At 38.9% G+C, this 288,358-nt stretch overlaps 1 protein-coding gene across 1 annotated transcript; it reads left to right on the forward strand.

Annotated features, from left to right (window-relative positions):
• Window positions 1–18,416: 18,416 nt before the first annotated feature.
• On the forward strand, window positions 18,417–21,205 carry SOX11 (SRY-box transcription factor 11). The gene has a single exon (XM_005521883.2). The coding sequence runs from the start codon at window positions 18,459–18,461 to the stop codon at window positions 19,668–19,670; it is 1,212 nt and encodes a 403-aa protein (XP_005521940.1). The 5' UTR covers window positions 18,417–18,458; the 3' UTR covers window positions 19,671–21,205.
• The last annotated feature ends 267,153 nt before the right edge of the window (window positions 21,206–288,358 follow it).

Below are 288,358 nucleotides of genomic sequence, written 5' to 3' on the forward strand. Positions count from 1 at the left end.
AGAAGTTCATTGCTGGTTGTTTAACCATGTTTCTAAAGAGCTGCTGTAAGGATTTAAAAACTAAATTTTACAGGTCACAGTTTCCTCTAATTGAGATTCTGGCATGGCCCAAAGGAAGACACACACAGACACACACAGAGATGTTGGTATTCACAGGCACCCCATCAAAGCAGTCCCTGCTGACCTGGGTCAGGCTGGGAGTGACACAAACAGCAAGGTGGGGTGCCCCCAAGCCCAGCTGTGAATGGCAGCATGGATAATGTTATGGCAACAATAAATTAGCCTTCTGTCCACACAGGAAAAAGGCTCTCATGTCTGCTTTTCACCCACCTGTGAGGGAACCTGAGGCCTGGGGGCTTTCCAGCTGCTGGGGCAGTCCCTGGAAACACAGTGACCAAGGACTGCAGTATTTGTTAACAGACTGTCTCAGGTAGTGTCAGAACCAGCTAAATAATGCTTGTGTTAAGATAGCGTATGCTTGTGATGAATGCACAGAATAAAAGAAGGATTTGAGAGCCCAGCTGAGCAAAGCAAGCAGTCAGAATTTGGCAGCTCCAAAAAAACACACTCAGGAAGAGGATGGGTAAGAAAAAAGGAGTAATGGGACCCCTTCCCCACCCATTCCAAAGCATGTCTAGAACACACAAAGGAGCAATCTCTGTCATCACAGGCATTTTGTGCAGTCTTTTTTCAAATATCCCAGAGGAAGTGTGGCGCTGCCCTGCCCCTGCTTTAGCCCCTCTCTAAATATTACCACTTAGCATAGCCTGAGCGGAGTCAAGGTTGCTCTTTTTTTCTTTTTCTCTGAAAATTATTGCTTTGTTCACTACTGAAAATGATAGAGCCAAGTGTTTGTTTTGCTTACCCACTCAAAGAGTAGGTAAATTATTATCTGAAGTTCATGTCACAAATATATTTAGTTCTTATCTTTAGTAAACATTTAGTAACAGTGAAGTTCTCGTTATCAACAAGAGCTACGTACCTAAATCTCTTCGCTCCCACCCTGATGTCTTTTACTCCAGCGATGATAAAATGCTTTCAGTTACAGGGCTCTGCTCACACACAGACATGTGAAAAATGTGTGTGTCAATTGTGTGGCAGAGACACTGTACATTGCATTGCATTAGAGGGCTCGTGATAAAAATTGGTATGAATTATTGGAATACCAGAATGAGAACAGCTTAGAGGACAGTGTTCAGTACTGCAACATCTTCTAGTGCTGCTATAAATAAAGCCTTATAAACAATTCCATATTATGAACCCTAATTTCAGGAATTTATAACCTAGTTGTTAAAAAAAATCCTCCAGATAACATTTAGAAAAATACTAAGTTTAGATATAAATTTTACTGAATAAGTGCTTAGATATGTCTACAAAATCTCTCTTTGTAAATCCATAATTTTTTACCTATCAGTATTTATCTAAGACTTGTCACACTGGCTTTAGGAACTCTTTCCAAAGACAGCATACACTCAAATTGTTAGCTAATGTTTTTAATGGCAAAATTCAGTGTTGGAGTTTTGATTTCTTTATCTATTAAATCATGGTGTCATATTTAAAAAAGTAAAAATTCTCACACCTGAAATTCTGGAATTCCTTGGTGTGTGCCTTGTAGGTGACCAGTGAAAATGACCCTGTCCACTGTCTCTGCATTAGCACTAGAAATGAGCTGCACAGCCTATTACTCTCCTTAAAAGAAGGGCTCAGGAGTGTAATTATTCTCTATACTTACAGATCTGGTGCTAAAGGTATGAATATTGAAACCAAGCCACTGTTTTTAAAAGGAGGATATATATTTGAGTCTCTGGGCTTGTGTATCTTTATGCATTTTTCTAAATTAGTCAGAACATCTACCATCAGGGACATGGCTTATTACCTGTGCTCCAACTGTGCAGAAAGCCCAGGTCTGGCAGCCCATCCAGTGGCCAGGACAATCCCTCCTCCACAGCCTGTGGCACAGGAGTAACACAAGCTGTGGCAGGTGGTGGAGGAGCTGGGCATTCAACATCTGCTCACGTTTCAGAGCTGAAGAAGCTCTTAGGTGAGTGCAGTAAGGTCTCATGGGAGCAGCACACCTCCATGGGGATCTCAGGAGATGGCTGCTACCATGCTTATGTGTTCTCTGTTCCTGCGTCACCTCCTGTTTGTGTAACTGAATATTTGCCACTGATTGCAGAGGGACAAGCACTTCATCCTCTCTTTCTACTGTTCTCTCAGCCTAGTATCTGCACCCTGCTCCATAAACTCAATTTAAATCAAATGGAGGAGAAAGGACATGTTAGAAAGTCACAGAATGGTATTTGGATTTGCTAGGTACAACAAAGGATGCAAAGGATTAAATAAATAATAAAGTGTTGCAAAAGGCAAATGGATCTCTGCACTGTTCATTTCCCAAGTGCAATGAGATTTTTCACTGTTTATGACTTTAATCAAAAAACTGTAGAGAAGCAGTAGTCATCTCTAGTCAGAAAAACCTGTCAGGAAGAGAATATCAGCAAATGTAGCCAGCTATGAGAATAATTTCTAAAATCAACAGAGGCGTTCAGACATGCTACATCAAAATAGTGTTGTTTCAGACAAATGACACGATATTTCTTTGTTTGGAATTTTGTGAGTATTTTGGGTGACACATTTTTAACATCAATTATTCAGAGCTATTATTTAGTGTAACGCATTTGGCTTCTTGCAAACTTTTAATAAATAGTAAGCAAAACAGAGAAACATTTGCAGTAAAAACTAAGAAAATAGGATAGGCTTATTAATTCTCTTTAGACTGTCAAACAGCAACAAATCAGTGGGGGAAAAAAAGAGTAGACTGATTTGAAAAACAAAAACAAAAATTAAAATAATGTATCAATACAACTTCACTGATGAAATTCACTGGGAAAAAAAATGTGGTTTAGTTACTAGAAGTACCCTTCAGGTCCTATGTGTAAGGAAATAACTGTGACCCATCAGGATGTGGAGGATCAGGCACTCCGATTGCAGGTAAGGTTGAGTGAACCAGTGTTGGGTGCAAGAGGTGAAAAGAGAGGCACACTTAGCTCTGCACTCTTGCTTAAAGAGCTGCTTGTAAAGGTGTTGAGGTAAATAGTCACTTGCACAGTCTCTATATCCTGCATCAGTGCTGGGAGAAGTAGAATAAATGATTTTGTGAGAGGGGAAAAAACGCAGGTTACTGAAACCCTTTCTATTAAAGTCTATTAAATAGTGTAAAGGTGTTTAACAAAAAACCCAAAAAGAACCAAAACAAAAACCAACAAACAAAACCCCAAAACCCCCTATGTACCCAGAGATGTACAACTACAGCTTTAGTAACATAGTCAAGGAATATAAAAAATGAACAGTCACCTATCCCAGTGCCTCTGAACAGTATGCAAATCAGTCAGGAATGCCATATAAGAAAAAAAAAATGCAGATAAGTGAAATATTTCCTGACTCAAACACAAATTCCTCAAAAGCTAACATTAATCCAATATTCAATTCATATTGATATAATATTGCTTTACAATTCCACTTTTCATACTTAGTTTTTAGAGTTTAAAACACTGAAAGACACTTCCAAAAGACAGCTACTTTCCAATGCCTCTAGCAGGCTCTATCCTTGTTTTGAGCGCATGCTTTCCCAGATAACACACACAAAAATATCCTCAATACATTCAAATCACTGTATTATCCTGAGAAATTGCTTGAATTAGGAGCAGTTCTGCAGAAATTAATACAGCTCCACAGACAGAGCAACAGCTCACATCCTTGTATTCAGACTACATTGATAATTACATTAAACAGTTCTGTCTTCTTCCACTTCCTACTAGGAGTAGGCTCAAACTGGACATATCTCAATGAATTTTGTACAATAAAGACAGAAAACTTAAGGGAGTAGACCATAAGCTGCAGTATTCTTTTTTCAGTGGGGGTTTTGATAGCTTCAATTTCATAAACAAAATGGTACAGATCCCATCAAATATTTATTCCTGCTCCCTGTAAGTGCTCTTCATCTTCTAAGAAGACAACTTGCAAGAGAAGAGTATTTGGTCCAATGATCATGAATTTTGTATCAAAGTTATTAGTTCATAGCTTTAATGCTCAGATAGTTGTTTGTAGTGCTCTCAGCTAATTGGAGAAATATTTTCTGTTTAATTTACAAAACTTGTGATTTCTGTGACAGCATCAGAAATATTCTTTTGAGAAACAGGGCTCTTTCCTAGCATCAGAGGTACAGGAAACCTTATAGTCCAGCAGCTACCAAAGCAATTTCAGTCTGGATAACATTCTCATTATTTGGCAGTTTTCTGTGTGCTTTGCAACAGGGAATTCCTAAAAAAAACCCACATATGTACTCAATATTCAAACAAAAAACAAAGAAGATAGAGGAAACAAAGAGGGAAAAAAGAAGATAAGGACATTCAGACTAACAGTCCTAAATCCCTCTCCATTAAGTGGAGCAAAATTACTACAACCACAGATGAAGATTACTGATATACTGCAGAAGAGCAAATGCAAGAGTGCCAGATACCTCATCTTGTACCATCTTGTGACTCAAGCCAAATGGGAATGTGGATTACGAAAGTGCTTGGCTTGAGATGGTGATAATGGGAAGCTCAGTCTGAACCAAACACCTCATCCTCCTGGCTTGGTTAGGTTGATGTCTCTGGGGATGCTGGAGGAGCCTGGGCCTGAGTGAGACCTGGAGCTTCAGGTGATTTGGCGATCTGTGTGTACCCTGTGAAAGCCTGAATTAGGTCACTTGGCTGGCAGAGCGATTGCTATTGCAAAAGAGTGCTGCATTAGAAAAACGGTGTGAAAACAGATGACTATTGATTTGGTAAAGGCAAGTGAGCTGTACTGGTACTGGTGAAATACATACTCTAGTATGCATACTTTTGTGATAACAATCGTATTTATCCCTTAGACATTTATGGCTTCTTGAGAAATTTTCTGTTTGTATAAATTTGTACTTAGGCACCTTATAAAAGTAGAGCTGTGCCAGCATAATAGCCCATAAAGAAAACACAGTTTCGAGAACTGGACTAGAGATTTTGTGATTTGCCATCTTAATGTAGTGCCACTCAAAAATACCAAAACCAGATTTTGAGACCTTGAACAGCCTTTCATGAGATGCAACCAGACCTTCTTCCTTTCTAAAAGCACTCATCAAAAGTGGATCATTAGTATGATATCAGGTGAATCCAGCTGCTTCCTCTCCATATACACATTCAGAGAATATGAAAGCCTTTCTAAACCATTGCCAGCAGAAAATGCACAGCAGAAATTCAAAGGATTTCAGTACAGAGTTTTAGCTCTGAAATTTTTTCCCTCAAAGTGCCACAAGAGATAATATATTAATCATTTGTCAAATAACTATTTTCAAATCCAACCTGCTTATTATTTTTAGTTATTTAGTTGCATGAGGATAGAAAATGCCATTTATCACTTTTTAAAATATTTTCTACCTATTTCACATAAAAAGCAGATCAGGCCAAATGTTCAGCAAATTAGAGGAAAAACTCTGACTTTCAAGTGGTTTAAAAGGTGAATTTCAAATATACAAAAATATTTTAGGATAAAAATGTTGTCATTCACTTACATCTAGAAAACAGACCTGGCAGACTGCTATAACAGGATGGTTGCACATAATTTTGAATATTGTATTAATATAGCCAGCTGTAAATAGGGATGGTGGCTGTGATAGATAACTGCAAATATTAGGCACTAATACAATTAGTATTTAAAGGAGTTGTGGCTTCAGAAATTTACTCCTGTAGTTCTGATTTGTAAGTAGAATCTATAATGAAATAATAACCTGAACTGCAAATCCACAACAGTCTTCATAGTTAATCAAATGACACTCCACTAAATTAAGTTTGCCACATAAAGTTAATTCCTTGGGAAAAGTGTACAATGTTTGCAAAAAAAAAGCATTATGAAGAAAACTCCTTACACTTATAGCAATTTAGTCACTACTAATTTTTGATTTGTGAATGAAAAAAGTATTGTATATTTAGGGGAATTCCTTATGTCTTTTCCACAGTGCTGCAAAGAGACACTGTTGTTGGATAGGTAAGTTCCTATTAAGCTTTCTGAAATACAGTAATGCAAGCAAAGAAATGTGTTTCTAAGTTTTTAGGAATTTGTAATTGTTGTGTTAGGATCCTTCAAAGAATTTTTTTTTCTGCTTATGCTCCATTTACAAAGGGGCAAATGATTGAATTTGCTTCACTGAATTGAACTTATACAGCTTCCTGCTGGGTTCTGGGGAGCATTTATGGAACACCACCTGGAGGGCAGCTGCTCTTTTCTCCTAGGCCTGAATATCATTAAATTTCAGCAGCAACATGACACACTTTAGAAAATTTTGTTTTAAGACTGCACTCTTCTGTGCTGTTGTTGTCAAGAGCAAAGAGAAGTGGGGGCAGGGAGGCATTTCTGGAAAGCAAGAGTGATAGATTTCACTGCCTTGTCAGCAAATGCCCACAACCAGGAAGAGCAGAAGGACTACAAGTATAAAACTGACCTTTTTTTTTTTTTTTTGACAGTGGGTGAAAAAACAGAAATCTGGAAGAAATGTATTTTGAAACAGTACATTGTCTTTTTTTAGTAAACATAGGTAACTATATTCAAATGTTGAAACATTTGAAGCATTCACAATTTAACTTCACATTTGAGCAGCAGAATATCTTCATTTAAAAGAGAAGAGCAATTGCTAACCTTATCTTACACCTGTGGGTGACACTGGAGCTACCCTAGGAACTCATTTTCTGGTAGCTATTTGCTTAAGCATTTCACTACCAGATAAAGCTGAAGACAAGACTGCAGTGAAATGCTGTGAAGCACTGCATAATGCCTATGTCCAAAGGGACCAAGTAACTGCAGCTCAGACCCTCTATGGATTTTACACATTTTGAACAAGCTTTTTTCATTACTGTTAAGAAACATTTTGTACCAAGAGGAGAGGTAAGATGGGACCAGCTTGCAGCAGCTCACATCTGTTGCTGTGCCTCAGGTTTTTTTCCATCCGCTACTTTCCAGCCTTTAAGCATCAAACCCAATGTGAAGAAAGGACTGCATTCCCTGGGGAATCACAGCACGGTCCAGTTCTCTGCGCTTCTTATATTCCCTCAAGTCTACAGAGGCCATCTTGCTAGTGGTAGCAGAAAAACTGGCACAATGGTCAGAGAGAACAATCTGTACACAGTAAATGTTACCAATGTGATTTACCTGCTCAGTGCCTTGCAGTAAAATTTTAGTATTTTTCAGTGGACTATGACACTTAACTCCTATTTTTGCACATTTTGACCTCTACATTTCTCTCCTTCTTGCCATGCTGCACCTTTTCTCCTTACCCTCTTTGCCAATTGCATCAGCTCCTGATTCCTCTCTCATTCCTCCTTAGTTCACCACTAAAATGCCTAACAGCAACACAAGATGGTCTCAAAAATGATCTGGAATATTGTAGAACTGAGCACCAATTAATAGTGCTGTGCCATGATATTGAATACCATAAATGATTGACAATTCCTTCTCAAAGCAAAATTCAGAAATAGTGACTTTGACAAAATCATACTGTTACTGAAAACGCATTGCTTTCAACAGCAATGAGAAATTACTGTTACAGATGAGAAAATCTCAATAAACTTAAAATTCACGTTTCTTGTTCATTTAATTTAAAAGCTAGTTTCAAATAGAACAGTTTACACAAAGTTATGTTACTTTCTTGCAAATTGAAATATCTATACTCTCATGCAACCTTTCTAAATCAGAAGTTTTTATAGAACTCTTCATGAGCAGCATTTCAAACAACAGTTCCAGTTTTGGAACTGGGTAGTCTTTCAAAATTCACAGTGACTACAAGTATTGGCACTTTGAGAAGAACGAAGGACCCCAGATCTGGACCAAACAATCACTAGGCTAGGCGGAGTGCCAGACAGAGGCAGCAGGTCATGGATAAATATTTTGGGTTCCTGAGAGAAACAGTGGAATGGTGACTGACTTGGACCTGATGGCTTAAGAGTGCAGTCAGAACTGGCTTTCCCTCATAGCCACCAGAACTACTAATGCTAATTTTTTTGCAAGAAGAAAAGGTATTTGAAACAATTTTAAGTCTTCAGTATTAGCTTAAGAAAGCACTAAAGATCAATGTTGGTAAAGCAGCTCCTATCACTGAGATTACACTGAGTAGGAGCTTCAGGACCAGCACTTCCAGTTGACCCGGAATCCTAGATTTAAATACAAAATTATTTTGTTTCTTGAGGGGAAACAATATTTGCCATTCTGAAAGCCAGAAGGGCCCAGGTGGGAAAGAGGCAGATTCCAGGTGGGGGGTGAGGATGCTAAACTGTCTTCCAAAAGGAAGCAAGAATCAGGCCCACATTGTCCAAGCTTAGTGCCCAGGGAAAGGCTTTTTCTATATTGCAAGAAAACTCATACTTAGTAAAGTTTGACGTTGAATTTGTCTATATTTTTTCTGCCAGAGCAATCTTGCTGGAAATAAAAACCTGCATACAATGAGCACCAAATAATGGATTTTCAAACTAGCATGGAAATGAAAAAGATCTCTCTGGGTAAGACTGGTGTCTAGATAAAATGTAAATTCAATCTCTCTGTGAAGCACTTGTGGATAATCAGAAATGCATACAGTCACTAAAATACATTACCAGAATAACACAGAAATGGAACAACATCACAGTATTTTTTTCCTTGCTAGAGAATAGAAGTAGATAGTTCTCCCAAATAATTATCTATTTCAAGAGAAAACTGTTGACATACATAAAAACCCCATGCTTCCTTTTCACATATCCCACTCCTTGGGCTGGCTCCAGTTTTGATCTTTACCCTGTCCCCAAATGGGAGCAATTGAATGGTACAAGCTGTCTTTTCAAACGTGACTCCTCAGCATACTTATTCATTTAGTCTCAGGACTGCGGTGAAGAGTCCACAGGACACTAATGGGGAAAATTCCAGGGCTATTCCTGTCCTGCCAGGCTCATTGTGTAGCCTTAGATAAATTATCTTGGCACTAGTTTAGACCTTCCTTTCCTGCTTTGTTTTGTTTATCTGTAAATTGCCAAATGAAGAGCTTGGAGAGCACTCTGAACATGTGTGTAGCTAGTTAGCTACACACCTGCTTCTCTTGAAGTTTGGGAAGTGAAGGAGAAAGGAGACGCAGGGTATTGCAGAAAGGGTTGAACAGACTTCTGTTAATCTTAATCTCAAGAGACAGGGTTCTTTACTGTGAATTTACTGTGCAAGGTGAGGTATATACTGGACTTTTTGTACCTCAATGAAGGGTCTGGGCATGTACAAAGTATTTGGGGAAAGTCTGTGCTTAATGAATGATTTTCTCTACACACTACTTAGCTGGCAGCAGAGATATTCCCCTGGATCACATAGCCAGGCCCTTCCAGGCAAAGCAGAAAACAGAAATCATGAAGAGGTTTCTGGCTCCCTGTACCATCCTTTTCTATCCAGTACTGATGGTGTAGGGAGAACCCCAAAACTGCACCTGCCTTCTATAAATTGCTGATAATAATTTCTTACCTCAGACTTCACATTGTCGCAAAATATCAACTGCTGTGCAAAGAGCAAGTACAATTAATTATTAATTTTTTGGTTTATTATTGACTGACCACTTTGTCAAACAAACCGTATGATAACCTGTAATAAACTCTTTCTATTTGCTGCTCTGTCTTAACAATTCCTAGTACAGCAAAACTGAAAAAATAAGACCAAGTCTCATCTGACTTACAAAGATCATTAGTAACCATGTCTTGTACACTAGAACTGGATTTGGGCCATGCTGACACAAGACAATCAGTTTTTTATACTTGCAGGATGCTGTAATGAAATGCCTGATTTGATGAAGTTAGAGGCATTATGATATTTTCATCATTGTGTAATAAAGCATGAGGAAACCTTCAAGCCTCTAATGTTATTGAATATCTTGGTGGTGCTCATATTAACAGTGCACAGTTTACAATGTAAGGGAAGGAGGAGGGAGGAGAACAGACAGTTTTCCAGCTTTTGGTTTAAGGTGAACAATCTTCCCCAAATTAATTTGTTCTCCATCCTTAGGTAATTGGTACAGCCAGGGTTTTGCATGCACCTCGAATCTCCTAGCATACCCATAAATAAGAAATAGTGGATAGAATAAGTAAATGTTTCTCATTTTCACTACAAAGCAAAGGCTATTAGGGAGAACAGTATGCTTGGGTTTTTTCAGTTACCTGGTTTTGGTGAATATTTAGTTATATTCTTTTAGGAACTGAAAGAACACAAAGTGATTTTCATAGTAATTAGTAATGTGTTTTAATATGCATATACATTTCTAATAGATTAATGACCAAATTTATAAAAAATTAATAAAAGTATAAAATTAAACCCAGTATTAACTGAAGTGCTACTTGCCCAGAGTCACATTCAGCATATTTAATTCATTCCTGAATTCAGTGGGGCTTTATACAGAAATAAAATAAACAGCATTTCTATCTGCCTTTATTGTTTAGCTACTGTACAATTTCTTTTGACTGCTGATATTATTTATAACTATGAGGCTTATTTGTTTGTTTTCTATTTGGAAAAAAAAATAGGCAATGAAACACTTGTTAAATTTATTTCTTCTTAAAACAATGGCAATAGAAAGATTTACATGGACATAACAAAACAAGGACATAAAGAGCTTTATAAAGAACTTCATATAACCTTTTTTCTCTAAATTTATACAACCAATAAGAATATTATGTGGTTTGTTTCTTTGTTCAATAATGAAGCTCTAATTTCCATTTTCACTGTACAGCTGTTGCACTTCTCTCACTTGAATTTTGCCTGCACAAGCCCAGGCTCAGCACTACCAGTAAGAACAGTCTGGAAGGAGAAGTCAGGGCAGCCCAAAAAGCCCATCCCAGCTTCTCCAAGCCGAGCTGTGCCAAAGCCAGGCAGAAGTGGCTCAGATGGGAACATGGTCAGGGCACCTGGAGCTCTGAGTGGCTCCTGCCTATGCTAAGAAGCTTCACAGCTCTGTGGGAAGGAGGTTACCTTGTGCAGGCAGCACAGTGCACCGAGCTCACCGCCTGGGACTCCATGCTGACCTGAGAGGACAGGTCACATTATGGCAATGTCCTTGGGTATACTCAATTTTCTGATTAGGAAATGGCACGGGACTTGGGTGGCATTTAGAGCAAGGTCCTTCTAAGCAAAATCCCTGCAAATTTTTGCAGAACCCTCCCGCTGTCAGTCCTGTAAATTAAAATCTCTCAGGCATATGCCTTAGAGTGGCATTTCACTTACTCTATAATGCTTATCCAAAGGGCAGTGATGAGCAGATCCAAATCCAGTGAGCACATGGGACATGAGACTTGGCGAGTGTCTTTCCCATAGGAGGTCATGTTGCTGCCTCCTTCATGATAGCGGTCCCAAAGAAAACACCCGGTGTCCATTTTATAGGTTCCAATGTTATTTGGCTATCAGTGAGGGCTGGGCCAGCTGCAGCCCTCCACTGCTCTTTAGGAGGAAGGAAAAGCTAAATGATAAATCTCTGTGTCCACGCCTATTCAACTGTGCATATGCTTCGTATCTCCAGTGGGTATATTGGTGTGATGCCTAATGAATACATTGTTACGCATTTTTGTCACATCCTTGCTAAATTTCCACATTCTAAAGAGCCTGATGGACTAAAAAGACTTCCTTCCCCTCTCCCACCCAACACAGCAAGCAAATCCATTACAATAAGAATGATTATCATTCTAGACTTCACAAAGAGAAGCTTTAAGCATATTGCATAAATTAAGTACAAGATGTAATAAATGCTGTATGAGTTGTAAATAGTCTGCAACTAAGCAGGTTAACTGGCACACAAGTGTGAAATAAGCAGGTTAACTGGCATACAAGTGTGAAATATTACACAGGGAAACCTGTGTGCCCTAAAAGACTACCCTAGGGTACTGACAAATTCTTTACAACATCAAATTACCCATATTAAGCAAAGTGGCCCTGCAATTTAGCCAGAAAGTGTCTATAATTGGTTCAGAGTACAACACTTTTTCCTCAGAGACCTGCTAAAACACCGCGGATTTCAAAGTCTATAGGCCAGCAATAGAAATGTATAGCATTATGAATACACTGTCACTTTGAATTGTTCTGATTTTTGTGGAAGATTTCATATCAATCAAAAAAAAACATGTTAAAAATAAGTGTTTTCCATTTAATTTCATGTCACTGGTGGCTGAATAACTAATATTAAGATATTTTTTTTTAATTCACACATTAAACTTACTTGCATTATTTTTTCAGCAGAAACAAGTAAACATTTCCATTTAAACAATCCCAGAAACAGTAATTTCTGATATCAAATATCTGCAATATAATCTTTTACGGGATTCCCACCATGTTTTTCCAAGTATTATTTTCAGACACTTTTAATAAGAGACACATCTCTTCTAAATTGTTCTTCTGCCCTAAAGTGATTTGGTAAAAATGGCACGGGGGGCTCTGGATTCATTATCACACTGATTTTTCTACCCAGTGAGCTCAGTTTGCAAGTAAATTTCTAACTGCCAGCTGCACAAACTCAGCCTGAGTCCTGGATCCCTTCCATCTCATGCATCACCACCAGTAATAAATGTCCTGTATGCCACAATATGCCCTCTATGGCATCTGTGCAATCCCAGTGCCATCCATGAATTTGCACAGGTGTTGCTGGGGCACACATTCAAATCAATAGGGTTACACACAAGTGGCTGAGGAAATCATCTCCCAAACAAAACTACAAGTACTACAATGATCTGTGGGATGGAAGGGGCCCTGCCTGACTCACAGGGCCAGGTTTTAATCTCACAACCAATAAGAAAAGTATTTGTCTCAAAAACAAAAATCTGAGTGAGGTGCAATGCACATGGAACATCCCAATGCTATTTTTATGCTGCTTCTTAGGGCATAAAATGCTTTTGAATGTACATGTTGCTCAAATAATATAGTTGGAATATTTTTTTTTTCTTTTAAATAAAATGCACTTTCCAATCAGGATATTATGAAAAATCAGTAAGTGGTGTATCTTGGTGTCTTAAAACATCTTGTGTAACATTGTTATGTCATGGCTGAGAGGAAATGGCCGGTCCATACTGTCCCAGTGACACAGCACTGTCATCAAACAATGCTTTAGGGTAAGGTGTTGGAGCAACAACATACCCCAGGATGCCAGACCTGGACTCACCACACAGCTGCAAGAATAGGGTTACTTTCTGCTCCAGTTTTAAGACCTGGATTATTTCAACCCATGTACACAATCACTTTGTCTCTAGATGTCTTTGCTGATCACATGTTTACAAACAGTAAGCAATGTTTCTAGAGCTATCTACAGGCAGCAGGCAGTTCAAAATCAGTTATTTAGTCACAGCCCTGTTGTGTGGCCAGGAGCAGAGCTGGGCACTGGATGATGAGCAAGTGGAATACTTAGATCTGGCATGAGGTGAGTTAGGAGCTGCTCCTGCTCTAATAGCTTCTCTGGGCTCCAGCTGGACCCCTCCAGCAGCAGAGGGCCACACTACCTGGGAAGACACCACACTTTGTGCTGAGAAGCCAGAAAACAGACTGCCCTCACCAGAGTGGTACATGATACACATACTTTTGACAAAAAAAAATTTTTTTTGCAAACAAAATCGAGGTGAAATACATCTGGATACCTTTTTCCGTGTTTTCCAGTTTCAAACTGGATGTAACTTTTTTTCTAGATTATGGTTAAACTAGTTTATCCTTTCAAATAATTACTCATTTTCAGTTAAATAAGCCTACTTTACCTCTTCATCTGAAGTTCGGTTGTGACACCTGTCTGCTCTGGGCACTTTCATTTTCAAAACAAAGACTTTGTGTAAACCAGCCTTACACAATCCAAGAGTATGGACACCATGCTGAAAGGAGAGGAGAGGATGTCGTTTTCCTAGCAAGGACAATGAAGCTGGTTTTTTCATGTGAATTAAAGCAGCTTAAGATTAAAACACTAAGGCAGGGAAGATTTACCAAATCTGAAAAAGCACAGCCTGTGTGCCTTTTCACTATTTTACCCTGTGTTAGCTAACATGAAGACTACAGCTTATTTTTTTCCTCATGAATGCAAGACTCAAGGAATTTATGTTTATTCCTGAAAAGATCTCTAAGAAAATGTGTCTTTGAATTAACCTTGGGTGTGACCTCTCCTCTCAGAATTCATCATATGTTTTCTTTTAAGACAAAACCCTCTTGACACTGTAATTCTTTCTTCTTCCATTCTGGATCCACAGCTTGTGACTGAAACCACTTCCCACACCTTGCAGAAGGTGCGTAACTCCAGCTTTCCCACACGTTCCCCAGGCAAAGTCATTTTGGGCTCTCCAGGCAAAAATCTGCAGCACAATTCAGAGCAAGTAAGAAATAAATAGCCAAAAGAACACTGTACTCATAGTACTATTTATCATCAGAGTTAGCATAGTAAAAATCTCGGCTTTCAGTTTACTCAAATTTAACAGAGAGAGCAGGCACTCTAAGGAGAGGGAATATCCTCCACTTTTCTAAAACACTCTTTCTTGAGCAACGAACCTTTTTTTGCTCATATTTAATTTCTGTGTGGCAGTCAAAATCTTGTAAGGACTGCCTAAGGTCAGTCTCTTAAAAACATGCCTCGCTTCACCTTTCTAAGTACTGATGGGGGTGGATGGAGGCATGCTGGGTCCCATGCAGAGGGCTTATATTTCTGCAAGCAGCATTCCCTGCTGGCTTCAGGCCTTTGGAGGCATCTCACAGCTTCAGACACCTCAGTGCTTCCACTGCCATTCTCATGTTGCAGGTGACTCAGAGTAACACACCCCCCGAGCTAGAGCACTGGGATACCCAGTGTAGATTGAGACCCACAAAAACAGACTCCATCCAAGGGGTAAAGTGAATCCTTTAGTGAATCTGTTTAGTGAATCCTGTTTTACCTGCTCTTTTTCCCACTTTCTGGGGTAGCCCAGCCTCCTATTGACCTAGATAATGGGAAGATGATTATTCATTTGAATTTCAAAAGAACCAGTAGTGGGCTGTTAGCTCTAACTGCTGCACTCTAATAGAAATATACATGCACACATACAATTATTGAACTGCTTTTAGAACATAAAATTATTTAATTTTAACAGTAATATCTACTTATTCATGCACATATTTAAATCAGATTTCTAAAATCCCCGAGATTTTTTGTTTTATAGAGTGTGGCTATTATTTATCAGTCTGTTTTCAGATTTATTATCTTCCTAGAACTACCCTTAAAACACAACAAAAACCAACCAAAACATAACATGAACATGCATGAGAAAACAGTAATGCTGTTTATATTTAAAAAGATCATATTTGAGGAAAAATTGAAATGCTGCCAAGACGCTCATAAAATGAGATAACACAAAAACAGAAAAATGGAATTTATGAAAATTACGTGATGCCCATAGTATTAATATGCATCTTCAAATGAAGACATGGACACATATGAAGGAGTGGAAATATCCCAGAAGACTGGTGTAATGACAGAGGATTCAAATTGCACCAAAGCTTTATTAAAAATGATCCCTCCTGATCTTAATGTGTTAAATGTCAGATTCTGTCACCCTGGTGTATGGAGTCCCAGTCATATCAATATTGATTATACGGCTTCCATTGCAATTGAGTGAAAATTTTCCAAAACAGTTCATGGCTTTTGTAATACAATTTAAAAAAAAAAAATTGCAGTACTTTGTGAAAATGCATTGATTTGTTTCACTTCACAGGAAATAAAGATTCAATTTTCATCAGCTTGAGTTTTATGTGACTATATGACATAATGAAATCTCCCATAAATGCCAACAACAAATTAAAACATTTTGACACTTTTCATTTTTCAAAATTACAACATTATTTCTATCTGGATTCCAAATGCATGTAAAACCTGGAGAATCTCTCACTAGGTATCTGAATACTGGCACTTACAAAAGAATACTAAGGAATAGGGTTAGGTGAGACATTGGTATTCTGCTGTCATCCTAGTAAAGGTCCCAGCAGCATCAAAGCTGCCTTTCCCCGAGGCAGTCAGGCACCTACACACTCCCGAGACTCCTGTCCACATCAGCGCTACAAGAAACATACTCTCATTTTTTACACAATCCTGGTGACACAGAAGGCTCTACAGTGTGCCCAGTCTGAGCAAATCCTCACCCGGATGGAGCAGGAAGTGCCAAACTCATAGTCAGTCCTCTTGGAAGGAATGCCCTGTCCTGCCAGCAGCCCTCCCCGGACAGACCACAGCTGACCACAGCTGCGACAGGAACTCAGGCACTCCCTCCCAGAGGTACTGCACCCTCTTCTCATGTGGTTTCGCTAAATTTTAACATTTTATGACAGGTTGAGAAGCCTGCCAGTCAAATTTTCCATTTTATCTCCTGTTTCTTAAAGGATAGACGTTATTATGGAGCTACATGGTACCACGAAATGTAGTCCGAGGGACAGACAGAGGTGGCAACAAGCCTCAGAGCAGAAATCATGGCTGGGGGAAGTCATGGAGAGGCAGAGCACTATTTTTCAAAATCCATCTTCACAATGAAGTAACTGAACTTTCTTCAGCTATGCCCTTTTCCTTCTCTCTACTCTGTGCACGCAGCTGGGGTCAGGAAAGGAAAGTGACATAACACTGCAGATCTGCCTTAAATGCATCCTTCAAACTCCACCTGACTCCTGACAAGTGCAGCTGAGACCTGGTAGCCCTGACCTATTCATACATCTAGAAGTGACGTTTTTGCTTTTTTTTGTTCCTGTAACAGCACTAGCCACCCTGCAGCCCTATGATATCAGAGTCGCATCATCCAAACACAGTAATTTTGCTGTAGTGTGAGGAAAATGAACCACTGGGATAATTAGAGGATGATGTACCAGAGGACCTACTGCCCCATTAGCACCAGTTCATAGGATGTGCTCTGGCAGAGGAGAGGCTGTAATCACTCCTCTCGCTGCCATTATTATGTCCGTATAGAGCCAGCAGCCATCACAAACTTATCAAACTTTTTCTAATAACTGCAAACGGTGGCTGGAAAAGCACAAAGGAACCCAAAAAACACTATGCGAACTCATTTCCAGCATACATTTTGCAACTAAAATGACCACAGGTGCATAGCACGCTGTCACCTTTTGGATTTGAGACATTCTGCGATAAAATCAAACATGGGGTTATCCGGATAGGTGGATCCGCTACAGCGTCCTGAATAACTTTCTGCTTCCGAGAAAACAAACACACAAACAAGCAAACAGAAAATCAGCACTGTTCGATGCTTTCTGTGTATTTTCACGCTGTACTTTGAGGAAGGCGCCCTTATCCTCTGCCTACACCACGCGGTAAGCGCTCCAGGAGGGTGCGACGATTCTCACGTCCCTGCTGCGGACAGCCCGGGCCTCCCGGGGGACAAGGGGACCTCCCCCGCCCCGGGCACCGCCGACCACCAGGCCGGGGCCGCCGAGGCACCCTCCGCATCCGCGGGGGACCGGGAGCGCACCAGGCTCTAGCCTGCATTCTCCCAGCCCCGTTCTCTGCCGACCAGACACCGAAGCAAGCCCTGGGAGGACAGGGAACCGAGGTGCCTGGAGCGCTCCTCCAGGGAGCAGCCCCGCCGCGGAGGCGAAGGAGGCCATGTGCGGAGCGCGGAGGCCGCCGTGCCCGCTGAGATCCGCCCGCTCCCCGCGGCGGGGCGGCTCCGGGCCCGGCCGTGCCGCCACAGGAGCGGAGGCCGCGCCGCTGCGGCGGCCGCGGAGCGCCAGCGCCCCCTGCCGCCCGCCCCGAGCCACGCGGGGCTCGGCGGCCTCCGGAGAAAGCGAGTCACGGGGGAGCCGCCGCCGCCCCGCACTGCACCGCTCCGCACCGCACCGCTACACGCCCGGCTGCGGGGGCCAGCGGGCGAAGCCCCCCACGACCGGCACTGCCGGTCCCCGGGCGGAGGGCCGCGCCACGCCGGGCCGGACCCGCCAAGAGTCGTGGAGCGCCGGCGGCGCCCCCGCCCGCGGCCGCCCCCCGCGCGGGGGTGTGTCCGCGCCGCGCGCGGTGGGCGTGGCGGCGGGCGGCACCGAGCGGCGCCATTGGCCGGCGGCGGCAGTGATGTCACCCATATGAGGCGCTGATAACGCGCGGGGCACGGAGCCGGGAGTTGCGCAGAACGGGCAGCGCGCGCAGGGCGGGCGGCGGCGCGAGGCCGGGGACGGGCACAGCGCGCGCCCAGCGCACCAGCCCAGCCGCGCCCGACCCGGCCCGGCCCCACCGCCGGCGCTGCGGTGCGGGCGGCACAGCCACCGCGCCCGCCCGGCCCCGTCCGCGGGCTCCGCCTCGCCGCGCGGCGCACGGAGGAACTCGGCGCGGCTCGTAGCAGGGGCAAGGTGCGGCGGTGGGAGGGGGCGGCGGCGGAGCGGCTTTGTTGGCTCTGAGGGGAGCGGCGCCTCGGCGAGAGCCCACCATGGTGCAGCAGGCGGAGAGTACGGAGGCGGAGAGCAACCTGCCTCGGGAAGCGATGGACACCGAAGAGGGCGAGTTCATGGCTTGCAGCCCCGTCGCTTTAGACGAGAGCGACCCGGACTGGTGCAAAACGGCGTCGGGGCACATAAAGAGACCGATGAACGCGTTCATGGTGTGGTCCAAGATCGAGCGGAGAAAAATCATGGAGCAGTCCCCGGACATGCACAACGCGGAGATCTCCAAGCGCCTGGGCAAGCGGTGGAAAATGCTGAAGGACAGCGAGAAGATCCCTTTCATCCGGGAGGCTGAGAGGCTGCGGCTCAAGCACATGGCTGATTACCCCGACTACAAGTACCGTCCCAGGAAAAAGCCCAAAATGGACCCGTCGGCCAAGCCCAACGCCAGCCAAAGTCCCGAGAAAAACGCGCCCGCCAGCAGCGGCGGCAGCAAGAGCGCCAAGAGCTCCAGCAAGAAGTGCAGCAAGCTGAAAGCCTCCTCCGGCTCCTCGCCCCCCAAGCCGGGAGCCAAAACCGCCCACCACGGGGACTACGCGGGAGACGAGTACGTCTTCGGCACTCTGAAAGTGAGCAGCAAGACGGTCAAGTGCGTCTTTATGGACGAGGAGGAGGATGAGGAGGAGGACGAGGACGAGCTGCAGCTGCGGATCAAGCAAGAGGCGGAGGAGGAGGATGAGGACGAGGAGCCGGGGCCGCAGCAGCTGCGGCGGTACAACGTGGCCAAAGTGCCGGCCAGCCCCACCTTGAGCTCCTCGGCGGAGTCCACCGAGGGGGCCAGCCTGTACGAGGAGGTGCGGGGCGGCGCCGCGGCGGCGGGCGGCGGCAGCAGACTCTACTACAGCTTCAAGAACATCACCAAGCAGGGCCCGCCGCCACCGCAGCAGCCGCCCGGCCTCTCCCCGGCCTCCTCCCGGTCCATTTCCACCTCGTCGGCCGGTAGCGAGGAGGCGGACGACCTGCTCTTCGACCTCAGCCTCAACTTCTCCCAGCACGGCCACGCCGCCGCCGAGCTGGGGGCGGGCGCCGCCGCCGGCAACCTCTCCCTCTCGCTGGTGGACAAGGACCTGGACTCCTTCAGCGAGGGCAGCCTCGGCTCCCACTTCGAATTCCCCGACTACTGTACCCCGGAGCTGAGCGAGATGATCGCGGGCGACTGGCTGGAAGCGAACTTCTCCGACCTGGTGTTCACGTACTGAGCGGGGGCGGCGGCCAGGGCGGGCGGCGAGAGCGGCGGAGCTGGAGCTGCGCGACGCCGGCGACGATGATGATGATCATGATAATGATTAAAAAAATAAGTCTTGTTTTCTTTAAAAAAAAAAAATCTCGAAGTTAGTTCCGAGCCCGGGAGTTGTGATTTTATTTTTTTTTTTTGTGTTTTTTTTATTTTTATTACGTTTGGTGATCACAACAACAACAGCAAAGGCAAATGGGACTGGGGGAAAAATGATACAGAAGGCGCTGTTTGAAGCTTGTCGGTCTCTGATTGAAGTCTGGAAGATGGTCTGCAAAGAAGTCTTTTGGCAGCACAACTGTTACTCAAGGGGGTTTGTGGATTTTTTATTTCTTTTTTTCCCGTGAGAGATCTTAACGAACTGTTATGATTTTTTATTTTTATTTTTTTTTTCCGAAAGGGACCATTGCAACTTTTTTTGGAGGGAGAAAACTGATGTCTTCTATGCATCCGATTCTTAACAAAGCTGCAGGGAGCTTGAAAAAATGCAGACTGTACAAACGCTTACAAATAACTGAACTGACTTAAGATCAGAGTTTACTTTTCAGATCAAATTGTTTATGGTTTTACAAATGTGATTTCTACTTGCCAACTTTTTTTTTTTTTGTAACTTGTTCCCTTATACCTCCTTGATTGAATACCAGACAGCCTAGACCTCAGTACAAAAAGGTATTGAAACATTTTTGATACATAACAGACCTCAGTCTTTTTTAAAAATTAATATATTTTCAGGCGTATTTTTGTACAGTGAAAAGGGAACATTCTTGCTGTGTTTTTTCAGTAAGACTTTTCAGGCACTTCTTCCCTTTTATTTTCTTTGTTTTTCTCTGTTTTTAGCATGCAAGTTTGTTGGTACGTTACGTCCTGGTTTTAAAAGGATTAAAATTTTAAAAAATAATCCTTGCATCTAAAGGCCTTGTGGTTTAAAAAAAAAGAAAAGAAACAAACACTTTTTTTGTACAGCTATAGTTCAGATTTGTTCAATATTTGTAGGTAAAGATTTATTGAAAATGGTGATATAGACCTCAGAGCTGTTATCTTAGTTTAAAAGATTGTATATGTACTGTACTATAGTAGGATTTTATGTATCTCATACGCTGTGATATGTGGATGGGGCCCCAGATGGAAGGTATGAAACTGGATTCTCGATTTTAGCAAAAAAAAAAAAAAAAGAAAAAAGGCACATAGTTTAAAAAGTTTCTCATGTTGTGCAATATAATCTAAAGTACAGACCATCTGCATATTTTGTAGCAAATGATGGCAAAAGCAGACTTGTGCACTGTCAACATCATAGCCTGTTTTTTTTTTTTTTTTTAAATGCTGAAAGTCTGTATCTTTACAATTTTAATAAATCAGCTGGAACTGATAGAAACTCGTATCGCAATTAGTGTCTGTAGCAGTAACGCTGGAGATGCCGTGTTGTCACCCCTCGCCCGCGGAGGAGCGGTAGCTGTAGGCTGTTGTGCATGATCAGAGGAGGAGAGTCAGGGCTGCTTCTTTTCCCTTTTTTTCCCTCCTCTCGTGCTTTTTTCCCACCGGCTTTGCTCCGCGGGGCCGGGGTTTGCTCGCTGCTGGCTGCTCCGGGCAGTGGCAGGCTGGCTCGCCCCGGGTATTTTCGGCTCTGCCGCCTTCCCCCCGCTCCCGGGGGCGGGCCCCGGGCCCCGCAGCCGCTCTCCGGGGCGGGGGGCTCCGGGCGGGGGACGCGGCGGGGCCGGGTGCCGCGCTCAGCAATGCCGGGAAGGCGACTCGCCCCCTCTGCATGCTCCCGGGCTTCCCAGCGCTGGGCTTTTTCCTCCCCCTCTCCCGTTTCTGATGAATAGCCTGGGCCAGACTCGAGGTGGAGATGCTGAGGGTAGCGGTGCTGCATCTCCTCCGCCCCGGGCAGCGCTCGGCCCGCCGGGGTGGCCCCGGCCTCTCGGGCAGGCAGGGCAGGGGAAGGGGCTGCGAGCTTCGGCTGTAGGTAAGCAGACTTTGTCAGTGTGCTTTTTTTTTTTTTTTTTTTTTGGACTCTAGGAGCCATCGGATTTCAGCTGCGTGCTCTGAAATAGCTGCTGATGGCAATAAACAGACTCATGAGGTGGAAGTTTGTTTCTCAAGAAGTTTACTTTTTATATCGGATAGGCATTGGTAAATTATTACTACTTTTTGGTTTTTTTCTCTGCTAATTAATGATCCAGCTGTTTACAGGGACAATTCACTGTGCTGGTATTTTGGTGGCAACCACTGCTACAGGCTTTCAGACTTGCTGAAATGAAAATCCTGCATACGCATTTGTAAGGCATAATAAAACATAACATTAAAACCTGCATGCATGTTATGTTTAATCAAAGACAACTCTTAGGCATTTAAGTGGTGAGATATCTTACTTTAGGTTAGTTAAACTGGTAGTAAAATGATTAATATAATCTGATCTCTTTCTAATAATAATAATAAAACACTCATGATTCTAAATAAAAGTTGTTTGGCCTAAATCTTTGCTATCAGAAAAGAGATATAGCATATCTGGGAACTCAAATTTATGTCTTGCATTGTGATAATTCTTTATGAGAAACTGTGTTTTAAAACAAACTTAATTACAATATACAAGATATCCTTGGCAATGGATAGTCCTCAATAAAACAGAGTTTCTTGAATTTTCAGTTTTTGGTCTCAAATGATTAGTGTGTTCTCCATGTAATAACTTAGAAATCAGATTGAAAACAAATGACATTTATCTCTTCTAAGGCAAAAGACTGAAAGAAAATAGATACACTGAAGTGCTCTAGCCTAGCCATTCACTATTCTGCTATCAAAAATCCTGTTTTGGGCTAGAGTGATGGAGTAAGTTGATCAGGTTCTAAGTCTTAAAACTGAGCCAAAATTCTCTTAGTAATTCTTCAAGCTATCATGAGGGTAGGGTGACTTGTTCTTTCAGTCCCTTTCTTCTGATATGCATCCTTGTTTATTAAAGTGATAATAGGCAGTGTCATTAAACATTTGTGCTTTACAGATGTTCAATGAGTTATGAATGATTATGGTCAAATACAGGCTGCATTTAGTTTGCATTGTAATAAGGTCTGTGTCTCAGCCTACAAAAGTTTTGACTTGCGTATATTTTTGGAAGCTGTTTTTAAAATTACCATTTAAAATATTACTCAAGGATAGCTGATTTAAATTGTCCAATTAAAGAGCAGTCAGGCATATTTTAAAAGAGCAACAGGTCTACTTTAGTCAAAGAATATAATAGCCACTCAGAAGTATATCTTTTCTTTCTTCTAAATGGGAATTATACTGTACTATATCAGAGGAATATTTTGAGTGAAGGTATATGGTGCAGGGAAACAATTTTTTTGGCCAAACACTTGAGTTACTTTTATTTTAGAGTTTATTATTGCATATTGTTCAAGAAAAAATTAGGTAGTGTTCTGTTTAAGCCACTGCATAGTTAGGGCTGAAGTTTGATGCTGTTGAATGCCTAAGCTCCTGCTTATCTCAGTGAGAGTAAAAAAACAATCTTTTACTCATGAAAAATATCTGCTAAGCTACTCCTTTTTATTTTGTCATTAATAATATTCATATCTTGTTTCTCTTTCCTTTTTTTTTTTTTTGTGTGTGTACATAGGAATCTTTGTTGACATGCTAGAGCAGTCCTGTTGCAGGCCTGGTATCTCCTGTGGCCTTTTTCCCCACATTCCTTGCATTTGTCTCTGTACAACACTACTCTACATGTAATAGGACTCAGTGATAGAAGGGAGAAAAATGAACTTTTCCATGTCGAAAGACAATTTCCTTACTAACACTGAGGATGTCAATTCAATGTAAAACCTAATCAAATATGCTGATTCTTTTTATTTTTAAAATGAACATTTTTTGCAAACTTTTTTCCCCTTTTTGATGTTTTTACTCTGTTTTTTTTCCTTTCCTTTTAAAAGAACCACAATTAAGAAATATTTTCTTTCCTTAAGTGCAGTCTTTTACAAATGTGGTAGAAAGGCTGATTCCAAGCATCCTCTAAGTGCTACATGCTCTTTAGGCATTCACTGACATTCAGATGAAACTTCAAGTCTATTGAATGTGATTTGCATGCATGCAGTATGATCTTTCGCTCCTGCCTTTTTGAGGAAAGTGCAACTCTCTTGTTACACCGGAGGAAAACTGGTGTGGGGTCAAAGTCGGGGCCATATAAGTTTTAGGTGTTTGATAATCAAAACAGTTCATGAATTCCGTTTTACATCCTCACAATTGTTGCCTAGTAAGGCCTTAAACCTGCTCTGGTTAAAAAAAAAAAAAAAAAAAATTCTCATTGAGCTTAATGGGAGTTTTTGCCTCAAGGGCTGCTGGCAGGATAGGTGTCTTAGCTTCTCCTAACCTTCATTTATAAGAATGGCCAGGAAAAAATAAAACAACAAAAACTTAATACAATGAGTTGCCTTACATTTCCCCTACTATACTGTTGTATTTCTTTGATTAGTTTCCTTTCCCCTCACTCACATCCAAGGCTGTGATTGTTTTTGTTTTTAATTTTTTTGCACACTACCTATACCAATTAACTGCCTAATTAGTTTTATCTTCTCTACATGGATGCAGTGAATTTGTAAGAGAATTTCACAAGCAAGTAGTTTTTTAGTGAGTTTAAAGTAAATAGAGTTTTAAAGACCTATTTTTATATTCAATATAAAGCACAAATGTGCAGAAAATGTAGAATGACTTACAAAAAGGGAAGCAAAAGTTCGTAATATTTCATGTATAAAAGTAATACCTTCTTTGGGGTGAGATTCTCTTAGAAAACCCAATACTTATGCCAGTGCAAAGATAGGAATATTTTAAAAACTCTTAGAAAAATTGTGATTGACAGCAATTTAAAAGGAATGACTTCTGTAGATACAAGGAAACCCCTAAAGCAATATGGATAAGAAGGGGTGAATGGTTTTCAATGATGAACAACAACCTGGAAGTGTGAGAATGGAGGTTTCAATCCTTATTAATTAATCAAATTTCTTCTTTTGTGGTTAGTTACATCTGGATTTTCTGTGAAGTGCAATCTTGCAGGATGAAAAAGTGCAAGGGTGCCAAAATTCTAAGACTAGTAGAAGTTCAGAAGCAGGCTTGATTTGGGATTATTGAATAAGGCTTTAGATTTTGGTAATTCACACTTCCAGTAAAATCAAGACATTGATTTACTGCTTGAAGAAATTTGATCAAGTAATAATGATTAATCCGGGAACTCCCATTGTCACAATTTGTTTTCGTTTCCATCGTCCTGCTTATCTCCAAAACCAACTTGCCTCAACTCCTGGCAAAGCCAGGGAGAAGAGTTATATGCCATTGTTAGTTCATTTACAATTTGTATCTGGTTTTGCTCTTGTACATATGTTGGCGTTTTGGAGTCTTTACATAAATGCTGTGATACTTTTTTTCTTATTTCAATTTATTTTTTGGTGGGCTGTTTTAAAATGGAGGCCTGTTTTCCAGTGTGGGACTTCTGATGGTTACAACATTTCAATGATGTTGCATGATGGCCACAGGTGGGGGAAATTGAATGTTTTAGAGCAGTTTTTCAAGCATGACACTTTTAAAATATGTAATTTCAAAGACTTTTCAAGGCCACATGAAATTAGTTTTCATAGCCACTCCAGGTCTTGGGGGGAAAAGCTGAAAAGTACTTTTGTTTAGAAGTCTGAGTGATGGTGGGGGGGAAACCTTTTCTTGAGGTTTTTGCATGCCAGTGCACGGCCTATTGCTGTGAGAGAAGGAAGATGGTAAGGCTGCTTGAGGCAATGCACTGGAGGACAAAGTGTTTTCTAGCACTAGAAAAAGAAAATGCATGGCAAAGTTTTGTCTTCTAGTAGACTATATAGCATGCAGAGTTTAGTATGTGTCAAAACAGTGTATGACATTGCTGTATCAAAGTTGTAAAATTAAGCATTATTTATTGAAAACTATGTATTTTTTTTGTAAAAACCTGATCACCTAGAGGATTAATATCAGTGACTTGTGCTAGTGCTACAAACTTAACCAGCTTCTTTACTACAGTACTTGATATGCAGTGTTAATGCTCAGGGTTGAAACCAGTCCACTCCAATGTTTTTTTTGCAAGAGTTTTTAAATAAAGGAACAACATAATGCAATTGTTCAAAAGACTCTAATAAAAATGTGTGATCAATCTTCCTACGTGGTTTTATGTGGATTTTTCTTTTTCTGGTGTTGCATTTGGTAAATGCAATTCAGCTATTACAGTGAATCCACTCCTCATTCCGTGGGCACCTAAAGCTGAAAGTTAATGGGAATGTTCTATCTTTCAAAAAAACCCTCAACAGGTAGTTATGGTCCAGGTAGTGTGTACTAAGTGCTGTTCTGGGCATGCCTGAGAGACACTGAAACACAGAATAAGTCAATTAGCTTCCTTCTTTTCTGGTTAAGACTCTGGATAAAACAGTAAAATATTTTATGACAAACATTTTTAACTTTGCTTTAAACCTGACCATGAAAGAATGAAATAAAATGGATTACATGCCAGCAAACCCCATTTCTCTCTGTATCTTTTTCTACAAATAATTTACCATCTAAATGTATTTTGGCATAGAAAAAATCATTCTGTATTAAGATTCTAGTTATGAAAATGTTTTTATGAGAAACCTGTAATCAATTCTTGAAACTATAAAAAGGTGTTTTTAATGTGTTTATGTGGTGAAAGTTTGTTGTATATTAAATACTGTTTTATAGAAATGATGGAGTTATATTGTTACAAATTCAAAATTTGTAATTAATACAAGCCATCTATTGCAGAAATTAACCTTCTAAAGCTCCTGCCAGTAGACCTATTTCCATATCCCAGGAAATATACAAGATACATCTCTCAATTGTATTTAATGTCTGTACTCTGCAAGCTTACACAGGGTTGAAAATACCAACTGATAATACCTTCCTTTCTGCTGGAGGTGGGGAGTTGTTGGTTATCCTTAATACCCAGGAAATAATACAAAATTTCTAATCAACTTCAGCTGATAGAAGCCTGTAGACCAGGGGAGAGTCAACTAAATAAATAAAAAAGTTCCAGATAATTTGGTATGACTCTTGAGCACAGGTCTTCCCATTTTTCCTGGTCTTTCCTTATCCCAACAGTTAGCTGACTAGCTCATTTCTTCAAAAAGCAATTCTTGGATGACAAGTGATTTCTGTTTATCAGACCTATTGAGAACACTGAAAGCAATTATATGATTTCAGGAGTCTGTTGTAGTAGTATGTTTTTGTGTGAATGGAGATGTATAACTGATGTGAAATAAGGGTTTGAATGTGACATGTCATAGTAAACATAGGAAATTTAAGCTGATCATTGTAAATCAATGAAATAAAATCTTTATATACAGCCACCATACCACTATCCTTTCTGTACATATCAAAGAAGTTTCAAAAGCAATTTTAGAAGGTATAGAAACAATGCTCTGAGAATATTCCATGATACTTCAATCTTTTGTTCAGGGGTTGGGAGGTGGGGGTTGTTCGTTTGTTTTAATTACTAGAGAGTTCTTTATTCAAGTCCTATCACAGTAAACCAAAGACAAACTAGAAAGCTTCTAAAACAGACTAAGGTCACCTTCGTGCTATCTCAAATGTGTCTAGCTGAAGTCTTCTCTTTGGTTCCTCCTGAGTGAGAACAGTTATTACTGCTTTGGAAAGTCAAACTTCCATTCTATGTCAGGTCTTAATGCCAGAGGGAATTTCTACATGACACATTGGGAATTTTCCATGTCTTGAGTTTGAAAGTGTTTTTGGATTGGTAAACCACAAGTTATCACATTTTAAAACTTTCACTGTAGAGGTATTGTGTGGCCTGGGTGTTGGCTCAGTTTTTATGGAAGAAAGGATAGAAGCACATGTTTGGGGGAAATAAAAAATACTTGGCATTTCAGTTTGAATACTATATTCTCAAGTTTAAATGTTAGCTCTAACCCTAGAAGAAATGTGTGGAAGCATGGACTATAGGTAACATAGACCCACACAGATACCTACACACATTTGCATCATTACAGACTTAGCACAGGCGCATACATATGTATTTGGATTTTCATTAAAATTGCTTGCTGGCTGGACTATTCTAAATGGCTAAAATGTAGCATCAGTTAAAATCTATAACTTCAAGTCCTGAGAATTTCATGACATTTTCATCTGTCGGACTTAAAGTGCTGTCCCTGGAGTTTTGTAAGTTTTAAGACAATCTTTTTATAGCCTATTAACATTTTGATAGAACAGTAAAAAGTCCCTCGGAATCCCTCACCTAAATATATAGCAAAACCAAACCAGAATGAAATCGCACAAAACCAAACAAGCAAACCACCCTTAACAAATTTCTCCAGCACTAGAAATAATTCCCATAACAGAATAAAAGGATCTTGGCCCTTTCCCTTGAAATCCCAGATTACATCTATTTGCTTTACTCTGATTTTTGCATATCTGTGATAGATCAGTTTTTTCTATGACTCTGCAGATTCAATTAAAAGATGATGATCATCTTCAAACAAAATTGACTCACATATGTACTTTAAAATACAAGTCATACTTTCTCAAAATCTAATGTGAGCAAATACTGAAGTGTACACAGGGGATGAAGCAGGATTCATCTGTACGCAAGAACAAGATAGTCCAAGAAAGGCATAGTGAAAAAGAAAATCTAGATCTCAGTTATAATTTTCCTGCTAAGTTTGATCCTAATGTGATATTTTGGCATTTCACTTGTACAGCTAGGTGGGTTTTTTTCTTTCTCTAAGACACAAAATATGCATAAATAAATATGCAACAAATTTGTCTTGAGATTTGCTTTCTCAAGTCAGTACTATAAGAACTTCGATTTTGTGTCTGTAAAGTAGCTTACACTTGAGCCTAGCCTTTACTTGATGAGACTGCCTTTGTCTGCATAATCTTATTGTAATAATATTCCCTAAATCTCTTTAAAGCCTGCCTTTCATTCACCTAATTTCATTCACCTTGTTCTTTGAGTTTTAGTGCTCATACTCTTCAGGAATCAGAAGCAAACTGAAAAGGAAAAATCCTTTTTCAAGAAAAGAAAAGAAAAAGGGTAGCAAATCAGTGAGAAATGCCCACCTGTTTTTGCCCTTGGAAACTTCAACTATTATCTCTTTTTTGGGCTATGGGTAGCCATAACTTGAAAACAGTTTTGTTTTTCTCAGCTATTTGTGGTCATTCATCAATTGTGGGTTATCAAAGCCAAGAGTGTTGCAAAAGATTCGTTGAATTCAACTAGATTTCTGAAAACCACCTGCTTAAACTGCTAGAACTATCCATCCTCATTTTGCCTGAAGTTGATGTGAATTGTTACATAAACAGAATGGTGTAGTGTTAATGTCTGAAAATAACAGCAAAAATATCATCACCACCTCCCCCAGGTAGCTGCCTGTTTGAAATGTGAATCCTGATGTACCTGTGATGACCTGAGACTTTTCCAGCCCCAAAGAAGGGCTTTTTGTGAGTAGACAATTTTGTATACTTCCACTATATTAGTCAGTCAGATGTAAAATATCAAGCTTCCACAAATGTATTTTGCATTTGGAAGACAAGCAAAAATATATACAAAGTCACATACAGATGAAAAATATTTACAATAATGCTAAATATATTTGAATAATTATGGCAGTAGTTTTTCAAAAATATTTTTCTTTGCTTTCCTCATATCAACCTCTTGCACACATGTTCTCCCACTAGCCCTTTCCTGAGCATGTATTTTTTAACATAAATGAACAGATATAGATATTGATAGGTATCACAGTCTTTCATGCACAAATGTGATTAAGCGAACATTACTAAAGCTGCTGTATCAGTCATGCAAAGTTAAGGAACAATGTGGGAAAAACTGCAGCTTTACTCAAATCCCTTTAAGTACATATACTGCCATGAGAGCAAGTGTCTCAAGTACTACAGTACCTAGAAGTCAGACACCTGGCATCAGCATGGCAGCAGTATGGCAGATTTCTGAACTCACTCTTTGTGCTGGGAGAGGAGCTGCCTGCAGCTGCACTGAAAAATGGGATGTTTGGTGTCCCCAGCATCTAGCTCAGGATTTCACGTTAGATTTCTCTTCCCACGCAAGGGCTCAAGGAGTTAATAGTTTTATTCTGATGACAGATCACAAGAACTTTCCATTGATATTTTATCCTGTAGGTAGAGCATGTGCTTGAGAAATAGAAAGCACCAGGAATAGATAGAAAGCACATCTAGACAAAAAAAATTAAAGCAGAGTCAGCACATAGTCCAGGCGCTGGAACTCAGCTGTCTGTATTGTTAAATTGCTAGAAGACAAAATCCCTGACATGGTTTTGGCTGGTGAATGCTAGCACTCTTCCAAAAAATCACTGGAACAATTTGGAAATTAACATGGGCCAAAGATCATTCCCAATAGGCAGTTTGGATTCAGACACTCTGTTTTGGAAAGGGAGTTTAATAGCATAGATGTGGGCAGATCATGCCAGCTGGCTTCTGAGTCAGGAAACAGACCTTGGTTTAATTTACTACAGCTACAGGTTACAAGTCCTATTTCTGCAGGATTTTGACCATAAATCCCCTATAATTTTGGAGCATACCTAAACCTCAATCTATGGAATAGTCCCAGAGAGAAGCTGTCACCACTGTGTATGATTGGAATGCAAAAATCACGAGGTTAAAGGCAAGGCAAGAAGGAATTTGCCCTAAAACCTCTTCTGCTCTGTTACTGACATGTACTACTTGTCATTATATATGGTGTCAGTTCTATGGCTGCAGCATTCCTGTTTACATGGGTGCTCATTCTTAACAGGGGGAGCAAAGAATGAGACTATGGATGCAAATGCCTTAAAACTCAGGAATTTCTTAGAGAATTTCAGATAGGATGAGTGCTCCAGCTCATAAAAATGATAACAATTTACACTGTATGCCTTCACTCCCAAGAATCCAAAATCACTTTACAAATATTGTTGGCCAATTTTGTTCTTCCCTTGTAGTCAAAACACCTACTGAAATCAATTGTAAAATCACTTCTATTGAATCTCCTCCAACTGCAGAGCTGAGTGAGAATTTTATATGTTGAACAGCTATAGAACTGGAGCCTTGAAATTGCTTTTTAAATTATACATAAGAATCATACAGTTTATGTTCTTCTAGCACTCTCACAGTTAGTTTAGACAATATTTTCATAAACTGCACTCTTAGGAAAAGAAATCAATCCATCTGGACTAGATAAGAGAGAATCATTAAGTATTTTCCCTGCTCAAATATTAACATAAATTAGTAAAATTGATTTAGTGTCCTGAGAAAGGAGTGCTCCCTTGGTCAGTACATCAGTGTTACGGTCTAACCTCGGTGAGTACTGAATCATAAAAAGTCCTGTCTTCAAACATTAAAGCTTTTGCATTTTTTCTCTTTTTTAAATGCTAAGGATAGGGGATGAAACCCTGAAAATCTGAGTTTGAACTTAGACATAGGCAAGAAAAACAGTGTAGAGTAGACTTGCCTTGGAAACAACAGGAAGAAAACTAACAAAAAAAGAAAAGGCAAGAGAGAGAGTTGTCATGAGCTGCCCACTGAACTCTATATTTTCTGGGCTTTAGACCAGTATGAGAGGGCTGCCTCAACAGGATAATTTCCAGTGTGCCCTGGACACTGAGTAGCTGCCTCTGCTGCTTGATCCATCTGGATCTGTCCTAGTTAAACAATTTCTGAGAAATGTGTGTGCCCAGAGCACCCATCAGCAAGACGTACCATGGCTGCCTTGTGTAACCCCGGCTTCATACAGAGCACATGGCAACCCCCATCTCCACCAGTTTCTTACCACAAGAGACTTGGCTGCAAGGAAAGAGAAAAAGTAAACACTAAAACTTGGATTTACAAAAGATGAGGGTGGGGACATGCAATCCCACATCCATGTTAATCCCACATCCATGCTGGCACTCACAAACAACCCCTCTCCTGACTGACTGGAGCTGCTTGGAGGGCTGGGTCTCCAAACTGCACTTGTGGAAAATGAAATCCTGAGTTAAGAAATGTTCCTCCTGCCTGACAGCAGCCTTTTCATAACTTACGATTTCAAGAGAAAATTCAGTTATGAAAATTTATTGCAAATAAAAGTGACCTTTTTTCTTTTATGTATCTTCATACAGCTTTTTTTGATTCTCCCAATCATTTAACCAGCAAAAAGTTAGAACAGCAGCAGATTTCATCCATTTTGTCCTAGAGTATTCAATTAATGTGAAAATACCTTTCTCCAGTCATGCTCAGAAAGTCACTTTGTATGAAACTGGAGACAATATGTATTGGATAATGACCTGATATTGAATAAAGATTCCCACTAGTGTAGGATTAGTAGCCTTAACCATTAGCAAGTTTCACAAAATGCTAATAAAATATTTATTTGGCTATTACTTTTCTTGACCTATTAGTTCAGTTCACTAATGGATTCAGTCTTTCCAGACAGAACCTTATACATTTATCTGAAGCTTAGCTAGCAATTTCCCTCAGTGATGATACATGAATTTTTTGGCCAGATATATTTTTATTCTGTAAAATTTGAAATGTACCTCTCCCTCTCTATATATACACATATATACATACATATATATATACACATAACATTATGAATATATAAGAAATAAAACACTAATCAATTTTAACTCAAGTATTTTCGCATATAGATGATTTAAAAGAGATATTCACTTGGTCCAACAGCCACTGGTTTAGAATATTGCGTTAAGAGTCAGAAACTACTTACTGTATACTTTATATTAGGATAGGCTAGTCAAATGCATACTCACTGAATAATTCCATTATTTTTTCCCACTATCTAAAATCCTCCTCTAAGAACCTTTTAATGCGTCTTGATTCTGAGAGTCTCCCTGCCATACAAATCACTCTCATTCATATTAATGTCCTTTTTGCATGTACAAGAACTGGGATGTTGGAGGCAATGTATATCAAAAAGTCTTTTTGAGAAAAGATTCCCAGAATTCAGAATTTTTGTCTTTTGTGCGAACCATAAAGCAAGTACTCAAAATACTGCATATAAACACATTATTATAAAAGTTATTTTCAATTTAATTTATATGGATTGTGGTCTAAAGCAGGCACTTAGTTCTAGCTATATAAGATGCCTTGAATATTACAGCTGCAGAAAAAAAGAAGTTTGATTCCGTCATAAGTTTTGGCAAGCCTTTAAACAGAGGGAGTATTGGGTAAGGACTGTCAGGGCAACAATAGAATAGAAATGTTTTCTTCAAGGGAAGCCACAACTTTTTACTAAAGGGCAGCCACCAAATCCCAGCTCATAAAAGTTGTCAGGGATTGGAAATTTTCATTGCTTTCTCCTGAGAGCTGCTTATATTGTGCTCAGCTGGGAGGTTGCTGTGTGGGATGGATTTCCCAGTGCAGCACAGAGAAATAGGTTGCCTCCAAAATACAGAAAGTTATTCTAATCAGTTTTTGTCATCCTCCTTTCCAGTAATGTTTTGATTGATTCAAATATTTACATATTTCATATAAATAATAAATACAAACAAGTGTAAACAAAATAATCTTAAAATGAACTCTGAGAAAATATCAATATTAAAGAACTTTTTTTTTTTTTCTCATTTAGGAAAATAACAGCAAATTAGGTTGTTTTTATCGTTTGGTTGTTTTTTTATTTGTTTGTTATGGGTGGGTGTTGTACTTGTTTCTCTTTTCCAACCATTTTACTACTATTTCACTCTATCACCATTTCACCTTGGCTTCATTAATCTCTCCAAAGCTAAGTATTAGCCATCAGACATGTAAAGTACTATGAGAATTCTTTACAAATAAGGCTTAATTGAATGACACAAACAGAATAGTTTTCCTGCTATCTGAAATGTCAGTAACAGTGAAAATGAACAGGCACCTGTAATTCTTTCCTCTCTTTCTATAAATGTATATTTTTAAATAGATGCTTCAGTGACATTTGAAACAAATATGTATATAAAGTTTATGTACTAAGAGGAAGGAGAAATAGTAAAATGTTGAATCATGTTGCTGCCTTTTTCCCTGGAGTGCAGCATGTGTAATACATGAGCAAGATGACATCACCCACAGAAGGGACTGGATTCACAGACATGCTATAAATAAATCATTCAACAAAATTAAAAACCAGCAAAAGGGACAGTCAGGGTCATATTCTTAAACATGCATTATTTACTCAATAATCAGAATAATCTCCAATGGTCTTTCCAGTTTCATAGGTAAGTGCAATAAGCTTCTGAAAAACAAACACTCACCCTGTGCCCCCATTTGTATTTGTTTCTTTATGTTTACAGCTAATGTGTACAGAATGAATTTGAATAAATCCAACTCTACACAGTCACTTTCTTGTCACTTTTATAGAAACGTACGTGTTTTGGGTTTGTTTTCAAGAGCAAGATGGAAACACTCCTCCAGTCCCAGCAGGCGTGGGATAACGTGGGCTGTAAGGACCCAGTGCACAGTACTGAGGTTCCCTCAGTACTGGTGGGGATGGCTGTACGACCTGCCCAGCTGTGGTTAAGTGAACACCATGGAGACCACATGTCTTGGTTTTCTGGTAATTCAGAAAGGTTACAGGAGTGGGGTCCTGCATCAATGGGATCACTAGGTTTAGCACAAGTTACATAATTTGTAGAGTTTCTTCCAAGAAAAAATGCGTTTGTATGAGAGATCTGTCTCTGGCACCTTTCTGAGGCTGCAGCTCTTGGGCCTTTGGAGACCTGCCTGAGGCTTGGGGAGATCCATCTCTCTTCTGCTGGAGTTGGACCATGAGCACTCAGCACAAGATTCATGGAGGCAGACAAAGCAAAAATACCCACAGCGATATTTACCGTCCTACAGTTATTTGTATAAATCATGGCAGCATCAAAGAAATGTGTCTTCCTCTAGGGGTAGAGGGTGATGGGATTCCTGTTTAGTGCCTGGGGAAGTGCGTTTGCAGCAGAGACCTCTGTGAATGCTCTGTCTCCTTCACAAATGAGCTTCACTGCTATTTACAGCCTTCAACCAAGCGCCAGACACTGCAACCTGGTAAATGTACAGATAAATATGGATATGCATTTTTCTGAATTGGGACCTTGTAGAATGCTTTTGAGTTGATCCACAGATCCTAGTCATAAGCATTTATTAAGAAAATGTGTTAATGATAAATGGAAATTATATTTTATTTTATATTGTTACAAATTATATAATTTTCTTTGCATAGTTTCAGATCTGACTTTTATTTTTAATTTCTCATATGTTTTTGCCCCAAAGTTTCCCCATTCTATAAATCATGCATTAAAAACTGTGACCTCCATTCCCCATATTCCTTATTTTTTACATTTTCTTTTTTGCACCTCTGTAAATTTAAAAACCTTTTTAGCTCTGGAAAAGTGTAAAGCAAAAAAAAACCTGAAACTCTGTAATTCTGTCTTTCTGTTACATTTTAAATACCTTTTCCACTTTTTGGAAAAGTTATAAAGTGACAAAGTTACAGAGTTTCATTTTACTTGTTTGATCTTTACTTCTTCCAAAGTTGAGGAAGTTTTGAAAAGTTACAAAGTGCCAGAAACAAAATTCAAAACGTGAGAAAACATCCCAGACTGCTTTCGTTTGCTCATTTTCCCAGGGTGTGGGGAAAAATCGGGGAAAGAGACAAAAAAAGAGTTGTTAAAGTATCTAGACAAATAAGGGCATAGAAACAGTACAAATGCTTTACTTTAAAAACAAATAGTTCTTTTCACCATGAAATGTTTAAGTTAAAATATTTGCCAAGCTTTATCTGATCTCTGTTGTGCTAGACAATGCTCATAAGAAACAGATCTCTCTGGCAAAGAAATGGTATCCTTTGAATTTTAAAGATATCAATATATTTTTAAATCCTCTGTATAAGGGGATGGAGTTCATCCTCAGTCAGTTCCAGATGACACCAGATTGGGCAGAAGCATCGATCTGAGGCCAGGAAGGCTCTGCAGAGGGGTGTGGATGGGCTGGATAAATGGGTTGAGGACAGTGCTGTGAATTCAACAAGGGCCAGTGCCGGGTCCTGCCTTTGGCTCACAGCAAACCTGTGCAGTGACAGGCTGGGGCAGAGTGCCTGGAAAGCTGCCTGGGGCAAAAGGATCCTGAGGTGCTGGTTGAAAGCAGCTGAACATGAGCCAGTGTGTGCCCAGGTGGCCAAGCAGGCCAAAGGCATCCTGGCCTGGATCAGCAACAGTGTGGCCAGCAGGAGCAGGGGAGATTGTCCCCCTGCACTCAGCATTGGTGAGGCCACACCTGGAGTGCTGTGTCCAGTTCTGGGCCACTCACTGTAAGAAAGGCATTGAGATGCTGGAGTGAGTCCAGAGACGGGCAACAGGGCCAGTGAACACTGGAGCACAAGTCCTGTGAGGTGACTGAGGAAGATGGAGTTGTTTAGTGAGGAGGAAAGGAGGCTCAGGAAAGACCTGAAAGGAGCTTGTAGCCCGGTAGGGATCAGCCTCTGCAAGTAAAAAAATGATAGGACAAGAGGAAATGGCCTCAAGCTGTGCCGTGGGAGATTCAGGTTGGGTATTAGGAGAAATTTCTTCATCAAAAGGGTTGTCAAGCAACGGAACAGGATGCCAGGGAAATGGTGGAGTCACTAAATCTGGAAGTATTGAAAAGACTATGGATGTGGCACTTAGGGACATGGTTTGGTGGTAGACTTGGCAGTTCTGGGTAATGGTTGGACTCAATGATTTTAGAGGTCTTTTCTTAAACAATTCTATGGTTCTATTATTTGATTGAAAGGCTCATCCAGCCTTTTCCATGTGCTCTTAATTCCACTTAAAATATGCGAGTTTTTCTTTCCTTCTTAAGCATAGCTAGAATTAAACAGAAGTATGTATATGAATAATGTTGTATATATATAAGTTTAAAAGTAGAGAAAAGAAGCATGAGCCTGACATATAAGATTACTGGGAAGTAAACTATTATATTATAAACGAAAAAAAAATCAGGAGAATAATATAATTTTTTTAAAGACAAGAAGAAATGCATGTATAACAATGAAGCAAGGCTTCAAGAGTCAGCATGAGAAGAACAAAGACATGGGCCAGGACTGTAGCAAAGCCATGGACAAGGATTGAAGAAAAAGGAAAGAGATTCTTAGAGTTTTTGATTCTCCTCCAGCCTTCTCCAAGTGCTCCTGATTCCACTTAAAATGTACTAGTCGTTTTTAAAGCATGGCTAGAACAACTAAACAGAAGGTTTAGTGGTTCTAAAAAAACATTCCTGTTCAGTCAGGAATCAGGACATTTGGAGAAAAGAGTCTGGTAGCAGGAGGAGGATGAAGATGAGTTTGTGTCCTTGCCCTATATGTGGTCTCTCTGGAGAAACCGTGGTTATATGGAACTGTGTAAGGCTGTGATAGCTCTTTGCAGGGACAGGAGCTCAATTTCTCCAGAGGAAAAGGATCCTTCCTATTGATGATCCCTGTTAATTTTAAAGAAAAATAAAAACAACTCAGGTTTTGATAGATTTCAGGGCTCATGTGAATCATAAAGATAGAAAAATAGAAGAGAATGCATGTTATCACTTGCTCAGGCAGGACTTGAAAAACCATTATACAGACAAAAAATTAACATAGTAAACAGAGCCTGTTCCTCTAGGGATATCATGAAAAGTGATATAAATGCCCTGGAGATTTTTTCCTGTGTACCTAGAAACAACTAGGATGAAGCACACTGAGGCTTAATGTCCTTCCCATGTGTCATACATATATTTATCCTGTTGTTCCTTCTCTGAATTAGATAGAGCAGACACCAAGTAGGTTGCTCCTAAATAATCAGAACCCAGTCCTTCAGTGGGAAAGAAATGTCTGGGGAAAAGGGTTAGAAAGGAATGGATGAAGGCATGTGAGAAGTGGAGGAAGATTGATGTGATCCTCATGCTCTTTCTGTTCCCCAAGTAAGACAGATACTGGGAATGAGCTGGACCAGACTCAGCTGTCTGAATTCAGGTTGAGGTTTGATGGGGAACAGAGAGCCATCAGAAGCACTCCCTTTTCATGGCAGTGCTCTGTTGAGTTCTGGAAGGCATGGTGGACATAGGTTACATCAGTAATTCCTAAAACTGTTTTTTTTTTCCTTGACCCACCACACTCCCTACTGCCTGCCACGTTTCTCTGGGGCTCCTGAACCCACTAACCTTAATTGCTCACAGCTGTGACCTAGAGTTTGAGAACTGCTGACTTGGGCAGACATAAACATTTTTCTTGTATCATACTCAAGAAACCGGACTTATCTATGTATTCTGGGATAAATGATTTAGTTAGGATAAAATTTAGTTCTTTTCCTTGATGGTTTGTACTTTACACATCTTCCTCATATAAACAATTCTCACTGCATTAATAAAACTCTGTAAAACCCAGGGTAAAATGAATATTGCAATAATGCTGATTAATTGTTAATAATTCAGAAAAATATAATGTAGAGGGAAAAGACACTGAAAAAGTTGCTTTGCAAGGAAAGAGGGAAATAATTTGACATGTTTTTAGATTGACCAAATGAGATTTAAGATGGGTATGGTAATAATATCATAATTATTTGCAAACCAGAAATACCATGACTGAAAGGAATGTTTTATTTTGGCACAAGGATTATAAGTAAGCATGACAGGATGAAACTTAACACCAGACCTGTCAGCCTACTAGATGAAGGGAGTTTTACAACCACTTCTATTAAAAGCTGGATTTGACAAAGAACTATTCTAGGAGAGCATTCTGTACTGGCATAAAACATGCCCAAATACACCTCTCTTTGCTTTAATTTCAACAGTTCAAGTTGAAAATCTGCTAACGTATTTGTGCAATGGTATGTGAGTTAACACAGTGCTATCAAGTAGTATGAATAAAATTGAATGTCTGCTTAAGAATTTTATATGGCTACTTTTATTCTGAGCTTTAGCCAACTAAAGAGCAGTAATGAACCTGTCAAGCTTATCAGAAAGACAGAGAAACATTTGCTGCCAATTTTTTTTTAGAGTGGGGGAAGAGGTGATGGAGGTCAGCAGGATTGCGAGTAGGATTCCCTGTGGTTTCCAGTGATCTCACAGTAATATGTAGGTAGTATTTAAAGCCTGATGGAGTACTGGTGGATGTGAGTGGGAATGGGAAGTTCATTCTGTGCTCCAGCTTCCTTAATTCTTCGCAGTGTGAGCTGATGAAACCACACTATTGCTGTCAAAGGCCAGGTTAACATTTAATAGCCCTGTAAAACTTTAAACTTACTTTTAGAAAGTCTTAAAATGTTCTTATAGCTTTGATTAAAATTCAGTGGAAGTATTAGGCTTTACCACTACCTTGCATTTAAGATAACTTTGAAAAGTCATTAACCTCTGTTAAAAGAGAAGGAAGGTGAAGTAATAGAAATCTCAAAGAACAAAACATAAACACAAAACACTATTCAGTCTGGACACAAATGTAAAGTGGCTCAGGGATCATCCTTACCTGAGTAGATGTGTTTGGATTTTGAAAAGCAAAGAGAAGTGCCCAGACAGAGAAAGGGCAGAGAGTTGGCACAGACGGAAGGGTAACAGCTCTGTGGCTCTAGGGCCACACTTGCAGTGATAGGATGTAGGATAAGGTTTTTTAAGTAGAAAGCTGTCTAAAAACCATGATGACTGTGAATGATGAAATTTGTGTTCAGATTTGTCATGCTGAGGAAACAGATTATGTACAGCTTTTTTAACAGTTATTTTCTTCATAATTTATTTCTCTTTCTGCATAAAACAAACTGTAAGATACCATAGTTTGTCTAGAGAATAATCCCACTAATAGTGATGAAAATAGGATAATCCTTCCTTCCTTTTGATCATTCTGTCCTTCCGTCTTAGCTGAGAATTAATCTATTCAGAATTTGATATACTCTACCTGAAAAAAATTATTAAAATAATTTAAACAAATATCAATAAACCACATGTAAGGCAATAATCATGCTTCTGTTAACTAACTTGGTGACAATAGCTGTGCTTTTTTTTCCTAGGCCACAGAACTGCTGGCACAAAACTCCTAACACAAGTGAATGAGAGAGACAAATTTTAAATACCAATTTTTAGATTTTCACATTCATTTTCATAAAATGAACCTGATGTACAATTTTCTTCATAAAGGAATGATTTCCCTAGGCATAAGAGCTAAAGAGCTTTTCCTACAGCATAGAGATAAATGAGAGGGTCCTGTTTGTATGACTTTTAAATCTTCCACTCAAGGCTTCTCAGGAAAACAAGTCCTGAATGTGCAATATTTCCAGAACTTGCTCACATGACAGCTGAAAATCTGCTCTGGGGATCCAAGTCATGAAGAAAATACCACTCTGGATCTGTTCACAAACACAAAAAAGTTGATCTGGCTGCTGCTTCCTGTTAGTCACCTGGAGATTACCATCTCCTCTACAACAATATTGCCATAGATCATTCTAGTATTCCTAGAAAAAAATCAGATAGATTATTTTAATTTGTCACTGAAAGAGATCCCTTTCCAGCAGAGGGTATAGGCACATACACCAGAGTAATTTTGAGCCTCTCACCTTGCAGTATTGACCAATGTGAAAATAATTTTATTATTTGAGAAGTATATAAAACTGCTTTTGGAGCTACCAAAAGAAAACAAAACATGTAATTTCAATATACAGGACATATTTATTTACATACCTCAATTATGAATTCATGAGGCATCATTTTCTCTCTTCACCATACCACCATCCCTCACAATTGAAGTTTAAATCAAGTCCAGCATGAAGCTTTATGTCATCTACTAACTCCCATTGTAAGAGCTTATGTTTTTCCTCTCATTGTCTTCCAGCCATGCAGTGTCCAGCATACTTTCTGGGTAGTTTTAAATATCAGTAATGTATCTTTGTCTGTAGATGCAGTGCACATGAAAGCAGTTAGGCTTAGGGAGGTCTCAGTCCTTACCACTGCTATCTCCACCATGCAGTACAAATTCCATATTCACTGCCATTTGTTGTTGCCAAAAAGGGATCAAAAATTTGATTCCATGATAATGTAATAGATACAATAGTCACAGTTCTCTTCACATCTGATGTTGCTAACAGGAAAGAGGTCATTGTGTGATGGCCTTTCATACCAAGGCTCAGGGTGACCTGGCTCCAGTGAGGATGGTACTGAAACCCTCAGTGGTTTGGAAGGTTCCAGTATTTATTTTATCCTTATCCTATAAACCTGAGTTTAAATGAGTTCTTTTTCTAGAGGTCATCTCATCTTCACCTTCAAAGGATGAAAGGGTTGTCCCTATGGGTAGCATTCATCTCACTTCAGCTTTTTAAAAGTTAGGGGTCTAGCAAAGTGCATCATTCAGGTGCTCCACCTGAGAGAATGGTACCTAAAGCAGAGTCTGAATTGTCCTCCAGAGAGCGATAATGAATTCTGAGATGACACGTGTGGATATCTAGATATTGCATCATTAAAGAAGGTGAAATTAATCCCATCTTATATATATCATGATTAACTCATAATTAATATTAAAACCAAGAAAAATATAGTGAGCAATGAGATCTGTATTGTGAAATATCAAACAAAGGCTGATAAATAACTAACACTATATTAATCAAAGAAAAAGAAGCTATTAGAACTTACCTTCTCAGTTCAAACTAACTGATTGATCTAATCAGATAGAATTTTAACACAATGGTACTATTTATTCTGTGGAAATCTTATCATTTCTCTGTACAATTGCTTCTGTTTTTGAAGACTGTCTGTCTCTGACACGCACCTTGCCATTCATTGCTTGATAAGGCAGCTGTCAATTATGCTTAAGTGTCTTATTGCTGCTGGCATGTGTCTAAATAATACACACAGTGTATTTCCAAAACAATCTAATGGCTCAGCTGAACTAAAACAAGCTTGCAATGCAACACTTGGAAAGCTGGCAGGCTGTCTTAAGTCTGTTGGACATGATATGTTGAAGTAACGAGATTTAAGTTTGTGTATTTTCTAAGCACAATATCACATGGTGGTGGAAAATCTGATAACATACATGTGTGGATGGTACAGCAAATAAATGTTATGGTCATCAATAAACTTCTGGTAGCTTCCATTTAAAAAGGAAGCGTGCCTTTGGCATTTCTACTTTTCACTTATCTGTGAATGATTAGCACAAGATCTCAAGTTAGATTGTCTTCAGCTCTAAATAATATTTCTGGTTGTCACTAAAAATCTTTTCAGACGTTTCGAAGTCAGATAACATCATCTTAGAATCCATTATATGCTCAGTCTTTTTATAAGCCAAGTATAATTTCACATTTTTATCTTCTTTATGTTGGTTGTTGGGTTTTTTTTTTCAGATTTCTCTGGATTTGTCTTCCTAGGATAGCAGGAGTTTGAGATGCCATGGTGGCTCTGGTCTGCATGAACTTTTCAATCAAAAAGCTACAGAAAAGGGAATAAAGGTACAAGTGATATATAGATAGGTAGATGGATAGATAGATACATATACACAAATAGATGGATAGATACCAATGTCATATCCATAAAATGACATCCTTTTCTGAATTTTCATTAAATTGTAGTCTGATTTTGCCACCTCTTCTATGGTAATTAATTTCCTTTATTGCCCTGTGACATCCACTTGACTTCATGAGCCATACAGCTTTAGAAGTCTCCTTATATGTAGACTTTTTCTTCCTGTTTCAGCTAAGGAAAATATACAGCATAACTAATGGTATTGGAAAACTCATCTTACAAATAGGAACCTAGAGGTAAACAACTGCATTTGCAGTATATAATCTCCTCTGCAACATTTCTAATTATTGTTATGCTTGTGTAGTCAGGAAATCATGGTCTATAAAGCAAGCCTAATTTCCTGTGGCTTGCACCTGAACACGATAAAAGCTCTTGATCTCCTTTCCTTCTCCAGAGGCAAATCACAAAACTGTGACATTGCTGTTTAGTCCTACAATGAGTACCTATTTCCACCCCTGTAATCCTGAAAGTGTTACCTTGATGAATGCTTGACTGGGGTCTCACTGGACTTTCTGTGACTGCCTTCATGTTTCCCATTAATAAAATGAAGATATGGAGCAATTATTTTTTTTTAATTTTTTTTTTGTAGTCTCAATAATTGTATGAGTTTGGCAAAAAACACTGATTAGTTTAGGCAATCCTGTTTTTCTTCTTCAGAATTCTGTGCCCGCTTAGGAGGGTGCTTGTGTTAGACAGAAAGTTAATTACTGCTTCTTCCTACAACAAAGAGAAAGACTATATTGATTAGATGTAGCTGTGAAAACATTTAAGAAAAAACAAAGCCCCAGGTTTGTCCTATGTAATGTGAGCTTTAGTGCTTGTGACAGGTGCCAGATTTACAGCACTAGAGACTAAAATCCTCTCTGCTCAAGGCAGGTATGGCTTTCCCCTGCCTGTCACTCAGCCCTGCTCCAGTGGGAGAAGCACCAGATGTGCAAAAGCACTTCATTGCTGTTTAATCCTTTGCTGCTGACTTAGTGGGATTGAATCAGGGACATCAACTTATTTCACATGGGTCAACAAATAACATTGAATTTGCAGCCACTGTCCAACAAAGCTGTTCAGCACATACATAACTTTAAGACCAGCCATAGCACCAACTTCATCAATTCCAGCACTTTAGGTCCTTATTCACTTCTGCCTTGGAGAGGATTCGAACGAGTGACTTACAGCTAAAATGTTTCATATCCTTTCACTAATCCCCTCCAGTCACATCCTAACAAACTGCCTTTGGAGATATATAAACCAAACCTCACACTGAACTCCTTTCAGTAGTACATTCATGTTTCACAATGTCTAGCATCTAACACTCCCCTGTACCAAAGAAATTGCTTTGATTTTTCTGGTGTTTGTCAGTCTTCACATCATGACTTTAAGTCTCCTACTCTGAACAGTACTTCCTTATACATTTAATCTCATGAAAACTCATTACTTATTCAAGTGTATTAGGTCTGCATACTCATACCCAATGAATACTTATTACTTTGCAAAAAAATAAATATCTTCAGCAACATATCCAATCCTATATACTAACAACTTTTCAAATTAGCTGCTTGTGGTAAAAGATAAAAAAAATAAATATATATACAGAGGTAAATATGACGAAGGAATGGAAACTGAAAGCAGCTCTGAAGTGGTGTTCTGCATATAATTTGATCAGGGACCAAAATCTTATTAATATAAAATTATAATTGTTTTGATACTATAAATTACTTGGAAACTACTTATATATGTAAAGAAGCCAGCAGAGATGTCTGATTCACACCTTTGCAAGCACTTTGCAAAGGAAAATATTTTTTTCCAGCTGTGGAGGAAGTCTCTCCATCTGCATCCCACGTGCAGAGGATTCCTCCTGCATTAGGAGCCTTCCCTCCCTGTCACACTGGGAGCCTGTGCCTCTGTGGCACTGAGCCTCCTGGCTGCAGCTACCAGGGAGAACTCGTGGGTTTGTCCTAGGAGAGCGCTGGGCATGGAGCCATGGAGGTCTGCATCATGTTACACCAACACTGCTCCTCAGTCAGCCCTTCTGGGGAGCACAGGAAGGGAAGCAGCTACTGCAGGTCTCATGAGGGCAGAAAAAGAAATCCTTCTGAGCTGAAAGCTGGAATAGGCTTGCTGTGCTATCAGGTCTAGTTCCTCATATTACAAATGACCTTACATATACATATTACATAAGTTTTTCATTATTTGGTCAATTTCCATCTCAGCAGATCCTGCTACTGACAGAAATTGTTTGACCACTTTACTGACTTCAAGTATATTTGAATTTTAACTTAAAGTTATGCGTGCTGCTGTTTTTTTGTTTTTTTTTTTTTATATTGGCACTGTCTTTGAGCTGGAGCCAGTTTCCTACTGCATGAACATGCTTCCTTATCCACACTAGAAATACTGCTCCTGTCAACATTGTTTTTTTACTAGTACATTACTTTGATAGTTAATAGTTATCCTGTGACTTGTTAATATGCCCAGGTTTCTCTCTTCCTCAGTCATTTCTAACAAATGAGCTCTTAGCCTGTAGCAGAGGCTTTTGTTATTAGTCCGTAAGTGCATGACCTTGCATTTTGCAGTATTGAATTTCAATTACTGCAGCCTGCAACGTCACACGGTTCTTCCTGTGTGTTCCATCCCTGCCATCCTTCAGAGTCATATTCCCTCCCACTCCTGTATCACTAGGACATATCAGCACCACACCAACTATTTTTTACCAGGTGCATTAAAAAATGCACACTAAATCAGCACCAAGAATCCACACCTGGGAAGAGGAGTAGGAACCTCCCTGATGTAAAATTCTTTTCACCCAATGCTTAGTTCTTATGTCAGCACTAAAAGTTGGCTAGTCCTCTTTTATGCCGTTGTCCTGTTGTGATCCCTATTTTCTCCAGTTTAACTAAAAATGTCTCATAGTATCACACATGATTACAGTGTCACATGCTTAACTGAGATCAAGAAGTAGCTGTGACACACGGCTTTCTAAGAAAAAAGCTGTTTTCAAAGGCAGAATACATACACAAAATTAACAGATATTTCAGATATATACAGCTATTTACCTAGCAATTGTCTATCACCTATCTCTATATATCCATAGAGAATTTAATTTTTTCCTTTCTTTCTCAATGAGTGTTTTCTTAAACCCTGCCTATCAGCTGGGTGGCTAACAAGTCCTGTAGTTGCATCACTTTTTATACTTCCTTAATACAACATTCATATGGCACCAGTTCTGCTTTAACTAGATAATTTACCAAGAAGATTGGAATTGCTTTGTGACTGTGCCCTCAGTGAATCCAGTAGTCTTCCAGAATTACCCATTTCCTTCAATTGGGCAGTAATATTTTCTGCAGGGGTATGTTCTTAAAAACCATCCACTTCACTTAACAGCTTCTTACAAGCTTATCACTGCACCAAGTGCCATCTACAAAGAATCCCTAAAATAAATTCAGCTAGACAACGATCAGACCTGGGGATGCTCCCATTGGAGCAGCCTCAATAGAACATAATGAGAGTTTTGCTTCTAGAATAGACTCTGGTGTCTGCACTTTGCTCACATATTCGTAAGCAGGATTATATGAGAATTTCTAATGGTTTGCACTTCTAATGGCAGATAAAGGAATAAGTAAATGTCTAAATCTCTTTGGAAATCTAAAAATCCTGTATTTCTAAACAGAATTTTTAGAACCTAAAATTTAGCACCTACAATTGTTCCAGTGATGGGTTATTAAACTCTCTAATCTTTTTTTCTGCGTAAGTATGTGTGTGTGTGCATATCCAGCCCTTGCTAGATGGTGTACAACAAAGGAAGAAATCCAGTTCACATTTCTCTACCCAGCCTTACCTCCATGGGCTGTGTTGTGTGCAGATTGTTTTAAGCCACAAATGAAGAAATGCTTATTTTTCTTACTTGTTGAGGGTAGACTTGTGTCACAGGACTGCTGCCTGGAGCCCTTTTTCATGCCCATGCATGCATTGCACACTGCTCAGACACCTACCCAGGAAAGTAGGATGCAAAGAGCAACCTAAAAAGCAAAGATCTGAGCAGGTGCACAGAGGTTATCTATGCTGCCAGATGGGTATACTTAAGAGGATTGAACAGATGAAGTGATCTCCATATTTCAAGGACACAGATCAATAGTTCAACAGAAGATTTTTATTTTTTTAAAAAAAATCATATATAGAATATGAATGCATCATTTATGTTTTTTTTAAATTTTATTTTATTCACAGCACACTGACACTTCAAGAAGCATAAGTATGCTATCTTATTCTTTGCCCAAACCAGTTCCTTATTAAGGCTTTAAAGGCTCAGATTAAGTCTTTATAAAGGCAGAGGAGATGACATAGGCTATGGTGTATATTGTCATAGGTCTGTGGAGCCACCTTTGCATTTTCATTGTCTCTGCCCAATTAGATCAACTGGCAATTCTATGAGAAGGAAAAGGTTATAACTGACTTGTACAAAATGCTTATTTTGCCTGCTTTCACTGATGCTCCCCAGCACACAACTCTGATCTCCTAGCAGCAATTGTCTTCTAAATATTACTGTGCAGTGATTGGGTGAAACCTTTAATCCAAGTCTAACTTTAAATAATTCTCTAGACAGCTCCTCCTCTCAGCCATGAATGCGCAGGCACCTGGGCACAGATCACTTTGCTGTTTACACAGTTTTATTTCCAAAATGCTGCTGCATTCATGTGGTGGCTGATATTGTCCTGAAGGAAATGAGGGTGTGGAAGCTGTGCTTTGGGATGCAACCAGTGCTGATGCTGTGGAGCAGCAGGCACGAGTCTTTTTCCAGACATCTCTGCTGCATGGGAACTTTGCTGTGCAGCAGAGCCCATGCAGTGGTCCAGGCAGGAGGATAGCAGCTGGGTGGAATTTACAAGACAAAAGTCATGGGAAGAACCAAGCTGGCAGCATTTAACTGAGGAAATAAGGGAGCTCATACTCAACAAAGCTCTAAAAAAACACTTGAGAAAAAGAGTCTGTCAGACTTAATAAAGCTACTTATATTTCCACTCTATGCCTCTTGCTTGCTTATTTAAGGGGACTCCAAAGGGCTTTTATTTTTTGTTGTTGTTGTCGTTTGTTTGTTTGTCTGTTTTTTGGGGGGGGAAGTGTTTCTTTTCTCTTTTTTTTTCCTTATTTTTTATTGAAATTAAAATTTACAAAATAGGAAAAAATATTTAAGATAAAATTAAAATGTTTTACAGGACTTTAAGAAGACTGTTAAAAATACAGTTGTTTGTTTAATAAAGTTTAATAAAGTAACTTAATTTATATTAATGAATTTCACTATGGGACTCCTGCAGAAATAAAGTACTTTTATCCAAGCATGTCCTAAGAGATGAGTGAGACAGTCATGGCATGCCTATTCTTTTCAAACAACACATGATAAATAACATGTCAAAATATCATGAGTGAAATTATACACAGTGTCCTTTAGACTGAGTTCTATTATAAAAGAATCATAAAATCCTGGTAAATATTTTCTAATGTTCCAAATCTAAATGCAGGATGTTAAGATCAAATAATTAAACATTTCCATCTTCAATAAGAAAAAAAATAATTCAATGATGTCAGAAGAGGTAAGACAAAACATCTGAGTTCTATATGTGCTGGGAATATTTTTGTTTCATGCAAGTTATTTCACCTTGTTTAGGTTTGGTGACTATGAAAATGTGGATATGACAATTCATTTTCTCTATAAAAATTTTTTAAAGGAATTTAGTTAATATTTTTCAAAACTGGTTGAAGAATGAGAATTGTTGTGAGAATGAGTGTTGTGGTGCCCTGTGACAGGAGTCGGTCACAGTGAGTGACAGGCACTCCAGCTCTGAGAATGCAACAGTGACCAAATTAATATCTGGAGAGGGAGTACTATTGATGGATTCTTAAAGCTTTGGACTAAATTTTTCTTACTCAAAGAAACCTAATGGTTAAAGAAATAATTTTGTGAGAAATTCAGTATTGGAAATGATTGGTTCTTTGCTTTCTGAGGATATAAAATGCAACGCAAATAATGGCAGACAAGGCCAAGTATCCTTGTAATATATCTCAAACATGTATGTACCTTTGCATAACACTACATTTTTAGCTTTCAAGGCATTTTGTTTTTCAGTTTGATCTGTATTTTTCATAATTATTCTATCTACTTTGATTTCCCCAAACCCTTTTATTGGTTTCTTCACAGAGGTGGGATTATCCATACTCTGCTCCTGCAAGCTGGCACGCTTTCTTTGAAGTCCATGAATCTGTGCCAATCTACACCACTGCAGACTTTTTTGATATTGTGTTATAACTACAGATGGGTCCCAGCTGCAAATCTTGGTTTGGATCCAAGATCACCCCAAACTAGGGAGTGTTTGGATTCATGATTGTGGCTTAGACCCCTCTCTATGGGTGTGTTATAACAGAAAGAGAAAATAACTTTCTGCATAGGGTAGAGGGCCAGTGCCTGTCAGGGAGGCTCCTTCACTGTGGTTAATCTGCATGAAACTGGAGACCAGTCTTTGTGGAATCCTCCTGCATAGCAGAGCTAAGAAGTGAAGAGACATTCAAAATGAAGAGAATATACAAGAAGCTAAAATTCATGATCTTATCTAATGTAATTGTAAGATAAATCTTAATCATAATGAATCACTGACTTACTGAATGAGGTTATATCCTGCATATCATTGTCCAGTACAAGAGGAAAGGAAAAAAAATCCCTATTAAAGTCCAGCAGAGCAATGAAAAATGCATAAAAGCTCAGAGAGATGAGCGTATATTTCATTCTCTCAAATGAACACTGTTAAATCCCATATTGTCTTAGTTTTTCTCCTACTGCTAAAAAAGAAATGAGATTTTTTTCTATTTCATTTAGCAGATCTATATCAAATTTAAATAAATTCATAATGTTTAATTAATGCTTGTTGAAGCTTTGTTCTACTTCAGTTTTGACCTTGGAAGTTGATTAAAGGTATGTGGGATGTCATTGCTAGTAAAGCAGAGAATTCCTGGAAAGCATCTTGGATTCTCGGGATGAGCAGGGTAAAATGGAGTTGCTTTAAATGCTGAAACAATTTTTAGGGGTTTCAAATTTAAGTTTTCTTTTTACAGTTAAAGCCCCTCCCTGCCCCCATCTTGATGAATATTGTGTGTGACCACTATTTTCAGAAATCAGATTAAATAATCACAAAGATCAAATATAAATTTCAGATCACAGCTTCAGTAGGGTTGCACAGAATGATATGTCAATGTTCTCTGCAGACCAGGAAGAGAAGCAATGTAGACTTTGTCACATTATCTTCCCAACAGATTTCTGTCCTGGTGAAAGATGACCAGAAAGAGGGCCTGAGTATTTCATGTCCACTCAATTTTCTGCTGCTCTGCCAAAGGTTTAAGCTCCAGCTGTGAAGGAACACCAGTTTCCTGCCACAGAGGACGTGGACTCAGAGCTCAGACTCCTGAACAAGCTGCTGATATTTAACACATGTTAGAATTGTATCTTAACCCTTTTATTTTATTTTTACAGTAAGTTTTTGCTCCCAGGATTCACAGTCTGTTAACCACCCATTAGAGCAGACAGCAGAGATACAGACAGAGTGAAGAGGGAGGCTTGGGAGAGCTACAGATTGGCACATTTACTAGATGGCCTGTGATAGAGCATTTGCCAGGCAGTCCTGACTTCCTCTCATTCACACGAGGGTTGCATTTACCTCTGGGAGATGGAAATGTCTCCACTGCATATCTGGATGGTGTCTGAAAAAATAACTTCTACACACTGCCCTCTATGAACACACAGATGCACTTATAATACATATGTATCTTTTGTACCTTTGCAAAAACACATTGAAGCTAGTGAATAATTTGCTGTTCTGAAAAAGAAATGTACTGTATTCAGACCTCTTTTTGATCCTGTGTATGTATATATATACATATGACATTTCTTACATCACTGCAGTTAAAACTAAACTTTGGTTAATAAATAAAAAAACTATTGTTAAGATGATATCTTTCTAGCTTCAGAGCCTTCCAATGCTTTTGCTTCCTTGATACTGTTCTATTGTAAAGAATAAGCATTATGTACTAACACTGTTAATTTTCATGAGCAAGTAGAACAAACAGGGAATCCTATCAGTCCAAAATACACCAAGGAGACTTGGCTTGAAGAAAATGTTTACAAATTTGTAGGCAGAATAACTAGATTTGTGCTTCATGGTTTATAAAAAGATTACAGGCAATATTTGCATAAATTTGTCTTCCTAAACTGTGAGATATGCCACTGCCTTAGTTATACTGACCTTTTCTAAAAATAAATGCTATTTCCTTAAGTTATTACCATGCCATTCCTGTATCTTAATTAATGCATTGTTAGTCAAGCGTCACTCCCTTAACTGAAAGAAAGCAGTTTAAATATTTTACAGAATATTTCATTTTGACTAGGAGTTGAGCATATTAAAAGGAGGATATTTGGTGAGATGGTAATATTCTTTTTCTTCAGTAATCATTCAAACCCCAAAGGCATTTCTTCTGCATTTTTCATGTCACATGGGCCTTCCCTCCAAGAGAGCATGATATTCATGCCTCAGGTAGAGCCTAAGTTGAGCTCTTCTTCACCAACAGAATGAGCAGCTTGTACCATCCACTGCAGCACCAAAGGCAATCTCCTTACCTTTGTCCATATAAAACAGCCTTAAGTTTGCAGATTGCATTAGGAGAATATGTACATGAAAGAATATTTTGCTAGAGCCTCAAAGACCCTGTTCCTAAGGGTCCACATCTCAAACCTTTGATTTAATTGTCCCATTATTTATACATTATTTACACAGCATTGCCCATGGATGCAATTCCCAAAATATCTAGAACTAGTGGCTGGGTATACCTGACATGGCTACGTGTTTGAGCATGGCACTGAGTCAATCTGCTGTGTCCTGGGTATCTCTGAGGAGCACATGATCAGCTCTGTGGTGTATCAGGCTTGCTGGTGACTGTACACCATATGCACAAGGAGTCCAGTGCAGTCCCACTGCACATACAGTGCAGAAGTGATCTGGGACTGGATTGCTCAGAAGTTCGCACAAGGATGCCAGACCCTCAAAACTGACTTAGAAAATACAAGGTAATACAGGTAAGGTTGTGGATAATTGATAAATTTTTAATTTACTGCCAAAACAGGCACAGTAAGATAGTCTAAGAAAAAGATTTAATCAGATATTAGCCTAAAAAATTACCTTATCTAGATAATTTTAAATTAGTCATTTAAGCACTTTTTACACACTTTTTCTTCATTTTTATATCTCTATGCTTTGCTTCTTCCTCTAAGTGCTCAAATACATTGTCTTTTGTGTCTGTGGGTTATTTAGTGGTAACACAGAGGGTTGTATTCACTTAAGGATAGATTCTCCAGTCTCACTGACCTTTGAATCCTGAAATATCTGTAGGTCCAGTCTCAAATGCTGCACACAGCAAGAAGTCAAATGCTCTCTTCACAGGAGAACTCCTACTCACCTGTGCCGAGTTGTATAGCTGTCAATGTGCTGAAAGATGCAAGTCTGGTCCTGAAAACACTATTCACGTGAGAAAAATGTATTCACAAGGGGCCTGACATGGCAAGGACCCAAGCAACTCTGGCATCTATCCAAAAAAGCACTTAATGCACATGCTTAGAGCTACAATTCAGCTGCAAGTATGTGAGCAGTAGCATTGCCTTTGATTGACATTGAATCAGCTAGATGTGAGAGGTGATTAACAAATTTATCAAGCAAGGGCAATATTTGGCCCTGGACTGGACTTCTGTTGTTCAGTTCCTGAATAAAGAAATAGGAATTGTTTGTAGGGGCTGCACAGAACTTCCTTGACACAGAGATTTTTCAGGCAGACATGGTGACATTAGACACAAAAGTATCAGAGCTTTCCTAATGTCTGAACAAACTAGAAATGTGAATAGATACGTTAACACTAATAAATTAATCTAGGACCTCTGTTCATTGACTAACATAGAAGAAGTCTTAATGAAGAAAACTGAATACATTCTGTTTACTTGCACAATACCATTCCCTTATGTGGATAAATTTAGCAGAATCTGGTCTTTTCTTAAACACCCACTTTATAATTTGCACTGTTGTATTACTGATGGATCAAAAGACCAAGACAATAGACCTTTTTTTCAGGTTTAAAAAAAACCACAGCCTCACAAGTTTACTCAGATTCATAAGCAAGAAATGTCTCTACTAATTTGAGGTTGAAAGATGCTGAAATAGATAGAAAATGAGCCTATTTATTCAGAAGTTACACTTTCTGATGTGGTGGACATGATTATTGCTTAATTTTCCTCACAGTTCTGGGAGCACAGAAGTGTGAGGGTAATAATAATCAGGAATGGAAATGTTGAAAAGAGAATTTATTTTGGAGAGGAGGCATAGAGCAAAGTTCTATGGGACACATTAGCCCACAATAATGGTTTTCAAAGGCAAGAAGAGAAGTTAGAGTAGTCTGAGGACTTGTATCAATCTCTTCCAATTTGTCAATGGCAAATATTTCTTTCTGTTCTTGCCTGCAAACTGGAGTCCAAACATCACTAAAAGTCAGTTTTCAGTTTTGTTTTTGAAACCCTTTCCTTAAATTAGAATTCAGTAATTTTATTTTAGGTTCCTAATTTGTGGGGGAGGGGGCACGATGGTGACACACAGAGAAAATTGTCAGGATGGAAACATACTTGAAAGCATTTCTTCTGTTCCAAACAGAAATGTGTAATCCCCAAACTTCCAGAATCCATGGACTTTCAATAGTTTGTACTAGCATCAGCTTATTTTTTTTTCTTTTTTTACTCAACTTCATGCTTTTAGCTTTTGAACAGATCATATTGAGCATGCACTTGAGGTTTTAAAGGAAATTTTTAGTCTATTGGGTAATCAGTTCCTTAGGTTTACATCCAAGCCACAAAATATGTATTTGTGTCAAATTTTGCCTTGCTACATGAAGTTGTTGAAAAATCTGCTCAAAATGCAGTTGGTCATGTTTGTAGCTAAATTATATGCATTAGACCTCATCATTTCATGAATAGTTTGGGTTCAGCATTTTCATTGTCTTGAGCATCAGTTTTAACTTTATAGACAGATATTTACAAGAGAAAGTATGTTTAATTCCACAACAGTTGACACTGAGAGCATATTGTTGATACAGGCTTCAATGATAACCTCGTGTTTTAAATTGTTTCTGTCCTAGTTTAACGGCACAGTTTATTGTTAACCAGTTTCCTTTTTATCCCTTCTAGCTGCAGATTTATTAGCAGAAACACATTGTACAAATGATGATTTATAATAGAATCATGTTGCCTGAGAAAATGTATTGATTTAGAATGAAATTGCAGTTTTTACTACAAAGGCAGAATGAAAGAGATGAGAGTGATCTGCCTTGAGTTAAACTAAATTTCACTGACTGTCCTATACCTCTGTTTTCTTTCTTTTGTAATATTTTACATGAAAGAAAATGTTGCATTAGGCATTTTTTGTATTCAGCTCTGGTGATCTACATTCCTCAACATGCCACAATTACTATGATTGTCTTTGTTCAATGCTTTCATCAGTTCAAAGTAGTACGGCATTTACCTTGGTAGATTTAAAATAAACCAATCAATAGCTAGACGTTTGCTAGTAAGAATGATGAAGAAAGGTTGAGTGGGAGGCAAACAAGGTTATCTACTTTTAATATATTACCTAATTATTTTTTGTGTTGGAAGGAAGGCATGCCTTCATTTAATTGATTTTAATACACACACATGCAATTAGTGCAGGTGGCCAAAAGTGGACACTACAAATCCTGATAATTTTTTACTGTTTTCATTTCTTTTCCGAGTTTTATGTCTTTTCTAATGAAAATATGTTGCTCTGGTGTTTAAACTATTGTTGAAATCAGAATTTTAATGCAGCCAGGCAGCTTCAGTATATAAAAAGGAGTCTGTGTTTTTTGCTTAAGCCAAGGCGTAGCGAAATTATCCTGTTGTTGAAAGAGTTAGCTTGCTTTTGATACAGCATTTTTTAGACATCTGTGAATTTTTTAGGTTCTGTTGCAGTTTTTGCATAGGATTCCTTGCACTTGATTCTTCAGTTGCAATACAAATTCAAACAGTGATTTCATTCTACTTTCTGAGATTGCAAAAAGCCTGATTTTTTTTTTTTTTTTCAGAAATACTTTGGACAAATTTATTTTACTTATTATTTCCTAAAAGGATCCATTTGGTACTTTCTTTTTTTTTTTTAATTAATCAACTCCTTTGGTACAACACCATCACATGCATGCCTAAGTTTGCAACAGCATCAAAACTAGAGCTCTATCATTAGCCATGACCCTGAATCTTGTCAGACCTCTTTATGACAGACCATCTCCTGAGCTCCATCCAGCTTATTTTCCATCCACAAAACCACATCCTTTGACTGCCTCCAGCTTGCCCAGAAACCACGCTCCCTGCCCTCAGGCTTGCTTCTGTTTCTGAACCTCCACAGCTTCCAGACTCTCCTCCAGCTCCTTAGAGGCCAAAATGAAGTCGGAGCATCTCTGAAATGACAGGCTGCATGAAACAGCACAAACATCCTGAAACAGCATCTGGGAAGCAAATTAACAGATGGGTGTCCTCCAATTGCAAAGTGATGAGGAAACATTCAGTATGCACATGATGGAAGCTGCAAATGAAGGAGAAAATTTGGTTCCAGTAACACCCTGGCCTGATCCAGTTTTCATTGGGTTGTGTTGTCTTTAATAGAAGCTGAATCTAGATCAAAGAAAATAAAAGTACACAGTGTTGGAAAGTGACCCAACAGCAACGTTCAAAACAACAAAAGGAGTTAATTTTCCTTTTGCTATTTATATATGCCTAATGTTGGTTATTTTACATTAAATTAAGACAAACATTTACCTTGAATCTTGTGCTGTACCCTCTGTCAATACTTGTGATCACAATGATATTGTTCTGGCTTCAAGTGAAGTTGTAAAGGTCTTCGGAGTTTTCTTATAGAACCTTTGCTTCTGCATCTTCTAAATATTATTTTGACCACCATAACAAAATTATTAGCACTGCATTTTCTATGTTTGCTGTATCTGTGCTGACATATCACAAATTCGGGCACTGCAACTGTTACCTTATTTGATTTGAAAGTAGTTAAAAATCCCTTTGTGTGTGAAATATTTTTCTGTCCCCAATATATTGCTAAGAGGTAGTAAGTACATTGATGTTCTGGTCAGTCAATAACCACATTTTCATTGTTTTATATCAAGGTCTCACTTGACCAAAAGAACAGATTTATTTTTAATATTCTTGCCGAGATGTAATAATTGTGTAGTATCATTCAGCTCCATTCAGGAGCTGCTGAGAGTGTTTTGATAAGACTAGAGCTCTAATTCAATCTACATCAATTATAGTCATAAGGGTGGGAAAGAAGGGCATATTTCAAATGTCCACTTCTCTTTGAATTAGATTCCTGAAAAATAGATCTCACTAAATAAAATAATATGAATGAAATTTCAGCTCAATTTTTCTAGCAGTGTCATCAACTGCAACCATGATTTTGAATGTGTAAAGATAACTCCCCAAGATTTGGTATGTTTTTTCTTATCAAGACTGATAAGAAAGATGGGTGCTAATGTCTTTACAAATAACTCGATGGGAGGTCTTTAGGAGAAATGGGTGTTAATGTTTCCGAAATGGGTCTTAATGTCTCTACCGACCTCAGGCTGCACAAGTTTGTTACAGAACCCAGGGTGTGACTCCTGAACTTTAGGGTAATAGACAAACGGGTGTGCACAGTCTATTGCAGAACCCACAAAGTCTGAACTTCTGAACTTTGGAGGTAAATGGCAGGTTTAAGGGAGGAATGTGTCTTAAGTCCTTCAGAAATCTGTACCTTCCTTGTACCTCAGGCAATGGGGAAAGGAAGAGGGCAACATTCAGCCAGGAGTTTAGCATAAAAAGAGGCTGCGTCTTCCAGAACCTTGAGGGGGAAACCCCATGGGGGGTATGGACTCCTGCTCCCTTTATTCAAATAAAATTGCAGGACTCCTCTGTCTCCTTTATGGACACTGGCTTTTCCTAGCATGATTTTCTGCACAAGATAGACTGAAGTATTTTACGGCCGCAAAATATTTATTCCTTGCTGCTAAATTCCTTAGTGATATCTCCACTTCAAATTTCTCCTGCCAGCTTGAGCAGTAAAATGCCAGTTTTAATTATTATCCATAATTTTGATATTCTTCACCATCTACAGAAAATCCTTATGCTAGTATGGAAAAACTGTATTTTATCAATAACAGATAATAAATGAAAGAACAACTCATTTCAGTCTCAGAGATATATGCTTCTCATCGAATTTGCTTCTGTTCAATACAACAGGGGATTAACCATATGTGTTATTGATTTAATTACACATACTGAATAAGGTACACATTACACAAACATATAATGTATTATATATATAGAATCTTGGGTCTCCTTAAAAGATCATTGCCTTACAGAATGTTCAGGGTTGGAAGTGGCCTTAATGTATTATATATATAGAATCTTGGGTCTCCTTAAAAGATCATTGCCTTACAGAATGTTCAGGGTTGGAAGTGGCCTTAACCACCTAAACCCAGACTGCTCTGCCACGGGCATGGATGCCTCCCACCACACCAGGTTGCTCAAGGCTTTATCCAACATGATTTTGAATGCTGCCAGAGTTGGGCCATCCACAACCTCCCTGGGTAACCAATTTAAGTATCTCACAACCCTCAGAGTAAAGAATTTCTTCCATATATCTAACATAAATTTCTCTTCTTTCAGTTTGCACCTATTACTCCTTGTCTTATCACTACAGCTCCTGATGAGGACTTCAATGCTTAGAACTAGTGAGCTTACAGTTAGGTGAGGTCTTAAACAATCCTAAAGCTAACACTAAATTTCATAATTCTTATAGAAATGGATCCTAATGCCAATATATAACAGATTAAGACACAAGACTTACAATGAAAGCAAAAGCCATTCAGTTCTAGTTGATAACATCAGAAAGCACCACAGCCTGAATGAAGAACTGGCTGCCAACTCTTGGCCTGAAAATGTCTCCCAGTTAAATAGGATGAAGGCAGATGTAAAAGACACACATGTATAAACACTAAGTAGCAGCATTTGTTGTGAACAACAGGAAAACCAATGCAGGGTATTCAAAAAGGAATTTTTGCTGTAGATGGTCCCTTAATGCAAAAGGACAGTTTCAGAATTGTGCTGTCAAGGTGACTCTGTTGTCACTTCTAAAGATTGCACTGTTTAATATATTTAATACTTCCTTGCTATCATCCATTCCTTATATAGACAGATGAATGACAGATGGGAATCTTTTCCTATGTGTCTCCCCTTTTGAGCTGAAGCAAGTCATGGAAAGGTAATTACAAAGCAAGAGACTATGGAGTTGATTGAGCTGCTTAGGCATTTGCTGGGATTAGTGAATGTATTCAATGAGTCACAAGGTGCTCATTAAACAAAGACAAAAAAGAACTATCACCACAACATTTTTTTTATTTTATACACATCCTCAAAAATGCCAAATGTGCTCCCCAGGCTTTTTTCTAGATGCGTTTGAAGAATCACTAAAGGCTGAGAAGAAACACTGGTTTGTTATTAACTGCAAATTTTACCCTACAAAGCAACATCCAAGCAGCACAAAAATATAGTCCTGAAGCCAGTAGCACCTTTTGGGACTTTTATTCTTCTTTGGAAAACTGATTATAATAGCATCTGAAATGGTAAGCATTATCCTAATTCCATGACTTGTTTACTCAGAGACAAAATGCTTTCTATGTCAAAACTTAAAAACATGCAAAAGATTAGTAAATTGTGTATGGATGTGTAGGGACTAACATTCCTCATGTAGCTCATAAAATTATAGAACACTTGTGGCTTGCAGTGCATATAACACTAACTCTTTGGAAAATGCTGAAATATTGATATTTGGAAAATGAGTGTAGAATTGCTGGTATATTCAGTAGTAAGGAAATTGCATTATATAGCAGCATCTCAGAAGACTAAAATACTTCTGTCAACAGAGAGAACAGACTGTGCAACTCTGATGATCTATCAGTTTGCTGTCAAGCTCTTCTCTCAGTCTGACAGTGGTCCTCACTCTTAAAACCAAAATGCTGGCATCCAGTAAAACTATGCAGAGGATTAAGGCTATTTAGGATGTCTCTGCCTTGGTCTTGATGGTCACTTAATTATTCCTTATAAGACCAGTGGAAATATTTCCCACTGATAAAAGTGCCTCGGCACATTCAGTATATTAAAGCAACTACAAAGAATAAAATTATTTATGTGGTCTTTTTATTTTTGTTCATGGAAAATGTTACAGGGCATTTCAAGGGCAGATGTTTACTTGGAGTTTGATAAACAATTGATATTTTCACCTTTGAAAGTCTTCCTTTAGACACACAAAGAGAATTTTACTTTTATATTGACATGGATAAAAGTGATGCCTCTGGGAATCCCTAGCCGAAGTTTGAAACTCTAGCTTCTGGTTTGAGATGCCAGTGACGCATCCACAACCCAGATTTAATTCACTTGAAAGAGCTATGTGTGTCAGAAAGGTAAGAGAGCTCTCATGTGAAGCAAAGATTACTGGAATGAATGTCTTGACATTAAGATGTGGTATTGTGTATCAGGTGGCATCTTAGTACTGTCACACTCCATGTAGGGAGAACATCCTTGAATTCAATATGAACCAAATTGGTTAACTGATTTAACATCTTGGCAGGAGATGCAAACTTTCTCCATTTTTATGTTTAGCCCTGACTTTCACATTTCAGATTGCATAATGGGTGGATAATAGGTTCAATCATAGAATGGCTTGAATTGAAAGGGACCTTTGAAGATGCTCTCATCTAACCCCCTACCACAGACAGAAACATCCAATATGTCATAACATCCACAGGAAGGTAGTTATTTCTGTCCCATTCTGAACTGAACGTGCATAATTGCTGTAATCCTGGGTAGGGAGCTTGAACAGTACATTTAGATCAGGCACAAAACACAGCTGAACATTGTGGGGACGCTCTCCAGATTATCAGAGGTAATTAGTGCTCCCTCCTGATAGATAGATAGATAGATAGATAGATAGATAGATAGATAGATAGATAGATAGATAGATAGATGATAATAGATAGCTGGCTACTATTACATGACATTCCTGTTGTTGCTATAAAGCATCAGAACTAAACCAATCACTTGCCCAGTTGGGACAGTCTGCAATATTCCCAAAGCAGGACAAACAGCCTGGGACATCTCTATGGATTTTTATTACTACAACCTTTTGCCACTAAAACAAATGTAAGAAATACTTGGAAAACTCTGAGCAACAGGGAAAACCTGGTGTCTGCTTGGTTCCAGAGCCTTTAGCAATAAGCAACTAAATCCCATCACTTATGCTCAGACTGAAACAAGGAGATAGACCGGCCCTTCCAGCTACAGTGTTTAAAACACCCACCTGGAGACTCACATTCAAATGTCTGGCAGAGAAATTATTTTAAGCCATATTTTTGTTTTTAAGAGACTACTGCAATTGCTGGACTATGAGAGAAAGTTTGACAGTTCTATTTTGTGACAAACAATAATAAATTCAGGAAATGTAGAAATACCTGCAGGTTTCTCTAGAACCTGTATTTGTTATGGAGCTTTTGATTATAATTCTAGTTGATAACAACAACAACACACTAACAGGGACAACAATAATTGCAGCCACTATGCTGAAGAGCAGATCTGTATGGATGGGCTGCTTGAATGGTCTAACATCAGATATAGCTGTCATCAGGAAATAAAATAAAATAAACAGTGATCATTTAGTCCTAAAAATGTCTTTGCTGATGTTTGCTTTTATTTTTTCAGTTCAGTTGGATTTTGTTTGGTGGTTTATTTTTCCTACAGGTACAATATCCTCCATTTTAAATAATTACTCATATAGCCCTCAAAGTCAAGTTACATTGGTTGCACTTCCTAAAGAACCCTTCCTCAGACTGTAGTAACACTCCACCACTCAGAGCATCTGTAGGCAAAGATAAAACAGCCAAATAATGACAGCATTTCCTAGACAGCAGCCAGGAAGACCAGGATATATATGAACACTTGCAAACATTCTGTGCAGCTAGATACTCTAGCCAAATTTTTCACTTGAAAGCAGATTTCAAATTCAGCCCCTAAATCTGGCCATTAGATAAGGAGTAGCTCCTGGAAATAATAAAATGAGATCACAGTGTTTTTATTAAATGGCAAAAATTTTCTGATAGTGATGAAAGCAAAATGTAATTAAATCCACTTGTCTACCTTGATGCAGTTAAAGTCACTGATCTGCCTCTTAGATATCAAAAAGATATTTGACCAGGTCAGCTAGACCATTCTTTCCTACACATTGTGAAAGCCTTGATTTGACTTTTTTTTTTAGTTTTTTCTTTTTTCTTTTTTTTTTCTCCCCACTGTAGTTATGTGGTTTGCTCAATGAAGGTTATCAGCATAATTTTTTCTTCAGAGGAACATTGGACAAGCAAATCAGTCTTGCTCTTTAATTCATGCATTTTTAAGGGGTTTCAACTAATAGAAAAATCCTCAAATTTGAAGCATCATTCATGCTAACTGAAAAAAAGTCAGTCATGTACATGGGCAGTTTTATTTTTAACCTTTAGTTTGTACCTCCTAATTTTGCTTTAATGCTCAAGGAATTTCAATGCAATCTCCATACACTAAAGTTATGTATAAATTTCAGTGCTACTCAAACTAATTAAAACCATTCTTTCTCATTAGGTGTATTTTTCTGAAGTTAGGAAGCGTTCAACAACAAAAAAGATTACATAATTTTAAGACATTAAATGTTAAACGTAGAATTGAAAACTACAACTCTGTTAATGTCCTGCCAGAGATTTTTAAAAAATGTAATACAGTCTCATATGTAAAAAAGACTAAAGTTTTGTAGAATAATCCAAAATTCTGAAAGATAACTTTGGGAATTTACGTGTTTGATTTTTTTTTTGGTTGGGATTTTGGTTTTTTTGGTTTTTTTAACAGAACAAAGGAAGATATTCTCAGGGAGATAACCTTGGAATTTGATAGAAGCATGGTCCATACTATTCCTGTCCTTCTCTTTTCCCTGGATAACATCTTGTCCACTCCAGAAAAGAAGTATAAAGGCACAACTGATGTGCATGTTGCAAATCTTCATTTTTATGGCATAAAAACTGATGGAATAACTATATTTTAGCCTTGAAAAATTTCTCCTTTTGGCATTTACTCTATCCATTTTGCTCATCCATTCCTCCCATAAAAAAAAAAATAGCTTCCACTTGAGACAGGTGCTGTTTTTAATTAGCAACCAAAATATCCTTTTTATCGACTTTTCATTTTGAATGCTCTTTCCCCCCATCTCCCTGAATGGGCATTTGGAATTTTAGAATTCATTAGATGAATCCAAAGACATAGGTTAGAAGGATTTCTGTGGAAATGCCTACAGCAGGTCACAAGAATCAGTTTGCTTTTCTTGTGTTCAATCTTGACAGCCTGTCTTAATTTGGGATTAAACAAATCACTGTGTTTAATAGACTCTGCCATGCATGATGAGCTCTTAACTAAATTCAGGTAGATACAGAATCAAACACGAGCTACTTTGCACAACTTAATGCACACCACCCAACATGGAAAGAACAGGAAGTCTTGCTCAAATGGATTTTTGGCCCTGTTTCTATGTGAATACCTGTGGGAACTGAAAGAAAGAAAAGAAATTATAAAAATATTTAAATATTCTTGTCTACTACAGCTCGTTATGAAAACTATGAGGAGAGAAAGGACAACAGTGTACTTTACATTTCAGACATTTCCTGACACCTATCAGAAAATTCATCTAAGCAAAAGGAACAAGATTTCAGTTTCATTTTTCATGTTCAGTAACTGCTCAGAGGAGATTGGTGGAGTTCAGCTTCCTGCAGTGGCAGCTTTCCAGGCAGCCAGTCCTGGAGAACATGAGCCTCTGTGGAGCACAGCTGGTCCAGCAGCCTCACACCAAAGCCTTCAAAGTTACAGCTTTTCACATCATCCCCTTTCAAGTAGAGAAAGGAAAAATGCTGTGTGTCCTCTCTGATATCTATAATTTAAAGTGAAGTGGTGCTCCTTTGGTGAGAGAGTTCTAACATACCATCAGCCATCTGAAAGTCAGACCTTTTAGTCTAAACCTGTAATTGTAAGCCAGTCAGTAGAGGAAAATAAACATCTTCACACTTATCTCCATCCAAAAAGACATGCTCTTCTGCTGCCCCATGCTGCTTTGTGTACCACAGAGTTTCTCTCAGTCTTCTGTGGAGCAGCAGGTAAATCTGTTCTTGCTGGGGCTCATCTGTTGTGGGCAGACACTCTTATACTGTCCACTCAGCTTGGAAGAAAGGACTGCTTTTCTGCTTTCCATGATAACTTCTGAAAGAGCTAGACTGTGTGTGTAGGTAGCAATTTTCAGTCCATGATATATGCCTTAGCTGCACTGGGCTTGTAACCACACCATCAGTTCCATTCTTGGCCTCCTTCACCAATATTAACTAAAACACTTTAAAATTCCCAGGGGGATGATTCAATGTGGAAAGATCACACTTGAGTATCCTACAGTGTCTTAAAAGGCACAAAGAACCTACATTTAAGCATCTGAATTGATCCCAAAGTTTTGTAGCGCCAGGTGTTGTCAGAAATAATGTTACCTTCTGGTACTTTTCTTTTGCATATGCATCCGGATTGCACAATCAGAGTAAAGTTGTTTAGATCTCCACACTGCTAGAAGTCTCAATCATTCAAGGCATCCTCCCAATGTTTCTTCATTCCTCACAGAGCGTGTGTTCTGGTCACTCAGAGTCATGAAGTCTGATAAATGCTTTTCAGAATCTAAATTTTAGATGCTGTGCCTCGAGCAACACCAGCCTTTGCCCAACACAAAATCTGACTTAGATCCTCTTAAAGATGTGGTCTCTCTTTGTCAAGTGTTGAAGGAGGCTGCCTTCATTAGACCTTTGCTCAGAAAAGCCTCTATGTTCTGTGAGCATGGGCATCCAGGGCTGAGGCTGTGCTTCCCAGAGCTGTGTGCCTGTGGCATGCAGGAGTCCACCACAGCAGAAGTGGCAATTCCAGTCCTCATCCTGCTCTAAGCACATGTGGAAAAGCAATTTTCTGGTCAAGCAACAATTGAACTTTGCTCTTTAATTCATACAATGATTTATTTTTAATTATGGCATAGAGGGCAGTGTGTCAGAGAGAAATGCTGAAAGAGAATCACCAACCTGACAGGCTGCAGAGGGGAGGTTGGGTGGGGGTCTACTGGTTTTGCATGGCCTGGTCTTGGTAGCAGAGGGGCTACAGGGGTGGCTTCTATGAGAAGCAGCTGGAAGCTCCCACCATGTTGGAGAGAGACAATTCCTGATGGCTCTGAAGATGGACATGTTGCTAGCCAAAACCAGGCCAATGAGAGATGTTCATAATGCTTCTGTAATAACATAGTTAAGAAGAAATCAAATCAAAGATTGTTGTGCAGTTTTAATTCCAGAGAGAGAAGAGCAGAATGATATGTGAGAAGAACAACTTTTCAGACACGAAGATTGGTGCAGAAGGAGGGACAGGCGGTGCTCCAAGTGTCAGAGCAGAGATTCCTCTGCAGGCAGTGGTGAGACCATGGTGAGGCAGCTGTGCCCCTGCAGCCCCTGGGGATCCACGGGGGATGCAGAGATCCACCCACAGCCCCTGGGGATCCACGGGGGATGCAGAGATCCACCCACAGCCCCTGGGGATCCACGGGGGATGCAGAGATCCACCCACAGCCCCTGGGGATCCACAGGGGATGTAGAGATCCACCTGCAGCCCGTGGAGAACCACAGGGATGCAGAGATCCACCCACAGCCCCTGGAGGAGGCTGTGCTGGAGCAGGTGGATGCCTGAGAGGAGGCTGATCCTGTGGGAAACCTGTGGAGAGAGGGGCCTTGCTCCCAGGCTGGAGCAGCCTGTTCTTGGGGGACTGACCCTGTGGAAGGGGGACCCACGCTGCAGAGGTTTGGGAGGTGCTGTTGCCCGTGGGAGGGAATCACGTTGCAGCAGTCCCAGGGAGCCATTGTCTGTGGGATGAACTCACACTGGAGAAGAACTGTGTCCTGTGGGAGGGACCCCACGGTGCAGGAGGGGAAGGACTCCTGTCCCTGAGCAGTGGGAGAAGCCACAGGTGATGAACTGACCATAACCCCATTCCCTGTCTCCTTGCACCACTGAGAGAGGAGGTAGAGCTGGAAGGACGGAGGGATGGGGAGGAAGGTATTTTTAAGGGCTTATTTTACTTCTCATTTCGTGCTCTGATTTTGCTAGCAATAAACTCCATTCATTTCTTGAAGTTGAGCCTACTTTCCCATGATGGTATTTGGTGAAAAATCTCTCCTGGTCCTTATCTCCCACAAACCATGAACCCTTCATTAAATTTTCTCTCCTCTTTCCAGCTGTAGAGGGGAGTGAGTGAGTGGGCATTTCAGCCCAGGGTCTGTCAATACGAGAGCATGTCAGCTCACCGCAGTCAGCTCCCCCAGGCTCTGCATGTGCTCACAGAATGCTGCTGCCCTGATGGGCAAAGGAGGCAGGTCATCTCCTGGATTCTGCAGGCCTACCTGGAGCAAGGAAATTACCTCTCCAACTCTATCTCATCTGCTGCTGAAGCCCTGGAGACTACCTTTTTTGTCATTTCAACCTCTGTTTAAAAACACACTCTGAAGCCTGAAGCTTTCCTTGTCCTACAGCTTTCTCAAACTCCCTTGTTATTATTATGCTGCTCATCCCTCAGCACAGCCATGAGATCTCTGACTCCTGTCACTCTCCACCTTCAGTCTGGAGCAGCTGCAGTGACAGCTCTCAGGCTGACCATGATATCTGGAAGGAAAGAGTGAGATTATACCATAAATAAGATGGTTAAATACAAACTACCATTGAAGGAGCTTGCTGCTTTGGTTTAATTGTATTAGTTGTGTCTTTAATTGATATTTATGTGTCTCCAGAAGGATTAGGAAGGATGAAGAGAAGGCAGACATGAGCACAGAACCAATAATGTACTGTTGTTTTGTACTAATGGTGCTCTATTTCTGATCATGTGAAGCCTAAATTACATTCCATTAAAATAAATAGAGATTTTCTTTTTTATTTTGTTACGTCAGAAACCAAGTGTAAGATTTACCTTTAATACAAAAAATAACCTAATTGAGCTCAAGAAGCTGAGCCAAATCCTGTTGGTATTCACCCCCACACTCCAGCCCCTCTTTCTCCCCCACCCCCTGGGTCCTGTGGCTCCACTAAAGCCTCTGCTGATTTGCAACAAGATGAGAGAAGAGTTTACATCCTACATATTTTTTCAAGCCATGCACAGGAACTGTAATGCAGCAGTGCAGAGGCACTCCAACTAATGTACTAATTGGATGCAGATGTGTTCTGCCTCTGTGTGGAAAAATAAGACCAACTGGATGATCAACAAGAGCCAAATGGGTAATTTCTTTTTAAACAAATTGGTTTTATTAACTTTAAAATGCCCATAATCCAACTACACTGGCAGACTTTGGATGCTATGAAACCACAAGCAGTATGTGATACCTGTTATTATCTCATACTACTTTTGGCTGCTATCTTACCATTCTGAAAAAAAGCCTAACAAGTAAGGCTGAAGCCTCTCTTAAATAAAAAGCAGCATGTGCGAGTGCTGCCCCAGGAGATGGCCAGGAAATGAGCTGTTTCAGGCTAAATTATTTCTTTGCTCCTTACTTTCTTCAGTAAGAGTGCATTTGTACACTGCCCACAGGAAGGTCAGCTCTCACCCACCCTCTAACTGAAGAAGGGTTCTCTCTTCCTTCTGTCATGGCAAGGAAACCATGTCAGTCTTGCTCTTAGTGGAGAGGAAGGGTTTTAGTGATAGCTTTCAATGTTAGTCACAATCCTATCAGTCACTAATGCAGAGGGAGTAGCAAGGCTGGCATATTAAAAGTTAACATGGGGCCCTTTCATCTAAGAGATGCTTCTGTCAGAAAACAAATTCTTATTTAGCTCACACCTTTGATACTGATGTGAGGAGTGTGATGTCAGTGCAAGTGGAGATGCTGCAAAGTTAAAAGGATCCATTGAATATGAGCCCTGTGCTGCTGCTTGACAGCTTTGACTTTCTGCGTGACAGAGGGCCAAAAGAAGGGCCAAAGTTGCACACATTATTGAATAATTTTCTTCCTTTTAAATCATCATATTTTTATTCCCTTCTGACAGTTTAATTTCTGCAGAAAATAATCCATCCTGTAAAATGACTGTTCTGACTTTACTAGAAACATGAGCATGAACAATGGATATTGTCAATACTCTTTGGAAACAAAATGTTTGGAAGAGCAAATACTGTCAGTATCTACTGTCTGTAGAGCTTGAGCTATCTTCTTGCACCCTCTGGCATCACTTGACTTTTGAGTCCTGCTCTTTGGTGATGACTACCTAATCTGAGAGGGCACCCAGGGATTTTAATTTCAGAATCATGATTACAGGCTACTGAATGACATCTAGGAATTACTGTGGGAGGTCTCTCTTCTGGTCAGTTTAAAGCAGGTCTTTTTTCAAGACATATTTCAAGGCATAATTCAGTAAATTAATACAGTGCCACTGAAGCCCAGCTACAGTATCAATATCAATAAAACCTAGGTGTGCACTTCAGCCTTGGAGAGCATTGCAAAATAGTTACAATGCCCTGTGAAAACAATAACATTAAAGGAAAATTTAAAAAGGAGCTAAGTTACCATAGAATAGAGAAACTATAAAGATCAGCTGAAAGCAGTAGAAAAAAAGCCTCAAAGCTTTGGTGTTTCCTGTTACTGATTTGAGTGAATTTAGAAGTGCCTGTCTTACAAGAATAGCCTTGCACCAGAACAGTGGGGTATGACTAGAGGATTTGATTAATTACCTTTGAGATGATTGCCAGTTCAGATTATTTGAGATTGCAATCACTTCAGATGTAGGTTCTTTTATTTTTAATTTCAGAAATGTGATAAATTAGAACTACGAGAAGAGTAAATAAGAATCTAGCGAGACTCAACTGAAAGATCTTTGCCCACTTTAGTTTTAACGACAGAACAAGTGGCAATCAGAGCCAGGTTGGGATGTTCAGGTCACATGAGATTCAGAAGCAGACACTGTTCTCCTTTAAGAGGAATTACACATCACAGGCTCCAGCCATGCCATGAATCTGCATGCTCTATGCCAGGAGATAGTGGCGGGGATCCAGACTTACCCTTCAGGTAAATCCACTTGTGTCAAAAAATGCACTTCTCAAGGATTTTCACTGGAAACTGACCAGTTCCTTAAAGCCACATAATTTACCTAATAATTGATTGCAGCATCCAAACACAAATGTCATGAGTTTGTGCTTGAAAATATGACCTTGTCTTGGGTTGCAATGCAAGATGTAACCAAAAGCATATATTCTATTACCAGCAGTGTTCTTTATCTCTTCCACAACCCATCTTCCCTCTATGGGGATATCTTCTGTTGAAGATAGGGCCATTGAGTCTCACTGCATGACTGATAAAATGACATCACCCCATTAATTGTGAGATGCTCCACCCAGGGGGAGGAGCCAAGCATTCCTGGGTATAATCGACGACTCGGAACACCACAGGCAGCCTTTCTCCACTGGATTCCCAGAGGAAGACCAGACCTATCTACACCACTGGACCTTCAGAGGAAAACTACACCGTTCTACATGATCAGTGCTTCAACAGAACCACATCTGTCACTCCAGAGGGACTGCAGCCACCACTTAATCAGATTGCTACCAACACTCTGACCAACAGGGTGTCAGGTTGTATTCTGACTCTCTCAATGTTTTGGGTTTTTTTTTTGCACTACTGCATTTTTATTTTAATTTTCATAGTAAAGAGCTGCTATTCCTATTCTCATATCTTTGCCCGAGAGCCCCTTGATTTCAAGATTATAATAATTTGGTGGGGGAGTGTTTACATTTTTTCCATTTCAAGGGAGGTTCCTGCTTTCCTTAGCAGACACCTGTTATTTTCAAACCAAGACAGATTTACAAAGATAACTCCAATGGAACTCTGTAAATTTGAGTGACCGTGAAGAAAAGCAAAAACATTCCAGTTAATAAATATTTAAAAATATATTTAAATCAGTGTTTTTCAAACTTCTCTATTAACAAAAAGAAAATTTGCATACAATTAGTAATTCATAGATTATGTCAGGTTTCCCAAATAACCTTTTTATCTGCCTGGTATCCAGATGCTTTTCTCTGTGGGTCAGAGCAGACTTCCTTGGCAGTGATCAGGAACAAGCAGAAATGCTATGGGTGCATACACATGGCTAGGAAAGTTTTATGGTTTTATTTTTTTAATGGTAGACATCCCTTGGAAACAGCTGCAGGATTCCTATTCCAGGTTTCATTTTGCAAAGCTGTACAGCAGTTGTTTTGGCATCTAAAACATCTGGCCTTTAATCGTGTTCTCACTGCTCCACAGTGTTTGACAGACTATGTGGTAGAGCTCTTGCATTCACAGGATCACTGACAAGATCAAACCCCAGAAATATTTCATTTGGAAGGGACTTCTGGAGGTCACCTCAACCAGCTTTCTTCTCTAAGCCAGCCTAACTTCAGGACTAAAAATCCAGTTAAACCTTTACCTATCAGAAAAGTTGATTATTTTTTTTTTTCTTTTTTTATACTCCAAATGATGATTGCCTGATTTTCTCCTCTCAGGTAATGTTGCCTACCTTCATCATCATTGTACTAGATATAGTTGTCGATGTAAAAGACACTGTCTTTCAAATCATTGTTGGAAACAGCTATAGTTCACCTATCATGGCATTGCAGACAATCAGTGATTAATTTTTTGTTTGTTTGTTTGTTTTAAAATTTATAGAATTGCCCATAATTGTATATATGGCTTTAGCCTAAATAAAATTCTACTCTCATTTGGCATAATAATGTTATAGAGTCCTTTTAAGATTATTATGGCAGATTCAAATTAGACCTAGATACAGCTACAGAATCCATATCAAATGAGATACTGATACACTAAGATCTTTAGGAGAAACATTTCAAACTTCTAAGGCAGGATTTGTTTTTGCAGCTTTTGTTCACACCCTTGTTATCTAAAGACTGACACAATTAAATTCCAGTCTTGTTGGAGGACTTTGCTTCTCAGATGGTAATATCTTATGTACCTGATTTTCAGTTCTGTTTTTAAAGGTTAATTTTTTCCCACTCTTTTTATTCACTGCAATTTTTTTTTATCTTTCAGAAGTCTACTCTGGCAGTATTTCATGAACTTTTATACAATTCTGACACCTGGGCTCCAGCTAGTCAATGGCTTCATTTCTGTCCTGGCTGTATTTGTTTGTGGCTCAGAGGTATAATAGCTAACAATGCAGTGAAATGATTTACAATCACGAAGTTATTGTCCCAGATTTGGATCAACTTTCAGAAAAATCTGCTCTGTAAAGTATATATGAGATATGTGAATAGCCTGTATCTTAATTTCTTAGAAAGTATCAGGATAGCTTTCTATAACAGGAAGATTTGTATGGCAAAACAGGCAACTGGTGTGTATAAACACATAAGCCATTGTCCTGCTGGGCTCTGAAAAGCCAGATGGTTTTATTACTCTTGCCACTTGCTGGAGAAGCCGTAGATTCTGCCGGTATTTGGGTAATAGCTCTGCCCTGGGATCTGTCAGAGCTGTTGCACATCCATCTGGCAGAAGGTTTAGCGATGCACGAGAGTTCTGGTCTCCTGGACAAAGAGAGCAGCATGCTCTGATGCCAAAGGCGGGCACTGTCGGAGCCGCCTGGCGCTGACCTGTGCGCACCCAGGAACTGAACCCACCGAACACTGCCTGTCCATCCATCGTCTCTGGAGGCTGCTCATCCTGAAAGCTGCTAAGGCAGCAGTCTGGAATGTTCACAGAAAGACTAAGCCCCTGAATTAGAGACAGCAGCTACCAATTAATTTTGTTCATAGGAGTGTTCACCTATCATGTTCTTATGTAATGTGCATTACAGTAACCTCAAAATACAGACAAATAAAATACAAGACTAGCTTAAGAATTCTTGGGAAGTCAAAATCAAGTTCAGCTCTGAAAATTTTCTAATATTCATGAATTTATTTGGTTTGTGGAATAGAATGTGTTAGTGGGAAGTTAAAGTTAGTTGCAAAAACTAACTGGTGGAATGAACAGAATGATGAAATCAGCACACTTTTATAGATAGATATAATATCTAAACACGTATCTCTATAAATAATAATGGCATTTAAAACCTGTTACTATGCTGTAATAAAATGAAACAATAGAAGCTGTTTTCTGGAACATCTGAAGTTAGAAACTATAACAGGAGAAGGAACCCAGAGTTTATTTGCTGGAGGAAGCACAAACAAAATGCAGCTTGAACAATGATCAAGTATCTCTGAGGGGTACTCTCAGCAGTGCCACTGTGACTGTGTTTCTGAGCTTTCTTAAAAACTTCAAAAGCATCTGTACAGGGCCCAGTGTGAAGGACCTCTCTTCTAACAAATCTTTGAGTATATGGGTCAAAGAGTCATGGATTCAGTAAGCTGGTCACCATGTGATCTTTTTTTAAATCTAGCCTGTGTCATTTGACTGGTGACTGAATATGAGTAATTTTTATCAACAGGTAATATCACTATTTGTGTCATAAGGTCATCTTTTCCAAATCTCTCAAGAACTGTAGAGATCAAGCTGCCTTATGACAAATACTAAGCCACAACTTCCTATCACTGTATCAAAGCACTTTATTAAAGAAAACAAACTCTGAGGTAATGCAAAAAGTGAAACTAAATCAAAATAAGTGGCCTGTAATCACCATGGTTTTGTTTGAAAATGGGAAAGGAAATATAGTCAGCTAGTACTCTTTTGAATATTTCTCAGGCATTGAGAAAGTATCAGCAAAGGCATCCTGTGTGGAGCTAAATGATCTCCACTCTCTTTTCAATTTTCAGCTTAATTTAAAAAAAAAAAAAGAGTGAGAAAAATGAACAGTCAAAGCATGTATTTTCACATTGTACAATTATGCCTTATTAAAGGATAGGTTATGTTGAAACTGTCACTTTGGTTTCTTTTGGTACAGTTGTATACAGCATTGAGACTGACACAACCCGAGGCAGTCATTTAATGACTGACAGTCACCATCTCCTCAATGTAGATACTTTCTGCTTTACTGCTACTTTTTTTTAAAGAAGTGAGAAAAGTGCATGCTAAAGGCTGGCATTTTTCACAAATGTAAACTTACCTCCTTTATATTCTTTTCAGAGGATGATGCACTTGGCTGCTCCTGGAAAATTCATGAATCATGGTTTCCAAGGTCTTTGTCATGGTTCCTATTGTAACAAAAGTTAGATGGACAATTGGCAATAATTTATGTAAAGGATTTAGCCACTTTTTCTATTTTAGAAGTTAACTTCTAGACAACTATGAGAATTACAAATTTGCTCACTCTCCACTGCTGCTTAACTCTTGAGAGTGAACAGTAGTCTGAAGATGTTTTAGTATTCCTCGTTGGAGAAATATTAAACCTTGGTGCAATAATAAACGTTGGTGCAAATATTCCTCATTGTAGGGTTTGTCCCCCAGCTCCTCCACTTAAGCAGCTGTTGCCAACCTGAGTGTGCACCACTGCATGTGTGTAAGCATACTGTCCCACCTGGTCACTTCACAATGTACATGAACAAACAAACTTTGTGATTTTGTGGGTGTTAATTCAAACTTTGGAGATTATAAAAGTTCCTGGATGGCCCTTCACTGTTCCAGGGAAAGCGTGAGTAAGCACAATGGAAAAAGAAATAAAGAAAGCACGTTGAAAAATTTAAGTATTCCCTTTTCTTCCTCTGCACAAGGAATATACTTATATTGGCCATATGCATATCCAGGCTTAAAAATAGCTGAAGTCTTTCCTGACTGAGAGGGAGAAGGGTATAAACCACATGTATTGGCTGTCCAGTAGACTTACAGCTGCATGTGAATATACTTGTGTGGTCCTGGCTGTGACTGATGTCATCGTGTGTCAGTACAGATGCTTGCCAGGTACACTGGAAACAAATCCATTCCCTGCTGTACTAATAGCACTATCCTTCCTGCACAGAGCCCTAGCCAACTTTGAGGAGCTTGGAAGGGGTTTTAAGGGAAATCTATTGATGATTTCAGTGAATAAGTGATGTGCACACTGCAAAGCTATTTAGTTATGAATAATGTACATAATGTCCTTTTCACCCTTAAAATAGGAACAGTATTTGAGAGCTCAATTTTCTTCTGAGACTTCTTTCCAGCTACTTCACTACCCAAAAGTTTCCTCCCTTGATTTTCTCAGGAACATGTCCCAAGTGTTTTCTAGCTGGCGTTTTGGATTATTCCACCAAGATGGTCTCTGGATGCTCTTCTACCTCCACCACCATCATTCTACCCTGTGGTTCTGGAGACAACCTAGAGAAAGTTAATCTATTCACAGGGCAGTGGGTGGCTTGGCCAGTCTCCTCCATGGTCTGTGGCCATATTTAGGGTATGGACTCCTGTATTTCATCCATTTTACTTGCAAATGTATGCTTAATTACCTTTTTCCTCCCTGAATGAAGTTTTGTTCCCTTCAATTTCAAGATTTCATCCAGTGCCTTAATAAGAAAGAAAAGGAAATAATAAAAGCTGAAACACTTCCCTAAGCATGAATTTTCTCTCTGGGAGGATGAAGGGGACAGTTTTCATGGGGATACCACTAACACATATGAGCTGTACCAACACTGGCACAGTGATGCCATAAAACTACATCAAACTGCTAAATAGAAACACATTTGGGATTGTTAGACAAGATGAAAAAGAAACTAAGATAGCAGTGGCTGAGAAAAGATAAATACAGAGGATTTGGCAGTTCCAGAGAACTTAAGAGGACAGTCTACCTGTGGATGGAGAGCTTCAGGTTTGGTTCCAACAGTTGGTTCTGTCTGTTTTTAGTGTATGGTGAGATGCTGCTGATAGAACTGCTGCCCAAATGCTAGTTTTTCTACAACCTGTTTCAGATTAAATAAGAGGTGTTTGGGATTTTTTAGTATTGGAGACAGAAATTAGTGGAAGTTTTGCATATAAGCTGAGCTGCAATGCTACTGTTGAGCTCTTCTGTTTTGGAATATTTTTTCAGACTAAAATTTTCTGACAAAAAGATTTTGTCAGTTTCTCTTACTCATTTCAGAACACAGCTTTTTTACCAGAATTCATACATCCATCAAACTATCTACCTATCCATCTAACTAATGGACTCTCCATCCTAGAGAAAATAATAGTGTCAAATTATTCATTAAAACTGGTGTTTGGTGTTTAGCTGTGGACAAAAATTGATACTTTCCTGTTTCCCACAACAAAAGGATGTATGCAACTACTGCCCACATATAATATTTCTCAAACGTATTTTGCTTGTTTCCTTCCATGTTCTTTCTGCATATATTTTCAGTAAGTTTTGCCAACACAATTTTGTGTTGTACACTTATATCCCCATCCAATCATAAAGCTTCCAATACTTATCAATATTTTGAAGTCCATCAACCCAGTAAATCAGATTAATCAGTTATAGATTTTAAAAAAAAAAACCCTGAAAATGAACCAAAATATATCTCTTCTGAAACTGAAGAGCCTGAGGCAAGCAGAGTGTAAAGAGTCCCTCATCAAATATACCACTCCTCTGTGAGAAATAAGATCAGACCAGAAATAAGCACAAATTTATAAAGTCCTGAAATTCCAGGAAAAAAAGTTTTATTTGTACCACTATCCAGAAGCCCTCTCTTATAGTGTTTCTCTGCCCTTTTATTGTGCTGGACTAGTTGCAATCCCCGGTAAAGAAACTCAGTCAGGATTGACAATGTTTTTTCTGTGCTTTGATAATACTTTCTGTGATGTGAAAGATGTATTTTGTCTTACAGTCCAAATCAGGAAATATGTTTCTAAGTTATTTTTTTTTTCTTAGGAAACATTAAGCAGGGAAAGGTTTGACAGGTTAAGTGGTAGGGTACATCTTAGCTTGGGGCACTTCTATCTGTGTTAAAATGAAGACTTCATAGACAGAGGGATTGAGTGCACCCTCAGCACATTTGCAGGTGACACCAAGCTGAGTGGTGCAGAGACACTCCTGAAGGACAGGATGCCATCCAGAGGGACCTGGACAAGCTTGAGGAGTGGCCCATGGGAATCTCATGAGGTTTCACAAGACCAAGGGCAAGGTGCTGCACCTGGGTCAGGGCAAACCCCGGTACCAGCACAGGCTGGGGATGAACAGAGCCAGAGCAGCCCTGCTGAGAAGGACTTGGGGGTGCAGGGGGGTGAGAGGCTGGACATGACCCAGCCACGTGCCCTTGCAGCCTGGAGAGCCAAATGTGCCCTGGGCTGCACCCAAAGCAGCGTGGGCAGCAGGTGAGGGAGGGGATTCTGCCCCTCTGCTCTGCCCTGGTGAGACCCCACCTGCAGTGCTGCATCCAGCCCTGGGGTCCCAGCACAGGAAGGACATGGACCTGCTGGAGTGAGTCCAGAGAAGGCCACCAAGGTGATCAGAGGGATGGAGCAGCTCTGCTACTAGGAAAGGCTGAGAGAGTTGAGATTGTTCAGCCTGAAAAAGAGAAGGCTTCAGGGTGACCTAATGAGGCCTTCCAGTACCCAGAGAGACCCTACAGGAAAGATGGAGATAAACTATTTACTAGGGCATGCAGTGACAGGACATAGGGAAATGGCATCAAACTGAAAAAAAAGTAGATTTAGATTAGATATTAAGAAAAAATTCTTTATTGCAAGAGTGGTGAGGCACTGGAACAGGTTACCCAGAGAAATTGTGGGTGTCCCATCCATGAGGTTTTTCAAGGCCATGTTGGATGGGGCTCTGAGCAATCTGGTCTAGTGAAAGATGTTTGGACTGAGATGATCTTTAAGATCCTTCCCAATCCAAAGCATTCTATGATCCCATGATTCTGTGATTCTGTGATGATTTTGTGCTGGTGTGGTCAGCCTTAGAAAACTGGTATGATGTTTATTAGACCTTCGGCTCATAGTAAAAAAAAAAGCAAAAAGAGAGAGCAAAAAGAGAGGAAAAAAACAACAAAACAACAACACACACACACAAAAAAAAAAGCAGACAAAAAATGAAGTGAAAAAAGAGAATCTTCTGGGACAGGATAGAAAAGAAGAGTGAGGGCATACATGGTAATAAGTAATTTACTCTTTCCTTAGCTGGGCTTTGCCCAGAACATTTCCTTGGACAGCCAGGATAGCTGTAATTCTTAGTATTGTAATATTTAGGGATGCAATAAGTCCATATGGCTCATCTAGATTAATTCATTTATCTGTCTAGCTCTTATACCTTGTAGTATTTTTATCCTCTAAGTACTCACATGTCTATTTTTTCCCCCACTATATTCCTGAATAAAGCATGTACTGTTACTTTGGTACTAAGAGATTAGCCAGCGCAGAAAAAAGTGAACTCCCTTGGCATATGCTCATTTCATTCTTCTAAGTTTGTGCATTCTATAAATTATTCAGAGAAAAGATATTAGTGGATCAACAACAGCTCTGGTTCATCAGGTCATATTAACAATCGTGGACCATTATGTTGGTGGGGTGCCAAAGTACAATGCAGAGAGTGAATTTACAATGCATATTTCAGAATAATCCCTCTACACACAGTCAAGGTCCATTTGTGAGATATTCCTATAAAATATAATTGTCAGTGCAGCCCCATCCTGAGAGTCAGGAATGAAATCTGGGACCTTTTTTTAAATGCACGATTTTCCTGTCATCCCTCTTCTTACAGCTCTGAAGATGATTGCAATCAGGAGCTACACATATGCAGCCATTTTATATATTATATGTTCACTTCCCCCATGCTTTCAAAGTGCTCCAGGATGATTTTTGCTGAAGATTTTCCAATCACCTTTTTCTTCCTTGTACTGGTCTGTGTAGAAAATATCTATAATGGGGTGCAATTGAGAGATTCTGATTGTCCCTCCATTCAGTTGCCTAGGAAACCGACTTGTGGATATCCAGCTTTTCCCTTCATTACTGAAGATGCCATTTACAGTTGATTTCCTCCTATGTCTCCTTTGCTGTGTATCCTGGTGAAAAGGAAGGGACACAATAATCCTTGTTCTATTGTTTGGTTTGCTGTTTTAAGGAGTTATTTGTTTGCAGAATATTCGGGTTATAAAGTCTGAATGCATTGTTCATGATGGATAGCCGTGCCATGGGCAATACAGATAGCTGAAGATACCACAAAATAAATTCCTTTCCTTGCCTTTTTTTTTTTTTTTTTCTTACCTTCTGCTGATTGGGAGTCAAATGTAAATCTGGTTAGATTCCATCAAATACTCAAATCTAGTTATATCCATGAAACCTTGTCATTGTACTAATTATTTTATAGATATATAACTAAGAGCAGATTTGTTTCCTTTCACTCACTTTAATGTCTTATGTACACTGAAGTGCGGGAATATATTAATTTTGAGGCTGGTACGTGGCATGCCCCATTGAGAATGGATCTTTATCAGTTTGAGCACTTTAACCCTAAAAAGATCAAGTTTGACATCTTGTTTTGAAAAGGTGTAAATAGTGACTCAATCTACTATTTAAGTGCAGCATAAACTTATTCTCAGTAACAGAAAATATATTAATCATTAAGAACTCCAGGTATTCATTTGGATCTGTTTTTCTACTCTCTGCTTCCTTTTCTTTATTCTTTTCCTTTGTTCTCATTATTTTGGCTCCTTCTATTTCCTTTCTTCCTCTCATCCATCACTTTTATCTTTTTCATCTTTTTCCCTTTATCTGTTCCCTCTTAATATTTACTCTTTGTCTGTTGTAACTGTTTTTCTTTTGCAGAGTCTTCCTAGCCCCACCTCCCTTTTCTTCACCTCCCGGGAAGCATCCCTCCTTTGAAAAATATGCCATATTTAGTTTCAAAGTCATCTCCTCCCCATTAGGATTTGAAAATTATTTATATCAGTAATAAAGAGTACTGAAGGGCTGGGTAGCAGTAGAAAAGGTTGTTTATAGGCTGGAGAGGAACACAAAGGCACTAGACATTTCCTTACTCTACCAGTCTCTCTTCATGCGCATCCCTCACTTTGCCTCCCCAAGTTTTGGATAGGTCATCCCAGGACCACCAAGGTGTGCCTGCTCCCCCTTCTTTGCCTAGTTCTCTTTTCTGCCTACTCCCCCTCCTTGTCACAGCCCTCTCAGTGCACTTTTCTCTGCCTCTTTCATTTTCCTCAGATTGTTCCGTACTCTGATAACCTCCCTGTCCTTCTGACCCCAGGATGACCGAGAAATCACCCTGGCTCTGTTTTGTTTTGTTTTATGGTATTTATCTTAGTGGTGTTTTCCCCTTTCCTTTCCTGTCCTCACAGTCTCCTTTTCCCCTATTCCTCATCTTTAAGCATCTTGACCTGCCTCATTTTAGCATAATTTGCTACCCCAAGCTGGAGCAAAGCAGGGAGACTTGGACAGAAGTAGAACGCTAGGAAAATAAAAGCCAAACAGCAAAAAACCCCTGTCATTTACATCAACTGGTCTGGCCTACAGTTCAGCGGGAGAAAAGAAATGAAGAGCAGCACCTTTTCCTATGAGTCAGTGCTGGCAGAGGAAGTACAACAGTGACAATGATGTCCTCTTTATTCTCTGGCCTCGGGTCTGCACATCCTGCTATAGTTCTCTCTTCCACAAAGAAAAGGTACCTCGGGTGTCACTGCACTGTCACTTACCACTGCCTGAGGGAGCTTGGACAGCAGACTTAGAGAAGGTGAGTGAAATGATGATCAGAAATTATGGCAAATTTTTTTCTGAACACAATCATTGGAAGTGGGAGAGGACACACTGCTGGGCGTATTTTGTGTTCTTAAGCTTCCTCTGCAAGCAGCGCTTTGTTCTGCAGACACTGAGCTGGTAGAGGGATGGCAGAGAGGGATGAACATTAATTTGTTGATGTTAATTATCAACTGAAACTGACAGGATGTTTTTTTGATTAAATGTTTTCCTGTTTTCATCAGAAAATGCTAATGGGGAGAGAAAACTCAGAGGTTTTCATAGGAATATATCCATTTCTAACACATTTTTTATTGGGAATGCTTTTCTGGTCTAGAAGGGGAGTTCTGTCCAAAATCCTCAGATTGGACATCCCACCCTAATATAATCATTATTTTGGCAGGAAACTGCAGAGGAAATTGTTTCAACTCCCTTTTTGTCTACTGAGACGTTGATCTAAATCTGTATATTAAATAACTCAGATGCATGCCTCTGTCACAACAGACCTGACTTGTCTTTATTGAGGTAGCAGTACTCATTTTCATAGTGGGCCTTGATTTTACATCAGTCAGGATTTAAGATTTACTTTTTATCTTGATAAGTTTTGGGGGATAAGAAAAACCACAAATCTGTCCACTCTTCTTCCTCCACCCACAGCACCCTAAGACATCTTTGGCTTTGAGTCCCTCAGGCTCCCCAGGACCTCCACAGATCTCCTGAGAGGGACAAAGAAAAGAGACCCAACACATAATAAAAGAGACACAAACGCAAAATGTGAGAGGCAGCCTGAATAAACAGATTTAAAGAATGACACAGCTTAAATATGCAAGGACTAAGTAAAAAATATGTCTTTTTTTGTAATAACATTAAATATCTTGTTCTGTTTGTGTTATAATGATAATAATGGAAAAGCTCCCTGTTATTCTCAGTGGTACTTTTTGTCTTGAGTTGGGATGAATTAAAGAGCCAAACTGGAAGTGACGTGTCTGATGTAACTTATGGCATCCTTCTGCTAGTTGGAGTGGTCATGAAAAAAATATACATAATAAACCTCTGCTCTCTTGAATAATCCAGTGGGACTGACACTTGAAAAGATGTCTGTTTTCTTCAACAAAGGCTTAGAAAAAAATTGTTATTATTATCTATATAGAACCCAACTTGAAAAGGAACCTAACAGCATGTAAATATGCTAACAATAACCAAACCTTCTGGGTTGGAACATATGACAGCCATGCCCAAAACATTTGTGAGTGAGGAAAAAAGGAAAAATCCACTGTCCCCTCCTCCCTATTCCCCTTGATCAAGGAGATTTCTGGAGGAAGACTGGCTTGCTTGCAATGTTTGGTCAGTGGAGCATGAGCTACAGGCTGGTCTGCACAGAGGAGCATCCACATGCGTGGCTCAGTCTGCTCCTGAGCGAGTCTGTGCTAGCCAGCGGCACTGCAGCTGGAAGAAGCTGGAAGGAAAGGCTCCTTCCACTTCCTCAGAAGCTCATCACATGCATCTGTTCAAGGCTGGTCACAGCCAAGCACCACGGTATTTTGCTGAATTAGGCTGTGGGGTTATTATTAACAAAATAGAAATAAATTGAGAACAGAATGGAAAACAGCTTGCAGCAGGGAGATTTATGACTTACATGTCTTGTGTGTACCCTGACTGCAGTCATGACCTAATTTCTCACCAAACATAAAAAAAGGTAAGAAGAAAAAACTCTAGTAAAGGAGATAAAGCGAAAGGCTAATACAAAACATACTAGGTAACATTTCTGTTCCCTTTGATGAGTGCATTAGGGACTAATTTATCTTCTTTGAAAATTCTAGATATCTGTGTCTGCTTATTGAATGAGCCTATGACATTAATATTTTGGTTTTGTTGTTCTTGCACTTCTTAGGTTTTATGTTAAAACTTGACAGAATTCAATAAATCCAAATATATCCTTCCTTGATAGAATTCGATAAAGCAGGTATTTCAAAAAAGATTTGTACTGTTTCTCTGTCTTTCTCTGAAGAGTGAGAATGTTTTAGGTTTCCTCAGAAATGCCATACGTTGCCCTATAAAGCCTTCCATCGGGAAAGCCTCCATTCAGGAAAACATTTAACCATATGCGTGACTTTAACTTTAGGCATATGCTTAAAATCTAGCATGTGCTGAAATTCTTTCCTGAAAAGGAATGGATTTAAGCACTTGCTTATGCTATTTCCTGGATCAGAGCCCTATAAGTTATACACCAGATCCTGCTGCCCTCACCTACAGAGTTGAACTCAACTACATGTATTTGGTATTTTTAAAACAATTTCAGTTGTTAAGATGTTACTTCATCGATGAAGAAAAATAAGAATAGGAGACCAGAATTCTGTAGGCATTATTGAAACTCTTAGCTCTCAGCTAAGGCTACCTCTTGTTGCATACAAGGATTCTGCAGTGCTCCAGCATCATTTTGAGTTATATTGTTAGTGACTTACACAGTAAAACACAGTATTTGGCTTAATTTACCTTTGGATTTTGTGGTCAATATGTAGGTATTTTAGTCATTGATAGCCTGGTTTAAGATCCCTAAAATGAATTTTAGTTAGTTTTACAAATTGACTTCCCTTATATTGTATAGAAGGAATCATAGAACCATTAAGGTTGGAAAAGACCTCCAAGATCCTCTGGTGCAGCCTTTGGCTGACCAACACCTTGTAAACTAAACCATAGCATTGAGTGCCACATCCTGTCATTTATTCAACAGCTCCAGGGATAGTGACTCCACCAGCTCCCCAGGCAGTGCTTTCCAGTGTTTGACCAGCCTTTCAGTGCAGAAATGATTTCCAATATCCACCCTGAACCTCCCGTGGCACAGCCTGAGGCCATTTTCTCTTGTCCTTACAGTGGTTGCCCCAGAGATGAGCCCAACACCCACCTTGCTGCTACCTCCAAAAGTGTGAATTGATGAGAACTCTTTCACAAAGGTGGGTGCATTTCCTTGCATTCTTTTTTCATTTTAGAAAGTGAGAAAAACTTAGAAAAACTAAGGGAGAAAAAAACCCAAATCCACCTTTTTTCCCCAGTCCATTCTCATACCCATGAATAATGACACAAATTATCATTATTAATGCTGAGCTAAATCCTGTTAGAAAAAGTACATCACTTTTATCCTTCAGTAATTAGCAGAGTTTAACAATTTCTTTTCATGTTTGCTAAACTTAAAAGAACAAACTTTAAAAAAGAGCTATCTGCAGGGGAGGGAAGCAGGCAGGCGCACAGATCCCTTTATTTATGAATGGGATTTGTTCATGCACTTCCTGCAACAACCCAATGAAGCATAAGAATCAGAAACTACTGACCAAAACTTTCTTGGGAAGTCAAGCCCCTGTTGTTTCTTAGGGGTCTGACACACCAGCACTGGATTTATACTTCATTATAATTAGACCTTCTTGCACTCTGTTAACAAAATACTTTGTAATTTTTAGATTTGTCTTTATACAGTCATGGTTATTTCACACACCCTCTTTTCCTTGTTTCCTAGAGATCATTAAAACACAGAGTTGAGCACTAATAATAATAATGATGTAGGTATTCCAGACATTGAGACATGCCAGAACTACCAAGGGAAATAAATCACATTTTAGTATTCAATCTCCAGCAGCCCATGGGTCTGTCACTGCAGGCGTATCTGCAGACACCACTGCACTCTGCTTAGAGCCTTCTCTGCAGAGAAACTCCAGCTGACAAACTCTGAAATGCAGCTGACACTCTGCATATGCTGTAAACATGAAAGGGGAAATGAGGGTGTTGTGCTCTGCACAGAAGCAGTTCTGGGGTGCTGGTGGCAGCTCACCTCAGACACTTGCTAAGCAGCCCTGAACCTGCCTCCTGCCAGGGAGTCAGTGCCATCCCCCCACACAAATTCATGGCTGCTCTGCAGGGCTTTCACAGGAGCCCCTTAGCTGCTGACAATTGTGACAAAGCATTTCAGGCCACATGTTTTAATGTGAATCTCATATAAGAAATACTTGTAAGGATAATGTTGTGTTTTCTACAGGCACATTTCAGGGCAGTGATGTGGACACTGTGTTCATCTTCTTTAAAAGGAAATGCAATTACCTTCATGGACAAGGTGAACTGTGTTTGCACCAGATTCATCTGGTCTCTGGCTTGGACTGGTGACCTTCCTGCTCAAGGAACTCCACACTGGGAGCCTCTGAATAAAGGGCAAAGGGAATTTGCACTTGGAGACTCCTCTGAACTCTCTCTGAACTAACCCTGAACTCCATCCTGAACTAACTGGGGATTATTTCCACTATCCATATCTGATTTCCTTCAGATTTTTGGTACATTTGAGTTTTCAAATGAATCCAGCTTTAAAAGTAGAGGACTGGATCCATTTCCTTTTTATTTATTATCTAAGCTCTCTAATCTTCTTTGTCTCCTTGCAGTTTGCATACACTGTATATGACATGACCTGTGTAGGGCACTTGCTATTTTCAGTCCTGACTCAGTACTCCAGTCATTGGCTATTATTAATCTGTCTTTATCTTCTATTAGACATAACAATATAACATTGGAGAAAGTCAATGAGAGGTCAGTGAGAGACCCTTGAAACAGCAGACCCTTTGAGAAAGCATAGGTTTCAAGTAATCTCATTTTGGTCTGTCTGAAAATTTTACGTAAGTTTTTAATTTCCTGTAGGAAAAGAAAGTACAATAAAAATAACTCACGTGAAAGCAAAATTATTAATTAAACATTCATATTAATTACTCAGGTAAGCAACATAATTCCCTCATCATCAAATTATCAAAGGAATCAAAGGAATTAGGTGACTATTTAGTTTTAGTCTGCAGTACATTTCTACACATTGCAGCCTGAGTCTGTGGAGGGTGCACAGAACATCTCACACAAGTGACCAAAACTCCACAAAATGGTTCAGGAATTCCTCAATTGCTGTTCATTTGCAGTTAAAGATGTCGAGTGAAGGGTAGCAAATAAGATTTCCAGCACAAGTTAACAAAATAGAATATTTCACTCCTTTTGATGAGACAGTTTAGAAATCACCAGAGGTCTAGGTATTATCTTGTAAAAGATGTATTCAAAGCTAAAGTATGCTCATCAGTTTTAAATAAAAATGTATTTGTTCACACTTGGCTAAGCTGTATACGTGTGCAAATTAAATGCTGGCCTCTTCATCATATCTCAGCATGATACAGAGATCTACCAGCATAAAAATCTGTTAAAGATGACTACTTCTAAGACTTCATCTTCTTGACAAAAGTGCTAAAACATTTTACTAGAAAGAATCTTAATAAAGACTGAAAGTAAACGCAGAATTGTCAGACAGATGGAGGAATCATGCAGAGGAACAGGCAGCCAGCAATGGATAAGAACCTATACAGGAGGGTGTAAAGCTAATTTTAATCAACTTTATTCTTCTTGCTTTGTGAGTATTGGGCTTTTTCTTATGCTTTTTCAAAAGAGTTTTGTGCTATCAAACGGGCAACTGGCAATTACACTCCCCATTCCTACTAGAAATAGCTGGAATGGTTATTGTTGTTGATATTATTCACAAAACAGTAGGGCTTGGAGTCAGCCAGGGTCTCCCACTGTGCAAGGGACTATACAGATGCAGAATAAAAAGAAGATTCTGTCTTAAAGCACCATCCTATTTCATTGTGTTGAGAGTGAATCTGCGTTCATACAATATCCCTCCCACCCTGTAATGCCGGGTTGGGAGATCTAAATCTGTGCTGATTTTTCCATAACAAGTAAGGATAAGAGACTGGAAGCTTTACTGAAGCAATAAGAGCCTTTGGCCATGCCCTGCTCATCTGGCTTTTGAAGTAGTCTGAGGGTGACCTTGTAGAGTCTCCCAATTTAGTATGTGTTAAAACTAGACATGCATGAGTAACTAGTGGGCAGAGAGTTACACAGGGCCACCACGGCGAGCCAGTTGCCCCTCGATCCCTGGCTTGCACCCAGGCTGGGGGGAAATTCCTGCAAGCTCAAGTTGCTTCCTCTGATAGGCATTAAAAAATATATTCTTTGTACCTAATGATGGGCAGGTATTTTTTACTGGGTTTCACGTGTGAGAAAAACATTCAGTGACAATGAACCCTTCCAGAAGGTCATGTTAATTTTGATAGTTTGGGAGAAAAAATGGGAAAGGGAGGAGCAGAAGGAACCCGCAGTGGAGTACTTCACTAGGATTTCAACTATCCATTTTCCAGAAAATCATTTCACTTGATTCAGCCTGACTACGTTTTAAAATATTAACATTACTATGCCAAAGAATCTATTGCTTGATCATCTGAGATTTCAGTGTGTTGTTGATAACTAAACTCACCTAGAATAAATTAAGTCTTTAAATACTAGGCATCTTCTTCAAACTGATCTTTTCAATTTTAAAATTACTGTATTGTTTTTCAGCCCCAAGATCTTAACTTCTCTGTGAGGAAATACAAAGGAAAAAAATGGTTTTAGCTGATAGTAAAAAGCCTGAACACAAGTCTTCAAACAATGTTCAGCCTTCCTAGCTTTAGAAAAGAGAACAGAATAAACCACAATGTGCCATTTTCTGTACAGTTTAGCTTTTGCTTCTTAATAGAAACCCAAAAAAATGTGGCAAATCACATCTTTGAAATAATATATTTTTTATCAGCTAAGTATCCTGAGGGCTTATCCCCAATAACAATGAATTATGAATAACTCATACTTCCTAATATACCCTGGATCTCCACATTCAGCTCCTGAAAAGAAGCTGAGCTCTGCTCTTTTATCATCTGATCTCCTTTTATTTCCTAACCCTGCAGTGCTGTACTCAGTGGGTCTGACATGGTGACATCCGCGCACTCAGTCCTCTGCGGATTGCCAGGGTACCCTGCCTTCTCCAAAGCCTTTCTTGGGCATCCATAGCTGTGCCTGGGAACAATCAGACAATGCTCAAATGCTAAATAAAGGGACAGAGCTAGGACACAGCTGACAGAGCATGTCCTAACACTTGGAAGGATGGTGCCTCTGCATTCCCAGATTATACTCTGGAGCTGGGAATGGCTGCCATCCCCCAACACAGTGAACTCTTGAGGATAATAAGTAGTTTAACATTGCTTGGCTTTCTAATGCCTTATTAGAAATTTCAAAGAATCCAGCAAGCCTTCCTTAATTTCAGGAGGTGAGTGTGACTGTGTCACATCAGCTGATGCAGCTGATGGACGTGGGGCCAGCAGCGTGAGGTGGCCTCGCCTGCCTGCCCAAACCACATCGAGCTGTGATTTTGGTGGCCCTGCCCCAGACTGTGAACAGGGCCTGTGCTTAGCTTGCTGCAAGGAGAGAGATTGGAGATCAAGGAGGAGACATTTTACCCACCAGCTTCTTGCAGCTTTTTTTCCTACATATTCTCAGGAAGCAGAGGGACCCAAAGTGGCCCCTGAGTACTATTGGAAGTGCCAAACCTCCAGCTGTGCTTGCTTTTTATATTGATGTTTAAAAGTAAATAATTACCATGTGAGAAAACCACAACGGCATTTGATTTTTATCCCACTCCCCTGCCATACTCCTGTCCCTCCTCCCTCCCTTTCTTCTCCTGCTCAACCCCCAGTCCCACTTCCCCCCCACCCCAGTCCCCACATGTGGTCTAATTTGTCTTGTGCAGAAAAAGTGCAGCTCGAAACTCAGCAAAAAAAGCTTTCCCCAGCAAGCATAACCCACATGGTCACAAAGCTCCTGGTTATTGTGCTTTGCAGGTTTCTATTTCGCAAGTGCCCAGGGCAGCACCTGCGCAGACACCAAGGGATCCCCATCCCTCAGCCAGGCACACACAGCAGCCACTGCCCTTGGATCCACTCCCCAGAACAAGCTTCACAGCTCCAGCATCCTTCAGACTGAAGAATGAAGGAAACACCACAGTGCAAGGTTTGTTGGTGTTTTCTCATTGTCTGTTTTTCAGCTGGTGATCTTAGGAGCCGTAAGTCATTTAGCTGCACAAGCAGGAGCAAAAGATGAGCTGATTTAGCCCACTTCTCAATGCTGGTGTTATTTAGTATAGACATTCCTTAAAAATGTCATCTGACCATGTTAAATGAAAAAATAAAATAGACTTGGCCATTCAGACATAATTCCAGCACTGTAACATACTGGGAACTTCAGCTCCCACTGAGGCAAAGAGCTGCAACTGCAGTTTTTCCATACAAGCTACACAAACAATAAACTTCTATTTGACTAGTGACTAGGATACCTCTTTGTATTATTCTTATTCTGCTACTGCAAGTATCTCCTAGTAAGTACAGACCATTCAATCCCTTGAGGTCAGCATCTCCCAGGAGGTACTCAGCAAGCTACCATAATCACCTATGCTACTTATTGTATTTGTTAATGGGATTTGACACCTTTGCCTTCTGGCTTCAACTGCAGCCTACACTTACACTCTAAAAACACTGATTAAATTACTCACCTAGTAATTTTCAGGATCAAGACGACATTTTGAAAAACACACATTGCAATTTGATCTTGTATTATATAAACTCATTTGAAAGCCTGTTTCAGCAAATCATTTAAGCCCTTGCTGAAGTACCATTGAGTGACTTCACAAAGAAATATTTTTTGCATATAATATTTGCTCTCTGGCATTATCATGTAGCTTTCTGAAAGGAAAGTGGATTAGCTTCAGTTGTTGTTATGATTTATTATTTGTTGAGTGCTGACAGTACACTTCAATGGAACTTGAGGAAGTGCTTAAAGTTAAGCACATTTTCAAGTACATTGCTGATCTAGGGCCAAAAAGTGAATCTGAGACCTTCTTTGTTGGAAAGCATAGACATGACACCAAGGAAAAGCATTCTTTAATTTTCCCTTAAGCAGGAAACACTGGTTAGCCATGTGGGTCTGTTTTACAGATAAAAGAGTTGACTGTAAACCATTTATCATTTTGATATTCCAGTGCCAAAGAAAAAGTGTATCAACTGTTCATATAATAAGTTAAATGCAAATTTAGGAACGTGGCCAACAGGACACACATATCTTCCCAGAGAGAGATGAAAGCATAGAATGTAAATACACCACCTGGGGCTATCAACTCCCATCCAAGCCTGATGTCATGTCCTCTTGAAGGGCTCTGCATGCTCTCAGAATATTTGCCCTGGACAGACACACAAGGATATGGTCATCTACCAGTAAATAAAACACCAAAGAAGAGCTTCAAAAAGTAACAAGAATATTTGCTAAACTACTCTTTGCTAAACTACTCTTTGCTAAACTACTTGTTAGTGTAAACACATACTAGATACCATTAGCACAGGAGAGCACTGGGTAGCTCCAAAGGGCTGTAGCGTTTCTTTGCTATTGCTGTGTAAGGTAGTTCTTGATGCTCCACCTAGCTAGTGTGACTGCTCAGCACCTGCTAGGGCTAGTCCCTAAATTAATCAGTCTGGGATTGTATATGTGTTTTTTTTTATTACATGTGATAACAGTCTAACACAATAGAACCTTGTCTGTGACTGTAGCCAAAAGGCTCAATAAGAACAATAACAACAACAATAATAATTATGCTTATATGTTGCCTGAACACAATTCTGAAACATCTGTGGCTTGTCACTATTATAGTCCAGAAGCTATAGCCTAAGTTAGATTCTTTTGGAGGCAATACAAGGAAACTCACTGTGGCTCCTGAAACACTCTTGGAATGTAATAATATAAATGAGGAGGAAATATTCTGTGGGGAAAAAAGTGCTTAAGGCAACAGTAATTATATTGCCAAATATAGCATATAGAATCTGCAGAGTGAGAATTTCACATAACAAGGGAAATGTAAAGTCATACTTGGGGTGTAACTAAATTGTAATAGAATGGCTGAGGGGAGCATTATTTGAGGGAGTTAATATTTAATCCCTGAGTAGCCAAGGAAGCACAAGAGAGAGGCTGTTGTCAAAACTGCATTTTATTTATTTGTGCAGGAAACCATCAGTATGTATTTTGGTGTTGAAAAATCATAAATAATAATGTATTATAAACTCCACAGAACATATCTGAAATAACACAATCCTTATCTCTCTTTTTCCATTTTCCTGATATTCCTAAACTGGTAATATATAACAGAAAGCTCTGGTTTTGGAGAGCTCCTTCTGGGCAAAACCAAGCAGGGCTTTCTATTTGTTGAAAGGTCATTTCTGTCTCCACTACAGTGTGCTGCTGCAGGAAGGGATTTGTAAGAGTCTTCTCCTCCACCAGCCATCTGAGCAGTGCTCTTCTCTCCCTGTTGATCTCATTCAGGCTGCATTGAACCACTGCACCAAAGAGAAACCTCCTCCACTCCAACAAGGAATTTGCATCTTTTTCATCTCTCTGACTGCTGCTACTGCCCTTGGTACCTCCCTTCCCCCTTTTTCTCATTAAAAATACATTTATTCTAGCTTTAGCTGTCCTTTCTTAGTCCTTTCTTCTCAGGTATTTCCCCTCTAAGAATCATCTGTTTGTGAACATGGTTCAGACACCTCCCACCTCAGCTGCAATGCCCATAGCCTCTGTGGCACCCCACAAATAGTCCCTTTCCTATATGAGGTCAAAATGGGGACAAGTAGCATGAACTTGTGCTTACACAAGCAAGCCATGGCACTGAGCCAAGGCCTGCTGAAGTTACGAGGGCTTCTCCAATGCCTCTAACATTTTGGAATCATAAAACACGCATAAATGTTTTTAAACATAGATAAACATAAGAAATGCTTACTGTGTCTCTACATTTGCTGGGTTTTTTTGTGTGTGCATTTCACAAAAAAAAGACCACCTAATGGAATCAAAAAGAAGATTATGACTTTATAAACTAGGGAAAAGAAGCTTTTCTATGCTTCAAGAAAATCCAGAAACCTTTTCTGGCACAATCAGTTGCTGACAGAAACACCATCATAGAGACAACTGAATAAACTGTGAGGAGGAACTTTTCAGTAGTTGAAGCTATTCTAAATTCCAGTTTCATTTGTCACAGTTTCACTTTGAGAATTGTTGTGAAATTTGCACATATCAAATGAAAATTTTCAAGTTTTGGAGGACATATAGAGACAGAAAACACATGTTTCTTCTCTTAGAGAACACATAGTCCTTACCTGGCAGAGGAGCAGATGTACAACAGCAACAAACGCTTCTCTCCTGATAAATATTTTTGATCTTTTATTCCTAGGCTGTTTTGCCAGGTAATGTAAAACAGGTTAGAAATCTCCCTCTGCCGAAGGACCTGGACAAACTGGCACTTCACCAGGCAAGTGGTTGATCACCATCCCTGGAAGTATTTAAAAGAGGTGTAGATGTGACACTTGGGAACATGGTGTGGCCTTGGTGGGCTCGGCAGTGTTAGGTTAATGGTTTGACTCAATGATCTTAGAGCTCTTTCAATATGTAAATGATTCTACTTTTCAAAGATCACTCAGTACGCCTGTGTGAGGCTGACGTTGCAGCCACCAAGGGCAGCAGCACACACGGTTCTCTCAGCTACATCAGCTGAGTGGCAGAGGTTGCCCCACCAAGGTGGGACCACTGACAAAAGGGAGATGCTTTTACTCAAGTGATCTGTACTATGAGAGTGTGGATGGAAGAGGTAATTCAAACCCATTTCAAATGATACAACAAGATGGTCCTTCTATGCCATTTTGCCTTTTAAAAGGTATCTATTTTTTTAATGGAAATAATTTTTAAAAATATTATTCCATGTATTTACAACATATAATATGAATAGGACCACCTACAAATTAAAACTAACTTTAAATTTAAAACAAAAGTTCCTGGTTAAAAAGGAATTCAAAATTTGGAATTCAAATTGGATTTTAAATAAAGAAAATAACAACAACAAAGAAACAAAGATCCTGTTTGCCAAGAAGTACTTGTTGAGTGGAAATTACTTTACTGCAAATGTAGCTATTCAAGAGAAGCAAAAACTAAACCAGATCTGAAATAGAAACAATTTTTACAGGTTGTTTGATTGGCTGAGGAATACTAATTCTTCTAAAGCCATGGAGCAGAAATGAATTGTGGGAATAAATCTGTCAATCCATCAAATTTCAGTTTGTGACTTTAGTAGTGAATTGGCAGAAAAAGTAAATTATGTTTCAGACAGATTCAAATTTATGGGGTTTTTTTTAGGACTTTGTAATGTTTTGTAGTCTTTCAAACTCAATGAAACCAAATACATTTTTAGGCAGTCAGTTCATTACTAATGAGAGTGAAGGCTCTGACAGCAGAGCTAAATATCCCCTGTGGCCCCTGATGCCAATGTTTCTGTAGCTGGCTACAACAGAGACTCCCTGCACTGGATCTAACTCTCATCTGCTTCAGGTGCTGCTACGAAAACACGGTGTGCAGACAGAGCACATATGTGTACATCATCTTCTTTCATTTGCTGCACAGCTCTCTAGCATTTTGCCTATTGAAAGCAAAATTCAAGCTATTTTTTTATTAATAGCTGTGGGATTTTTTATGAACACTTTTAAACTCAAGTCCAAGGTAATCCATTTGGTTCAACTGGTTCTCAGCAGAGAGGTTTTTAAAATGACTTATTGCCATTTCTCTGTGTTGTTCCAGGGTCAACATATTTTCTTAACAAAGCAGTACTCATTGAAAGCAGTAGACTGTACAGCATAAATCCTTCAAGTCATATCATCCCACCTGGTATATGGTGGAACTTCTAGAAACCAAGGAGAGGGAAATGTATCATTTTAATCCTCCAAAATCTTCATCTCTTTTCCTTCATGTTCCAACGTTTCTTCTCTGAAATCTCCCCCAGGTTTATTTCTTTGTCTTCACCTGTCTGTTGCTTCTCCTACATTAGCCATTTTTGTCTGTCTCTAGCATTTGAAACCGTAAGGTTTCACCATCTCTCTTCTGTGTCTCTCAGGCTTTCCCCACAAAAGTAGATTAGAAGGGACAGGGATAACTGTTCAGACAAGATGCTGAGGATGATCACCCGCCCTTGGGTAGCTTGGGTAGCTCAGGCCAAAACTGACAACTGAACAGGAATGACCTTGGTGATTACCAGAATGCTTTGGATTTGTTTGTCCTTCTGGACAATGCTCTCAGGCGCATGATGTGATTCGTGGGGCTGTCCTCTGCAGGGTCAGGAGCTGGACTTTAATGATCCTTGTGGGTTCCTTCCCAGAATATTCTGTGATTCTATGACTCTACTGCAAGAGCTCCTCACCATCAGCTGACTACATCATCCTCTCTAGAGTTTTACATTCACAAGGCAAGAAAGATATTATTTTTTCCTTTTTTTGGGAAATACAAAACATTTATTTTCTAACATTCTTTTGCACCTTTAGTATAAACTGTGGTGCTGAAGTCCAACATAACAGCTGGTTTTGTGGTACATATATGATCCAGTTTCTTCTCAGCTCATAGCTGAGAAACTGTTCTGCAAAAGAGTCGTCTTAGATAATCTATGATACCATTACTACTTTTCCTCTGTATTCGAAAAATGTCTTTCAGAAATGTCATGGCTTAATTCATATTTTACTATCTAAATGTTTGTGGGAAGTATTTTTTCCTAAATTAACTCATGCCAAATAATTTATGTTGTTTCTCATCTCAGCAGAGATTTTCAAATTAGTCATCTTTTTATTATTCACATCATCCAAATTAACTTCACAGTTTTATTGAATTCAGTGATAGACTCTGGGGGTTATGAAGCTTTTAATGTTATAAACATTTTTTCTAAAACTTTTTACTGTTCTGAATAGCATGTTCAACCACTAAGCAAGCTGAGGCAGAAAATTAATATGCTTAACTTGCACAGTAAGTAGGAGTCTGTATTTCACTAATCATTAGAAGTTGTTTGCCTTATACACATTTATTGCTGCCACAAACACATTTGCTAACAAAATAATTTTTCTTGAACTGAGATGTGCTTATTTTCCCATAAAAAAAATCTCACCTTAAATTCTCAGACCTGTGCATTTTATCTTTTAAGTTAGAAAGATCAAAGGAAGATCAGAGTCAGAAAGGAAAACTAAGCTGATAACTACTAATATGTCAAATTCCTGATGATAATGATAACTATTGAATTCCACGTTTCACAGATCTGTCAGACTACAGCCAGGTTAATCACGTTAACTTTTAAAGAGCACAAATAAATGGCTGTAGCTTCAACTGAGCATCTACTAAACAATTTCCACTTCTGTGCAGAGACAGATGATTCTGCGTTAGCCTTGTGCATTCTGCACACAAACCTAAAACCACACCAATTCATGATACTTTAATAGATCTTACACTTGTATATTTCCTCTACAGAAGAAAAAGTCTTAACAGGTTTGCAACTGAGATGTAACCTCTAAGGGTTTTCAGTGAAGCAATTTAATAATGCACTCAGTTTCCACATAAGCAAAGGGGAGAGTGGTGTTTGCTTTTTTCATATTTTACTAGTTTCCTAGTTTAGCACATTTTTGGAACAAGGTGTGTCTGTATGTCCAGTACCCAGCACAATGGGACATTGGTAACAGTTGTGCTAGCAGCCTTTTGTCAGCAATTTTTGCTGGGCATGAAAATTGCATAATGACCATATAATGAGGAGGCTGCTATGTTAACACCACATTCAATGGAACAAACCCAGAAATTAATTTTACATTTTCATTTCACTAAAATTATACCAAAATGAAAAATTTATAATGTACAGCTATTTGAAAATTTTGATTAGTTTCTTGAGAGTTTTAAAGTATGATACTTGTTGTAAATGTTTCAGGATGCCACTTACATACTGTAAAATGCATGATATTTGAATATTCAAAACAAAACTAAGAAAGAATATTGAAACAATATCTTAATTAAATAAACTGTTTCTACACTGAACCAGCATTTTCAACAGTTGGGTTTTGTGTTGTTCTTTTTAATGTGTCTGGAATGAAAAGGAACTTGTTTTTCAATATCTATAAAGTGTATAAATTTCAGACTGCTTTGGAAGGACGTGTTGCTATTTTTGTGTACATTTAAAAATCTTACATGCATCAGATAAGGTATTCTGGTTTTCCATTCCTTGTTCTCTGTTTCCATCTCTAGTCTTGAGTTTTAAAAGTGCCATTGGGTTCATTTATCTCTAGTTTATGTTTTGACAAATATAATCATATGTGGTATATTCCCAGAGCCATACAAACATTAGATAATGTGACATTGCATTTTGTTTATATAGTGGATGAATAAAATTTTAGAGCTCTAATTTGGCAAATTAGACCACAGATAGTAAAAATTATCCAGCTCACTTAAACACAAAGTCTCAAGTGTGTCACATGAGTAGTGCCTTCTGTTTCCATCTCCATACCAATAGGCCCTTTTGGCTTTCTTTTCTCTAGTTTGTTAATTTTCTTTTTCTTTATTAATAATCAGGTCAGAGTTAGTTAACAAAGTACCAGACAACCAACTAAACATGATGCCATTTTTTTGGAGCTGGTTGGAATTTGGGGCTACCCTTAAGGGACTACCCTTTTTTGTTTGGATTGATGCAAAATTCAAGACTGACAGTTCAATATCTCATTTTAACACTTCACAGTCATTAATCAATGTCACATCAACAGCTACTTCGTGTTCCCCAACATGCTGAAGCACTCTTATATTTTACAATAGCATCATTTGGCACTTCTCTCACACTGTTCAGAAACAAAAGCACTGACAAGCTGCTGCACTGTTGTAAAATGGTTCAGAATGGTTCATATTCTTTGGAGGCACTCCAGAGGGTACTGCAAAATATATTTGAAGCTCTACCAGTTATACTGACAAACACACCAGGATCTTGCTTGATATCAGAGGTTCAACTGCAAGAGGCAATAATTTAGCTGATTAATCATTCTGTTCACTTACTCCATTTGGTGCAAAAAAGTACAGTTTGAGGTGCTTCATAATGTTATCTTGCATGTTGTTTCCAGGGCCTTTGCTGTTGACACACCAGCTTATTTCCTATAGTAAATACATTCTACTCTAGTATGCTTTACTAGTAAAGACATGGTGCTGTTTCTTATTACCCCTTTTATTATGTCCATTCCCATCCTGAGGTCGCACAGCAGGGCAGCAGGGAAAATTCCCCTCATACATGTGGGGTAAACACTGTGAGGAATTGTAGCTGCAATCTGTGCTCAGCCTCTCCTTCACCCATCTGAGGCTTCTCTAAGCTATGGCAAAGAACTGTCATCTTTCCAGGCAGATTTCCCCTCCCTGTTTAACAGAACTGCTCTACATTTCTACACAGGTACATATATACAGAACTCAGAAAGATTTCTGGCACTGCATCTGTGCAGTGGCAGCCTCTCCACCTGTAATGGTGGGCAATGAACTGATGACACAAAGCTAGAATAAAGTTATTAATTATATTTTATTTAGAGTTTCTGCTCTGTTGTGGTGACATTCATGTAATTTACTGAATTTGGCTTTTATTTCAGAGATGAAATAGCACCTTAGGAATGGTATGGTAGTACACATATACAGAGCTTAATGTAATCTGTCACCTCTTTTTTTTCCAAAAATCTAATTTAATCATTTGATTCTAGAACATCTTCAGAAAGATCTGAATTATGTCCAAGTTAGTAAAAATTGTAAGATTCATCCCTTGTTCTCTGTTCCTCAAACTTTTACAGGTTACAAACTTCCATATGTGCAGTTATTCAAAACAAGTTTTCCCTTCAGCACCTGGAAAATAAGTTTTTGATTTAATAAGTTACGCCAAGGTCAACATGTTGATAAAATTCACTGACCCCATCCCTGAACACCTGATATCGATACAGATTATGATAAAATTAATGAAATTTATTTTAATTTTTGTAGACTAATAGTCACAACATCATCTTATAATTCAAAGGTAGCCTTTGCCACCTCCCTTTAACAGAATGAAAGAAAATATTATTCTCCCATTTTTATAACCCTGTACCCAGAACATGTGATCATTTTGGCTGTTCAGCTCTCTGTGTGGAAGCTCAGCTGCAGCTAATGTTGAACTCATTCCCCTGAGCTATCACAGAGCAAGAAATCCTGCTGTTCACAGCCCCCAGCTTCTTGTAAGTGCTTGGGGGACAGTCAGCTGCTGCTGTGGTCAGAGGGGTGAAAACCCTGCATGAGAAGAAAAGTGGTTAAAGGCCATCCATCACATCAGCAATGATCAATGATGTCCACCACTGGGGGGATGGGAGGCAGGCAGGTAGGCAGGCAGAAAGGAAGGCAGGAAGGAAGGAAGGAAGGCAGGAAGGCAGGAAGGCAGGAAGGCAGGAAGGAAGGAAGGAAGGAAGGAAGGAAGGAAGGAAGGAAGGAAGGAAGGAAGGAAGGAAGGAAGGAAGGAAGGAAGGAAGGAAGGAAGGAAGGAAGGAAGGAAGGAAGGAAGGAAGGAAGGAAGGAAGGAAGGAAGGAAGGAAGGAAGGAAGGAAGGAAACCAATTCATTGAATTAATGATGTATTGTAAGAATATAGTATGCAGTAGTGTCAATACTCCTATTTCCCTCAAACATGAGGTTGCTTAGGGAATCTGATGGTTAGCTCACAGGGAAGAGAATTCAGGATTTTGTTTTCATTGTATTGCATGTAAGCATCCTATGGATCTGTTTTTATAAGGCTTTCTCTAAATGTCTTAGTGTTTATGAAAAAAAAAGGGGCGTTAAAATCATATTACATGATTATAGACATGGTGAAATTCTGCATGTTTACAATATATGGTTCAGAGTTTCACAATAGGTTAAGGGCATAAATTTATTTGATTTAAAAATACATTTGTTCATTGGGGTTTTTTGTAGTTGTTGATTCTACCTATTGGTATGGTATTCCCTGAAGAGCTTGATGCTGGCCACCTTTGAGAAAAAACATTAGACCATATGGATCATTGCCTTGATGTACTGCAAGAAATTTTGTGTTCCTAGTTCAAGTCTAAAACCCACTTGCATTTCCATTTTTGTCATTACCGAGGGGTTAAAAACCCAGCACATTCTAAAACAGAAATGCTTATGATATAATTTCAAATGCCATATGTGTTTAAGTAGATTCCAAACTTTAAGTGCAGTAGAATAACAATCAGAGAGGAACAGGGCTTTTTTTTTTTAAGGATTTCATTTCCAGAGAGGTCTGTTTGTAAAACCCTAATCCAGAAGAGCCTGGAAAGCAGTTTTGCATAGTTAATGTATTGCACGTGAATACATCTGCTAAGTCTGAATACTTATATAAATCCTCCAAAGTAAGACTCTGAAATTGCCTAGGTGACAGAATAAATCCATCCTGTACCAAAAAAATTTAACGTTTAGCCTCCAGCTGCTTAACCTTAGTTACTGCATCATGGTTACTGTGTGCATTCCTGAGTTTATAACTATTTTTTTTTTTTCCTAGATAGGAAGACATCTTGAGTTTATTTTTATTGGCCATCAATTCTCTCACAGGATCAAAATATCACAAGTTGATTAGGTATTAATGAGAGTTCATTAATAGTAGGTTTCTGGCTCCAGAACCCCGAACATCTGTGATTTTCTAACTTAGTGAATTTTGAGCACCGATAAAATTTTTCTTTCCAATAAAGCTTATTAATAAATGATTGAGCAATGTAATTTATCACTGACTGTATTCTTTCTTAGACCTAAAGTTGCATTATAAATTGACTCTTCAGAAAGAGGTAAACTGATTCACTTACTTCAGGTCTTGCCTTGCATTCAGACATATGGTTCTGCTTAAATGTGCCCATGTTTGCAACTTTCAGTTGACATTTTTGGCACTCAGAATAGTGTCTTGTAATTATGCTAAGTCTAGAAAGGAGGATTAGCTTTTATAGCAGAATTCATAAAATAAAAAAAATTTAAAAAAAGTTTTAGTCAAATTTATTGGCTGCAATGAGCCCTCCAGAATGCAGACGTCTGGTCTGGTGGAGCTCAATAGATTTCTGTTTGCTGCATGTGCACGCGCGTGCGCACTCACACACGCACAAACGACTGCTTTAAGAAAGCATTTGTGTGCAATAAAATGTTAAATATTTTCACACTTAGAATCAGCTTCCCCACCTGCAGTGATTATTGTCAAACAAGCTTCATTTGATATGTTTTGAAAGCCTTTTTCTTCCTCTTTTCTCCCCTATGCCTTTCTTTCTCTCTTAAAATACACTATATTTGTTGTATCTGCTGCTTTGCAAAGCCAGTTTTTTGAACACTGTCCAGGTTTTTCCATAATTCTCACCCTGGTGCAGTTTTGTGGAACAATTTGCGAGTGCTTCATTATTGATTTAAAGCCACAGGAGTTGTAAGGGTGTGAACTGAGCTATCCTGCAGTATGTTGTGTGTAGAAACCATCACTTATCAGTCCTGAAAGCCACATTCCTGATAGCTGAGTGTTGGAATGAAACTCTGACTTTTATCTCTGCACCAAAAGGGAAAGGTTTAATTTGGGTTAGCAAAGACCAGGCTCCTATTTCCTGTGCAACAGCCTGCTTTAAAGTGTGCTTTAATTCCCGATGATTCCACTGGAAGATCAAGCTCACACACACATCTATCAAACAAATCTCCTCACCCTTGAGGATCCTCACCCCTTTTTGAACTCTCTTAGGAATGAAAAAGCCATAGCAACCTAGCTGCCATGCCTTGTACATTTTGAATACAAGCATCTGCAAAAAGTTGTGTTCTGTGCTGTTATTGATTTTTTCTTCTTTCATGAGTTTGCACTTTCAAATGTCCCTATTAGACACTGTAGGGCAAAATCAGGGTGATTACCTTGAGTTATCATAGTCAAGCATGAAATCCTATCTCTCCCTTTGGGAAATAATTAATCCACTATTTATGACAGTTTAGAGAGAAAGACTAGTTCTTTCAAGGATTAAAAGCCTTCCTTCATTGCTTCCTTCCATTAGAGCAGACCTTTAAAGGATGATGAATTCAAATTGTTATGAGCAGCTGTCACAACACAGTACTTTCCTATTTAGCATCCACCAGTCGCATGCTGGGGACTCCTGACTGTGGGATCCCTGCTTAGGCTGTAAAGCCAGGCTGGCACCTTGGAGCTGCCCTCTACCTGGGAGCCTCTGCCTTTTCCAAAGCCTCTTTCTCTTGATTATCTACCCAGGATGCAAGGCCAACCAGGCTCCTCATTTAGATAACTCACTGAACTATATCTAAGGAGGTGGGATTAATCTAGGCCATGGTTTCTAGTTGGAAATGAATGCAAAACATTGAAAAAGCGGAAGAAATACACCTCAAGAAGAGGAACACAAGGAACAGGAACCACTCGTGTCTCGTTCCTGACAGGGCAATCCTGTTCTCTGCTGCAATTGTGCAATATCTGGCAATCATCCTGGGTGGTGTTATAAAATGAGATGGGATTGCTTAGGTAACACATAAATTTAGTCTCTAAAAGGTAGGTGTCCAATCCAATTTGGGGCTTAATCTCTCTCGGTAATCAAAGAGGAGAAGCAGACACCTCCCCAGGGTGATATTTCCCATTTTAAGGTAGGTGTTTCAGAGAGGACAGGCAAATAAACTTCCCAAAGATAACTCTGTCATCACTGGAGAAAGAAAGTTATCTCATGCAACTAGTTCAGGCTACTCAGCTAAATTTTAGATTGCTGAAGTTAAGCAAGTCAAATTTTTTCCAAGTCCTTGAATCCTGTATCTCTAGAGGTACAGGAAACTAAGCACAGGTCTGTTCAGCCTTAAAATGTATCCTGTCACTATAACTATTTTTAACATTAGCTTTGCATTAGAAGCTAATAAATGTTGCCAGTACCTTTTAAACTCTTAGCTGTATACTACATGTGTTGGCTTTTTGTTGTTTTTTCCTTCCCCCTGTAAAACTGCTAAACATATGCTTAACCATCTGGCAAGGAACAATCAAAACCAAACAAACACACTGTTTGAAAGTTCAAACAGATAATCAGTCATACTTCTTCACAGATTTTATATACAGGCCTGAATAATAGCACAGTAATGTAGAATGAAACAGCAATGTAAAAATTAATTAACATGCCACAGTAGGTAGTTTAATGCTCTCATTCAAAATAAAGATACTATAAGGGAGAGAGTTTCTCTCCTCTTCCTGTCCTGCTCTGTACATATTCTGGCTGAACTGTATTTCTTCAGGCTATTAGTGTTACCAATCATATATTACCTCTGTCTTCCCTGTCCTTCCTTCCTCCAGTACCTCCAGATTTTCTACCACACTGCAGTAGCTATCTTAATTTTCAAGGTTCTGTGCTTCCTAGCACCTCTTTATCTTTCATCACTGTTGTGCCAGCTTCCCTGGTATTCTCTCCCAGACCTCTGGATGTTCCTTGCCTATTTGGCAAGTTCTCAATCAAGAGCCTAGAAGTCCTTCTCACACTCTTTCTTAGACAGAGAAGAATTACTCCATAGATATCTGTGTAGGCATGAACTTGTGCTTTGAGTCACTGTTGGGTATTCCAGGCTTTTACTACAAAATAATGTCTACAGGAATCCTGCTAGGTGTCCCATGCACTGTGGTTGTACAGACAGATAAAGAATAAGGGTAATAAAAACAACATTAGCTGGTATCTTCTGTTTCTCTGCAGAGAAGCAAAAGAGATATTAGGGCAGGTAATTCCATCGAACTTTGGCTGGCTGTGTTTGTCCTATCATGGCAAACTTTGATAGAGTAACATATTTCTATTCAAGTAGTTGCAATAAAATCAAAAAAATGTTTTTAGCTTTCTTTTGAGGAATTTGGAATGCAATTTGGAGGGTGGTCAGAACCTGGAAAAACAAGGAAACCAGTACAGGAAGGTGTGTGGTGTGGAACATATGTTTGCTGCTGGTTCAAAAGAATGGCAGATTTGGCTTAAGGGGCATGCAGTAAAAAAACATAGACTTTGAATGAAGAGTGCTAAAACTGAAACAGACTCAGGCCTCCTAAAGTCATTAGTGTAATGCAGCTTTAGGAAAACTTTTTTTCCTGTTGCTAAGAATGAAATATACAGCAATAATTTCACACCCTCCTCTGAATACGCAGAGCCCAGATTTTTCTCCTTGAGCTGTCCAGCTCTATAGTATTTGGCTCTCCAGATTTATCAATGTAAAGTAAAGCAGATCTAAGTATGGCCTTTACAGGAGGAAACCCACACTCAGTTTCTGACACTAAGAAATCAGAAAAGCAGAAAGAACAAAAGTAGGTTAGTTTTGGTTTTGTTTGACTTTTAAGATTTTGGCCTTGGAGTTGGAAACCAGCCCAATCTTTATGGTTTGAATCCCTATCTTCATCTAGATGCTTGGACTTCATTATCTTTTACCTTTGCATTGACACATGCTGCCCGCCCAGGAGCTGACACTTTAGGTCTGTGTCCTCAATCAACACTCTCCTTGCAGGCTTATTGCTATCCCTCCCTTTTCCCCTGCCTCTTCTGCCAGGAGGACACAGCAGTGAGACAGCATCTGAGGATACACCTATCAAAATGATGCATGATGTGAAAGATAAGTATTGAGAGTCACAAACTCCCCTCCTCTGTTGCCAGACAGTGTTACAGCCTTTCTTGACTAAGGAAGCGTCCATCAGTATGTCTCTTTTGATGAAGTTACAACCTCAGCAAATTTCTGGTGGACACCTTCGGAAGGGGTAAAACAGAGCCTGTGCTGTTGTGATTTATCTTCCTGTTTGGCATTGTCTACTCATATCAGAGTGAATTTCTCTCACAGAAGTGCTGCACATCTATCTGTGTAAGAAATGTGCATTACAATCTAGGTGGGAGCAGGTAGGAATCTTAATCTTCCACAATCTCTGTCTCCATTTACCCCAGCAGGCTCTGTGTGCTTGCAGACCAGGGTTAGATAGGGCCCAGCACAGCAGGCTAGTGTGGGCAGCTCGTTGGTTTTTGGCATCCAGGACACAAAGTAAGCTGCTAAAAATTCACTCTAATAAGCTATTTTTGTTCTCTACCACAACTTTACAAAGAGATATGGCCATGATAATGTTTGGTACCATGATTTCTACCGATCATTTCCTGGTGTGTACCAAGAACTTTGCTTCACTTTTCATGTATGAAAATTATGTTAAAAAGATATTATTCACTTCTGAGGAACAAGAAAAAAGCCCAAAGCACAGTTATCCAGCAGCTGGCAAAACAGTAGCAACATGATTTAGAGAAGCCTGGTCTTCCAACTAACATGAGATTAAATAAAACATTATTTATTTATTGGCTTTTCTGGTTCACTTACCATGATTTGCATAAAATCTAATATTGTGGAATCTCTTTGGGACCCCAGTAGATGTCTTGCTTTTGCTAGATGTATGATCCCTCTCTCAACTGCTTATCTAAGAACTAGACACTGAATGCCTTGCACACACTAATGAATTTTTCTCCTCACAACCTCCCTGACAGAGAGTTATTGCTTGACTTACCTGTGGGAAAATAAGATTAAATAATTGGCTCCAAGTCAAGAGGAAGCCTGTGGCTGAGCTGTGACTAGCACCCAGATATCCTGAGTCACAGTCCAGTGCATTAACCACAAGCCAGTTTTGTTGCTGACAGACTTTTCTTGGTAGCAAGCCCACATTTCTGGAATGCATTCCCTGTAGAAATGCAATTAAGTATGTACTTGGCTACTTTAAAAAGAGCTGCAAGCCCCACCCCTCTACCCAGGCCTTCCACTTACTAAATCCCTGCTTCTCAGTTTACTAGTAAAGCTACAGGTGGCCAAGAGGCCAGTCTGGAGTTATTTTTATGGTTGTTGTGTCTTGCTGAAGATAAACTCATTTTACAAAGAAATAATTTCAATTAAAAGAAATTAATTTTGACATCAGAGGGTCTTGTCACCATTGTAAGAGTCAGCCTGTGGTGGGTGTTGACTGGACACAGGATCAGAAGCCCACCTGAACTCACTTAGGACGTGTCAGTGTCTAATAGGCAGCTTCTATCAGCTTAACAAAAAAATATATTCTTTTATTTTCATAGGAGCCAAAGTAACTGTCATGATATCTTAACTTTTTAGAGGATTTTTGGTATTTTGGTAGAAGACCATTTTTGAGCCATTTTGATACTTGATAGGTTAATCCCTCAGAAAATGGAAATATTCACAAGATTGAATTCCTGTGCATCATAATCTGTTTGGCTTTTATGAGAGAAAAGAGCAATTTGCTTAATCAAATGTGTATGTCTCTGTAAGAACTAAAATTTTTGCTTCTGTGAACAAGGAATTAGATATGGTGCTGCGGTTGTTGTCCAGTCAAGTCTTCCTATCTGTATGGAAAATAATAGCATCTTGAAGAGAAAATTTATTGTTACTAAGCCCCTTTGGAGACAGAAAGTAATGTAATATTTTTTGAGTAACTGTTGTTCAAAATATCTGAATATAATTGCAACACTGATCAGAGAACATCGGTGTGCCAACTAAACCAACATTTGGATCTAATTAACCCTGTGTTTTATCTTTGGTATCCTTTAAGAAAAATCTCATTCACATTTCACAAAACTAAATCTAGAGTCTGAACAGCTTTACTGTAACTTCACAAACATGAATGATTTTTGGGATCTGCCAGATCCTTCAGCCATCCTTACCCTCAAGTACTTTTCCCAAGAAACCAATTTTATAGACACAAAGAAAGATAAAACTTCATTTAAAAAGACAAGTGCATGCATGCTTTTTGCACTGCTGTATTTGTAACAAACACATGCATGCACAGGGCTGATATGCAACACATCTGCATTCTGTGAACATCACATAGGAGAAAATATATTTAGCAAGTAATGAGTAGCCTTCCTCTGCAGCTAACATAGCAGCTTCCATCTGTGGTGAATTAGAGGTTATTCCAAGAAAAGATCCTGCATGAGTTTTGTCAGAAGAAATTAGTTTGGTGTGCTGTAAAATCAAAACCAGAATGAGATGTGATTATTGCTGAGTGGCTGGGTCACTCCTAATGTTGCCTTGATTCCTATAACATGAAAAGGAACTTTGAAAAAAGAGACATCACAGCTCTGTGCAACTGTGCTGCTTTCACTGTCATAAAGCAGTATTAATCAGAGTTAGCCCAAAACAGCCGAACCCGGGTCAAGGGATGCTGGAATGGTGCAGCCACATCTGCCAGTTCTTCTCCTGCAGAGAACAAGCCCCTTGGTTGTATGACAGCTCAGGGAATTCAGCAGCCAGGATACTGTTTACTGGTGCCAAAGTACAATGAATTTTGGGGGTGCTAAAGTTTTACAAGAAATGTCTATTTAAAAAATCTTCCTTTAGACATTGCAGCCAATAATACTGATATTTATATTTTATACAAAATATATAAGACTACTTGGATCCGATTTCTGTGATTCTGTGTATATAACACCATGTGCCCAATGGCCATTTGTTCTGCAGTACAGAAATAAAGAAATTTTAGATAACATAAAATATGAATATTGCTATGTTGCTCATACCGACAGCTGATGTAATGTACAGTCACAGCATTTACTGTGGATTCCAGATTTAACAGTTTTGAAAATATGTAATCTGCTCTTGCCAGAGTGGAATGATCTGTCTGGGCTCCTAGACAGCCCAGGAAGAGCTTCCTGAAAGTAGATCCTCTACAGTCCCTTCAGGCAATGTTTAGGCCCTGAGCTTATCCCACAAGCCTAATGGATTTCTTTGACTAAGAGTTTACAAAGTCCCTCACTGCCTGAGGAGCTCTTTTTCTGATCCCCACAAACATGCACGAGGCAGCTGAGAGCTGCAATGAGTGCCAGTGAGAACGTGAAAGATTACAGAAAATACTTTTAGTTCAGTATTAAACAGTGCAACAGAAACAGAGTTCATTATTGACATGAAGTGGATTGTTAATTTTCATCTTGAATTCAAATACATTTCCATGAACAGCTGCAAGCTCAGATCGAAAGAGTATATCGAATTCAAATATTCTAAATGGAAGATATGCATTACATAGCATTAAGAGAGGGTTTTTCACAAGGGAAAGTGTATGGACTTCTGATTAAAACTGAACTTATTCAAGGAGGTGTGATGAACTTTGAGCCCTGACACAGAAATTTAGTGTGACCTTCTCTGTGTCACTCTGTCTTCCAGTTCACTCTTTTGTTATCTGCAATGGAAGAATCCCCCTAACCTTTTCTAGTACACCAGCTTTTTAGGGAGAACCATAGTCCTATAAGTGTTACTGGTCTTTGGTGTTTGTTGTCTTCTTTTTAAAATTGAACAAAAAATGACAATTAAAATATGGATATTTTAAATGATAAAACAATTTTGAGTTTTGTTTTTAAAGTGCAATTTTGTCCCTCGCCCATCTTTTTTTCCTTCTGAGTGCAATTACAAGATTAGCTGCATGGCTTCTCTCTAATGGGACTTTGAAAGTCTGCATATTTTGCCCAATAAAAATTTAGAGGGAAGGGAAGAGGAAGAGAGGAGGAAAATGAAGTTTAAATATTTTTGTTAATGCATTTATGCAACAGTTCAGATGTTAAAATCATGTGGGGGTGCTAATAGCATATTTACACTTAAGAGGAAAATTGTACGGATTAATTTGGACAGTAGTTTGAAAATACAAAATACATTAGGGAATAGTTTTTGAATCTAATTTTTTTTTTTTTTATTCTCTAAGCTTCTTGCAAGAGTGTTTACCTTCCTAAAGGCAAGAGGAACCATAATACCACTTTGAATATGACACAAGGATGAAGGAAAATGTTTAACTCCTGCTTAGAAGTTGGTTGAAAATGCTCTCTGCAGCAATGCCTCGCAGAGCAGCCAGAAGTACAGCTGAGATGGGGTGAATACACCTTGGAAAGCTTTCACTGACTTGTCTGGCTGCAGACTACAGTGAAGCCAAAATGTGGGTTTCTGAGGCATGTGTAGGATCCCAAAGGACCTTCAAAATCCCATAGAAAAATCCTGCTGCTAGTGCAGTATTAGCAGCTGCGATAAATCTTCTTCCAGTGTATTTACATACGATGAATTTACACCTTTGTCATGTAAATACTGCATTCATTTGAAATTTCACCTGAGTGGGATGTTCTACTCCCAGGTTATGCTTACCTCACTGCTGGTGAGTTGCCCAATCCTGTCTGTTAAGAGCCAGAAAAATCTAAAAATGTAAAAAAAACCCCACAGACTAAGACATTTCTCAGTGGCCTGTTTGAAGATCCACATAAGCATGTGGTGAACTTTAGACATGAGCTTGAGTTTCCAGCATCAAAAGTTTGAAGTTAAGGGCTTTATCTCTTAACTGCAACAATGTGAGTCAGGAAGGAGAAACCCGGCCTTGAGTAAACAAGTCAGGTTATGTTCCAGTATGATGTCAGGAGGGATAGAGTTAAAATCTGCATGTGGAAGCAGCCAGGAACCAAGTACAAGCTGTGCCCCAGTGGTGGCAGGTCAGCATTTTGGATTTTGAGCTAAGATGCGGTTTCCCACACCCTGCACCAAGGTGCACCAAGAACTACATTTTTTAAATGGGAAAAATCTAGTCAGAGGTCTTTCCTAGGCTATTATAGAACTTGAAAATTATGTTTGTTAAATAGATATATGTATTCTTATGCCCTGTATATATAACCATAACCCTATCTATATAATTAATTTGCAAATGCATATATATATGTATATACATATATATATACACACACACACACACACACACATATATATATATATATATATATATATATATATATATGTATATATCTCTACCAGAAGTGGTAAAAAACCCTCTGGTACCCTGAGTCAGCATCTAAGTTATCAGCAGGAAATTATTTGTATCTCTGTGTATCTCCATAGACTTGTTATCAGGTGGTGGGAAGCATCTAGAAATTACCCCTTGTGGCATCCTGCATTTAACCACAAGTTTAGAGGTTTCTCCTAACAGTGGTCCAAGGAACTCGACCTTGTTATAAGTAACCACTTTTGGTTGTGCAAACAAACACAACAAGCAACTTAAAACATAATAATAATATTTAAGTCCAAATTCTACTGTAATTTGCACTCAACATAACCCTAAAACTGAGGCTGTGGTTGAAGCAATAGAGTATTGCTCCAGGTACACCACACATTTCTGGTGTGACATGGAGCAGACAGGTTTTCCCCTGTATCCCCTGTCTAAATCACAGGGGAGCCAGCGATTGTCTCACACATAATTTATCTGTGTAGGGACTGCTTTCTCTCATTGTAGCATGCATTGTAATGAGGCCTTCATCATAATGAGTGATTCTGAAGCATGCTGTAAATTGGATCTTCCCCCTTGCAGGAAGTCATCTGACACTTTCACAATTGCTTTCTGAATTCTGAGCAGGGATGAGAAGCCAAAGAGCACAGATTGCTCATTGAACATATATTCTTAAGTTTCAGCTTAGAATTGTCAAATAATGGACTTGTAAAAAAAATCATCAGATATTCGGAAATAATATTCCAAACTCTCTTCTTTAGAGTCCAGATAGATTTCCTGAAGTACAGAAAGGTCATTCTGAGTCAAGGTTAGAAAGAAAGATCTAGAAGCTTCCTCATAAAATTTTATGAAATATTGGCAGGGTTTTATTTTCACTCTCCTGATCAGAAAATATGAACTTTTTGCCCACACATACATTTGTCTCCAGTGGAAAAAAACATGGAAATGTCCTCATGGCAAAAATGTTCATGAGTTTATTCAGAGCAATGCTAATATAGTGATATAAAGCAGGACTCTTAAGGTCTCATTGTACTCTGGCAGTTTAAGAAAACTGAATAACATTCTAAAACCTCTATGAAAACGTTTCTCTCTGCTCATCTTTATCTGACCCTCTGGAATGTGATTTATTGATAATCTTTCAGAATACTTTTATTTGCTGTCTTTTCTATTTTTGCCTATTGATACCCAAAGTGGCTGAATACCCATACTGTGTACCCTTGTGGCTGGCACAGGACTCCTGGAAATCTTGGTACTGATAGGAGACTTGCATGTGGAACTGTGTCTTGATCACTGAAGCTAGAGTTCCATCCATCTCACCTAACTGTACCTAACCTGTAAAAGTGATATATCTAGTCTAAATTACTCATGGAGGCTCCCTCGATAATTAATGAGCAAACACAGTACCTACAAAAGGGTGTTTGTCCCATCCAAAGACATATGTCAGAGACAGATGGGATAAACTATGCTCTAGTGATGTTGGTCTCCTTTGACCATAAAGCATGAAATTAGATGTCTAATTTCCACACAGTTAAAAGTAGGGGGGCATAAAAATCCTCTTTGGTCCCCAGTCTGTGTAAACAAAATATAAACCTTGAGGGAAAGAAAGTAAGAAGAGGCTATGCACCACAGGCTTCCTATGGGACATTTTTCCTGTGGTGAGTTTCCACCAACGCTGTCTGATTTTTCTGCACTCATTGCATCAGGATGTTTGGGAACTGTTGAAAGGGCTGTGTCCTAGGAGCCCTGGAAACAGGTGCACGTGGCTGATACTGGGAATGCAAATAACAACTTTCTTTACATCACACCATGTACTGCATGGCTTCTCCAATTCAAAACCTCTGCCTTTCAATATATTTCTCTAACCGTGGCAGCATCTGACAGCATTTTTGCTCCATACCTAATGGCTTGATGGATTCTTTGAAAATGAACCTATGGCAAATCACCGACAGTTTTGCAAGATACATGTATTGCATATCATTCATTACAAACAGCTGGAGTGAAACATTTCCAATAAGCTTGGATTTTGATATAGCAGTGAGAAAGAAGCACAGAGAATATGATTTTCTCTTAATGCTGAACAACTGATGTTCTTCCTACTTAGGAAAATAATATTTCTATACCCACTAATCAAGGATTTCCAAACTAACTTGGGAGTCAGCCACACATATTCCACCACTTTTAATATTTTTTAAAAAAGAGCATGTCAGAAAAGATCTCATGTTTTTTATTCTCTTATCCCTTCTTCCTGATCTCCAGTGTGAGCAACCACTTAGGGGGATTCACTTCATCAGATTCCACTTCAGTCATAAGTGGTGATACTGGTAATTTCTTGCTGCTCATGCTCAGAATGAATCAAACTCTCCAGGCAAATCTTTTATGTGGCTTTTTCTCAATCAGTTTTCAGACTGATATAGAAGCGGTCCCAAGGCCTTAGTCTTAAGTGTTTCTTGTCAAGAGGAGAAATGATTCTTTCATCAATTTTGGATATATCACCTTTAAGTTTTAGTTGAATGCCCATTTGCTTCTGTAACAAGGGAAAGTAAAAAGGCTCTTCCTCTCAGTTTTCTTCTACTATCCTTTTTCATTTTTATAGTGTTGTTCAAAACAGTTTTATCTGAGTGTTTTCTATGTCCAATTTATTTTAAAAAATGGAGCACCTAGAGGCTTTCTGTAGTTTTTCTCTTTTCAGGGTGAAATTTATGTTTTGAATAAACTTTCAGAATTTAAATTTACTTCTTTCCTTAAACTGAGGGAGAATTTGAATCTGAGTGAAAAAAAAAATATTTTTATTATGTTATTGAATTAACTAAAATGTTAGAGAAAAAAATATTATGACTGATAGGTAAAACAAAGATACAAGGCCTTAAAATCAGAATATCTTGATTATTTTTCTTTGTTTTAAACCAGATGCCTCTCTTTTTCTAGATACTGGTTCCTGAGGCTTTGACTGACTGTTGTCATAACCAAAATTTTTAACCCTGGAAAATATCCAGATATTTAAATACCTTTATACTCATTCCAACTACTTCAATTTAGATTTTTGATGATATTTTACCTATTTTCTGGTGTAAGAGGCACCACAGGAGTGGAAAGAAAAGAGAAAAAAGAAGGAAGAGGCTTTACTTTTTCCCATTCCACCCCATCACTGTGTCTCACATCATCCTCAGCTCTCTCTCTCCTATTCCATCAATATCATGTTGTCCTAGAGTGACACTTCTCTCCAAAGAAATCTCTTTTCCCAAACCAGTTGCGGGGAGGGGCCGCTTGGATTTGCTTTTCTGGGGTGACCCCATTTGGAGATTCTCTCCCAAATTTGCCCTAAACCAAGACACATATTCAAGCCATAAAACCTCCCAGGGACTTTCTCCATCCATACTCTTCTGTAGCCCTTAATAAATTCCATGCCTGGTCTTCCATTAGGGCTTCTTCAGCGTCTGCTGATAATTGCTAAAATGCGTCTTGCAAGGCTTCTTTGCAGTCATTGATACTTCTGAGTGGAAGTATCAATGATATCTGAGTGGAATAAATAGAGTGGAAAGGAGATTAAGCCTCTTAAGACTCTTACCTACATCTTTCCTATGTGGCCTAGAAATTAGTAAAAAAGGGTAGATTTTCTTCATCCATGGCATATTTGGGAGAGGTGGAAGAACAAAAGCAAATTATTTTTACTGACAGATTCAAAGCAGTAAATTAATGGAAGACACAATTAATAAGATGGTGACATTATGAATAAAAGTAGAGAAACTAAACAGAATAGAATAATAATAAAACATTGACATATACAGCACTAAAAGTGACTATTGGTAGCCAATGGAAAAGCAGTAAACCTGAGGAAGCAGGCTAATGCTTCTGTATAAGGAACTATCCTGTTTTATCAGCTAAGGACATGGAGCTCTACATCCCCAACAAATGATGAGTCAGAAATTTGCATTACACAGGAGAAGGCTACATGGAAGGCAAGGAAAATGCTTCAGTGAAGTGACACATTATCCAATGAAAGAATTAAACAAATGACTTCTTGACAGGGGATAATTCCTGCAAACTACCAAGGAGAGAATTTTGCCTTCTGGAATCCATTTCCACCTGGAATTTGTATGTGAGTGCATGGGGAGACTCTCACATGAGTGTCTGATGCTGTACTGGAATCTCAGATCACTTGTGTGCTAATATGATTGTCTTTTAACAGGCATGAATCCTATTTTTGAGAGTAATAAAGCAGATACAAGGCTATAGAGTTGACATTTTCCAGGGAAGCTGGCCAGTTGGCTACATCTAGATCATTGTGGTGGTCCCGCCTATCATTTATGAGTTGACTTCATGAGAAATAATATGTATGTAGATTGATTTTTCTCCAGAAACCAAACACAGCATCCATAACAATTTATGATGGCAGAGATTCCAGCTGGCTTGTTTCTGCAGTACTGGTTTGGCCAGATGCTGTAGCAGGAGAAGCAGAGGTAGTGAGGGATTTTACTGGAAGTAAAGCTTTTCTGTTTCTGAGCTCTCAGAGAATCAGCTGCAATGTTTTAGAGGTGATATGTAGCTTGCCCTTGATGCTTATTATTCTGATGGAATTCTGATAGCTGCAGGTAAAAAACAATTTGTCCAGTCTTTGGTCCAAGCCTATTGTCCTGAACTTCCCAGTCTCCTGCAAGGGCTGCAAGTAATCCCTGAGAGCCCAGAAAGGTGAAATGGGAATGGCTGCTGCTGTCCTTGCCTCCATCTACCAGACCAGACCCATTTCCAGCTTGTACAACATCCTCTCTCCCCTTGAAAAGCTTATTCCACTACCAGGAACAGGTATTATTACCATTTTGCAGGTATCTGCACTTCTGGCTTTTTAGTATGTAAAATATTTGGTTTTTAGGTGGTTATCTTTTTTTAACTGTTATCATTAAATGAAAATCAGCTACAGGAATGAAGAACAACCAGCAGCATCTTAGAAGTATCTTATTTAACCTATAGAAGCCTGTTTGAAAAGCGTGTGTATGCTGGCACTGGTCTCTGACACAAATCGCAAGGGCAGATTGGAAAATTGACTTTGACTCCATGCTGACATGCTGCAGACTGCTGGAAGATTGTCTGCATAAACAGAAGGCTTGAGGCAGTAGGGATATCCATCTCTTTTTTTTTGTTTCTCTTAATTTTTTCCCCAGCATCTGGCCATTGAAATACATCTCATGAAATGGAAGATGTTTGTATTCCAAAATAATCTGGAGTACCAGATCCTAATGACAGAGTAGCAAGTAAATTGGCAGGCTCATTGCTCGCTATATTAACTGCCACTACTTCCTGCTTCTAGTGGGGAGACAAACTTATTAAATCAGAGGTAAAACTTAGACTCCATCTCACTGAGTGTTAAAAGGAACATGCCAATGTCTTAAAATAAGATTGTAAGTTAGTTGCTAGAAGGATAAAATCGGTCATCCAAAACTCACAAATTCACAACTGATGTTTTGATGTGAAGCAGTCTGATTAATATGAAAAAAAAAAAAAAAAAGGAAAACCAGATTTTTATCGAGTTGACAAAAAAACCCAAATTTTTTGTGCTTGTTTATAATGCTACACTTCTATTTCCTTTTACACTTATTTTGGTGAGAGTGGCTGTCTAAAAGAGATGATAAATCAAATGTTTGAGTTGTATCAGCAAACATATTCACTAAGTTGTAAAAGGTGATATGTTTGCTTTAGGGTGTTTTCTTTATGTTTTTTTAAATTTCAGCAATGTTTTTCTGGAAATAGTTGAAGCTAAAAATCCTTCCTAATTCTAAAGTAAGAATTTCCACATGGAATTCATCAGCCTAATTAAACAGGCATAATTTCCAGTTACATGGAAAAGTTGTCAAGTGTGCTTACTTTTCCATGTATGCAAGTCTTTAAGATCCAGAACTTGTTGGAAAACTTTTCAGTGGAAATGGCTCTATCTGATAAAATAAATTCTGCAGATGTCTTTATACCAAATAGCAACCAACCTAGCTCCTTGTGCTTGCAAAAATTCAGTCTGTAGCTATAATGGGGATTAAATTAATTTTGTGGGGTAAAATTCATCTCAATTATCTGTAATCATTTAAAAGTTAGGTGTCTAGCCTAGCTAGTTGCTTAAGTGCACTCTGTAGTCAATGAAATAAGATGGGCATTATTCCAGGTGGCAACTCATCCTGCTATTCTGGGATAACTGCTTTAGAATGGGCTGAAACATCCTTTAGATGTGTTTATCTTCTCCAAATAAAGACAGAACCTCTGCACAGAGCTTGGCTATCTTCAAACTGAGTTTGAAGTGACTAAACATGAGTAGGAAAACTGCTACCTTAGACCAAAATTTAGATAGCTCAGATTGGCAGATGAAGCCTGCCTGTGCACTGTAAACTATATCTATTATACATAATGCACAGAAAAATATTGCAATAACTAATTCCATAAGTGTGTCGCAATGAAGAGAGACAGTTGTCTCAAAGTTTGTTGTTTTTCCCAGAAAACAGACTAAAGATACACTGCATAGATAAATTTTTCCATATTTTAGGTATTTAGAACTTCAAAGCACTGTTTACTTTTCATATTCTGTAGGATTACATTCTTAAAGAAGAACGTCTAAAGCGTATCTTTGACTTTTCCATTTCTGAGCTACAACAGAGAAGAAAAATCACAGAAGAGATAAATTCTCCTTGAACACTTGCTTTACATTTTCAGAAATCACATCTTTAATGTGATCTACACCATTCAATGTACTTGTAAATAATGTGGAAAAGACACCATATAGGGAGCTAATAAAACTGTAATAAATAATAAAATAATAAAATTCTATAAACTGACTTGGAAAGGTCAAACATAAACCTGATTGCAGGTAGTTGCAGTTAAACAACAAGTCAAAGCAAATAAAACTACACTTGGTTAAATAACAAAATAGCAGATGAATACACACATGTATGCAGAAGAAGGGAATAACCCCACCTATAGAAGTATGAGTGCCATAAATTATCCTAGGGTAGGCATGCATAAACTTTTGAAGGCATTGACTCAGTGCTCAGCTGTAGCTGCTACTGTGTAGCCAAAAGACAAACACAAACCTGACCATGTAAAGAAAGAGAAAACAGAAATCATTGTTATGCCAGTATCTCACAAACCATGTATATTTCCAGTCATCTTCCTTCAAAAGGACATTAGAGCAACTGGAAAAACACACAAAAAAAAAGGTGATTAAAAACATGCAGTGATTTTAGTATGGGAAAAAGCTCGAAGGTGTAGAAGAGAGGTGACTGGGACACATTATTGCTAAATAAAATCCTGAAGGTGTGAAGGATGTGACTGGAGAGCAGTGGTAAGAGAAACTAAGGCATTCCCAGGTGGCAGGCTGAAAACAAAGGAAAGGAATGCAAAGGCACTGAGTTGTGGAACTCACAGTAGCATAATGTTGCAGGGTTCAAAAGTACAGAGGGGAAAAAACCCACGAAAATGTCACAGAAGATAGTTCTTGCATAAACTTCTTAAATGAAGCTCAAGGTATAGCTTCTAGTTCAAGCTGCTAGTTTCTGAAGATTCTGACTCAAAATCGAATGCACTAAGAATCAGTCAACAGCTCCTCTTTTTAAAATGCTGTTTCTTTGGACTTCTGTATGCAGTATATCGGGCTAACCAGACCCTTCCCTGATCTGTGTTGCAGTTCTTCACAGCTCACACATTCTTCCAAGTTGTATAAATAGAAACCTCTTTCTGCAGGTTATTGGACAAAGCTGATTTATATGACTACAGACAGACCTGTTGAAACAACTTGCTTTAGATCAGATTGAAAAACATCACACAGCACTTTGAACATTTTTCTGACTTTCAAAACCAAAGGTTTGCTGTATTCTTTCCCTGGTGGCATTCACCCATACAAGGAGGATCCCAGAGAAGATATAAAGCAAAGGAAGTGCCTCTTTTACAGATAACAAAATTCCATTAAAAAATCAGCTCATCTTGCACCATTTCTTTCTCACACAGTAGAAGTAATTAACCAAATTTTTTAGGTTTTTAGCTTAAATGTCATGCACTATATCACATTTGTAACTTTTAGAAGCTTCATCTGGCATTCTTGGGCAAGATCTGTAGACACCACATGGGGGAAAATAACTTTCAGCACTTATATTTGTTATATCCTGTCAGAAGAGATTATTCTAAATCCATACGGCACAAACATAAGTACACGCTCTCAGTGTCCCAAAAGCTGATAAATTTTTAACTCAAGTCATTATATTATCCTAAATAGTAGCTATAGACTATTTCTACTACTTGTTATGTTGTGAATTCTTGAGTAGGAACTATTTAATTTCTAGGTCTGATATGGGAGCTATGTCCAGAATATCTTGTCACATTTTAATGGAAACTACTTTATATTTCTGTACTGTATTTGTCAGAGGTAGTCCTAACACTAGGATCTGTTCAGACTTAGTGGAAATTCAGTCCATCCTTAAAGTAGAAAATATATTTGAATTTCAATATTATCAAAACCAAACACATTTTTTTACGGAAAGGTGAATTTTTATGGAAGGTTGTGACCTCTTGGGCAAGCTTGCATACAAACATGCATTGAGGATTTTTGTCAGGTTTATACTTAGTTTGGAAACTTCAGTATATTCAGCAAGAGTATTATACAAAAATCGTGCTCTTCTAATGGGTTCAAAATCTTCAGGGCAATGTTGAATTACATCTAGAGAGCTACATTTTACAAGGTCTGCATCATACCAAAAAAGTCAAACAGAATTATATACTGGTATTTCATTTAAATGTTAAGAAATCCTCTAGGCTAGCGATATAAACACAGGACTGCATTCACGTGGTTTTCATCTGTAGGCACCATTCAAATATAAACATCTCCCTTCAGATATAGGGGCTGTATATGACACATGTGTTCTGGGTTTATGTCATCAAGTTATTGACTTCTGAAAAAGTCCCACGTTGCATATCTATGCATGTATAATGGGGATTATTATAACAAACACACATCTATCTGTAAAGGCATATGTGTGCATAAAAATGTCTAAACCTACCCAGATACAGCAATTCTAGGAATATACATGTCTTTTTAGAGATTTTAAAAGAAAAAAGAGTAAAGGTATCTGTAATGAGTTTGCCCTCAAAAGATTTATAAATCCTTCTAGTTCACAATTACCTGGGAATAAAAATTAGGGATAAAAATAAGGATTCGGGTCCACAGATTAGAAATAGTTGGAAGAAAACTGAAAGATGAGATTTGTGCCATGGAGTCTAGAATGAGAGTGGGAGAAACTTCCTTAAGTTAGCATTAAAACTTAAGAATCATTAACTCTTAGAGGCAGATTTTCTGAAGGGGACAAAAGGCTCATGATGAGAATGTTTTCTCTCCCTGCAGTGGAGGCTGACCTGTGGTGTGATGATAGCCAAGCAAATGTGCAGCCTCCCCACCCAGACTGAGGCCAGGTCTGCACTGAGCTCTCCACAGCTCACCTGCCCTAAGGCTCTGATGCTTCCAAGTGTCTGCAGGTCACTGGCTCGGTTCTTGTAAATGCTCAACCGGTTGCAGCCCTATCTTTTATCACATCTGGTAGATTAGGAGCCCTCTCTCCTTTCTTTCTGCTGAGGCTGAAGCTTGGGTCAGTCACACACGTTTGCACATGGCACTTTTGCTTCCATCAGCAGTCAGTTTATCCTGCTTCCACTAAGTGCTTCGCTTAGATTAATTATGCAAATAAGGATATAATCCTTTTGTGTCACACATATTTCCTCCGATAATGAATCACTTTTCTTTAAGGGGGTCAAAATCCCACAAGAATCCTTGTGAGTGTATTGATCTATATACCTACATCTATCTCACCATCTATTAATCTCCACATACAATGTGTACATGCAGATATATATATATATGTCTATATATGTATGTATTCTCTGTATATATAGACGTGCATATGTATGAGTCCATAAAATAAGTGGGTTTATGTTGAATTCCAGGTGTCTGGTGTGATTGCAATGTGAAAGTACAGTATATAATTTATATATATATATAAAAGTACATATACAATATATAATTATATAATTTTTCAAAATCTCATAATATGTTCCTCCCAAAATTAAATTTCCTTCCTACCCTGAAAGATGACTGGTTTAATATGGTAAATGGTATTTATCATGAGCTACTCTAGTTCAGGATACGCTTATTCAAAACAAGGCTGGAAGAACAATAAATGTTAATTTTCAGTTCACCAAAATGGAGTGAAACATCCTTTATTCAAACTTTCCAAAAACTAAAACCACAACAAAATTTCAGTTTAAAAAATAAAATTAATTAAAAATATCAAAATATTTCTATTGGGGTCTGGAATAAATGTAACCACAGTAGCACCTACTCCTGCTTAAACTATAATTATTAGCTACACAATTATATAGCTATAATTATTTGTAACATCAAATTTGAAACCATCAAAGTGGTTTGTAGAGATACAGATTAAAGGTGCAATTAGAATGCAGCCAAGGCTGCGGTGGAACACAGCACCTGCTGTACCAGGGTGTTGTGTGGCGTCACAAGGAGACACGTTTGCAGAGGATGTGTGCATATCTATCTGTGTACACTCACACACAGATGCACAAATTTATCTTGCTATTAACATTGCATTCACATTTTCTATATGTATGCAGTGTAATTGGAATTGAAAGCCCCAATTACACTGAAGTGAAAACCTGCTTATTAATTGACAATAGGCCTCAGCTAAGTAGCAACAAAAGAAGTGCTTTGTTTGGCAACCTTTGTTTAAAAGGTCCTTTGAAAATTCTGTAAGAATACTATGAATAGAGATTGAACAAACCTTTAATCCTCTTCAGGTCACATATGTGCTAAAGTGAATAATACTGTGAGGTCTTTTTCACCTTTTGAGTTTTTTTAAGCCAGTAACCTAATTTGAAATAAGATAAAGAAAAGGCCTAAGAAAACTTGGAAAGCTCTAACTTGTACTCTTCTGGCATATTTATTCCGCTGCAGTAAGCCAAAAGATGCATTTCTTGTTGTAGAGATGTATAAACACTCAATATTTATAATTCCACTCATAATTTGCTCAGTCCCTGACAGTTATTTCCCTTTTATTCACTTCAAATGCACTGAGAACCTTAGAACATTTTTTTTTTTTTTCATTTAATGCTCCTGTTCTTTTGTGAGTATCAGTGTGAAAATCTTTTCTTCGTGCTACAGTCCCTTTTTCCTTTTCAACACTAGACTGCACACGATAATTAAACCTTGGGGGCTTGGAGATTTTGGACTAAAGCTTAAAGAAATGCAATAGTGAGGCCTCTTCTCTCTCAATCTTCTACCACTTGCTGTGGGGATTTTCTTTAGTTACACATGGCTTCACAGGTAAACAACCTTGAAAAAAAAAATCAGAGGCAGGAATTGAATCAACACCTTAGCATTGCTTATAATGAACCAATTTGCTTAATTAGATGATTGAAAAAATTATGTTCTAAAACATGACAGGGCACAGACTGAAGTCTCTATTCAGCAGACGCCCATGCAGCTACACCAGGGTGCTTGCAAGGTGAACGGCATCCCAGGCAAGACTAAAATGGAATGTGAAAATGCTGAGTTTCAACCCAGATCAGGCAGGGTGGTTTTTAAATCAAACATAAAGAAAATTGTAAGGAAGAATAGGAATTCTTTTGCTTATATATTAAGCTTTTCAAGTGTCTCCACGACTTTGAAAGTAAGCTTGTGAGCGCATTGCTTAAGATGTAGGTCTGAGCAATATAGTTCCTCTGAACCAGGTGAAAAAGCCCACAAATTAATTCAATGAGAAAAGGACAGAGAGGCATTGAAGCCAACACCTCAGCCAAGGCCTAGCCTGTGGTGAGAGCTCCCCAGGCACCTCTAGCCAGAGGCTCAGGGCAGGAGGGAGCCAGCTGCACCCCAGGATGCTCCCAGAATCAGATTCTGGTCAGGTCTTGCTGGAAGCACTGGAGAAAAATGGAACGGACAAGGCTTTTGAGACTCCAGAGTAGCTGAAGATGGCAGGAAGCAAGGGAAGGGAGGGGATGCAACAGTGTCTGGAACCAGCTTCCACTATTTGGTTGCCTGAGGCTCAAGCCGTTTCCAAAGGAAAGCAAGCGTACATAAATGTTCCTGGGATCCTACCTTGGCCTTCCTGCCAGCCCCATTTGTAAGAAGGCATTTCAGACCAGGGAGAAAGTGCAATGTCCAAACAAAAATCCTATCTGACACAAATACTTGCAAGTCTCCTTGCCTTTTCTTTTCTTGCACTGTGTATGAAGACATACCACAATACGAAAGGCTCTTTAAGCATGCATGAGGCTGCATAGTGAACTACTGCTAACATCAATCATAAATTGTTTACTTTCTCAACATTAAAATCAGTATAACAGTTAAACACCAGCTGCTTCCAAAGACAAACACATTGTTTAAATCAGAACAAATTATTTACAAGTAGGTTTCAATATTCAGGGCCTGAATTCTGCAGCATGTGTGCAAAATGTTTTTGTGCAGATCTATCAGCTGCAACATGCACTTGATCACTTATGCTGAGCAATCTGGGAAGTCAGTAATTGGCATTTCTCTGACTTACTGCTCTGATCATCTATAATGATTTCTGGAGCTCCATAAGAAAATCCTGCATATTTTTAGCTTCACAGTAAAAGCAGGTTTTTGCATATATTAATCCAGTTTCTTTCTCTGTTTCAGTACCCAATGCTTTACAGGGGGCCTGCATTCTTCTGCAGATGTTTATCTCTTAAGGTGTTTGTTTATATCACTGCCTGCCATCCCCTCTGCAGAGGCAACCACCAGATCCATAAATATTATCTCCAGTAAATGTAAAAGGTGCCTGCTGCCTTTACTGTGAGCATTTAGATTTAAATGGGACAGTGTCTTAACTGGGCTGTTCTCTTAAGGAAATTAACTTTTATCTCAAAGACAGCTAATTTAGCTCTCACCACCTTTTCTTCCACTCCCAAATACCTTTTTATCTTGGGTAATCAGGATGCAGGGATTCCCAATCTATCTCTCTTTATAGCTCCCTTTCAGACGTGTTACTGTTTGAACTTCATACCCTGGATTAAAGGGCCAGCACACCAGCTCAGGAAGCGGTTCTAGGTATGAGGTAAATATACAAGTTACTTAACAGCCCATATATGAGCTCAGTAACATCCTTCATCTCTTAAGATATGAATAAAAAGGTTTGGCTTTGATCTTGAATTAAGCAAACCCTACATAAATCAATGTACCATGCAATTTTATTAGTGGCAATAATTAGTGGTTAAGTAACTTGCAATGAATACAAGGTTGGAAAGCTTTAAAAACCAGTGCCAGGCTGGGACATATTTATCACATATATTATCTGAATTACAATGAGGAAGCCTTTATTTTTAATCAGGCAGGTACAGTGAGACTATGCAAAAGATGTTTCATTAAACAGGATACATGAAAGCATACAACAAATAAAAGCATGCACATGGGTAATTTTTAATTACTCTATCCATTTATTTTAGTCTAAATTCAAAACTAAATCTGGAATAAAAGTTTTAGTATTTGTGTGTTAAAATCAAAAGGCATATGTGTACTTTTGAAAAGAAATACAAGTAGGCACCAGAAGTTATTCTTACTGTAAACACTCTTCATATGTTCCCATGTAGAATGTAATATCTGCATAACAACTTCTCAAATGTCTTAATTCTCTCCTATTCCCATAGTGCAGAACAGATGTTGTCCTGTTTTTTATTACTTTAATTTATCAATCATACTTCAGCTGAATTATGAAATCAAAGTGATAGAAAATATTACTTAAGCCTGGATTCTATTTCAGTATCGTTAAAACCTTTCCTACTTCTTTTGGAATGATAATTTTGTTATTTTTTCCTTAGCTGTGAGGTCAGATTTCCATTTGTAGGTTAAGATGTAGCTGATCAAAAAAAATTCACATGTAAAAATAGTCAGCTTATAGCAAAATCTTTGCATCCTTACAGAAACTTGAGATCCATAAATTCAACCATGCTGGGATGAGTTTTTGTTTAAAACATTGAGCTAAACAAAATGCAATTAAGGCTAGCAGGCCAAAAAGCATCCCTCTTGAGATTCATAAATACACTCCTGGGAGACCGGAAATACAGAGAAAAGACCAATGTAATTCTAATTGTGTCTTGCCTAAGATGACCATTTAAACAGATCACTTTTCCCAAAGTGAATGAGTTCATCCATTTCATGCTTTTTTGATCTTTACTTGGCCAAGTGAAGTAAATGAGAACTTTTCTAGGAGTAAATCAAGGCATTAGATACAGAATTTTTATTCTGCTTTGGTGACAAATTGTGATTTGGGTTCTTCAGAGTATTAGTAAATACTTCTGCTTCTAAATAAGTCCCATAAAGTCATGTCAGTGCTTTAGGAGAGCACAGAGAGTTTCTTTGCCTTGCTTAAGCAAGATTGAAGAAATTTGAAAGATACTTATTATTTGTATAAAACTATGGACATCATTAATGATCATTGTATCTTTTCATGCTCTTTAATGTTTACATGTAAAATCCTTTGGAAAATTTGTGTACTTTCCTATTTATTTTTTGCCTAGATATCACCTAGATTATTTCAATTTGTCATATTACATTGCATGCAACTTGATTTATTTAAAGTGCTTTAATAATAAGCCTAATAATCTCACACCCATATGAACTAAATCAGCTCTGATTTCTAAATATGTTAGTGCCATCAAGGACCATATTAATGGTTCTTGGCAGTGAAATAATCACCAGGAGAGAAACCTGAAATGACAGGATTTGAAATGTGCTTCCCTCTAGCCGAGGTGGGAAGATGGAAGGAATCAGCTACAACCCAGGATATACTGACAGAGAGTAGTTCCACCCAAGTGGAGCTGGCTGGGGGTTTCCACTGAAATACTCTTTGATCAGGAGAGGCCAGCTCAAGAAACTCCAAACTTGTCAATTCCAGCCTTCATTGGCTGAGGTTCTGGCTCAAGAATAGAGTTCTCCAAAATAGTACTTTTTTGGAATGGGGGAATTTCTTTTTAAGAAAATAATGTAAAATTTATTGGCTTCATCCTATATAGTCTGGGAATAAACTATGGTGTGGATAAAAATGTTTCTTACCTCAATGCACTTGGTAGCTCATATGAAATAGGTAGAATAAGCCACTAAACTGGGGCACAATGAAACCAGAATTACTCCCAGTTTTATCTCCATGCCTCTGTAGAATAGAGGTGATGCTTACCTGCTTTCATGGGCTGCTGTGGAAATTAAATTCTTCAACATATTTGAGATACTCACATAAAGTAGTATCAGACAAGGATTTTCCATGGTAGATAAAGATTATAGAATGGAACAATCTTGATGGGAACCAAAAAGAAACATTCCAGTTTATTTCTAAAGATTAATCTCCTGAGACTCAGGACTGATCTATGGATGTGGAAGGCCATAGGCCATATGTCAGTAGAGCCCTACTTTCTTACACAGGCTATACAAGAAAGTCCCCAAATTGATCCATCCGTATTCCTGACACTCCACAACATAACTCAGACGTTAGGCAAGAAGAGGTTCCACAGCTTTCTGGAACTTGGCCTCATGTAAACTAAATTTATAACTGTAAATATTTCTGAGCTGTACATACCCAAATTATTATAATATGTAGAACTTCACTTTCTATGCTTACTAAAAAAATAACACACAATATTAAAGAGTTTCTTCTTAGACAAGAGGACCTGTTTGAAAATCAGTAACACAACTGGAATATAATTATTATTTCAATTTAAATGCTGCTACACTTAACAATTGTGCAACTATTCTCATTATTTTGGGTTTCATAGATGTGGTATGAATTTAGTTTTGTATATGTAAATCTGGAGCAAAATTTTTCCAGCTATCAACTGGATTTCTAAACTTCATTTAATTCCTGAAATAATGTATTATATCCTCAGGTACAAGAAGCATTCAAGAATTGAATCATAAATCTGCATCTTCAGGGTTCCCAAATTTATGTTTCCTTTTCCTGTCTCCTCACTTTCTCCATTTAGTCCTCCTTTTTTCCTTGTGGCTCAACATTTCCATTACACATTTATTAAGAAAACTAGTACCACTAGGAGAAATTTAGAGGAGAGTGGAGCTTCTTTTATTTCATCTGAATACAGTCACTCATTCAGCTCCAGCCACAATATCTGCTTAAGCTAATTATCATTTACCTAATTCAATTTGCAATGCGCTGCTGAGGTGTGAAGGTTGAGATCCAGATGTGTTTCCCCACACTTTTCAGATCATTACAACATGCAGGTGGGTGGATTACAGAATACTTCAACTGTTTTCAAAAAAATCAGGTCTTCTCTTGTGTTGCTACTTCGGTTGCTGCTTCAGGAAAACAAGGTACTTTTGATGTTAATGGTTGTGCTGCAGCAGCACACATCGCACATGCTGACCAGCACCAGCAAAGCCCGATGCAGATTCCTTTGCAGGAAGCTTGTTGACTGAGGACACACTCCCCAGATAACTCTTAATCCTCAAAATAACATTAACATTCTGTTTTTCCATTTGACTCACCTTCTGTGAAGAAAAGCCAAATCAAAGGCTTGATTCTCTACTGGGAAATTTAATTACCTCAAATTCAAATTCAGCAGTGACGATCTGCTGTGCTGGATAATATTTGATTCCACCATTATGTTGTATGACCAGTGATATATTTAAAGTACATGCAATTCTACTCTATGTCATGAATATCACAGCTAGTATTATAAGTTATGGAAAAGGGTTAAAGAAATTATTATGTCCTGGGATTGGGATTTTTTTAATTAATTGACTACAAAAACATATGTAAATTTAGGCTGTGTAATGTATGCCCCACTTACACATATTAGTTTTAGTATTGCAGGAGTCATTCACAGTAAATGAAAAAGTTGCATGCCCCCATAGTAATGCATAAAAATTGTCTAAAATTGGAATCAGTGATAAGAAGCTATTATCTTTAATCATTATATGTACTTTTGCTTGGTTAGTTTTCCACAATTGACACAGATTATGTGAACAGATTACTCAACTTCCCAGGCAGACAGTGTAGTGGAAGTCTGTCTTCTAGCATTTTTTGCTTTGGAAAAGGCAATTTTCATTGATTCTGCTTTATTTACAGCAGCATAAATTAAATAACTTTTAAGAGCTAATGGTAGAGAAAAATGGAAGATTTTACTGCAGTGTGGACATTAATTTAGATTTCAACCATCTTTTCAGAGCATTTTCTGGATGAACTTAAAAAATAGCAAGAAAAGTAAGAGGTATTTATAGCAAAATAATTAATACACATTAACTATCTGTCTGTGAAAGTCTAAGGGAGAGGTAGTTGAGACCTCCAGATGAGGTAAGCAGCAAATCCCTTTGTTAGTGGTCTTTGTTATGTACTGCCTCAGGCCACAGTGAGAATGCAAGGGCTCTGCAACCTGAATTCTCCTGGCATTCATGGCAATTACAGAAAATACACAGACCTGGATGGATGAAACTTAGGAGTGTCTGGATGGATGAAATCTAGGAGTCATGCTAAGCTTTGGATAAATTTCTAGTAGACATATTGTCTTCCTGTCAGGAAAAAAAAATAGACAAAAAAAAAAAATAGGGAAAGGTGTTAGAATTTTGATTAACTGCATTTTAACAGGATGTAGTGATCAGGTAAATGTAAGCTGCTAATGGTTTAGGATGGGCTGTTAGGACAATGTCTAAGCTCAGTCTGGCTATCACATTTTCTCCTAGATTCCTGAGAGAAACATTCCAGGAGCAAATCTTAGCTCTTTTCTTCTACAAATCAAGATAGGATCTTCAGCATAATCATCTGGCAATTGGTTTCGCCTGGTTAGTCTGTGAGGGCATCTCTTGAACTAAGATATTGCTCATCTCAGACTTCATCTTAATCCTCAAGTAAACTGGACTAGCATCATACAAAAATTAAATAAGACACCTTCTTGGGCCAAGACACCACACACATTCATCAGGGGGCTGAACCCCTCTGAAGGGCTGATTGTCATGCAGGAAAATGACAGATCTGTCTGCCAGTGGTTGGAAAGCCTGCTGGGAATGATATCCCCATGCACAGTTTGTTAAGTAGAGTGTTTTCCAATTCAGTAGCTACAGTCTGATTTGGAAAGAAGTTATGGTCTGACAAGACAGAAATCAATAATGATCTCTGGAAGATAAAACAGATTTCTGCACTCCCTGTCTTGTGTAGATCTGGTGAGTCGTAAATTTAGGTTCCATCTATTCTGTAAGGGGGAGACATAACTGAAGTTGTGGGGGTGCATCTTGCTAATGCAGCAAGAGAACATATTTGACATCAGGCTGGTGAAGCAATCTGCTTGTCCAGCATGTCTCAGCTGTGCTGACATAGCTTCTCCAGTGTGGCTCCAGTGCTGGTGAAAGTCAGCCTAGGGATGCATCTCCCTAAGAACTGTGCAGACCTTTCACTGTGGGGAAGAAGCACCTTTAGCAGTCAATTCCCTCTACACAGGGTAGAACTTTTCTCTCATGTAAAATGGTGACTCAAGACTAATCCAATCACTGATATAAAGAAACAGGCAACCTGGAGGGTGATTCACCTCACCTTTACAATAAATGCCAGAAACAGGTGAGATGAATCACCTTCAGTTTATTGACTATAAGGGTTACATAGCTGATTGGCATAGCAGCTTTAGATGTTTAAAACTATGGCATAATTCAATTACTTGTGTGCCTCAAGCTTCACTTCTCTATCCCCCCAACCCCATTTACAGTTGCTTATTAGCTGGAATCCTAATGTATACACCATTTTGAAAGCTATGGTACACTTCTTCATCCTCAGTTTTGCATGAATAATATGAAGATTCCTCGAGTTACAAAACAGCACTAGTCAATAGTTTGTTGATAGGGCAATTACACAAATAAACACTCCTGCCCTTAGTCTCTAATGTAATCTTCTGCTTAGAGATATGCTAATGCCTCTGAATCAGTTTGACTTGCCTTCTATTAATAAACTTATCAGTAATATATCCATTAACTGATTTAGTTGGTATGCAAGAAGTTAATTATGCAAGGAGACATGGCAGGACCATGTTACAGTGAGATAATGCACATCTCTGATGTGGTGTGAAACACCAGGTGGAACCAAATATTTCAAAAACATTAATAGTATGTTAATTTGAAACTGCATTGTGTGGTCTCAGGAAGTGCATTGAAAAAAAAATAATTTGAGAAATCTTTAAAGGAAATCTTTAAAATTACTAAGGCTATGTAAGGAGACTACTGAGTTATTATGTAGCTAACTCATGGATTGTACTAGCAGCCATGTTCTCTACAAAATGTGTTAAGAATTTTTGTGGTTCTGAGTGGTAATTTCAATGAATCATTGAATGAATAGGTAATTAATTTATTCATCACAAACTTCACCAATTCTGGCTTGGAATATCAACCTGTCCTTTCCAAGTGAGAGAGGTTTTTCTGTTGCTTTATTGTCCTTAGTGAAATGTATGGCACATCATCCATGTATGAAAAACAATCAAATCCCCAAAACTCAAAAACTCATACAAATTATCTCCTCTTCTACCCCATGGGAAAGAAGAGAGGTAAGGCTAAAGCATATGCAAAAAATCCTGCCAGTGCATCTGAATGAGAACAAAACCTCTGGAACTGCTTCTTACACTTCTGAAGCAATATGCTGATTTTATACATGAGTATCAAAGTACTTTCCAAAAATAAATCAGTGGATTTTGCAAAATCACTTGAAATTATTGCTTCTTCCATTTTGCTGATACTGGGCAGAGCCTGCAGAAACTCAGTGTCACAGTGTCACAGAGAAAGCCTGATACAGTGCCAGGGACCCTGACTCCTAGACCTGTGAGGAAAGGCTACAAGACTGTTTAAATTCCACCTGTGCTGTTAGCAGATAGCTCATTCCACACTTGCAATTTATTTTCTTAATTTAATAGCTAGAGGTCATATGTTTAAACAAGCTCCTAACAGCTTCTGTTCTTCCCATTTACTACAAACTTCCCCACTGAAGTAGCTGCAGAAGTTAATACTAGCTGTCCTACAAAATATCCTCCTACCTATAGAGGCAAGGCATTATATCCTGAGTAGAAGTATAAGGATGCTGAGCAACTCTGACAACGAACCCTGGAAAGTAAGAGTCAGGGAAAAGAGAGATCTATTTTTACTTTTGTTGTCACATTAACATTTTCAGTTCTTCTGCCATGACATGCAGAATGCAGGAACAGACCCCAAAAGAAACCGCTGGTGTTCAGCATTGTGCTCACTGAAGTAGGAGCAGCAAAGGGATGTCTTCCTGCTGAAGAAGAGGCTGACCCTTTAACCTTAGCTGTTCCCACTCACATACAGATATAGAAATGTAAGCTACTCAGCATGATGCCAGTTAATTTAAATTACCTAACATCCCAAAGGGCAGCTCCCTGCTGAGGAGCCTTTTCTTTTCTTTTTCTTTTGACCTTTTAATACAGAGTAACTTTTCACAAGGATAAGTCAGATGGTCAGCTTGGAAGTATTCAGTTTCTCTGGCCTTTGGAGGTTCGTGCAAAAGGTCACCTCAGACTGCATTCTGCTGAATAAGGGGTTGGAAAATTTCTAAATTATACTGAATGGACAGATCCCCAGTCCATGTAAGATGATGGAGCTGCACCATTGTAGCAATTTTGCTCCTGCAACTGAGTTATGCAATAACCAAAACTAGAAGACAAATTTCCTTCTTCAAGACTGCAATCAATTTCTTTTTATTTAAGCAACCAAGGTGCTGTCAACTCACAGAAGCTGCACCATCTTAACCAAATCTTTCTAATGTTTCCTGCTTCCCTGTATTAGATTATGCTGTGCTGCCTGATGCACTGAATTTGGCTCTTTGGGTCATAGGGTAGAGCAGGACCTTTGGGGCCCATTAGGTGCATCCTATTAGGCTGCTCTGCAGCACCACACTATCTCTTCCCTGCTCTGTGGCCTTCCACAGCAAGCTGTTGTCTGGCACATTAAGGGGTCTCAAACCCCAGGAACACATTGCAAACACAGAAATTATGATCATCATTACAAGAAATATTAAATGGGAGAAATTAGAGAGATTGCATGTCTAGGGATGACCCAATAGATCTGTTTGGAAGGTATATAAAGAATGAAAGCAACACAAATGAAAGAGTTTATGAAAACCATTTCCATTTTGCACATGGGGTCTTTGCCTAGGTATGATTGTGTCCATAATGAGAGAAATATTAATGATTTCACTGTATAGGCAAAACTGAATTAATGTTTAACAAATCAAATATCCCATGTGTAGTGTAGACCTGCATTTGATTTTCCAGATCCTCTCAGTTCTGGATTTCAGCCCCTTCTTTTATGTTTGGTATTTACACACATTTCTGTTTCTGGCCCTGTTCAGATCCCTCTGAACTGTCAGTCAAGACACTGAGGAGACTCAGCTTTTCTTGAAGAGCTAAGTTCCATTTCTTGACTTTCAGCAACATGTGGGTCTTGCTGCTTGATATTAATTTGCTGAAAGATGATTGTTTATTGTTTATTAGTAATTTGTCTGGCTCCATACTCTGAGCTGGTGTGGTTGGAGGGCTTTGCAAACTTGGCAATGCCCCTCTGGCACCTCCTTTGCTTCTGGCAGGTGCCTCAGGCTGCCCTGATGCAGCTTGAACCCTGGGAAGCTGAAGGTCTGATGCATCCTGCAAATTGCTTTTCTCCCACTGAATTCTCTGTAGAAGCCAGTACTCATTTCAGATGAAGTACAAAAAAAGGATTTAACTTGTTTTTCTAAGATTTCTCAAGTTTAATTCATTATTTTATTTGTTAAGAAAATGTCTCTCTCTTTTTCAGTCAATTTATACAACAGTCCTACGTCATCTTAACAGGGCCTCTGGATGGTGTTAGGTAGCATTTGGAGCTCCTACACAAATAAATCCTTAGGGGCTCGAATCAGACAGCAATACTATCTTTTTTTTTTGTTAAGGATCCATGTGGTGATTCCATCTTCCTGGGCTGGCAGGAACTGATAGTAGGAGCTACATATCTAAAGCATATAAAACATGCATAAAAATTTCTGCTAGAAAGGGACCTTTCTTCCTGTATATTATGCCAGCAAAGAAATCAATTAAGAATATGTTCTGCTTAGTCAGGTGAACAGATTTTTTTGCTGGAAATTATAACCAAAATCATAGCTATCTACTTTCAGACTTAGTAAAGAAGGCATGCATTCAGGATCAAGGTGGGAATCAATAAGATCATGAGTTCTGGGCCAGTACACCCAGCTTAAAAATCTGTGCAAGAATGTGCCAGACAATTCTCCTTGTATCACTTTTAGATAATTTAATTATAGGCCTTAGAAGAAAATAAAACATGTTTTTTCCTCTCTGCTCATGATCTGCTATCAACTGATATTTATCAGTCTGGTTGTATCTGTCCTTGCCCCCCACTCCCCATATTCTGTATGAATATTTTAAAAAGGTTTTTTGCCTTGAAAGGAACAGGCTCACCTGGCCAGAAAATGTTGGACCTAGGGCAATCACAGGAGAAACTGAGCCACCTCCTCATAATGAAAAGGTTTTCATATGAATTATCAGCATATTCTGAATATATCTGATCAGAATATTCTGAATATATCTGCTGCTAAATCTCATTTCTTTGAGGAAGGACCTTTGGTCTCCTGACCCTGGGAGGTATGCTGTCTCTGTCCGTGGCTGTCCTCACTGAAACTGAACTGGCTGAATCTCCAGCACATCACTTGACCCAGACCGCTTCTGTTTGCCATTTGGCACCCATCTGTTTCCTCAGTTCAAAGTGCTTCAAGTAAGGTGAAGACTGCATTACAGCTCCCAGGGCAATAATCTATATAACCACAGCCAGTCTCCTCTCAGAAGGAATGAGCTGGTTTAATCCTAAATATAGCTCAAGAGGAGCAGAAATCAATAGATGTAGAGCACGGATGGTCAGGGGAGTAGTACCTATGGTGAAAAATGCAAGGAAGGAAATTACTTGGCACTGGTATTTAAACCTGTGCATTTCCTCTGCTCAACGAATTTTAATTAGTCAGGGTTCCCCAAATCTGAACCTCAGGTGGCCCAGCAGTTTGCAGTAAGTAATTCAGTGAGGTTCAGCTGGGGATGGGCAGAAATGAAATCGTAAGTTCCTCTAGCACAAGCTAAAGAAGCAGAAAGCTGTGGTCAGGGATTGAAGCAACTCACACATGCTATGGGTCTGCACAGAAGGGGCCCTGTAACACCCAGTCACCAGTGGGTTACACCACCTTGCTACACCAATTTACATCCCATTTCAGAGCTCTAAGTTGGCTCTGAAGTAAAGTTAAAGTTGAGTTCAAAGCAAGGCAGCTGCTTCCAGGAGCTGCTGTGCATGGGGCAGGATTATCAGGGGAAATAGTGATTTTGCTTTGAAGTCCTGCTGCTAGATGGATGCTGCTTGTCTCATGTTGCTGTAAGCATCAAGTAACTTAAAAGCAAGCTCTCAATTTACTGAGCAGAGGACAACGTGAGAGGCAAAAATATTTGTCAACTGTGCTAATGAGGCCTTTTCTGTAAGGCCTACAAGTCTAGAAAACCAAAGAACTGCAAGTAAAATTGATTTCTACAAATAATTTTCCAAGAAAACAGATGCACTGACAGTGGGTACCAATCAGATTATAGGCAAGACAAAGTGAAATATAAACCATTTGGGGTTTGGGTTTCATAAACCACTCAATTTTTAATCTGATATGTATATATACATAATTATAATTTATTATATTTATGTATTTATATGTTTATATGTTACACAGAGAAAATGTTATATACACAATATGTAATTGTTTTACTAGGATATAACTGAAAACAATTATTAATAGAAAGGAAAGACTTAATAAACACAATGCTTGACCTTTTAATCAATGCTCCTCTTACATTTCTCTCTGATCAGTGAAACAAAGCTATATCCAAGACATATTCTAGGGTGAATGGTTTGGAGCCCAAGTTCTGCAATTCAGATATGGCAGTAGCAATCTGGGAACAGCTCATTGCTACTCAAGCTATTCTGTGATATGTTTGGCAGCTGGGAAAGTACAGAGGAAGTAAGAGTGATTGTGCAAGGAAGTCTGAGGTTGATCATATGACTGATAAGATTCTTATCTGCCCACCATTCCAACACTGGATGGTACCACTTGCCCATAAATTAGCTTCTCTTTATCAACATGCATCGCCCTGAAATAGTTCAAGAACTTGACTGGAGGTCCGGTTCTCTTATCTTGGTCTCTGAGCTGCTGAGCCTGGCCAGAGGCACACACCATAGTGCAGTAAAGTGGGAAGTACGTAAACTACATAATATATTGCTTATTATGAATGTGCTTGCAACTACAATCACATCATGCAAACAATTCTGCTCATAATATGCATTAGCTTTTGCAAGGGAGAGTAAAGTCATCTGAAAATATGTTTAACAATATCATGGTATATGACATTCATTGCAGGATCTTTCCTCTCAGAAAGTCATTTGCTGGCAAAGCATGTCTATGCATCCTGGTTATATATTGGTCATGCAAACTATCTTCCCCAAAAAATATCTGAAAATAAATAATTTTCTTTTTTCATCATTCTTATTAAAGAGAAGAACTGTTAACACATACACTGAGTTTATATAACCAATTTTGATTTTTCTGGAAAGATCTAACTCTAATGTCATAATTTAAACCAAAATTAGTCTTTCTATGCCATTATTTCTCACTGTATACCTAACCATTTTTTGTCACCACACTTTATACCTTACTAATCAAATCCTCCACTGTGGAAAGGTCCTAAAGAAACCAGTAGATACCTGAAAATTGACAGCATTATTGAATAGAAGTACATTGCTCCACAATTTTACATAAATCAAAAATTATACAGAATATCTGAACTATCATCTGAGGGTCTATTGATTATTACCCTACAGCCCTCTATAGATATATTTGCCCGTGGTAGCTGCATAGTACTATGAAATGAGGGTGATGTAAGGATTAGTACAAAATAGAACTGAACCGAATCAGAAGAAAATTTTCTAGGATGGACAGGTTGTAAGTAACTTGGGCTTGCAAAAGTTCTGTCATCAGTAAAGAATAAATCTGAAATACAAACACAATCTAATTTTAAAAAGTCAGGAAAAATTAAAATTCTTGTAGCAATGCATTTTTTCTATTTTATATCACTTGCACAGTGCTCTAAGGATTGACCATTTGGATATAAAATCATGTGCATAAACACCAGGAGGTTGTTTTTCTCTTTTTAATTGTCTGGTTTGGTTGCAAAATAATGAGTTTGGTTGGATTATACTTGTAATTCACTTGGATGCAGAAGGGTGTTTTTTCTCTTAATTGCTTTGAGACCAGTATTGATATCTGCTGAGTGAATTTAACTGTAGTGTGCTCTGTATCTTGAAATACAAAGTTTCCAAAGTGACCCTTGATCTTTATAACTTCTGATCTTTATCATGTTGGTTAAAAACTCGTATCAATATATTTGAACTTTCCGAGGACACACACTTATAACCTATCAAAAACCACAGACTTTCAACTAGAAAAATCCCATCTCCAAGTGATATTTAAGGAGCTAGAGGTTTACAGTGCTGTTTCCCTCTAATAAGCAAGCGTTCATCACCCAAAGGTGAAGTTTGTCTTCTGAGAATGATGTAGGAGCAAATATAGTCCACTGGAATGGCGCCTGAAAACTGCTATGAAGAGATATATTGAATATTGCTGTGGGATGGCTAAAATCTAATTGAAAGAGTCTTCACTACCTTTCATTTAAATTCCAGGTTCTTCTATGGATGCAGATGAATGAAATATTTTTTTCCAAATCTAGAGGCTTGTCTAAGATATCTGAGATTAACTCAATTGGGTAAAGCATAGTACAAATAAAACAAAGGCTGTGGGTTTGATCCCCAGACGGGCTTAACACTTAAGAATTGGACTTGATGATCCTTGTGGGTCTTTTCCAACTCAGAATATTCTTGATCTTTGCATCAGGCAAGAAAAAAAAAAAATTCTATACCCCCCTGGGATTTTTTCTGTCAAGCAGGATGAGTGGATGTATGTATGCAAATATGTGCATGCAAGAGAAAAAAAACCAAGCTGCAAATCTCAGCTCAGAAGTAGCCTGCAGAGGAATCACCAACATATCCTGATTATTCACAACAACACTGGCCCCAAGAAGGACCCTGAAAGAAACTTTGAAGGATTCGGAGAAAAGGGGTTTAATACCTTTGGCAAGGAAATGGCCTCTTGTTGCTTTAAACTGTATGTTTTTGAAGAAAATAGAACAGGGTACATTTTTGTTGACAGAGTAGCATCAATAACTTCCTGCAACAGGAGTAACTTTCAAGACCTCAAATTTCCAGCCAGCTACTGAGATCCCAGATGGGAACAGCTTTGTGTAGGGTTTTCCACTTCAGTTACATGCCCTGGACATGGGTGTCTGCTGTGTGCTGAAGACACACACTGATCTGCTGTACATTTCCGGTCAAAACACGGTTCTAACTGAATGTTAATCTTGATGATTCATTACCTTGCAGTAATTTGTGTAATAAATTTACTAAACCATCATTCAAGCAGTGTTGATAAGCAAAGCACAGAACTCTTCAAACAGTACCAGAGATAGCTGTTTTATTTAGCTCTAGGCACAGAAGCGATGCTTTTTGTTCATCTTTTATGGAGTTTGGTATTAATTCCTGTATGTAGTTATGACAGTAATATCCTGTAAAAATGTGCCTGTAAAAACTAGCAACAACAACTACTACTACTACTACTACTATTTCAAAAAAACCCTCTTTCAAACACTTCCCTTTGTGGTGATTGTTTGAATGAACATTAAGATAGATTAATGAGGTCTTGCCTACTTGGAAAGATTAAAATTCATTTAAATTCAGGTTGAACTCCTCTGACAGCCAGCTAAGATAGAACAGGCTTCCCTCGACATTCGCTAATCCCAAATATCTGAGGTACCTATTTAAGTATAAGATAAATTACCCTTTCCTGATATTTTATTTATTTGTTTCCTTTTCTTTCTCAGGTGAGCTGATAAAATATCTAATTTTAAGAGATCTAAACCCTGTATCAGAACTGAGACAAAGGATGAGGCACCGAAATTCCCCAGGTACTGATTTAAGGCAGCCCAGTGCAGGCCAATCTGTCTGTCCAAAAGACTATTTCTGTATTTTTACAGTAGGCAGTTGGGAAAAAATACAAGAACTGACCCAGATGTATGTGCTGGAAATGAGGAATCCCATGCATCCCTTGGGAAGTACTTGGAATCCTTATGGCTGGGCATTAAATGTGGTGTCACTGTCCTCTGTCAGCATGACTCCTGTCTTTCAGCTGAAAAGGAAAGTGAAATGCCATTTATAGAAGATCCCATGATTCATAAGAGATACTCAACACTCAGTAGAAGATGACTCTAAGGGGCTGATTTCAGTTTAACATATTTATCAAAAGAATTTCTGTTTCCAAAGACATTTTCAATGGTATTTCTAGTTTGTGAAAACAATAGTGAAATAAAGAAAAAATAATTTAGTAATGATAATCACTGATAATTGATTATTATATACTAATAAAATAATATGGATATTAATAAAATATTAATCAAATTAATTAAATTAAATAAGGAAAAATAAGTAAATAATGAAACTCCCATTTTAAGGAATTTTCATTTTTTATCAGCTCTCATTTCTTCAATGTATCTATTCTGGACTAATCTAAGCATTTCCCTGAAGAAATGGAAGACTCAAAAGATTTGAAGTCATATTTTTGTAAGAAAAGCTTTTTGTCATAACCCATACTCTTTGAAATAAAGTACTATCAACCTATCCATCTCCTAGTAGTCACTCAGTATTAGACCAAAGCGTAGTATTTATTTGGATTATGATTCTGTAGCTCCATAATATATGTTGACATACAAAACACATGGTTAGAAAGGAAACCTTGGAAGCTACTCTCTTTGTTATTTTCTGTCCTCGTTTAATTCTACAAACTTTTCAATTATCCTTAAAAATAGTGGAAAGATGTGATTATTTCAAGGACAGTCCTATTTTTGCCTATTTTTGGTTTTTCAAAGCAATGTCTAGAGTCCAGTAACAAGGATTTGGAATGCTAGCTTGGTACAAAGCTTATGAATTCTCACAGGTTATTGAGTATTTGAGGAAACTGATCCAGGCCCAAATTGAAAACACATTATGTAACTGTGTCTGGCAAGAAAAGAAATTAGATTTATTGATTAGGTTTTTTATCAAATAATACTTCATACAGAGGTGTGAAGCTCTCTATAGGACATGCCTGACTGCAATCATGGACCACTAAAAAAGGAATAAAATGGCTGAAGCACATTAAAGCATTTATAGGATATACTGAGCAATGTAAAAATAAAGGATGTCATTAATTGTGTGCTGCAGCAGTTTTCAAACAGCCAGTCACCTCTGCTGTGAATCTTACTGTATTTTCATGATCTGAACCATGCTATTATGAATCTCTGTCTTTAGAAAAAAACTCAAGCTTATCCAGAAGTATTGGAATGCCCAGTGATTTTTTAAGATGCTTGCCATTGCCTCAGCTTAGACAAAAAATTCTGCATAACCATAAAATGCTAAAAGCCTTGCATATTTGCCTAATAAGAAGTTTTCAGGCAGCCCTAATGTGTTGATGCTTATCCATTAACACATAAAGTGGGAACAAACCTTGGCTAATTACTCTTAAACGATTGTTTTATCAAACCCATTTTACTGGATTTTGTTGAAAAAGTAATTTAGAAGGACCCCACCCCATTGGTCAGGCATCAGTCACATTATTGGATTGCACATATTCCTATTCCAAACTGCAGGTGGAAATTTTTATTTTCTTAGGCAATATTATAGCTTTACTGTGCTTCTGTATGAAAGATCTCAGCAATTTTTAAAACTGTTATCAGATTAAAAAAAAAAAATACATTAAAAATTGCTCTTTTATTTACTCTTCAAGTAACAAAAGGCCAGCTGGCAATAATCTACCTCTGCTGCAACTCATGTGAGGCCAGAGCCTATGGGTAGCTCTAACTGTACTTGAGTAAATTCAGGGTTTGACAGTAATAACTCTGTTGTATCAGAGATGTCAGGTTCTTCACTGGAGCTGCCACAGAAGAAAGTGAGCTTGAGTATGCCAGGCCACACTGCAGTCACACCAGTTCAGCTTGGCTTCGTCCAGCTTTGCAACACATGAGCTTGCATGAGCTGGGATTTCATGGGTATATTTTGTTCTCTGCTGCCTTGGAGTATATACCACAATATTCAATTGGTGCCACTGTGCTGTGTTACAGTTTGTAAGATCTCCTTGGGGTGTTGTCCAGCTGAGCCAAGGAAGAGGAGAACTTTCCAGCCTTATAATGTTTTCCTCTCAATGAGGTTTTGGGTTAAATATTGTAGCTATCACTTAAGAAACCTCACCTTTTATTGCCTCTAGATTTCACTGTGCATGTTACAAAATGTACACAATTTAACACTACTTATAAGTAGCTGGATTCTTTCTATTTTTAGAAGAGCTAGGAAAATAATAATAATATTAATTCTAAAATAAATATATTTATACATAATTATATAATTATAAAATATACATATAAAGTAACAACAGCAACAAAGCAACAGGAGTTATTGCTATTATCCCTATATCCCTATACTGTTATTATTATAATTATAATTCTTATTATTACTATTATTTTCAAGAAGGTATGTCTGTATTTTAAAACCCAGAGTACTGAATTAGGAAATTATGCAGTCTGTTCAGTGGATGAAGGCTTAGGAAACACCACAGCTGCTAAAATGAACAATAAATACAATGCAATAGAAGTGCAGATAAATATTTATTTCTAATTAAAAGTATCAGCTGGAATTTTACAGATGCATTAGTGTAAATCTGGAACAATCCTGTGTATGATTTGGTAGAGGTAGAATGCAGAATTGCAGCAGTTTCCATGGAAGTTTCTATTCTACTTCTGATCTTTACATATATAAGAAAAAATATTACGAAGAGTATATGCTCTTGACTGAGTACCAAAACTAAAATTGTTGAAATGGGCTATGTGATTTCGTTTTGGAGCCAAGAGATTAAAGACGGTTACTTATCAGTCGCCCAGCAGCTTAGTTTGCCACTCGTCTGCACTGAACTCAGTAGTCCAAAATCAATATACTGCAGCTGCAGAATAAATACAATATATGCCCTTGGACGAGGAAAGCATGTGGTGTGTAAAATGATAGGTATCATGATCAAAGTGAAAATGAACAATAGATTTTTATTTTCTTTTTTTCCATACTGGTTCTAATAAAGAGGAGTTAGCACTGTAAAATGAAAAGTGTTTTCTCCTGTATATGTCCATTCTTCATCTCTCTTGCTGCACCTGTGAATACAAAAAATTGGTGATGGAAACTCTTGGGTTTTTTAGGAATATTGCTCTTTATTCTGTCCAAATAGGGATACTGTGCATATACTTGCACACATATTTTATTACTCTACTGTATACACACATATACAATGAGGCATCTGCCCACAGAGACACATAGTCTATGTATATTGACAATGAAGGAAAAAAATACAGGTATAAATCAAATTTTTGCATGCTTATTTGACTGATAAAAATACGAGTTGTTTATAGATTAAATAAAAGTTTAATTAAGTGAAAGTATGCAAGGAAGTACTCATATTTTAAATGCCTTATGAAGATTATCTAATTAATCCCTACAACTTCTCCAAGTCCCTTTGTAATATTTCTCAATTAAGATGCTATTTACTCCCACTTCTGGCTAATTAATGTGGATGCAAAAGAAGAACAGGCCAGTCCCTCTGGTCACAGCACATCTACCTGTCACATCTCATTTTTCTTCCATCTATCATCATTCTTTATTTATAGATCTGAGGTGATTTTAAATCCACATGACTTTGGGTCCTTTTTTGAAGGGTACTTAGATAAATAAAGATGCAGATGGATGAGACTTCAAAATACCTTTTTTCTGATTTCAGAACCTGCATTAGAAATATATAAAAATGCTGTGTGAGACAATCCTCTCTTCCAAAGAGCTCTAAATATCACCTGACAAAATCTTATCAGCTCCTGTTTCTGACAATTTAATATATTTCTCTATGTTGCTTGCTCCTGTCACATATTTGCAAAGCCATATCTTCTTTATCTCCCCTCCTTTTGCCAATGCAAGTTCACCTGGTTACCTGTCTGCCCTTCTGCTTTCTGTGCCAGCCTGTAACATTTGAACACTCAAGTGGCTGCTGTGATGTCAGATCAATTTAATTTTTGCAGAGGTCCATGGCTATGCTCTCTCCTGTACAATTAACTGCATTAACTGCAAACCTTTCTTTTGCCCTCTGCAGTAAAGTGCAATAAAGAATCATTGCAACCATTTAGCAACACAGGCTACTGAAAAATCAAAAGGAAAGCAATGCTGGATGTTGTCCACATACTAATTCTCTCAAAAGGAGAGTAGAAAGAAGCCAATAAAAAGCTATATAAAAAACTGGGCCTGTATCTGCATTGACTTAGAGCTGACCAGGCCACCCAGATCCATAATTTTGCACCTTCACGTTATCCTGAACTAAAACTGCATGACACATCTTATTTCTCTGGTGTAACTTGGAAGCACAGGCATCCTAGGTAACTGCCTATGGAGCTGCCAGTTACTCCACTGATGGAAAAATTATTCCACTTTAATTCCCAGACATAAAAAATACCTCAACAACCCACAAACCCTGAAAGAAGACCAGATCTTTTGCAAGGCACAGATCAACAGGTGAATCAAACTTAAAAGCAAGAATAAACAAGCATACTAAAGTTGTCCATGCTAGACTGCTGCAGGAAGACAGGAGTTTGTAGAAGCAAGGAGTCTAAAACCCCAAATCATATTAAAAATAAAATCCTGGAGCTCCACCCTGCTTTTGCTCCCACCATCATTTCCCAGCTTGCCCCTGCTCCTCTGCCATAGCTGTTTCTCCACTGGAGTGGTTTCTCTGCAGCTCACAGCACAGAGATGTCTCCTTCAAAGAGGTTGCAGAGAGGCCATCACACAAAAATTACTGTAGTTTCAGGCTTCATTAACCTTTTGTGGATTTAGTACTGATGGCCTGGTTGGCGCTCTGCTTACTAAACCACTTCATTTATTGGATGCTATACCAGCTAACAGAATGAAATATGTCACCAGGCTCCTCTCTCACAAAAGTTCAGCCTAGAAGAATGAATAATATTCATGAATATTAATGAATAAAAGATGCAAGGGGTTCAGACAATAAAATGAAAATATTTTATGTAGATTTTGTTTCCTAAAACTAGGGTGTTGATGGTTTTAAAGCATCCTTCTGTTTCTTTCCTTCTACTCTTGAAAGGTGATGGTAGTATATGAACGACCAGAGAATACCTTCAATGGATGATATTAAAAATATGTAAAGAAAAGCAACTCCTCCAGGAACAAATATAATTGGAGTAACATCAGAGCTTCTCCATTTGCAGGGGCCTCAGCCTCACAATATTGCTCAGGCAATTCCTTCCATCTAATCTGCTGGAAGAGCTTTTGCAAGCTGTCAGAACCAAAAATAAAGAAGGAAAAAAGCAAAAAAAAGAGCCCCAAACCCAAAAATCCAGGCTTCAGCTGTTTCTTAATGTTTAATTAACAAGGGACTGAGAATCAGGCCTCAGACTTGCAGACTGAATGGGTGACCTGCCCAGCCACAGCCAGCGGTCTCTAGAAGGCAGAGATGCTCCGTCTGGATGTATCGCATAATAAGGCAGCCTCAGCCAGCTATCGGAAGTGCAGCCAAACACATGCTCATGTCAAAAATAGAAATTTGTCTGAGTAGTGTGTTGGCACTGCTTTGAAAGGTATACGATTTATAAACTATTCCTCGAGGGGAAAAGGAAGGCAAATTGTTTAAATAAAAGTGTCGGTACTTTCATCACCCTCTTTCCTGGGCAGTGTTTTCTGACCCGTGGCTGCATTCCAGCACTCTCCAATACTGAAGCACTTCTGAGAAACTTCTGTCTGAACAAAGTTGGAGGCTGTGTTTCTGGAAGTTAAATTATAACTTTGAAGAGAACTGAACCCCCCTGGGCTGATAAAACAATATGCCATAATAAAAAGGCACAGCTACGTTTTGGCTTGAGTTTCCTGAACTCGGTGCCTGCTTTGAACAGAGCCTCTGTATCACCAGCATCAGTGGCCAGCAGCAGCTAGAGTGTTGTCCTCCTGTGCAGTAGGAAGAGGAGGTTTGACCTTGTCTTCACACATCATCCATCCCCTGCCTGCCTTCAGGTGCTGGTCTGACCCAGAGGGGTGGCACTTGCACTCAGGAATGACTCAATACTGGCAGCAGTATCTTCACTTCGCTATTCAGGGGCATGTTTCTGCAGAGGGCCAGGAGCTGCACTCCTCTTTGCTGCAGATCGATTTGGCTTATTTTTCAATTGAAGGTCTTCACTGGATGCACACATAGGAGCTGAGCTTAAGAGCTTGAGCACTTCCCTTCAACCACAGAGGAAGACAGCTGGGAGCCAGAAGGATCACCCACTTCCAAAGAGACCAGTCAGACTTGTCTCAGCAGCACTTGGAAGCCAGGCAGCGCCTCATGGCTAAATTCCCATTAGCCTTGGGATTCTCAGTTTTGGATCCCACTGTGTGAACTAGTTTTCTGTATTTTCCTCTCTCACATCTTGTTGGTGTTTTCTCAGTACCACATGGCCAGGCCTTGGCAGTGAGAGGAGGGATGCACCTGGCTGTTTGCTGAGCACTGTGCTGCCTCCCAAAGTCTCTTTGTCCCTTGGAGAAAGTGCACAGGCACACTACCGTGGCTGATAGGCACAGCCAAGCCCAGAGTGTTCTTGTGAAAGACTTGGCCTCTGCTCAGAATGTGAAAATTTGCAGCTTCCCTGCAAAAATGGAATTAACCTGAATCAGCCTGTCTTTCACTTTTCTCTACAGTCAGCTGGAACACGAAAAAAACCTGCAGTGGTGCTTTGGGACACTCCTTCCCAAAGCAAAATGGATACCTCGGAGATAATAAGCATTATGCTTCATCCTCCAAACAAACTTCTAAGCAGCAGCACATTGTAAAACATTGACTTCTATTGTCAAGGTTGCCTACTGTAATTCCAATTGCCATCAAAGAGCTTTTGACATTTTATCTCAGTCAATGGAGATAAACATTTTGTGCCAATTAACTCAATTAAAATGTGCTGCATTACAATAACAATTAACAGCTCTAGTCTCTGCAAAATCCTGTTTACGAAAGCATTTTTTCGCTAATCTGTGACTATTCTGAGGCTTGAAGCTTGTCACCTTGTGTTGCACTGCCCTCTTTGGCCTCTTTCACAGTGAAAAGTTAGGTTGTTTTACAAAAACATAATCAACTTGGCATGCCCTCTGCTTCAAACATACAGCTGGAGACATCCATAGAAGATTAAGGGATATAGGTCACAATTTTCCAAAACAAGAAGAGATTTAGGAGTCTTTCATCAAGACTAAGACTTCTAGATAAATTAGCTGCATTGGGAAATCATACCCTTACTCAGAGAACTCCATTTAACCTCAATGGCATTTGAGCCTCTTGGTCCCCCAGCTGTGTGAAAAGCCTCCAGTCACGTTTAAGGGTATGTCACGTGTCTGTCACCTCTGACTGCAGGATTACTCCTGACAAGCAACATGACATAAAGCAAAACTAACTCAATCTACCCTTGGATGGGTTTCACACAGCAGAAGAATACTTAATGTGTCCTAGCCCTGCCAGAATTTTATAAATTATATAAACCAAATAAAGGACTTTGATTTAATGGCAAAATCTTTACCAATCTATAACTTCATTGACTATGATGTGAGCCTTGATTAAGAAATATATGTGATTTAGAGAAGTCCCCATGGCTACATCTGATTTTAATGGAGTAGATGGCCATATTCATAAAACCTAACCAGTCACTACCAAGAATTAACACTTGATTCTGCTGCTTGCTCTGAAGGGATGCACCATAAGGTTATGCTGATGACTGCTCGATATCCATGGTCAGAGTGTACTAAAGGGGCCTACTACCTTAAAAGTATTTTAAACTGTAATCCACATGATTTTGATTGAAGGTCCTGTGTGTGATCCGTGAACACAACCTACCACTAGCAGGACATAATTTTATTTACATGTGGAAAGTAAAACACTCCAATAAAATCTCAGAAAAATCAGAATGTGATAAAACCAGGGGGGAGAGATGTGAGTTGCCAAGAAGTCAGTTCATATTATATTACATACATATTATATATAATATATATATTATATACATATATAATATACATATTATATACATATATGTATATAATTAACAGCAGGAAATTGCAAATTACAGCTAAATAGTAAGTAGTTGATTGGGACAAAAAGTTAAAAAGCAAGAAACTTAAACAGTGCCATTTAGCCTTTATTTTAGCGGTTTGGTTACACATTCAAATAGGCAGAGTTCCAAAATGTCTGATAATTCAGACATATTTAAATCAGCTGGGTTCACCTTTAAACAGCTTTATTTATTTGCATCTTCTAAATGATTACCATTTCTATAATTTGCAGTATAGTTTCCTCTGTAGCATCTCACTTATACATAGAGCAGTTCCTTTAATTGGAAAGCAAACAAACAAACAAAGAAAAACTCCATAAAACCTTATTTGTATTTTCACTTGCCATTTCCTCTGAGCACTTCCCACCATACTGCTGTGGCAAGTCCTCTATAGTTACCACGGTATCGCCACATTATTTTCTACATCCTGTGTAGATGCAAGGAGAAATAATTCACATTGGCTGCAGCCACAGGCTCACATGTGCTTAGCATTAATGTAAAATCAAGGACACATAAAATCACATAATACTAAACTTAGCTGTAACATACAGCCAGTTTCCAGTGTTAATATCCAGTATATGTGCCTTACATATTGAATTAAAAAAATATGTATGTGTATATATGTAAACAACGTGGAAGACACATCTGAGCATATATTTGGACATATACATGTGAGAGATATACATGTGTATGTATATGAAAATATACCTGCACACCTATAAAGTGAGGTTATAGAATTTTACTAAAAACTTTGCAACCGGCTGTATTGTCAAGCATTTTGCCGAGCTCTGCTGTTATAGAAGAAAACCCAAAAGACAGTGGGGTTAAAGGGAGGAAGGTTGGAAAAGTAGTTAAGACCAGCTCTGAATGAAGGAATGCCTCAGGGTATGAGATTCATTTGTCTTTGTACTAATGGGTTTATGGCTTTCTTTTTCAACAGCCAGCTGGGGCCGGGGAAGGGGTGGGGAGGTGAGGAGGAATCGCTAATCCCGGTTCCTGCCCTCCCCATCTGCCGTGAGCCAGCGCGGGGCTGGGGATAAGGGGCCGCTGCCTGCCCCACTGCCTGCTCCTGTTCCTGTCCCCTTTCTGTCCCCTTTCTGTCCCCACTGCCTGAACGCCTCTGCCTGTCCCCTCTGCCTCGTCCTGGCTGCTCCCCTTCCTGCACGGCTGCCCTGCTGGCGGTCCATGCCACCTCTGCCTGTCCCCCCCTGCCTGTCCCCTCTGCCTGTCCTCACTGCCTGTCCTCACTGCCTGTCCCCTCTGCCTGTCCTCACTGCCTGTCCTCACTGCCTGTCCTCACTGCCTGTCCCACTGCCTGTCCCCCTCTGCCTGTCCCCACTGCCTGTCCTCACTGCCTGTCCCCTCTGCCTGTCCTCACTGCCTGTCCCCTCTGCCCGGCCCCACACTGGACAATGCCAGCCGTGGGAAGGTCGGAGGTCACAGCCGTGCAGGACACAAGATGACATGTGCAGAAGAGCATCTCTCTGGTGATTTGTGACCAAGGGGGGAATATGTGAAACTCTAATGTCTGCCAGGTCATGGGTGACACAGCGTACCCTGCTCAGCGGGGCCCCAGCTGAGTTACCCTGCATTTGTGCTGGAGTGTTATCTTCTGATTTTTACATTTTCCTTCCCTACATTCACACAGGGCCAAACTCACCCCATTCCAAGCATTGCTTTTCCTATGTAGGCTGTAAGCATGCTGTTTTGCTAATCTGCATGAAAGTGCCTGGATATGGAAGGAAACAGCAAGACATCTAATCTTTGAAGGGATCTTGAGGCCTTTTGAGTTTACTGTTGTTGCAGTCACTATTGTTTAGCATATCCTTGAAGGTTTGGTCTGAGGGACAGCTGGTGGGAATGCAATTTAGATCATTAAAATGCAGCAATTATTTGAATATACATCAAGCAGGAAAGCAGAGGCAGAGTGAATTTCCTCTGTTAAAGTGTTACAATATGGGTCTTCTTTAGGGAATGAGAAGGAAAAAAAAAAAAAGAGGAAAAAAGAAGAGCAATATAATCTGCAGAAAGAGTACCACAAAAATAAATTCAAGTACTTTCAGGCCTGGAAGCAAATTTTTGTGTTGCTGTCTACAGTTGTTCAGCTACAGTTTAAATTTAGTTTCTTCTTAAAAGTTTTGTGTGGGAGAGTGAAGTGAAAGAGAAGCACACAAACAACTAACCCCTAGTTTGTCAGGGGGTGATTGGCAAAATCTCCGGTGTAAACATAGATGCTTCTGTGTGTGTTTATTCACTTGGGGAAGTCTCAGGGGTATTAGCCTGATGCTGACCAGCATGGCATGTCAGTACTTGCAAACACCATTGCAATAGGAACAAATCACATCCAGCACTGATGGAGCCTTGCACTGACCTTTATAGCTCAGAATTAGAAACAAGGATGCCACAAGCAGCAGCAGTATCACAGTGGATGAGAACAGAGCACGGTGCAAGGCAGTTACAGTCCAGTGATTTCTAAGCCCAAAGTCACACTCCACTGGCAAAGCTCAGTACAACTGCCCCATCAAAAATTTTGGCTGTGAGCTGTGCAGGGCTGTGAGAGGTGCAGACTTCTGCATCTCTCCCTGTGGTCCTGGGGCTGCAGAAACAAGCCAGGACCGTGGCTGCTGCAGCCTCTTGAGTGCATTGGCCGGAGGAAGATGGAACTGTCAGCAGAATATCTGCAGGCAGGGGAGGGTGAGCGCCGGGGAAGCGTGAAACACTGCTGTTTTTCTGAACCGAGACCTACAGGCACAGGAGACACACTGCACTTGGCCTTGCACAATCGCCCTCAAAGGATATGGAAATTGTGTCTTTCCTGAATGCAATCTATCCGCTCTGGTGGGATTAGAAAATGTGTGGAAGGGCTGCCTTGGCACAAAGAGGCTAACGCATCCCACCAGTGCCTGGTGGAGCCTGTGCCGTGCCCTTGAGTTCTTGCCAGCTCAGACGCAATCCCTGAGCAAACCCTTCCCGAAGACCCGTAGCTCTGCTGGCCTCCTGTCACGGGCCAAATGCTTATTGCCACAATTTGGTTAAAAGTATCAAGGAACACCTCCTATGGGGCTGGATACTGAACCCCAGAAATATCCTTGTCACGGACAGGGCTAGCTGTTACCAGATCAGCAACACATATCTGCCAACGCTGCACATTTCTTTGCATCAGGCATCATTGACATTTTATCCACTGGTTTGTAATAACTCTTTCAATGCCACGGGCCCGCCACAATTGTTTCACTAGCACCTCCCCTCAAAAAATCAGGTACAAAAGCAGAGGCTGATGCAGTAGGGCCGCTGATACACTTCCAGACCTTGTGGCATTTCCTGCCTTTAAAAGCGTAGCAATCTACCGCTTTCCAAAGGCATTCCAGCTAAATTGCATACCAAGCCGTTTGCCACGAAGGGGTTAACACTGTAGCAGCCTTGCTTGGTGGCTCAAATTCTTGCAAGAGCAAGGCTCTTCTTGCTTTGTTCTTTAGTGGGATGCATTCAGCAAGAGCAGCCTTTAAAATGGGGTTTGTTGTCCTCCTTCCACCAGCACCCTTGCTCTTCTTCCTGAATTCAAGGCAGGGTAGCTTCAGCCGGGCTCCCTGTTTGCATATCAGAACAATCTCACTCTTTCACGTTGTCCCAGCAGCAGCTTCACACCAGTAGACTCTGCCCCTGTGGGGCCCCGGGTCAGGGACAGCAGCAGCCACTGCCACTTCTGCGCTGTCAGGCGGGACAGCAGGAATGTGCCTGGCCTTGTCACAGGGGAGGGAAGCCTGTGCACTGCAAGAAATCTGAACAGTTGCCGCTTAGCTGGCTCAGAAATTGCTCTTCAGTTGCTAGCTACTGCCCAAACAGCCTGTCCAAGCATCCAATGCTCATCCCAAATCCCTTACATACCAACAGCTTTGCCTTTTGTGATCTTGTGCACACTATTGGCATCTTTATTTAAAACCTCATTCAAATATTACGTGAAAATGGTCCAGATCATTCTCTGGCATTGTGTCCAGCATTCTGGGGATAGCCTGCAGCTGTGCCACAGAGCTCTGCCAGCCCCAGCCCTAGATGCTCACATCCAGTTTGTCACCAAGACTGCTCTCTCTCACCCACTCTGGCTTCTTGACATTTCTTAGCTGTTAAAACCACAAAAGGAGAGTCCTGAGTTTACAGCAGTCAAAAGTTTTCTAGTGTTTATCACTTGGAGCAAATTGCCTTCAGCTGGAAATCTCCTTGTCTTATGGCATGTCCTTAAAAATGTAAGAGTTAATGACATGCTATCCCTGAAAGTGTTCAAAGCCAGGTTAGATGGGGCTTTGAGCAAGCAGATCTAGTGGAAGGTGTCTCTGCTCATGGCAGGGGGGTGGAACTACGAGGCTAAGGACCCCTTCCAATCCAAAGCATTTCATGATTCTATGATTCTATGATATCTTTGCACCTATGCCAGACACAAGATGCTTTCTGTGGAGAAGTTGTTGGTAAGCCGAATAGATAGCTTAGATACCAATATCAATAGATATATTGATACCTGGGAGTAGAAATGCCTGGGATATACCCTAAAGCTTCAGTGGTGTCAGCATGAGGCAGGAATCTTGGAGAGGCCCTTTGGCTACCCAGCCCTGCTCTGTCAATGTGATCACCCACAGATCATGGAAGTTAATGCTCACAACAGCAAATACTTTCAAAACTTAAAGTTCATTTGGGTATACATCTGGCCAAATATCTGAAGTGTTTCAATGGAGACTGGTTAAGGACTTTAAAGCACATGGAAGTTTGCAAAATTGAGGACTTTTTGGGAGCCCACTTTGAGAAAACAGACTGCCATGCAATTTTCACATATATGCCCCCTGAGTAACAAAATGTGCTTCAAACTCCTGGACAAAAGCACTGAAATGGCCCCTACAATGGCCCACTCTCCCAGGTAAGCAACTTGGGTTGTCTTCAGAGACACAGAAGAAAGCAAGTGAGCCACCATAACCTCACAGAACTGTGCAAACACAGCAGGGTTGCCACAGGGGAGGGGACAGTCCCATTCCTCCCTTCCATTGCCTGCTGCTCACCTCCACTACATCAGGAGGGCAGGTATGTGTCCTCTTTCAGACTTGCTCAGGCCTCAAGAACCTGTTCAAGCTCCCTGGTATCAAACCCCAAAGTGTTTTTGAAACTGCTGGATTTGCTTTCTGTCTGGCAGGGGACAAAGGGGGAGGCTGGTAGCATTTTGGCACTGTCCTGAAACAAGCCCTGAAGACAACACTTTAGGAACCCTGAGGCATTGGTCTTACAGTCAGACATCTAGGCAAAGCCCATTTGAAAGAAATGGGACAATAATCACAATTGTGTCATCCACATTCCTTTGAGTGTCCAAACCCATTTCCTTTTGCATCCTTCCTATTAGCATTCATTTGCTGTGAGCATTCTTGTGAGTTTTTAGTAAAAAAATGACTTGTGGATTGGCCAGTCTTGAGCAATTATTTGACTGCTTTAACTTGATGTGCATTCTGAACTCAAATTAAAGGTGTTTGTCTTACACAAGCCTGACAGAAGTTCATAGTGACCAGGAGTCCATGACCAGCCAGAATCTTTTCCTGGCATCAGCAACCAATGGCTTATGCAGAAGCTGAAGGTTATGAGGAATCAGCTGCAAAATTATCTGACAAATAATCCATAGCCCTGAGCAAGTTTAATGACACATATTTCATCCATGTTTAAATTCAACTCTGAATAAAGTTAAAGCATTGCAATGGGTACACGTGGAAAACAATTCCTCTTAACAGGAAATTCCAAGGTTTCAAGCTAAAACCTAAACATTTGCACAGCTTTCAGGAGAAAGATGCAAAATTGTTAGATTAGCCCCCTAAATCACTTGCTACTCAGAGATGCATTTTTCAACAAAATCTCTCTTAAGGAGGTAAAAAGGAGGAGCTCCTGTATTTCAGCAAATTCAGGATCTTTCTTTAGACTCCAGAATGATCTAGATACAATAATGTAAATATCTATTTTTTCATAGCTTCCTGTAACAAGCAGCCCGGGGCTTCCCTCAGGCCCATCAGCTGAATATACCTTGTAGTCTCAGGAATGATCAATTCTGCCTGCCAGAAGTATGAGGCAGAAACCTGAAGGGGTTAGACACCACACCAAATCTTTGTTTTCTTTGCATTAGAGCTTTGACTCTATTGGGTCTGCAGCATTTTTACCTCTTTTTTCATCAATTGCTTCTGATGAATTTAAGATTTGCTATCATGCAGGCTACAGATTTAGAACAAATAGCCCTTTCATTTAGTTAATACCAGCAGCATAGCTATAAAGCTGTAATAGTTTACGGCTTTCAGGACATAACCTGCAACCACAGACAATACAAATTATATTACACTGTGTTTTATTGCTCTTTGAGGCCCACTAAGAGGCTCAGTGCTGTTTCATTGTCCAGAGTAGCAGCAGTTCTTTATTCTTTTTAACACACAGCTGAAAAATACTCAATTCTGTTACAAAATGGTGTGATTCCTTTTTTTTGCCAGTCTGCCCTCAAAACCACACGTACTCCCCCCACTGTAAGCAGCAAACAGCACTCTCCATGCAATTAAAGGGGAGCAGACGTGCACAGGGAAAAACGTCGCCTTCCACAGCACTGTCTGCACAAAGAGGGTCTCCATTTTGAAAAAGAAACAAAAACAAACCACACTATGATAATGGTTTGCAAAGACATGACATCTGAGAAGACAAAAACCTCCGGAGTTGCAATTCCTTCCTAAAACACCCCTTGTTTTTTCAGGTTGTGTGTTCGGAGGCTGAAAGAATCATAAAGGCTGCTGGTGAAGCTTCTTAGCCCTGCCCCTTCCTCCCTGGGCCTAAGGCTGCGCGCGGAGCGAAGCAGAAAGGAGTCGCCATGTTTTCTTTACATGGAGGGTCTAAATAAAAAATGAAGGCAATAGAGCTTCAGGACGTTGCAAAGGACCAGAAGGAGTGGGTGAGCACAAGGCAGCCCTGCCTTTTAAAACGTGAAGAGGCCATGTACTTGTTCCAGCTGCACCTGCTGCCCGTGCAGCGCGGTGCTATGGCAGAGGCCGCCAGTCCGATCTGCATATCAAATAGCTGATTTGTAGATGAGGTCATCCATTTTGTGGCCGTATGTTTGCTGTGGTGGGGATGGGCTGTTGCCTAGCAGTGGGCCACAAAGTCCCAGCAGGTTTCTTGAGTCAGCAGCCATCCTCTGCTCCCCTCACCACTCCCCTGCCCTCATTGCCAATTCAAACCCGGTTTTGACCTTAATAAATAAAGCTCTAAAACGTTTGACTCGTTCCTAAGTTCAAAGCACGGGTGATGTGCTGTGAATTGACAGCTTCCTTTGATGATGCATTGGTTTGGTGACTCGATAAGCAAAATAGAGATCCAGAAACCTTGGTACCATGTGAATGGAGGAATGACAGATAGTGCCTGGCTGCAAAAACACCCTCCGAGAGGATGGGGCTGCCTTGGTGCCTGGGTAGGCTGCTCCACTGCTAAAAGATGGAAGAGGGGATTAAAAGATCAGGACCACATTTACTTAAGTATTTGAACAGGAGTGGTTTGGTAAAATTTAAGCTTGTTTTCATGTATGACTCAGAAAATCAATTATTCCTGTTAATTTTGACAGCCACTTCATATTGGGCAACACTCATTTGAAACACTTTTTAAGAGGTATTTTCTTCTTTCAAAAGTAGGTAAAGCTACTTACTTGTTACATGCAGCACACCAAGGTGGTGTAAACAGAGCAAGAAATCAGTCACCATTTCAAATTAAAAAGAGAAAAAAAAAAAACAAAAGCAAGGCAAAGAAGATGAAAACACTGGAGTACAAAGCTGACTTTAGAAACTGCAATACATATATGTTGTCACCAATTGGTGTCTGATAAGTTGGCAGAAACTGTAGTTTAAGTGCTTTTATTTCAGGAGTGATCTGCTGACAAAAGACACATGTGCAAACCATGCCATTTAGATGAAGGAGTCATATTCACTTTTTGCAAAGTACAATTTATTTATTTTTTCCAGATTATAATGTTTTCTAGGAAGAAAGGAGTACAAAGACCCCTCGGCCCTAAAACAAAACCAAACATCTCAGCACAAATTGGAGCCTTGATAGCTCAAAGCAAAAGCCTCACAAACATCTATTAGAAGCAGGAAATGTCTAATGGAAAACTTACAAACATCTGATACATGAAAGGGAAGGCACAAAACAGGAAAGCAGAGGCATGAGCAGCTAATTGCTGTAGATTCCTCACAACATTCACTGAAACTCAGCAAGACACATCAGCCAGCTCCTCAGCACTGGGGTATACAACCACCATTAAAGTATTAGTAAGAACATTTGGAAAACAAACGCTAAAAAAAATGCTAATACTTTGGACAGAATGAAGTTGATTATGCTTGCGACTGAATTTATAAAGAAGCTTTGAAGGTGGCCAGAGGCATCTTGGCATGATGCTTATCATTTAATCCCAGATGCAAAAGCTTGTAAAGAGAATAATTTTTAAAAGTATGATTATTATTCACACTGAAACCTAAGTGTAAAAGCAAGTCATATATCTTGTGAGGTATTGCATGCACACTCAAACTTGCAGCTAAAACTTGCCCTTAGTTTTGATAAGCTTTGGTCTGTCTAAGAAAAATATGCAGTTTTGTGCGATGGCAATGCATTATGCTGGAGCATGGACATGCAGCAAATACACAGCACCTAATCTTGCCCCTTGTAAATGCCTACTGCTTGTCTGATTTGAATAAAGTTATGCCTGCTACTGTCAGAACTGAATTTGGCTCATGGTCTTCATGCAAATTGCCACTTGCCTGAATGTGTGCACCATATTAAGAATGCAAATATGTTTGGACGAGATGATTGTTCCTTTATCTGCTGCGCACCCTAATTCACAAGGAGCTGAATCAGAGTAGTTTTGGTGTGTGCAAGAAGGCAGACTCAGACAAAAATACATTAAACTGTTTGCAAATAAGTTAATTATGTCAATAGATCTGATCTTAACAGCAACCCTCTCTGATGTTATATATGTTCTTTTTTGAACATAGCTACCAGAAAAAAACAACAACAACAAAATCATGTTTAAAAAAAGAAATTACTCATTTTTCAGGATATGAAATGAAGTACCTTTTTTCACACATACTGCAAATGAGCTTATGTCCAGAATTAGTGTTTCCTATCTCTGATGCTTTGAGCTCTGAAGGCCTGAATGTACCATTTTATCTTTGTCTGAATTTCAATTCACAGATATTCTGTGCAGTTAATCGCTTGTATTTGTCTATTGGAAAGGCATCCAATGTTGAGCTGAAGACATCTGGAAATCTAAAAAACAATCCCTCATTTATACGTTTATAATTTGTTCAAATGAATGATAACCATACCCATTAAAAATGTATATCCTATTTCTCATTTGAATTTCTATGATATACTTTTTCATTCCTTCTCACTTCCAGCTGTTATTCTGGAACTTTGCCAACCCCTTCTGTGAGGCACTTCAAAGAAAAAGTAAAAATTAACATTTGAGAAAAGAGAAATTACCCCCCCACACACAAACAGAACACTTGCTAGATTTTATAAATGAAACCTAACCACAACTACAAAATTAATTCAGTTAACATGTATATTTTTATTTTGCTTTCAATTTATCTTGCACAGGTTTTAAAAAATATTTTAAAATTTTTAGAAGGAAAAACCCTAAAAATTAATTATACTCTATTTCCTACTGAAAAAAAGAAACAAGCAAAAAAAACCCACCAAAAAACCCATAACAAAACAAACCAAACCTAACCCAAGGAAAAAAATCAAAATTTTTTGGCCATATTTTCAAAGCATGCTATTCTTTCCTGTGGGAAAATTCACACATTCCATACACTGAGATATTAAGTTTGAACTTTCAGTCATTTAATTAGTTCTCAATTCAACAAAGCATTTAAGCATGTTTTCGAAGCACAAAGCACTTAAGCACATTCTTATTCTGCCCTTGAATAGGGGCAGAGTGCTGAATCACACTGGGAGCTCTGAGAGCAGAGCCCATGGCAGCCTGACAGGGCCACAGAGCTGCAGGGCTCTCGCTGGTTTGAGTCCCAAGAAGGGATATGGTAGTGGTTACATCATACCCAGAATTAAAGCCAGGCCTAGCTTGAAAACGTAAAACTTTTTTGCAATCTTATATAATGTCACAAATTTATGATACAAAATCAAAACCACACATATGCCATATGAAAAGAAAAAGAGACAAAAGAATCCATAACGGGTTTATATTTTCCCACTTTTGAAAAATATAAAATAAACATATAATAATCTGATAAAGCCTTATGTTATAAATGTATAACTAGACTTGCACTGTGTTTTGGATATATGTAACATAAAAATGTAGATAAATTGACTTGCTTACACAACCAGACAGAAACGTACATAATTTAGGCTTCTAAATTCTTCATCTGCAAGGTAGCTGAGGGATACATGCTCACACAAATATGCACACACACAAACACAATGACACATGTACAGAGGTCAGGTGAATCACAACAATGTCTTGGAGAATCAAGTGAAAAGATGATGCTATGTACCAAACAGATATCACAAACACATTTTCAGTTAAATTAACAAAAAGATTACCTTATCAGGAATATTTTCTATTTTTACAATTGAAGTTTATATCAAGATGTCTGTTATTTGAAACAATGTTTTCCCTTTTTACTTCATCAACACTGGATGCTGGGAAATATTTTAAACTTTACTTTGTATGCCGAAATAGTAATACTGGTATTTCTGGTTATTTAGTATGATATTTTTGTCTCAAATAAGCCTGTCTGAAATTTAAACAGTCCGCCTTTTGCTTCCAAGACTCCCTGTGATATCAGCAAGGAATGTAGGCTTGACCCATTTCTGGGTAGCCTTTTCAACAAGCACCTTTAGCAATGCTAGAGGTAGCAGTCAGTTCTCTATAGAGATAAGCACTTAGCTACTGAAAAAAGCAAAGAATTAATGGGATTCCTAAGAATTTGGGACCTGCCTCCCTGCCACAATGCCAGGCTGGTTTACACTGCTGTAGACTGCTGTAACCCCAGAATAACAAAATATCCAACTGCACTACTTAGTTTTGCATTCACTTTCTGCATGGAAATTCTTTAATAGCGTTTCTTTGTATTGTTTCTGCGTAAAGCTTTAAGGATTAAAAATCAGTCTTACTTTCTGCATATTGTTTCCAGGTCTCAAGAGCCAAATTCTGAAAAGAATATATCATACCCATCATATCAGGTAATGTTCAGGCTGAGCAAAAATATCAGGAAGCAGATAAATACTGTTTTATATTTTTGCATTAAAAAATTTCTACCGTGAAATTTAAAATATATATAAAAAACACTATTTGCAACTCAAAAAAGGGATTCCTAATGCAACCCAACTGCAAAAGTCTATTTACATGTATCGAAATTCTCTGCTTCACTTTAACAAAATGGTAAAACATTTTTTCAAAAAGACAAGTGTTTTAAAATACTGTGAAATTCTACCGCGGAATGGCTTTAAGCAGGAAGAAAGGAATCTCTGCACATTTTGTCTAAGTAGGGCTGCGGAAGGGGGAATTGTGCTTACGCAGAGGAGGACGCCCATCATGCATTCGCGAGCGGGAGATGTCAGCCATTTTTCTGCACACTCTCCCCAAACGCAGGCTGGGGCTGCCCTCGCTCCACCATGTCAGCCCATCTGCTTCTCTCCTCACCCTGAGAGCGCCTCCACTCACACAAACATCCTCTGGCTTACTACAGGCATATCAAAAAATGTTTTCTTTAGAAGAGAAGCAAATGAGGAATAGGAGAAAAAAAAGATCATATTTTCTAAAGAAGACAAAGAAATGCGAAGCTCATCCTGCCTGCCTTGCTTGAGAGAGCTGCTCTGCATTCAGGGGTTAGCCCGGGTGGAGAATGATGCTGTTGTCTCACAAAGGACTCATGTTGAGCTGAATCTTTGATTACAGGACAAGTGCCTGCATTAGGCCCCTCATTGCGCTCACATTCTGCTCCTGCCATTTGTACAAAATTTCTGAGTGATCTCTTTGTGAATACGGACCCCAACTGAATCAAAGATGAGCTCCATCCTTGTTGTGTGTCCCCCACCTCTTATTTTTCCATGAGCACCCTTTTTCTTTTTCCCTGCTCCTCCTCTCTCTGATCCCCCTCTCCCTCTCTCCTTTCACCTTGTTAGGAAAAGAGACTGCTCTGGATCTAAAATAAGATCTAATGAATGGTAAACCCTGGAAATAGAAGAAGAGGTGCCTTTTGGTGTGTTTTAAACTTCCCCCTCAAATTCAGTCATGTTCCCTACACAAATGGTGAGTAACCTCTTGCTTTTCTTAATAGGATTTATGCTTGTCTTTGCTCTGCACGCCCTGCCACGCCAGAGAGGGGACTCCAGAGCTGCGGCCGTAACCATGGCCACTCCTCATTCACCACTCTTGGCAAATTCCTCCTGGTGTAAAAGACAGCGGGAAGGAGAGATGCATCAGCAGATGCACAAACATGACAACCCTGTGTCTCTCTCAGCAAACCACCATGTGCCTAAAACCCACTGGATTTTTAGGTATTAACTGAGAATGCTCTTTTAGCAAAATCACCTCTCAACATCTGCAGCGTGAAAAACAAAGCAAATATATAATAAACCTAGATTAAAAACCGGCTTCAGTCACATGTCACGCAGGCTTCACGCAGGCTCTGGAAGCTGGATTTTTTATGCATCTGCCCAAATTGAAAAGGTTATTTCACTGTCTTCAAGATGACTCTTGAGCTGAAGGCAGAGTGGAGGGTTGCTGCCCTGAAAGAAGGGGAGTTGCTAGGAGATAAGTCCAAGATTTCAGACAGCATTGGTTGGAGTTATCTCTAATTGACAGCTGCTTACCCTAAGGGTCTAATTCTAACCTTGAGACCAAAACCATAATGAGAGGGCAGCTTTCCTTCACCCCTGTTTTCTAGCCAGGGCAAGGAGATTACTGCAGGCCTGTTCTTCTCTGGTTTTTGTTATGCTTCTTTTCGTGGGGCAGCCCTGTGAGGCTCAGGGCCTGCTGTGCTTTCTGAGGCTATAGTTTGCATCAGTGAGCCCTGTCTGATTCATACCACCTGAATAAACTTGCTCTTACAGTTAAGATGGTCTCACTTTTTCTCTCTCTTTTTTCTTTTTTTTTTTTCCTTTGGAAAGGGGGATGGGTGAAAAGAAATTCTCTTAAACATAAAATGATTTAAAGACTTATATTTCTAAGCAGACACTTTAGTGTGCAGTCTATGTTTAACCCTTTTTCAGGGGGACTTAGACTGTCATTGTTAGTTTTAAATCAAGCCCACGCTGTTAGCAAGTTGCTGTTATTTAGGACTAAAAACCAAACAAAGAAAAACATTCAGAGAAAAGAGATTAACAGAGTCAGGAAAATAAAGTGAAGCAGCTTTTTTGAATTTTTTTTTTTGCTTGGTTGTTTTTTGGGTTTTTTTTTGGTTTGTTTCTTCAACTGACTAGGCTTGCTGGGATATTGATTTATTAAAAATATATATTTAAAAACTTCAACTTGTATTTAGTTCAGAACTTTCCTATAATGAGTGGAACAGTATAAAAGAGCCCCAAATAAAATTTTCTTTTAGCTATACAAATAAAAATCTGGCCTTCTTCCTCTGAACTTATTGGAGCTACTCTGGGTTTATACTAGGGTGACTTAAAGCATAGTTCGACTAAATATTTCCAGTGAGACAATTAAGAATAGGGAATGCAGTCACGTTTAGTAACCCATGGCAAAAAAAAAAAAAAAAAAAAAAAAAAAAGAAATAGATCAATAAATGCCTAGAATAATTTCTTTTTAGAAAAGAAATTAATTCCTGAATTCGTGCTATGAATTTAATTACCACAAATTCTTGAATTTCAATCACTTTCATGTCCAACAACAAAAACTACATTTCCTGCAATTTTTTCAAGTAAGTTAGATCAAGGGAAAATTTATGTCTTTTGGGGAAAATTGCAAGCAGGAGACACTTCAACATCACTACAGGAATTTCTGACATACTTTGGGGCTGAAGCCCCTATAGCTGAACCCATTTCCCATCCCTCTGCATAAGAGCAGGTAGTCAAGTGGAGAGCAGAAGCAAACAGCAGCACCACAATGTCTTTCCTGACAGGGGGAGAGGACAGTCCCAGCCCCTTCATCCTCAGCCTCAAAAGCCTGGCAATTCTGGATGGCATTTTACTCACCCTTGAGAAATATGCTGAGACTATGGACTTGTTTCTCAACAACTGACTGCTAGCACTGATGTTTTCAAAGTTAGCAGTATGATCATTTTGATTGTATTCTGGTATTCTTATTCTGGGAGCAAAGTCCACTGGGCAAATTAATTTCTGAAGGAATAGCTGAATGCCTGCATGCCAGCCAAAGAGCATAACGAGTGTACTGCCAGTGAGTCAGAGAAGAGTCAGCAAGGGAGGCTGGACGGTGATGAAACAGTATAGAGGGAAGCTCAGACCTTGGCATCACTCTCATCTCTGCTCTTGAGGGAGTGTATAAAAAAGAGAAAAGACAACATCCAAAGCCCTTAGAAAAATATTCATTAATGAGTCCCATAGAATGAACTCAGAGAAAGGGGTTTTGTGGAGGGTGGAGGAATTTGAACGAGCAGAGACAACCAACCCAGTAGTGCATACATGCATGCCATAACTACTGGAAACCAGTAAGTCTCATCTTCATCTTCCTTTTTGTTTTTTATTCCTATTTAAACTATTAGGAATATTTGTCCAATATACTAAGTCTACTTATGTACTGCATATGACTGTTGCTTCTTTTATATCACTTAAATAGAATTTGTATCTCCTTAAGGATTTAAGTAAAGTTAAAAATATTGTTCAGTGGCATATTTCTAATAATGACTGTTTCTACAACAATTTTACTTATAATTTAATAAGTTGCATGGATTTGAAAGCTAATATTTGTACTGTGTCTGATGGGCAATTAAAATATGTGCAGCAATTGCTGCAAGAATATTCACAAGAGTTGTTCTCCTGCTCCACAGGGTACATCTTTTCTTACCACTTTCTTGGTAAAGTTACCTAAAATATTTATTTTTCAGTCTGAATCTATGAGAATAATGAAAATCAATTGCTCCCACAATAAACTGTGATCTTCACAACAGGAAGGAAAAAAAAAAAAGCAGCACAGAAAAGGAAATATGTTTTCTCAGCTTCCAAAACTGCAGTATAAAATGAAGAGAACTATCATGCAACTTCACAGGGGCATAAAGAGGTGTAAGGCTTTTTGCATGTGTTGCTGTAATAAAACTGCACCTTAGTTAGGAAATGTTCCTAAATTTTTATCTTGTTGTGCACTTCACATTTCTGAGCCAGACAGCAGGTTGACTTTAGGGAGAGAGAGAGACAAGATACTCTACAAATCAGGCTTGTACTACTGGCCTCAGGAATAAGAAGAGACTGAAAATCTCAGGAGTCTGGAACCACACCTCATTTGTCAGTTTCTGATGGTCTTCTTTTAAGGCTATCTAAAAAAGATTTAAAAAAAAACCACAACACAACTGTGTTTAAAACATAAAAAATAAGAGCAGACAGAGAGGGTTTAATTCTTTCCACCCTGAAACTGGTGAGACTACTGCAAGGTTCCCAGTTTACACCAGTGGAGTTTCCCTACATACCAGACCCAGGGTGTGACCACCTATTGCAATAGCTGGTCATTGATGCAAGATTATTTAATTTTTAATAAAGGAAGGCACAAATTTACAGGAATAAATCTGTGAACGATTATATCAGGAAACTACACTGATTTTGTAGGTGGCAACAAGCTCTACTGTAAGTGAAATTTTCCCCTTCTACAAGTTTCTAGATATCAAACACCTTCACCTACTCCTTCCCAAAGCTTTTCTAGCTTACTATGTATGTGACACAGTAGAACAAAAATAAAAAGTCTGCAAATCCTGGCACCAGGGCCAGCATCTTTTAGATCATCAGCAAAACTAGATCTGACCACTAATCATTTCAGCAGTGACTAAAATATTTCAATGAATTTTCCTGAATAGGTATTCTAAAACTCTTTCCTTAGCACAATCTTTTGTGTTCTATCAGTCATTGAAAAATAGTTTATGCTTTTCACAATGTTCCATATATTATTATATTTACTCTTCTTTCCCCTGCCCCCACTCCAGTTCCTAGAAGTCCTCCTTGATGTACCAAATTGTGTTGTGAAAATTAACATCTTGCTTCCTTACAGAGGCAGTAGATATGCCAGCTGGTAATAACTGGTTACTAATTTTTTCTCTTTGTGCTAGAAGGAAAAAAAAGAAGTAAAAAAATTTGCTGACTTTAGGTCTTAGCCTATCAGTTGAAGACTTGCTGGTGCATTAGAGGCCTATTCAAAACAGGGCTTTTCTTGCAACAGGAGCCCCTAACAATTGGTAATGAGGACAGATTCTGAATTGTTTGTGAGCAGCTGCTTAGTAGGTAAGAGCTTGTTTGGATTCAATTGAACAGTGTTTTTAGAAGCAGTTACTGACCCCTGACCCTTCCTACAGACTGGGTTGATGGGATTAGGGAAAGCTAGCGTTCAGCTTACACTTGGCTATAACAAGCTGGCAAGAGATAACATACTTTTTAATTATCAAGTTACACCTCTGCCAAAGTTTGTCTGTGAATTTACCAAATGGGTCAATGAACTATAAGAAATCAAGCTAGGCTATGGGATAATAGTTACATAAGAAAACAGTCTTGGTGCAGATATAATTAATACATTTATATAGGGTTTTTTTCCTCTTTGCCAATACTTCACATTTTCAAATCTTGTTCTACATGGCTCTCATATGCATTGCAGAGGCATATGTGGCAATGTAGTGTTTATGCCAATGCAGTTTGAGATAAAAAAAATAAAGACTTGAATTATTTCTAAGAGCTGCCAAAAGGGTAGCCAAGGAAAAAAGAGCCAAACATGCAATACACAAAATTTAAACTGAAACAACAAACTGAACATTGAAATTTGGAGCTTGATTTGTTCTACCACTCTGAGGCTGAAACAATACAAAAATACTTACTATTGGCAAGAAACCAACTTGCTTAGCAGTCTACAATCATAAGAAAAGGAAACAATTATAGTATTATCACCTGAAACAATCAAAGATAATTTCTGATATATTATTAAAAATAATTCAAAGGCAGTGGGGATTTTATGTCTTAATTCTAATTAATTAAGAGCAAGGCAAAATTATAAGGTTTAATTATTTTGAATGATCCTTTATCTGTTTTCTTCCATGGCTGAAGTATGAAAAATTGTCCAGTTCAAGTTATTCAGGGTCCATAGTTTTCTTAGTTCTCTGCACTGTCAGTACATGTCATGTCTTTTATGGGAACAGTCAGTTCTGGGAAATTCTTGGTACAATATTCATAAAATGTATGCAGACAGATCCTTTCATGTACTACAGAATTTAGTGATAAGTCCTAGTGAGCAGTGCTGCTTGGTGATCAGTAGAGAGATGCTGAAAGCCATAGCATGGGTTGGGTGGATTTGTAAAAGATGCTCGAAGCATTAGACGTGTTCTCCACTGCTGAAGGGCACAACAGACCCAGGAAGCTTCTCAGGAACACTTGGGATTTCTCGTGCTAGCTCTCTCAAATCTCTTCTCTATTAGGGAATGAGCATCTCAAGCTCAGGTTTAATTTCTAGTCACACCAAATTTCCTGTCTCAGCAAAACCAAGTCCCATATCACTTTAAAGCAGAGAGTATGTTTAGGAATTGAGAGCAGGTTTGGGCTGGGTGAGACACACCTGCACCCTGGAGTCTTCCCTTTATCATGGGAGTTACCACAGACAACATTTTGTGAAGTGTCTGACTGCCTTCTCAGAAATGGCTACACATTTTTTTTTCTTACACCCCTCTCAGAATCTGGTTTGTTAATCTCACTGCTCTAATGGTCAAAAGCTGTTTAATTTTCATCCTAAAGCTATTAATAATTAGTCTATAGGCATTAGTGCCTTTACCAGTAATGCCTTTTAGTTTGAATAGCGTCTTCTTTTCCCTGCTCTTTACTTCCCTAATATGTTTGTATATGGCATTCACCTCTTACATCAAGCTTTGTTTTGATAGGGCAAACAAACCAAAATTTTAGCCTCTTTTGAAAATGCTATTTCTCTGTCTTCCTGATTTTCCCATAAGCTGGTTTTAGCCTATTTCTATTTAAATTTTCTTTTGTAATGTGAATGTTCAGAATTGTATGTAGTGTTTTGGAGAACACCTCATAAATGTCTGCTGCTGTGTAAATAATTCTACCTATATATCTCAAGATTACGTCTGCTAAACTGCCTCCCTACTGGTTTCCCAGATCCTCCTCCCATTGGCTATTTAAAAGTGGTCTCCCAGTTTATAAAAGCAATGCAGCTATTGAATTTTATGCTGCTGAATTTCATCCTGTTTCTATTACTATAGTCTTCAAGGTCATTTTGCCATTCCTGTATAATAATCTAATAATGTATTGACAATGCAAGTGGAGGGCACAGAAAGAAAGTGTAGCAACAGAAGAGGTGTGTGTGTGCAGAGACCAGCTTTAATCTAGCTATAATATAGCAAAACTAGGCTTTCCAGTCTGACTATGAGCCAAAGGCAAGAACAGCTTATCTAGAACTCAAATTGCAGCAAGAGTTTCATCACCTTGTATGAATTGTGCTCAGTGGAGTTAATCTGTCATTTGCCATAGAAATATCCCAGAGAAATTATTTCCACTGCAGTTAAGTCAGTCTTTGTGAATACCCCATGTGTCTCTTTAATTTACTTTCTTCACTAGTATGCTCATATTGTTTGTCCCTTAGTCATTCAGGAAATATTAAATGGGATAAATATAAATTTACACTTCAGGTGGTTCTGCAGGAGTTTTTCTCTTGCCCCAGACTTTACAGCCTGGTGCTGGTAACTTTATAGGCAGTTCTTTCTGTGCCATACTGCCCTTCTGCTGATCCCAGTTTCTTAAGCATTCTGTTTTTGCAGTGGTAGTGTTTGCATTACCTGGTTAAAAAAAATACAAAACAGGCATCAGTACATAGTAGAGCACAATTTACCCATGAAAAGACAATATTACAAGGTCTTTGAAACCCTCAGGTCTAATTTCACCAAAATTTGCACTGCTGTGATCAGGATACAGGATCCTGTAGATATTAGGATGTCTAGCCTAAAAGCAAAAGCTGCATTTGTGTATTCCTGTTATGAAGACTGCCACCTGGTTGATAGGTTTATTCCAGACAATTGCTGTGGGAATTTGGGTTTCACTCACCTATTCTTCCAAATCTGTGAGACTGCAGCTTATCTGAGGAACCTCTATTATAGTTTAATAAACTATTTGTCTATAATAGTCACTGTGCTCGCAGGTGAATCCTTTCCTATTTTCTCCTCAGTGTGCAATCCCACATTCAAAACCATGGATGTTTTTGGAAACTCAAATAATATTTAGATTTTTTAGCCAAATATAAACTGACTCAAATCAAATATGGAGCCTTCATGTGTACCTCATCCTCATTACAGTCTTTCAACTTCCTGCCTTTTTCTCCATCTAAGCACATACCTAAAGAAAACTTTAACTATTTAGCCTGATTTCCTTTATGAGGTCATATTCAGCTTGAGTCCCACTAGCAAGTCCCACTTTTGCCAAGTCTCACTTTAAACCTGCGTTTCTTGACTTCGAAGTCATAGTTTTCTTTGGTGATCAGTCCTTTTTTTCCATTCCTTGTAGATTCCTCACTTATGCTTAATGTCATTTTCAAGATGGTTACTCTTCCAGTTAGGTCTGGAAAGTTCTCATACAACATTTTTTTCTCCCTGCCTGGCATACAGATTCCAGATAGCTTTAGCACGTTTGACATGGAGGCATTCCAGGCTGCCTCCAAAATCTAATCCCCAAGTTCCTTAGTTCAGTTGGTCTCCCTAAATAGTTACCTTGGGCTGCATCCAAACTCAGCAGCTTGCGCACCCGGCGCGGTGCCTGCAGTCCCGGTTGCTGGATCCTCAGATAGGGCACAGTGTCAGAGCGAGGTGCCTCTCCCTCCTGACTCATGGGCCCACATTTCCTTCTCATCAAAATCAAAGTTCAGCAAGGGAAGGGAGCAGACGTGTGCCAAGGTTTTGCCCTCATTCCCTTGGGAGATGGCCAAGGCCTATTTCCACATTCAGGAGCTCAGAAGTACTCCCGGCTGTCGCTACTTTAGATGAAGTGCTGTCTTTTTGAAATGAAGAACTTTAAGCACTTTAAACTGCATTATTTTCTTCAACTAATTTTTTTGTTGTTCTTTTTAAAACAAATGAAATGCTTCACACTGAAGGCTTTGCTAGTTAACAATTCTTATTCAGATGAGTGCATCAGTGCTATTTGAGCCAGTAGGAGGACTTTTTGCCTCACAACAGGATAATTCTCTGTTATGCGTATCTGTAAAATGTATCTTTCCAGCCAAAGTGCAGTATTCTTTTCTCAAGTCCAAATTAGATTCTGGGATCAATAATAGACTCTTACCAACTTTCCAGAATTCCCACAATATATTTTAGCCTATTAACACAGGTGTTTTTATCCAAAACCAAGTATTGTTTCAATTCATTTTCTCTTATTTCTTTACATCTTATGAATATACTTTTCCAGAGAAACACTTTTACTTTGATGTTATTTTTTTTCAGCATATTATGTCTACCACTACAATCACCATTACTGAAATTTCATTCAGTGCTTCAAAAATACACATTCCTCCACGCTGTTCCCCAGGATTCTCCATGAGAATAAGTTCCTCTTACCAGCTGCATCTGATTCTACATCTAAACTGTACTCTGCATGGCATTTCTACCAACCATATCCAGCTGCTCATGTTGATATTAACCTTTCCCATAACTACAGGTGTTAAAACCTACATTGTCCTGTAGCTATCATGAAGAAAATAATGCTCTTGGATGCTGTGAAGGGGCTCTTCAGTGTGAGTTCCTTTACTGTTGGAGAGAGATTGACTGTGTGAAGACATGTCTATTTAAAAACATTTATTCTCCATCATCTAGGGCCAGCCATGCCCCAATGAAAAATTAAATTTTCCATCAGATTGACATATATATTTCTTATGAAATAAACAATGTTATATTTTCAAATTGCAGTGTGGATCTCTACATCTCTCTGTAATTGGGTATGAAGAAGTGTGAAATATTAGCTAAGGGGAGTCTGTATGGCCTCTTTTTTCAATGCATACAAGAACTGTGTATCACAAAGAGGATAAGGGAGAAATGAGATTGATAAACAACACAAAACACTGGATAAGAAGCCATCCTGATGCCAAGGCAGGGACAAAAATATTTTTTTTTCTCCACACTCACTAATACTTTACTGTAGATTTGCACTACCAGATCCAGGCTTTAGGTTCATGGCATGAGTTTTACCAGTGAACTTCAGTCATTTAGTGTTAATTTAGCATCCACAGAGCAGCCTGGCTGTTAGCTGGAACACAAACTCTGCCAATATGGTGAAAAAATTTGTTACTGGATGCCAGGTTGGATGGGGCTTGGTCTGATGGAAGGTGTCCCAACCCATGGCAGGGTGGTTGGAATTAGGTGATCTTTAAGGTCTCATTCAAATCTATGGTTCTGTGGGTTCTGATTCTGCCAAATTTTATTAATGTCTATAATACTGAAATAACTGAGGATTTCTGCAGTAGTGCAGTTCCTGTGACTCTAGGTTTGCTTTATGAAGTTTTGTATAAGGTCAAATGCTCGCGTCAATTCCTTCTCTGTATTGACATGCATACAAAGCCAAGCACACACATAAATGTATAGACATATTAGGGGAAACTTTAGTGACATCATCCTCACACATTCCTGGGTTACTGCTTACATGTGCTTTCAAAAGACACATCAGTGTTTTTAATTCAGTTAGTTTATAGAAAGGAATTAATTCTGGTGTGTCTTTTTAGCTTTATATACATATGAGTACGTGAGTGAGACAGAGGGAAAGAGACTGCTGAAAGCAGTGTGAAAGTGGTCCAGCATTAATGTTCCAGATTAAAATAGCCAAGAACAGTCCTGTGACTGCTAATTAAAATGGATATGTGATTTCCCCCAAATACTTGATGATAAATTAATATTAATTGCTAAAGAAAGTTTCTACAGGAAAGAAGTAGCATGTTTAAATTATCTTTAGTTTATTATGATCTCTTTCAAGATAAATTAAGTATATGTACAGTTTTAGACATTACAGGAACATCTCAAGGTTTTTTTTGATTTTTTCCCCTGTTCAGCCATATGGATTTGAGATAGTCATATTCATAGAAACATAACTTCTATCCATAAAAGGTAGGAAAGAATTATACAATAACTCTTTAGCTAAGTTGTTACATAGTGACTCATTTTGGAAATTTGCAGGCCTATTAATAGAAAAACATATTTTATTAGATGCATAGTTTATTTGCAAAAAAAAAAAAAAGAAAAAGAAAAAAAAGGCTATGGTAATCCTAAACTTATCCATAAAATCCAGTTATTTGTTTGTCTTAATTATTTTTAATCTTTTATAAATCAAGATTTTTTTCACACTGAAATTTATATGAATGAAAAATCCTACCACAGATTAAAAGCACTAAAATTAATTTAAATAATATATTTAGTTATCTAACAGTACCCAAAAAGGTTTTTCTATAAATTTCAATTAATCAAATTTTTATTTATTTTACTCTTGCACTTATTCTTTTCTTTGATAATTGAAGAAATTGTTAGTTGTGTGAAGCTTTTCATTTATGCCAACAAATGGAATATTTCTCATTATTTACAACATTGTATATACAGGTGAATAAAAAAGTGGCTAAAGACTGTGCAGAAATTTTCCAGAGATTTTGTGGCAGTGCAGAATGTGGATTCTAGTTATTTTACGTCTGCAGGAGTCAGAGTGGTCCCACTCCACCAGAGCACATTAGAATGTGCTTCATTTAAAGAAGTAATATACCACAACGGACCTGTTTAGTTGCCTAAAATTAAGCATGTTAATTTTTCTCCCAAAAACCAGATTAGCTAGGTTTTAGTAGCTAACTGCATAATAGTATCTTCTGTACTTGTTTACAATTTTTAAGTCTATAACTGAAAACTTTTAAACTGTATGTGGCTTAAATTCTCTGTAAGATGAAATAGGCATAAAATAGCTACTTCTGGGCAAATTATATGAACTGAGGAGGTGCCAAGTGATATTTTCTTGTATTGGTGGTATGGGGTGAGGCATCTTGTCATACAGTATAACACAACATAAAGGGTTTGAGCTAGTTACATAATTTTTTTTTTTTTATATGCACTACCCCTGAGCTTTGTCCTTCACACTATTTATATGACTGCCTAGAGGAAATTTAAATATCCACATTTAGAGGCCAGATTTTCACAGGTAGCATCTACTGAAAGTTGTTTACTTTTTGGAGTATTTTACATCTGCTACTAATGCAATAAACAGGGAGGCTGAAAACCAAAAAATATTATCAATAGTGACAGGAACCTTTTAGCCAATCTCCCTATGTGGTCACAGATATTGTTTATCATATTTTTCTTGTTGCTTTAAACTTCCCCAGTCAGAATGAATCACTCATATAGGAGAAGAGGAACCAGATAACAGACAATGTGATTTGTCTCATAGTAAGTTCTCCTAATTAAAAAATATTGGAAAAAAAACCCCAAAAAACAGGTAAGGGCATGTCTATTTTCAAAAAACTTGCACTGTTTTATTTAGATATCCTTAAGAATATTTTGCAGTTTATAAAATACACAGCAAGCTGCACAATAATATCAGGGGTTAAGCCAGAAATCTTTTAAAAACGAAATTTAAAAATCAGTTGAATATGATGTTGATTAGCTTTGTTTCTTACTTGGATTCTACCCCCCTTTCTTGAATTCCTCCCCCATGGCAAAGCTGTTGCACAAAATCAAAGCACTGCTGCAACCACTGTTCTGCCATAACCAAACTGTGTTTTTCTTTTTCAGTTCTTTATGTGTTTCCAACATTTGGTTTGACCAAGTAATATGAATTAGCACAATGAAAACTGACAGGAAAAAGATCTAAAAAATTGTGGTTGGATTTTTTCAATTGAACCAAAAGGCTGGCATTTGCAATAATAAATGCTTAAAGGTTCTTACAAATCTTAGAATTTCTTGTACTTGACCCAAAACATTTTTTGTAGATGCTTGAAAAGTGGTATAGATACACTTCAAAACAAAATTTCATTTTTCTAGAATACATTTTTAACAATGTTGCTACGTACAGTTTTAAAATTAAATGCTTATAGTCTATAATTTTTTTTCAGCCACCTTTCCTAAGGCATGTTACAAATCTCACTTGTCCCTTTATGAACATTTTTTGTCAATTTGAGCTGACATGTGAGTGAAGCAAAGATTTTTTCTTTCAGCTATGTTTCTGCTGCAACAAATGACACATGAGTTTTGATAAACAACAAATTCCTCAATTTCTAAACTTGAGATGAACTTGAAAAACACATTTTACTGTTCTTTGATGTCTGAGTCATTTTCTGTGTGTTCCTTCACTTCCTCATTTTTTGAGTGAGACCAGGAACTTTCATCTATATGTTCTGAGCACGTTAGTGTTTTACAGAATCACAGCATGGTTTAGTTTCTGGAGATCATCTAGTCCACCCCTCCTGCTAAAGCAGGTTCACCTAGAGCAGGTTGCACAGGATTCATGTACAACAGGTTTTCAGTATCTGCTGTGAAGGAAACACCACAACCTCTCTGATCAATCTGTACCAGTGCCTGGTCACCCTCGATGTAAAGAAGTTTGCCCCCGTGCTCCTACTGAACTTCCTGTGTTTCAGTTTGTGCCCATTGCTCCTTGACCTCTTGCTGGGCACCACTGAAAAAAGTCTGGCCTGTCCTCTTGACACATGCTCTTAAGACATTCCTATGCATCCCCTTTCGGTCATCCCTTGGTGAGTCTGTACAGCTCCAGCTCCCTCAGCCTTTCCTCATAAGACTAAAGCTCCAGTCCCCTCATAATTTTCCTTCTGCTTGTTCTGCTGCAGCATCTCCACATCTCTCTTGTCCTGGGGAGCCCAGAACTCGACACAGCACTCCAGATGTTCCTTACCAGAGTAGAAGGAGAGGGTCACCTCTTGTGACCTGCTGGCAAAGCACTTCCCAACACACCCCAGGATACCTTGTCCTTCTTGGCCACAAGGACGCACTGCTGGCTCAGGGACAGTTTGTGGACCAAGACTCCATGGTCCTCCACAGAGCTCTGTGGATCCAGCTGATCAGTCTCCAGACTGTAATGGTCCATGGGGTTACTCCTTCTCAGGTACAGGACCCTGCATTGCCTTTTGTCAACTTCATCAGGCTCTTCTCTGCCCAGTTTTGCAGCCTGTCTGGGTCTGGCTGAATGGCAGCACAGTCTTCTGATGTATCAGTGTTTTAGTTCAGACCAGCAACGTACTTTTGAAATACATCTTTCAGTAGTCCCTGCTCTGGCTCACAGCATGCAGATGTTTCTGAGTGCCAACCTAAATCCATTTTGCATGAAATTATACTGGAAAATTTTCTTGAGAGGCACACCCACTGAACTCCAGCCACAAATAGGCATCTAGGCTATGAGATCAGAGTAGAGTTAGTCTAATAGTAAATAAAAAAATCTTTCAAAATGTGGATGTGAAGTACCAAAGCCCATACATTTCTGCGTAGAGACTGCTCCTCTTGGTCCATTCTGCTTGCTAAGGCTGGCATGGCTTCCATATGATACCGATTGTATCAAACAGATGATAAAATATCATGGAACAAGTTTTAGTCATATTGTGATCAAGAGCTAAGTACCTACTCATGTCAGTTAATTTCCTATTGAAAATCTTTTTTCATCACATATGATGCTAATTTGACAGAAAGAGGAAATGTGGTTAAGTAACAGTGACCTTTGCAGTCAAATTCAGTAGGAAACTCAGGAATTTTTGTGCTGTTCACATTGAATAAACTTTAAATGGATACACATTGCTATGCTTCTCAGTGCTAGTGTATTGTCCACAAGTCTATTCCAAAGTAGGACACATGATGTACAATAATGGCTCAAAAGGGAATTTTTTAGTAAAACTAATGTGGGTCAAGTAATTTTTGATAGTGGCTAAACATTTGCCTTAGGGTGATGATGCACTGACACTTGTTTATGAAGCTCTTGCATTTGGGAGTTTAACATACAGATTTTTAAAAAACCATATTTGTTCTGACATACGTAATCCTACATATTCAAACATTGCCCACTTGCTATTTGTCCCATAGAAGGTAGTTCAAGACTTTGAGTTTGATGTTTCTGTGAGCAGAAATAGGCAGTGAATTAAATATATATTCCCTAACTATGGAAAGTGTCTTGGCAAGGAAGAAAATAGCTTTCTCAGATTCAGTAATCTTGAAATCTTGAGATCTTGAAATATCTGTTTATAGATTGATTAGGTCCTTTAGTTAAACCACACCTGTAATATCAGTTCTACTTAGATTTGCCGACTGATTCAGTCCTAAACCTAATAGCAGCAATTTTATTTATACTTTATGTTACTCCATGTAGCTACTTCAGTGTTTTTGAAGAATTCTCCTGCTATTTAAAATCTTTTATTTTTTAAGTATAACAAAGTGCCTTTCAGTTCAACAGAGATCTCTTCCATCTTCATATCTAGTCCCATATCTATAATTTAGAACCAAAAATACGTTTCACTGCAGGTAATTTTCACTGTTGTCCATCCTGCTGAGCTAATACAGCTAAGACACAGTGAGTTGAGCCCAACTTGTTCTTATGCAGAAATCACAGAATTAATTCCTGTTAGAGGTCCAACCTGTTATACCTGTGTAAACTTACAAAGGGTAATGGGGTTGCACAAGTGTCAGTAAAGGCATAATAGGTTTAATCAAGCATAACAGAAAGTAAATTGCTCTGCAAAATCCTCATTACTATAGACAAAGTGCATTCATCTGTCCCAACTGTTAAGCCATAAACTGTCTGGGCAAAGGCAGTTCCTCCAACAATGATTCTCATTTCAAATGAAACCTCTAGGTGACATAGTACAAACAAGTAATGATTATATGATAATAACCTGAACTGACTACTAGACAGAGTATTAGTTTGCTCAACACAGCTGTTTAGGTACAATTGCCCTACAGGTATTCTAGAAATTGCACTGAAAGACAATCGGTGAGGACAGCAAGTGTATTGCTTTTGGTTAAGTTTCCAACAAATACTGAATTGTGTAGGCAGGTTCTTATCCAAGTATGCAGAGTTAATAGTAACTACTTTTCCCCCCAACAACACAACATTTTGTGTTACAAAATAACCTATCAACTCATATTCAAACATTTTTAAAAAGCTATTAAAATTTTGTTGTTGGGTCACCAATACATCGGGCTATGACTAGGAGAGTGTGAATAAAGATTGGCTAAAATAAACTAAATGTCTCTGTTCATTATTTTCCTTGAAAAGTATAAATAGAGGATAAACAGTATATTTGGAGAGATGAGCCATAGTAGACAGTGATATTATATTATGACATACTATGACAATGCAACAGAATCTGAATTATAATCTGAGAGCAGATTCTTGTTGGAGAAACCATATGTCGCATTTTGTTAAGACTAGCAGCAATTAAGTGAGAATTTGGCCTCCTGGCATCCATGTTACACTGAAAGCTTATTTCTGTACAGATTGGGAGGGTTCAAGGTCTGGTGGACCACTGCAGATTAGATATTAGGATCAAATTCTTAATGGTGAGGCACAGGCACAGGTTACTCAGAGAACTCATGGCTATGAGTGCCCCATCTCTTGGAAGTGTTAAAGGTCAGGTTGATGGGACTTTGAGGAATCTGGTCTAGTGGAGGAAATATGTCCCTGCCTAGGGTAGAGGAGCTGGAACTAAGTGATCTTTAAAATCCCTTCCAATGAAACCATTCTATGATTCCATGATTGCATTAAAATAGTGTTGATGTTGTGATGGTCTCACCATAAAACAGAATAAATGTTCCTACAGGGAAGCATTTTCAATGCAATTTTTCAATGAACAAGATTTTTCAATCTTTTCTGTTATTCCAGTGACATTTTCTCAAATCTTTCCCATTTCACAAATTACTGGCAGAATTTTCCACAGATGTGGCTCCAGTGCTGAGTAATTCCAATGAATACTTCCCAGTTATCCAAGGGACAGTATTAATATTTTTGGTCAGCATGTTAATTTCAGAGAGCATGTTCAGCTGGTTGACTTTGGTGACTCCCAAGTTTTTTCTGAGTTATTTTTATATAAGTGGGTTTCACCTAACTAGCTAAACAATTACTGGCATCCTTTCTTCTTTTTACTCTTTGCTATCCTTATTTTGATGGTATTTGCAAACTTCATTAGTAATGATTTTAAAGTTGTTGCACAGACTGTGTTGATAAATTTTTTAAGCAGTGTAAATCTCCCAGAAGTAACATAATTGCTTAATGATAATTCTTCTTGTAAGATTACAATTTAACACTGATCAATAGCTTGTTTCTAATCTATATGGCATGCCAACTCAGTTTTATATAATCCTGAATTTATTGGCAAATAAAATGTCATGCAGTACCAATCCTGGGCATAAGTCTATTCTATCAGCCTTTTTGCCTCTACAAACCACACTTCCTGTCTAATCTGAAAAAGTAATCAAGTGAGTTTGATCGCATCTGCTTCCCATCTTTACTGCAGTTGGTTGCATTTCCTTGCATTAATTCTTTATGAATCAATCCTCATAGCACATTTTCCATTATTTTGTCGAAGATCAATGCTGGGTTGACAGACCAGTAATCAGTTGGATCTGCTTATTTCTGCTTCTTGAAATATTCACACAGCACTGACTTTGTCCAGGCATCTGTATCACTGTTTCAAATGTTGTTTTGAGATACTTTTAGTGGTGTAGAGAGGGTTGGGTCAACTCTTCCAGAACGCCTGAATGCAAGGCGTGCAGATTTATTGATGCTAAATGCACAGCTTTCATAGCAGGAAAATGTGTTTTTAGGATGTACCATAGAAAACTCTGCAGCTCTTACCAGTAAGGTTCTTCTCATTCTCATTCTCGTTCTTCTGGTAAAATTATTTTTTTTTCTTAAATCCTGAGCTACAATCTGACCCACTCCCAGGCAATATCATAGACAATAATTGTTGGAATGGGTTAAAATCATTAAAGGGATTATGCTAAAAATTAAAGAATTATAGAAACTTACTCACCACTGCTCAAACCTCTCTCCCAGCCTTGTTTTGTTTACTTGTATAAACACAACCTTTGGGGCTGGACGTTGCCCCTGAAGGACTTCAGGACATGGTAGAAACACAGTGGTAAAATGAGCTCTAAGAAGGTGCTGTCACTTTTTATCCTGCAGCAGATCCTTTGGTCTCCCTCATGACACTGTTCTTCTACCTGCAGATCCTGTGAATCTTTCATAGCCCTGCTTGGAGAGGAATAATCCTCCCCTGGTTTGTCCACCCTGCCGTTCATGGACCAAAGGACCCTGCAGATAAAATTGCCTCTGGCAAGGGCAGCACAGGCAGGCAATGTGTGGTGTGGATGAGACCAATGTGCTACAGGGTCTCACTGCCCTGGCTACTGCAACAGAACAGGGATCCCAGAGCAGAAGGGTCTGAGGATTTTTGTTAATGTGCACATAAAGCCAAGAACCACTGCAGGCGCAGTGCTGGACTGGAATTTGCCTATTACCCACACTATCTGCTCACATTTTTTGAGAAAACACCAGTTTGTCAAAAACAACAGTGTGTATTTTGCCTACCAGCTCCCAGTGTGAAAACTTTCTCAACCTCCTGTGCCTCTGGCTTCCAGGCCTGTGATGCTTCTGAGAAGTGTTTAAGGGGATCCCTTCCCAGGAAAGCCCTTTCAGTATATATCAGCACAACAGCTAGACTGTGATGGATATTGAAGTGCTTATGGCAGTCTATTTACTTTTTTAAGCTCAACAACATTATCCCGAGGTTTTGGGGCGTGTTTTTGTTTGTTTGTTTGTTTGGTTTGGTTTGGGTTTTGTTTGGTTTTTTTGTTGTTGGTTTTTAAAATTTTTTTTCTTCTTTTTTTTTCTCCTTAAGATGCAAAACAAAGAAATATGGAAATCACTTTCATAAGCAGAGCAAACCAAACTGGAATCAAAGACAATTTTGCTCAAATCTTGGAGAAAATCATTCAGCAAAATTTACCACCACCAAATGTGTGGCAATACAATTGCTGCTTACTACTTTGCCTGGATGGCTTTTGACCTTGCACTCCTCTTTCTGCCGTGAAAAAAAAAAATAAATAAATGCAGCATCAAATTTATTTTCCTTTGCTTAGAAACTTAAGATTTTTATGTAGCAATTGGTTTTCCTTTAGCATGAGAATTTGCCATTTTTCACTTAGCTGACCATTTTGATGAAGAAAACCAGAAAAGGTACAACTCACCTGAAACCCAGGAAAATTTCTTCAAAAGTGAAACAATCACTATGATTTTAGAAAGTATTACTGATTAAGAGTTTGAGTAAGGGAATGATGCCCACATCAGGGCTGGCAACTTATACCCTTAGGACAGCACGCAGCAGCACAGTTTCATGGTACTATCTTCCCTTTCAGTGGGCAGCATCATGTTCCTCAGACACTTGTGAGAAGGGCTGAGGGACTGTAGCCCACCATTAATCCATTCTGTCATCCTCAGTGTGGGGAGCATCTTCTGACCTTGTAAATTGGAGTAATCCACATGTTGAGACTGGCATCTGTGATGTGCCCTGCTGACAGTCAGATGTTTTCTACCCTTCTCCAGAGCTTTTGCAAATGAACCTCTGGAAAGGGAAATGCATCTGTCATGCCATACCTGGAAGGCTGCTAGAAAACTCTTGCTTAGGTGTGGATGCATATTAAACAATTCTGACTTAAGATACACTGCTCATACAGTCCAAAGCATATGTGCTTTGGAGAACTGTTTCCACATCGTGGTTGAACAACAGGCTTGAAAGAGGAGGCAACTCAGACAGTTAACTTACAAATTCTTTGTAAACAGCAGAAAATGATAAAGTAATACAAGTGTCTCAGCTTTCACATCCGAGAACAGCACATATATACAGATATAAAGTTGCTATATGATATAGGGCTCTACTGAAACAGTGTATTAATGTCTACAAAGCACAGTGAGATTCTTTAATGAAAAAAAATATTCATAATGGTGTCCTGGCAGGTTGCAAAAATTTCCCTTGGGGAAATAGTTTTTTTTTTTCCAGTTTTGGAAGAGGAAAGAATGGGATTGTTAAACCATGAAATTTTGACAGAAGGATGCTGTTACCTTTCTCTCCATAAAGAGGTTGTCTGTAAGAAATATATTTTCTGCACTTTTCTGAATAGCTCTGGAAACAAAAGATGAATTAAAGAACACTGCAGAGTCAGTCTCTGTTACAAAGATCCTGTGATTGTTAGCTTCTGAATAAGAAGATCTGAAAGATAAATGAAAAATCTAGCAATATCTCATCTCCTGCTTGTCTTGCTGTTGGAGACACTTTGCACCCCTCAGCACAATGGAGTGTGGGAAATCTTCAGTAAGTTACTTACACTTCCTTAAAGCCAAGGAAGGGACAGTCACAGATGGTCAATGCTACATTCCATGTAGTGTCCCTCTATTCTCTTTCATCATGGTGTCCTGGTCAGTGGCAAGTTGAACATGAGCCAGCAGTGCCCTGGCAGCCGGGAGGGCCAACCCTGTCCTGGGGGCAGCAGGCCCAGCATCACCAGCTGGACCAGGGAGGGGATTGTCCTGCTCTGCTCTGGGCTGGGGCAGCCTCACCTCCAGTGCTGGGGCAGTTTGGGTGTCACAGTGTAAGAAGGAGATTAAACCATGGGAGAGTGTCCAAAGGAGGATAACAAAGGTGGTGAAGGGTCCTGAGGGGAAGCCGTGTGAGGAGTGGCTGAGGTCACTTGGTCTGCTCAGCCTGGAGGAGAGTGAGGGGAGACACAACTTCCTCATTCGAGGAAGAGGAGGGGCAGGCACTGATCTGTCCTGTGTGGTGAGCAGTGACAGGACTGGAGACAACGGGCTGAATTGTGTCAGGGAGGATTAGGTTGGATGTTAGGAAAAGGTTCTTCACCTAGAGGATGGTTGGGTAGTGATCACAGCACCAGCCTGACCGAGCTCAGCAAATGTTTGGACAGTGCTCTCAGGCACACGGTGTGACTCCTGGGGATGGTGATGTGCAGGGCCACGAGTAGGAGTCTGATGATCCCTGTGGGTCCTTTGCAACTCAGGATGTTCTAGGATTCTAGGAGTTCTTGTGTGACTCCTATCTGCAGCACAACACATTCACAGATCTGTGGAAAAAGAGCTTTCTTCTGAGCAGACTCCTCTGCTTGAGCTGCCACTCTGGCTGCAGAGATCCTGCAGAATCATCTATATATTTTGGCAGAAAATCTACCTTGACAACCAGTTAAATAAATCGTTTACTGAATCACTTTGCAAAAACTGCTGGAAGATATGCAAAGAGAAGTTGCCTGGAAAATTCACATTTTGTTTCTCCTTATAAACTTCATCGTTCTGCTGCAAGGTGCAAAGGGAACCATTACTAAAAAACTACCATCTTTCTCCAGGAGTGAGGATCTCATGTGGATATTGTCTGAGAAAGTGGCTCTGGAGTACATCAGTCAGAATAACCTTAAAAGGCAAAGGACCTCTCCAGACAGGAGCCATACATTTGTATATTTGGTAAAAATTAAAATTCTGTTCAGATATATTTTAAAGCCCTTTAAGCCATGGAGATCTCTGCAGAACATTCATGCTTACAAAAAGAGGCTACAAAACTGATAAATATAGTCCTTGAGAGACAAATACAAGTGTTTAGCAACAAGCATTTAGCAACAGAAAACACTGACTTCTAGATAAAATTCATTGCAAAGAAAATTAGGAGGAAGAAGGAGGACATGCATAAATATAATTTCTGAGCAGAATAGTGTAATGAGTTAAATGTTTCCTTCCCAGTTAAACAATCTGGAAGAAAAGTTTCCAAGGAATGTTTGAAAAAAATAATTATCATCTTCAAAATCAGAGGACCTTAACAACTCTGCTTAACAAAGCCATTTTAACTTTCAGAGCCTGCAAAATTCTCACGTACCCTAAGTGGAAAGGGGAAAGAAAGGACCTTGATATAAAAAAAATTCTGAGCTCTTTGTGCTTAAGTTCTTCCAAGTACTCTCTCTTTGTCTCCAAGAAATAAGACTATTACCTCTCTTTTCAAATCAGATACAGACACTCAAAAAATCTTGTAAAAGAATTTATCCTTTTTAATTAATGTGTGAGTCACTGGGTTTGTTGAAAATTAAAAATGGGTTCAGATCTTCTTGTGCACCATGTAGTCCTTCTAACTATATTCCCATTGTAAATTCTTGACTGTCTAGGCTTTTGTTTTCAACCTCTCAGCTGAAAAAATATATTCCAGATTTTAGCTCAGCCAGTTCTGGGTTCCAAATTTTGGGACTTTGATCAAATCTATTGTTGCAAAATTTCAGAAAACAATGGTTTAGATCCAAAAACAATATGTGGAGCCAAAATGACAAAAGACATCAGGATTTTTCAGCAAAAACAAAAGAAAAAATTTAATACAGGATTCAGAAAAAAACCAAGGCCCCACAGTTTCAAGATCTCAGAATCAAGTTGGAGGTTCTAGAATTGTCAGAGAAAGGAAGATAAACTGGAGAAATTCTTACTTGTCCTCTCTGTCTCTCTAGTTCCTATTATAGTGGTGTCACTGATGAGAATGATAATGCTGAGGATAATGGTCTGATAGTCCTATATAAATAGTCTCTCATACTTAGGAAACTTCTACTAAAGCCAAGGGAAATTCCACATTAAGGCTGTGAAATGTTTTTGGAATCAGCTGAAAAAGGTAGGAGAGTGAGGCCAGGTAGTTTCTGCCCAAATGTGTAATATCTACTGGAAACACATATCTGGAGAGCTCCTCCCACTGTATAATTAAGGACTGTGTAATTCCTAGCCTGATGGATTTCTTCATGCCTGTGAAAAGCACAAGGCTTTTTTGCTTGATAAGTATGGGACATAGCTCTGTGTGAGAAGTAAGATCTGTCCTATCACTTGAAGTGTCTTAAAATGGGAAATCTCCTCCAAAGCCCTTTCTGCTGAAGATGATTCTGAAGAATCTTCTACTCTGCATGGTTTGTAGTTGAAAAAGGCAGTTTATCTTTAGGGAACACATTTGACACAGATCTTTCTATTTGACTCTGATATTGTGCTGTGAGCTGGGTAAATCCTGTGTCTGCAGGCTTTTACAGCATTCCTCCTGCGACTGCTGGTGTCTGTGGTTCAGCCACCTTCCCTGGAAGTATTTCAAATACAAACACATATGGCACTTGGGGACATAGTTTAGTGGTGGACTTGGCAGTGTTGATGGTGGACTTGGTGAGCTTAGATGTCCTTTCCAATCCAAATGATTCTGTGGTTCTGTGTCAGAGAGCAGCAGCGATGAAAGGGTTGGAAGGACAGTCCCTGAGGATGTCCCTGCTCAGTTATTCCCTGACAGCTCTGGTGCCATTTCTCCTGCTCCCCCTGTGTGGCCGCTGTCTCCTGTGGGACGATTAGCCATGTCTTCTGCAAATGTCAGGAAAAAAAGGTAAGATTCTATATAGGAGCATATGCATGTGCAGGTGAACAGTTAGGTCAATTTTGTAAGAATTGTAAAACAAAGATAGGAATTCTGAGATAATATTCTCTTTAAAAAATAATTTGAGTCAGACCCAAGTACTATTGGATACTGCAACAAGAGTTACAGGTCCTGCCTACAGAGTACCTATTCCTTACTGGAAATGCTCTGTGTGATTGCTTTCCATTTATGTATTTAAAAGGTTATTTATTAAAATAGAATTTAATTTTCAAAGGCTTTTGGGCTCACTCTCTTACAAAAGTCCATTTATTTGAATTAATATATTTTTGTTAATGCCTCTAAGGATTTTCAAAATTCCAGCTGTACATAATTTCAGTCATCTGCTTCAAAATACAAAATGACTCACATAGGGCTGTCAATATTGGGCATCCAAAGCCCTTCACTTCATGGAATCTACAGATGTGTAGTAAAACTGAGGGAGGGTTGGTCAGCAGCCAGCACACAGAAACCCAGCTACAACCCAGTATTTGTCATGTGAGACCAGAAGACAATATATAAGCAGACAATGCTGCATTTTTCTTTCTGCTTTCTCTTTTTTTTTTTTCCCTTTTCCGTTTGTAGTATCAGTTAAAAAGCAATAAGTATGCTTATTACTTTTGTAAGATTGCTATGAATTATTTAGCTAAGAAATAATTGAAGAAGGCATGGTAGGGAAAATTACCCACAAAGCCAGCAAAACTGCAAGTCAACCTGCCATCATTGGGCACACAATCATCATTAATTTTAATGAGATGCGGGAGTTTGCAGTTCAGCAGGAGGAGGAGAATGCAGGCATTTCTCAAAAACCTGCCTGGCATGGTAGGCTGGAGGAATTTTACTAGCATTCCAGATCGATAGTGGAGACAGCAGTCAATATTAGTAGACCTCACAATCATCATTAATTGAAATCTCTCAACCTTTGGTTTGCATAACAAAACAGCTGGTGCTTTAATGAAGAATGTAATATCTTGCAATTCCGACCTCCTGCAACTTCCTCTTGAACTACAATGGCTGAAATAGAGGCTGCACCCTCTGCTGTAAACCCCTCTCTGGACCTCCAGTGCCACACACATACATGCATGTTCTTTATATGTCAGTGTTATGTAGGCAATGAAATAACACCTAGAAATTAAATATCTGAATTCAAATAAAGTGAGTCAAGAAACTTTAAAGTGCAGCAGCAGAAGAAAACAAAATAAACTGCCAGAGCCTCATTTTAGTTAAAACTGAAAGTATGGGTATTAGAAAAAACACAGAAGTAAAAAAGTAATCTTCCAATTTGAGATGGAAAAGTTGGAGATGAAAAAGATTTTGAACTGGAACAGCTCATATTAAAGCAAATTTTCTGCTTTGGATCTTATTCTCTCTCTCTCTTTCTCTCTCATGGAGAGTCATTTGAAAAAGATCAGGGAGGCTAAGACATTATAAGAATCTTTTGCTAGTTTTTGGCCTAAATGTGAAGATGATTGAAGCCTGCAAGTGTTCTATCCTACCATATGTTAGTGTCAGTGTAAAAGAATCTGATGAAAATGATGAGATAACAATTTTCTGGCTGTAATGAGTAAGGGGACTGGGAAATTGCTGGGGAAATTGTGGGATTAAGGCCCATTTATGCCAGAAAATTGCAAAGAACTCTCAGAGCAAATGCAGGAAGGTAGTGGCTGAAGTATTTATTGATTCCACAAATCAGTCTTTTTTTAAAAGCCTGGCAAAAAAAGTGCTTCCAGGTCTTACAATGCAAATCCATACTCACAATAAATACATTAAAAGTTAGTTATTTTCACCACAACTCTTTCATTCTCCCTATTCTCCTCATGAAGAACATTCACAAGTAAAAATTCTCAAGAATAAATCCTTTTCAAATTCCTGTTTATTTAACTACTTTCTGCTGTTCTTTCATATGGGAGAAGAAAGTATAATGTCCCTTCCAAGTTTCTACCATCTATTGTGAATTATTATATTTGATAATTATAATAACATGTAATATTTCTCATGGCACCCATTTGAAAGCCTGAAGACAAATATCTGATTCCAGAAGTTAAGAAAAAAAAACAAATTCAAAAGGCTACAGTTTTCTTTTTTTAAGTTTTATATCTTGCTTCATGTCTTAATTTATAAAAGCCTTCCACAACTTTTCCCTTTCTATTTCAGTATTTCTTTTTTTCCTCTTTCATCCATTCTTTATGCTTCTCCTTGTCATTCTGTAAGAAGAGGTGTAACATTGGTCCTCATTCACATCACTTTTGATCTCTCACTTGTCTCTCCTATTGATTCTTCTGCAGTGGTTTCTCACTTATGCAAGATTAAATATGAGAAATGGCAGACACGATTTTCTTGAAGCTGACTCAGAGAAAAAAATTGTTTTTAACTGTTATTGTTTTTCATCTCCCCAGCACAAAAACAATCTTTGCATAACTTTTCCCTGGAGAAACCAAGAAAGCTGCTATGCCAAAAGAGCCAATACCCCAGTAGATCACATGCCCAGTGAAGCTGATCTGTGGGAATGAAACAACAAAGTGACTTCAACCTAATTCCAATGACTTGAAGCTTAACCTTCTGATAAGAAAATTGATAGTTCAGCAGTTTTCTCTGATAGTTCTTTATTCTAGGTTTGATGTGGCATTTTTACCCTTAGAATTATTTCTCATCAATTATACACATACAAATACACGAATATATATAATTCTTTTTCCTAAGGTTGTCAGTGAATCATCACCAAGTAATAAAAAATTGATTTTGATGACACATTTTACCTGAGACTCAAAAATTACCTTGACATTTTTCAAGGATGCTAACTTATATTCTTAGTGATCTTCTAATTGCTGTATAGCGGGAAAGAACTTAAAACCCTAAAAACAAGGAAAAATTTATAAAAGACTGACTTGATTTTCCTCATTTGGAAATTTCCTGTTAGAGCAAATAGCTTCATTAATCTAGGACAGGGCAGCCCTCTTGTCTCTGTGGACATGAAGTACCATGATCCCAGGCAGACTCCGAGGAGGAGGGAGAAGCTGGCATTCGTTCAAATACGCATTAAAGAAGGGGCTGCCAAAAACTGGAAAATTGCAGAATCTACTCTAAGAGCAATGATAAGGAAAGAAATTAAGCATTTTAATTCTTTATTATTCTGCCAAAGTGATGTAATCCATATCCTTTAAATGTTTATGTTGAGAACAAATTCATGTATTCCCATTTTTGCTCCTTTTGGTTCTTACTTCAATCTTCAGTCACAGAAATGAGGTGAGATAAAATTGTAGTGACTAATATGGTCCCAGAGAAAAAAGCAGGCTGTTGAACTGGTGGATTTCTTTTCACTGAGAAAATTTTATCTTTTTATAATTTTTCTTGAATAAACAGTAAGCACTAGTTAATTCCATTTTGCCAAAAAAATAGTTTGGTTAGCAGTGCTTTAATTTCTGTGAAAGAAGATCATGGAATCAAGGACAATATCCTGCATCACTGTGGAGTGTTGTCAGCCCTAGAGAGGGAATCAGGCTCTGTAAGGAGTCCAGGCAAAGATTATTATTAGATGTAGGTGTAGATTTTCTGTCTGAAAACACTTAAACACCTTTTGTGGTGTTAAGATATTTGCTGACTAGGTTTCAAAGAGACTGTTAGTTTTTCATTACAGTTTTTTATATTGAAAAACCAATAGAAAATTTGTATTTTTTACTTGTCCTCTGTATGTTACATATCTTGTGTTCTGCTTCAGAGGCTTGAGGATGCATTCATGACCTACTTTTTTCTTTTTCCAATGAGTCATGCCAGCTACTGTATGCAGCAGGGCTGAAGGATCTTGACCTCCACAAGGTACTTTTTACCCTCTGAATTCATGAGATTACATGAAAGGTCTGCTCAGAGATGCTGACATGCCATGAAAACAGATATATAAACAATCTATTTTACCTTCCTTTTAATACAGAATTTTTTAGGTTGAAAATATTTGGGTTCTGGACTAATGCTCACATAAGATTGAGAGTTTGTTAAAGTGGGCTGACTAAAGAAAGAGAATAAATAGCAAAATAAAACCTGTTTAAGATGACTCTGAGCAAAAAAGGATTTTTACATAAACTTCTACGAAGACATTTATGATTAACATTATTTTTTGTCTGTGACTAGATGTAGTGCTCACTCCACCAATGTTAATGCTACTCCCTCCATTATCTAAATTATCTAAAGCTCTGGCAAAAATTCTGAGAGGGTGTGTCATGATATTACTATTATGATCATGATAATGTCAAAATATCACTAATAAAAAGCATTAATATTGGTGGATACAAGCATTTTTACATTTCTGCATGATACTATATTACTTCACTGAAGGCAGACTTTTTGTGCCAGACCTACTGTACTTTAAGATATTAAGATGTATTCAAAATTTTAAATTAGTGTCCTTAATTTTAGTTTTTTTGTTTTGTTTGGGGTTTTTTTCTCCCAAATGTGACTATTCATAGTTACAGGTAACTTTTGGTTAAATTTGCTGTCAATTTTTATAGAGAAAATGGCTATATTATTTTAATTTGATTTTACTTGAAAAAAAAAAAATCATAACCTTGCAATTTGCCTGATCAGGACTTTCTTATGGGAATTTATTTTGGTATTAAAGCACAGTCTTTCACTGGTTTATATGATATTTATGTACTGATATGTACAACAAGCTTATTGAATGAGTAGGTGCAAAAGCAAAACAGGATCAGAAGAAGTGAGCTAAAGCCCTCAATCTGTAGAGCAAGCAGTGCTCATTGCACAGACACTTTCAGCATAGGTCAGAGCATTTGTTTTTTACTTCCTTTCTCTTCCTTCTCTTTCCTAGTAAAAAGTGCAAATTGCACTCTGTCATCTGTTAGGGGATAATCAAGACATCTCTCTGGAACTGTATTTGGCATTATTTTAATCTCACTTTGCTCACAGAGCTTTACATTATGCTTAATACCAGTTTCCTTTTTACTACTCAGCACAAGAGCTGTAGGGTTGGTAGCTTCTAGTAAAAGACTGAATGAGAAATATTTGTCATCCAATATTCTGCAAGTGCTGTAACAAGAAAAAAAGGAAAAGAAGATACATAACTGGAAAAAAACCCATACATCATTAATGAAGGCTCTGAAGGATTTTGAAAGGGCTGCTTTGCCATTTTTCTTTTTAAAAACTCAATAACAGGATTCCAACAAGCACACAATTATCAGGTTTTGTCAATAAGGTTTCATGAAAACACGGTTTCCTCTTATGACATATTAAAAGTGTTCATCATTCAGTGTGCCTGAACTTAACTCTAAAGAGAAATCTATTTGCATTTTTAGACACAGTAATTAATTGGGATTTTCCTTCAGAAAATGTGAGGGTTGATAAAGAATGTGTCACATCAGTTATGTACCTAGTGAAAAAGTTTTAGTAGCAGAAAAAATAATTTCTGGCAATCAAAGCAATAAAATAATGGAGCCAGCAGTTTTCATTATTTTACTATAAAGGGTGGCAGCAAGTCATAAGTATATCAGTATATAATTATAATAAAAAGATTGGTTTTGCCTGCCATACTGCCACTTTAATTTTTAAAGAAGAGCTTTAATAAATAAAAATACTTTTTTTTTTTTTAAAGGCAAACATGATAAAATTTAAATCGATGTCTGTTCTGGATTCAGAAGGGTCACTCTTTTGAAAATGGAGCTGCTTGAAAGTACTCAAAATTTATTTTGATTCTTTGACATTTTTACACTCAGGATGAAAGGAGATGATGATGTCAATCCCATTTGATAGACAGAGAATCTCCACTGCATCTGACATTAATTAATTCTCTTTTTAGCAGGGTCAACAATCAGAACAAAGACTAAATAAGCCAGGAATATCTTTGTGGAAATCAATGAATTGCATGGGGGGGAAAATAAGCATGAGAGCAGAAAGAACCCCAATAAATGTAGTTCATTATTCATTTCATTTAATTGCTGTGGAAAATAAGTGCCTTTGAACTTTCTAAGCCATTAGCAGAAGACACTCAACCCCTGCCTTAAAGTGAAGGGTGATTAATACTTAAGTGTTTCTCTGTATCCTGAAGATATATGAAATGATGGTCCCACCACTGGGAGCTTTCACCACTGGACAGCAATTGAACTGTTTCAAAAGGATCAGGTGGGAATGAGGAAAAGACATGTTTCCTGGAATTCAGAGTTAAAATAAGGCTTTTATTTTGCAATTAGTTTGCAAGATACTAAAAGACTCTGTGAAAGAATATCTAAGCTGCAAATAAATTCAATTAGTTGTTACTGCTCCTCTGAACTGAACCATTTTTCTGCCTGTAAGGAAAGTCTTGTCCTTCTTCTCACTACCACTTACTCTGGCCCACCTCTGCCATTTGCCACAGGCTGGGGTAGACCTGGTCCTGAAGCCATGCAGATCTTAGACAGACCTGGAGCCTTGAAACAAGGTCTCTCACCTTCTGTAATCAACATGGAACTGCAGACGACAAAACACTACATATCATTATCCAGTGCTATTTTTAAAATCTGGGACACATTGTTATAATGAAGATATTCCAAATTACTGGTGAATCTAGACTCTGAAGAAAATTTGTTGTCAAATCAATGTAAAATTAAGTCAAGTTTCTCATTATTTCATGTGGATCACAAAATAATTTTCAGTAGGAATGAACTGCCCTTTATATGGGACTGACACCAGTATGAAGTTGAAAAGATTATTCTAAATGAATTAATTTGATTTCTAATGTCACTAATATGGTTTCATGTTCTTTAAGTTTTCCAGATGATCTAATTGAAGCTATTTTAAATATTTTTACATTAATAATGAATGTGTCTTTAGGTCTACAAAGTCTGAATGTCTTTAAAATTCTGGGAAAATTAAAACTACTTATCTATTTCTGTACTATGAGTTATTCAACCCATCTAGATAAATACAAAATGCTTTTTGATTATTAGCCAAATCTATAATTTGTAGACACAACACACTCGTTTTAGGGAAATTAAATAGGTCATATATAGAGATTTTTCAGAAATGAAAGTTTTCCGATGTGTTAGAAATATCACAAGTCCTCTGCATGTTATCAGTGTTACTCCACAGTTTATAAGAACAATAAAAAATTAATAGCCATTTATGGCAATTAAAATATTTCATGCAGCATTTGACAATCCGCATTCACCCTCGTTTTGTCAGAGAGCAAACCAGCACAGAACACAAGAATGTTCAGGGACATCTCCTTGTACTGCAGGACACAGCTGAGAGAAAAACTGTGATGTATGTGTACAATTAGTAATGTACTTGCTTTGCTTTATTTCCATTAGTAGAAACATTGACAAAGACCATCTAGACCAAGTGAAACTTATTTATTGAATTACTTTTCTGGATAAAAAATATGGAAATTAATAAGTAGCTGAAGGAAGATGGGAAAACATGGATTAAGCTTCCCAGGTTTCTTCTTTTCCTGCTGTGTTAAATATTGGTCTGCTTGAATACCAGCATAGCATGAAGGCATAAACCAACACTTTTTGACCACTATTTATATTAAGAAGTTTATGTGCCTTAAACTATGAAAAAAGAGAATTTTCTTCAGAAAAAAAAATAAATCATAGAACGACAAAGTCATACCCACTTAAAGAAGGGTCACCTACAACAGGTTGTTCAGGACCATATTTGGTTAGATTTTAAATATCCCCAAAGATGGAAACTCCACAGCCTCTCTGGGCAACCTTTGCCAGTGTTTGATCATGCTTACAGTTAAAAATCTTTTTCTTACAATTAAATTAAATTTCCTGTATTACAGGAAATAGCTACATTTCAGATTGTCCATAGAGTAAGGAACATAAAAAGACTGTTTTCTAAGACAAAGTATTTTTTGGACCAAGACATAAGCAGTTTGTAAAAGGAAAACCATAAACACATCTGTGATTCAAGACTAATATCTACTTGTGGCTGTTTAGATACTGGTAAAACATCCATTATAATATCTTTTAAGTGTATATGGGCCTACACTATCATAAAAGTCAGCTCTTTCCTTTATTCCAGTCTCCTCACCATGCTCTCTGTGTATGTACTTCACACCTAAGCTCTCTTTCAGAATAAAGCAGTTAGACTTTTCTGGGATGAAAGCTGGTGGCAATTCCAAGAACATTTGCTCTGTTGGGCTGTAAAACACTTCTCACATAATTTCAAACATCTTGAACTGGGAAAACAAACAAAAAGCCAGACAACCATTCAACCAAAACAAACAAACCGAACCCCCACAGGTGGGCTAGCAGAAATCTGGCTCAAATAGTGCACAGTTTAGCTGAAACCAGTTTGCTCTTGAAGCAGTTAGCAGTAATGTTCATGGCTATGAGACATTCAGAATCACAGAGTTTGGGGAGCAAGGACTGGGATGAATGTCCTGAGCAGTGTGGGTGTAGCTGTAGAAATATTAGATATTCAGAAAGCTCTGAGATCAATTTGTGTCTTACAAGAATAACAATTCTTGCTGAAGTCAAAGAGCTTTTCAAATTCTTATGTTCTGTAGGCAAACACAGACCCAAACAGGATTAAGGTAAGGTCCTTTGTGAAAACTGGCACATCCTGTGGGGTGTATGACCAAAGCAGCAAAATAATATGAAAGAGTGAGCAGGAACAGTTTTGATATATAATTAAAGATAACTCTGTTCCTATGCTTCTTATCACCACTCCTGCAGGTTTCCCAAGGACTATAAATTTTGTTTCATGCAATGATTGTTTTAATGTCTTCTTTACCTAAGTAAATTCATTAATATCTTCTTACATTAATATCTTACCTTAATAACATTGCCAGTGAAATATTGCTAAGTTTCAAAAATCAGATTTCAAAAACTGACATTCAACAATTGCTAGTTGTGGTTACTGCTGACCAATACATGCATGGACTTTGCTGTCAAAGACAGGTAAGTTCTCATTTAGGAGCCATTAACACGCTTGGACTGTCCCAGAATAAGGACAACTGCGAAGGTGAGACACTGTAGTTTCATCACAAGACAAGATCATCAGTGTTACACTATACCTCAAACTCTTGTTGAGTGATTGATTGCAGAAAAAAAATTAAACCATGTATTTCCAGCTGTTTTGCTTTAGAGCAAGGCAATATGCCAGTTCAAAGTGAAAAACAAACCTTTTGTGCAGTGAGCTCAAGACATGTCCTTGCTACAGTTGCAAAGTCATTTCAGCACATCTCAGCTGATAATACATCTGTCTCTATTCCCTATTGCTTCAGAAACATTTTCACAGAGATGCAAAAGGTGGCATTGTCATCTGAGAAGTTTTAGAATGGCCTGTTTTTCCTAAACTTGGAATCTTTCAACCTGACCTTCACTACATGTCTGAGGTTAGGGATGGAGCTGGTTGGGTTTACTGAACAGTCATCAGAAGTAAGCAGCTGGAGATCTTCAACCTGCATTACTTTATTGAAAGTGTTTTTTCTCTTTTGCTTTACCCCTATGGGGTTAGTGGGGAATGTCAGTTGTCTAAAATTAAATGCAAGGAAGCAAATCTTTGGAAGGGAGGGTGTCAAGAGGATGGACCAGGCTATTCTTGGTCATACCAAGCAATAGGACAAGAGGCAATGGGCAGAAACTGATGCACAGGAAGTTCCACCTGACTATGAGGAAGAACTTCTTTACTGTGTGGGTGACTGAGCACTGCAACAGATTGCCCAGAGGGTTTCTGGAGTCTCCCTCTTTATTCAAGACCCATCTGGACACAATCCTGTGCCACGGGCTCTAGGATGACCCTGCTTGAGCAGTGAGGTTGGACTGGATGATGCACTGTGGTCCCTTCCAGCCTGAACCACTCTGTGATTCTACGATTCCTGTTCCCCCAAACAAGAACACTCCATTTTATAATCTGACCATTCTTTCTGAATTGACAGTTCTCTAAAATTACCTGCATGTTATCCTCAATGCTAGGAGGGGAATGAACTGGTGAAGTAGCAGTGCAGAAAGAAATTTAGGGAAAACCTAGCAATATGCACCCTATTGACAAAAAGATTATTTTTCAATTAAAAGCAATAGAAACTCTCAAACTTCTCAAGTAATTTTGAACTAAAAGAAAAATAATTTTAAAAACCCCAAAAAACCAAAAACAAAGCTTGTAGAGAAGTTTTGGCTTTTGGTTAATTACATAACAAAATAGTACTTTATTCAGACAAGATAGTAATTTCTTACTTCTAATAAAATTGTTTATTGTCAACCACAAAATTTCTTCTACTTCTGAGAAAAGTAAGTGAAAGAGATCACTTTTCAAAAATTATTTAGTTTTCCTTCTATTTTAATCACAAGCTATTGTGAACAAAGTCTTTATGCTTTAGTGACTCCCACATCCTTTCTGTGCCCTTGCTTTGAGTCAGATTTGCAGATCAGAGTTAAATAAAATTTATCCCATTTCCTGTTATGGCAGATGCAATAGGAGCCACTGCCTGTTCTAGCTTTAACAGTGCCCTGTTTTAGCCAGACTAAAATCAGCAGTGAAAACTGTGGAAGTATTTTCATTCACCTGGGGAGGCATTAAATGGTGATTAGGATCCACAGCTACTCCAGGCTGGCTGCTGGTCCATATATCTCCTTCCAAAGCCATCCCTGTCACCTAAGTATCTTCTAGTACTGTGCTGAAATCACAGCAATATCTCACTTCTAACTTCTTGTTGAATCAAACAAAACAAAGATTGCCCAAAGTGGAGAGCAACACTGAGTCAGAGCCAGTCTCTCCAGGCCTGGAAACAACCAGCTCTATACACAGTGCCCTGCTTGGTGTAATCTGTGTGTTGAGGGTGTTGGGGAAGGCTGAGCAGCAGAGGAGCTGACAGTGCACTCTGCCACAAGGAACTGTGTTTTAAAATGTTTCATAAGTAACAGGGAAAAATTCTGCTCGCCTAAAAGAACTGAGAACATTTTGAGTTTGAAGTGCTGTTTAAAAAGTTAAATTCCCATAAATGTTTTTGAGTATTTTCTTCACTGAAGCTCAGTTCCTAAGATATGGTGTATACAGTGGGATCCATAAAAGGACTAGATGTTTACAGATAGACTGGGAACAATTCTAGTCTAGCATCATGTATGGCCTGATTGTCTGAAAGGTAGTTATAAGCATGTGCAAGAATGTCTCCAGCTTCACTGAAACCTATCTGTACCACTTGGATTTAAACAGAATAACAATTTTAAAAGTGCAAATTCAAGGAAACTCAACTTTCAGCTTTCCATAGCTGAAGAATGAAGTATCCAGGGGAGCTTCTCACAGGAGTTTCAAAATATTTAGAACTGCACATTCATATGTTTCCTCTATTTCAACCATGCCCTGAAGTCTTCACAAAAAAACTGTGATCCTGTTGTGTCTGGTATTGAAAAACTTTACAGAAATGTATAGTTCACATACTGTTTTGTTCTGTCTGTCTGTTCAGTCTTTAATTAGCTGTTCAACTCATCTACTAACATTTATTAAATCAAAAGGTTTTTTTTGATTTCTATATGTTTCTAGAGTTGCTAGATTTCAGCAAAGGCTATGTGAAAGAAATCCTGAGAAAAAATGAACCCAAGTGTCCTTTTTAGCTCATTATCAAATCTCAGAGTAATTCTAAAAGCTCTAAAAGCTTCCAGAACAATGAAGTCAATAATAATGTTCTGTGAACTCTTTACTGTAGCTACTTGTAAGACTGCAGAATGATGCATCATCATTTGTTATTGCCTGGATTTCACAAGAATCCACAATGTGTTAAATGCTTCTGCTGTTCAGGTAAAAACACAGAAAAGAGGGAAAGGACTAAAAGAAGAGAAAAAGACAAAGGAGACAGTGTGAGATATTTTATTTATTCTCAGATAACTCCAGTACTGCCTGGACAATCTGTTTTTTTCCTTTCACATAGAGTCTAAGACACTTTCACTGGGCCCTTTTTCACTTGAATCCAATCACTTTTTTCAACTTGTGTTCACTCATGGGATAAATGAGACCAATAAGCAAAATGGATTAAATATCATGGTCTGAACTCCACTGAAATCAATAAAAGGCTTTCTGCTAACTCCAGTTGGCTACAGACTATGGTTTAATCAGCCAGGTTCATTTAAGTGTCACCATTTCCTTTAAATTAATTTTAAATAACGATAAAATTACCATAATTGGCCCAGATTTTATTTCTGGGAAATCCAATCTGAACACTATGGACTAAAACACCTCCCTCAAAAGAGATGAGGTTTTTGTTCATGGGAGAGAAATGGGAGGCAGACAAGCCTATAGTTCTGCTGATACTATTAAACTTTGTTCAGTAATATTAGCTATCTGTTTCTGAATTCTTCAGTCTATTAACTGCTTGTCTCCATACACTTCCAAAGCAATTACTACTTTCCTGACACTTTGAATTATTAATATTATTGTTGTTATTAATATTAATTCTAAACAGTGGCAAAGCAAATTGGGTGTACTTCACACAAAAAGTGAGGCATGTGTTTTGGCTGTCGTCAGTGGAGCCTTTTGTTGTGTTTGTGATTTGAAGTGTAGTGTTGGTACCAGCACAAATGCCAACACCAATGCTGCTGAGAATTGTTGTGATGGGCAACTGTCACATCTGGCAAATGAGAGCAGACCCTAGCTCTGCACATAGAAGAGCACATTGTTTAATGAGTTATTTCATGCACTAGGTGAGGCTGTAAAATAGCAACTGAACTGTGTTGGAGAATATATGCATCACCTCTGAGTGCACTCTACAGAAATCTTTCAAGAGAGAAGAAATTTTAAGATCCTTAGGACTAAATGAATTTCTGAACTAATAGAACAAGTAGAAAATGCAGGTTGTCCTCTCTCATTTCTACTGGCTAAAAAACCACCAGGAGCTCAAATAGACTGGATCCTTAGCACCTTCCTTCCCTGGCTGGATGTACTGTAGCCCAGTCAGTCCATATGATAAGGTATATTTTCTCAGAAAGGCCAGGTGAAACAGGCATGCATGTCTGCAGTCCTTTGGAAATTAGAATCAGGTCTGACAGATTTTCCTCTGAAACAAAATGTGTGTTGTGTGCTCAGCATCAGATACCTCATTTACTCTTTTCTTTATGGAGACGGGACATTACCAATACGGTTTTTACTTTCAAGATTGATCATTCTTTTCTTATTTTTTGCACCAACAATGATATTTTTACTCATCCTATTCTAAAATAAAAACTCCTGTATGACTTCACTTCAAACCATGACCAGGCTGAGTGATGGATTCTCACACTGCCAATAACATGCACAGTTTAACATATCTATCAAATGTCATATTAAAATCCTACAAATAATAGTTTCTTCTTCTTGTCACTCATAAAGCCAGCAACTATGATTTTGTATTTGGAAGTGTAACAAGTATATTTCTTCCTCTCCTCCTCTCCATGCTCCTCACCTCATTTTGCTTTGGTGGGACAGGCACAAAAGGTGAAGGCACGAACCATTCCATTTTGCACTCTCTTCTGTCTCATGCTACAAAATGCATCTTGCTCCTGCACCTTGAATCTGCTGTCTATCTCATCTGAGGATCATTCCACAGCTGGGAAACAATGACTCTTAGAAAGAAAGAGAAGTTTAATGTTCTATATGTGGAATATAGGGGATAAAACAATATTAGCACACCATCACTGTTAGTCCCCTTTCCCTGTTGAACAGATAGTGTCAATGTCTATCTGGGATGGATGACTCAGGCTCAGTGGGTGTGCAGATGACAGTTCAGGCTTATGTGCACAAAACACCTTTTATTCCATGATTCAGCCCATCTCCGGTCTGCCAGTGTAGCTGAGGCTGCAGCTTCTGTCACATCCTTCCCCTTAGATGATTTCACCTTATGAGGTCATGCTATTTCTGTTTAATGAGACATCACAGAGAGATGTCTTCACTCTCTCTGAAGTTCCATCTTTGCCTGTATTTGCTCTTAAAGTCCTCACAAACTGTAAAAAAGACTTCAATTTTCTCAAAAACTTGTGCATGCAGGAATCCACTCTGGAAACAGGAGGCAGTGTCATCTTTATCTCGACCAGTCACAGCGGTCTCGCATGGGCTCCAGGTAGTCTCTGTCATTGCAAAGCAATCGCTGACAGCCATTCAGTAAATTTATGGTCAAAACAGGAGATGGCCACCGAAGTCACCAGTGCTGACTCATGGGAAGTCTGATTTGTCCTTTAATGAGTCAAACCAGCTTCAGCCAGAAGGTGGACATTTGGCTTGTAATTATTCAAGGCTAGCCTGCAGAGGGAAATCCGCAAAACTTCCCAGCCATCATTTTTTAGGCTACTAGTGTCATCTTTAACAGCACTGAAGAAACCTTTGTATTAAATACTATGCCATTAAACAGAAGTTTCTTTTTAAAGATGCTTGTGTTGTAAGCTGCAGGCAAGGGGTTTGCCAGTGGTATCTCGTGTTCCCATGACTGAACAGGAATGTAACCCTGCAGATACATGTCCCACAAACAAGTATTGAATTACCCTACTATCGTGTGCCTTTTTAATGAAACATTAGCAGCTTTGGGACATCACAAATTTCACCCATGATTACTTCAACACAGGTTATATGAAGAAAGTAAACTGAAAGAGAGAAATATGTTTTGGTATTTATTTTACTTCCAGAATAATACAGTTGTGCTGACCAGAGAGGTACCTTCCAGGCAGATGTTCAAATCACGTGGGAGTTCATATGCCAAATGCAAAATTAATGGGCTCACGTGCCCAGTGAAACACTCTTTCACTCTTTCATGCCCAGGAGTAAAAGCACCAGCTTTTCAATGGTGAAGCTGAAGCCACACCATTCCTTAGCTGCAAAGGTTTATTCCTGGGATTTTTCAGAGATTATAACACTGATTCATCAAACAATCTGTTTAGCTTTATCTTTTTAATGTTACAGTATAAAGGGCTTAGCCCTTTTCTCCTCACATAGGCAAAACTCACAATTTTCATGTCTAGGGTACGTGGCACCATTGTTCTGTGGGGCATTTTCATCCTGCTTCTGATGAGGCACTTAACAGAAAACACTTCTCTTAATCAAATGAGTACTGGTTTGGTTATAAGAAGTGACATTTCAGTCTGCCCTGGATAATAGATCAAGAGTCACTTTGGTGTCAAAAAGAAAGCAAATTGCTTGCCTATATGAAAAGTTTTTGGTTTTGTTTCCTCCAGTGGCAGGCAAGCTGGCTGAGATTCTATCTCCACCATGAAAAAGGCCTTTATTTTGTCTTATTAAATGAAAGCTAAGCTTATCACTGACATCACAGGCTAGTTCTAATGGCTTTTACAATGGCCCTAATGGGCAGCTAGAGAGACTCCCTGGGCCACATTCTCAGGCTGTATAAACTAATGAACAACGGGACCCTGCATTTTTGTACTTCTTTTCCCCCATGTGCAATTTTTCATCCAATAGTAAGCTACAGAACAAAGTTATTTCCTGTGTCTGAGATCTGCCCCCACAATTTTCATACAATTATTCATTTTTAAACAAGTTCCTTCTTGAAATCTCCAACCTCCATGTTCAGAAGGTCAGATTCAAGGTGTTCATGAGTATAGCCTGATCCTCTTACCCACCTTTGCTACCCCTGTTTGTAGGGCTGTGCCTGAGCATGATTTAGGAATTTTCTCCAACAGCTTATCATTGGTTTTGTGGAACCCAAATTACCTCCATTTTCTTTGAATTTTATGGAAAGGATATAAAACATAATAAAATATTGTTCCCAAAAGAGCAGTTGTGTAGTATAATCTGCATTTCTCTTCTATTTCAGGCTGCCTCATGAGGACAGTATGTTGCCAAGGTTATACAGCTATAATCATCATGTATTTATGCAAAATAAGAACTATGTGATAGTGTAACATTAAACATGACAAGATTATTTTTAAAAGGAAAATACAAATGAACATAAGCCTTTTCTTCTAATACTTCCTTTTTGTAGGAGTTCAAACAGAAGCTTTAGCCAAACATCAACACATATCAATTTCTTTATTACTTTACCAGTGTTGATAGACTACAACATTTAGTGTCTTTGCACATCTATTAAATATATAAATTTTTAGGTCACAAAATGCTCTTTGTGAGAAACTCAAATAAGCTCTAAAAGGATCTGTATTTTACAAACACACATGGTCAAGCATTCAAGAGGTTATAGCTGCAACCAACCACACCAAAACTACTATCTGGATGGATTAACCAGTGTGTGTGTGTAGTATCTCCTAAAAAATATCAAATTCCCTTAGCTTCCAATCAGTCACAGAACAGAGGGCCTCAACTGTTATCCCTAAAAGTTCTTCCTGTTCAGGGAAGGAGGAGGGTGAGACTGCCAGATTCACTGGTTCCCAGCTGTGCCATCTCCAGGGACAGGAAAACAGCCCTCTCTGCTCCTTAACTTAGGATGTGTCTGCAGGTCCACGTTATTCTTTTGTAGATACAATGGAGATGCTGCCTTATCCATGTGGGAGCATAACAACATGCAGAAACACAAGGGCACCTCTCAATTTAGACAGTTTTTTAGTGTTGCAGAACATCAGAATGGGTGTGCTGAATGAGGTCCAAACCCATCCCACCTGCTGTCCCACCTCTGGCAGTGACAAGGTGGGTGCCTGGGGCAATCCTGAGGAAGGTGGAAGCATGCACTGATATTTCCCCAAACATACCCCACCAGCTGAATCTCAGAGGCCTCCTGTGCCAAGTTTGCTTTCTAGGTGTTTCCATTTCTAGATTTATCTTCCTTGTTCATTCTCCCCTTGAATCTAAGAGAGCTTTGAGCACCAAAAACATCCTGTAGCAGCAAGTTCCCCACCTTGATTACAAACAGTGAGAAAATTTACTTCTTTATGTTTGTATTCAGCTTACATCTTACTGATTTTGGTGAGCCATTAATTTTTTACTGGGATGAAATGGTGAGCAAACCATTCTTATGTACTATCTCTACAACACTCAAAATTTCTTGGGCATTTTTCCTACCCTTCTAGAATTTTTCCCTTTCCACAGTGTAGTTACCTTGTTTATTTTGTTCTCACCTCCATGGAACTCCTTTGGTTATCCTTTTTGCTCCTTTGTATTTTTTTTTCTTTTTTTCTGGCACCTGTTTTCAGATGGAGACTGAACAGAAGTGTCTTTGTAAGGAAATATAAAATCTGCCATGCCTCAATGCTCCTGAGAACAGAAAGTGAGGAATCAGCCCTTGCACAAGTCTCAACATCTCCATACAGGTTCTATCAGAATGTTATCTTATGTTCCCAAAAGCAGTAGTTATGCAACAGATTTGGTTGCCTTTCAGTCAGGTGTAACGTGATTCCTGAATGTATATTACTCCACACACCCAAGAAACCAGGTTGAGATTCCACATTATAATTTTTCAAGTTGCAAAGCCAGTTTAAAAGCAGTCTTCCTCACCTGTGTTGGTACTCAGATGTGGCAATTCAATTCTCTGGGTGACCATACTAAAAAATGGTTGAGTGGAATGATCTAAGCTAATAGATACTCTCTCCCACCCTTCTTCAAGTATTGCTTTTCTTTATTCATTAACCTGCATCACTCCAGCTGTCAGCAACAATAAAATGAATCTATTAGCCTTGCTGAAGGACTGATAAGCTTCCCCCACCAGAGGTGGGGTAGCAGTGGAAGGAATGAGCAGGTAAGAAGGAATGAGAAGGAAAAAAAAGGAGATTAAACTTCTTAAATTGACTTCCCACAAGCAAAATCCTCATGTAAAACCATGGTCTCAGAGGTGATGAGTAGCTGCATTGATTTTACTAATTGTGCTTTTCTCAGGGAGGGATTCTATAGATGGGGTGTGTGGAGGTATTTGGTCAGTTCCTGGGTGAAAATGTTTTATGTCTGTGCAGGCAGTGATGCTCTGAGTTGTTTGTGGCTTCTCAGGTAAAGACCCGCTGCCTGAAGCAGCTGCCTTACAACAACAACACACCATACCCCTCTATTCCCCCCTTAAAAATAAAAATAAATGAGTAGATTGATGGATAGAGCATGGAAGGATGGGGATGGAGATGGGGATGGGGATGAGGATGGGGATGGAGATGGGGATGGGGATGGAGATGGGAATGGAGATGGGGATGGGGATGGAGATGGGGATGGGGATGGGGATGGGGATGGAGATGGGGATGGAGATGGGGATGGGGATGGAGATGGGGATGGAGATGGGGATGGGGATGGAGATGGGGATGGAGATGGGGATGGGGATGGGGATGGAGATGGGGATGGGGATGGGGATGGGGATGTTAGGAGCAGTGAGGTGGGAGGCTGCTCTTGTGACTGGGACAGCAAGCAGAGTTTTCAAAGTACTTAGGAGGTTTAAAACAAAGCAAAAAAGGAAAAAACAAAATAGGAAAATGCAATTCCAAACTCCCAGTGACACATTTAAATAGATTCTGCCCTCTTTAAACCTTGGATTCGCTGCAGTTTGCATCACTAATCCTCACATTCCTTAAATGCCAATCTGGCCTCTCAAGGGGGCACTTGGGCAGGGAGGTGGTCTGGGACTTGCCATTCCCGATAAGCAGAAAGTACTTGCACAGACACTGGATCCAGTGTGCCTCTGTGGCTGTCAGACAAACAGCAGCAAGTCCTCACCCAAATGCGCTCAGCCAGGTCCTCTCCAAGTGCCAGCCTATACCTCAACCGAAACAAATTTTTGCCAGGGAGGTTCTGGTCAGATAAGTATCCAGTTTCCTCAAAAAGCCTTCAGTATACACACAATATTTTGAAGCATTTCACACTCAGAAGGTGGTTGAGCTGTTGTTTGGTATTTTTCATGAAAATTTCTGTAACAGTATGATCTATTAAATTTTTGTTTTTAATTTTCATGTATATCACAAATCACACGTGTTTCTGAATTAAAAAAATTCAGTGTGAGTGCTAACTCATGATTTATTTCAGTACAATAGCTCTCAGTATAAGAACATACAGAATCAATTTATCTATATGAATATTCATGTTGATAGCAGACAGTATCAAAAGAAATTAAAGAAAGAACACTTAATGATAGCCTAACAGTCTTTTATAATCTACCAAGCTAAAATTGCAGTGAACTTTGATTTGTTAAGATATTTTAATAACCAAACATTTTCCTTTTAAGTACATGTTCTTTGAGGAAATATATCAGGTTTAAAGAGTTTATGTTAAAAAAAGACATCTTAAACAAAGGTTAAAAATTACACCATGAAAACTGAGATCTTTCTAGAGACCGGGTAACTAAATATCACAGGAACATGTTATCTTCATGGAGAAAATCTGAGATTTAAGTGAAACCAGAGGGGACGGGGTCAGTCGGTGTGACCCTGCAGGCATGCTAAACAAGCCTAACTCCATTTCAGACTCCGGCAGTGACTGCTGCAGCGAGGTGCTTGAAATGGGGCTCTGTAGCTCGACACTATTGTTTTTCCGTCTCCATTTTTCACAGAGAGCCCAGATGATACCTCAACACAGAGAGATATAAGTATTTGCACTTAGATTTTTTTTTTTTCTTCCTCTGGAATTAACTATCTGAATGTTTGGTGTTTTGATAAATCAGTGCAGCTACTGTACATTAGTATTTGCTCATGCTGATTAGTTCAATTAGATCTAAAAGTCTGCATTAGTTATTGTAGTTAGTAGATTTTAAATTATAAATTTATTCCTATATATTTTAATAATCTTTATGTTTCTTTATACCTACATGTTTGTCATATTTGTATTTTATTTGGTTTTCTTTTACTTTGTGGATAGCAAGATTGATTTCTTCATTTTGAAAATTTTTTTTCCTAAAGTTTATTTTAGTTGCTTATTTGATAGTTATTTGCCTTTCTTTTTTCTGTTTTATGTCAAATCTGCCTAGAGTTTAAGGAAGGAATCTTTTAAAAACTGTGTTTGTAGCTCAAAATAAATATTTTATTTTAAACATTTATTTTATTTGTAGCCATCTGTGGGACTGAAGTAACACAATAAATTGCATACAATACCTGAATGTAATTTTCCAGAGTTCACTATTAGCTTTGCCAAGATTTTGAGGATATTACTCTTCCTAATTTTTTTTCAGATTGCTTTATTAATGTAGCAAAAGAACAAAGACGCTTTTTAGCACATTGAAATGTTTTAAATTTAGATGTATGCCAACATCTATCTTTGTTGTGTTTGTCTTTTGAAGAAAAGTTATGAGAAGAGAGAGTGTGCCTAGGGAGTCAGAGCAGCCTGCTGTGTTGTACACATGGGTGCAGATGTAAAGCTGGATACAAACTCACATGGCCAAGCACCTACATTCAGTGGAGACAACTGCAATAATGTGGTCACTGTGTTTTGTTAAACACACCTCTGAGGTGGAGGCGAGAGGGTCTCTAACAGAATTTAGATTTGTTGGGGCTGCAGAAAGGTAGCAGCTCAAGGCAGGAATGGGATAAGACCAGCAAAAATTTGTAAAAAGGATTCTTTCACAGTGATAAGTTGATTATTTGCTTTGAGTTCTTTATGTTGCTATTCCAAGTGACTGTAAGCCATTTGAAGTACATATTAAAAAAAAAATAAAAAATAAAAAAATTGGGATCTGTTCCATTTTCTTCTCTGGCCCATGGATCTTAAAACCCTCAGTCCAAAGCAACCAAATGTCCGTTCTCATAAGAAAGCCAGTTGCCAGATGTTGTAACAATTGATAGCCCAGATGACAGAGGTCACCATTTGTTTTGGGCAGCTGTCCTTCAGCGAGCAGTGCCCCGGAGGACAGCGAGCAGACGCCAGATGGTTCTGGGTGGGTGCTCTGGCAGCTCCAGGGCCACAGGCTCCTGGCAGGGTCTGGGGGGACACAGCAGATTCCCAGAAAGATATCAGTCAGGGGAGGTGGGATTTAAATCAGAACCTCTGAAGTCGATATAAGTTAATATGAAAGAATTTGAGGCCAAGTATAATAACTACTGCCACAAAGGGATGGCAGTAGCGAAGCTGGGCTCCCACAGATCATCTAAATACCCAAATCGTTAAACTTTCCTGTGACCAGTATATCCTAGGTCAAATTCATATGGAGACTACAAAACCCACAAGGTAAATTATATGTCTGAGGACCCAGCTAATCAGTCTCACCTAATAAAACTACAAGAAAATGCATGTTCCAAGCTGCTATCACCATAGACAAAGTACATGTAAGAGTGCAATGTAAAACAATGGGTCTAGTGCTCTCCTCTCTAGCCTCAGACAGGGATGACTGGAGGGAAATCTGATAGAGAAGCTGTAAAATCATTAGTTGAAAAGAGAAGGTGAATAGGTAGCAGTTGGTCACTGTCTTTTCGATGCAAGAGTTGAGAATCATCAAAGGGAAACCAGCAGGACTGTGATTCATGATAAACCAAAGGAAAAACTTCCTCACTAAGTGGCTAAGAGGCTGCAGGACTGCTTGCCTCAGGATAGGGATGGGGCTAGAGGTTTATTAGTGGTCAGAAATGACTAAGTCCATTTCAGGCAAATCTGTCAAGGGTGCCTGAACACAAAAAATTGTGTGTTTCCCTTGTACTTATATTCTTTGGTTTATTTATTGATGGCTATGTCAGGTACAGGCTGGTGAGTCTGGTTGTTACTTGGCTGTCCCACTGCAGTCATTCCCAAGGTCTCACCTTCAGCAGTGTATAATCATAAAAATTTGGAAAGGGAATGCCTGTATTATAAAGGGTCCATATGAGGTATCCTATTCAGATTAGTTCAGCCTAAGGAAAATGTCATAGGGCCTGCTAGCAGACTTCTTGCAGAAGGTCTTTGCAGATGTGGTGATTTTCAGGTTGCTTTTCAGTTTTGCCCCCTCCCAGCAGGAAAACAGGCTGTAATGGAATAAACATAAGCTCATAATAAAGAGATTTGCTTTAGTTCTTTATCTTTTCTGGCTGTGTAGAAGTAATCCATCAGCCACTAGAAGCCTCAGGCCGAAAATCAGCAGTTACTGTCCTTGGGAGGTGGATTGCAGTCCTGGTCTCCATTCTTGCATTCCTTTATTTTCCTGGGTAAAGCTATACAGCTTAGCAGTCATGTGCCATAATCTCATGCTTGCTGCATGGCAGTTTCCAAGGAAACTCGCAGGCTGCACATGCTAGGAGTGATCCTGAGGGGATGTCAGCTACAATTGCTTTGGTGGAAGCTTTGCTTGGAGTTGAAGCTTACACAAAGTAGAGGCTGGGTTTCCCTTCCCAGACTGGGAATTGAGTGTTGGAATGTGTTTAAAACAAACATATGTATTGTTTTCCAGAGAGATACAGGAGGGTAATACTTCACATTAAAATTTTTTAGTGTGGTTTTTTTTCAAACCATATTCTACTTATATCTGTAGCCTAACATCTGTGATCTGTGAAAGCTTGATTGTTTCATTGACACTATTTTGTGAAGACTACTTTATTTAAAATGGTAATAACCATGAAGGAATAAAAGAGGATTAGGAAAACACAAGCTGAATAAAATAACTTATTTTCCTGGAAATCATAAACATTTGAAAAAGGTTTCTATGTTAGAAAGGAAAAAAAATTAGTTTAGAAGACAAGACAAAGAGATGTCTTTGAGACTAATGAGAGCCACACCTGATATCTGCATATTACATGTATCCAGTACTACCTGAAAATGCTGAATGACATCAGGCTGCAGCTTTTCAGCCTCTTAGCTTAAGCCTGCCCACAGTACACAGCTTCTGTACATCCAAATAGCATGGTCTAGGCTTATGGGGATGTTTGTGAAAGTGTCTGTCCATGTACATACTGTTCACTTGCTCATTTGTCTCAAAGTTACACATAACACATATTTGGGGAGAAGATTATAGAATTGGTTTTCTACTTTTCTTCATTTCTTTTCTTTTCTTCTTCTTCTTGTTCTTGTTGCTTTTGTTTTGTTTTGAGATAATGGGCAAACACTCATTTTGACCCCCCAAATCAGAGGTATAACACTGTGAAATAGAAGGGCTGTGACAAAGAAAACAAAGCACATGTATCTTCTGGCTTCCAAATACTGGAGGAATGTTTGAAAGGAACCAGTGTATCATTTAATAAAGATTTTTATTATCTTTCAAGAGCTGAATCTTAGACCATAAAGCACCAGGTTTTAAATCTAAACATTTCTTTCTGCCATGCAATTTGGACACTGAACAGAAAATCTTAGTGATGGCGAGGAAGTCATGAACAGAAGGGAGAAGGTCAAAACTTGTGTCTTCTTACTCTAAAACAGAAAAGTAACGAAAAGAAAATAACCCCTGCCAACTCCCTGCTCCACATTAAAATACACAGAAGAGAAAATAAAGGTTGGAAAAATAAAAAGCTACTAGATGTTACCAGTTATTTTAAACTGTTTTAAATTAGATAGGAAATCAGTGCCATTTTATCACACAAAATATACAGTAGAGGCAGAAACACAGAAACACATCCCTAATCTTACCAAAATGCATTTGTTTCATAACAAAAATATGTATAAGAAAGAATGCGTATCCAATCTGGAAGCATGTTAGCATTTAACACTCTTTTCATCTTTGTGAAAATACTCCCCTTCTGGTATCTTGCCAAGAAAGAGAGATTTTGACAGGCTGACTTCTTCCAGGGATACACTTCATGCCTAAACCTAGCTTCAGCTATGTCTCTTTTTCTACTGAATAGTAGCTAATGTGTGATTTTCAGGTTGCTTTTTTTTTTGCTTTTTTTTTTGGGGGGGGGGAGCTTTTCTTTTTTTTAAGTGGAAATCGTTATTTGCTTTTGAACAAGAATGCTGTAATATGTTATCTTGCAAATCTGAATTCATCATGTAATTTGGTAGCTACACATGTATAGATAGTCTGCTCACTTTCAATCTAAAAACAGTGACAGAAAAAACACTCCATTTGTAAGCTTCTGCAATTGCAAAATGTAACATGGAACAACAACAAAAAATCTTCTTTGTGACATTTCCTCCCATTTACAACACCGAGATAAAAAAAAATAAATCGACAAACAGGAAGTTGCTTCAAAATTATAGCTCCTTCTATGAAGCTGACATTCTTGGGTGCCTGCTCCCTTTGAAGAAGAATAATTGAACAGGCTCTAGTTACAGGGGGCAACCCCTTTGAAAGCAGAGCTCTCTAGGTGAAGGTTATTCTTTACTCAGGGGTTAATCAGGGACCTGGATTTCAGTCTCTCTAATAATGCTATGAGAAAAGGATTGAAAACAAATTCCTCACTTCAGAGTTGCTCAAGATTTCAGTCTCCAGTGTTGATTGGCACTGATAAGAGTGTATCTGGTTTTCTTTCTCTCCTTAATGAAAGCATAATCGATTATGTTTTCTTTTTAACTATTTGCTATTAGCTTCTGCCTCTAGATAGTCTTATGATCTATGAAATATCAAATGCTTTCTCTAATGTCTAATTCAGCAAGCCACTCTAACATGTGTGATCTTAAAACCTGTGAGCTGCTCACACTTGTGGTGTGTTGATGCTGCAGTGTTACAGATGAAGATAATGGGAAAATCTGCAGACATAAAAAAGTCCTTGTATTGCAGCTTGAGCCCAGATTTCTATATCCTGACATATGGAATGATCTGGAAGTCAACTTCCACTTCAGGAACTCCAGTGTGGTGAAAATGCTCATCCTACACAAAGAAACAATAAATAAAACAGTTGAGATGGATCAGAAATAGCCAAATAATCTGGTGGCAGAAAGTGAACCAAAACAGAGTTGAATGTACTGCAGGAAATCATGTGTGAGGGAAATCTGGGTTTTGGTCCCATGTCTAGGAGGGAATGAAACAAGGAAAGGTACAATCACACCAGTAATTTGAAATGTCCTGAGGTTACAGACAAAATTAATTAACTGTCTTTTTTTGTATCTTTTACAATGTCTTCATCTTCTTCAGTCAAGACAGAAAGCATTTTAAAATTAAAAGCATTGACTATGGAAAAATTCCATAGGTGATGAGACATATTTCTCCATCAAAAACATACGACTCCATTACACTACATTATTGCCTTCCCTGCTTTAGGATTCAAAGCAATCAGGCAACCATTCCCCAAGTAGTCAGATAAAGCAGATTGTCCCTGCTGTCATACTTTTCTCTAACTCCTTGTGTAAAAAAAATCCCAACCTCCCCCCATAACCCCCCAAAATAAGAAAAAACTAAACAACCCACAAGAGAGGAAAAAAAAAAAAAAAAAAAAAGAAACATGAAAAAGGTGTGTAAAGATAAGTCCTTGGTTCATCCTTGACAAATGAGTTTTCCTTTTATTGCTGCACAGTTGCCCAGCTGAAGGTTGCTACCTGAGTTTCTAAACAGCAGGTGATTTGTCTTCATCTGAGCTGGTGATGTAACATCTGCCTAGCACTTGCATTTATCCAGACCATTTAATCACATAAAACACACTGGACACTGCTTATTTTAATTCAGAGCTTTTATAAATACTTTTTTTTATTTTTCTGAGACCGTGGCTGCCTGGCTGTTTTAGCCACTTTTCTTCCCTTTTTCATCTCCAGACTTCTCTGCTTCTGGCTTGGAGACTTGCTCAAGGGTCTGTAATGTTCCAAAGCGAGCAAGGAAAACACGAGAGCCCCAGCCAAGTGTAGCTATGTCACTGAAGTGCATTATTCCATGAGGGACTACTGCAGTTCTTTGCTCTGTAGTCCTGGCTCTATTTATTCCATGGGGTGGGTTCTTCATACACAGAGAAAGTGAGGAAGGAAAATGGCTCCCCTCGGTTACCGAGTGCTTCAGGAGGACGGAGTGACATTCCTGCCTTTCACTGATCCTGTCAAACTACTCAGCAGCCTGGCAGGAGGAGCTCGGCAGCGGGGGAAGGAGCCCCGAGCAGCCTGGCCGGGGTCAGGGGAGCGGCCCTCGGCGCTCCGGGCTCCGCTCCCAGCTGTCAGCGTGGCTGCCGAGCTGTTCGCGGAGATTACCTGCGCCTCGCCTCTTTACAGTCCTTCCCACTGTTTGTCAGTCACAGTTTTTGACATCTCTTTTAAAATTAGATCCTAATTTTGAAACCTGATCTACGGCAGCGCCGCTCGGCAGCTCCGGCACTGCGGTGGAAGCGTGTGTGCGCGGAAAGGCTGGCGGGCCGGCAGCCGGGGATGGCAGCGCTCGGGGCCGGGACGCTGCCCGGCTCTGTCCTGCATGCCCCTGGCCGGACTGGCCCCCGCAGCAGCCCCGGAGCCCAGCTCCAGGCCCTGGGGGCAGCGCACGGACCCGCCGCTCCTGCTCGCACCTCCTCTCTTCCCCAGCCCCAGAATAACAGCGCATCCGCCTTTTACAGCTTGTCACAAAATCAAGGCATCGGTGGAAGCCACAAGAGGAAAACCTCCCAGCTTCTTCTGCTAGTTTTCCACTGTTCCAAATACTTTCAAGGGATATTGGTCCCTTATTTCGGTTTTGTCTCAGAAGAAAAAAGCAAAGTTATCTGAAAAGACCTATCAGGAAGAGAGGGTCCTTTAAGAAATTGTGTGTGTCTTCTTTTTTCTCACAGGTGTTGTCCATGCAGGAATTTGCTTATGTAGTACATAGGAGTGTATCTGAGCAACAGGCCAATAAAAAATCACTCAGAAATTTATTTTAGTGCTAAGAAACCTCTATTCACCCACAAAATTCCAGAAATAATAAAATAAGTGAGTGGAGACTGTCATAAGCGTTCCTATGTCTTGTGTACCAGTCTGAAAGACAGTTATACCAGAGAAGATCCAGCCCACTGCAATTCCATCTATTCTGGAGTGTTAGTACCTAAAATTAGTTCGTGTTCAGAATAGGGTTACAAATTGCTCAGCTCTGCAGACACAAAATTCATAAGATTCTTCCTCATGACTGAGGCTATCACATTCTTTCTTGGTCACACAAGTTCAGGGGTATGGGTGCCTAAAACCCTACTACATGAAATTCCACTGTGTTCAGTAAAAAAACCCAAAACCTTACCAAACGAACAACCAACCAAACAAAAAAAGCCCCATAAAAACCAGGACTAACCCACTAATTTGAATTTTGATTAAGTTCAGAAATAAGGCCTGTAAATGTATTTGTTTGGAGGCACAGAATATGTCTGACTTCCCACTGTGGTCAATAAAAGCAAAACAACAATGAGCTGTTTCTAGCAGAAAAGACTTAGGGTACATTTTACTTACCTAACCATCAGTATCTAGTTCCTCCTGGGAGCCCCTTGTGGTTTTTCCCATTCAGAATGTGTCCATCTTATCTGCAGTCCTCATGTGGATATATTGAATAAGTCTCAAAATGTATTGTCTTGTGAGACACCCCAAGTTCAGGCTGTTGGACTGAGTTCCAGGGGCTGAACCTCTGTGCAGGCTTCAGTGACGGCGGTGGATGCTCAGGCAGTCAGTGCAGTCATAAAGAGTGAGTGTTCCTGTAGACTTCCATACCAGCATTCTCCTATATTTCCAAGGAAGTTCAGAACAGTGGCTAACTTCAGCAGGCATAGCATCACTGAGGTTAATATCAGTCTAACCATTAAGCCAGCACCATCATATTCACCGCTAAACCATACTCCCAAGTGCTCTATCCACATGTTTTTAACACTTTCAGGCATGATGATTCCACCAGAACCATCCCAATGCCTGAGCACCCTTTCAGCGAAGAAATTTTTCCCAATATCCAATCTAAACTTTCCCTGGCAAAACTTGAGGCCATTTCTTCCTGTCCTGTCACCTTAACCCTTCATGTGGAGGTCTAGGGGCTCATAAAGACAAGAAAAATTTGCTTTTGAGTCTCCAGCTCTAGACAGGATCTGATATTACAATTCACACAAGTACAGGAAAGGTTCCTCACCACAGTGGCAGTAGTGACCTCAGTCCTGGATTGAGAGGATGAATCTTGAAGTCTTTTGTGCTGTTGCAAACTGCCTAAAATCCAATTGCTTGGGATCTTTCTTAGCAGGGACACTGAGGAAAATCAATCCAAATGCATTGAAGCTGTAAATTTAAAGTGTTAAAACTCACTCTTAGTGTAAGAATAAAGGCAATTTAATACTAACTAAGGGGATTCATGAAGAAGCTTAATAAGGTTTTGATAATCCACTTAAAGGAGTGAATCTTTCTTGAATTTCCCCTATGGACAAACCCTTAATCTTTTGTCATAAATTCACTATTGCTTTTCTTGTTTGCATAAGTTTTATAAATGTCATGGGGTCAACACACCAAATAATGTTCACCTACCTGCTGCTCTGACTTTTTTTGAGAGTCACATTGGATTCTCTACACATTTTCAGTGATTTGATTAAAAAAAAAATATATATTTTATTTACATACGTTTTCCCCTGGAGCTGCCAGCCCTTTCTGAACCTTTGACAGCTCCTTAAGACTGAATATTACTTCTCCCCACTTGTAATCCAGAAGCTGAAGCTTAATCTCAGGCCAGCATTGCAAGGAAGCAGAGTACAGCCTCATTAAATGCAGGAGCTGTTCCCATTCCCATTAGAGATTGGTGTTTAGTGCACATATCAAGAAAACACAGGACAAGGAATTATTTGTTTCTTCCTCACGAGAGGTTCTGAACCCAATTTTTCCACTTGCTCAGAATGCCTAGCTCAGCAGGTTTCTTTTTTTTTTTTTTTTTTTTCCTGAAGGAATCAGGAGACATTTAGCGCTAACTCTATCTTTGTTGGAATAACGTGTGCAAAGAAAAGGCGCTCTGTTTTGGGGAGACACCACCATGGGAAGCCGGAGTTTAACGGAGAATACGAATGCCTCAGGGAAAAAAAAAAAAAATATAAAAAAATTAAAACCGCAAACAGAAATCTTGAGCGCTTTTTGCCTTTTGGCAGCTCAGGTCCTGGCCCGCGGCCGTGCCCCGCCGTGCCGCCGCAGGGCCAGGAGAGGGAGCCGGCGTTCCCGCATCCCGACCCACATCCTGGTCCCACATCCCGACCCCGCATCCCGACCCACATCCTGGTCCCACATCCCGACCCCGCATCCCGACCCCGCATCCCGGCCCCGCATCCCGACCCACATCCTGGTCCCACATCCCGACCCCGCATCCCGACCCCGCATCCCCACCCACATCCTGGTCCCACATCCCGGCCCCACATCCCGGCCCCACATCCCGACCTACATGCCGGCCCCACCCGCCGCATCCCAGAGCAGGGTCCCGGCATGGCCCCGCTGCGAACGTGGGGGGCTCGGGGGGTGCGGGGAGGCTGCGGTTCACACAGACGGTGTCGACCACGGGGATTCGGCTGTGGAGACCGTGGATGGTCTCTGGGGACGGCAGGCTGCCAGAAGGGGACAGGATCTACCTGGATGGGGCAGCAAAGTCATCACTCCACAAGCTTGGCAAACTGGTGTGTGGAGATTTACAGTGGGAATGAAAAGGAGAGGGGGTGAAGAGAAGAAAGAGGAGGCCAACAGGGAGGTGCAGGGGTTGTGGACTGTTTTTTTACTCCATCCCCGGGGTTCAAGGCCAGGTTAAATTGGGACTTTGAGCAACTTGTTCTAGTGGGTGGCGTCCCTGCTCATAGTGGGGTTGGAATTACATGACCTTAAAGGGCTCTTCTAATCCAAATAATTTTATGGTTCTATGAATTTTAAGCAAAGGGTGCAGGGTGATGTGAACAGGAGACAACTTGGAAACAATGAAACAATGGGTGGGCCCTGCCTGCAGCACAAGCGCATCAATGCTGAGAGGGTGGCACTCGGGAAGCCCTAACACCCTTTGGGGAATCCACACAAGAAAGGCTGGGTCCAAAGTGCCTACATCTGCAGCATGGGGAGCAGGCAGGGCTGTGGTTTAGCTGCACAGACAAGTGGTGGGATGGCTCACACAAATGGAGTGCTGTGATGGAAGGCTACAGGCTCTTAAGGATAGGCTGGGCTGGTGAGGAAGAAGATTTCCCTTTATGTGTGAGAGCAACAGGGATGCTTAGAGCTCTACCTGCAGGCACGTGATGAGTGCTGAGAACCTTCCTCAAGCAACTGGAAGAAGCCTCAAGGTTGTAGGCCCTAGTCCTCACAGGAGATGTTAACTACCCTGATAGCTGATGAAGTGACAACACACTAGGTTCCTTGTTGTACTGAAGAACTGGACACAGTACTCCAGGTGGGGCTCACCAAAGCTGAATAAGGTGCAGAATCACCTCGACCTGCTGGCAAGACTTTCCCTAATGCAGCCCAAGATACCATTGTTCTTTTTTGCTGCAAGGGCAGGTTGCTGGTCTGTGTCCTGTCTGGTGTCCACCAGGACCCCCAGGTCTGCAGAGCTGCTTTCTAACTGGGTGGCACAAGGCACACACTGGTGCATGGGGCTGTCTTCCCTCAGGTACAGGACTTCTCCCAGTTGAATTTCAGGAGGTTCCTGTCAGCCCATTTCTCCAGCCTGTTGGGGTCCCTCTGGATAGCAACATGACCCTCTGGTGTGTCAGCAGACAGCGCTGATTTGCTGATGGAACACTCAATCTGCTGTATTTGACCCTCCTTTGGGGAGGGACTGGGTGATCTCCAGAGGTACCTTCCAACTTCTGTGATATTGTAATTCTGTGATACTCAGCAGTTTTCATACCCCAAGTAAATTACCACAATGAATAAACAAGGGAGAAATAAAGTGCTAGTATGAGTGCAACACTGCATGAGTACAATCAATATTCATCAAATAGAAAAAGCAAAAAATCAATAAGGTAAAAATTAAACAGTAAAAGAAAAAGAAATCCTTTCTTTCAGTAAACAGGCACAACTGATCTCCACTGCCACAGACCATGGATTCTTTCTCATTCTCTGCATAATTTCAGCTAATGGATCCACATACACAGCAGGGAGAGTTAAGGCTGCAGGAGCAATCATTTCAGAGTTGTTAGGTGAGTTGCCCAGTTGCCTTCAAAATCTGACATTGTTTACATATGGTGTCTTTCCCTTTATGTGCATAATATGCACCTAACATATATATGTAAAGGAATATCTATATATACACACATAAACATTTAAACATATATATATGCACTCTCTCCTGGGAACTGTAAATAAGTCCTCAGGGTGAACAGTGGATATTAATAAATTGCTATTGCTCTCTCTGTGAGAACAAACATCCAGGAAATCAGCAGGAAATAGCTAAGGCAGAAATTTCAGCACTAGTATGTTGTATATAGGTGATTTCCTTAGAATTTTTTATTAAGACAAAATATGCTGATGAACTTCAGGACTTTTTCAGAAGGTGAGTTCTGTTTTTCCCTTGTATGTTTGTAAAGAGGGTAGACACATATAAGTTTCACAAAGGAAAGTGGGGTAGTGTGGTGCTCCCTGTGTCCATTGCTCTGGTGCTCTTCCAGCTGCCCCTGGGACCATGACAGGGTACAGAGGTGGTGGGTGGTGTGGAGCTCCCTTCATCCACAGCTGTGGAGACCCTCTAGCCACCCATAGGACCATGATGTGGTACAGAATGAAGCTATGTGTGTTTCCTGAAGCTTAGGTGGATGTCCTAGCACAAGTCCTCTGCAGTGCTCTCCAGCTGAGTGGTGGAGGAGAGAGGACTGACAAGTGCTATGATCTGGTTGTGACTCTCTCTGAGGCTGTGGCTGTCAAAGGCAGCAGAGTCAACATACGGAGCAGCCACCCTCTGTCAACATGAGAAACTCTTTCCACCCTGCTAGAGGCCATCCCAGCCTCACACCAGGACTGTCCAGCCCATATTTCCCTGTCACCAGCCTCACTCTAACAAGGGCCACCACCATCGTTCTGCCCACTGTGACATGGCCACTACACTATTAGGGTTTGGTGCCAGGAGCTCATCTGGGGGCTCGATCTTTGTCCAGCCAGGGAGAATGGAGCTTCTTACCATGATTGTGGGAAGCTTCTGGACCCCTGTAAGATGATGACAGGGTGCCCATTGTAGAGCACTGACAACTGTCTGACTGAGTGGCACAGGAGAGAGAAAGCAGAGCATGCTATGGTCACATCCCTGTCTGAGTGTCCCTCTGCAATACACAAGAGAAGCAGGGAAGGAGCAGCCTTCCTCCATTGCCACAGGCAGACCTTGCTTTCCTACCCTCCCCAGTCCTTCCTGCCTTCTCCTTTCAGGCTTTTTTTTCCCTGTGTTTTCCATGGCTGTACTGGACTGGTGCAGGTCTTCTAGTGCCCATCCCAGGCAGACCAAGATTCTGCTCCCTCTGACATGGCTGCAGGAGCAGCAGGGCTGCTGCCCAGGGTTAGTGCTCTGTCACTGTGACACAGCTATTATCTTCCTCCATTCAAGCAAGACAAAACAAATAAAAATAATAATAACCAAACAAAAATGACTGGTAATGCTGGGGAGGGAAATTAAATAGCTGTAGGAGCAATTTAAAGAACAGCAACTCAGCAAAGGTTAAAGGGAATTAAAAGCTGCAGGTCTTACCCACTACCTAATTTTAAAATTCTTTGTGGTAATTCATGCTGAGATATGTAAGTATAAGTGTTAATTCTGGAAGAAAAATGCTTGTTGAATTGAATAGACCTAATATTTCACAGCTTTGGAATTTAAGATGTTAAAGATAAAGATGTTTCCAAATCTGGAACCCATGAGTGGTTGACATGTTTCAGGATGCTTCAGCTTGAACTGCAGGATTTGTGTCTTCCTTTCTTACAAATGAACCGAAGATTCTTCCAGGAACTGTCCTGTGCCACAGAGTTTGGTTAGGCACTAGAACAAAATCCATAAATTAACATCCCTATGCTTCGTTCACCACAGGCCGTTGCATCCTCCTTAATTGGCAGGACCAGAGGCAGTGGGCCCACACTGAAACACAGAAACCTCAGTCTAAACATCAGCAAACAAGTTGTCACTGTGAGGGTGACACAGTGTGGGCACAAGTTGCCCAGGGAGGTTGGAGGAGTCTCAGTCTTTTGAGATACTCAAAAGCCATCAAGATGCAGTTCAGGGCAACTGGCCTCAGATGGTCCTGCTTGAGCAGGAGGGCTGGACCAGATGCACTCCAGGAATTCTTTCCGACTTCAACCAAACTGTGATTCTGTGATATATGTGTATTGTAAATTATAACAACCAGAAACTTTCCATTATGAATCCCTATATAATTTCCTGAAACTTTTAGCAGCTTACACAAAAAATTTCCATGCTTTGCCTTAAGATGGAAAATGTTTTCTAAAGTATTTCAGTTATTTTTGAACACAGTTATGCAAACATGTAACTAGAGTGCAGTGTTTTTTTATGAGAGGGGGAAATGGAAGAAGTAGTGTTAGGAAAATTTTAGCAGTCTTTTTCATCTGCATTAACTACCATTTGTATTCCCTTCTGAGGCTATGGCAGCAACATTAGCACAGCCTGTAGAGGAGTGGTTCCTTGGAATAGAGGTGGTAACAGGTACAGCAGAGGCTTGGTTCCCTAAACTGAAGAGGGGGATCAGGTATCCCAAGAAGTAGGGCCTGGAGGTAATGTGTAGTGGGAGGGTTGGAGCATGGTCTTGTGTGCTCCTGCCTATCCTGAATTTCAGCTCTGAGGAGCAGGTTGCACTCCCACCACGACTCACGTCAAGGAGAGAGGATACAACCCCTGTTTTCACAGTGGAATGGCTCTGTCCTGCACTCCAATGTTAAAGCACTTCTCATAGTCTTTTCATGGAGAAACCTTTGATGCTGGAAGCATTGCCTTCCTTCACTGCTGACTAAAAGCTGGTACGAGACACAGATGAGAGTCTTATGTTGTCTCTGTGTGCTGTCTGATCCAGTATACCTAAAACATAAGCCACTAAACTACTTTGGCTTGTTCCTGATCTTTAAAGATATCCTGAAGATGACGGCTGCATTTTCTGAGGTTTCTGTTGGCCTTGAGCATGCACCTACTCCTGGTGTGTGCCAGGATTGTTCCTGAGTCATCCCTGCCCTGCAGTCACATAGCATTTCTGAGCACTTCCCAAAAGCAGGACTTGCAGTGCCCTTGGGCACATGAGAATTGTTTCAGAGATAGAGATGGGATAGGGAAAAAAAGGAAAGCAGTAGGTTGGAGGAACGATAAATGCAGTGATGTGGAAGCAGCAGTTGCCCAAAAGCAGAAGCAAGAGCAGGAAGAGGCAAGCAATAGAACAGAGGACAGAGCTACAGAAATTCAGGGAGGTCAAGCCAAAAGACCCAAGACACAGAGACAGGAAAGTCTCTAAGCAGTAGACGTTCTTGTCCAACTCCTGCAGAGTTGAGGTGAGTTGTCCCTTGCTGTAGGACAGCCATCCACCAAAGCTGCTCTCTCCCTGCCTCTGGGCAGAAGAGAGGGAAAAAGGGAAGGCTCACATTGAGATGAGAACAGGGAGAGATAACCAGTGACTGCCACAGGTAAAACAGTCTCTTCCTGGGGAAAATTAATTTTATAACAAAAAAAAATAAACGTAGTATAATGAGAAATGAAACAAAATTTGAAAACACTTTCCCCAAAACTTTCCTCTCTTTCTGGGCTCACCTTTACTCCTGGTTTCTGTATTTTCTCCTCTCCAATGGCACAGGAGAAAGAAGATGGGGGCTGTGGTAAGTTCATCACATTATATCTGTGCTGCTCCTTCCTCTTGTTGGGTCACCTCCATGGAAGACAGAATTCCACAAACTTCTCCAGCAGAAGTCCTTCGCACAGGGAGCAGTTCTTTGTGAGCAGCTCCATGGGGCCCACTCCTTCAGGAACAGCCTGCTCCAGCATGGGTCCCTCATGGGGTCCTGCCTACTCAAGAGTGGGCTCCACTCTCCACAAGGCCACAGGTGCTTCCAGGAGCCCTCTCCAGCATGGGCATCCCATGAGGCCACAGATTTCTTTGGGTATCCCCCTGCTCCAATTTGGGGCTCTGATCCACTGTGGACCTCCAGGGGCTGCAGGGGCACAGCTGCCTCACCATGGGCTGCACCACAGCCTGCAGGGGAATCTTTGCTGCAGTGTCTGGAGGACCTCCTCCCCTTCCTTCTGAAATTACCTTGTTGCCTGTAGAGCTGTTCTTCTCACATATTTTCACTTGTCTCTCTGCTGCTGTCATGCACGTTTTTTTCCTCCCTTCTCAACTATGTGTTGTGGTTTAGGACTGGAATTCTCCAATTTAGTAATCCTGCTGAAACCACACCACTACTCACTCCCCCTTCCCCTCCCCCTTCCTTATCTGGCAGGATGGAGTTGAGAATTGGAGGCACAAAACTAGAAAATCACAGCTTGAGATAAGACCTATTAACTGGAAGCAACATGATAAGAGAACAAACAGTAACAACAATATTAGTAACAAAAGTTATGAGGCAAAGTAATTGTTTACATGGAAAGCTATTAGCAAATACTGACCAGATCTTCCCCACTACATTTCCTCCCTCTTGGAAAAGGATGCTCTTGTTCTTGGAAGGGAGAGAGTTGCTTTACCCATCCCTGTTGTGAGGTGGTATTGAATACAATCAGTGTCTGGTCATGCCCCTTCAGCCACACTACTTCTCAGCTATTGCCAAAAATTAACCCTGTCCTTGGCTGAATCCAGGACACCATAACCCAGGGGTGCCACCACTGTTGCTGATGGGCTCAGTCTTGGCCAGAGGTGGGCCTGCCTTGGAGCCATTGCTGAACACAGGGGAAACTTCTGAGCAGTTTCTGATAGAAGCCACCCCTGCAGCCCCCCTCAAAAATCTTGATATGCAAAACCCAATACAAATGAACATAAATTTCCTAACTTCTATTAGATAATTCTCTATTGTTTTGATATTCTGTGAATAACTGAAAAAAATGTGTTAATTCTGCTGCATTATTAATCACTGCCACAATATATTCTGTCAAAGATAATAGAATTATGCTCCTGCAGTTTCAGAAGTGGCAGGTGAAGTTACCTTCTAATTTCTGGCAATGCCAAAGGCTAGCATTTGGCTGTGTTGTGGAGTGCTGTCTCAGGACCCAGGGCATTCCAGACAGTTTATGTAAATTTCCAGTCTACAAGCCAGGAAACATATCCTTAGAGTTAGGCAATATCAACATATCCTCAAGAGCACTATTTTTTTTATACATTGGCTTGCTCTGTTACAATGTCAAAGACCCACAGTGCTAGTTCTCCTACATTTCTTATGCAGTAAATAGCTTGGTACCGGGGTGCAGTGAAATGAGATGCTGTAGCTAAGTGGTTAAGGAAATGTGCAATATATCCTGCCATGTCAACGTGTGCCCTTGCTCTCTATGAGTTCTTGTTATGAGTGTTAGCTTCCTTTTACCTAACTGAAGCAGCTAGGAAAAGCTTTATTCTCCATTTCAGCTGGGGAATCAAAGACCACTGCATTTTTTTGTTAGCCACATTGTTCTTTTATCTGCCAGTGGCTACTGAAATTGGAAATATTATGCATCATAACACAGCAGGCCGTATAGCCCGAGGTGAACATACAGCCACCACTGTGAGTCTGTGTATTGATTTTATTACCAGGCTGTCTTGAAGAGCTGGTCTTATATCTGTCAGCTGCCAGGGACCTCGGGTGATAATGACTTGAACTTTGTGGGTTTCTTATTAAAAGCCTGTGGCACTCAGAATGTCTTTTTGCATTTAATTGATATTTTATCAAATTTCTCCCATCAAATATTGCTGATTTATCTCATTGAATTGGCTACTGATGTAATCATACATTTACAAATGCAAAAAACAAAATGTGTGTGATGGTATTTTGAATACTGGATGTGTATTGAGAGCTCTGGTATCTGGTAATATGCATCACAGTGAAAATTTCTTTGATCTGTCTATAGTAATTAATAAAACAAGGCCAAAGACCACTGTCATAGGCTTAGAGCCCAAAGGTCTTATGGGCATGCTCTGACCCCTGTAACATAGCTGAACTTTTAAAAAATACTATTTTTATATTTAATTTCTTTTTTCCTTATAGGTTGTGAAAGGACAAGAAGACTATTATCTACTGTAGTAATGTTTTTATAGCATGAAGCTGTGGGAATGTGTCGCATGAAGTGTTTTGTGGCAGGAGGAGTGTTTGAGGGTACAGAGCTGACTGCTGCAAAGCGTGGGGTGGGGGACACCCAAACCACTACATTCTTCTCTGTGTGGTCTTTTGGGAATGGTCCTGGCACAAGTTATCCCCTGAACTGTGCCCAGTCATTGTCTTGGAGAGCTCTTAACTGGGAAAGGCAAAATCCCTGCCAGGGAATATGCTAGCAATTATGCACTGCAGAAGGCTGGCGGACCCGTCCAATGCTCAGCTTCACTGCCTGGCACTTTTTCATTTAACAGCATAGATTTGTCCTGTGTTTTATAGAATGTCTTTCAGAAATATTATGGGATAAGGTTATAAACAATTATCTTACCTCTACTTCTTCCCAGTTCCCATAGACTGTATGTGAAGTTTTCTGATTTTTGTATTGCTTTCTCCAGTGCAAGACCATGTCAGCATTGCCACTTCAGCTCAAGCAGCAGTGTACTTGCTCTCTGTTAATGGCTATTATTATGTTGCCCTTTTTCCCCTTGAACAATTCAGCTGTCCTTGCTGTTAGGAGGTATTTCTTTAGATCTGTCTCCCTCAAGCATGCCTCCTACAAACTGGACTGTTTTTTCCTAGAGACAATCCTAAATTCAATTATCGAATATCTAATACCTATAATGTTACACATATTGTTTCCAGTTCTGAATATGTGTTCAGTCTTTACTCAGATTTTCAAATTTCTGGATAAAATGAAAGAAAACAACAAAGCAAAGCAAAAATATTCTAGTAGTTCTCACTTTTTATGCAGCCACAGTATAACACCTTGTAAAACAAATGGAAGATGACTAGACTTCAGACTGCTTCTATCCTTTACTGTAAGGGTCTTCATAGAACAGCACTGATAGAAAGGTTTACTATAACCATCAAATGCAATATCTATTTATTAATTTTAGTCATGAGATAGAAAAATTATATTTTGCAAGAAATGCTGAATCATTAATAATTGGTTTAAGTACAATAGTGTGATAGTGCCTTTATCTGTTGATTAAAGATTGATGCAGATTTAAGTAAATACAGTCTTCCACCTTTATATACAAATACATGCATCATTAAGTAAAGTACTGGAATACTTCCAGTGAAAATACACTTTAAAAAAAAGTATGGAAAATATCTGTAAGGGATGATTTCTCTGAAAGTGAGACATAGTAGTTACTGATGGTGTGACATCTCTTGTAAAATTAGGGATATGAATTTAGAAGAACATATGTATAAAATCAGACTTATAGAATTGAATTTTATATATTCTGCATTTTTATGTCTTCTACATATATGATGCTAAGCTTTCCTGCATTTTTCACGAGACAGTGCTGCCACATCAATGAGAGGGGAAAACCTTTAGGTACCTGCACAGGTAGTAAGAATTAGATTCAGAGGTCAAACCTTGTAAATAACCATGCTGTAACCTAAGGCACCAAGTTGATTCAGTAAGAAATTGATTAGTTGATATTTCTGTAGTCTCATTCTGTCTGGAGTTATCAAAAATCTTGCTCAGCTGCTCCATGCTTCAGGCATTACTTACAACAGCAATGTCATTCTCATATCTCTTATCTTCCTAAAGGTAGGATAGTTAGAAAAAAATTACTTCAATTTCAAATTTTTTCTCATGACCTTCTGCTGTTTTTCTCTTCTGGTTTTGCTGTCTGAGTTATGATTTTGCTTGCATGTACAAAAAGAAGAGAAAACTTATTGTTTTTCTTAAAACTCTATGACGCTTTCTGGCTCTTTTTACTTGCCCTTCTATTTAGGAACCTTGGGGAAACTCTAAGGCTAATTTTTGACCATAACAACAAAAATCCTGTTTTTTACTGTAATAAAACATGAGATTATCTTAGGAACTCATGACTCTGGGGATTTAGTCTTTAAGACTAAGCACTGATTATTACTAACACTAAAGATAAAAACAATTCTGGTGATTTAGAATAAGCTCTGCCCTTCCAGAGCTGCAGAATAAGACCTGAAAGCTGAATATTAGCCAGCAGGAATTATGATGGTTTTGCATATATAGAATTATTTAGTTTATCTTTTGAGATGTCTTCATCTTGATGAAGGAAACTGCAATTAGTGTTTCAGAAAACTTCACAGATAAGCTCCCTTGCTGACTTCCCCACACTAATTGTGGTTTCCTTATCCAGTAGGCTCTCTTTATATTTCACTGACTCACTCCAAGGCTGTCTTTACATATCAGGCTTTTCTGCTTCAGCATATTCCTGGATTCTGCCCACTGGAGAGGCAGAGCTGGAGAAACAGCTAAATGTGCATCCTTCTGATGTCAAATGTAAACGGGAATGGTCTTTCACCGCTTATTCTTAACAAGCCTTGACAGTGCCCCTTTTTAAAAGACAAGGTTTTCTTACTAAATGTGTTAGTGAAGAACTTGTTTTGATTGACAACAGCGACAATACCCCGAAGGGATATCATACTGTAATGGAGCTCTTGCCTTCCTTTCACACAGAGCAGGAGTAATGTGTGCTGGGGCACCTGTGTGGATGCTCCTTTCTTTCTAAATAACTTTGGGAGTGGGTGGGTTTCTGTTCCCTTTTTTTTTTTTTCTAGAAAGAATAAATTTTAAAACCTGCTTTGGAGAGAGTTGTGTGAGATCCTAGAAAACATGCAATTGAGATAGTTCTGTCATCTGCATGCTTGTCATTTTCTTCTTTAAATAAACCAAACTTCCCGCTATTGCAGGTTTATCTTTTGCACTGTACATTAATTAGTTGTTTATTCTTGCAATGTATTGGATTAATACATCATCAAAAGTGACAGATGTGTGAGTCTGTCACAATATATGTAGCAATAATTCTATTATTGTGCGTGTTGTTAGAATGTGTTCAGGACACAGCTGCAGCATCTCTACTTCTGAAAAGATCATGAAACATGAAATGTCTTATGACACTGTATACAGCATGTGTATGTGGATACAGGACATATATAAACTGCACAGATGTGTATTTATAGTAACATGCTGACATTATGGTGAAAGTTCTGTCAGCATTTCCAGTGCAAACATAATTTTCAGGATTTGTTACGCAGCTATAGGTTAGATCTCAGAATTTGGCGAACAAGGCTTGGTTAGCAAACCTTCTATAGATTTATTTTTAAAGTGTTGCTTCATAATGTATACAAACACAAACAGAGACAGGTGTTGCAAAGTTTCTATTTGTGATGCTGTAACTAAAAAACAATATAGGTTTAAGAAGAAATTTGCTTCCCAGAAGTACCAGAGTTAAAAAAGAAAAAAAAGAAAAAGGATAAAATAAATTAATGACTCACCTTGCCCAGCATAATCTACTTTTTTCAGTGTTTCAAGGGGTTTTTATCATGTCTACTCTTATTTGGCTGTTCCAAGCTTCCAGGAGCCTGAGAACTACAATAACTGATATACTGCAGTCCTTGGTGATATTGGAATCGCACGTGAGATAAGGTTTCATGAACATAGGGAATATGATATGTTCCTGTTGGAACTTGGGCTTGAATGATCAGATTTTGTTCTATTCTTGTGTTCCACCTTAGCTGGTGCAAAGTCCTCTATTCAGATGGACGTGGCCTGTGGAAGGTTTTGGCTGTGAAAAACGGGTGCCTTCCACCTTTTAGGGCATTTTTAAGTGATACAAACCTTCCTTCAGCTCTTTCTATCCCCCTCACTGACACCCTACTGCCCCTGCTCCCCACCTTGTTGCTACAGTACAAGGTTGTAGGGCTACTTGAAGATGGTTTTATTTTCACTTTTCCCACTTTTAGCCTTAGGTGGATAGTTGGGGTTTTGGGTATTATTTACTAGAATTAAAAAAACAAACAAACAAAAAACTGTTGTTGCAATTAAGTTCTAGATATAAAAAAAGGGAATGAATCAAGAGTATTGCAGAAGTATGACCTGAACCTGTTAAAACAGGTCCATAGAAAGGCTACTGAATTGGCCAGAGGCCTAGAGCACCTTTACTGTGAAGAAAGGCTGAGAGAGTTGGGTTTGCTCAGACCAGAGAAGAGAAAGCTTCAGAGAGGCTTGACTGCAGCCTTTCAGTATATAAAAGGTGCTTATAAGAAAGATGAAGAAGGACTTTTTACTGTGGCTTATACTGACAAGATAAGGGACAATGCATATTCAGATTAAAAAACAGCAGGATTACCTTGGACAAAAGAAAGAAATTCTTTACTCTGAGGGGGTGAGACACTGGAACAGGTTGTCCAGAGAAGCTGTGGATGCCCCATCCCTGGAAATATTCAAGGCCAGGTTGGAAGAAGTTTTAAGTGTGGGGATGAACCCCTGTGGCAGGGAGTTGAACTAAATAATCTTCAAAAGTCCCTTGCAGACCAAACTATTCTATGATTCCAAAGTGAAGAAAATAATAATTTTCATTTTGAAATGGTCAAAAGGAAAGATTCTGCTAGTTGAATGTCTAAGTGGGAAAAAAAAATAAAAATTATAATATCAAGTTCCTCAAATGTCTTTGTTTTGGCAAGAAAAGAATTCCACCTAAAACCAATGAGATAAATTACATTATGTTACTTAACAGAGTTGAAGTTTGAACCCAATCATCTTTAACCAAATACTACTTTTATTTTCAATATCAGTGAAAAGATCTGAAAATATGTCAGAAAAGATAATGCAAAGCTACAAGTAGGTATTGTCAGGCTGACCTAAAAGTATATTCAAGATTTCTATCCCCTTCACATACAATTATGTATACAGAGAGAAGCATGATATTAGACCATTAAATCAGAGTTGTATGTAAAAAAGGGCCTTTGAGACTGGCTTGATATTGTCACTTTCAGCAGCCTGCATTCTGTGGGATGTCTGCATGATGAATACCTTAAACACTAGAGCATAATTTTAAAACTTTGTGATTCCTTACCAGAAATTTGTGTGTATATATATACACACACAGTTAAATAGATGTAAAAAAAATCTTACAAATCATCCTTTGCATAATAATAGAATATATTGATTCAAAATGTAGATTTTACAGAGAGTTTCCTTCATGCCATCTGATGCACTAATAAGTTTGTCATTAAGTTTAATTGGAAAGATAGTGTAGAAAGCACTAATCTCCTCTTGCATTACAAACTTTTTTGAATGGAAGGTTTTCCTGTCATATAGCATGACAATTCTAGGACTAATGCCCTTTAACTAAAACCATCACAAATCTGCTCTGATTAGCTCAAGAAGAACAAACAAAGCCCAACTATGTTATTGAGATTATAATCATAGTTGCAGGTGCTTACTTTGAAACTGTAGCAATGAACAAAACCACAAACAAACAAACATTATTTATTATCCATACAATAGAGCTGTTTGTGAAGTGTGTTTCATGGTGATTCGTCTCCATACTACAAATTATGGTCTTGAGATCTGGTATGTTCCTTTATGCAATCATTATGAGTGGAGAAAGGTAAACTACTCTGACAGTAAAAGCTGACCTTTCAGTTATTTCCCTCAAATCTGAACTATCCATTTGTCAGCCATGGTGTGTGAACCAATTCCTTTCTATCTATACTGAGGTGCAGCAAGCCTTCAGTTTGGAAAAATCAAGGTGAATAAAGGTCATCAAATCTCTTTATCTGATTGTATTTTAGGAAATTGCTGAAAGCAAGCAGGTATGCTGCAGGCACACTGGTGATTTTTCACAATGCCACTGAATAGAACCTTCAAATTTGGTGCAGTTATAGATCATGGACCAGAATGCACACACATGCAAACACAGAAAGATGGTGAAAAAAAATAAAATAAAAAGAGACAAAATTCAGATTTCAGTGAGACTATTCCCTCACAGGATACCCAATGACTGAGGATTTGGTTTTGATCATTTTAGTCTTTCAGTGTGTCTTATTTTGTAACCTCTTCCTAGTCTTACTTCACTTTTATATATAATTATTATAATGTATAGTTAAGCTGTATAAGGACACCCATAGAAAAGCTATAGGTACACATAAAATTAATTAGATTTGCAATTCCAAATGATGGCCAGCAAACAGCATAGCAATAATCCCACAGAGAGAACAAATTAACTCAGCTAACCAATAAATCAGAACAAGGAAACAATGTTCTCTTTTTCACCTCCAAGAAATAAAATCTGAACTTGCCCAAATGCTTTATCATATAAATGACTCTTCAAAGATGCTCAGAAGGTCAGATGTTTGACTGGGTGGTCTGTTTCTTTTTTCATAAAGAAAATTTTAAACACATCTTTAGTTTTCGTGTACGTTATGTGTCCCAGAAGGTATGACCTTGTCAACTATCAAGACTCAAATATCTGTGATGTCACTACTATTTATCACATTCTAACCAAGAAAATAGCCATCTATTTATTAATTGGTTGAATCATTATCAATAATTACCATTGTGTTAATTTTGCCTTTAGCCTCTACAAGACAATGGGTGATGAATAATTGCTTATTGCAGCTAGGAATGGGTGACCAGAAGCTAATGTTCTGTGTCAAAGTACTGGGCAAAAAAATTATATCTCACCATCATAAAATAATAATGTCTTGCTATATTCCCAGATAAGTTCCTGGGTAAAGGAACCATCATTTGCTTTATTCACTGAAGAAACAGGGCCCTGATCTGGTTGACCTCAAGTTTACACCATCTTGTTTTGGGATCTAAGTGCCTTGAATCTTTTGAAAGCATAATGTCCTCCCAACATGGTGTCCCTCCCATTTCCTATCCCAGAATTGGCAGATAGACACAGATAGCTGCAGAAAGTAATTCAGACTTAATATGTGTCCAAATACCAACATTTCTGTCAATTACTATTTTGCACTAGGTGTTGTGAACTAGAAAGAGGAGACTTGGTTCTCTTCAATATAGATGTTACTACTAATGAGAAAAAGTGTAATATGTGCTATGGAAAGTAATGTAACTAGTTTGTTGTTTTTATTTTCATGGTGGTTTAAGACCTAACAGAACTACTGTGTCTTCCTATAATTTTTCAAATGAGCATTTGAGAACAAAGAATTGATATTTAAGGCAAAAGTACCTCTTCACTGACCTATGGCATTTCTTTTTGATTAAAAACATTTGTGGCAAATTTGAGAGACAAAATTTTCCAAGGTTAATAACAAAAAGTGATAGCCAACACTGAACTCTATTTCTGCCTGCATGGATGGACTGCTATCCAACCGCAACTTGAATACGATTAAAAACATAATTTGACTTTGAAATCCAAATGTATCTAACACCTTCTTCCCTAGAGGATCAAACCAGATGTGCCTTGTTTTTATCCTGCTGGCAGCTAAACATAATTTCCTAGGTAGACATCCACAGAAATCCTGTGATATCTTAAAAAGTAAATTTCATCAGGGTAAACACATCTCTAAAGCATTAGACCAATGAAATTTTAAACCCCATCTCACAAAGTTATATTTCACAAAAGTGGAAAGCAGTTTTTATTCCTTTTTGCTGCAATTTTTGTGAACATATGGTGTAATGTGGAAACATGGATAGTCAGAACAGTTAGCAGTTGCTGTGGTACTGCTGGCTTATTTCCACTTTACAAATTCATACGAAGCTAAAATATCACGCTGGTGACATATGCTTACCGGCTCTCCATTTACTGCCTGCAGCTATGGGCTCCTGTATTCTAATGGTAATTCTACAATCTGTTCACTGACAGCTCAGGGGGCCAGATGATATGCACACTACTGACAGGGACATCACTTTCATGAAACATTTACTTCTCTGCACCTGAATATTGGAGTAATCATATAGAGAGTCGACACACCATGAAATAGAGTTAGACTGAAGATTCTGAGAAGAAAATAGCAGACTGTCACTCAAAATAAAGTTCATTTTATACCCAGCAGAGCTAGGTTAAAAGACATTTCCATACACTGAAAATGCTTTCCATCCTTAAAGCTGCAGTTTAAAAGAAAAATGTTTTCTCCATATTTTTCTTGGGTGGCTCCGGGGATAATTACACTCCAGGACTTGCATTTGGGAATGAAATCAGAATTATAGTGAGTGTACCGGCACTGAAAATTCATCCCTGCCTGCACCTTGTCAAGAGCACCACTAAACCAGCCCTGGGCAACTTCATTTTATCTAGTGCCAGGTTGGCTGTGAGGTTTTGAACACATGAAGGCTGTTTCCATGAAGCCATCCCTCAGATCAGACCCTCCCACCTTGCCCAGGCAGCAGCACAGGTGCAGCTGAGCTCTCAGTGGTGGATTGGTGCCCAAAGAAATGTACAGCCAGCATGGGATTAGGCTGCTGCTGCTGGGGAGATACATCCATGAGCAGCCAGAGGAGTCAAAGGAATCGCTGTGGGATTGGGATCAGCTGCTCAGAGTGAGAACTGCTGGACTGCTCCTAAGCAGGCACAGGCAGAGTTGATAAGAAGCATATTCAGGTGAGACCTGGCAAAATGCATAATGCATTGCATAAATGCCGCATTTTACAAAAAAAGTAATGATAAATTCCAAGGCAAAAGGTTAATTTAAATATGCAAAAAAAATTGTAAAAAGGCCTAAAAGGCCAGGTAATATCTTTTCCCTTTGTCATTCTCACCAGAAGACAACAACCAATTATCTCACGTTATGAAAGAGGAATAGAGCAGTAAAATAAAACAATGATTATTCCCTTGCCAATATAGATGGGTCAAGGATAAACATGTAATGTGTGAGCCAGCTGTTGGTAAGCATGGAAATCGCCTTTCCAGTACCCATATTACCTCTGAGTAGAAATACAATGTTGACATTAATGTATTTTCTATGTCTTGGCCCTTGTGAAAGTAATTGTGAGCAGAGGTGGCCCTGGCAAAGAAACTTAAACATTACTAGGCAGATGAAAATAAAGTTAAATACTGGACTGGAAGACACAGAATGAAATACTATCTGAAAAGAAAAACAATCATGAGGAAAAAAAGGGATAGTAAGAAATCTTTCCTCATTAATGTACCAGTAAACATGAAACACCACATGAATTTAGAAGGAAAACACACAGAAAGCAAAATAGATATTGCAGAGAACTAAATCTTGTGGTTACCACTGCTGGTGATCAAGAATCCTCCCTGTCAATCCCTTGTGATGGTCCATTGAAAATCTGATTTTTGCTCCAGTGAGGAAAGCTGCCTTAATTATGCTGTGTTGGAATTATCATTCATATGTTCTTCATAGAACAATGAAGTCAGGTCAGACATCATCAAATATCCATGTACATAACATGAGTCTTCACAGATACTTCTCTAATAACTGCTTCTGTGGTTATTTCAACCCTTTTCCAAACTCTGATTTCCTATGTATTCTTAGTAGACAGATTGCATAAAACATAGTCAATCCTATTAATGTCAATTTATAAAGATTTTGTTCTATAATACCTGTTGCTCTTAAGGATTTTTCTCAAAATATCTCATTCTAAACTCACATACACTCCTTGTGACCAATGAAAGGCTACCAGAGGGTTGTGGGGGTTCTTTTGTTTCTGTTTTTGGTTTTGTTCTTTTTGTTTTGTTGTTGTTGGTTGGTTGGTTGGTTGTTTTTTTTTTTTCAGCTTGTTTCAGAATGGCAACTGTCATTGCATTATCCTTGAGATATCCTGCATCCAAGATTTAAACTGCTTTCATTTGGGTTGTAAAAACATAGCAATGTACTTTGGGTGTACTGATTAGAACTTTTTTCACCAAAAGTTATTTATAGACGAGGTTTTTGTATGAAATGGCTTGTTTTGTGGAAAACAGAAATGTCTGGATTTAGTTTTTGAAAAAAAAAACTTTGAAAAAAACCAGGAAAAATACTTTGATCTAACTGAACAGTTATTTTTAAACAAAAATTAATTTGTAGTATAAAAAACTTTCTGTAGTTGTTTTTGCATTCTCTTGCTCAAGAAACAATAAAGTACATAGAGGAATAATTGAAAATATGTATTTTACACCCAAAAATACTTTTAAAAAAATAAAATACCAAAAAAAAATATAAGGATCCTTAAAAGATTGAAAGATACCTACTTTTTAGTCTATTCCAACAATTCCAACAAAATATATAGCATTTTCAACCAAGTATAGTAGCTACATTTTACAGGATTACCTGGAAAATTTCTCTGCTTATACCACAGCAGGGATGGCTTAGGGCAATCTTACCGTGTGGCTGGAGCCTGCTACAGAATGTATCAGAACGTGTACACTCATTTTATTCTTTTATGGAACATTTATTTATACACCTCTTGTTTCTATTTATCCAAATTTAAGGTAGAATCTTAAAATTTTACTGCATAGAGTGCATTTGTCTTATAATAAAATATCTTTTGCTTGTGTTGAAAGATGAAGAGACAGAGCACAAAATTTCCTCATTATTTTTCCCCAATTTTGAGTTCTTTCAAACACACTGCAGTACAACTCTTTTTTAGAATTACCTGAAGCACTTTTCTTGCAGTACTTTCTCCAGAGTGAGGATGCCATAAATGCAAAGAGAATGGATAAATGCCATGTAACTGCTGTCCCAAACCTGGAATGAAGGGTAGTACTGTGACTGCATTTTTACAAGGTAATTAATTTTACATCTTCATTGCATCAGACTTTTAAAAACTGAATTGCAGCTTGAACATCAGTGATTAATATACTGAAGTATAAACTGTGGAAAACAGGATATTTTGCTGTGTTGTTAAGAAGATCAGGTGGATTTTGAAAAGAACACCTCTCTTTACTCCAGTATCCCTGAGACACTGAAGGGAAACAGATTTCTATGTAAAATTACACACTGCTCATATTTGAAGATTTTTGCATTTCCTTCTATGATATGACACATTTTTTGGGGATCCTTTTGTTGGGCTAAATAAAAAGGAGAACATATGACACAAAAAATAATTCAGGGGCTAATCCCTTTAACATGCACTCCTGGAAACCTCGAAGGAACCCAGCTCTTTACCTTGTTGTACCACCCCAAGCCTCCCATAAGTGATGCAGCCAGATGATGGCACGTGGAGGAAGTTTGTGCTAATACTGTGCTTCAATATGTCTCTGCTCTGTATATTTGTCACTGGCAGTGACTTTTTCAGCTGCTGTCTCATTGTCTTTTCGTAGCACTGGAGCTTCACAGACTGGAATTGAACTCACTCAGGTGCAGCCAACAGAGGCTTTTCCCTAATGCTGTCTGATGGCAAGTCCCATGCTGTGCCTCTCCTCTGAAGGGGAACTGATGGAGTAGCTCTGTCCCAAAGACCACAATTGGCAACTCCTTTCTGCCTAAAATTTTCCCAGGTCACGCTTGCACTAGCAAGTGTTTTGGACTGATGACTTCACATCAGTGTTGCTCTGAGGCTTCCTTTCTAGCACTCAGGCCTTAGTGCCCAGACAGAGAAGCTTGAGGATGGTGCCTCATTTACAGTTTGGTTTTCCACACGTATGTTCTGGAGTCTCTGAACCTTTCAGGCTATCACTGCTTTTATGGAATTGGCAGGTGTGTATGGCTTCAAAGAAAGTCACCTATGAAATGAAGGCACCCATTGTTTTCATCCCATGGAAAATGTGCACATTTTTTTACTTAAGTAGTACTTTTTGAATAATTTCCCAAGTCTTCTTTTAGAAAGGGAATCAGTGATAAGTACAACATATTTGGATCCTAAAGGCTGCATACAAAATGGATGCTGCTTTTCAATTCTGCACAAGTTGCTGAGGCTTCTGTGTGCCTGGGTTGTTTTGCCGAGGACAATTTGGCCCAGATGCTTCATGGCACAGAACACAGATTTTACCTCTGCTCTGGGGCAGGCAGCCTGTGAGAGCTGGGAGAGGACTGCCCATGACTTTTGTGAACCACCACCACTGCCTGGTAGTACAGACACCAGGCAGGCAACACTGGGAGAGGCTCATGGTGAAATTTGGCTGCTGCCTGATTAGGAACCCAAAGACATAATTTAACTGCCAGGATACACTAACTCTGCATTCTAAATAACTTTGCACTACCATTGATTCTTGAATATCCTTTTAGTGCCCTATTTAGGTCACTACAGATCTTTTTTGGGGATGAGCATCCAAAACAAATAGTACCTGACAAAAAGTATTACAAATGTTAGCAGGGTTAAATGGCCCATCCTGTTCATCCTGATACCATGAATCAAAAATTACTTTTGACATGGACAAAGCAAGCAGACCTTTAAAGCAGATAGATACTAAAATATAAAGCTCAGTTAAAAGGCAAAGTCCCTTGTACTGAGTGTTTTCTGAGTCTTTTTGATTGTTTGGAGACAGCTCAAATGCTCAGTTTGTTTAGAGGTTTTTTACCAATGCTTGGCTGCTGATTCAGTGGTGTCAAAGGAGCCATTTTACAGGCCATGGATTACGATCTCTCATCACAATATTTATCTGCCCATTTCTGCTCCGCTTTCTATTTTCCTTTAGCTCCAGCTGTAGGTCAAAAACATCCAAATATTCCTCTTCCTAATGGTGAAATCCCAGTCTATAACATGGCATGTGTGTGTCGCTCTATTAGGAACGGCTGGGAGAGCGACATAGACTCTCATGGAGTCAGAACAGGAGAATTCCTTAGTTTATTGCTTCAGCCTTGTTTTATAGACTGGTTCGTAGAAAGTACAGAAAGGAAACTCTTATTGGTTAGTAAACTGCTACATCACCATCATTGGTCAGTGGTGTACAACACCCTCTGACTTTCTCTTGCCAAGAAAACAAAGGAGAGACAAACAGCACCTGGCAAGGCTGTTTTCTGTCTGTGAGGATTGTTTTTAAATCCTCCCATGAATTTCTCAGGCTAGCTCTCAGGCAGGACTGAGAAGTCATGCGGCCTGCAGTTTCTGCAGGCTCCCTGCAGCTTGCTCCAGAGCTAGCATCCACACGTGTGTGGCACTCTCATTCACCCTGCAACTGAAAGACCTTTCCTCTTTAGTGCCTTCCTTTCTGGTAAGTGTTGACAAACAACAAAACAATATTGAATACTCATCTCTTTTCTTCCAGTGCTTGTAGCAGTAGCATGCATTTTTCCTCTTTCCCTTTTTATTTCCATTAGATATTTTTGCTATTGTTTTCTCTTATTTATCCTCAAGGATACCTCTATATGTGGACACAGTCTTTTTCATTTGTTTCTGACTGTAAAATTTGGATATCTTCATGTTTGTTTCGGTGATTGGAGAATGTTACTAATGCTCATTTACTCCAGTTCTTGGTTGTGCTCTTGTATCAATGATACTATTTTCCTTACTGACAGCTTCACTAAGTGCAGCATCATTTCACTGAATTTCATGCTGGGAACAACATTAAAAAAATACCTCTTTCCTTATAAAGTGGTTATTTTTTGACAGCACACATCAAAAAGACACTGCAGAACAGTGAAGTCCCAAACTGACCTCTTCAACTGCTTCTCCAACCAAATTAAATTTGTATGTTTGGAAAGAAGATTATAATGAAACAAACTAAGCTCTATTGATATAAGAACCTCTACTCTAAAAGCTTCAGCTCTGATTCATGCTTCTTCCTTTTCTCAAACCAAAAGTTACAAGGAAGAGATGTTTTCATGAACCCACCTATTCTCTGCAAGCCTTTCTCCATCACAGAACCAGAATGGATACACCTTCTCCAGTATCACACTCCTTGTTTCACACCATCACTTTGATGAGTCAAGCCAGGCTGCTCTGGCTGCTCTGGGTAGTCCTGTCATCTGCTCTGGAATTGATGAAGTCTCTGGGTAGTTCCCCTTCAGTCAATCCCTTCACTGCATTTGAGACACTTGCTGTGATCGTCCCAAAAACACTTCCAGTTGTCTTAGCGTTATTTATCTACCTATTTACTACCTGCCCCATATCAAGTAAAGACTAGGTTACTGGCTGCCCAGCTTTATCCTGTAACAGCAGAATGAGTCACAGGACTGAGTCCAGTGTGAAGGAATCATCTATATGCATGGCTGTCCATGTTTTGAAAAAAAATAAAAATGTGTTGTCCAGAACCTAAAACTGGAACTGGTAGCAACAGATTTAACAGCTGACTTTTCTTCACATTTCTCTAGAAATTGCCTGAGGTCTTAGTAGAAAGATGGTAACTACCAATGGACTGAAGATAATAACAATGGGAAAGAAAAAGGACATGTAAGTACCTTCCACTCACATCAGCAAAAATCAAAACAATCAATCCCCACCAAACCTAAATGTCCTACTTCTGTGTCTCTGCTTATCACTGTATATCACTATATCTGCCTGTTTTCATGTTTTACCCTGTAATCCCAGCGAGTCAGGTACCTTGCCTTCCCTCCATCCAGACCTTACTAGCTCTGAGATGATAACAAATTGTAACAGTTTTACACATCCTAAAAGAAAACTTTCTTGTTTAGTCTGAGATCTGTCAATATTTCCTTTTCTTGGGATAGGTCCTCTCTCCAGCCATGGGCCTGGGACATGCCAGTTGCTAGCTCAGAGAGTCACTGACAGGTCACTTCTCACCTGGAAGGGCTGCTCCCAGTGCACAGAGCCCAGTGACTTCACTGTCACCTTCACTTACTGCTGCTGTGATGGCCCATCCCAAGTGTGGTAGGACCATGGAACTGCTGGAATGTCCTGCCCTGTGCAAGGTTCAGACCCCCTGGGCTGGTGTGCAGCACACCTAGGCCATCTGCACTGAGACCGCTGCCCAAGTGTGGCCAGGCTCCACGTGGACAGCAGGCTCATTTACACATGTCAAAGCAGCACCGAGGTTTAATTGGAAATCTTAATGCATATAAAAATAAACAGCAGTAGATTCTGATGGAGCAAGAAGTTAAACTAATTCTGAGGCCATGTGGCCACTACAGAGTCATCCAAATTCATTGTAATTCTGCTGATCTCATTACCAGTATATCTACAGAGAGAAATCATTTCAGACTCTGGCATGATAGTTTAAAGAGGAATAGCTCTTCTTGCAACACTGTGAACTGATGCACTTAATTTAGAATAAGGGCAGATTTTGCAATTAAATCTAAAAGTAAGCAAACTCTGAATAAATTAGGATATCTCTAAAATATGAGAAATGGTATAGTGAGTTAGGTCTGGCCATTCCAGAATGGCTACTGAAAAAACTAGTATCAGGTGTGAGTTTTGATCCTAGATAGGGTAAGATCTTGAGCAAGGTACTTAAATTCTCAGTTACACTTCTCTTTTTAAGAAATTTTTTTCTAAACCCTTATTGTTTCAACAGCTCATACAGTAGATGGCTGTGAGGCTTAGAAAGTCAGTATTTTTAAATAACTGCTTATAATATACATAATAATTTAAGCATTTAGGACTTGAAAACCATTCCCTTTGGAGCCCTTGAGAGAAATGTTATATATATATGCAAAAATGCAGATGTTAGTAGGAGCAGCATGCACATATACAAGAGCAACATTTGGCCCCCTTAAGTCAAATGAAAAAACTTTCACGCTTACATGCACACTCACAAACCCACCCTGCTGTGAAACTAGATATCATTTTCTGATTAAATGCTTACTCAGTCTGTCTGTACCACAGAGTGACTGCAATAGTAATAAAGCTCTGACGTGGCATAGGTTAAACCTTGAGGATTTTGTGGTGATGTGTTTCTAGATAGTTATATTGTCAATAGGAATAACAATTATCATTTACAGGGCAACTTTTATTTTAGGATTTTAGGCTGCGCCAGCATGTAAGGCTTAAATCTGAAAACAAAACAATTTAATTTAGTGGAAAAATGCAGTTATCTCATGGAAATGGACTTTCTGCTGTGTTTTATTTATTTTATGGAATTGAAGTTACAGATGTCTTACTCTGTGCTTGCTACAGCAAATGAAGCTGATCCTCAGCAGAGCAAGCGTAAATGAAGAGAGAGCGCAGAGATTATGGGTGAGGCACATGTACAGACTCGTGGCTATTGCTCAGCAGGCAGCATTGAAAAAGGCAAATCCTGGTTTCTGCTGAGGGACAAAGGGACAAAGGGGCAGCAGAGGAGCTTCCTGTCTGCCCAGAGCCTGCAGAGGCTGTGAGCATCCTGCTGCAGTGCCTGGGGGCTGCAGGGGTCAGGTGCAAGGAGCTCTGGCCTTCCTTGGCCTCAGCTGGGCTATGAGCCATGCACTGAACCCTTTAGAGGATGGTGTAACACCACCCCAATGTCCTGGGGAATTTGTCCTCCTGTAGCACCCCCCCTGCACCCTGCAGAACAATCACCTGAAGGCAGAGAGGTCTCAGAACAGTCAGAGGAGTTTTCCAGGAGGCTGGCAAGGCATTGAGAGGTGGGCAGCTCCTGTCTGGTGCTTTCTTTTTAGCTGATAGCTTCTCTGGAATTTCTGTGAAATTCAGAAATTTTACTTGCATGTTTTCCTGCTGGAGAAAGTCACTTTAGTGGATGATTGAAGGCAAAATTTGGCAGTTTTAATACTTGCAAATCTAAATTTTATAAACAAAGCTTTTAAATTATCTAAGTCCTACACTGTGGGAAATAAGTAGAAAACTCTCAGAAACTGTGTGAAAGCAGATCTCAGAATAGAAGAATGCAAGAATCCAGACATACAAAGACAAGAAACAATAAACTGTGTTTTTGAGCTAAGAATAAGTCTTAGAAAATATAGTAAACAAGATAATAGAAACATGTAAGTTCAATAATAAAGCTTTATCCATTGTTTTTAAGTTATAACAAACAAGTGTTGTTAGCAGCAAAGTATATGTATAATTTTAATGATTAACTTAAGCAAACGCTTGTAAGCTTTAAACTTTATACTATTAGTTAAAAAGTTTTTTAAAAAGCATTGTAACCAAGAAAATTAGACTGCTAATGTAATGACATGACTTTCAACATCTTCCATATCTAACCTTGTACTGATGAAACTAATGCTGAATAAAAATCTCAAAGGGTACCTACCTTCAGCCCCATCTTGTTATTAATTAAAATAAAAATCCAGCACTCCACACTAAAATGAAAGGTTTCAAGACAAAATTATTTACTGTGTCTAGATTCATCTTTGTTTTAAAAGAATTAGATAATCAAAAGGGTAAATATGTATATATTTTAACTAATTAAAAAGGATGAAAAATCTTTTCATTTCATCTGGTTTATTCTGTTCAAACAATTTGTTTGAAAAGAAGATACTTTTTTCTCCCCTCTAATTTTGAAGCAATTTAGATGACGTTATAATTAAGAACATATTTTGCCCAGCTTTATTAAATAACATAGAATATTAAAGACTCTTCCAAACCCTTTCCTCTAGATATGGACTCTTCCCAACCCCAAATCCATCTCAGGATTAAATATCATCTCCTCATTTGAGGGGATTTCTGATTTGTCCAGGAAAAAGTGAGGCCCCTGGTGTGGTTGTCCATTTGCCACCCTTCCCTGGTTCTGGCCTAAGATCAGAAAGGGTCTGGGCATATTTCAGACCTCCACAGTGAGACCCCCAGAGACCACTGGGATCTACGTGAGCAGTGACTTGGGCTGAGAGCATTAATGACATGTGCAAAATGATGACGGAAAAATGATGATAAAATGTGATAAATGTGATAATATGATACAATTAGGATAAAGTGATGTTAAAAGGGAATTATAAATGCTGTCCTTCAAGAATGAAACAAACAGTTCAGTCACAACTCATCAGCTATTCCTAGGAGACATCTTAAACTGGATGTTTTGACAAAATTTCACTAATATGGTTATTCTCAGTGACTAGCAGAGACGCTGATATAGGATTTCTTGGGGGCCATCTGGTTTGTCCATTGGTAAAAAAAATGAGATAATTTTATCTCTATTACTTTGACAGACCACTAATTTGCTTTTGATATAATTAATATTGGCTCAGCACCAGTGAAGCTTTATTAAATTTAGGGGAAAAAAATCTCCTGGCTTAGGATGTTGAAAACCAGTTAAGAATCAATTATACAGCTATTATACTGGGATTTTCTGTCACTGGTTACAAGCATAAAATAGAATAAAAATATTTATACATATGGATTGCAATGTGTAGTGAAATTCAAACCAGAAGAATTCCTGTGTGTCTTCCCCTGCCCTTTAAATCATAATTTAGAGTATCTGAGCATAAAATATGTTTTTATAAAAATGAAAGCCTGCTAAAAAACAGGGAGGAGCAAAATGTGGGGTTTCTCACCACAGCAGTTTAATTATAAAAAGACACTTTAAAAAGGAGGCCAGTTTCCAAGATTTTCTAAGTTATGAATAGAAAAACTGTTCCAAGAGTGATTCCAAATTATTTTCTGTGAGGAGCGCTTCAACAGTGGCCTCTCACTCTCCTTTACTATCAAGGAAAGCAAATGATATTCACCTTGTTAAATCTAAGGTGTACCCCTCTGTTTCTCTCTTTTGTCTTTCAACGGAGCTGAGGTAGAAGTGCCTTTAAAATGTTAGATGCCAAGAATCTGCTGTTGTAGAAATTCCCTTAGACTTCCTCAAAACTGTCAAATAATGACTTGCAAATTGACAGCTTTTATTTGATGTTCCATAGGCAGAACTCCTACTAGCCTTCCCATGGAAAGAACTGGTGGAAATAGAAATCCTGGTGATTTTCTGGTTGGTTGGTTGCTTGCTTGGTTGGTTGATTTTTTACCCAATGAATTTTATAGCAAGATCAGATTCCTACATTGCTATGCTAGACTGCCTGTTGAAGTTTGATTTGTACAGCAAAATACATCAAAATGAAAACTTCAAAAGAAATATGCTTATCCCTGCATTCTGTAACTGTTATCTCATTTTTGTTTTGGGAGTATAAAAATAATTTCAAAAAAATTTTGTTATGAACAATTAATGACAATTAGTTACAAAATGATAAACCAGCTGTCAGGAGGAGCAAGAACCTATGAATGTAGGTATTTCAGGGATGAACATACAAAGTAACTGTCCAAGTTCCCAACATGTAAAAATCCCATCAGACTAAGAATGCACCTGAAAGTACCTGGACACATTGGTAGCAGGAGAGGCTGGGGCCTGTATCTTACCAAACACCAAGTGAATTAATGAGTTACACCTCATCTGGAAGCGAGAACAATACTGGTTCCAGTCTTCAGAGAGAATGAAATTACTATTTAGATTGGAAAATGCCCAGTTCAGAAGGAATATATTTTCGGCTTAGGATTCAAATGTATGAATTTTGTGAATTTCAGCATGCTAATTGCTAATTACTAATACCAATTCCCTTAATTACACAGATTGTTAAGGAGTTGAGAATATAAAAATATGGAAGATTTTTCCTGAGAGCCAAACACAAATGATGTCACATTATTGTGCTCTTGAAAAAACCTATACTTCTACTACTGTGTTAGCTACTGATTTCTACTGTGGGCTATTTCACAGAGATATAACATTCATCTGTTGGCAGCAGGTGCCTGGATATCAAAAGAACAGATGAATGTTATATGGGATTAGAATATAGAATTATAGAATCATACAGAATGCAATATGAGAGATGAGAAACATATACTGCTCGCTAGCTGCTGTAAATATAAATTCAAAATAAAAAGAAAGTCAAGTGGGAATGCAATTAAATTACTTATATTATTGAGTGACATGAAAGAATCCATTCTTCTAATTATGTTCAGGCTCACAGAGATGAGGGATAACATCAGAGATGATCATGAATGAAGAAAACTGATTTTACACTAGACTGGGGAAAAATTCTGAGACAGAGTCATAAAGAAGGTCTTGACACATCCTTAAAAATGAGAATTTTCACTAGGGACAAGAGTTTTACTTGCTATTCTAAAGAACCCAGGTGTTCTTCACTGAGAAACTCACCTGATTTTGCCTTAGGTGATTTAAACTGCTGTTAAAAAATGCGTCACAAGAGATCTGTTCCCTACATTCTCTCTAGAAATTGTTTAATTAATTGTTAGAAAGATGATATTTTAATTAACAATGGAAATTCTTGAAGTTGGGTTTTCCAGGAAAATTCTAATATATTTTGTGATAGGCTTTTTAAAAGATTTGCAGCTGGCATAAGAAATTAATAAAAACAGCTAAAATGAGGAAAAGGCAGTAAAACCATGATATCTGAGTCCTGGTTTTTTTTCACATACACAAAGCACAGTTCTTCTTAAAATGGAACAGAGAGACAGTTCTGCACAAATCCTAGAGGTAAAGTCTCCTGACACACCTTTTCCATGTATATCATGGGAAACTCTATGAGCTTTCAGGGTCCTTCATAGCCAATTTCCATCCTAATTTCCATTCTCAGCAATAGGATTAGACTTTCACCACCAGTGGAATGATAAGGCCCTACCCAGACCTCCACATTTCAGAACATGCATTTATTCTTTCTCCATCATGCACACTATGGTGAGGAAGTGCTTTTCACTTTCTCAGTGGAGTGCTTTTATAGTGGAATCCAGGTTTTCTCCTGCCCACATCCTTTGCATTTTCCTAGGGACAGGGAGCATGAATTCCTGGGTGTAGGTGAAGTGCACAACACAGCAGGAGCCTGTGCTTGAAAACGGGCCTTTCTGCTTCAGATTTCCATTCCATGATCCCATTGACAGAGGAAGTTCAAGAGGCTTGTGCTTCCTGAATCTCCACAGTTAACTCTGCTTTGGTATTGAAAATTTTTGCTTATGGCCTCTCAGCTGCCATACTGACATACAGTACTGGCATAGTTTTGGGTAGCAGGATGGACACAGTTCTAGACAAACTGTTATATACAATAAAAGCTGAATGCAACTGTAAATTCTTCGTTTTAGAAGGCCTTAGTAGCTTTTACTGGTGGTATTTTTTCTCAGGGATGAGCATGTAGAAAAGAAAAAGAAAAAAAAATCTCCAAATATCAAACACAAAGACAGGAATAAAACAGTGTGAGGAAGAAAAGCTTATACTGGTTCCCACAAATACTAGTGAATACTGTCTAAACCCCTAAAAATTTGTTTTAATGATATCTATATTTCTACCAATTTCCCATTTCTAACAAGCTGTTATTACAAAGACATCTTTTATGTATCTGCAACACGTGGGTTTTTCTGATCTTAAGGTTACTGACTTAAAGGCAATGACACCAGTTCATGAAATGGAGACATGAATTAGCTGCAGTCAGATATTGATGGGCACATATGTATATGCCTGTAAAAGAACAAGAGATTTTCTCAGTGCATTCTTCTTAGATAGCCTAAATCTATTTTCATCCTTTCATGTTGTACTCACTTAAGCACATGCACACTGGTGACTTGCATTATCATGAGATATTCCCTGGCTATCTTGGGAGCTGGAAAGTACTGTTGAGGGAACCCTTTCAAATTCCTCAGCAGCTTACTCAAGCTGTTTGAGAATGAAAATAAGTGTGCTTTCTGTATTGCAAAAATCCTGTGACAATGCCTGACATTCAGCCTCACTTTGGTGTTCCCTGAATTTCAGAGCCAACATCTATTGGTGTAATTCATCTGATTTCAGTGGAATTGTATCAGCAGAAAACAGGGTCCTCAGTGCTTCACACTGCAACTTCCACCTTGCTTTAAAATACTGTTACATTTAACTTTGTAGATATTTTAAAGGCAAAAAAGAGAGGAAAGCACAATCTGCATGGCTTAAAGAATTTATGATTTATACCCACAACTTGGATTTTCCAAAGTTTTCAGAAGAGTTTACCACACCACTGTTTCTCTTTCTACTGTATACTGACCTAGCTTTGCCATGACCAAACACTTGTTTACTTGGTCTAATCTCCCTTCCTCCGACTTACTCTCCAAAATCTCTATCCTTTAATATAATTTCAAATCACTTTGTGGGTTGTTTGGGTTTTTTTTTTTTTTAGAGGAGAGGGTTGTTGTTTGGTTGGTTGGTTCAGTTATTTTTTTTCTCTTTTTTTTCTTTCTTTGAATTCACCTTTCTGAGTAATAAACACTTCATTCAGCATGGCACTAGCCATCTCCAAATATTTGGAGAATAAAGGCTGGAGGTTGTTCCACTGTGCTCTCTTTTTCCTTCTGCTGCCTTCAGAACTGAGGTCTGAAAAAGCCCCTACTACCAGATGTAATAAGATAATTATTAACTAATTCTGATTTATATTTTAATTGCATTGATTTAGATCTAGATCTCCTTATATAGAGTCTGAAATGAATGCTCATACATCAATCTTAACATTGATTTCCTTTATTTTTTTTTTCATTGGGACAGTACTAGTGTTTTTGAGGGTTCATGTCATCATGATCTAAAAAAAACCAACCAGTTATAATCTCAGCTTTAACCTAGCTTGGAGTAGTCCTAAAAGAAAATCAGAATTTCTAGTAGTTTCTTGAGGTAACAGGTTTTCTGAAGTATTCTATTAGATCAGAAGATTTCTCCAAGACTTCTGATTAAAATGACATTCATCACTTAGGGCAGAATAACATATGTTGAGGTGAAGAGCAAGTAAGCTGATTGCTGTAACTACAAGTTCATAAAATAAAAATTGAACAATTTGCTGCAATTTAGAAGGTTTAACATGATGCACAAAATTATATATTTTATTTGAAGGCCAGATTGCATGTCTCTAATCAGGATTTAAAATCTGAATGAGAAGAAATTGTACCATAATTATTTTCCCATAAGAGAACAGAGAGATAGTAAAAGCACCTAATGCATCTCTGAAGATTTTGAGAAACTCTGAGTAGACCTGCAAAGTAGCAAGGGAAAGCTACTGATGTTTATTTCAGTCTTTTTAAAATAAAGTCTTACAACTTTACTTTTTATCAAGCAAGAAGTGAGAGATACCAAATGTTTCTATATGAAAATATTTGGGGTCAAATTTACCTTCAGTAAATTTCTTTGGGTTTCAATGAAGTTGCACCGTAGCTGAATGTTGTCCTTGCTTTTTTCAGTTATTTTATCAGCCCGAATTTCAAGACTTTTATTAAGATTTCATTACTTTAAAGAACTTTTATTAGGGACCTAAAGGGTCTCTGTACTTCAACAGAAAAGACATAGTGCAGAGCACTGCCTGCCAGTTTCATTTATGTTTCTGTGTGCAGCCTTTCTTGAGCCACTGTATCGACTGTGAGAGACAGACGAGCCCTTAGGAACCCCCCAGCACCCAGGCATAGATGCCTTTAAGAAAACATATAAAAAAGAGAAATAAATGTGTACCATGTTAAGCTTCTGCTACATATTCCCAGGACTCTGGCGATGATCTGAGCTCATTCACAGAGAAAAGAAAGGGATTTTTCCTTCTATTCTTTCTGTTATTGTGGGCAAATTCTTCTATTTCTCTGTTTTTTTCCTTTCTCTTCTGATGTTTTTCTTATTTGTCCTATTTGTTTAGAACATGATTGCCTGTCTTGACTGTTTACTTTCTTGCCAGATCCAAAATGATTGTGCCCTGAACTATTGGAAGACCAAGAGCACCCAAAAATGTTATGATCTGAGCCAGAGTCCAGCAACAGCTCCTTCAGGTAGGTGGGATCTTCAAGCAGTCCTCACCAATTTTATATGTTGGGTTAGGGTGCAACACACTGAGGCTTGAGCTCAGCTCAGCTGGGATTCTTACAACTATCCCAGTAAAACACAGTCATAAATTACACATAAAATACAATTACAGTAATAAAAAAGCTTAATTGACAAATGCCATCAAGGTCCCCTGTCCTTTTTAAAAAATTTCTTCTTTCTGCATTGTGTTAAACACTGAGCAGTGTGAAGCCTCAGCAGGCAGTGTTTGTGGCTGGAGTAGTCATTGCTGTAAGGACTTATTTAGTGAAAAGGTTTCTTTTTATTTTTTGCCTTTTGATTTGCTCACAGCAGAATTGCTCCCTGATCACAGGAGTTTTACAGAGAAAATGACAGATCTGAATGGCCCTTGTGACCTTTCTTTTGGCTTTGGAATCACATTTATAGGTATCTAATTCAATTTCCTCTTGCCTACACATGAAGCGATCACATCACCAAGTTCATACTTAGCTTGCATATGGTGTCTTCTATCACTGACGTTTTCCCTTGGAAAATTTGACTACAAGCTCCCAGTAGCCCTTGACAGAGTTGTTTTTACAGTTAAGTATCTATAATTCACTCCATACAACCCTCCCTCTGTCTCCTATTTAACCCTTACAGAATCAGAGAGAATGAGATCTTTTAGGCCTGATCCTGTGATTTCAACACAAAATGTGCGTGTATAAAACTGAAATCTATGAACATAAATCATTGGCCTGCATTTATGATCCAGTGAAGCAAAATTCTCCCCCTTCAAACTGTTTCAGGGACAGTAGGCACCTTTCTATTTGCAGGAGGAGATCCCTGACGAATTTGACACTTTCATGTAGTTTTTCCCTGTAGTTTTCTTGTTCAAAAGAGAAAATATATATATCTGCAGCCCAGATGAAAGGAATGCTGTATCTCTTCCTGTGAGAAAACAGAGACCTTGAAAAGTTAATCTTGAGAGGAAATAGTACCTTCTGACCACTTTCACAAAATAAGTCCTATTTAATCATCCTACAGAATCGGAGAGAAAAAATGTCTTTAAGGTTATTGTGACATTTTCCACATCATTTTATAAATAGATGGTGGCACTAGTTCAAAAACAGTATCTCTGACTTTAGGCAAATCATTTCTGACTGGCTTCATCAGCTTAGAGCTGGGGATGTGCTAAAAGCCTTGCAAAAAGGATATTACCATTCGAAAGAAAATCATTTAGAAAATAATATCTTGCATGGGTGAAATGAATAGACAAAAAGATGGAAAGAAAAAAGATGCATTATTTCTATCTAGTTCTCACTTTGTTCTGAGCCTTTTTTTTAACATGAGATAGAGATGTTTATATAGATTTTTTGACACACTGACCTCATTTTCCAATAAGTTATTCTGTGAGGAAATGCAGACATTTTTCCTATTTTTTTTATTTCATACTTCTTTACTTTTTTTGTTTTTTTTTTGTTTCATACTTTTTAAGATTTTAATTTTCAGAAAGAAAATTAGGGCTACATGTAGAAAGAGCTGGAAAACACCTGGGAAAGTGCATTTGAGGTAATACCCATATTGTCAGTGGTATGACTGCAGCTTGTGGAGATGGACTCATGGATACAGACTAGAGTGCTAAGCACCAGGTACCAAGGCTGCCCTGGCACATGTGCCAGCTGCTTTAATCTGTCACAAATTAATCTCCACAAGTGAGAGATTGTGCTGTGCTGCCAATTTCAAAAATGTTTCTTAGTGGTTATAAAATGAATATTAGAAGGAAAGGAAAGAGTTCCCTTTCAACTGTCTGCCACAAAACTTTCACCTGAAAATTCATAAAAACTGAAGCAAACATCCATTGGATGAAGTTAATCAAGCAGACCCTGCATCAGCTGTCTTTGTGTCTGACCAGAGGAGGCAATATTTTGTGGGGTTCAGTATGACACATTCAGTATGTGGGAGCAGATCCCACAGAAGTGAAATACCAAAATCTAGGACAACCCCTAAATAACTTTCATCATTTATCATGTTGACAATGAGCAGAGCATGGCACCATGAGAATTAGAGAGATTTGTCTCATTGTCTGACTGTCTTCACATCTTTCAGCAGCAAATAGATCTCAAGTGAGAATCAAGGTTACACCACACCAAAAAAAATAAAAATTACAAGCTGAACCAAAAGATAATGCATGAGCAATGGTTTTCAGATCCAGGCATTTATATTAGTCACACATCAACATGTACATTGAGAACAAAAGACTGAAAGAAAAATGAATTCAGTTCTTTATTCTTTTTCCACAAAATCTAAAGTTCAATATCTGTGATGTGGAGTAAATATATATTGATTGTAAATATTTAGAGTGTGACACTCCAAATAGGAAATTAGGGCAAAATATAAGTATGGAAATACCAAAAGACATTGAGTAATGTACAGGACCTGATCTATCCTCCTCCCCCTAGGTAAATGGGCCCAAAGCTCTGTGTTATTAACCAGTGGCAAGGGAGATATATAATCTCCAATCTGCAAAGCACACTGTGCCAAAAGAAATGCAGGAAGACAAAAGAAAAGGACAAACCCAAGCCAGATGAGAAATTGAGTACATATACTGCCTTGTCCCCTTCCCTTCCAGCTCCACAGCTCTCACAATGCAGGCTATTAAATTGTCAAATATCACCTCTTCATCCCTCATTATTTCTGCGTTAGAAGTGGTCATAAAACTCACCAAATTATTCACTTTTTCAAAGTAATTTTTTTTTGGTTTTGTTTTCATATTATGGATTACTTAAGCCTAAACCACTACAAAATGTCCATTTTAGAAATTACTTGAGAGTACAGCTTTTTGCAGAGCAAACTGAAATTTACCATAAATTCTATTTTCTTCATTTTTTTTTGATTCTGATACTGGAGAGCCCTTACCCATTTGCCATTTTTCTCAGTTTTCTAGAAATTTTGCTATACTACCAGAAATTATTTCACCAGCCCAAATAGTGGACAATCAGGAGGTGGATTTTCCCCCTCCATGTGCCAGGAGACCTGCACAAGGTACCATCTTCAGCATGAGGAATTGTTTAGTCAAGGCAAGCTTTTAACTCAGGTGTGGGCTACTTGACAATGAGCCTGAAAACACAGCAGAGAATCATCTGAGAAAGACCATCTATGGAAATTGTATCAGAAGGAGCATCTCTTTATGAATGTTTGGAGAATGTGGTATTGAGACTGAGACTAAGCATGCTGAGAAATAAAAATGTCTTTGAATCACTAAAAGACATTTAATCACTTAAGACTCATGAAAGGTCGTCTGAACAACACAGACAGACAAGAATTTTAGTGTTGGTTTTGGCTTATCCACACTGCCCTCCCTTCCACACCACCCTGCCCCAGCAGATCTAAATATATCCTGAGCTATTTAAGTCTGTGTGTGCATGTGTGCACACACCACCCTTGTCATCGAGAAACAACAAAGAAACAGCGACAAAGGCCAGCATCTCTGGTGTAAATTAGACATTAGAGAAGCCTACCACATTTCTTTTTCCCTTGGCAATAAGTGTGCCAAGTATGTGCTTTGCTAGGCTGGCAGGTCTAGATCTTCCTGGAGCACAGCAAAGCCAAAAGCACCAGAAGAGCCTCAGTTTAAATTTCAAGAAGCAGCCTGGGGAGGAAATTGGTCAAAGTTTTCAATAGTAACCATTGCAGAGCTTTTCTTTTAGCCACTTCTTCTGCTACGATAAAGTATAATTAAAATACTTTAGTATATTAGTATACTTAAAATACTAATAGACAAATAAGCTGCATTTCTGTCACAAATTCTAGATCTCTCATATTATGGGTTTATTGTCTTTTTTCTTTCCCTCCTAGCTTCCATTAGATGTCAACTCTAACTTTTTTCCATCTTACTATTAAAAGACTGATGCCTATGACACAGTTGCTTTTCAGGTGTGTTCAAAGAGCAGTATCTCTGATTTTAACTTAAAAATTACAATGACTATGTAGTCTGGGGTTGGGATGGAGAAAATACTTATTTTTCAGAATCAGAATGAGGAAAATCTATATTTAATCGTGGATAAAGAATTTTCTAGACATTAAAGGTGGCTAGAAAAGTGAGGTTAATAAAATAGAGCTGTATTTTAAGGGAAAGAACTTTTTGCATCAAAGGGAAAAGGAACAGCCAAAAATAATCAATTATAGTAAGCATTAAAAAATTAGATTAATTAATTTAAAGTATTGTAGCTATTTTTTTTCCTCTTTCTTGACCTAAAAGAGTATCCTTTTGAGCATAGGTTGGAAGGATATGCCTGCAATAAGTGCAACAAGAGGTTTTAGAGTAACTATAAACAGAGTTTTATAATAAGTATGGAGATGAATCCATGAAGAAGTCCACCGTTGGGACCTGGGATCATTACTGGCAGAAAGCATATTAATGGATACTTAACATATGTATGAGAACTACAAGGGCAAAGCAAATGCAAATGATAACTGTGATCACAATTAGGACAGCAAAGGTTTACCTTGAAGAAAATTTCTTTCTTTGTGATGTTTCATTATCTTTCCCTAAAATTAATTTGATTAATTGGATTTTTTAACTATGATAAAATGTATATTCCTGGTGCATATACTGAAAAGCATGCAGATCTTTAGTTCTGATATGCTGCAGTAAAGATAAAAAAAGTATCTCTGTCCTACATTGCATTATATCTAGTCCTCAAGCATGTTTTTTATGTAAACAGGAACAATGTTAACCAGCGAGCAATTAAAATCTCCAAGAACATGAATGTACAAACAAAGGAAAAAACCTGACTTGAACAGAATTATATTCTAAAGCAAAGGCTAAAGTGACATTTCTGCTAACTTGGTGCTTGCCTTTCATTATTTTTAATTTAGCTATTACTGTTGAAATTGTCCATATTCTGTGAATAACAGCGACTTGTACCTGACCCATTTTTTCTATGCTGTGTGAGATGATCAGTCAGGTGTGAATCTTTCTGCTTTCCAGGGGCTCAGACTGAGCTGAATCACACTCTGTGAGAATTTACCTCCTTCCCCTGGCTGCAGAGACATGGGGTGAGCAGCAGAGATTCAGATACCTCCAGTTCAGATGCTGAAATGAATGACACCCCACCCTGTGATACACAAAGGGAATGGGCTGAAGGCGTTACTGCATTCTTCCAGAGTTCCACCATCACTCAATTTGAGTCTAAATCTTATTTTTTGGAAGATGCATTGAGTTTTCACAATGTTTGGGGACAGTGATGTGCAAAATGGAGCAATTTTAGAGCACCCTTCTGGCCTCCATGTGCACCACATGGTGATTTGTATTTATTGGGGATCCCATTCAGTGATGAAAGCAGACCTTTCCAATATTGCACTTATGTACTTTGAATAAAAAAATTTCTTTAGGATAAATGAAAATAGTTTCTAGCTTTTCTGTAGGAGGAGGAATCTGATGAGAAGTCAGTTCCCATTGCAGTCCTGCACTGACCACAGAGCTGGCAAATCCTGCAAAGAAAAACACAATTGCATCTGGGGATAAAACTTGTTTAATTTGTTGTGTACAGCCATCTTTCATTAAACACAGAAGGATGTGCTGATCTTCCTTGGAGTGTCCAGAAGGTGAAATAACAGCAGATTCACACAGAGGATTGGTACACCAACTGATCTGTCAACTAGAGGGACCAGCTACTTGTCCAGGAATCACTTCGAAAATAAAAGTATTTAAAGAAAAAAAATGTACACTCTGTAGGAGATTATTTTACAAAACATCTGAAAGGAAGAAGCTCATAATAAAAGCAAGAGACTTTAGTGTGGACAGTACTAACAAACCTCATCAAGTAGGGTCAGTTTAGCAAGAGAATGGCCACATCTTCCTTAGACTTCAGCTTTGCTGGGGAAAGTCACAAGACCTTCCTTGAGCATATACAGCATTTGCCCACTACATGGAATAAAAATGGTGAAAAGGTCTCAGCCAAGTGAGACATCCCCACTCTCAGGCAGAGACTGTGTGGAAGCCAAGGCCCAAGCTCTCCTTTTCTGGCAAGTTCCATACAGCAGCCAGCTGACAAGGAAAGCAGTGAGCTGGTACAGCCACCTCTGCAGCTGTGGAGAAGGGCTGCCCTCTGGGAGAGGAGAAACAGCAGAGATGGAGGGAAAAACTGATCTTTCATTGTGTCAGCAAGAAAAAGAGCAGGACAGAATAAAATCAACTAGACTCATTTGAATGGAGACACAGGTAAAGAACAAAGTGAAGTACCCATTAAAATAAAACAATATAAAAAAATTCCTTGAAGACGCAAATAAAAAGCCCATATTCTGTCCAGAATCAAAGTCCATGATTTAAGAATCATTGGTGTTTATTTCTGCACACCACAAGACATTTATTTAATTAGAGAAACATGCTTTCATTGCATTTTGAATCAATTAAATGGAAAAAAACCCATGGGTTTTATACATTTTGAGGGTTTTGTCAAACCTCAACTCTCTCTGGGTTCTCTGATCTTTAACCTTACTAATTATGTACTTTGTTTTCATTGTGAATACCATTTAAACTTCATAATCTCCTTTTACTCCTTCACTTCCAATGCCATGTAGCTTTTGTGCACAATTGCCCAGTTCTTCAACATCCCCTTCTCTGACTTTGGCCACAGGGAATCACAGCTTTCTTTTGCACTTGTCGGACAAACAAAGCCCTGTGGATCAGGAAAACCATTTCAGCTGACTGCTCATGAGGGGTCACAGGGATCCCTTCCCATTCTTTGAGCTGGGGATGGCCTCAGTCTGCTGCAGCACCTGTGTTGTGTCTGCAAGCAGAAACAAAGCCGGCCCTCTTGAGTTTTGCAGGAAATGAAGGAGCTAACTACCTGCCTAATTTGCATGCACCCATGAAGCATTCAGTCTTTCAAGCTCACCGGATAGTTTATTAAAACAAATGAGTGCCGTTTTCTATATCATAAATGTGATATTTAATCTGCACTTTTTGCTTAGGCTAATTTTATTATGTACTTGACTTATACAAGGTTTTAATAAGCTGTGGTGGAGAGCTGTACACAGTACTTAATGCATGCACTGATATGTGTAAAATCTGAGATCAGGGATGACAGCAGATATTTATAGCAGTGTCTGGGAGATTATATGTAATGAATACATTATACCACGTACGCACCAGAGGCAGAGTTAAGGATGCTCCTGAATCCTGCAGTGTGGCATTTCCTAACTTACGTGTGCTCAACCGTTCAACCTTAACATTTCCTGAACATTCTCCAATGGAATATTTATCAGCCCACATAATCAGCTTGCAAGTTACTCCCACAGAGAAAGATATTTCAGATTGTCCTCTTCCAAGAGACATTAATTAATGCATTTTCATTTTGAAATGCACTACTTTCCAGCCAACATGTTCTCATGATGTTTAAAAAGCTTTAAATCTTTGTGGAGTAAGCCTCCCAAGGAAGGTTAAAAAAATACTTTTTGCATCCCATTTCCTTGGGGCTTCTCTGTTTTGCCCTTCTACTGCAGCTATTATGCACAGCTTGAATTCTGGGAAGACATGAAACTGTTGAAATACAAGTAATTATACTATTCTCTCTCATTTTTACCCACTATTATTTTCTTTTTTTTTTCTCTTCCTTTTACCTTTCTTTCAGTTGTCTTTATCTGCTGCAAACATCACTAGTAGGTTATTACTTGCAGAGAAAATGCCAGCCAAAGATTGATTATAGATTGGTGAGATGTAAATGATTGCATATTGGGGGGCCCAAATTACAAAATAGCTATTTTGGTAGCCAATTTAATCTGAATTCTTGCATGCTGGGTAATTCCAAAGCATTTTAGAAGGTTTTGTTCAAATTTCCTCTATGAAATTACACCTATAGTGCATTTTTCTTTATTAAAAGCATACAATGTAAAGATGTGAAAAAATGTAGCATCATTGATAGAGCTAGCAAGAAGTTTTGGGTGGCACCACAGACCTTGAAATAAAAGCTTACGATTAAGGAATTGCAATTTAATGTTAGTTCCTGAGTCAAATACTGCCCTGGAATAATTAAAGATAGATCCCTTAATTTCTAACAACCAGCACACAAAACAGACCAAGAAGGCTGGCACATACATTCATGTAGTAATACTTTATATTATGAATGAGGCTTTTTTGAGAATTATGAATATGTAGTTCTTTGAAACAGAAAAATCAGTTGCCACTGCAGTTTAGATTTTGGCTATGCAATAGAAATCATAAAAGGACATTCTGTTGTCTTTTAATAATCTTTTATCTAAAAAAAGGAGTAAATTGTTGAAACCCTCTATCTTCAGGAAAAATGGCACTGGGGAGAAGATAGTAGATGAAGTTGTGAAGCTAGATTTTTTTTATGCCCAGCATTTATAGGTACAAATGACTTCAGCAAAAAGAGTTTAGCAGAGAAATATAAATGTATACAAGTTAGTGGGCCAAATAAGGATCCAGGGAGTTACACTACTGATTTATTTGGCCACCTGTGTTCATAAAGCTTCCAAACCCTAACAAATAGAAGTAGGCAGTAAAATAAAGATTGGCTATTACAAGTTGGAACAGCCTTAACAGCAGCTCTTGAGACTTGATCTGGTGACATTATTGCCTGAATTAAAAGTCCATGCTGCTTTGGCTGTGCAAAGATCCAGAGCTGGACAGAAGCAAATGCCATGGAATAGGAACCTCAGCCGGAGTCCATCCATCAAGCATTGTCTGCTCTCACAGACAAAAGGGTTACATTTTAACATGAGGTCATCAGAGCTGACCACTGGCAGCCTGGCTGTGCTCAGGACACTGTCTCAAGGGTGGGCATCAGTTAAGCCATTTGACAGCACCAGTGAGACTGCTGAATGAAATGGGGCTGGCACAGACCAGAAGCAGAGAGTCATGAATTGGGCAGCTAAGGGTTCTTTGTGTCAGAAACCCTACCTAATATCCAGTATTATTATTTATCCTGAAGAAGATTTTATTCCTCTTGTTTAAGGTGTTAGGAAATATTGATGATGAGTACAGGTTGGTAGGACACCTCCCATAATTGCCAAGAAATATTCCTTAGGGAAAGATGTTTTGACCATGTTCACATTTTCCTTTAAAGATGAATGTGTGGGATTGTTTTAAAAGGATTAAATTGATACTCTTTGATGTATCTTCACCAGGTTTTATGAAAGCTTTGACCAAACAGTGTGGGTGATAAATTCATTAAGGTTGATAAACTCATTATAGTGATAAACCTGGTATGGGTGATAAACTCATTACAGAAGAGCCCTAGTATAGTGAGGCTGATACAAGGCTTTCTATCACTGTCAGCAAAATTGCAAACTATAAAACTTCCGCTCACATAAATGATGGTCTTGGCACACTCCTCTCTTCCATCTCACCCTGTTCAAGGGGTGAGCTTAGACACTCACAGAGTTTCACTCACTGTTTTCAATCCCACAGCTCACAAATCCCTACATATTCTTATTAACAAGTCCAGGTTCTCAGCTGATTTCTGACTTTTCCTCATTTCAGAGGCAGACCAGGAATTCCCCCCCATCTTCCTTCACTTTTTCAACCCTTCCCTTCCCACAGGTATTTCCACCAGACCTCCTCAGATGCACAGTCTGGGGAAGAGCTTTCCTCCCTCTCCTCTCTGATCTTGCTTTGGAGAGTGTTGTTTGGTCCCACCACCAGGACCACCTTGTTCAGACCAACATCCCATTTCTCTTACAGTCCTCTGTACTAACCTTTGCCCAGAAAATACCCTCTTGAGATGCATTTTTCCACTAGTCTGACAAGAAATTTCCACCTGTAATGGCCCATATGAATGCTAAAACAGAACACTTGCAGCACACCTAATGCTCTAGAGTCTTCAAAATATAGTGATATAGATATTTCCCTCCATCCCTCCAGCACCAGTAACATGGTGATACAGAGTGCATGAAAGGTCATGTGAAGAAGAAAAGTAATGGTATAATTCTGCATTTGGAAAATGTACTACTAAAAAGAACCACATGACTTTCAAGATGGGACACCCACTACAGATCAAACAGTCAAGTGGCCTCCTTGATTGACAATTTAATGTTTGAACATGGTGTCCTCAGCTGAATCCAAGCCTCATGTTCACTTCTATACTCAATGTCTTTAAGCATCTGAGATCTAGGAGCTTCTCTGGTCCCTATCTGCAGACTTCAGACCAGGTATTTACTAGAATATACAGGGAATTGAATCCTGAAGAAACACTGCAGTCTGTTGAAATCCAAGTGTGTTTAGCAGCTGCAGTCGCTTTGTCTCTCTAACAGAAATAAGAGAAGCTACTAAGACAAATAAATAAACCATCATATTTGATAGCAAACATACTGCATGTGGCAACTCTGTCACTTGGTAACGTGACAGAAACATTTTTGAACAAGATTAAGGAGGTAGGATTGTGATGATTTTATTTTGGTGCCAAGGTGGTTTTTCTGAGGGATAGTTTAGTGATTAGCAGTGGCTCAGTGCCACAGAAAAAAAATTTCTCCTGATTCTGTGCATTGAGCTGTTGTCTGCTAAATTAATTAATTGAATTGATAAAAGATCTTACAGATAGCAGAAATGGAACAAAGGAATTGTGGGAGTCTACCTTTCCAGCATAAGAGCAGGACAAGGAGAGCTACAGGCACAGGGTGGTAGGGAGAAAGCAGCCCCTTTTAACAGCTCTGTGTACTGTTGAATCAGGCAACAAGGTACAATTTGGGGATTCAGATAAAAAAAATTAAAGAGAAAAACACTTAGAGGCAACAGGACCTCACTACAGGGCAATATTTGGTCTCAGGTTCTAAATGTTTCCATCTTAACTTTTATTACTTTTCTGGTGATATTGAAACAATATTTACGAGGATCCTCTATGCAATATCTTATACAAATTCAGGAAGATTATCTCTGTTATAGTCAGCCTAAGCCAAATGTCCTCAATATGCAAATCCCTGTATATGGGAGTGCAGCATTCATATATCTTTATAAGCATCACTACAGGCTCATAGTTGAAGTCTTACAAAAAATTTGAATTTCAAAAAGGAGAAAAAAATAGCACTTGCAATGGTATGGCCAGCTGGTGACTGTTTCATAACAAGGCCTTTTTTCTCCCTCCTTTAAATATAATTTACTGGAACTTCACTTAGAGATGCAACAAATTAGAAGCTATTCATTTTGTAATGAAGAAGGCCTTATGAAATCTAAGCTGTGAATAGGCAATCAGAATTTATTTGGATATAAAGGGTTATTTACCAGGCTAATATTTCAATATTGAACTCCATACTGCTATCAGTACCATCACAAACCACGCTATGTAGTTGTTTTAAAACCTTATGTCATTGCATTGTCTCTGATTCTGCACAGTACCTGTAGCTATTGCTAATCCCTGCATGAAAGACCACCAAAAAAAGAAAAATTGTTTCTTCTTTGCATAATAAATAAATTTAACTCATCTCCCCACAGGTCTGAACAGGCAAAAGGAAGCTTTTATTATCCCGGGACAAAATAAATTCTGGGGATTCACCAGTATGCATGGGGTTACATGCAGTCTTTACTTAAATTCAAACAACAGTTAAGAACAAAGAAAACCAAACCTTGGTTCTTTTAAAGCAGCTACAATATATGCATAGCTACATCAATTCAAACTGCCAATCCAAATGTCTTGTAACACCCAAATAATTTTGCACTTCTGTTCCATCAGTTAACCTTTAGGTGGGCCACCAATAGCTCATTGCAGTGATGTTTTCTATTATGTCCAGAAAGTCTCTCCCACTTGGCAGGGTATGTGGTGATGTTGGTTGGTAAAACAAAGGGCTGAGGCTTATGAATTATGGGCTCTTGTTGTTGCTATGCCTCTTCTTTGCCCCTGAGCTTCTTTCTCTGTGTGCTCTCTCTTTCTCTCTCCCCATTGTTTTGAAGAAATGGTGGCCAATTAGATGGGCAATTGCCTTACTGGCACTGAGGTTTCTGCAGAGTTTTGGTTGAAATTTGTGTGACTGCAGAGCACAGTGCACATGGACAGCAGGAACAGCAGATTTGTTGTGCTCAGTCTGCTGAGAAAACAGGTATCCTGTATCCTGGACAACAGTATAAAACTTTCAAAACCCAGAACAGAGCTTTAAATTGTTATAAACCTTTTCTCATTTCACAAAGATGTGTGTGGGGAGATTTAGGTGTATGAGACCCCAAGAGCTTTCATGGTGTTTGTGTGCATTCTTTCACCTCTGAGTGTTGTCCATGCTTAATACACCAGTGACTGCTCAAACATATGTAGCTCCCTACTTTTGGATTAGCAAAATTTGAAGTCCCAAAATCTGTTTCTAAGAGGAACCTATGCCTATGACCAATTTAGGCATCTAAAAATTAGAATCAAAGTGGGAGCTAATCACAGAAAGCTCACTTAAATCATTATAGAAAGACTGTTATTCCCTAAGGTTAGGAAACAAGTGTCCAGCTGAGTCTGACAGATCTCTGGAAGTAAGGTGTTCTCTCAATGTCTACAGAAAACCCCTTTTGTTGCTAGTTCATGGGGCAAGGAAGACACTATGTCCATTTGGGTAACAGGTCCCTTTCCACGTCCTGAAAACGTTCAACACACCTTAGTGCAAGAGAGACACAGTGCTCCATGCTGTCAGTCTGGCCAGCAATAGCACGGCTCCGGCAGCAGAAAGGTCCTAGGGGTGGTGGAGTTTTCTCCCACATGTGTTTTTATCAGCCTGAGCTGCTCTGCTTTGGGGTTTACTCCCAGCTGCAGTTGTACTTTAGTCTTCGGTTCTCTATACCGGTCTTTCATTGCAAAATGATTATTATAACTGTGCTGGAGTCACAAAGAAGAAGCTACGTGGGCATTAGGTCACACATTTTCTTAGCGAGTTATACACATTATGTGGGCGTGTAACACATCCCCTTGAGCAACAGCCTCACTTTACTTGCTTTAATTACTAAATAAATTAACTATATCAAGTATCAAGAAATATTTTTAAGCAATGAATGTACCAGATCAGAGAAAATATTCAAAAGATATGAAGGAAGTGAAAATAAGTAGAGCATGTGCTTATGTGTTTTGCCACTTTTGCTGAGACTGATTTTTCACAGCTATGCGTGTATTTCACTCCCATTTGTCACCCTGCCCTCACCCGGGGACTCAGGGTCCTGCAGAATGAGAATAGGAGCCCTAAATCCCTGTCAGCCAGCCAAAGCCATGCACTCTGTATAACAAATCTCTTTTGTCCCCAAAGGTGGCCTCAAATAATTTTAATAAATCTTTAGTAATGCTTTTCTGTATCTCAAACACGTAAAGGTCAGATGGTGCTATTCTGACTGACCCTGACCCACAGCTATTTTCTCTGTGAGCGTAGCAGGATTGCTCAGGGAGTGATATACAGCAGTGGTGACCAGGAGAGGCAGAGCCTGGCTGCTGAGTCTCTGCTGGTGCCAGGCCATGGTGGCTGCCCCCAGCCATGCTCCTCCAGGGGAGGAGGAGGCTTCTGGCCCATAGGGTCCCACATAGCCCTGCCAGAGTGTGCTGTTTGCACTGCTTGTCTGCGGATTTAACGGGGCTGCCTCTGGTTTAGCCGGAGCTTTTTTATACCTCTGCTTCCTGGCTCCCCCTCAGCCAATTCCTTGTTTAGTTTTAACATTTTAATTTTGCCAAAATGTTAAGGCAGCGCTTCACCTGCTGACTGGGTGTAAAAGCGCCTCAGCAAATGGGGGAAAATAAAAAAGGTGCTTAGCTCAGCTGAAGTCCCTCTCTTGCCGCCATAAAATTAATTGTTATCATTATCTAGCCGCTTTCTGGAGACCATCAAGTTACCTGCTACACAAACTGTAGCGGCACTAACAGCAGCTGAACCTGACATACAGCCCTGCCCTTGGTGTATTAAATCATTCTGATGTAATGTCTCACAAACCACATGACTCACCTATTAAACCTTTCCAGGGGCATGTGCTCTGGCAGGAGGAGAAAGCTTGTAATGAGGCCAAACTCACAGAGGATAAAAGGAACATATTATGAAAACAAGCTATTGAAGCCTTGCATGCTAATTTCAGCAAATGCATTTGGACATGCAAGAGATTTGCTGTTTCTGTGTAAAATATTTCCAATTTCTTACTTCCCATTGCAAAGCTGATTGAGTCAGCAGCAGCTTGCCACTTGCATTCCAGGTGGTGTGATATGTCTCCTCATGCACTAACTCATATAGGTCATTAATATGCTAAATAAGTTGTAGCCAATTGGCTCCCATGGTGACAGCTCCAAAAGCTTCATGAATAATCAATGGAGCACCTGGAGGCATGAAATTTTCATACAAAGAGTTTCTAGACTTTGCATTAAGCTCTGAGCAGGGACAGACAAGTGATAGACATGACTGGCACTTTGAGGAGTTTCAAAAATAAGAAGTGTTATTTTAAAAGAAAATAGCAATCTTATTTAAATAAGAATAAATCTAAAATGCCATTTCCTGGAGCATTTCTAAAAAAGGCACCTAAAGTGGCTCCCTTGCCATCTTCTGGACAGAAGCATATTATAAATTTGGCGAGGGTGAGTGGGAATATTTCAGCTATTCTATATAACCGTCAGTAAACTCATTACAGAGCAGTAGGGATTCTCTGAGAGAATTAAATAGTGGCAACTTTAGCAAATTAATAAATGATTACTGCCTGTATTTATTTATTCTGAAAAAAAATTGATATGCCTATAGAGTTTATGAGTAAAAGTCAGAAGATCTGAGTACCACTGATGATTTTTTTGAGCAGGGTCTCAGTTCACCCACTTAAAAGCTGGCATCTTTCTGACATTGTTTCCTTTTTAAGTACTAATGTACAATCTCTCAGACAACTTTGTTACTGAAATGAGCATACCATAGGCAGGACATATTTCATTCTTTCATTGAGCTGATCAGAAAATTATTTAGGCCCCCCCATAGGAATTGGAATGATGGTAGCTACAGTCCTGCCCTATGCTTTCCCCAAATCAGTTGTGCCTCACATGTTCCCAGTGCTGGCAAAGAGGAAACTGGAGATGTGCAGTGCAGTCAGTAGTATGGGTACAGAGATAGCTGTAAGAAATGAGGCAGCTCCAGTATTTCCCCTTCCACGTGGGGCTGCTGTGAGGAGACTCTTGAAGGAGTCTAGTGCTAGAGGAGCTTTGGGAAGCTGCCCCTCCAAAGCTTTGCCCTGCTGTCCTGTTCTCTATTGTGAGTACTGATTTCTCATGCAGATGCACTGGGAGGAGCAAGGAACCTCAAGGTACTTCTTCTCTGCAAGACAAATTTCTCACACAACTGCTGAGAAGACAGTGACAGACTCAGTCGCTTCTTCTGGCACTACTATGGGCAGTTTTCCAATAATTTCCTACAGAACCTACAAATTACATGTACTTCAGCTCAGCTGTATTTGGCGTGTTTCAGATGAGATCCTCAGCAAAATATTTGTGCTCTTTGCCATTTATTCTGACATAATGTCAGTCTTGGTAATCAATAAAAGATTTTGAGACTTCAAGCTGTGGAAATACCATGAGCACCACCATGATACTCGCGCACCAAGAATTTTGCCAGTGATGAAAATCTACAGATGTTGGAGTTAATCAGAACTGGCACAACTAGTGCTGGCGGAATAACTTATAAATCTTTGGTTTTCCATCTTGAACAGTTCTATAAGCAGAAAAAAAAAGAGCATGAATATATCACCAACATGGTCCCACATAAGCAAGAGCAGCCCTTACTTTGGGTTAGTGAGGTCTGTTCTCATCATTAACTGTACAAAAGTTGCTAGAATCTTTCTTTGCTGTCTGTTTTAACAGTGACATGCAGTAATGGTATAACATCAGAGAGGAAAATTATAGGGTTAGTAGAAGGTAATGTTACTGGGAGGTAACATGGAAAAATTCAAAAGGAGTTTCAACAGATTTTGAAGTTTAAATGAATGCTCTGCAAAGCTCTTGTGCATTTCTGTGCTCACACAGCAGCAATTGTGCTGGCTCACCCAGGAATGCAGTGATAGGCAAAGGTTGATCAAACATTAAAAAGTTTTAATAAAACATAAAAAGAGGTACAAAAGTGAAAGATCAAGGTCTTTTAAAGGTGTTGGTGGGTTTTAAATGTTTTCTAAAGTAAAATAACTACATATGGTAATTTTTTAGTATTATCTTGATGATGAATAACCTGCACTGTTCTCACTTGGTACAATGTTGTTCTCCTAAATATGTGGCTTTATATGTTCTGGCATACAGAAAAAATTCCCACATGAAAGTGCACACACACTCACACTCACACACACCAACCTACCACATAGCTTTCTCTTGCGATCAACCATCAGCTAGAAAGCATTGACTATGTCTTTACAAGTGTCTTGGCTGACACAAATATCCTGAAATCCTCAAATTCTTTCATTGGTAAAGGAACAGAAGAAGGTATTTTCCTGATCAGCTCCTCAAGGAGAAACCTGAAATATCCACCATCAGCAGACTGATGGCATTGACTTCTGTAGGCTGTAAGAGTTTGCTCAAGTCCTCCAAAGATAGTGATTTCCAAAGCAGTGCACAATTGCCAGGCTGGTTAACTCTGTTCTTGATAAAAACAGTGTGATGAAAATACAAGTGATGCCCACTTTATCTTCTTGCAAGTGTCCTCACACAGGTGAGGTACTGTCACATATGGTACTGTCACTATACCTTGTGCCTACATCTTAGGCGGAGACAACTTGATGCAGGTGTGTACTGGGCAGGGTAATATCATCACACATTTACCTACACAAAAAATGGGATTATGCATCCTCAAAGACTGTGTTATGAGAACTGGAGAATAAGGCTGGTGAACCACAGGATCTCTGCACCTGTATCGACTTTGGCCACGATGAAATTTTTTGGTAGTAATTGGTATGGTGCAATGTTTTGGAATTGTGATGAAAATTAAATGTGTTAATAACCCAAAGTGTGTTAGTGGCCAAAGGGATGTTCTATACAAATTACACTGCTCACCAGTAAGTGCTGGATGAAGAAGAGGAAGGGAAAACATTTGAAATTATGATATTTATGTTCCCAAGTAGTCATTACACACTACAACCCCTGCTTTCCTGGAGATGGCTGAATACCTGCTTGCTGATGAGTAGTCAGTGAATTCATTTTTCCCTTTTATTTTACTTTTTCTTTACCTACTAAACCATATTTTCTCACTTTTACCCTCTTGATTCTGTCCCTCATCCTACCCCAGGGGAGTCAGTGAGAGGCTGTATGGGACTGAGCTGCCCACCAGAGTTAAACCAGCACCACTACCATACCCCAGAAACATCTGGAATGCATTGAAAAGCTCCTGACTCTGAAGACCAGTTCAATTTCTTTTTCCTCCTGAGTTGCTGTCTCCAGTTTTCCAGAAATCAGCATAGAGGAGGTAAACCTTAGAAAGATGTCTTCTCTCACATCTTCTTCCTTCAGGTTTTTCCATGTAAAATTTTCTTTTCTCCAATTTGCTTTCAGGATTCTCCGTGCCAGATTTATTAAATTTTGCAGCTTTGTAGCCACATCCAGCATATACAGTTTGGAGTCCCACACTGATTGTCTGTTTAAGAAATGAAATGCCATGCTATATGTAAATATCTTTTCATTTGAAAATAAAGTGCACAGCTTACAGTAAGGACAGTAAACACTTGCAATGACTGATGGAAAATTAGGGATGTGGTGCAATTTAGGCATGGCTTGTTATGACTGCACATGTTAAGCCTTACAAATATGTTACATGCAATAACATCTATAGAGCATGCTTGCTTCTGTTTAAACTTAAACTCTACACTGTGTGAAAGAACCTCACATAAGATAATTACTAACAGGGATGAAAGCTTGACTTTGACATTTTGAACATGCATCCTTCTAAATTCTCTTAGAGTCATTTGTAGTATCTAAGCAGCTATAAAACAGATTGGTGGCATCTCTTCTGACATATTTTATGTGTGCAAGTCCTCTGTGCTGTAAGACTAATGCTACTTCTTGTGCTGTTTGTCTAATGCCTTCCTGGATCACAGCTGAAAACTTGCCCTCATCAAAAAGGACAGAAATGCCATTGAATTCAGTTACACAAGAATTTCTTATATATTTGTAAAACCTGCTCTGATTGAGGGTTCAGTGGAAGTCTGAAGATAACTGTGTTGGTGATTAACCTGTCAATTTGACTGATATTTTAAAAATAAATCTGAGCAGAAGAATTTTCTTCCGCACAAGAACAGCAATATCTTCTGTGCTCCGCCAGGTTTGAGTCTTGGGATCACCTTGGATAACACCCTGGCAGGTGCAATTACTGACTCATGCACTGAGGCTGGGACTTGGCTGAATCTGCTCCCTGGCTTTGCAGCAGGATGAGGTCCAGCCATTCCCATCCAGAAGCCAAGATCTCCAGCCTAAATGAGCTGAGGATCAAGGCAGCAAATCAGTGTAGAAGTAAATAACATGGATCAACAGAAACACTGATGTTGAGCTTGGCCAGGTCTAAGACTCATTTTCCCTGCTACAAATGAAAAGTTTCTTTATCTCTTTTAAAGCTTTGATAATTTTGGATTGAAAAAAAGCCCCAAAACATCGAAGAAGTAAAAAAAAAAAATCATCTTTATAGTTTATTTGATACAGAAATGCTTTTTATCCTGAGGGCAATTTGCTGTGTCTACTGGGTTTCACTATCCTCATTGTTCCTCTCAGATTACTATTAAGAAAAAAGCATAAGGAAAAAAAATAAGGGCCTATAAATGTTTAATTTTTTTTTTTTTAATTCCATTTCAACAAATTTCAAGATAATCTCTCCAGAAATGAAACATATCTGGCCATCATAGGGGGCTCAGTTTGCAGTCCTTGTGTTTCATCACGAGGCTACTAAACACTGGGAGAATTTTTCTGCCCATACATTGAAGACAAGAGTCTCTACATTGCTTACCACAGTACTAATCTGGAGCTCTGGAGTTTCCTTCTGTCCAGAAGTTTCAGAGCTTACTGTCCACCTCCTGCAGAAATCCCAGACTCATAGATGCTTTCAGTAATTACTCAGCTGATGTTGCAGGTTCTCCTAAGTAAGAAAATCAATGGATATATTTTATATTATAGAAGGTAAGACTTTACAAATCTGGCAAAACAAGAGTGTCTCTTTTTTAAAGCAGCCTCAAGCCATCACAAACATCTGAGTTCACCAGGAAATACTGATATTTGACATGTTTCATTTTGATTAAAACCTCTTTAGACTTGGAGCAGGCTTCCACTTTCAGCTAGCAGGTTCATTGCTGTAGGTTTAATGCCTGCCAAGTACTGCAAGTGGGGTTCACAAAGTAAATATTACATTTTTGCATTTCTTTGCACATAGTAAAACTTGTTTTTTCAGATATCTCACAGATCCAATCCCACAAAGAACTGAAATTTCATTGAGCTTTCCACTTTGCTCTGGAAATATATGGGGAACTGAAGCAGGAATAGAATATTTGCCACTTTCAGATGGTCGCTGTCAGATGCATGCAATGTGTGTGTCAACAGATATATTTCTTAGGTCCTCTGTAAATGAATGAAAGGAAAAGAAATATTTAAAGGGTCTAGTTGATTCGAACCACCCTAGATGCATGCTTAATGATGAGGTAAGACATTCCTTAGTTCCTTTTTACTGTCTCAAAAGTGACCAAAGTTGAATAGTTAAGATATAGATGCCTAACCCATAAACAGCTATATGTTGGGAAACTCATTGCAGAGTCCAGAACATCTTATTAATCAAAATCACAGAAGAATCAGTGTGATGCAGATATGTGAATGATATATGTACATGATTAAGAAGGTGGTTTCAAAACATCATCTTTCTTAATTGCTTAGGTAATCACCGTAATGTTATGTTTTATTGTGATCTTTTCAAACATCAATGTAAATAACTGTGAAATAATATTTGACTTTCCAATAGCAATTTTATAGCAGAATTCTAAATTATAAAGGTACTTTTACAAAAAAATGACAAGAATATTCTAGAGCATTGTCTCTCGTACTGGTTATTCCTGGATGTCATCTTATCCAATGGCATAAATACTGCTTTTATAACTGTCATGTAAAAAATCTTAGATATGTTTATCTTAGACTTGTGACAGTTGCTTGTTTATCATTGACTATTACAGTAAATGCTATTTAAAATCTACTATTTCTGGAAAGCACTTAATCTTCTAAGCTTCAAAATCTAAATAATGTTCAATCAGGGGCATTGGAAATCCCAACCTTGGCAGCAGCTTCTCTCAGAATCTGTTACTTGGTTTGTTTGTTTGCTTTTTTAACACACATATTTGAATCAGGAGGAAATGACCTGGATCTGTGAGAAGACTGTGTATGACATTGAACTGGTTTGATTCAGCCTGGCTGTTTGCAAGTAGAACATCAGCACATCATAGGCTTCAGAAACCAAAGCAATCACAGCCTGCCATCTAATTTGACCCTCTGCATTTCAAGTGGTCTTCTGAAACTATTCACCTTCAAGATATGTGATAGCTCAGGAACACCCCATTCTTCAGTATTGTAGTTCCTGAATCTGATCCTCCCCTTTATCAGTACTTTTTGCTGTCTGGAAGCAGTAGACACGGGTCTGCTGTGCGTGCATTGTCTGCTTTGCATGTGGTAAATGGAGGCCACCACCAACCCTCTGCTGAAGGCCAGCCCACAGCCAGCTGCCTGCAGACAGATGGTGCCTCCATTCCCCCACCATGTTTTGAGGAAGAACAATGTGCCAACTTCCAATAGACTGGTGTGGTGTGTGGCCACAGCTGGAGGGGCCTCTTGAAGCAGTTGAGGTACCAGGAGCTCCCTCCATGCAGGGCTGGAGGTTTGGAGGCTGTGCTGGCATCCAGCAGAGAGAGCAGCTCTCTCTCTGCTCCCTGCACCTGAATGCTTTGTCCTTCAACCTGTGTTTAGCTGCCTTAATGTGTTTTCATTATATCCTGTGTTTCAAGCAGTAATTTTTTACCTGTAAGAATATCTGGGAATATTGTATCAAAATGTTCAAATTCTCATATATGTTTTTATCAAATTCTGTAGAATTTTATGCCATCCTTCAGTGCACAATGACTCAATATCATATTTGTTGCATGTTCTCCAGACTCAGCTGTGAAATTAGGCCTTGGGAACCAGAGACTGAAAAGGATTTATTGCCACACCAAGCTACTGCTCCCCAGATGATTTGCTCCCTCTTAGGGTATTGCATATAGCCCTGACAGATGAGACTCTATCAATTCAGGACACAGCAATGCAAAATTATTGTGAGGCCTCTGGAACCTTCATCTTCTCTGTTCTGTGTCATGTAAAGTGTGGTGTCACCACAGCCTTTTCTCACTTATTTGTCCCTCATGACTCTCTGATCTCTACATGTATACCTATACAAAATTCTTTCCATCAGCATTTACCTATCCAGCCATACATCTAGCTCTTGGTTAGAAGGGGACTACATTCCACTTTTTAGTGTGCAATGCACGTAGTGAGCCTTTCTCAGCAGAAGATGTGGGATGGTATGGGTGCATAGCCCACATTTGTGCAGAGGATGTCCATGCTCACTTCAGGACCTGTTCTGGTCTCTACTGAAGCAGCCCGGCCCAATATGCTAAAGAAAGGTATCATTTCCAGAAATATTTAGCTCCAGATCTTAACTGACCTGAGAGTTTTACCAGCTTCTGGGATTTACCAATATTTGATTGGCTTCTCACTTTTGTTTTACAAAGATGGCCTCTTTGTCAAATTGCTAAATCACAGTGGTGTAAGAGATGCTCACCAGAAATTAGCATGAGGAACACAGTATGTTTCCCCTCAGCCTTTTTCTCAGACATGGCTAAATTCTGCTCTGACATTCACTCCTCCCTCACCCTGCTCCTTTCCAATGAAACAACCAACTGGAGTTTACCATTTTCTGCACTTGATGAGAACTGTCAAACAATCCTAAAATAGGCATTATTATCAACAGCCATTATATCCAAGGCAGCTTATTCCTTAATGAATAAATATCCATTCTCTTTCCACCCACAGATACACACCTGTCATTAGTGACAATCACAAACCATGCAACACGTTTCCATGGGCAGGATCTTTGTTATTTTCCTCAGTTTCCCCTTGCATCTCCTTAGAATACTTGCCAATTTAATTAGTTATGGCTGAGTTGGAAGTGTGCTGACTTAGAAGGAAAGAGGCTGTTAAAGGGTCTTTTAAGAGATCAGGCACACTGCAGGTGTAGAGTTAAAATGATGGTATCTGTGCTGAGGTGTGCAGTAGCTGCGACAGCTGTGACAGATGTAGTGCAGCTGCAGATTACATAGCAGTGCAGTCACCCTGTGTCACGTGTCCAGGGTGAGTGTCATCCTCAGCAGCTCTATCTGCACAGACAAAAAGGCCTGATCCTAAGCCTGTCATAGCAGTTCCTTCAAACCAACAGGACTGAGAATCACCCATATGGTGATACAGTTTTCTAGTAAGAAAGGAAGGAAGAAGAAAACCCCAGAGCATATCTTTAATACTGGGAAGTTTCCTTGGACTTGTCTGAGCACAGTGACTTCAGGGATTTTCTGTCCTGGCAAAGTATATTTTCTCTGGAAAATTTTCTCATTACAAAGCGGGGCTGGGTCAGCAGCAAAGATGTGGGTCTGTGTAAAGACTTGAAAGAAGGGAGGGCAGAGGGGTTGCAATCCAGCTCAAGAAAGGCACTCAGTGCTAAGGGGCCACTGAAGAAGAAGCTGCAGAGACAGTTGCAAAAGAATTTATCACATAAAAATATGTGTGATGCTACACAGAGTGTGTGTATGCAATATTCATAAGATCGTCTTTTAGATGCACTCTTCCTCTAGATTTTGAAGCTGTCTGAAATCTGCCGAGTTTCAAACCACTTAAATATAATAAAGCGTGCACTGATTATATCATGATTGCTGACATTTGGTGTCTGTCAGTCTGAAATAACTTTTCCTTCTTGCTATAATTTTCTCTAAGAAGCATAGCAGAGTCAGTGATTTTCCAGAAAATGTTCTCCAAACAGCTCCTGCCTGAAAGTCTTGGTGGTTTATTTCTGAGGTCAAACCCTATTGCCCAAAAGCTTTTCTTTTCTTCCCACTTTTCATGAATTTGTTTGTCTGGTAGTTCTATGTCTGATGCTCTTGACTGACAAACTGCAGTGCTACCTGTGTATGAAAGAATGTTATTAAAAATCTTAAAAAGATCCTATTAATATTTTATTAGAATTTCTTTTCTTCCTGAGACTGAATGACAGCTTACCCAAGATAGCTGATTTTAATTATTTTTTTCAACCTGTATTCCTCTTGTCACTGTCTCCTCCAGCATCAATCCAGTCAGATGTTTTTCTTTATTATTACCATAAGGCCTCAACAGCCTATAATTACTCTAAAGAATTTCTTATCTTTTATTTCTGAAGCATAATTTTTTCCCTTCTTTTCATTTTCTTTTTTTTTTTTTTCTTTTTAATATATTTTGGTAAGGTGTATAATTAACCTTGCAGCTGTTGATAGTCTGCTGAAGTCTGTAACTATTACACTTCATGTAGCTTCCTTCTGTCCCCCCCGCCCTTTTCCTGTGCAACTGCAGGTGAAGGGCTGGTTGCAATCATGATATTCCTGTCCTCAAAGCAGTGAACAAAATGTATACAAAAAAATTCTTTTTTGAATTGCTTTGAAAAATGCGTTTTTAATGTTACAATTTTTAATGTTATGGTTAAAATCCTGCTCTTAATAGCACACAGTGCACATTTCCAGACATTTCCAACCTGCATTTGCCAAGGATGGACAATGCAGAAGAGATGGCTGCATGGTGGTGTCTGTGTGGCAGCCTTGGTTCCTCAAAAAGGGAAGCATCAGGAACCCTACACCAAAATTTGGTGTGGTAGGGGACCATGCCTGTACTGACTTTGAGCAAATGTGAATAATTGCACAGATCACATGACTACTCTGCTTTCACTGGGAATGGCTCTGCCTTTTACTCAAGAGATGGAATTACAAGAAATAGTAGAGAAATTGTTTCAGATCTGTGATGAAAAATACATAAGGCTATTCTCAAGATACATTGCCTTGTTATTAAATAAAAGGCTTATTTCAGGATACTGCATTTCTGAGAATTTGTGATTTATAAGTAGAGTAAATTCAGATGCAATATTTCCATGACAATTGTCCTTTCTTATATTTTTACACAGGCACACTTGTCTTGGCAGACTGATTGCCGTCACAGTGCTTGCAACATCCCCAAGTGTCCCCCCAAGATTTCTTTTTGTAAATAGGTAAACCACACCCAAATAGAACATGTTAGAAACAAATTTAGTGAAGGCATTGTTTCAGCATTTTAAGATTTCAATTTGATCTTTTCCTTGGACTACTATAAGTTAGTCCTCCAGTGATGGAGAAAGTAGGTAGAAGTTGTTATAGATAGAACTCTAGTGTCAGCACTCTCATTGAAGTCTTCTACAATGACCTTCATCAGGACTTGCAAAGGTCACTCATTTTAGGAGTCAAAGATCACTCAGACCTTTCAAAACCACAAGTGTGAATTCCTAAGAAGAGATTATGGATTTTGAATTCATGGATGTTGTGATTTTAAGATGTGTCCCACAACACAAGAACAGAACTGAAAGCCCGTTTCTCCTTGTGTTATATACAAAGAATATGAAGCTCTTTGTGTTTGATTTCTTCTTAAGGTTTAGAGCTTATGATAAAAAAAAAAAGACACAATATAAAAGACATTTTTAAAAGAAGTTATCATTCTACTTGTATGCTAACCTAATTCTTTACTTGTTTCACCGGTTTGGTTTTAACATCTTTTAAGAGTTCTTGGTAAGGAAAATCAGAACTGTGAGAAATTAGAGCAAAGGACAGAAGTCACCTTAGATACCTTCAGGTGTTTAAATACTGTGGGAGGTGGTGCCCTGAGTTCACGCTACTGCTGGTGAGGAGGAAAGGGACCCTTTCAGGAGCATTTAATGTACGCACCCAAAAGTGATGGGCAAATTTTTTTTCTAGAAGGTTTCATGTGTTCATCTTGTATAAGAAGCACAGATTAAACACTTTTTAGCAGGTAATTTTATATGTGGTGAACCTATCCCATGCAAATAAGTGAGAAGCAGTGTTGAAATTCAGTCGGACTGTCTGTGCCCAAGTACTTATGTCACTGATATTTATGTATTCTTGAGACAAAAATAGACATATAAATTTCTCTGTGAACATCTGTGAAGTCCTTTGAAAAGTGTCCTAAGCAGAAAAAAAAAGAAGTAAAAATAACCAAATGTTGCAAAAAAGTTCTCTTAAAATTGTTATAAAAAGCAGACAGAGCAAAATCCAAGAGCTGTGTTTTAAACACAGTTCTGTCAGTACAGCAGCTCTCTGAGCATCATTTGCTGTACTCAGCAGTTCATTTCAATGCACAGTCTTTGGGACTATAAAATAAAAGAGTAATGTGAAAAATCCCATCATATGTTACTTTTCAACATGTGTCAGGTAGTAAATTCATTAGTCTGGTTCTTCCTTACTGTATCCTAGGAAACGTGAGTCAGTTGGAAGTCAAACCATATTCAGGATGACAATAACCTGCAGTAGAGATAAAAATTTCTTCTATCTCAGTACAGACATAAGCCTACACAACACTTTATTGCACGATGCTGCTCTACTAACAAATTTATCTTCTCTCTCCCTCTTATTTGGTTTCTCTCCATAGATCTTATCAAACTCCAGGACGTGCTGTGGCAGGCAAACATTTGAGTTCTCTCGTTGAGGCTGGACCCATACTGGGTGTGAAACCATGATGTTCAGTCATTGCATTTTCTGGTATCAGGCAACTCTCCAATCTGTAGCAATGGCATGTAGTGAACAGTGTCCTTGAAACTAAAGGACCTTGTTCTTGTCAGCTAACAAGAATTAACCTCTTAAAGAAAAATGCAACAAGATGAGGAATTCCAAATGACAGCTGGCATGTATTTATGCCTTGTCAGATTCCTTCCATATTACCCTGGTTATTAGCCTAGGTACCTCTGGCTCTCCTCTCTCAAATTGTTATCTGTTGGAAAAAAAATACTTTTTCCAATTCAGACAGGCTTTCTTTCGTTGTCTGTGCTGGAAAGCCTCTTCTGCTAGTGTTACAAGCAGCTGACATCAGTGAAAAAATTGTCAAAAATAATAGTTTTGGTTTTGTCAAAAGAAACAGGTACAGTCAATTAAATTATAAGGTAGAAGGTTGAAAATAAACCCAAGAAAATACTTTTTCTAAGTGTATAATTAAATAGTGGAACTCATTGCCATAGGTTGTGGTAAAAGCCCACAGAATAAATGTTTTTAAGAAGAAACTGGCCAAATTTATGGAGGAAAGTTTCACGGGGGCTACTGAATACAAGTATATACAAGTATACAAGAGTCAGAATACAAGAATACAAGAGCCAGATTTGAACTTTCCCTGAGCACTACTAACAACATCCAACAGCAGTTTTCTTGGAGTGGGTGGGTTCTAGTTCTGGCTCAACATTGCCAATCTCATTTCCTTGAATCCATTTAGTGTTTGATGAAATATGGCTATCCTGAGATATTCTTTTCCATCTATTTTTTTCCAGACAGACCTTTTGTGGGTCTAAACCTATGCAGAAAGAACATCATATGTACCATATGTATCAGTTTTGTTCCAATCCACCAATTCTCCCTTTTTCTTTTTGGTAATTTTACAGTCCATTCACTGAAGTCTTTATATGCAAGCTCTAGCCTAAACCAATTCAAAAGATTATTTGCTAGGTATATCAGTAAATATAAAAACAATAATTTGAGGTCTCCTGCATGGAAGGAAGACACGTCTCCTTTATTTACCAAGATTACAGAAAATATATTAATATTAATTGCAGTGAAAAATAAATGAAGTTTGCACTCATACAGCACTAAGTTTTAAAGAATGAGAGATGGAAAATGATAAATTAAGTTTTTGGCTTCAAGGCAGGCTCAATGTAAGCTCCTTGATGTCCATTTTCCATTGTTTCAACCATTTATACTGGCAAACTGCTTTGCATGCAGAAAATGAAATGTGAAACAAAAAAATTAAGGGTTTGAATCTGTTACTACACAGACATTGCAATATGAGTTTTTAGTGGTTTTAGAAATATTAGTTTTATCTTGTTTGGCAGGAGAATTCTTTGGAAAAGCTGTAGAGTAGATGGAGACTAAGACAGCTGAGTCTGCTGAGCCAAGAGCTTCACTTTCTTCACTCCAGCGTTCAGAGCCATAAGGAAATAAAGTACAATGTCTGAAAAAACACCTTTGTCCAATTTTGCCATCAAATCCCCATGAAACCAAATGAAAGTAAAACCCCAATGAAAGTAAAATGCACAATACTTATTTACTGATTGTAATACTGACTCACTACAATAAAGTATTCCTCTATGTTGCTTTTGTAAATATGTGTCATTACACAGTTTGATGATTCCTAACTATTCCAGGTTTTCCTTTAAAAGTCAAAACTAGATGAAGAGAATCTGTCCCAAGACAGTTTCTGTACCTTATAAATTATCATTACTAATGTTGTTGTTAACCACAAAGGCGCAGAGTCCCATTTTTGGGATTTCTAATCCATCTAAGGAAAGGAAAAAATCAGTCTCTCTCCTAAAGATTGCAAACTGGTGTGAAATGCAAAAATTTGAGACAGGCAGAGTCCATAAAATAAAGGTGAGTTTTCAAGGTGGTGGAGAAGGACGACAGCTAAAATACAGTCCTGTAGCTACTTACATTAATTTTGTACTCAGCTTGATGGTTCAAATAATACAGGTTTTTTATTTTACTTCAACTTTGTGGGGTTTTTGCGTGTTTTAATAAATAAAAGTACATGCTTCTTGTCTCTAGGGGTTGTTCTGCTTTAGGGCATTGGTGAGCCTGGGGTAGACACAGCAGATGCAATGGGTTCTTGGGGAATCCAAACTGAGAAATGGACTTCTGGACTAGATCTATGATTAGATCTTTTCTTTAAAATAAAGCTCCATTTGTGCAGTTTCACTCATCCATCTGGATAGCTTGAAAATAACTGCTTCTGCTTCTAAGTGTCTTGTTATAATTCTAAGTGTTTCAGAACTACCACTCTATTTTAAGGCTCCTTTAAAAATTAATTTGGTGTTCATTAAAGGCTTCTTCCTCACAGCCTCCTTATGAAATGCTGCTGTCTGGTTGTTTTCAGAAAGTCAAGGATCATGATAGAGTTCTTATCCTGCCTTCTGGAATTTCAGCCATTTTACCTAACAGCGAGAAATTAAATAGGAGATAAGCTATCACAGTGTTCCACTGGGGTTTTTTTTTCTATTCTTCCTGATATAGGAAGATAGGCTCTGGTTTTGTACACTTAGATTGACATTCACCATGTCTTGCAAGAAAACAATTATTCTGATTTTATCTTGGTTTAGACAAACCCAGAATTTGGAAATATAGGTGGTATTTTTGTTTATTTTTGGTTTTTTACAAGTTGACATGGGTTCCAGTCATGTGCCCACTCCTGTTTTATTATTGTTCAGTCACATGATTTTCAGATTTCAAAATTATCATCTTATTTCTGTGAAATGATAGTTTTTTTCTTGTCTCTTTTGCCAGTGCCAGAGCAGTGCCATTAAAATCTTCTCCATGCCAGGGAGAAATTTCTTGCTGTCAAAACTAAACATCTGAGAAAATAAAGGGAAATTTGACCAGATATTATTTCAGGGAATCAAAACAGAAGGACTTAATCTATTCTATGCTTTACTTTACTGAATCACAGTGATTTTCACTCTTTTTCAACTGAGTATTTTGTTTTTAAGCATGAACATTGTGTCACTGTTTGAGAATTTTACTTTTTAAATCTTAAGCCATCCTCTAGTCCCTTTTCCCACACACTTAGTATTTCAATGGACCCCTCTCTAGGCTTCACAGACACTTCCATTTGTGCTAGTTCTCATTTGAAAATGATCAGGTTATCACAAACTCCTTTTTACAGGAGTGCTGGTGCATGGCATGGCAAGGGCAGAAGTTTTGTACTCCCTACTCTGGACTGGAAAGCAGGAAGGGAGCAAGTCAAAGGGAAATGGGGTTGGGGGTGCTGTAACTTGCTCAGTTTGAGCACTTCAGCTGGACACCTTAATGATACAGTTCATCCCCAGGCTCCTTCAGTCTTTCTCATTTCATTCATACATTTTCTCAGTAAAGCAATGGTGACAGCACTCTTTTTTCTAATGTGGATCTTTGCCCACTCAGTGCTCATATGAAGTACTTAATATTTTTCATCTGAAGGTCTTGTATCTATACTTTTAGTGGTTTGGAGATTCCAGTTAATTCCTCTATTTTTTTTTTTTCCTTTTTTCCCAAGAAGCCATCAAAAGATAAAAAAAACCAAACCCAAACAACTGAGAGAAGGAAAGAAGTTGTACTCTAAACATGTGTTGCACATGATAGCAACAGCTGCAGCCCTGTTGACAATATAATACCACTGCAATCCCCAGGATATAACTCAGATACTGAATTTCAGACTGCAGAGGAATGGTGCTTGAGGATCCTTGAAAAGAATTATGTTTGGAAGGGAAAAGAAAGATTAAGTAAAACAGAGGAAGTACGCTGGTGGTCCAGTGCAGAAACCCCAAATAAAATTTGTTAAAAAAAGAGAAGTTAGTACACCCACAATAAACACATTTAGCTGATATGTACATTTTCCCCACTATAATTTTAAGTTTCAGGATTTGTTTGTTTTTGGTGCTATTAGGGACTGAAGCACATAGTGAAAGCTATTGTTTTTGTATTGATATGATGTTAACAAGAGATGAATACATGTTAATAGAGCAATGGCAGGAATAAAAATAATATAAATTATGAAATAGAAGGATATTGAGAAAAATACACTTCTTTTCTATTTCTCTTCCTTTACAATGAGCAAATGTCAACATCAGTTATAAGACAACTTTTAATCCATTTTTTCTTCTTTAATTATAGGGATGTTTGCCTTCAGAAAGAATTGATTTCAAAACATACCTGCTGCAAGAAAGAAAAACATAGACCTTGATCCAGTTTCTACTGTGAATGAAAGTTTCTACTTTGCTAACAGTTACAATAAAAAGATAAATTAAAATAATTTGTTTACAGTATGATATCTGCTTCTTCACTTTTCCTAAACCCGTTAGTTTTATGGCATAAACAGTTCCTTGGGAAGATAAGAAACACTGTGTTAACTCTTTGTCCCTAGCAATGTTGGCTGTGTTCAGTCTCCTCCTCACACTTGCATAGGAAGAGCCTACACAAGGCAGAGCCCTGTCTGGGAGCAATGCCTGAGTCCCCACTGAGCAAGGACCAGCTGAAGGCTCCTCATGTTACCTCCTCCTGGGACAATGCCCTGGGGCTGATTCACATTGCCAAGGGAAAAGGTCAGGTGCACTCTATTCCCCACAGAGCACTTTAAGCAACATCTCCTTAACCTGTGTGTGTGCCCTGGTTTTCTGTGTGCAGTCTGATGGCAGCTCTATCACCTTCTCATCACAGGCTGGTCTGAATTCCCCCATAGAAAGTTTCCATTTGCCTGCCAAAAGGACAGACAGAGATTCTGGAAATCTTTGTTCAGCCTTCCTACAAGGGAGATGTAAGCACATCCTACAAGGGGGATTTGTATCAGCCTAAATCTGAACTCTTGCAGAGGAATGAGGTCATAGCAGTAGACTCTTGTTAGAGCTGTGGGGAGAAATGACCAATCATAGAACATCAACTTATTTAACCTACTTTGGTGTCTAGTTTAGAACTGAGTGAATCACATCATGGAAATAATACACCCTGAAGTTACTGTAAGAAGGTTTTCCAGTCACTAACATCAACATTGTAGGTTTCATCATTGGCAGATGGTTCTATGCAAGGAGCTAGGCTTCAGAAGGAACCCAGAATTTGTCTCCTCACCAAATGTAGGTGTAGCCATACCCAGATATTTACCTCCCAGTTTAAGCAAAAGAAGTAAAAACACAGAGGTAGGTTTAGCAATGTAGTGTCTCTGTGCAGGGTTCACTGCTGTCCCATCAGTGAGGGTAGTCTTTACACAGCAGGGGACAACAGGATCCAGAATGCTCCCAGGCAAGAAAGCAATTGACTGATATTCACCAGAACTCGTAAAAATAGTAAAACAAATTGCATGTGATAGAAAATCAGGACCTCACAGTTAAGCACTAAGTTTGGTACATCCAGATATCACTGACTGTCAGACTACCCCATTTTTGAAAACACTTTATATATGTCATTGCACATACCTCTGCCTTACTGCTCATTTAAGTTCCATGGAACAATCAAAAGTGTGAAAGGAAGAGAATTCACTGGAGGTTTCTGTTTTTCCAGGTTAATTTTCTTCTAACACAAGAGTAACAGAGCAAGAAAGGAACATCTAAAGATACCTACAATCAGTCCTGCAGTAGTGTTTAAGCAAAGTCTGTGATATTTCACACAGAAATGGACTTTCAACACTCACATCACCCATCCCTACATTGTAACCAAAGGACAGGTGTGGACAACTGAATTGGGCTAACTCTCAATCTGCTATACAGAACTTTTTTTGGATGATGTTGACCCTCCCTTTCTTTAGAGATGGGCAACCCTATAGGTAACCATTCTGACTCTGAAAACAATCAAAAAAATTTGATCAGTGCCTGGAGATATATTACAGAGGATATATATATATTTCTTTTAAAAATGGAATTAGTTGGATTTTTTTTTCTTTTTTTTTTGTTTTGTTGGGGGTTTTTTCCCCCATTTTTCACTCATCACTATTCTCCTTTTCCTCCTGCTCCAGACAATGGTGGTGAATGTTCTTAGTGAAACACACTTTCTGCCCTCTTGGCTCACTTAGAGCAATTCCAGTGGAAAATAAGATACCCAACACATACTCCTTCACATCTCAGCTAGGTCAAGGAACTCAGACAGTCATAATAAACTAAATTATTCTCTTAATCCTCAGAACTGTCAGATATTTGAAGCCATGTAGCTTCCTTTTGTGTATGCCACTCATATAAATGGATAATTTTTTAATATCTAAATGGATAGCAAGTGTAAGCAAAAAAAAATATATACAAGAGATAATAATTTAATAAATTTACTCTAATTATTTCATGCTACTTTGACCTCCAGTCAATATTACCTATCAGTATTTTTTTTGATTGGTATCTGAGCCTGAGCTTGGATTGAATAGCCTGCAAAATCTTGCTAAAACACAGTAAATTCAAACATAGATGGTTGGGAAAATGCTCAGGCAAACTTAAGCTTGTCTTTTAGGGAAGAAGCTTTAAAAGATTGAATTTTCTGAGATTAATAATGTTCATCCCTTCTTGAATTATATTTCCTTTTTTCCCCCCTCTTTTTCCTTTTTTTCTCTTTTAATTTTTCTTTTAAATTTTTCTCCCCCCGAACAGTTAATTTGCAAATTTAATGTTTTCAGTCAGCTTCTGAAAATCAGTATCAGAACATTATTTACATCTTGAAGCCAAGCTGTGTCTGGAGAATTTCAATCACGTCACTTTTATGAGCTTCTACAAACTGAATGTTGAAAAGTCTACTTGTGGCACTTTTCTTTAAAGCCAAGTAGGAAGCAGAGGAGAAGAAAAAACTGAAAAACAGATAGAAACTTTGCACTATTAATGCATGTTTCATTTTTCAGTATTAATAATTCCTCAGTGCATCTGTATTAATATGATATTGTTGCCGTGGATTTGATTTAGAATAGCTTTATATATAAGCTATGCTCTGATACTGAATTTCATTTCACAAAATCCATGCTTAATCTGGCCTTAATGGAAAAGAAATGTTAGCAAGAAGATGTACAAGCTATTCTTCACAGCTGTGGAGGATGTTTCATGCCTCATACACAGTACAAAGGAGAACAAAAATCTGAACTAGAAGAAATGGTCTCAAAAAACTAATTTAAGAAAGAAAGTTGGCAGTATCATGTTAACAGATGTAAAAGAGATACAGCAAAAACACTATTAAATTGTTGGTTAACATAAAGTGACAATTCTAACACGAAGAATTTAATAATTGACATAGCAGATCTGTGTCACAGCCACCCCTTATCATTTACATTATCTGAGTGAAAATAATGGCTGACAAATCAGTCATGCAGAGACAAGAGTTTGAGAATGTCCAGGTGCTTTGCCAGTCCCAAAGAACTCTCACCCTATATTTTATTAAAGTGGTATGGCCTGCTAATGGAAAGAAGATGAAGTTAAAAACCACATTTGCTTCTGAAGTAATCTTTCCAGTCTCATTAAAGTCAATCGAACTGCATGAAGCAATGAAAAGCAAAATTTGTCCTTATATATTCCTGCAGGAACAACCTATCCAGCAGCAGAAATGAAGTCCCAGCAGACATTAAAGTTATATGTCTTTTCCCGGTAGGGCCTGATTGGATGGATTCAAATTAAATCTTGCTGCTTCTAGGTTTTACTGTTAAGCCGTTTGACTTTGAGGTAATTGATAAACCTGTCTGACTACTGATATATTGAAAATGGAAGTGATATCTCAGAATGGGCTTTTTTTTTTTAAGACTGATAAAAAGTAATCACTGTAAGTGGATGTGGGTAAAGGTTAGAACAATGGGAGTTCCAGTGTATCTTAACAACAATAAGCATAGAATAACAGACCATAGAATCAGGGCCCTACACAGCACCATCCTGTGTCTGTCACACCCTGTGCCTGAGAGCACTGTCCAAACACTTCTTGAGCTCTGTCAGGCTGGTGCTGAGACCACTTCCCTGGGGAACCTGTTCCACTGCCCACCACTGGATGCTCTGGGTGAAGAACCATTTTCTAAAACCAACCTAAACCTCCCTGACACAGCTTCAGGCCATTCCCTCAGGTCCTGTCACTGTCACCACAGAGCAGAGATCAGTGCCTGCCCCTCCTCTTCCCCTCAGGAGAAAGCTGTAACTGCAGTGAGGTCTCCCCTCAGTCTCCTCCAGGCTGAACAGACCAAGTGACCTCAGCCACTCCTCACACGGCTTCCCCTCAGGACCCTTCACCACCTTTGTTATCCTCCTTTGGACACTCTCCCATGGTTTAATGTCCTTCTTACACTGTGACACCCAAACTGCCCCAGCACTGGAGGTGAGGCTGCCCCAGCCCAGAGCAGAGCAGGACAATCCCTCCCTGGTCCAGCTGGTGATGCTGGGCCTGCTGCCCCCAGGACAGGGTTGGCCCTCCTGGCTGCCAGGGCACTGCTGGCCCCTGTTCAACTTGCCACTGACCAGGACCCTCAGGTTCCTTTCCATGGCACTGCTCTCCAGCACCTCATTCCCCAGTCTGTCCATACATCCAGGGTTGCCCTGTCCCAAGTGCAGAATCCAGCACTTCTCCTTATTAAACTTCATATGCTTGGTGATTACCCAGCCTCTAATTTATTGGGGTGTCTCTGCAGAATCTCTCTGCCTTGATAATTTGTATCTTCCGTCAAAGCATTGCACAAACATGAATATGTCAACCCTTGCAATCATGTTCAATTGTATTTGTCTTTTTTATAGTTGAGAAAAGTAGAATATTAACAAGCCATATATTATGTTCAACATTGCAGCACCCAAAGTCATGTAGTGATACAAGGGCTTCAAACTGAAAGACAAGAGGCCTAAATATAAGGAAGAAAATTTTTAGTGTGAGAGTGATAAGGCTGGAACTTCCCAGAAAAGTTATGGATGCCCCATTCCTGGAAGTGTTCAAGGCCAGGCTGTATGGGTCGTTGAGCAACCTGGTCTAGTTGTTCTAGGGAGGTATCTCTACCTACAGCAGGAGGGCTGGAACTAGGTCCCTTCCAAACCAAATAATTTTATAAGTGTCTCCACTGTTTCTAGTTGAAAAGTCCTGAGATTGTTGGCACCCATGCTACACCAATCCCTTTTCGTTTGGATTTTCTTCAAGTTCAGATGGATTTTCATCTGGATCAGATGAACTTGAGGAAAAGGGAAGAGAGGAGTCTATGCAGCTACACCCTTGGTCCTTTCTACCTTACTCTGTAGGTGCTTGACAGACACAAGGTAGATCAGCAACATTATTGTCCTCCAGCTTTGTATAATCTTAAGCCTGTAGATTTCTCAGTTTTCTGATGTATGGCTCACCATGAAGTTGTGCCCCCAGGTACATGAAAACCACTGTGCTGGCACACAGCTCATTTAGTGCCTAGGCTGTATCACAGCCTTTCTTGCCTGTGTTGCCCGGGAGGATTCACATGGAATTGCCAATATCTAGTTCAGGTACCCATAAATAAAGTTATGGTTTTGTTGCTGATGGCAGGAAAGAAACTCCTGGGAGGCAGATGATGGACAACAGTGAAACATCCTGTGTGTGTCTAGGTGCTGATTCTCTTGCTAATTTTACAGATATGTTTAAAGTTGAGATCCTGACCCTGGCTACCATTTTCTGACACTGCTGACTGCTACCCAGCAGCATGGCCACCATCATCCAACTAAATTCTTCTGGAGGATGTGCTCCACAAGATATGTGATCATACCAGCTCACTGACACACATCTCAGCTGTGGGAACACAACCTGTGAAGAAGGATACATGTCACTACTCCCTTTCAAAAGAAGCAGAAGGGAATGTAGTGGCACTTGGTGTCGGTAGTCCATGATCTTCCTGTCTTAGTTCTTTCTGCATCTTGACTAGGAAGTTACAGAAGGAGACAGAAGCTTTTCTTATGATGAGTCCATCTTTCCCCTGTCCTTACTTTCCCAAAAGTTCTACTGATCCACTTCTACCCCCAAATAAGATACTATCTCTTTATCCCAAAGATCAATTTTGCCAAAACGCAGCCTTGAACAGAGAAGGTAGAAGCATATGCACCTTTTTTCCCTTCTGTCAACAAGGTGCCTCTTCAGCACACTGATGAGTAGGAGAAGGTCTTTCTTCAAATTAAGGTCAGGCTGATCACATACATATTTCTACATTAGAGTGGTTTTTGGCTATTCCCATAAGGAATTTAACTGTTTGGCCTTACAGAAGCTTTTCATTTTGCTTGCTTGTCTCAGCTGTAACACCACAGATATTATAGATAAGAAAGACTCACTTATAAGTCTCACAAAAGTAGTGGATGCTTTAAAAAGATATCATCATTTATTGCACACATGGGTGAGGGAGATGTGAATTCATGTATTTATTTTTTTAATAGCTATGAGAATTGGGATAACTAATTTACAGTTTATCTGCATGGTATTTTATAGTAGGGAAATATGAGAGGAAGACACAGGAGAAACACAATTCATATTTCTGCATTTTATATGGAAGAGGAGATAGCAAATAAGGAACTTTATCAGTATTTTAGCCTTTGTGAGGAAGATTTCAGAAGGGCATTTTTATATCTTATACATCCTATTTGTCTATGTTGTGTTTAGCAGCTGTTTTGATGGCCATGAGAGTTCAAGAAATATGTTTCTGGCTATGCTTTCTTAGCCATGGGCAAAAATTTTACTTTAGCACTGAAGAGCACTAAAGAAAGCCTTCCAACATGAAGGGCATGAAGTACCCTAATACAGAACATGCCAACATGGAATGCATACATGGGACACTCCCACCACCACAAACTGTGGTAGGACACAAATGCAGAAATTATGAGAGCTGTGAAGGCATGTGTGCAGAAAGACAAAAAAAAAAAGGGCTATGGTATAGCCATCACACAAAGAACTTATGACATGAATATCCCACATGAATACCCCACAAGATAGTCCATTCCAGAAGGTAAAGTCATTGAGCAGGAAACATATGAGATGGTCTGACTGCACTGGGGGCCAGGGATTCCCTCCTGATATGATAAGTGAAGGTATATCCTAAATACCTTCCAGGTTTTCATGTTATGGGAGTATGAAATTACTTTTATAGGTCTGTGTCTCGGGGATTCACTCATCATCACACAGAGGTTCTTAAGAGCTCCAGACACAGAAAGTGTAAATTAACATGAGAAACACAAAGCTGCTCTCTTTCACTCCATTTCACACACATAACCATAAATCAGAGAGTGAGGAAAGTCACTGGAGGCAGAAACCCTCATTTGGCTTTAAGTCCAGATTTCAGCTTTTTCTGTAAATTTGTTATTGTATCTGTCTTTGTAATATGAGCTGAGAGAAGCTGTAGAAATCCACGAGGGGAAGCTCTTCCAAAAATGTTTTATTCCTTCAGCCTTTTAAACAGCTAGTTTCTTTCTGAGGAAAAGCTGACAACTACACCAGACTCTGTTGAATTATGTATTGTACATTTGGGGAGCAAGCTGCAGTGAGCAACGCAGTGAGCAAAGCTTTCCATATGCATTTGTCTAAGGATAAGAGACAAATCCTAGTCCAAGAGGTGATAAACCCAGTGGTTTGTGTTCGAATCAGTTATAGCTGTGCTCAAAAATAATACCTTGCAAGTGCATATTAGGAGCAATGGAGCAAAAAATTACACATGCAAATGTAACTCAAGACACTGAGCCTTGTTGTTGGAAAAAGAGTCTTCTCTTTTGTAAAAGAGCACTGAAGAGGAGAGCTGTTTGCAGGGTTATTGTGCATTCTGTCTTCTGAATTATGAGCCTTATTGACAAAGAGAGCAGGTGTAAGAAAGTCTGAACTCAGGTAAAAGAGTGAGGTATAGCAGCATTGTAGGACAACATTGAACCATAAATTCCGTGGCTGCAAAAAAATCTTCCTAATTATGATGTTCACTATTACCCTGTAGATGGGGAAAAAGTGAAGGTTAGGTCTTGGCATTAGTAATCATGTACCTGAATATTAATACCAAGTGCTCCAATAAGATAATATTGTACAGGTGCCATGGTTTTACCCCAGCCATCAGACAAGCCTCACACAGCCACTCACTCCCTCCCAGCAATAGTATCAGGGAGAGAATTGGAAGGTAAAAGCTGGAAAGTTCATGGATTGGGACAAAGACAGTTTAATAGGGAAAGCAAAAGCCACTCACACAAGCGAAACAAAACAAAAAGGAATTAAATTACTTTCTCCAAGTGTAGGCAAGTGTTTGGCCATCTTCAGAAAAGCAGGGCCCTATCACATGTAACAGTGACTTGGGAAGACAAATACCATCACTCTAAAAATTCCCACATGCACTTTCTTCCTTCTTTCCCCCAGTTTATATACTGAGCATGATGTCATGTGGTCTGGAATACCCCTTTGGTCAGTTAGGGTCACCTGTCCTATCTGCACCTTATCCCAACTTCCCAAGCACCCCCAAGATCCCTGCCAGGATGGGAGTACAGAAAACTTAAAAGGCTTTGTCTCTTGTTTAAGTCCTGCTCAGAAATAATAAAAAACTCTCTATATTATCAACCTTCTATTCAGCACAAATAAATAACATAGCCCCATACATACACAGTCCCAGCCACTGGGAAAAAAATTACTTTACCCCAGCCAACCAGCACAACAGGTTCAATGTCAAAACCACAAGAAATGGCAAAAAGAGGAAGAAATGCTTATGCAACATCCCCACTCCACCTGACTGTAACCCAAACACTTGGTAAATGACAAAGCTAAGCACAGTAGATTTGACAAAGTTGTTGGGAGAGCAGAACACCTCTGCAAGCCTTAGGATCCTTCATTTACACAAAGAGATTCAAGTGCATTGCTCCCACTCCTTGCCGTGTAGACAGCATGATTCCCTGCCATGAAACATCTGGCCTTGAAGTTCCTGACTCTAATTAACATTCTTTTTCCACCAGCTATTTTCCCTCACCTAGATAATTTTTGAAATAATTTGCTACTGCTCAGTGTAAAGGTAGGTCCTTGATACTTCTAAAGGTGCCTGGTAAATTCAGCCTCTGGATATTCATTCCCTTGAAAGGTGTTGTTCAGGTTAAGCATCTGCTCTGTTGGTGGTAAATTAGCAATAAACAAGTTGTCTTCTGGATGCTAACAGCAATAATATGTTAACACAGTTCCAGAAAACCAAAAAAAAAAACCACCAGACAACTATTTAATAGAAATTGTTCAATATTGGAAATTTATTACTGCTAAAAACTTCAGATGTTTGTAACACACTGATGTCTTAGAATGGCTGTGGGCTCTGCCCTGAGGAGCAGACCACAAGCCCAGGATTTTGTTGACAGAAGTTATTTGTGTTCATTGAATTAAGAACACTGCTGACTCTCCTAACAACAAAAAGAGCGCATGATTGACAGTAAGATGGGAAAATGGTGAAAAATATGGGTGAAATGCGAGCAAAAGCATTGAAATGAGAGGAAGGAAGACTAACAGGAGATGAGATACTGAAGGGACAGATTATGAAAGGATAGGTCAAAGTGGATTCTGCCCCTGTGGTTTCTGGATGAGATGCTGACCCAGAAGCATTAAAATTGTAGAATTGTAGAATTATTTTGGTTTAGAAATATCTTCAAGATTATCAAGTTCAACCACTAACCCAAGACTGCCAAGTCCACCACTAAAGCATAGCCCAAAGTGCCACATCTACATGGCTGTTGCATGGCTCCAGGGATGGTGACTCTAAGCCTGTTCCACGCTTGTCAATGCTTTAAGAATTTTTTCCTATATATCCTATCTAAAATGACAATAGATAATTTATTTTCTATTTTTACACTTTCTTTGACATTACATTTGGAAGTATACACCTACTAATACAGAGGAGTTTTGGCACAAGAAGAAAGATTTATAAGGCTGGCAGCCTCAGATGGCACATTTAAGTTCTGCAGAAAGATAAGAGTCACTAATAGGAAGGCAATTCCTGGCTGCAATCACCTCTACTGCCATGCAGCTGTTACCTGAATAGGGTTTCATTTGTGAGGATAAAAGTTACTAAATCTGGCAAATAAACATGAATTTCAAAATAACAGATATATGCATTCAAATTTTTCTAATTTTTTCCCTTAAAGAGAGAAAATTTGGAAGGGCTCATTTTAGGAGCTGTGGGACAGCTCATGCAGATTGAGCAGGATGTACGGGATTACACCAGGAAAATAACTACTTGAAGCACTGGCATAAGAACAACAAAGGATCCTGACTGGGTTAATGACATTCAGTTGAAAGAAGACAACAGAGGTAAAATTCCACTAGGTGGAATAGCTGAAGCAAATATTAACAGGCTGTGTGTGGAAAGATAAGTTTTGGGCCAACACATCCTATTATCTACTTTACTTGGAAGAGGAGCAGAAACAGTCAAAATACACATTCCTGCTCATGCTTGGGAACAAGCAGAAACAGTACCTTTTATGAAGTCTTCCTGCATCAAAGAGAACATTTTTTACCCTAGATTTTCCAAATTTAGGCTCAGGTAACTAAAACAGAATTTTAGTTATTTGATAATATGGTAGTATTAGTAGCAATAGTTTTATAGATATATTAACTAAGATAGAAAAAAATAAATCTTCAGATTGAATAACTGTTTCATTAATGAATTATTTAAAGTACTAATAGGCAAATATTCTGTTTTGCTGTCACTTAGCTACAGGAGTCTATTTTGCAATGGTGGAATTAAGTCCAGCCATTTCTCCAGTCAGTGGAGTGACAGACTAGAAACCTCCTCCATCAGCAAGACTGTTTATCAAAATACTCAGAATGTCAAGTATACCTTGAAGGATAAGAGCTTTATTGACTTCAGTGCAAAAATGCAGCTAAGGTGGACTACAAAGGAAGAATTTAGAAATGTTGCATGGTTGTGTGGGAATGGTGACAGTAAAATCCCAGCTGAAGATAAGACTTGTAAGGGATACTGAGGGCATCAAGAGCTTCTATCTCTTTATTAGTAACAAAATGAGGAACAAGGGAAATGTGGGACTGATGCTGAGTGGGACAGGGTGAAAGTGGACACAAAGTACTTTGGGATGAGAGGAATAGGCCTTGAATTAGGATGAGAAGAAATGACCTTTAATTGTGCCAGGAGAAATTTAGATTGGATATTAGGAAAAAAACTCTCCAATGAAGGGGTTATTGGAACAGGCTGCCCAGAGAAGTGGTTGAGTCACCATCCCTGGAGATATTTAAACTTGTAGATGTGACACTTGGGGACATGGTTTATTGGTGCACTTGGCGGTGCTGGGTTAACAGTTGGATTTAGTGTTCTTAGAGGTCCTTTCCAAGTTAAAAAATTCTATGATTCTGTGATTATATTTTTAAAGCTCTTTAGTTTCAAAATGCAAGCAATGTTTTCAATATTTGCTAAAAACGGAAACAAGTATCTTTCTGAAAGGAGAGCACTTTTTCTTGAAAGCATTTATACAAAACATTCCAATATTTTCAAAATTTTCTTCTGCTTATTTAAAAAAAAAAATGTTTACAGAAGAGAGAGAAAATTTTGAAGACTTGATCGCTAGATGTTGATGGGCAGCTGTTACTTACTCTGCAACTACTTTTATTCTCAGTTTATTACATTTGAAAACATTTTGTCCTGCTTGAGGGACTGTGTCAGGGTCTTGATTCTCATGGATAACTTCAGGAAGATAACACTTTAGTCACCATAGGACTGCCTGGGAAAATACAGAGAATTCCTTTCCCCAGTTCTCACCTCCTGCTGAAATTCTCCCACTTTCCACCTTTTGTTGCTGGTATTTTTGACACAACATCATTCTGGAAATTGGAAACCAATGTAGCTGTGGTCAAGCAATATATCTCACTCCTTTGTGCACCTGGTCAGTAGTCTCTTGTGTCGCTGAACTTGGTACAGATGGTTTACGTTGCTGAAAGACCCACCACACTCCTACTGCTATATGATCCACAACCAGGATTTGGTTCCTTAAGCAGAAGATATTAATTTTAATTTGGAAGTATGACTAAAACACCCTCATGAATTTCAAAGATCCATTAAAATCTACTTAGAGAATATAAATATATTCTGAATATTTGTTACACTGAAAAAAAAACTTTTGGAACACTAATGTATATGTGTTCCATAACAAATATAGAAGAAGCTTTGGTTACAACACAGCAGTTTTTCTCAAGTCTGCATTTCCTGGATATCGTTAGAATTTTAGAGTCAATAAAAGATATGACATTTACTGCAATGCATTAAGTCACATTTATTCTACTGTTCTTAGAAGTTGACCTGGGGGAGGGGCACTTCCAATAACACTCAAATCTGAACTCAACTCCCAGTTTCATCACTGAAAGTCACACAAGTATGTTAAATGCATAAATGTCTTCCTGACCCAATTACTCTTAATGGAATATACATAGTAAAAATCAATGTCGCCATCTTTCGAGTGATGCACTCAGAATGCTTGAAAATTAACCTCTAGTGCATTCATTCATTTTCAAAACTTTTGCCTACTTGTGTAACTTTTGCCTTTGTGAATTAAGGCAATCTGTTATCAGTGGGTAAGCAGCATTCTTCTGCAATGTCTCAATGAGAAATAAGGAGATAAGACAATTGCAGTACAAGCCAGGCTGTCACATGGACTTCAGGAAGTGGTCTGAAATTGTTCACTTGATGCTTGCCAGGGCTGAAGATTGCTTAGAGGAAGGAAAATTTCTTTGAAACAAACTGCAAGTGAGCTTTGAAGACTTGTTTTAGGTGTTTCTGTCCTTTCCAGCTTTGTGTCAGAACTTATGTCAGGTTTTGAGGAGCGGCAGCGCTAGCCACAATGATTTCCAAGCCGATACCTGAATTTCCATTGCATGAGCAAAAGTCAATCTGGACAAAGACACAGAAAACAAACAGGACTTGCTAAATGTGAACTCAAATCCTCCTATGCTACCACTGTGACAGGGATGGTAACTTATGGCAAGCTAGTGAAACAATTAGATAGATATAAACCACTGCAGAGAAATTTTCAGAAGTCCATCTAGCAGACTCCTAAATTCTTTCTCTCCATGTAGGAAACTGCCATCTGACAGCTGAAAAAAGACATTTCCAATCTCTCCAGCTATCAACACTAGCAGTGCTGTGCCTCAGCTCCTTGGCTGTTCACCTTTATGTTCACCAGTGTGCAGGAGCACATAGTGAGAACTCTAACCAGACAACACAGCCCTCTGCTCCCAGTTTCAGACACAGCATTTCCCTGCAATGGTTTTGCAATTAATCTTGTCTGACATGTGTACCTTTACAGTTTACTTCAGGAATACCATGCTTCCCCTGAAGAAAAGCACTCTGGATGAGTAAATAATGAAAACATCATTGTATAATTATTTTATTGTTTTTATATATTTTTATGTATTAGTTAAAAGCAATTTTCACTTAAATTATTGATGCTAGGGTTTTCTTAGACAAGCAGAATTTGATTTTTTTTTACAGTCAATTACTGTATAGTTTAGTCCACTCAATTTTCCAAGATATTGCAGGGTGACTTGCAGGACAGAAGTTCACTGCTCCAAGTATTTTTTTCAGTTTTACTTTCTTTTCTCTTTCTTTCTGTCCAAATATGATATTCAGCAATCAGATCTCATTAATAGCTTCAGAACATTCATGCTGTTAAAAGATATACAGATGTTGATACTGATGTTTCTGAAGTCAAGATTCAAAATTATTCTTGTGGGAAAAATTCTTGAAGCCAGTGAGTATAACAGTTTCTGCAGAAACTTTCCATGACTTGATGCTCATCCTGGGTAATTATCATAACCTTCTACTTTTTTACAGGTGTTTCTTGTTTTTCAAATAATAAGCTGGAATCCATACAACATACACCGATATTTTTCAAACAATTAACATCATTTGTGACTCTCATTATGACCTACTTTTTTTACATGTAGCCAACATTTGGCAACAGTTTGTCCTGGGGTGACTTTACCTTTAAGATAGCTTTGGGAGCTAAGGAAGTTGAAGCTGCTGGTGGCTGATGGGAGTCTTTTCTCCTGAACAATTATCGGTCATTTCTGAGAATTGGCGGTGGTTTTAACCATCCAGAAGTGAGATCAACTTGTGAACACCCCCTTAAGATGTAAAGCCAGGGCTGTCCTATTCTCTTTGGTTTCCAGCTTCTGAAGAGGTGACAAGGCTGTGTCTCAGCCTCCTCCCCTCCTCCAGGCTGGACAAGGCCACGAGGGCAGGGGGGGATAAACGGAGCCGGCGGGCCTGGCTTGGTTTGCAGTTTCTGCTGCTGGACTGAAACTTGACACCATGAACACTTACAGCTTTTCCAAGACTTTAACTCTTTTACTACCTTGATGAGACTTAAAGATTACTCCTTTTTCTCAGAGAGACAGAGAGAGAGAGAATCAACATGAAAAAGACATCATAAAACCATCAAAGACAGTGAAGAAAAGAATTAAGTTTTAGATGGGGAAGAGAGAATAAGGAGATGCTTTAATAAGCTGAAATATTTTTCTGTTAAAGCTATGGAGATGGACAATAGTGTTCTGAAAAAACTCCTTTTATTCATGACAGAGTATATTGGGAGGAATAGAGTATGTCAAAGTGTGGATTTTAAGCAAAAGGTTGTAGGAGTAGTTGTGATACAGTGAGGTGCTGGAACAGAGGGGGAGAAGTAATAGTTGAAGATTTGGAGCTGTTGAGAGGCAAAGAGAAAACTTCTGTTTCCAGGGAAGCTCACAGAGACAGATGAAAAGAACTTTTGCCTTTGAATAACTCATCCTTAAAAATGACATCCCTAGACTCATGACCCATACACACCTCAGAGTGATGTGAAATGGGAGGAGAGATCTGATGACAGATTTCCAGACAGCTGGCATCAGAGAAGTAGAAAGCTGTAACAGAAATAGTTTTCTTGTGAGAAACTCCATAGATTAGCAGAAGAAGACTTCTGTTTCTCTACAAAGGCAGATGGAAAGACTATAGCAAGAATTGAGACTGTTGTAAACACCAAAGTTTTTTGTCTCTATGTTGTCATGTGAACAAGGGAATGGTTGGGTAGTGGGGGAAAAAAGGGTTTTCTGGAGGTTTTATTCTGGTTTTCTTATTCTTGTAGTTTTGTTAATAAACTTTCTTTATTCCTTTTAAGTTTTAAGCCTGTTTTGCTCTTGTTCTAATCCATATCTCACAGCAAGAAATAAGTAAGTTTTCTAGTGATTTTTTTAGTTGCTGCTTTAAAACCACAACATTTATTTGGTGCATTGGCCGGGAAACGAAATTAGCAAATCTAAACCACTACACAGTTAAGAGTGTATTTATATATATATATAACATTCCATGTTACAGGATATTTTCCTAAGTATAATGTGCATAGAAATCTAGACCTGAGAACCCATGATGTCTCATCCAGAAGCTGAGCTGCTGAACCAGGAATGGAAAGCTCAAGGCTGTAGAAAAAAAGACAAACTCTAGCTCAGCTACACAGATTAGCAGCAAGATTGCTAAAATGGAAGGAGACCTGAATCTCCAAATACTAAACCTTGAAACCTTATTTCCATTTGTTGATTGCTGATTGCATAATGAGAATTCAGTGGCCAGGGGTGAGAAACAGTAGTTTATAGATATTCTAGTCAGTGGATTTATGATCAGCATCAATTGCATGTACAGAGATAATTTTGAGAGGTAACTTTATTCCTCATTTCAGCAATGAAATCTGTATGAAAGGGGCTAAGAAAATAAAATATAAGTTTTTTCAGAACCAGACAACTACTTAGCTTTTCAGATAAGGGTGTTCTCTGCATGAATTTCTAGTTAAAACAAATTTTCCTCTGCTTAAGAGGTAAGCCCGTGTTCTCTTTTCTTTCCCTCTTTTAAGCATTTTAAAGTACCTATTACCAATGCTTGAATAACTGATTCTTAATTTCAGTGCCATTGCAGAATCCTCACAATCTGTCCAAGAATAAGATGCTATAAAACATTGCTTTTTAAAAGAGAAAAAAAAATGCACCCCAGAATCTGCTACTTTTCAATTCCACAGACACCATAGTTTATTTTTTTTAAATCCACTGATTATTTAATAACAAACTTTGCCAGATGGCTGCCCATTCATGGAGATTTCAGAGCACAAAGACAACCAAAGTGAAATGTCAGGTGAAAAAACACAGGTGAAAATACAGCCATCTGTCATGGGGTAGCTTTACCTATAAGACAGCTTGGAAAGAGGGGAAGTTGGAGCTGCTGGTGGCTGATGGGAGTTTTTCCTCCTGACTAATTATCAGTCATTTCTAAGAATTGACAGCAGATCTGACCATTAAAAAGTGAATTCAACTTGTAAACACCCCCTTAAGAAGTACAGACTGAGTTCTCTTGCCCTCTTTGGTTTCCGGCTTTTGACAAGGTAACAAGGTCTGTCCTGGCCTCCTTCCCCCCCTCCAGGCCGACAAGGCCGCAGGGAGCAGGGGGGAGAAGCAGAGTCGGTCAGCCGAGCTTGGTTTTCAGTTTCTGCTGCGGGACTGAAACCTGACACTATGAACTCTTGCAGCTTTCCTAAAGCTTTTAATTCTTTTACTACCTGGATAAATGAACAGATTACTCCTTTTTCTCAGAAAAGACAGAGAACGAGAAAGACAATCAACATGCAAAAAACATCATAGAACCACTAAAAACAGTGAGGGAAAGAGCTAAGTTTAAATAAGAAAGAGAGAATAAGAAGATGCTTGCTGCTGAAATATCTTTCTGTTACAGCTATGGAGATGAACGATAGTAGTTTCAAAGACTCCTTTAATTCATGACTAGAGTATGGGAGGAATAGAGTATTCAAAGTGTGGACTTTAGAGAAAAGAGAGTAGTTGTGATACTGTGAGTTGCTGGAAATGAGTAAAGTGAAGATTTTGAAGCCTTGGGGGGACAAGGGAAAAGCTGTTTTCCAGGAAGGCTCACAGAAACAGATGAAGAGGACTTCTACCTTTGAATACCTCATCCTTAAAATAGCATCCCTGGACTCATTGACCTATGCACACCTTGGAGTAGTGTGGAATAGGAGGAGTGAACTCTAAAAATTCTATAGATTGGCAGAAGGAGACTTCTGTTTCTCTACAAAGACTGAAAAAAAGACTCTAGCAAAAATTGAGACTGTTTTTGACCACCAAAGTTCTAAAGTTTTTTTGTCTCTATGTTATCATGTGTACAAAGAAATGGTCAAGTAGTGAAAGATAAAAGGGTTTCCTGAAAATTTATTCTAGTGTTCTTATTCTTATAGTTTGTTAATAAACTGTCTTTATTCCTTTTAAATTTTAAGCCTGTTTTGCTCTTATTCTAATCCATATCTCACAGCAAGAAATAAATAATTTTTTTTAGTTACTGGTTTAAAACCACGACACCATCAAAGTTTAAGAATAAGAGGAACACAGTCTTCAAAATTAGTCTTCTATTAGGATAGATCTGTAGCTAAATTATAAAAAGAAGCAAAACTAAGAACCTAAAAAGCAGGAGAAACCAAAAGTGGAGATGGAAGCTGGGTGGGATTTCATGCAGTGGCCCAAGCATTGTATGCATGGCATACATGGTAGTGGTGTTTTGCAGCAGGGGCAGGAAACCATTCATACACTGTAGCTTTTGTTTCCCCCTACAAAGTACCTAGGATTAACATGAATATGTGTCATCTTAAATATTAATTAATCATTTGCTGCTCATTGGCCGTGCTAACACACATCTTATAATAAGCAATTGTTGGTGCCTGAGCACACCTCAGCCAGTGCTCCTCCAGAGCCTTTCCTTTTCTGCTGCTGAAGTGAAGGATGTTTTGCTAACACTTATACATCTGTCAGCAGATGTGTTTTACCTGGCAGTTAGTTCTGATGGTCTGATAATTAAATTCTTCAGTTGCTCTAAATCTCTTAATTTTAAGCACATTTTAGTCAGTTTCTTGATCTCAAATGCATTACTGTACTTTCCAGGCCTTTGTTTTATTCTTCTCTCTTTGATGATTTGGTTCATTTCCAGGTTAAACTCCATGGGACAGGAGCTCTTTTATTGTACATGTTTGCTCAGAGGCAGCTGAATTCTGACTGACACCTCTAGGTACAACTACAACACAAGCCCACTGGTGTTTGCTCTTTCTAAAAGAAGAAAAGCGCTCTTCCATTTTTATTTAGATAAAACCTTGCAAACTCAGATTTAGTTTTCACTTTTTCCCTATCCATTTCAATACAAAGTAATTGAAAATTAAAGGAAAATATGGTTGTAGGTTTCCTGATACTGAAGTTACTTAAGTTAGCCAATAAAGCATGAGATCCACAGCACCTAATTAGACTTGCACTGTAGCTTCAGATGCTAACAAAAGGCTAAAATAAATGGAGATCTGTGTCTGATCAGTAGATATCTCCAAGAGAAAAACTTGTTGCACAATTTAGACAAGATAGCCTCTCAGGAGGGATTTCAAGAACACTTGCCTTTACTGATTAAATAGGATGTACTTGCCTGTGGAAGGTGAGTTCTCAAGGTTACACACCTACACTTGATTAGATTTGTTTGGGACAGCTTTCTGTCACTGAAGCGGGATGACAAGGGCACAGCCTGTGTGCAAGTTACAGTCAGCTCTCTTACCCTCCTAAAAACGGTAGCTTCCTTTAAAGCACCAACAGTAATTTTTGATCCCACCTAAGTTCTGCTATCATACAAATTCTTCAGGGGCTCTGTTTGAAAAAGTGTTACTTTTCAGAGGAAAATATTTTTAGGATCATTCTATCAATTAAACTCTATAAATCTTTAAGTCTCAGTATTTACTTCCTGTCCCAGACTTTTTAATTTACTAGAATATGTGTATCCTACATCTTCAAAAACCCAGAGCAAGTTAGGTAAACTGGATCCTACACAGAAAGCCTACCCCAGGCACAGACTTAGCCACATCCCTGAAACCAATATTCTCTTTTTGGATACTGAAGGAAGGCAAGAAAAAGATGTGTAGGCTGCAACCTGAAAGATGAAGAGAGTGCTTTCTATTTATAATTCTTGTACTAGTGTTTTGAGAAATTGCTGCTTGGACAAAATTTGATTAGCTCAGATCATTGCAAAAATAAGAGTAATAAATCTGGAGTATTCCTTAAAACTTAAGTAGACATATATTGCATTGTAAAAATAACTCCAAGAAAAATTAAGTTTAGCAGGTTTCAAAAAAAAGTGACTATCCAGTTTTACTGGTCAACATTTAAATGGAATGTTGGGAGTAACATAAAACCTGATGTTTCAAGTTGTAAGTATATCTTTAATTTCAAAAATTAGCATGAGATCTTCCTGGCAAGGAGATGGGGACAGATTATCCCCCATGTGACTGCTGTGGAATTTCCTACATGTTTTTTCTGAAGCATTTGGTGCTGGCTGCCATCTCAAATAGGCAAGACTGAACACTCCAAGATTTTCTACACCTCAGTCCTCCCCAAATGACACTTCCTGTGCTTCCAAACTGAGATGGAGTTGATTGCTTTTTGCTGATTATTTTCTCCAAACCATTCTGCATGCACACTGAAATTTATGATTTCTGGGGCTCCTTTTTGGTTGTCATTTTCCACGGGTTTATTAAAGTGTTAACTCAGGGACCATTGCAATATGGGTTACAACCAATAAATCTTCAGCTGTTTGTGCTTGTTTTACCAGAAATGTTATATTTCTCTGTTTCAGTCCCCTGATTCCTAGAGTGTGTGCTTATTTTTCCATTATTCTCTCCTTCCTCCTCAACCAACTGATGAGAGTTTCTGCCAAAGAACAGGGGCTCCTAGGGAGCTGACACCGACCTCCCTCGGAGCAGCACCACTTGCATAGCTTCTGCTGCTTTAAGGAAACACATGTCCAGGTCTTCTGCAGCAGAAACCAGATCATTCCCTCATAAATAGTCACACAATCTCTTAGCAATTTTTTGACAGATATGAGGATCTGCAGCCTCAGCAGATAAATATTCAAAAGAGTTTTTGGGTTCCCAGGTTACTACTATAACCTCTTGATTATACTGCAAAGAAGCAGTTAAATGATGCACAGTGTGATTTTTTTGTTTGTTTGTTTGTTTGTTTTTTAGAGTTTTTCTGTAGGCTTTGCAATAGCTGCTCTGAGCTTCCTATGCTTGTACATTCTCACCTCACATGCATAGAGTACATAGACCAGTAGAGAACTAAAGATAGAAATGTTAAAGGACCTCTCACCTTGGACAATTAATTTGAAGTAAGGAGAATGCAGAATAAAGGTCTCTGAGTTAAAAAAAGGGTTGACAGCAATACTGGAAATTCCACCTGCTGATACATTTACCCAGTCACCTCCATGCCTTGGGTATTCAACCACCAACTCCAGCAGCTGGTAACAGTTTCTTTTCAGTTTATGACATGTAATTAAGCACTTCAGAATATATTTGGATTCCATGGAAATTAGAATATGGAGGTAAAAGTCCAGCTTGCTCCTCCTTGTACTTCAATAGCAGTAATGTAACAATTTCATTTGGCATTTCTACTTACTGGATTATACTAATACATCCAGATGCATGTTCATCTTTTTTAAGGATGTGAAACAGAAAAAATCTCAGAAGATAAACCAAATCAATGCTATTTCTTTTGGTAAGATCTTAGGCTCATGATGAAGTGACGAAGCTTTGCAGTGGATTCGTTACACACAGGAGTGTTACACACCCTCTTAGGGGGGTTGGCTTCTGCAGTCTCAGCTCCTCAAAATACATCATAACTCCAAGTGCCAAATGCAGTTGTCAGCATTTGTCAGTTTTCCAAATTTACAACAAAAGAACAGGATGACAGCCTGCTGACCTCTTATCTGAAGGAGAAATCAGGAAAGCATCAGCTGGTGTCAGAAGATGTATTGCTACTAGACTAAGAACCTGGGGAATGTCTTGAATAAAAGAGTTACCTGAATGTTTGAGGGTTATACAAATCAGAGGTGATAAAGCATCATAAAATCAACCATCTCGTTTGCAAATTATTTGCAACCAATGACAGCCAGTGCCTTGCATGCTGTAAAATGCAGCTGAATGAATCATAGAATCACAGAATCATAGAATCATAGAATCATAGAATCATAGAATGGTTTCAGTTTGAAGGGACCTTAAAGATCATCTCATTTCAAGCCCTTGCCATTAGCAGGAACACCTCCTGTTAGTCCAGGTTGCTCAGAGCCCCATGCAGCCTGGTCTGGAACACTTCCAGGGATGGAGCATCAACAGCTTGTCTGGGCAACCTGTACAAACATCTCACTACCCTCACAGTAAAGAATTTCTTCCTAGTGTTTAATCCAAATCTACCCTCTTTCAGTTTAAATCTATCTCCCCATGTCCTACAAGGCTGGTACTCAGCAGGGCTGAGACCGACAGGTATCACAAGGTACAAATCTGAATATCCACCATCACCATTAAAAAAAAAGGTTAATAATTAAAAAACAATTAAGTTAACAGCAGGCTTATAAGACTTCCTCTCAAATATGAGTTGCCTTTTGTTGCTTTTTTATTACTCAAATGTTTAAAAATACAATATGTGTAAATAATAAGCAAAAGCCTATTCAAAAAGAACAGAATTAATCAATACTCCAGATGGGATGCGTCTCTACCACCTTAAATACTTAAAAGTTAAGCTGTCCAATTCTTAGGTAAATTCCAAAGGTAAGGAACATGTTATCCTCTGATAACACCTACTTCTTTCTGTCCATAATAAAAGGCAAATCTGTTTGACTAAATTAAGACAATTAACTTGAAGGCAGCTAAAATTAGGTGAGGAAAATCCCACTTTACATGACCATGCTTCTGAGTTAAAATTAGCATCTATTAGACTGTGGGGAGTATTGCAAAAACAAAAGGGAAGAAAATTATTTCCCACAGAAATGCTCAAGAGAAAAGCACTGCAAGAAACGCCTTCTGTAAGGCTTTTACCTCAGATTTCCAATGGATTACTGGTCTCATTGTTAAAGCTGAGGGCTACAAGAAGTCAGGCTAATAAAACAGTGACTTTGTCTTGGCAAAGAAGAACAGGGTAAAAAGAAAGTAACCCTAGAAGCCTCAAACGTAGATGGTAGGAGTGAGAACAGATTCATGATTTGAAAGAACAGAATATACCAGCTGAGAATTCAAGGGTCTTTAAGATCTCAGTGCTACCAGCATCTCCCTGAAACATAGCTAGCTGACAAGTTAGATTTTTATTATTTTAACACTTTTTTATTTTTTCTCAATATTTCATTTCCAATTACGTTGCTTTAAGGAGATTGTTGCTTCTCTGGCTATGATTGCTACTGCTTCCAGCATGGGGAGTCATCCAGATGATGGATATGCCAGAGGTGCTGGGGTAATTGCTGTCAGGCTCCATAGGATTTCAAACTCTGGTCTGGGCTGAAAATGGGAGAACTGTGTACAGTTGAAGTGATGGCCAGACTCAGAATAGGTTACACTGAATGCGACCAATGTGACAATCAAGTGATAAGACCCTGCAGTCTCAACTAGAACCACAGTAGTTCAAGTATGCAAAGAGATTACAGACTAGTTCTGAGACGTAAAGAGATGTTTTTCCACTTCTTTTCAAGATTAGCAACTGCAAAATCTTCAGTATGAAGGTAAGCACAAGCATCGCCTGCCACAGAATTGGATCTTGGGTGTCTTAAAGGTGCATCTGGAAACAGCTCTTTTGAGGTTCATCAGGCTGTCAAAGTGTTTACTGATAGTACCTCTTTAGAAGAACATTTCCAGCTGCATTTTCAATTCAACATCAGAACTTTCCCTGTCACTTTATCAAGGTATATCTCTTTTTCCTTCTCAGACACCATGGTAAAACCAACATGAATTACATGGAGTAATTGCTTTTTCTCTGTGTGCTTTTTTTGCTGTTCCTTTGATATAATTTCCAGGGTTTATACTTTAATGATAGTTCCAAACCATTTCCTGTACTTTCGTTAATCTTGCAGAACAGATCTACTCTTGCAGACGGCTCCTCTTATTTGCATGCCAGCACAATGTTAAGACCCTGCAGCCTGATTTGAGTGATTGACAATTTTACTTCTTTTTAACAGTCTGGAAAAACTGATTTGCCACTGTGGGTGTAACTGCTTTCTTTCCAACACTGCTAATTTACCAAAA

The sequence above is a fragment of the Pseudopodoces humilis genome, chromosome 3, assembly GCF_049639895.1.
Source record: "Pseudopodoces humilis isolate 2021_Gansu_Grassland_sample_001 chromosome 3, ASM4963989v1, whole genome shotgun sequence".
NCBI classification, from domain to species: domain Eukaryota; kingdom Metazoa; phylum Chordata; class Aves; order Passeriformes; family Paridae; genus Pseudopodoces; species Pseudopodoces humilis.

Coding starts and splice junctions, on each gene's coding strand:
- SOX11 (XM_005521883.2), top strand. CDS start 18,459: ATGGTGCAGCAGGCGGAGAGTACGGAGGCGGAGAGCAACCTGCCTCGG.